The sequence below is a fragment of the Drosophila miranda genome, assembly GCF_003369915.1.
Source record: "Drosophila miranda strain MSH22 chromosome Y unlocalized genomic scaffold, D.miranda_PacBio2.1 Contig_Y1_pilon, whole genome shotgun sequence".
Taxonomy (NCBI): domain Eukaryota; kingdom Metazoa; phylum Arthropoda; class Insecta; order Diptera; family Drosophilidae; genus Drosophila; species Drosophila miranda.
The window spans coordinates 12,227,175-12,515,532 of NW_022881603.1; the positions used below are offsets into that span (position 1 = coordinate 12,227,175).

At 44.4% G+C, this 288,358-nt stretch overlaps 7 protein-coding genes and 2 pseudogenes across 9 annotated transcripts; 7 read left to right on the forward strand and 2 right to left on the reverse strand.

Moving 5' to 3' along the window:
- The first annotated feature begins 13,344 nt into the window (after positions 1-13,344).
- Positions 13,345-17,584, forward strand: LOC117191081 (annotated as a pseudogene).
- A 318-nt stretch (positions 17,585-17,902) lies between these two features.
- Positions 17,903-24,062, reverse strand: LOC108159301 (uncharacterized protein CG5098). 3 transcript variants are annotated; one of them, XM_017292471.2, is made up of 6 exons: positions 23,118-24,062; positions 22,908-23,054; positions 22,482-22,675; positions 22,022-22,416; positions 19,277-21,963; positions 17,903-19,219 (listed from the first exon to the last, which is right to left on the reverse strand). In XM_017292471.2, the coding sequence occupies exons 1-6, from the start codon at positions 23,187-23,189 to the stop codon at positions 18,692-18,694; spliced, it is 4,023 nt and encodes a 1,340-aa protein (XP_017147960.2). In that variant the 5' UTR covers positions 23,190-24,062; the 3' UTR covers positions 17,903-18,691. The 3 variants fall into 3 exon arrangements, with proteins under 3 accessions (XP_017147960.2, XP_017147961.2, XP_033251561.1); XM_017292472.2 differs by having other exon boundaries at positions 17,904-19,219; positions 22,022-22,413; positions 23,118-24,061; XM_033395670.1 differs by lacking the exon at positions 22,908-23,054 and having other exon boundaries at positions 17,904-19,219; positions 23,118-24,061.
- Positions 24,063-24,633: 571 nt separating this feature from the next.
- On the forward strand, positions 24,634-31,283 carry LOC117191273 (thymidylate kinase-like). Its single transcript, XM_033396183.1, has 3 exons — positions 24,634-24,745; positions 24,805-25,171; positions 30,969-31,283. The coding sequence occupies exons 1-3, from the start codon at positions 24,664-24,666 to the stop codon at positions 31,153-31,155; spliced, it is 636 nt and encodes a 211-aa protein (XP_033252074.1). The 5' UTR covers positions 24,634-24,663; the 3' UTR covers positions 31,156-31,283.
- Positions 31,284-38,037: 6,754 nt separating this feature from the next.
- Positions 38,038-182,276, reverse strand: LOC117191422. The gene is made up of 5 exons (XM_033396293.1): positions 182,205-182,276; positions 41,557-42,125; positions 38,612-38,861; positions 38,348-38,548; positions 38,038-38,286 (listed from the first exon to the last, which is right to left on the reverse strand). The coding sequence occupies exons 1-5, from the start codon at positions 182,220-182,222 to the stop codon at positions 38,038-38,040; spliced, it is 1,287 nt and encodes a 428-aa protein (XP_033252184.1). The 5' UTR covers positions 182,223-182,276.
- Positions 182,277-188,198: 5,922 nt separating this feature from the next.
- Positions 188,199-208,061, forward strand: LOC117192080. Its single transcript, XM_033396783.1, has 2 exons — positions 188,199-188,616; positions 207,719-208,061. Exons 1-2 carry the CDS (start codon positions 188,230-188,232, stop codon positions 208,028-208,030), a joined length of 699 nt encoding a protein of 232 aa, XP_033252674.1. The 5' UTR covers positions 188,199-188,229; the 3' UTR covers positions 208,031-208,061.
- Positions 208,062-238,656: 30,595 nt separating this feature from the next.
- Positions 238,657-239,584, forward strand: LOC117191423 (lisH domain-containing protein C1711.05-like). The gene is made up of 2 exons (XM_033396294.1): positions 238,657-239,028; positions 239,096-239,584. The coding sequence occupies exons 1-2, from the start codon at positions 238,657-238,659 to the stop codon at positions 239,582-239,584; spliced, it is 861 nt and encodes a 286-aa protein (XP_033252185.1).
- Positions 239,585-240,462: 878 nt separating this feature from the next.
- On the forward strand, positions 240,463-265,515 carry LOC117191424 (annotated as a pseudogene).
- Positions 242,192-242,850, forward strand: LOC117190748. Its single transcript, XM_033395811.1, has 2 exons — positions 242,192-242,563; positions 242,623-242,850. Exons 1-2 carry the CDS (start codon positions 242,387-242,389, stop codon positions 242,824-242,826), a joined length of 381 nt encoding a protein of 126 aa, XP_033251702.1. The 5' UTR covers positions 242,192-242,386; the 3' UTR covers positions 242,827-242,850.
- Positions 265,516-265,807: 292 nt separating the features above from the next.
- LOC117191425 lies at positions 265,808-266,569 on the forward strand. Its single transcript, XM_033396296.1, has 3 exons — positions 265,808-265,819; positions 265,988-266,101; positions 266,187-266,569. The coding sequence occupies exons 1-3, from the start codon at positions 265,808-265,810 to the stop codon at positions 266,517-266,519; spliced, it is 459 nt and encodes a 152-aa protein (XP_033252187.1). The 3' UTR covers positions 266,520-266,569.
- The last annotated feature ends 21,789 nt before the right edge of the window (positions 266,570-288,358 follow it).

Sequence of the window (288,358 nt, forward strand, 5' to 3'; positions counted from 1 at the left end):
CCGCACTCTACGTCTCGCACTCCCCTCTTAGCTTCCGCCGGCAACTGTGGATCACCTCTTAACTTAGACTCAATCTGGGGGCAGGCGGGGCCTGTCTTCCTGTTGCTATTCACTTCACTGCACTTCTTCGAACCGTACCGGGTATTACTCTCACGTTTCGGCGGGGTTTCAACGTGCGCGCGCGATCACTTCTCCACGGAAAAAGAGACCCGCTTCGTTGCCGCAGCCTCCTTTTATAGCCCCTTGACGGGCCCCGGCTCGGCGTTGGTAGTTTTCCATCGCCGTCTCCTGGTTTCCACGGCCTTCGTAACGGGGCCTGGCCGGTGGCGTGATCCCATGCCCCTATTTGGTCATGCGTCGGATCGCTGCCGGCCCGATCCCGCCGTCTCCTCTGCCTCTCGCGTTTCTCTTGCTCCGAGAGCGGGACACTTCTCCTCTCGGGGCCCTTGGCCTCTTCGCCGCATCCGGCTATCCGTGGGTATTTGGGCTGACCTTCGCCTTATCCAGCCAGCCATCAGCCTTTATCCGACCGTCCCACCGCCTTTATCCGGCTATGCTTTGGTCGAATTCGGCCTGTGGGAACCACGGTTCCTCACATGACTTAGTATCGGGTATAACTGTAGAGTTGCGGTGTCCGCAGCAACTCACAACGTTCCCCCTCGTTTACAATGCTCTTGGCACATTTTTCGATTCTTGTGTCCCGCTTTCTTGTCCGACTAGATCTGGAAAACCCCCTTGGTTTACCAAAGAGTTATCCAGTCTAAAAAACTTAAAATCAAGACTTTATAAAAAATTTCAAGAAGTGGGTTCTCCTACTTCTCACTCTCGCTATGTATTAGCTTGGTCAAACTTTTCAGTTCTTAATGCTCAATGCTATAAGAACTACCTATCTCGATGCAGGATACGTTTTTCTCAGGACCCTAAACAGTTTTACAGCTTCGTAAACAGTAAGCGTAGAACGTCCGCACACCCATCCTCGCTATCATTTTGTAATACGTCGGCAAATAATGATCAGGCAATTGCCGATCTTTTTGCCCAATTCTTCCAAACCACCTATTCTGAGGAAAGCTACTCTGGTCATCCGTACCCATACGGTTTACCGAGGTCGAACGGCATTTTCAGTCCCTTGTTAAATGAATGTTCCCTACTTCATGATCTTCGACTAGTTAAGCCGGTGTTTCACCGGGTCCAGACGGTGTTCCAGGTTGTGTACTCAGGTACTGCGCCGAGGCTCTGTGTGGACCTTTGCTTAAACTATTCACCCTGTCCATTTATTTTTCTTGCTTCCCCCCGATCTGGAAGGAATCGTTTATAATTCCTCTCCATAAAAAAGGTAGCAAGTCTGATGCAAAAAATTATAGAGGTATAGCAAAGTTATCCGCTATTCCTAAAATGTTTGAGAAGGTTTTAACTCCGCACTTGCAACATCTCTGCAAGTCACTTATATCTCCAACTCAGCATGGATTTATAAGGCGGCGATCAACCACCACGAACTTGTTAGAGTTTACCTCTTTCATTATTAAAGGCTTTCAATGTAACTTACAGACGGATGTTATTTACACCGACTTTAGTAAAGCATTCGACTCTGTAAACCATTCCCTTTTAGCGCATAAACTTGACCTTTTAGGGTTTCCGCCCAACCTCCTGAGATGGATTTCTAGCTATCTTTGTTCTAGGTCTCAAAGAGTCCTCTTCAAAAACTCCCTCTCTTTACCAGTAAAGGTTTCTTCGGGAGTACCACAAGGCAGCCATCTAGGCCCCTTACTCTTCACACTCTTTATTAATGACTTACCTGCAGTATTAACATACTCTCGAGTACTTATGTATGCGGATGATGTTAAACTCTGTGTCCAGTACAAGGACATTTCATTTCATTCTCGCTTGCAATCCGATCTCAATAACTTTCAGTCATGGTGTTGTGCAAACTTGTTACACCTTAATGCCTCGAAATGCAAAGTTATGACATTTCATCGTTCTAGCCCTTTGTTGGCTCCCTACACCCTATTTGGTGGTTCTCTTGAGAGAATTACCCTGGTGGATGATCTGGGTGTTATGTTAGACCCCAAGTTAAAGTTTTCCGAACACATTTCTACCATGGTAAATAAGGCCATGGGCGTGCTTGGGTTTATAAAGAGGTGGTCAAAGGAATTTGACGACCCCTATATAACAAAGACTCTCTATACCTCGCTTGTTCGTCCGATCTTAGAATACGGTTCCTGTGTATGGTGCCCTCAGTACAAAGTACACCAAGACCGTTTAGAATCAGTACAGAAAAACTTTTTACTCTTTGCTCTGCGGGGCCTTAACTGGGATGCGGGTGTAAGACTCCCATCTTACTCTAGTAGACTACTATTAGTTAACCTCCCATCCTTAGTTAACCGTAGAAAAATGCTTGGTGTGATATTTATGCACAACTTGATCAGGGGTGACATAGACAGCCCTGATCTGTTGAGCCGCATAAACTTCACGATTCCTATTAGACTGACTAGAAATTTTATACCGTTGTTCCTTCCACTTTGTAGATCGAATTATTCCTTGCATGAACCGTTTAGGGTCTTATGCTCGGATTATAATTCCCTCTACCATATTATATCCACCACTAATTCTCTTCCTCTTATTAAATTATTAATCCTTACACACCTTTCTATTAATTAGTAACTGTAGTGGTTTTTTGTATTTTGACTGCATGCTTAGTTTCTTAGTAAGTTTAGTACTAATTTTCCTCGAATGTTAGTCTAATAGCTATCTTTCTTGCATGTTCGCGTTTGGTTCGGCTACGCACCGCGCGTCATGCGGCAGCGCCCTTCGGTCGGTTGGGCGGGAGGAGGGCTGCGTTTTGCCTGGGATCCGCGCGTAACAGCCTTCTGCTGGTGTCACACGGGCCACTTGACGGTGCAGTAACTGCATCGCCTCTTGAAAGATGCAGACATTGCATGTCAACGTCCAAAGATAATGAAAAAAAGAGAGTCCTGTAGTATGTATGTATAACTAACTGTCTGATCTACCAACAAACGTAACGATCTTCGGCCAGAACTGTAGTATAATGCCATGGCAATAATGTTGTTTTTGGCGAGGGTATCCAAAATTTGATTATTGGATTTCATTAACCGCTTCTGTAATGTAGGCCACAACTTATTAACACTCACAAATATTCGAAAAGGGGGTTCGCACTGCTGTTCACATCCGAAATACCAGTCGAAGCTCGTAACAGACCCGCAAATTTGACATTAATCATCGAGCAAGCCAAAACTGTAAAGATTTATATGATTATAGGCATCATAAAGAAATTTATGGACCCCGCCTCAGGCCCGTCCCTGTCCTACCCAGCCCTACGCTGAAAATATTTGTTGAGATATGTGGTATAATATGCCACAACAGCGTCGCCAGAAAACCCAAACAGGCATCTTATATAAAATCTCATAAAAGTTAGTGATAAATATACGAGTATTTTCTAAATTCACAATCAAAATGCTGACGAGATCTCGCGGGAGGGCGAAGACGAAGGGTATAAACATGTAAAATACATAAACGTTTGTTAATTTGGCAAAAACGGAAAACAATTTCGCAATCCCGAATCAAAAACTGTAAACGGTTTAAATACCCAAATCAAATCCGACAGCTGGAGCTCTGACTAATCGATGACAGATACTTATGCAAAATTTTTGGGGAATTGCGGAAAACTATGATAAATGGAGGAGAATGCCGGAGGGAGTTCTCCATCGGTTCTGCATTGGGCTGGGCTGGGCTGGACTGGGTTCGGTTGGGTTGGGTGCGTCTGCAGGCTCCGTCTGCACTTTCTCCGCTGGCATTTGGCTAGTTTGTGGCAATCGTGCGATTAAAACAAAAAGGAAAACAAAAAATTCATAATAAATACATAAAATTAAATTAATGCCTCGCTTGCACACAACCTGCCCCAAGTTGCTCCAAGTTCAGCTCCCTGCCCGGTAAAATCAAAGTGTTTCAGTCCAGGCCCATTCCCATACCCATTTGCATATGCATTTCTTGCGGGATTGGATGGGAGATGGAGATGATGCGCGACCTGTGCTGCTCCGTGCCTCTGATTAATTTATGGCGCTGATAATAACCCGGCATCGGTAGTGGCAGCAGCATCGCCGTGTGATTATGAAATCTTGCTTGCCAAAATAAACCAATAATATGAGCAGCGGAGCGGACCGTAGAAAGAAATGGAATGGAATCGAATGGAGTGGAATGGGGTCCCCAAAGGGGAAACAAGACAGGCGGGAAAAGATGAGTGGAAATTAACATGTGTTTGTCAGGCGCCGGGGCCCCGGCATCTCCGAATCTGCATATACGAGTGTGTTGATGTGATGTAATGGCGTTTGATTTGAATTTTGACCATTTTTACTTTGATTTTTTCGGAATTTTCTGGCGGCTACGGAAATGGAACTCCGCCCGGTTCACAGAGCCTTACGGGTATTTTGGGCTCCGGTAATTAAGCGAATCAATGCAAGTAATTTGATTTTGGAAATGCGTGCCTCTAATCAAGCATTTACTTACATAATTTCCAACAAATTTATATAAATTGAAAGCGATATTGGGGAATTTCGGGGGGGAATTTGGAGGCAAATGAAAGTGAAACCCGGTATTTCTTCAGCTTCTTATGTTCGCGTCGCTTGATTATAACATTTCCAGGTGTGTGTTTCTTAGAGTGTGTTCATTTTGATTTATTCAAATACTTTCTGAAAACATTTTGAGTAATGTGATGTTTGACATGCATTTAGAAGCAAACGCCCATCCGTCTTCGGGCATGGCGCTGCCTATCTCTGTGGGAATTGCTGGCTAATTTGTATGTTAAGCTCAGTGTTTAAACGGGAAACAAATGATTGGACCCAACTAATGATGATTACCGCTCCACTGTTCCGTTGCGTGCTCCCGTGAATCGAACATTTATATTTGTATACGTATATTCGATTTACAAATGTGTATGTTCCCCACCTCGTAATCAAATTAAAGTCTGGGTTTGATCATCACATAACTGATGGATGGATGCCTGTGATTTGCCTCTTCCTCTGAGCTTGTGGGATAGGATTTGCATTCAATTAAAGTCGGATTAGAGGGAAATTCTATGCAGTGTCAGATGGCACTTGAGTAAGCATAAGTTTGTTCGGGATAATCCGGTTCAAGCTTCAACAGCCACAGATATTGTATAGTCGCCGAAGTATATCACGTTCTTGGGCCCTGAGTTGGTAAATTTAGTTTTAATAATAGTTTAGCCGGCACATCTTTTCTTGACAAGCACGATAAAAGACAATTAAGGCCGGAGCCAAATGATGATACGGCGACTCGATAATATATATGACAAGTGCAGGAAGTAAATCTTTGGCGCTTCCACGAACGCGGCGAGCCCGCATGGGCCGCAGGTGAAATAGCCAAATTTGAATAGATATTTATATAAAGGTACTTTTGTGGTAGATTGTATATATGTATTTATAGTGGAGCATGATGAATGGCTTCAACAATTGGATTACTTAATTTATGGAGGAAAAACACTTGAGCCAAGCGGCACATAGGAAACACTTGGGAGCGAGCCGCAGACAAATTGTTTGCTTCATTTATTATGCCAAATAACTGAAATCGAAATGAAAGAATTTGGCTAGATGATTATTTTGATTGCCTCCCCCAGCAGCGCCCGCCCCCTATTCAAGTCGGCAGGCCGTTTATCATACATTGATTCAATCAATTGCTTTTCGGCTTGCATAACGATGATTATTTTCGTAGGAGTTGTTTTGCATAAAATCGAATGGGACTGGGGATTGTGAACGTGCGTCTATAAATATGATTAGTCAAATTGATCGATGCCCAACAATGTCGAATGGCAGGCAGCCTGTGTCTGCTTCTACTTTATCTATCGATTTATTAACTTTTTATACCCGATACTCAAAATGAGTATTGGGGTATATTAGATTTGTGGTAAAAGTGGATGTGTGTAACGTCCAGAAGGAATCGTTTCCGACCCCATAAAGTATATATATTCTTGATCAGCATCAATAGCCGAGTCGATTGAGCCCTGTCTGTCTGTCCGTCTGTCCGTCCGTCCGTCTGTCCGTCTGTCCGTCTGTCCGTCCCCTTCAGCGCCTAGTGCTCAAAGACTATAAGAGCTAGAGCAACGATGTTTTGGACCCAGACTTCTGTGATATGTCACTGCTACAAAAATATTTCAAAACTTCGCCCCGCCCACTTCCGCCCCCACAAAGGACGAAAATCTGTGGCATTTTAAAGATATGAGAAAACCAAAAACGTAGAATTGTAGAGAATGACCATATCTTTAAGACTGCAGAATCTGAATAAGATCGTATTATTATTATAGCCAGCAGCAAGAAAACAATTTAATTTTTTCTCGCCCTGTCTCTCTCTAACACACACGTAGCATAGCCGGCTTTGCTTAGAGTAAAACATTAGCGCCTAGATCTCAGAGACTACAAAAGCTAGAGCAACCAAATTTGGTATCCACACTCCTAATATATCGGACCGAGACGAGTTTGTTTCAAAATTTCGCCACACCCCCTTCCGCCCCCGCAAAGGACGAAAATCTGGGGATATTCAAAAATCTCAGAGACTATTAAGGCTAGAGTAACCAAATTTGGTATCCGCACTCCTGTTAGATCTTACTATAAAACGTGTATCTTAAAATTTCGCCCCACCCTCTTCCGCCCACACAAAGGACGAAAATCTGTTGCATCCACAATATTGCACATTCGAGAAAACTAAAATCGCAGAATCATAGATAATGACCATATCTATCAGATTGCTGAATCTGGATCAGATCAGATCATTTTTATAGCCAATAGGAACAAATCAATTTGCAGTGGCTACGCAGCGCCCGACGTCACGCTCAGACTGATTTTCTGTCTCTCTCGCACGCACTCTTTGTCGTGTCGTTTAATATTAGCGGCGTCTGCCGGAGGAGAGCCATACTGACTTAGTATCGGGTATAACCGTAGAGTTGCGGTGTCCGCAGCAACTCACAACGTTCCCCCTCGTTTTTTAATATTACTTGGCAAATATCCGGGAAAAGTAGCAATGCCCTGTGCAAGGGTGTGAGCTCTGGCAAAAAAAAGGGGACATCTAACGTGGTGGTAATGATGGGTGATATGGCCAAAAGGGAAGCGTGCATAATTAAAAAGTTGTTTCTATCCCCCACACCTTTCTTTCAGTTTCTGGGTATATTTATTCCTGCAGCATGCGACAGTTATGCAATATCTTTATAGAAAGAAAGTGAGATATAAGAGCCGCCTATCCATAAAACGAGGCCCGCTGCACGTCCAACTCCTCCCGGAAGCCGTCGAGGAAAGCCTTGAAGAAGGCCGGGTAGTCGATGTTGGGTCTGTCCACGGTGTCGTCGTCGCCACCGAGGGGACTGGCCCAGGAGGGTTGGGGCAACAGCATGGCAGCGCTGAGAGCCGCCACAAGTTCAACAAGTGTCCAGGGAATCATTTTTCTGCTCGCAATCAACTGGTGATGCAATCGTTCGCGTTGCACTTTTATAGGCTGGTGGCAGTGGCACTGAAAGCCGGCCGACCCCATTCCGTTGTTACCGCAGTTGCTGGCCAGGCCCGAATCGGCTGGGCTTATAAACACGGTCGAGTCACAGCCATGGCAAATATTTGGCCAGATGTACGACACGTTTAGCGCAAAAAAAAGAATTAAAACCAAAGCGGATCAGGGGCAGATGCCACAGCGAACAATTTTTCAGCTTGTCCGTCCGCTTGTTGGATGGCGCTCAAAATCCAATTTGTAGAAGGCACAGCATCGCGTTTGATATGCGTGGATCTGCAAATCGCTGGATCCAATGATCCAAGCGCACATGACACCGCCAACGCTGCTCCATCCATCAATCATTGGGCCAAGCACCCAAGCGCTTCAAGTGCAGTTGCTTAGCAGCGCTTAATGTTAATTGATCGAGCTTTTGTTTAATTAAAATTTCATATTTGGGTCACACGATACTCAAACTCGGTCTTCGGTTCATATGCGGAAGTCCCAGACCCCTCCTACCCGTTTTATTTGCCCACTTTCTTAGCCTCGGCCAAGATTACCCAATAAATTATGGGAAAATACATATGCAAGGAATCTGGGGAGCTTTTGAACCCGATCTGCCGCATTTTTCTGCCACTTTAGCCGTGTGAAACCCGAAACCGAAACCGAACCTGACCCCAAACGAAAACGAAAGCAAATTCTTCTTCGGTAAAGTGAAAACAATCTAAAGGCCGACGGTTTGTTTTTGAAATGGATTTCTTTCAGACCTACCGAAAATCAACAGCTGTAGAAGATTCCTTTCATCCGAATTTGTGCCGGCAAAGTTTCTCGTCATAGTTTCTATGGAGTTTTCACTGTGATTTAATTCCCATTCACACACACGCCCTTAAGGAAGACAGTTGACAGTGGTCTTGGGCCTTTCTTTTGTTGTTATACCCGATACTCAAAATGAGTATTGGGGTATATTAGATTTGTGGTAAAAGTGGATGTGTGTAACGTCCAGAAGGAATCGTTTGCGACCCCATAAAGTATATATATTCTTGATCAGCATCAATAGCCGAGTCGATTGAGCCCTGTCTGTCTGTCCGTCCGTCCGTCTGTCCGTCTGTGCGTCCCCTTCAGCGCCTAGTGCTCAAAGACTATAAGAGCTAGAGCAACGATGTTTTGGATCCAGACTTCTGTGATATGTCACTGCTACAAAAATATTTCAAAACTTCGCTCCGCCCACTTCCGCCCCCACAAAGGACGAAAATCTGTGGCATTTTAAAGATATGAGAAAACCAAAAACGTAGAATTGTAGAGAATGACCATATCTTTAAGACTGCAGAATCTGAATAAGATCGTATTATTATTATAGCCAGCAGCAAGAAAACAATTTCATTTTTTCTCGCCCTGTCTCTCTCTAACACACACGTAGCATAGCCGGCTTTGCTTAGAGTAAAACATTAGCGCCTAGATCTCAGAGACTACAAAAGCTAGAGCAACCAAATTTGGTATCCACACTCCTAATATATCGGACCGAGACGAGTTTGTTTCAAAATTTCGCCACACCCCCTTCCGCCCCCGCAAAGGACGAAAATCTGGGGATATTCAAAAATCTCAGAGACTATTAAGGCTAGAGTAACCAAATTTGGTATCCGCACTCCTGTTAGATCTTACTATAAAACGTGTATCTTAAAATTTCGCCCCACCCTCTTCCGCCCACACAAAGGACGAAAATCTGTGGCATCCACAATTTCAAAGATATGAGAAAACCAAAAACGTAGATTATTATAGCCAGCATCAAGAAAACAATTTCATTTTTTCTCGCCCTTTCTCTCTCTAACACACACGTAGCATAGGCGGCTTTGCTTAGAGTAAAACATTAGCGCCTAGATCTCAGAGACTACAAAAGCTAGAGCAACCAAATTTGGTGTCCACACTCCTAATATATCGGACCGAGACGAGTTTGTTTCAAAATTTCGCCACACCCCCTTCCGCCCCCGCAAAGGACGAAAATCTGGGGATATTCAAAAATCTCAGAGACTATTAAGGCTAGAGTAACCAAATTTGGTATCCGCACTCCTGTTAGATCTTACTATAAAACGTGTATCTCAAAATTGCGCCCCACCCCCTTCCGCCCACACAAAGGACGAAAATCTGTGGCATCCACAATTTCAAAGATATGAGAAAACCAAAAACGTAGATTATTATAGCCAGCATCAAGAAAACAATTTCATTTTTTCTCGCCCTTTCTCTCTCTAACACACACGTAGCATAGGCGGCTTTGCTTAGAGTAAAACATTAGCGCCTAGATCTCAGAGACTACAAAAGCTAGAGCAACCAAATTTGGTGTCCACACTCCTAATATATCGGACCGAGACGAGTTTGTTTCAAAATTTCGCCACACCCCCTTCCGCCCCCGCAAAGTATGAAAATCTGGGGATATTCACAAATCTCAGAGACTATTAAGGCTAGAGTAACCAAATTTGGTATCCGCACTCCTGTTAGATCTTACTATAAAACGTGTATCTCAAAATTGCGCCCCACCCCCTTCCGCCCACACAAAGGACGAAAATCTGTTGCATCCACAATATTGCACATTCGAGAAAACTAAAAACGCAGAATCATAGATAATGACCATATCTATCAGATTGCTGAATCTGGATCAGATCAAATAATTTTTATAGCCAATAGGAACAAATCAATTTGCAGTGGCTACGCAGCGCCCGACGTCACGCTCAGACTGATTTTCTGTCTCTCTCGCACGCACTTTTTGTCGTGTCGTTTAATATTAGCGGCGTCTGCCGGAGGAGAGCCATACTGACTTAGTATCGGGTATAACCGTAGAGTTGCGGTGTCCGCAGCAACTAACAACGTTCCCCCTCGTTTTTCAGTATTTTTATGAACTCCAACTGTTACTGTTATGTAGGTTGGCAGCAGCATCATTATCATCATCATCATCATCATCAACATAAACTTCGGCAGCAGCAGGTTGTCACCGGTTTCCCGGTGGTACCGCAGCAACATCATACGCAATCGATCGGGTCTCTGTTGTTGTATACGTATCTTCTTCAGCGTATATTTCGGGCTATCTGGCTGGCCGTGTCTGAATGTCTGGGTCTTATGTCTGGGTCTGGGTCTTGGTCTGGCGCTGCCGCTTTTCAAACTCTTTTGCGGCCAAAATATTTCGATTAACATTGAATGTTTAGGTTCAGTTCAAGATCGCGCCTCGAACGGTTCAGTTTCACCTGGCTCCGCTCCGCTCAGTAGCCGGCTCCTTAAGCCCCAGTTCGAATAAAGGATATAATCCCAACCGACATACAGGATAATGCTTTAGCCTGACTTCAGTTCTGTGTTTTGTGAAGTTATATACTGAAAGTATTTGTGTGCGTACATCCATAGGATATTATTTAAACGAAAAGAACCCATTCGACGGTTGTGCCAAATTAAGAAAAACAAATAAAAGTTTGTCCATTTGGAATCGTTGACTCGGAAATAAATAAGGTAAAAATGTGGCTCCACGAAGAGTACCCCGAATAATCATCTAACGAACGGCGATTAATAAAATCAAATTCCCATGCTGAAAATGACAAATATCAGACACCCCCACGATCATACGAGCAGAAGATGCAGTTCGCTTAAGTGGGAGCTACTTAGAAGATATGTATTGTGTAGATCTAGTGAGCGAAAAATAAAACCTTTTATGGAGCTACTTATTTGAAGAATTGTCCGCTGAAATAATGCAAAGAAAATATGAATAATTTTGATAATTAATTAGGGGTTTTTGGGATGAGTAATGCAGGAAGTAGTCTGGGAAAGCTTAGTAAAGATTCGATGCTCATTTCAAAGTTCAAAGATGAGAATATTGAGAGCCAATAATCGAGATGGAGAGTCGTTAACAAAGTTACAGAAATGGAATAACAATACTGAAAACTAAGAGGCTTACAACTCTCGAGGTAATTCTCAATCTAACAGCCCCTCCTCTCAAGAACATTTCCCCAAAACCGTTTAAACATCTTGAGGCGCTTTGATGTAGGAATAATGATTGTAAATTTGCAAATGATATGTTTACAAAGCAAACACCAAAGCTCTCTAATCGGAATATCTAAGCGGATACAGAATGAATATCCCCAGAACGCTGGGCGCTCGTTGAAGTGGCTCACTCTCAGCTCGTGTTACGCACTCCGTTTACGTCATCTGACCATAAGTAGAACCCAGACTCAGGCCGAATTCCATAGATGCGGGCACTTCAGATGAGTGAGTGGCAGAGCAGCAGCGCTGACCAGCAGATCCTTCTACCCATCCCCATCCCAGCCATCAATTCAGCTGGATGACACTCGAGAGTCAGGGGCTTGTCGGCGCCAAATAGTCAGCGATTTGCTATAATTAAATACCCGACTAGGGGTAACCAGGTGTTCGGCCCAACAAAACGTGCTGCCAATTAGTATGCAGCAAAGGCAAAATCAGTCGGAGATCATAATAAAATATATAATGATCCACGCATTTGAATTACAGCGAAAATATGTATTCCATCTCATTGAAAATGCCTTTGATGGGTTTATCCATTCTCTTTTTTGTGGGTTTTGGGTTTTGATTTTCAATGCAAAGTCTGTTATCTGAAAGTTTCCCTCCCCACTCCGAAGTGTGGCTTCTTGAGTTATCATTTCAAATTGGTAGACAATTAAGTGCCGATTTGTTTGTCTGCTTCTGCACTATTTATGTAGCATAGCGAAATCAATCATTGAGTGTTTGGATGGATGATGGCTGGTCAAGTGTTTTGTTGCTTCCTTACACAACAATGCATGGAGATAATTAAGGGTAATATTTCAGGGTAAACACAACTGAAGAAGGTGAACTGAAGACCAAGTGTTCGTTTGGCAAGTACGTTGCCTAAGTCTTTCGTTTGAGCAGGCTTCAATTTGCGTGAACAGCAATGGTCAAAATAATAGTAGTGCCACCCACTTAATAAATACATATATACTGTTGAGCAATCCCTATTAATTCAGTTGCAATTGTATGTATCTGTATCTGTATCTGCTGTCAGCACATTTCATTGGGAAAAACCTAATGACATCAAGTGACCACAGCGGCTGTCCAACCGATGCCAAGCGTTCCGCTGCAAACCCATCGAGAATTGATTGCTCAAGTGCTTAACTGGAAGCGATTCGAATATTTTTTGGTGCTCAGATTTGATTAGCGTTTGGTAATTCGAAATTAGTCACATTCTAATGCGGCCCGAGTGTGATTAATAATGTTTGCTCATCCAGGTGATTGATGGAGCCGCTGGATTATCAGTGAAATGACCAACACTCGCACCCAAACTGACTCAAAATCGATCTCAAATGGGTATTCATAATTATCTTGAGTGGCAGAGCACTAAGATCGAAAGTGATTCGAAATCGATCATAAATATTCAAAATATTTCGAGAGGCACAACATCTAGATCGAACGGAAATCTCGGCAGCTATTTCAGGGTCAGGTCTCGCTTCCTTTTATTGTTTTATTTATCGGGCTTAACTGTCATTTGAGTCCGAATTCGAACCGCTGATGGACCCACGCAAAAGTGCCACACAAAAGTCGCTCCCCGGCTGGAAAAGGCATTTGTTTGGGTCTCGATTCGCTCGTTTTGGTTACGTGAAAGAGCGGACACGCCTCTACCTAATCCGTATGCTAATCAGTCGGCTCGTGGTGGTCGGTCACTTATGTGGCTTCATTCCCCATTGCCCCGCTCTCATTCGTATGCAAATTTGACAAACATTTTAATCAATGAGTTTGCCCCAATTCATGGTTTATAAATCAGCCTAATAAATAACGTTTAAGGTGTTGCAAGCGCCAGCTAATCCGAGCTCCACTTTCAGCATGAAGAGCTCCTGTCTGTGGATGGGGCTGCTCCTCTTGCTACTGGCCGCGTCCCAGGGCCAAGGCCAGAGCCAGCCTCACAGCAGCGGGGAGCACTTCGAGGACGCCGACAAGTCCAGCGAGTACACGGACCAGCAGTTCGATCTGCGGCACACGATACCCGGCGAGCCCGGCCTGGACTACCCCATCCTCAGTGCCCCGCCCAAGACGAGCTTCGTGTGCAAGGGCCGCCATGAAGGTGAGTGGAATCTCTAGCCCTCTCTCTACACCACCGATCTAATGGGATCCAATCTGATTCCTTCACAGGCTACTATGCTGACGTGGAGAGTCGCTGTCAGGCGTTCCGCATCTGCGCCCACACAGCGAGATCCCCCCAGGGCTTCGGCTTCCTCTGTCCCAACGGAACCCTGTTCAGCCAGAAAAACTTCGTGTGCGACTGGTACCGTAACGTGAACTGCGACGACTCGGAGCGGTACTATGACATGAATGCGGAGAATACCGTGGGAAGTACCCACGAAATGATGGAGCGCGTCCGCCACATGATGAAGTACCCCATGAAGACCATAACGAAGGCCCTGCAACAGGCCCAGACACATTCGCAGACTTCTCCCCAACAGCAGCAGCAGCAACAGCAGCAGCACCACCATCACCAGCACCAGAGCCTGAGCAAGTATCTGAGCAGCGTCAGTGGAGTACTCACCCATCCGGCGGAGGCCAAAGAACCACAAATTGCTGCAGGACGGGGTGAGGACATTAAAAGTGAGCCTCTTAATGCAGCAGGGCTAGAGACCATCTCTACCTCCGTCTCTTCTGACGATGACGGCGAGGGCATCTATGTGAACAGCCTGGGGGAGCTCTCCTCGGATCCGGGCATCCAGTTCGACCACACCAATGCCCACATCCTGGCCGAGTACCCGCGTGAGTATCACTACCAGAAGCAAAAGAACTTTGCGGAGCGGGTTAATGCGGGACTGGAGGTCTTGGCCGACACAGAGTCGACCTCGAGCGAGGGCCTTGCCCCTGACTACATGAAGCACATACGGAGCAACAAGGACGAGGCCACACAAGTGGATCTGGTCTCCAATATCAACAACCTGCTGGACGAGGTCTCCTCCGATGTATATTCCCCCGTTTCCGGCTACCAGTCAATGGCTCCGCACAAGATCAAGCAGCCCTTCAGGTTCCTCAGTCGCGGATTCGCCATACACGGATATGGCTCCAAGGGTAGCTCCTCGGCATACGTGTACAACAAACCCAAACAGACGCCGGGCACAGTGAGATTTACGGTGAGTTGCAGACGGATCATCCACTAAAATCCCGGAAACTATCTGGCAATCTGCTTCTCTATTTCTTCTATCTCTTTAATTCATATCTATCTCTTACTATCTCTCTATCTCTCTATCTCTCTCTTTCTATATATATTTCGCTACTCTATCAACTATCGCCTTCAACAATGCCTCACCCACATATGTATACCTCAAACCACACAAACCACACAAATTACACTCCAAAGCCCAATGAGATACCCACCGAAGATCTCAAATCCACTGAGCACAAGCACAAGTTTGCCAAAATCGCCAGCACCACCCCATCGACAACGGAAGAGAGTCCAGCTCTGCTGATAGCCCACACCCTGCCCACAGCGGAGGAGGCAGAAGAAGTGGAGGAAGCTGAGACCACCACATTGGCAGCAGAAACCGCTTCAAGCACTGTTGCTGTGCCACTCACCCTGCTGGAACCACCAATCCTGACTCCTGCACTCGCCATCGAATCCCTGGGCCAGGCAGCCGCCCTGACCGCCAGCCTGCCCCTCAGTGATGACCTGGTCCAGGTCGAGGAAAGTCCCGAGGCCGCCGAGAAGTCGAGCGTCCATCAGGAGGCCGCCAAGCTGCTGCTGGCTGGGGTGCAACTGACGTCCCACGACGAGGAGACACAGGTCCTCAACACAATTGAGTTGGCAGAGAGCAGCCCCTCCACAACTAGTACCTCAACCAGCACCACTCCCGTAATGATCACGTCCACGGAAACGGTCACAGAGATCAGCAGCACCCAGGAGCGGATTCGTGGCTACCGGCGCTACGCCCAGAATCGCGGTAATTCCACTTTGAGACGCGCCAACGTTCGTCCGCTGCCGGTGGTGCGCAGCACGACCAGCACAACGACACAACGAACCACCAATATGCCCACCCGCAGCTACCTGGAACGTCTGGCAGCAAGCCGCTTGCGTCTGTCCAGTTTGTCGTTGGGCACGAGGAGTACAACCAAGGCCCCGACCACCCAGGCGCCGGCCACCACAGAAGCAACCACTACCACAGATTCCTCCCTGTCCTATGTGCGGGGTGGGGCCGAGCAGGTGCCGAGCAAAAAGCTATCGGCGCGCCACATTGATCGGGAAACGAAGGTCAAGACCGGGAAGGCCAGCTGTGAGAGTGTCCACAGCAATCTGCAGAGGTTCCAAGTGCAGCGCAGGAATCGCATCGACACGCCAGCAACACGAGCCTCCAGCAGCATCAGCAGCAGCACCACCAGTACCAGCGCCACATCCACGACCAGCAGCTATCCCAGACCCACAGCAGCAGCACCGGTGAATCGCGGAAAGAATCGCTATTCGAACTTCAAGACGCAGGCTCCAGTCACGCGAACTCGGGCTCCAACCACCGCGCGAGTCTACACCACACCCGGAACCACCTCCTCTACTGCCCTGTCCACCCTGACGCAGCAAATCTCCGCCATAGCCTCGGGCTACGGTTACACCCAGGCACCACTCAACCCACCGCAAACCCAAAAACACACCCCACACGTATACGCCACACAAACAGTCAGCGACATTGCACCTCCCTCCTCTCAATCCATCACCTCGAGCCTTTCTCTCTCCTCTGGCTTCCTTTCCTTCGATAAGCTAACGCGCGCCATTGTTGACGAATCCGTCTTACAGAACTTCAAGAGTGTCCAGGCCAAGGGTCCGGCCCAGTCCCAGCAGCACCGTCCACTGACCAAGACCAGCTCTATTGGCAGCAGGAGTAGCAGCGGCAGCGGCAGAAACATCATTGGCTACAGCAAGCCACCCACAGCACCAGGTGAGGAGTCCTCAAGGTGAGGGTATGGCACGGTTTAATTGCCTCTCTTTTCCGCTCCACAGCCATATCCAGTCTCACAGTAACCCCACGCCCGTCGCAGCTGCCACAGCCTGCCTTGCCCACCCAACCCGGAATTGTGATTGTCCGCGCTGAGGGACAACGGATTGCTCCGAACTCCGCCAGCAACATCATCGCCTCCCTGACCACCCAAGCGCCACCCAAAGCCGCTCAGGGCAACTCGTACGTCTCGCTAAACGACTTCTTCAGCAGCAAGTTCGGACAGGGCAACGCAAACAGCGTTGCAGGCGCCACAACGCTGCAACAGCAGCAACAAGCACAGGTGCAGAGACAACCTGCACAGCAGCAGCATTATGGGCAACAGCAATAGCAGCAGGTGCAACAGCAGCAACATCATCATGTGCAAGTGCAACAGCAGGTACAGCGTCAGCAGCAGCCTCAGCAGCAATCAAACTACATAACGCAGCAGTACCAACAGCCCTCGCAAAACATTTACCAACCAAACATCTACCAGCAGCAGCCACATTCGTATCAGCAGCAACAGCAGCAGCATAATCCCTTCCAGCAACAGCAGCAGCAACAGTTCCACCAGCAGGCTCGTCCGTTGATACAGACTAATCAGCAGCCCTACCTGACGCCCAACATCTTCGTGCCGTACCAACAGCAACAGCAGCAGCTGCCACAGTTTCCTCCCCTGGCCCCGCCGGCACCTGTGACAGCCACTGGCTCAGTGCAGGGATCCTTCATCGGTGGACGCCATGTGGATCACCTGAATGTTCAGCTGCCTACGCTGGCCAATGGCTTGATTCCGGGACTGCAGCTTGCCCAGAAGCGCAGTGACGTGTCGGCCCATCAGCTGCAGCTGACGGACACCGGCGGCAGGCACCCAGCCAGCTCGGGATCGGGCAAGAGCAGGGAGCGGTCCTTCTATTCCGGACGCACCTCCTACCAGGTGCCCCAGAGCAGCGTGGGTCGGCTGCCCAACGACATAACGCAGCAGCTGCGCGGACGCCACCGACGCTACTGAAGGAGATTCCCCACTAGCACTACTTCATAGCATAGCTAAATTAATGAACTATTTATGCCTAAGTTAAGTTAACGATTAAATCTAGAGATCATTTGCTCAGACCCATATTCTATCCTGTACGTATATGTATGCGGCTGTATATTTTTTGCATATTTATTGAGAAATAAAAAGTAAAATCAAATATCTAGCGGTGGGAATTCGATCCAAACAGAGCAACTATTAAACTTGGAGAGAGTATCTGTTGTCGGTATACTCCCGATTTAATTAACGAGTCTGTACTGAGGTAGAAAGACGAGTAGTTTATTATATCCAAAGAAATCGAAATCAAAGTACGAAGACCCGGTAAGAGTCAACAATGCTTGTGGGCGAAAGTAGGAAGCTATGCAAGAAATAGCCTTTTGTTACTATTCTGATTCTGAATATTCGCCCCGATATATTTCGAATGATTTTGCGTTGCTTGTGAGATTAAGTTTTTATTGTTTATATGTTTAGAATTTAAAATTATCATCAATACGTACAAGGTCCTATTTATACGAATACCTTACCATTAGTATAATTATTAATATTATTTATTATTTATACTTTATACTAATATTGTTTTACAATTGTTTTCCATTTTGAAAGGGGCTTCGAATGTTCTCTCTTCTCTGTTTATACCCTACATTGCTGCAACCTCTACTCCAGTGAATGCTGTGCACATTGCACACATATGTATCAATTGGATTTTCGCATTTTCGGCGCTATCGTGATTCGTCCTGGTATATTCAGTTGGCTGTCGGATGGAGTATGGCAGGGAGTATTTGTTGATGTACATGACACTCAACTGAATCAAATTATCAATTGGCATACGTGATGCTGGTGGAGGAGCATTAAATTAATTTAAACTAAAAGGTACTAATGTAAAGGGCACAGTGCTAGGGCGCGTCTGCGCACATCGAAAGAATAATTTAAGTATGGACAACTAAGGATTTGTGAAAGGAATCTAACTAGAGCATAGAGACGCTTTGATATCTCCTGTGCTGTGCATCAAAGCCTGTAAAATGTACAGCGGATTTGTACAAAACACTTCTTACGCTATTATGAAACACCCCCGGGCCGGGAAACTTATTCACAAAGCCTAAGTATAGAGTGCGGTGGACAAGGGGCAGCGGCTTCGGGGAGAGCCAGAGAAAGAGGCTGCGCTCAACGCTTAACGCTTGGCGATCAGGAGACAGTCCCGGACGCGAACTCGTACTCAGGGAAGCGAACTGACATCAAACTTGGGTGGTGGGGCAACGGCTGGCGGAGCTGCTGCCACAGGCTCAGCTTTGAAGAATTCCGGCGGCTGTAAGTGTGTCTGTGACTCCAACTGCCCATGCATCTGGCAGAATACTTTACGTTCCTGCTCGTCCAGAGTCCAGTTGATCGAGCGCGCACAGGGCACATGGGCAGTAGCCTTGCAGCACCGCTGGAAGCAGCAGACACTGGCCCCCGTTTGGAAACAGACTGCGCACTGGTATCGCGTGCTATCCCACACAGCGGCATCCAGACCGTTTACATGGGCGCCGATCAGCTGGATGTCGTTTGTCCAGACGGCGCAGTCCTCATGCAGCCAGACCTCGTAACCGTGGTCCGATGTCTTACACATGCCGCGAAACGTCTCCACGAACCTGTTCTCAGTTGAGCAGTCGAGAGGATCCTGGGAGGACTGCGAGAGCGACTCGTTCGGATCATCCCTGTAGGCGTACATGCTGTCGTGGATCTGCTTGCGCTTCCGCTTGTGCTGAAAGAGATTGAAAATAAAAAATTCGAATGGCTAGAATAGCGCATTCCAGCTTACCATACTGATCTTCGGTGCCTGCATGATGTGTGCCAGTGTGGCAGGCACTACGGGCAGGTTACGTCGGTGCTGGACCATGTCCTCTCGTCTGCGCTTGCTGACGAAGACTCCATCGAAATCCTGGCTTCCGGGCGCCTGCAGAGCCGCCCAGTACTCTTCGCAGTCGATGGACACCAGATAGGGTCCGAAAAGGTCGCCCAGGCCCATTTTGTGCGGTCCTCGCTTGCAGAACACACAGATCCAGGTTGAGTCGGTGGTATCCGCATCGTAGCGGTTACTCAGTGTTGAGCTGTGCATTCCGCGCAGACTCTTCCTCTCGTGGGGCGCCTTCTTGGCCTTGGTCTGCTTCTCGTTGACGTCCTCGGCGCTGTGTGTGTTTTTGATGCTCACACTGCCGTCCGGCTTGATCAGTATGAAGGGCGACTTGAAGCGTAGATCAACGCCTCCTCCTCCATTCGTAGGCGCTGGAGTGCTGTCTTCGTCGGTGGTCGGCGGCTTGCGACCTCCAGCGGCCGACTTCTTTCCATTCTGCTTGGCCTTACTCTTCCCCGCTGCCCCTTTTTTGCACTTACCGCCCGCGTTCTTTTTCTTACTCGCTGTGGGCTTGGCGATCGCTGCTTTGGCGGCAGCCACCTCGTTCTGCTGGCGCACTGCCAACGCCGCTGCTGCTGCTGCCGAGGTACTGGGCTTGTCATCATCCTCGCTGTCGAGCTCTGGTTCGGCTGCTGCCCGCTTTCTGCCACGCCCCACGGCTTTCTTGGCCTTGTCTGAGGGCTCATCGATTACGAAGCGCAGCAGGGAGGCGTCCATGCCTATAGAGAGCCTTCGGGGTGGCAGCCGGCGCGAATTCGCGTCATTCGAAGGGGTTTGGATGCTAGGAGACTTGATGTCCTCGGTGCCAGTCAAAGGCGTGGATGTGGAGCGAGTTTCTGGCGTGGGGCTGTGCACAGGACTGGGAAGGGTCGACTTCTTCGCTGCCTTGGTGGCTACGGGTCGCACCTCGGGCATGGGGACTGAAAGATTTGTTGCAGTTGAAGCTGACAATGGTGTCCTCGTTCCCGCAGGCTTATCCTCATCTTTGGCGCTGTCCAGAGCCAGCTGAGCGCTCAAGTCGTGCGCTACTGCGTCTCCGGCTGGCTGGGCAGGCTTTTCCGGTGGGCCATTCTGTTCCGGCTCCTCCTCGATGCCAGCAAACATCTCCTCCAGCTTATCCTCTACCTCTCCAAACGTAGAGTGTTCAGAGTTGACCGCAGGTGGTGTTTCTTGAGCTGGAGATGCTGCTGTTCCGGCTGTTTCTGGCACTTGTGGTATGGAAGGCGCCGGTGCTGGTTGAGGGGGTGATTCTGGCTCCTTGGTGGCACCGCCGCCGCCTACTGTCTCCTCCTCTTCATCGCACTCGTGCACACTCACCGCCGGCTTAGCATCAATGTTTCCCTGCTCCACGAGAGCCGGCGAGGCGGGCGTGTCGGTAGTGGCATTGGTTTCATCGTTCTCCGGCTTCTCCGGCAGCCGGATATCGTTGCCAGTAGCATGACTACTATGGCTGCTGTGCGTGTTGCCGCTGGAGCTGCGCGAACTGCTGCTGCTGCTATTGCTTTGCGGACTCGGGGGTGGCATGGTCGGGGGAGTGTGCTTCACTGGCTTATCGGGTTCATCCTCGTGCTGTATACGCTGCTGCTCGGTCAGGTTTCTTTGGAGCAGGGCCTGCCGCTGCTTCTTCGTCTTGGGATTTTCGTCGTTGTAGAGCGTGGAGCTGTTGCTGTTCTCCGTTGGCGATGGCGAGGATCCCCGTCCGTTCTCCTGCGGCGTCTTGTCATTCTGCGACTCGAACTGCATTCCAAAGGGTTGGAAGTCGGAGCCCGCGATTTTGGGCGAATGCTTTGGACTGCAGATGTTACTGTGTATGCTGGGTGTGTTTCCTGGCTGCTGGTGCATGGTGGTGGAGCTGGCACTGGCGCCTCCTCCTCCCTCGGGCGCATTCTCATTGGGCGTAACCCGCATGAGAAGGCTGGATTTCCGCTTGCGACGTTTGCGGCTGTTACTGCTGTTGCTATTCGACTCCAGCGACTCCTCGTTGGAGGTGGTCAGGTAGGGTGATTCGGGGGCATCTGTTACTGGTGGTTTCTCCACCTCTACCGCCGGAGCGGGTGGCAACGAAGGCGTCGCATTTCGATAGGATAGATCCGTGATTACAGTCTGATTCTCCGTCTCCAGTTGCGTCTTCTGCTTGGCCATCGACTCGAGATTCGTCAGTTGCGAGCTGCGGGAATGATTTGTCGTCTGTTGGGGCGTTGATGGTGCTTGCTGCTGCTGCTGGCCTGTACTCTGTTGTTGTGCGTGGAACTGAGAGCTAACTAAATAGGGCGGTGGCGGATGTAGGGGTGAAACGGCCGAAACAGGCTGATTGCCCACATGCTGATTATGATAGTGCAAATGTTGCGGCTGGGGCTGGTCCTGCTGCATGTGTTGGTAGCCGCCTCCACCGTGGCTGCCTCCTACTCCACTATTCAGCTGGTGGTGCAGATGCAGCTGATTGTAGTCTATTGTGGGAGAGTGCATCTGGTGCGGAGGTCCGGCCAATGGCGACTGCGGAGTTGGCGGCGTTTGGGGACCATTGTATTTTGGGGTTAAGTTGTACGGAGGCTGCGGCTGCTGTTGTTGCTGATGATAGTTGCGCAAGGGTGAGGCTGTTTAGGATTAGAAAATGATTAGCTGACGTTCGAATAAAGACAAATGTGAACTCACGCTTTTTATTCGCATGCTGTTGCTGATGCTGGAGATTGTGCGGCGACAGCTTGTCCTTCTGCAAGTTCTTCAAAGATAGCACCTCCTGCTCGAAGCTGCGCTTCAGCTGCGACAGTTTAAAGTTCTCGTCGCGATTCTGCATGTATTGCGGGCTGGGGATGTTGTTGTTGCTGCCGGTATGGTTGCTGCTGCTGCCGGGTGGAAGGTTAGCCGTGGGTGGCGGCCGCGGTAACAGCGATTCACAGTCGCTGCCATTGGAGAGGACCAAGGAAGATGCTGCATTCTGGTTGCTCGACTGCAGCATGGCATGAGCCGCCGCCATGGCTGCCAGGTGGCCTTGCTGTTGTTGCAGCTGTGCGCTGGTTGGCGCTGCATTTGTCGCTAGGTTTTGGCTGCTTGAAACGGAAACATATGGAGATTAGCTCGGCTTGGGGCTATGAAGATTTTACATGGCTCTTACATCGTTGGATAGTTGGGGGCATGCATGAGCGATTGCTGCTGCTGCTGCGGCTGCTGTTGGGATTGCTGGGGCTGCTTGGCCAGCGGCTGGGCCGCGCTGCGTGCGGACTGCAAGGAGAGGTCCATGGAGTCGAATGGCAAGGTCCCAGAGTATGGCGGCGCCAGCAAGGGATTCATTTGATGATTGTGATCCAGCTGTGGAGAGTGAGAGTGTGTTAGGACATTGCTGCAAATACTATCGCGACATTTTGCAGGGACAATCACAAGATATACAGTGCAGGGTGGCAGCAGGCGACAAACACACAACAAGAAAGCAAATAATGATTACAGCAGATAAACTGCTAAAGAAGGAAACTATTCTACTGGCTAGGCGGGAGATTTGAACATGCGTCTAGTTTTCTGATTCTGCTTTCGGTTTCCTAATTACGTTTTTATGATTAGCCGACATAAAATTGTAAAGGGCATCTGGCGGTGGCGGTGGCTGGGCGGCATGCCAGGCCAGGGGCGAGCGCACCATGGGCCGTTCGTTCGACATGTGCGCCAGCTGCGGCTGCCGTGGAATGTACGATGGTATCTGGAGATTGAGATTTTTTCAGTCAGCAAGGTGCGACTTCCAGATGGCCGAATAGCTACTTACTTGCAACGGGTTCCAGGATGGGTTCTGGGCTGCCTGGCTGAGGTGGCCGTGCGGGTGGTTGTTGTTTGCCATTGCCCTATTGCTCTCTATCACCGAAGTCGTCCGTTGGGCTAACTTGTGTCGCGGGAGGGAAGACCTGAGATCATGGGCAGTACCTGTACCTATCTAGAAGTCAGTCCCAGCATTCGGGTCGGAATGTGCCTGATAGCTGATAGCTTTCGCGATGAAAGGGGGGAAGCACAGCCTTCTACATAAGCATACGGCACGGGATGTCCTGCCACATTGTGTAAGCAGCCGCCAGGCGATCCGTAGGTGTTCAACTCGAGCCAAATTAGCCGATTATATGTAGCTTGTGCAGGGCGCTGCTAATGCCCTTTTTCTTAGCCTATAAACAATTCCGCACGCACTTTTTTCACACCATCCCCCCACTGGCGAAATGTTTTCGGCGAGCGAGCGGCAGGCGCTCTCGTGGTCCTTGCGCGATAACAGGGGCACAAACAAGGCAGCCGATAAAATTATCGACAGATGACAGCGTTGTTTTGCACGCTACGCAAAAAACACGCGGTGTTTGTAACAGATGAATGTTCTCAATTGGTTTCGGCACAGAAAAGCCATTTTCCAGTTCTATGTCGTATGGGTTTGTCGGTTAGCACAATGAGTGGATGCGACGGCACAGTTAGTGGCTTTGCTGGTGATATGATATGCTGTATGAATACCTCAATTCTCAATTGCAGCGCATCGCCACTTCGTTGTGGCGGTTTGCGAATTTTTCTTGTTTTGGGTCGTGGACGGACATCCAAGACTGGCAAAATCGCATTTCCGACCGCTATTTGCTTTCAACACATTGCGGTGGCAGTACGGCGAGAGATGTGGCTTACTTTAACACAAGCCGCATTGATTTTCTTGTGTTTTACGCATATTTTCCATAAAAATTTAAATAACAAAATGTTAAGTCGTTCTAATAGTTCGTTTGATTTTGTGACCCTCTCTAGGCCACACACCTTGCAATTTTCTTAGATACCGGAAAAAATACCACAAATATAACGCGTATTTTCTATGCCCTGCAGTATGACCGTAGATGTCTTTACTTTAAAATACCAGGTGAATGCTGAAAAGAACCATTTTATACAGGGCTGCCGATTTCGCTTCTTCCCTAAAGATCTGGCCTTTTTTAATGCGAAGTGTTGGCTTGACTACGAGGTGCGGGATTTTTACTTGGTACATGAGTTAATTAAAAAACTAAATATCACTTTAATAAAAAAATTATTCCTGCCTTTGATAGCTTAAAAATATAATTTTTTCCTGTTGAAAAGTTGGCAGCACTGATTTTATCCAAAAATTTTATAACAAACAATTAAAACAGAGCTTTTAATTAATTTACATGACATGACGTGAGGTAATTTCACATTTTTCGGGATAAATTTCGCAAAACAATCGTTGCAAAATAGCTCTAAAAATTTGGCGCCAAAATACGTTCATACGACTGTGCAGCCCTGGAAAATTTCACTATTGCTTTAAAATATAGAACGATTTCACAACTAACGCAATGAGCGTCGGTAAACGTGGAGCCCTTTTCGTTTTCGAAGGCTGCGACCGCAGCGGCAAGACGACACAGAGCAGACTCCTGGGTAAGTTGTACTTTTCGCGAAAGTGGCTTCCGCTTCACACAATAACTTTTCGATTGCAGCTGAGTTTCTCAAGTCGAAGGGCATTCCAACGCTGTCCGTGAACTTTCCGGAGCGGGAATCCAGTACTGGCCAGGTGATAAACTCGTACCTGACCAACAGCAACGATCTGACCGACGAGGTGATACATTTGATGTTCTCGGCGAACCGCTGGGAGTACATGAACAAAATCCGGAAGGAGCTTTTGGCCGGCACAACGTTGATTGTGGATCGATATTCCTACTCTGTCGTGGCCTATACCGCAGCCAAGGGATTGGACTTTGACTGGTGCTATGCCCCGGAACGGGGACTCATCAAGCCCGACGCAGTTTTTTACCTGAAAACAGCTTCAGATAACCTTTTGAGTCGCGGTAAATACGGAGAAGAGCGGTAGGTTCTTATCTTATTATACCCGATACTCAAAATGAGTATTGGGGTATATTAGATTTGTGGTGAAAATGGATGTGTGAAACGTCCAGAAGGAATCGTTTCCGACCCCATAAAGTATATATATTCTTGATCAGCATCAATAGCCGAGTCGATTGAGCCCTGTCTGTCTGTCCGTCTGTCCGTCCCTATTAGCGCCTAGTGCTCAAAGACTATAAGAGCTAGAGCAACGATGTTTTGGATCCAGACTTCTGTGATATGTCACTGCTACAAAAATATTTCAAAACTTCGCCCGGCCCACTTCCGCCCCCGACAAAGGACGAAAATCTGTGGCATCCACAATTTTAAAGATACAAGAAAACCAAAGACGCAGAATCGTAAAGAATGACTATATCTTTTAGACTGCAGAATCTGAATTGGATCGTATTATTATTATAGCCAGCATTAAGAAAACAATTTCATTTTTTCTCGCCCTGTCTCTCTCTAACACACACGTAGCATAGGTGGCTTTGCTTAGAGTAAAACATTAGCGCCTAGATCTCAGAGACTATAAAAGCTAGAGCAACCAAATTTGGTATCCATACTCCTAATATATCGGACCGAGACGAGTTTGTTTCAAAATTTCGCCACACCCCCTTCCGCCCCCGCAAAGTATGAAAATCTGGGGATATTCACAAATCTCAGAGACTATTAAGGCTAGAGTAACCAAATTTGGTATCCGCACTCCTGTTAGATCTTACTATAAAACGTGTATCTCAAAATTTCGCCTTACCCCTTTCCGCCCCCACAAAGGACGAAAATCTGTTGCATCCACAATATTGCACATTCGAGAAAACTAAAAACGCAGAATCATACATAATAACCATATCTATCAGATTGCTGAATCTGGATCAGATCAGATCATTTTTATAGCCAATAGGAACAAATCAATTTGCAGTGGCTACGCAGCGCCCGACGTCACGCTCAGACTGATTTTCTGTCTCTCTCGCACGCACTCTTTGTCGTGTCGTTTAATATTAGCGGCGTCTGCCGGAGGAGAGCCATACTGACTTAGTATCGGGTATAAGCGTAGAGTTGCGGTGTCCGCAGCAACTCACAACGTTCCCCCTCGTCTTTTTTATACCCGATACTCAAAATGAGTATTGGGATATATTAGATTTGTGGTAAAAGTGGATGTGTGTAACGTCCAGAAGGAATCGTTTCCGACCCCATAAAGTATATATATTCTTGATCAGCATCAATAGCCGAGTCGATTGAGCCATGTCTGTCTGTCCGTCTGTCCGTCCGTCTGTCCGTCTGTCCGTCCCTATTAGCGCCTAGTGCTCAAAGACTATAAGAGCTAGAGCAACGATGTTTTGGATCCAGACTTCTGTGATATGTCACTGCTACAAAAATATTTCAAAACTTCGCCCCGCCCACTTCCGCCCCCACAAAGGACTAAAATCTGTGGCATCCACAATTTTAAAGATATGAGAAAACCAAAAACGTAGAATTGTAGAGAATGGCCATATCTTTAAGACTGCGGAATCTGAATTGGATCGTATTATTATTATAGCCAGCATCAAGAAAACAATTTCATTTTTTCTCGCCCTGTCTCTCTCTAACACACACGTAGCATAGGCGGCTTTGCTTAGAGTAAAACATTAGCGCCTAGATCTCAGAGACTACAAAAGCTAGAGCAACCAAATTTGGTATCCATACTCCTAATATATCGGACCGAGACGAGTTTGTTTCAAAATTCCGCCCCCGCAAAGGACGAAAATCTGGGGATATTCAAAAATCTCAGAGACTATTAAGGCTAGAGTAACCAAATTTGGTATCCGCACTCCTGTTAGATCTTACTATAAAACGTGTATCTCAAAATTTCGCCCCACCCCCTTCCGCCCTCACAAAGAACGAAAATCTGTTGCATCCACAATATTGCACATTCGAGAAAACTAAAAACGCAGAATCATAGATAATGACCATATCTATCAGATTGCTGAATCTGGATCAGATCAGATAATTTTTATAGCCAATAGGAACAAATCAATTTGCAGTGGCTACGCAGCGCCCGACGTCACGCTCAGACTGATTTTCTGTCTCTCTCGCACGCACTCTTTGTCGTGTCGTTTAATATTAGCGGCGTCTGCCGGAGGAGAGCCATACTGACTTAGTATCGGGTATAACCGTGGAGTTGCGGTGTCCGCAGCAACTCACAACGTTCCCCCTCGTTTTTAATTTACGATGAGAGCCATGCTATAAATCGTCGGAATCGATGTCCGTGGGACAGGCGACGTTAGGTGTGGAACGAAGGCATATAAAGAATTGCATATAGACCGGATTAAGGACGGTGAAGCGGCGCTGCGATTGGATTAATTGTAAGTCCGCATGCCAAGCGTAATTTTATTTCCATAATCCCCTTGATTTTGTGTGCACGGAAAGCCTCGCCAAGGATTAGCTCGCTCTGTTGTTGCTCCATTGTAGTTGTTTATTAATATTTCATTACAATTATCTGAACTAACTAAGGGACCTTCCCGTTACGGCTAAACTAAAGCGAAAATAATTTATGCGGATCCAACTTAGTTACTAATCTGCCGCCACAAATCCAGTTGGGCACACTCTGAGTGTGCTTGGCATATCCTCCATTCACTGCTCCCTGCTCCCTGCACAGGTATTGCCTCTCGCTGTGCCACTAATTCATCTCGTAGCTCTCGTAGCCCAAGTCATCGCGTCGACTACGCTGCCCGGCTTTGGGACTCCGGGCTCGCACTGTCAGCTGGCGATAGCCCACTCCTGGCCTGTAGTCAATGGTGGGGGCGATACGTCCTCGTACGCCCCCGTGCCGCTTCTGTGTCTGGTGGTAGAAGCCGATATCTCCGTAGCTGTGCTTGGGCCACATGCACTCACAGCCGGATGGCACCGTTCGAGTTTCGGATTCCCAGCAGCCGGAGGCATCGTTCAGCCGGATCAGGTGGATGGTGCGGTTGAGCTGGATGCAGGCGAAGCCTATCGCCGAGCAGATCTGCAATGGATTCGGGACATTAGGGAGCTGTTCATTTGTGTAACCTTAGATTATGACGCACCTCGCGCTTCTCTCCCCGCTCCGCGAGCAGGGCCCGCAGCAGATCGTTGCCCCTGTAGACGTAGTCATAGTTGTGAACCCGCGGCGGCTGCGGGGCGTAGTTATGGGCACAGGTGACCTCTACATACTGATTAGGGCGGTAGTCCCCGCTGTCCAGCTTGACGGTGACTCGATTGGTGGGGCACAGCGACTGATAGGTTACCTGCGGAAGAGATAGTCATGCGGATTATAGCAGCACACAGCTGGAGGGCATTATGGCGCTCACCTCGTCACTGTTAGGGCTAGGAGCCAGCAGCTGTTGAGCGGGAGGCATAACGCTGCGAACGCGACGCTTGCGCACATTCTGAATGCCGTATGGCAGCTGTTCACTCAGCTCATCCGCATCCTCGGCAGCCACGGCATAGTCTTCCTCGCCCTCAATGTCGGCATTGGCATCAGGAGCAGCATCAGAGGTAGCACCAGCAGCTGCTGCATATTCGTTATCATAAAGCTCCGGCTGACCCTCCTCTGGTTCCCTGAAATTGCATATGCATGGAAATTTTAGCTTTGGCGTCTCTTGCCCGACAGAAGCTGCCAACGCCACGGATGCCGCAGGCGGGCGGAAATGACTGCGACGGAGTGGAAAAACGACGGTTTTTAGACTGCTGTGTGGCGACTGCAACAAAAAAATAAATTCTTTTTGACGTTTGTTATTTGCATGGCGTGGGATATTCGCTATCCCTTCTCCGCCGCCGCCATCCTTCATAGTCCCTTTTGCCAGCTGGCCAACAAAAGCGCATCATTTTGCATTCAACTGCGGCAAATGCCAATGAATTTTTTTAGCTTTCTTTTTGCGCGGCTTTGTTCGGGATTGAGACCAGGGCCCTGCAGGTCCCGGAGATGGTGCTACCAATGGCGTTGTTCTGAGCACGAAGCGGCACAAAGCTCCTCCGTTACGCGGCTGTCGTTGGCTGCCAGCGGATTTCCTCTTTCGTTGTCAATGCTACTGCCTAGCCACCATGCCACCCCCTCTGACCAGCGACAGTGGCATTTTTGAAGGGCTCTTTTGAGGGAAACAACGGCTTTGATAGTTTTTTCGCAAAGTTTGCAAAAATGTTTAGAAACGAATTCTTGTTGGAATTGTTGAGGTGAGCCTGCTCTCGTTCAAATTAGTATGGGAAAAAATAAATAAATGGAATAAAGATGTTTGTGGCGCCTTTTTGAGAACGAAAAGGGAGGGAAAAAGTGGGACTTGTGGCGGAAAACCAGAAACTGCAGAACCTTGAACAGAAATCGATCTATGCAGTTTCTGGTGGGAGTTTGCAAAGGGTTCGAAAATGTTATTTTTACGGTGTGGTATGAATTAAAATGTTATTTTGAAAACGCAGACACATGAAAGGGTTTCTGCATTTTAAACCAATTAAAATACCTAAACACATATTTTTTTGATCGAAAAGGTAATCTAAATTATCTACTCATCACTTTATTTATCTGTTTACATATGTACATATATCAATCTGTTGCAGGCTTTCTTCTCTCTCTTCTCCCTTTTTAATGGACAACACTCAATATTTTTTGTAGGGTATCTTTCAATAGAGCTGGAGTGACGCTCTCTCAGCAAGGATTTTTCCAATTGTCTTCTTTCAAATTTCTTTTGAAGTTCGTTTTTTGCCTTTTTATTTGTGTGCATGCATCCGGGCGATTGCGTAATCTATGGCACAGACATTACTTGATCCGCCTAAGCCTGATCGCGCTAGTCTTAACAAAGATCACAAAAAAAAGAACAAAGCAGAGAGGAAAAGCCAAAAGATAGAGCAACGATGTTTTGGATCCAGACTTCTGTGATATGTCACTGCTACAAAAATATTTCAAAACTTCGCCCCGCCCACTTCCGCTCCACAAAGGACGAAAATCTTTGGCATCCACAATTTTAAAGATACGAGAAAACCAAAAACGCAGAATCGTAGAGAATGACCATATCTTTTAGACTGCAGAATCTGAATAAGATCGTATTATTATTATAGCCAGCAGCAAGAAAACAATTTCATTTTTTCTCGCCCTGTCTCTCTCTAACACACACGTGGCATAGCCGGCTTTGCTTAGAGTAAAACATAAGCGCCTAGATCTCAGAGACTATAAAAGCTAGAGCAACCAAATTTGGTATCCACACTCCTAATATATCGGACCGAGACGAGTTTGTTTCAAAATTTCGCCACACCCCCTTCCGCCCCCGCAAAGTATGAAAATCTGGGGATACTCACAAATCTTAGAGACTATTAAGGCTAGAGTAACCAAATTTGGTATCCGCACTCCTGTTAGATCTCACTTTAAAACGTATATCTCAAAATTTCGCCCCACCCCCTTCCGCCCTCACAAAGGACGAAAATCTGTTGCATCCACAATATTGAGGATACGAGAAATCTAAAATCATAGAATCGCAGAATCATAGATAATGATCATATCTATCAGATTGCTGAATCTGGATCAGATCAGATCATTTTTATAGCCAAAAGGAACAAATCAATTTGCACTGGCTACGCAGCCCCCGACGTCACGCTCAGACTGATTTTCTGTCTCTCTCGCACGCACTCTTTGTCGTGTCGTTCAATATTAGCGGCGTCTGCCGGAGGAGAGCCATACTGACTTAGTATCGGGTATAACTGTAGAGTTGCGGTGTCCGCTGCAACTCACAACGTTCCCCCTCGTTTTATCTTGTATGAGTTGCACTTGAATAAACCTTTTGCGATTTCATTGCAGTTATGAGAAACTAGAGTTCCAGCAAAAAGTGGCCGAGGTGTTCAATCGAATTTGCGAGCAGGAGTCCAGCTACTGGCACCAAATCGATGCCAATCAGCCCGTGGCAGAGATACACACACAGATTTCTGGAATTGCAGAGAAACTGCAGCAGCAGGTGGACGGGCAGCCGTTGAACAAGTTAGCATAGCACATTTCTCAGGGCTGTGCCCAGGACAATGCGGGGCATATTCGGATTATACCTCTTCAACGAGGGGATTTATTGTACATTGATTTATGCCTTGAAAACGGATTTGATATAAATGTAAATATCCGGAATTGCTTTTGTTCGGGCCAGCCGCTGAAGAATAACCGTAACTTTAACATTAGTATTGTATGAGCAGAGAGAGCCGCCTATGTTGTAAAACGTTGACGTTCTGCAGAGCTGCTGCGCTCTCCCGCTAAAGGGGCTCTCTGCCGCCGCCACTTCGGCAACTACTTTGATCTGCTGCCGCCACTTCGGCAATCACTTTGATCTAACGCCGTCGTCTATAGTTTAGTTCTATGCTAACCTCGCATAAGGTTTATCTGGCAATAGCAAGCAATCGGCTTCCGCTAAGCCACCAAGATTAAATACGAATTATAAAGTTTAACCCAAAATCTCTTTTCATTTTTGAAACACATAGGTGCCAAAAAAGCTTGGCATCTCAAACATTGGTGACCCCGACGTGATATAAAACCATTGCTTAATCGCGTTCCGTTAAAACACTTCTTATTTATACAATATTTTGTTGTTGGGTAGTTTAACTACCAACAAATACATTTGTATTTGTATAAAGTGCAAATTCAGTGAGAGTGCGGCTGGAATATTTATAGACAAATTCCGGTACTTTAAGCGTCGAATCTCTCATTCTCTGCGCAGCTGCAGCCGCGGTTCTTGACTTTTCGTGTCTTGCATTCTCGCTCTCGCGTCTATACATCGTCGCTTAAGCGGTATTTCATTTTCCGTTGTTGTGTCGAATTGCACAACGGTTAACATGGACAACGATCCGATTCCAGACTGAGTCTGTATAAGCGTAAAAGTCAGTCATTATATGATCGATTGCACAGGCTTGGTGAATCCTTCGCGGGGAATAAAATCGATAAGCTGACCGCCGCGGAAGTCGAGGTGCGCCTTGATATGTTGGCAGAAATTCGAGAGGAATTTAATAAGGCCCATAATGAGTTGGAGGCTCTCGATCAAAACGAGATTGGGAGTGAGCTGCGCGAAATCTTCGATACTCTTTTCATATCGTTGAAAGCTGAGTTGCTGGCTGCTGTTGAAGTAAGCCAGTCACACGCCGCTGCCCATTCTACGACTCTGCCAAGCCATTCCGGACATAGTACCATCATCATGGCTCACAAGCAGCGACTTCCTGAGCTGAAGGTGCCTAAGTTTTCTGGTGGATACGTCGAGTTCTCGGATTTTATGGCAATGTTCAAATCGGTGATTGAAGCGGATGCGGATCTCAGTGCCATCGAGAAATTCCAGCACCTTCGCTCTTGCCTCGCTGATGCGGCTTTGGATTCGGTTCGATCGTTAGAGCTCTCCAGTGCCAATTATCGTGCGGCTCTGGATATACTTAATAAACGCTTTAATAACAAAAGACTTGTTTTCCAGGCACACATCAAGAAGATTCTTGGGCTAAAAAGGGTAGACTCGCCTTCTGCTAAAAGGCTTCGGGAGTTTTCGGATGCAGTCAATTTACACATGCGAGCGTTGCAGACATTGGGAACTGCTGAGGAGATTTCAGGATTCATGGTCATCAACATGCTGTTGCAGAAGTTGGATTCGAAGACGCAAACCAAATGGGAGGATCACACATCGTCGGATGCTATACCTACCGCAGAGGAATTCTTCGAATTCTTGCAGCAACGCTGCCAGAAAATGGAGCGGTTGGAATATGCTACAGCGACACACGCTAGTAGCGATGAGGTGGGAAAAAACCATTCCTATACGCAGGTTAAGAAAACGTTTGTAGCTTCCAACTCTTCCGCCGACCCGTCTGTATGCGTCTTTTGCCACTCAGCGGGCCATGGAATATACTCGTGAAAGATATTCGGAAATCTCTCACCGTTGCTGCGCCACAAAGAAGTGAAGAAGCTTTCCCTATGCTTCAATTGCCTAAAGCCGGGGCACCGGACCCGCGCATGCAATAGTGGAAAATGTCGAGTATGCGGCGGTAGGCATCATAGTTTGTTGCACTTCGATAGTATACAGCCCACAACACAAGGCTGCCCAGGTATTACTCCTCCCGATCTGGCCGTTCAACCAGACACTCTTTCCGTTGCTCGTCTCTACCTTCGTCTACCTCTCTTGCTGCCCAAGGTCTTCACTCTGATGTCGTGCTTCTGGCTACAGCCGTCGTTCTCGTTAGGAATCGGTCTGGCGTTTTAATTCCTTGTCGTGCCATCTTAGATTCAGGATCGCAGCTGCATCTCGTCACATCCAGGTTCGCCCAGCAGCTTCAGCTTAGGAGAACTCAATCGTCTGCACTTGTGTCTGGGCTGGGCGATACCAGCGTTTCTACTGAGGGATCCACCATAAGCATTTGTATGCATTCTCGCACCTCTGCTTACACAACTACACTTACTGCTCTCATCGCCCCACGATTACCGATTCTCAACCAAGTATGACAGTAAATGTATCCGATTGGCGTATTCCATCTAACATTCAGCTCGCTGATCCTGCATTTTTTAATCCTCAACGGGTTCTCATTGGTGCGAGCGTTTTTTATGATCTCCTCTGCGTTGGGCAAATCAAACTCACCGATGGGTGGAGTGATCCACCCGGCTTGGGTGGATCGTATCTGGCGGTGGACAGAAGGTATCAAGCTCGGCGCTTTTGGCTACGCACAATTGTCCAGATTCGATAGCTGAGATGGAAGCAAGGTTGGATAAAACTCTTCGTATGTTTTGGGAAGTCGAGAATTGTGTGGAGGCTGGTTTGAATACCAAAGAAGAAGACGATTGTGAAGCACATTTCGTAAGCCACCTTTCACGGTTGCCATCCGGGGAGTATGCAGTTCGTCTGCCGCTAAATAACACTCAACACTCCTACACTCAAGGAGCGGTATTCCGCCTTTATGAGGGAGTACATTGATTTGCATCATATGCACCAAGTCAACCCTGATTCCCGTAGTCTCTGCAAATATTTCTTGCCTCATCACCGTGTCCTAAAGGAGGACAGTACGACGACAAAACTCCGTGTCGTTTTCGACGGATCCGCAGCTACATCAACTGGATATTCTCTAAATGATGTGATGATGACAGGCCCTGTTATTCAGCCTGCATTGTTTAACATATTGATTCGCTTTCGAACATATCCAGTCGCTCTCACTGGGGACATTTGTAAAATGTACCGCTGCGTACGAGTGTCTCCACCCGACAATTTGTATCAGTGCATCCTATGGCGAGATTCCATCGAGTCCGAGGTTCAAGTCTACACATTAGACACCGTCACATACGGGACGAGGGCTGTATCATTTTTAGCGGTCCGCGCAATGCACCAGCTGGCCATCGACGAGGGTGAGTCCTACCCTTTTGGCTCAGCTGCTCTGCGGCAGGAGTTTTACGTGGATGACCTTATTTCGGGCGGTAATTCGGTCGCACAGGTCATGGACAAGATGCACCAAACATCAGCTTTACTGTCCCGTGGTAATTTTAGACTTAGGAAATGGTGCTCCAGTCACCAGTAAGTACTTGAGGGAACCCCTGAAGATGACATAGAGAAGTTCCTAAAGTTTAATGATGGAAGCGACATTACCAAAACTCTCGGCTTAGCGTGAGACCCTGCTTCGGATCAGCTGCTTTTTGCCTTGTCCGCACTGGACACAAACTCAAAGCCATCAAAGCGGTCGGTTTTATCTACGATTGCGCGGTTCTACGACCCTCTTGGATTGATAAATCCAGTCATTGTCAGGTGCAAAATCTTCCTTCAGCAGCTTTGGAGAGAAAATTTGGATTGGGATGAAAGCCTACCCTCAGCGTTGCATTCAACTTGGATGGACTTGAGAAATAGTTTGGCAAGCATTTCTCGGATCTCATTTCCTCGCTTGGTTCTTCGTTCTAGTGTGGCTACAGAAGTTCACGGATTCTGTGATGCAAGCTTAGAAGCGTGTATGTCGTATTCAGGGAAGCCCAGTCTTTGAGCCACGTTTTGTGCTCAAAGTCGCGAGTGGCGCCGCTAAAGACTATATCGATTCCTAAGCTGGAATTAAGTGGATCCCATTTGCTTGCGAAAATCATGCAGAATGTAAAGGACATGGAAATCTTTACAGGTCGGTTCTATTGCTGGTCGGATTCGTCAACAGCATTATCTTGGATTAGGGACGAGCCAGCTAAATTTCAAGTTTTCGTGGCAAATCGAGTGGCATCAATTCAGGAGTTGACGGCAGCCATGGAATGGCGCTATGTTCCCACATCGTTAAATCCTGCTGATATTCTCTCGAGAGGCTCGCTTCCCAACCATCTTATCCAGTCAGAGCTATGGTTTCACGGCCCATCCTTTTTGCTAGGCTCCAAGGATAAGTGGCCTGTATCTCCATCTAACAACATAGCAACTTTGGAGCTTCGCAAGAGAGGATTGCTAATCACGTCTCCACATGCCGATCTCACGTCCGGATGCAAATTTGCGAATTCATTCTTTCGCATGCAGCGCACATTCGCCTACATGCATAAATTTATACATCGTCTTAGGCATCCAGGACTCACCGTTTCTGATATTCGGCAAGGAACGCATCTTCTAATTCGACACATTCAGCTGGCAAATTTGTGGATGGACATAAAGGAGATTCGGCGCAATGGTCAAGTCATAAAATCCAGTTCTATTAGTTCGCTCAACCCGTTCATCTATCATTCCGGACTACTTAGAGTTGGAGGTCGTCTTGGCAACTCATCGCTAGGATTTGACGCTCAGCACCCGCTCATTCTGCCAAAGGGACATTTCATTACCTTTGCGCTGATAAGATATTATCATGAAAGAAACCTCCATGCTGGACCTCGCGCCTTGCTATCCAAAATTCGGCTGGAGGTGTTAAGGCAGTGTCAAGGGTCGTCAGCAGATGTCTGATATGCTTCAGGACTAGGCCGCGCATGGTCGAACACATCATGGGAGACCTACCTAAGGAACGTTTGGAAGGATCTCGAGCTTTTGAAGTCACTGGAGTAGATTACTGTGGACCTTTTTTCTACCGATCAGAAATCCGCACGAGGCCTCCGATCAAGTGCTACATTAGCGTATTCATCTGTTTCACTTCTAAGGCTATACACATGGAGCTCGTAAAGGATTTGACCACCGCATCGTTTCAAGGCGCACTAAAGCGTTTTACTTCCACTCGAGGAAGGCCAAGTCAAATTTCGTCGGACAATGCGACAAACTTCGTTGGGGCCAAGAACGAGCTTCTGGAGCTAAAGAAGCTTTGTCTGAGCGAACCGCATATGAAGGAGGTCCACGAATCCTGCTTGGCTGACTCGATCGACTGGCGTTTCATCCCACCTCGCTCTCCGCATTTTGGCGGGTTGTGGGAAGCGGCCGTGAAGACCGCAAAATATCACCTGTACCGCTCAGTTGGACCATCTGTGCTTAGCTTCGACGAGCTGCGCACTCTGATCTGTCAGATCACTGCAATTGTTAACTCTCGCCCTTTGCTCTCGCTTTCAGAAAATCCTGATGATTTAGACGTTTTGACTCCTGCTCATCTGCTTTTAGGCGGCCCCCATGAGCAAATCCTCGAGCCTGACCTAACGAAGCTGAACTACAATCGTCTGGATGGCTGGCAGCGGGTCACCCAACTACAGCAAATATTTTGGAGCCGTTGGCGCGAAGAGTATCTCACTCTTTTGCAAGAGCGCGCGAAGTGGCGTACCCCCGCGCAAAACATTTGCAAGATCGACCTCGTTCTGGTGAAGGACGAAAATCTTCCTCCAATGCGTTGGCCACTGGCTAGAGTGGTCGATGTCGTTATGGGCAAGGACGGAGTGTGTCGCGTCGCTGACCTGAAGACATCCTCAGGAAACATCAGGAGGGCCGTCACTCGGCTATGTTTGCTGCCCCTTAAGGAATCTGTTGAGAGACTAGCTCCCAACGGGGGGAGTATGTTCGGGCCAGCCGCTGAAGAATAACCGTAACTTTAACATTAGTATTGTATGAGCAGAGAGAGCCGCCTATGTTGTAAAACGTTGACGTTCTGCAGAGCTGCTGCGCTCTCCCGCTAAAGGGGCTCTCTGCCGCCGCCACTACGGCAACTACTTTGATCTGCTGCCGCCACTTCGGCAATCACTTTGATCTAACGCCGTCGTCTATAGTTTAGTTCTATGCTAACCCCTCTGCGCATTGGTTGCATATCGATCTCGCATAAGGTTTATCTGGCAATAGCAGGCAATCGGCTACCGCTAAGCCACCAAGATTAAATACGAATTATAAAGTTTAACCCGAAATCTCTTTTCATTTTTGAAACACATAGGTGCCAAAAAAGCTTGGCATCTCAAACAGCTTTGTTTGTCGGCGCTTAATTTTTAATTTACGATGAGAGCCATGCTATAAATCGTCGGAATCGATGGCCGTGAGACAGGCGACGTTAGGTGTGGAACGAAGGCATATAAAGAATTGCATATAGACCGGATTAAGGACGGTGAAGCGGCGCTGCGATTGGATTAATTGTAAGTCCGCATGCCAAGCGTAATTTTATTTCCATAATCCCCTTGATTTTGTGTGCACGGAAAGCCTCGCCAAGGATTAGCTCGCTCTGTTGTTGCTCCATTGTAGTTGTTTATTAATATTTCATTACAATTATCTGAACTAACTAAGGGACCTTCCCGTTACGGCTAAACTAAAGCGAAAATAATTTATGCGGATCCAACTTAGTTACTAATCTGCCGCCACAAATCCAGTTGGGCACACTCTGAGTGTGCTTGGCATATCCTCCATTCACTGCTCCCTGCTCCCTGCACAGGTATTGCCTCTCGCTGTGCCACTAATTCATCTCGTAGCTCTCGTAGCCCAAGTCATCGCGTCGACTACGCTGCCCGGCTTTGGGACTCCGGGCTCGCACTGTCAGCTGGCGATAGCCCACTCCTGGCCTGTAGTCAATGGTGGGGCGATACGTCCTCGTACGCCCCCGTGCCGCTTCTGTGTCTGGTGGTAGAAGCCGATATCTCCGTAGCTGTGCTTGGGCCACATGCACTCACAGCCGGATGGCACCGTTCGAGTTTCGGATTCCCAGCAGCCGGAGGCATCGTTCAGCCGAATCAGGTGGATGGTGCGGTTGAGCTGGATGCAGGCGAAGCCTATCGCCGAGCAGATCTGCAATGGATTCGGGACATTAGGGAGCTGTTCATTTGTGTAACCTTAGATTATGACCCACCTCGCGCTTCTCTCCCCGCTCCGCGAGCAGGGCCCGCAGCAGATCGTTGCCCCTGTAGACGTAGTCATAGCTGTGAACCCGCGGCGGCTGCGGGGCGTAGTTATGGGCACAGGTGACCTCTACATAATGATTAGGGCGGTAGTCCCCGCTGTCCAACTTGACGGTGACTCGATTGGTGGGGCACAGCGACTGATAGGTTACCTGCGGAAGAGATAGTCATGCGGATTATAGCAGCACACAGCTGGAGGGCATTATGGCGCTCACCTCGTCACTGTTAGGGCTAGGAGCCAGCAGCTGTTGAGCGGGAGGCATAACGCTGCGAACGCGACGCTTGCGCACATTCTGAATGCCGTATGGCAGCTGTTCACTCAGCTCATCCGCATCCTCGGCAGCCACGGCATAGTCTTCCTCGCCCTCAATGTCGGCATTGGCATCAGGAGCAGCATCAGAGGTAGCACCAGCAGCTGCTGCATATTCGTTATCATAAAGCTCCGGCTGACCCTCCTCTGGTTCCCTGAAATTGCATATGCATGGAAATTTTAGCTTTGGCAATGAATTAACGCCGCTCGCGTCTCTTTCCCGACAGAAGCTGCCAACGCCACGGATGCCGCAGGCGGGCGGAAATGACTGCGACGGAGTGGAAAAACGACGGTTTTTAGACTGCTGTGTGGCGACTGCAACAAAAAAACGAGGGGGAACGTTGTGAGTTGCTGCGGACACCGCAACTCTACGCTTATACCCGATACTAAGTCAGTATGGCTCTCCTCCGGCAGACGCCGCTAATATTAAACGACACGACAAAGAGTGCGTGCGAGAGAGACAGAAAATCAGTCTGAGCGTGACGTCGGGCGCTGCGTAGCCACTGCAAATTGATTTGTTCCTATTGGCTATAAAAATGATCTGATCTGATCCAGATTAAGCAATCTGATAGATATGGTCATTATCTATGATTCTGCGTTTTTAGTTTTCTCGAATGTGCAATATTGTGGATGCAACAGATTTTCGTTCTTTGTGGGGGCGGAAGGGGGTGGGGCGAAATTTTGAGATACACGTTTTATAGTAAGATCTAACAGGAGTGCGGATACCAAATTTGGTTACTCTAGCCTTAATAGTCTCTGAGATTTTTGAATATCCCCAGATTTTCGTCCTTTGCGGGGGCGGAATTTTGAAACAAACTCGTCTCGGTCCGATATATTAGGAGTATGGATACCAAATTTGGTTGCTCTAGCTTTTGTAGTCTCTGAGATCTAGGCGCTAATGCTTTACTCTAAGCAAAGCCGCCTATGCTACGTGTGTGTTAGAGAGAGACAGGGCGAGAAAAAATGAAATTGTTTTCTTGATGCTGGCTATAATAATAATACGATCCAATTCAGATTCCGCAGTCTTAAAGATATGGCCATTCTCTACAATTCTACGTTTTTGGTTTTCTCATATCTTTAAAATTGTGGATGCCACAGATTTTAGTCCTTTGTGGGGGCGGAAGTGGGCGGGGCGAAGTTTTGAAATATTTTTGTAGCGACATATCACAGAAGTCTGGATCCAAAACATCGTTGCTCTAGCTCTTATAGTCTTTGAGCTCTAGGCGCTGAAGGGGACGGACAGACGGACAGACGGACGGACGGACAGACGGACAGACAGACAGGGCTCAATCGACTCGGCTATTGATGCTGATCAAGAATATATATACTTTATGGGGTCGGAAACGATTCCTTCTGGACGTTACACACATCCACTTTTACCACAAATCTAATATACCCCAATACTCATTTTGAGTATCGGGTATAATAAATTCTTTTTGACGTTTGTTATTTGCATGGCGTGGGATATTCGCTATCCCTTCTCCGCCGCCGCCATCCTTCATAGTCCCTTTTGCCAGCTGACCAACATTTTGCATTCAACTGCGGCAAATGCCAATAAATTTTTTAGCTTTCTTACCAATGGCGTTGTTCTGAGCACGAAGCGGCACAAAGCTCCTCCGTTACGCGGCTGTCGTTGGCTGCCAGCGGATTTCCTCTTTCGTTGTCAATGCTACTGCCTAGCCACCATGCCACCCCCTCTGACCAGCGACAGTGGCATTTTTGAAGGGCTCTTTTGAGGGAAACAACGGCTTTGATAGTTTTTTCGCAAAGTTTGCAAAAATGTTTAGAAACGAATTCTTGTTGGAATTGTTGAGGTGAGCCTGCTCTCGTTCAAATTAGTATGGGAAAAAATAAATAAATGGAATAAAGATGTTTGTGGCGCCTCTTTGAGAACGAAAAGGGAGGGAAAAAGTGGGACTTGTGGCGGAAAACCAGAATCTGCAGAACCTTGAACAGAAATCGATCTATGCAGTTTCTGGTGGGAGTTTGCAAAGGGTTCGAAAATGTTATTTTTACGGTGTGGTATGAATTAAAATGTTATTTTGAAAACGCAGACACATGAAAAGGTTTCTGCATTTTAAACCAATTAAAATACCTAAACACATATTTTTTTGATCGAAAAGGTAATCTAAATTATCTACTCATCACTTTATTTATCTGCTTACATATGTACATATATCAATCTGTTGCAGGCTTTCTTCTTTCTCTTCTCCCTTTTTAATGGACAACACTCAATATTTTTTTTAGGGTATCTTTCAATAGAGCTGGAGTGACGCTTTATCTATCTCTCAGCAAGGATTTTTCCAATTGTCTTCTTTCAAATTTCTTTTGAAGTTCGTTTTTTGCCTTTTTATTTGTGTGCATGCATCCGGGCGATTGCGTAATCTATGGCACAGACATTACTTGATCCGCCTAAGCCTGATCGCGCTAAAAGCCAAAAGGAGGGAGAGAAAGCTGAAAAGCAACGAATCAGCTTAAGCGCTTACGTCATGCATAACGGCATTGCATTGCCATTTAGCAGGAACAGATACAGATTTGTCAATGCGTCATTCATCTCCAATGATATTCGGTGACACTGCAGTAACATGCAAATGTACATATGTATGTACGTACATATATACATATGTGCACATACACAGTGTTCCATTCCATTCCATCTCACTCACTCACACACACACACTGACCATTCCACTCATTCCATACTCACTTTGCCTCTCTCATACACGGATAATACAAATTGACTATACCCGACACACCCATCCCGACTATCCCACATCCATTCATTCGCATAGATTGGCAGCACTCATGCTAATTCTCGTTTGCGATTTCTGTGCTTCCACTGGCTCTTACCTTCGACTGATGCGACTCCGGCGCTCCAGCAACAATTCCCGTTGTTGCGGCTGGCTGTTGCTGTCAGCATTGTTTTCACTGCTGCTGCTGCTGCTGTTGTCGTTGTCTTTGTCGTTGTCCTGGTCCGGGCTGTTGTGGTGCTGCCAGTCGGACAATTGCAGACGGAAGTCATTGCCAGCATTCACTGGATCATCATCAAACTCACGCCGTAGTTGTTGCCGTTGCTGCGGCTGGCTTCGACTGAAGTCGTATATGCTGTAAATGGGATTTCCGTAGAGCTTCTGTTGCTGTAGGAGCCCCTGGTGCTGCTGCCATTTGGCCACTGCTTTGTTGTAGTTATAGTTGTCATTGTTCAGCTCGTTGTCGTTGCTATCCGCAATGCCACCAACGTCGCCAAACGCGTAGTTGTAGTTGTTGTTATTACTGCTATATCTATTGTTTTCGAGCGCGACTGCAGCTTCTAATGCGTCCCCGTCCGTGGCATCCACCTCCTCACAGGCCAATGCAAGCGTACGCCTGGAAGACCCGCTGCCAAAGCAGCGCACAGCCAGCATGGCGGCCAGGAGCAGCTGTAAGTGTGGAAGCAAAAAACAAAAGAGATAAGAGTGATACAAGTGATACGAGAGAGGGAAATTGAAAAACAAATGGAAATGTTAAAGAAATTCTTGGCTCAGCCAATAAACTGAAAAGTGTCAACAGTTGCGTCCGGTGGGGACGGATTCATTTTCCATTCATTTGAATGGAATCGAATAGGGCTTATGCAACAATAGCAGAGATTAATACTTGAATTGTGCGGATAAGTGTTTCTACGAATGGGATTTATTATTATTACGTATGTAAGTATTTCTGGAAATTTTTCAATTATAAGTGCAATAAGTAAAAAGCATTTCGTAATTGTGAGGGGGTTACGTAACAGCCCGTGCTAATCGATCCGCTGATACTCCAACATTTTATGCTCTATTTACTCAACGAACAGACCTCTCCCGCTTATCAAATGTTTAGCTCAGTGTGGCCGACCAAAATCGACCACTAATACAATTAAGAACTCTGCAGGATTTTGATTTGGCTGCGTGCCGAAACTTAAACAGCCGCCGAGCCACTGAGTAAACGGAAAAGCTCCCGAGTCTCCGGGCTGACGAGAAAATTTAATTCCCTTCTGGACGTTGACAATCAATGCGAATTGAGAGTAATTTCAAAACCAAAACCGAACCCAAACAAGCTGAAAAGTTTTTGAGTGGGGACCCAGATCTGTCCTCCTTCTATACTTTCTTTGATTTCTTCTGCCTTTATGGGAGAAGGTGAAAGTTTTGGGCAAGACTTTAGACATGTCTGTGTCTGTGGGTGCTGTTGTGGATGAGGATGGGCGATGGCTTTGATTATCTGTGGCCTAGTCTGGGCGAAAGAGTGCCCCAAGCCAAATAGTTAGAGTTCGCCGTGCGACCTTTAGCGATAATATCCAGAAGGATAACGTCCAGAAGGAATCGTTTCCGACCCCATAAAGTATATATATTCTTGATCAGCATCAATAGCCGAGTCGATTGAGCCATGTCTGTCTGTCCGTCCGTCTGTCCGTCTGTCCGTCCGTCCGTCTGTCCGTCTGTCCGTCCCCTTCAGCGCCTAGTGCTCAAAGACTATAAGAGCTAGAGCAACGATGTTTTGGATCCAGACTTCTGTGATATGTCACTGCTACAAAAATATTTCAAAACTTCGCCCCGCCCACTTCCGCCCCCGCAAAAAACGAAAATCTGTGGCATCCACATTTTTAAAGATATGATAAAACCAAAAACGCAGAATCGTAGAGGACGACTATATGTTCTATATTGTAAAATCTCAACCAGATCGTATAACTATTATAGCCAGAATCAAGAAAACAATTTCATTCTTTCTCGCTCTGTCTCTCTCTAACACACAGGTTTCATGGTCTGTTTTGCCAATTGCAAAATATGAGTTCAAGGATCTCAGAACCTATAAGAACCATAGCAACCAAATTTGGTATCCACACTCCTGTGATATCGGACCTTGACCGTTTCGTGTCCAAATTTCGCTACACCCCCTTCCGCCCCCGCAAAGGACGAAAATCTGGGGCATCCACAAATCTCAGAGACTATTAAGGCTAGAGTAACCAAATTTGCTATCCGCACTTCTGTTAGATCTCACTATAAAACGTATATCTCAGAATTTCGCCCCACCCCCTTCCGCCCCCACAAAGAACGAAAATCTGTTGCATCCACAATATTGCACATTCGAAAAAACTAAAAACGCAGAATCATAGATAACAACCATATCTATCAGATTGCTGAATCTGGATCAGATCAGATCATTTTTATAGCCAAAAGGAACAAATCAATTTGCAGTGGCTACGCAGCTCCCGACGTCACGATCATACTGATTTTCTGTCTCTCTCGCACGCACTCTTTGTCGTGTCGTTTAATATTAGCGGCGTCTGCCGGAGGAGAGCCATACTGACTAAGTATCGGGTATAAATGTAGAGTTGCGGTCTCCGCAGCAACTCACAGCGTTCCCCCTCGTTACTCACTAAATGTATGCTTATATGGCTATACATATACATAGTATGTATCTGGGATGTATGCAAGTGTTGTTGCCGCTTTGGATTTATAAGATTTCTTTTATGCTCCCCTACGCTCCAGAACCGACCTCGACCCGACCCGATCCGACCCGACCCGGCCTACCGCAAAACTTCTTTCATTTGGGCCGCCCCCTCTATGAGTCTCTCCCCTCCATCATCCTGGCTCTGTCGCCAAGTTTCTGTTTCGGGAAAAGCCAAGTTAGTTTGTCAAACTATTTGTAGGAATTCACAATTTGTGTTGATGAAGTTTCAGCCAAGTTTCTGGGCCGGGCTTACCGAGGCGACCGCGTGATATGCGTGAACTGTGTGAACAAGTGTTTATGGAATTGAATTATTTTCTTTCTTTTTTGTGGCTTGGTTTTTCCGTCTTTCCTGGTCTGTAGGCCGGTAGGCGGTGTGTTATCTGTTTTGGGGCTTACAGGAGGATTTGTCTTAGTCGGGGCGGCCTACTCTGTGATTTAAAGTTGCCGTCAATAAGCTGCTTTCCCGGGGTCAAGCTAAGGCTAAGAGAAAAGTAAATTTCTTTCGGTGTCAGCTTAAGGCTTGATGGAGGCGGCTCGCCCACTAAATACATAATAGCTATTTATAGTAAAATGTCAGCTAAAAGAATTTTCGGTTTGTTTTCTAATGAAATTTTGAATCGTTTTTGCAGATACGCTTATCTGGAACGATACAAACTGACTATGGAAGTACTCCCTTGGATTTTCCTTAAAGCGGCTCTGCCTTTCACTTAATGTTCTCTTTATATAGACCTAGCAGGGATTCTCCTTTAATGGGTATCTGCTTTCTCATTTCAGATATTTACAATATCAGGAGTCCATCCCTTAACATGGAAGTTTGCCTTTGAAGTACATACATATGTAGGTATTGTAACGAACCGCTCTTTTCCCGTCTGATGGGCTGGCTCAGCGGTCGGTAGGCTCGCTGCAACAATATTTGTATGTTGCCCCGACGACAAGTAAGAAGGCACGGGTTGGGTCTTGTACTGGTATGCTAATATGCTTTATTGGTATCTTAAGTCTTACGCTATTCCGACTCCGGTGCTGGTTCTCCTCTGTGGTTCGATGAGCGTGTCGCTCCCTGGCCCCCCCATGGCGTCGCCGAGCGTGGCACCGCCGGCTCTACTGACTGGGGCTAGCGATTCTTGGCACGTGGCCCAAATCCGCCTCTCAGTCAGGCGCCCGACGCGTTCGCTCTCACTCGACTCACTTGGCTTTTCGGCACGAGGGTGCCTCACTCCTGGTGGGATGCGCGTCAAGCGTGGCACCGTTGGTTCAAGGGATTGGGGTCTTTGGCTCTTGGCTGCACGCTCGAGTCCGCCTCTCAATCCTCACACAACGCGTTCGCTTTCTAACGTTCTTTTCCCTTCGCTTGGTTTCACTCTTGTGGCTCACTATTCACTTCACTCTTGCTAGCTCCGTTTGCTGACTGTCCCCGTTCCTGGTCGCGGCCCTTCTCTTATAGGCTCGCTTCTGCGTCGGCGCCGCCGATGCCGCCTGGCGCTAACGGCACTTTCCGCCATGCGGTGCCCGTATTTTTCCATCGGCGTTCCTTCATTCCCTTGTCGCTTTCCAACGGGACCTGGCTGGTGGCGTGATCTCATGACCATATTTGGTCATGCGCTGGGCCACTGCCGGCCCGATCCCGTCATCCCGCTGCTCTCTCTCCAGGGGTCCTCCCCTCTCATCTTGGGTCCCCGGGAGAGCTCTCCTCGGGAATTCGCCGCCTCCGGATATCCCCGTTAGCGCTTAACCCTTTACTGCCCCCTACGTGTGGGAATACCTTTCCTCACACTTCCCCCTTTCTTTTATTGGCCGAAAACCCCGGTTTTCCGCGTCCCAGGTTTGGGATGCTTCAAAAACCACGCGCGACCGGCGCGCGCGTGCTTTGTTCTCGCCCCGGGTGCCCCCTGGCGACCTCTTTCGGCCACACGCCTTGCGGTGTTGCCGTATCTCTCCGATAAGCGCGATCGATTCGATTCCCCCTTATCGATAGTTCGCATAGGAGCTTCTTTTGTCCCGCCCGATATAGGGTACGGTCGCTATTTTGACCTACTCGATATGACTCAGCGTTGCCCTTACGCTCCACTCGATAAAGCATAGGGTCGTTTTTGTGATCTACTCTATATGTCGCAGCGTGCGTATTCTACTTCCGGATCGCGAATTCCTTAATCGACTGGAAACGTACTATTTTCTCGCGATGCCGGGTGTTTTCTTTGTTTATCTTGTGCGCGTCTGGTTTTCCCTACTACCCTTCGCTGGCGCGCATGCCTTCCGCCGGCCCTCTGGATGCTTCGGGTAAGTTTTCCTTCCGCTTTGACGCCTTCCGCCGCCTTCATTCAAGCTTCACCGATCCCCCGCTGTTCCTCTGCTGCAAGGTAAGACCATGTTTTTTTGTTTTTTTTTAAAACACCACTTTTTTTTTGGTTGTTTTTTCTTTTACTTGTTCTTGTTTTCAGTTACCTTTATTTTCCCATTCTTCTTCTCTACACTTCTTTTCTCCTCAATACCTAGCCCGGAATACCTCCTGCCGATCGGTGGACACCAATAGCCGGTACCGGATGCCACCGTCGTTGACCAGACGCTTCACCCTCCTTGCGGTTGGCTTTATCCGCGCGAGAGAGCGCGTGACGACGGCCGGCCACTCGTCGCGTTTGACGGACCGCCACCGTGAGTTGTCCGCCGACCTCGTCTGGGGCCACGATGCCTGGCGCTGGAGCTCGGGCCGGCGCGCCTCCGCCCGCTCCCCTGGGCACGACGCCTGTCGGCCCAGCTTCGGACGCTCGCCCTGGCCGGGTTCCGGCCATCGCCAAGGACCTCTCTCCCATGGCTCCGGTGAGTGTTGTTCCGCGGCCTCGTCCTTCTTCGCTTCCGCCGTTGCTCTCGCGCCGTCATCCGCTTCGCCGTCGGTCGCCACCTCGACTTCGGGTGCCGCCGCTGGGCCCTCCGCCGTCAGTGATGTTGGCGTGTTCGTCGTACCCTCCGTCTCGACCTCTGCCGTCCCCCCGGGCGCCTCCTCGGGCACCTCTTCGGCTGTGGGTGCCACCGCTGTGCCTGTCGACTCCTGTGGCCGTGCCCGCCGCCTCGGGTCCCGCTCGTCACTGGCGCGTGGTGCCTCCTCCCACAGTCGAGCCTCCCTCGCCTCTGCCCGGGCTGCTGCCAGAGCTCTTCCTCCTCCACCTCGGCTCGTCGTAGCCTCTCCTGCCACTCCTCTTCGGGCGACTGGACTCGAGCCGCCTTCGGCGCTGGTGGGCACTCCGCCTCCTCCTCATCGCTGGAGATCACCGCCAGCCCGCCAGCCCGCCTGCCGCGCCCTCCGCCCGCGTCGCCCTTGCCTTCTCCGCTTCCGCACGCAGACGCGCCATCTCCCTTTGCTCCGCTGCGTCGATCCGGCTAATACACCGCCATTGGTGCGCGACGTCCCGTTTGTGGCGCTCCGCCTCCGCTTCTTGCGCCGCCTTTTCAGCCTCCTGCGTGGCCTTCAGCCTCTTTGCCAGCGTCAAGGCGTCCTCCCATACACGCCGTTGCCTCCGCTCCTCCGCCGCCGCGGCCAGCGCGAACCGCCGGTGCCATTCCGCGAGGCGTCGTGCCTCAGCGGCCGCGTTGTTTTCCGCGATGTCGGCCTGCGTTGACTGCGGCTCTTTGACCGCGGTTTCGGTCGGCGTTGTCTGCGGCTCTTTGACCGCGGTTTCGGTCGGCGTTGGCTGCGGCTCCTCGACCTGTGGGTCTGTCGGCCGCTGATCCCCTCGCCGCGCCGTCGACCTCCCCCTTGTGCGTGCCGACGACTCCTCTTCCTTGGCCGTACGCGTCGAACGCGTGGACGCCCGCTTCGAGGCCCGCTCACTGGGCTCCTCCTTGCGCGTCTCCGTGCGCCCCCTCCTTCCTCCCTCAGGCCGCTCCTCGCGCTTGCTGGGGTGGGGCTTCTCGCGCTTGCCGGTGCGGGGCTCTTCGTGCTTGCTGGTCCGGGGCTCCTCGCGTCTGCTGGTCCGGGGCTCCTCGCGCTTGGTGTGGGGCTCCTCGCGTCTGCTGGTCCGGGGCTCCTCGCGCTTCGCCTCGCGTGCGCGTTTTCTCCGTGGCGCCGGCTCCCAGCTCACCAATTCTAGGTCACTTTCCGCCTCGGTGTACCCCGGCGATACCACGGGGGACACCGTCGGTCCCATGGATCCCGCGGTTGACACTAGCGGTGAGGCCAATAACTGTAGCTCCGGGGACCTACTCCTACTCGCCCTTTGCTCCTCGCGCTCGACCTGGTACGCCTGCCGCCGACTTTGCGTATCACCCATAGCCTGACACCCGCGGCGAATCCATTTTCGCTGCTCCGTTATATACCTTACTAAGTGCTGCTGCATCTTACCCTTTTTTTTCCCACGTGGTCAACTTTTGAAAAGACCTGATCGTGCGCTTCTCCCCCTTTATAAGGGCTCGTGCCGGTGCTCACCGTTCCCTGTAACGGTGCCTTACATGGGCCCGTGGGACGGCTCTCTCTTGCCTTCCAGCTGGCTCTCTCGCTCGCTCCAGTTTTGAAAGTTATCCGCGCCTCTCGCCGCGTTAACCCTAGGGTGCCCCCTGGTTTTGTTAGCTTTCCTTCGGTTCCCACTTTTTCTTCCTTTTTCTCTTTTTTTTTTTTATTTGGCCCTTTCTACTTCCAGGTCTGGCGACGTATTGTTTGGCTTCGCCTTGAATCTGGTAAGCCTCCCGAGTTCTTGGGTTCCTCATCTCACCTTGCCTTTCCTCCAGCCCGTCCTTGGGGTCCCGTCCAGGGAGCGGTGCGATCTCCCAGCTCGTGATCAATAGGTCCTCCGACCTTTCGCCCGTGCTGCCAAACATCGGCCCGCCCCCCGTGGCCAGCTCCGCCCGTCTCTGGATCGGCTTAGACGCGGATGTCACCCCCGTGCAGCGCCTCGGACCCAGGGATCATCCGATTCCCCAGCCGGTAGACCGCGCACGGGCGGCATCCGCTTTTGTCCCGCCATCCCCGACGTTAGCAGCTGGCTTCGATGCCCTGGACCCGGACCCGAACTTCTGCTCATCTCGGAACCCCCTTCTCGGGTGCCCCCTCGTCCGTCGACGCACCACGCAACCCGCCCCCCCTGGGATAGTGGTAACCCGGGTATCTTCTACCTTCTTTGCCTTTGATCAGTTCCTATTGGCTGACGAGCTAATCCTCATTTTTTTTTCTTGTAGGTCCAGCTTTATTGGTCCGCCGGCCGCCGTCTGCTGCTTAGTTTTACTGAACCTTAGTTGTAAGAGTATCCTGTACGGCCTTGTCCTGCGTGGCATCAAGTTGGGCCGCCCGCTCCTCCCTTGTGCGTCGTCTACGCTTCGGCTCCAGGGCCTGTTTTAGGGGTTCCTTCCCGGGTTGTGGCTTCAGGTCCCCTATATGGGCGGTCCGCGTCCGTTTCTCGCTGCCCTTCTTTAATTTACAAATGACCGGGGACACGAAATCCATTATGGTGTAGGGCCCGTCATATTTCGGGGCCAGTTTTGCCGCAAACCCTTCGGCCGCGTTGGATAGATGGTGTTGCTTGGCCCATACCTTGTCTCCAATCGTGGGTTTCCACGCTCTCCTCCTCAGGTTATAATACCTCGCCTGGTCCTGCGCCGCTCTTTCGAGATTCCGCCTCACAAGTTGAAACACCTCTCTCAACTTGGCCGCGTTCTCGTCCGGAGTGGGCGTGCCCTGTCCTCTGCCAAGCGCTTCGTCATCGTATAGAGCCTTTGGTGGCCTCGGCTCTCTCCCTTGGACCACGAACGCCGGCGAGTACCCGGTGGATTCGAACACCCCTGAATTTACGGCCAACATTATCTCTGGCCATTTCTCATCCCAGTTCCTCTGGTTCCCTTCGGTGAACTGAGCTATCATAGTTTTCACTGTCCGGTTAGTTCGCTCCGTCGGGTTCTCCTGCGGCGTGTACGGGGCCGTGAACTGATGCCGTACACCCATCTGCTCCAAAAACCTCTTAAAAGCTCTACTGGTGAACTGGACGCCATTATCCGTGATCACCACCTTCGGCACGCCAAACCGGGACACGATGCGCTCTCGGAACGCTTTTGTTAGTGCTTCCGCAGTGGCCTTTCTCAAGGGGACCAACTCGGTCCATTTCGAGAACCGATCCACCATCACCAATAACATGGCATTCCCATGCTTTGACCTGGGCAGAGGGCCCACGAAGTCGGCACACACCGTTGCCCACGGCTCCTCTGGCACTTGTGTCAGCATTTTCCCGGCCGCCTGCAGTTGACTTGGTTTGTAGCGTATGCAGATTTCACACTTTCTCACGTATGTCCTCACATCTCGGTGCATCCCCGGCCAGTAGTATCGGGCGGCTACTCTGGCCATCGTCCTTCTGCCGCCCGCGTGCACCGCCTCCGGCGAGTCGTGATTCTCTCTTATGACTCTCTCTCTTAGATCCTTCGGGACGCATAACTTCCATGATGATATCTCCTCTTCTCCAGCTCGGTGCGGGATGTGCCGGTATATCCGGCCTGCTTCCTCGACGTAATCCGGATATTTCCTCGGTTCCGTCCTCATCCTCTCTTTGACCTTTTTAATCCATCCGCACTCTGCCTCCGGTTCGTGTCCCTTCTCTGCTTCCTCCTCGGTGGTTCTCAGGCATCGCTCCGCCAATAGCTGTCGGGACAGTGCGTCCGCCACTACGTTCAGCTGCCCTTTCCTATATGCCACTTCGAAGTCGTATTGTTGTAGCTCCAGCGCCCACCTGGCGATCCTCCCTGTTGGGCTCTCGATGCTGTTCAACCATTTCAACGCCATGTGATCTGTGACTACCTTGAAATGGTATCCCTCCAGATAGGGCTTTAGCTTTCTTATAGCCCATACGATGGGCAGACACTCCTTTTCAGTCGCCGAATAGTTCTTTTCTGCGCTATTCAGAGTCCTACTGACGTATGAGATGACCCTCTCGCCCTTCTCCGTCTCTTGCGTCAGGATCGCCCCCAGTCCGTGGTCGCTGGCGTCCGTCTGGAGCACGAATTTCTTTGAGAAATCTGGGCATGCCAACACCGGGTCTGCTGTCAGCCGACTTTTTACGTCCTCGAACGCTTGTTGCTGTTCCGTTGACCATTCCCACTTGGCCTTCTTCTTCAGCAAAGTGCTGAGGGGCTGCACCAACGTGGCGAATCCCTTTACGAAACGCCTGTACCAGGAGGCCACGCCCAAGTATTGTCGTAGCTCTTTGACACTCGCTGGCGGCTGCAACTCCTTAATGGCCGCCACTTTCTCGGGATCGGTGCAGATTCCGTCTCCCGTTACCAAATGCCCCAGGTATCGTAGCTCCTTCCTAAAAAATTGACACTTGTCCACATTTAGGCGCAAGTTTGCGTTCTTCAACCGTCGAAAAACTTCTTCGAGGTTGCGCTTGTGCTCCTCCTCGGTACGGCCGATGACAATGATGTCGTCTTGGTACGCGAACGCGTGTGGCATCATCTCGGGGCCTATCACCTGGTCCAATGCCCTCTGAAACGTAGCCGAGGCTGAGTGGAGTCCGAATGGCATCACCTTCCACTGGAACAGCCCTTTGCCGGGCACCGTGAACGCGGTGAACTTTCTACTGCCTTCCTCCAGTGGTATCTGCCAATATCCGTCCTTTAAGTCTAAGCTACTGATGAACCGTGCCTCCCTGAGCTGGTCCAAAATATAGTCTATTCTTGGCATGGGGTACGCATCCTTGATGGACTTCGCGTTTATCTGTCTGAAGTCCACGCATAATCTCCACTTTCCCGTCTTCTTTTTGACCATCACGATGGGGGAACTGTACGGGCTCTTCGATGGCTCAATACACCCTCTTTCCAGCAGTTCGTCAACCTGTTGGTTGATTTCGGCTTGCATCTTGGGATTTTTGGGATAGTAACGCTGTTTGACCGGCTGGGCATCACTCATAGTGATCGGGTGTGTAGCTATGTTCGACACTCCCTTCAGTTCTCGGAACTCTTCCAACTCCTTTGCCAGGAAGTTTTCAACCGATCCCTCCTCCACTCGCGTTCCGTCGGATGCGGGCTCGACAGACCCTCCCGTGTTCGCTACCACCGCCACTGACAACTTCTCCTCCAACCGCCCCTGGCGGTGGCCTCTCGCAGGGATCACAATCCTGTGTCCCGCACAGGTCACCTCTGCTCCGACCGCGGCGAGGAAATCCCATCCCAGGACCAGCTCATCTATTACTCCGGGCAACACGAGAAGCGGGATTGTAACGATCTTGTCCCCGAAGGCCAGCTCCACCTCGATCTGGGAATTGATTTCCCGGCTGCGTCCGGCAGCCAGCCGCACCAGCTTCCTCGTCTCTTTCTGTCGCCTCTCTTCCCGCAGTCTACTCGCCGCCTCGCAGCTGATAAAACTGCTTGTCGCCCCGGTATCGACCGTTGCTTTCCAGTTGCTGCGATCCTCACCACCGCCGACAGCTGGACATCCTCCTCCGTGAGTTCTCCTATGAGCTTTGGGGGGCTTCGTCTTACGACCCTGGCACGGCCCTCCGCGGCTTGGGTCGCGGGGCGTTTCCCGCTTTCTGGCAGCACTGCCATGTCGGGGCTCCTACCTTGCCGCACCAGCAGAATGTTATAGGTCGGCCATTGCATGCTTGTGCCCAATGGCGGTCACTTCCGCATCGTCGACACGCCTGGGCTGGGTTTTTCACGGAACCAGCCTCTATGTTCGTGTTAGCTTGGTCGTCCCGCCGCGTTGGGACCGGCCTTTTTTCCCTTGTCGAATCAGAACTGGCTGTCGTTTCGCCCTGGCAGCGGCGACATATCTCCGTTACTGCCGGACGAGCGAACGGATTGTTTGCTTTTGCCTTACTCGCCGGACACTCCCGTTGGAACTCCAGCCGGTCCCTCTCCAGAGCCTCAAATTCGTTGGCCAGCGTCATCATGTGATCCAGGTCTCTGCACCTATGTGGCCGGATGAACAACCTTTAGATCGGGCATGCTGTTGTCTCTAATGAGCTCCAACTGCTCTTCGGGCGTGCATTTTAGTGGCCGCATGAGGGTCTGCATCTCCACCATGTAGTCCTTGAATGGCTCTCCCCATCTTTGCTTCCTCAACCTCACCTCCTGGAGTAATTTTCCAAAATACCACATTTAGGCGCAAGTTTGCGTTCTTCAACCGTCGAAAAACTTCTTCGAGGTTGCGCTTGTGCTCCTCCTCGGTACGGCCGATGACAATGATGTCGTCTTGGTACGCGAACGCGTGTGGCATCATCTCGGGGCCTATCACCTGGTCCAATGCCCTCTGAAACGTAGCCGAGGCTGAGTGGAGTCCGAATGGCATCACCTTCCACTGGAACAGCCCTTTGCCGGGCACCGTGAACGCGGTGAACTTTCTACTGCCTTCCTCCAGTGGTATCTGCCAATATCCGTCCTTTAAGTCTAAGCTACTGATGAACCGTGCCTCCCTGAGCTGGTCCAAAATATAGTCTATTCTATAGGACTTCGCGTTTATCTGTCTGAAGTCCACGCATAATCTCCACTTTCCCGTCTTCTTTTTGACCATCACGATGGGTGAACTGTACGGGCTCTTCGATGGCTCAATACACCCTCTTTCCAGCAGTTCGTCAACCTGTTGGTTGATTTCGGCTTGCATCTTGGGATTTTTGGGATAGTAACGCTGTTTGACCGGCTGGGCATCACTCATAGTGATCGTGTGTGTAGCTATGTTCGACACTCCCTTCAGTTCTCGGAACTCTTCCAACTCCTTTGCCAGGAAGTTTTCAACCGATCCCTCCTCCACTCGCGTTCCGTCGGATGCGGGCTCGACAGACCCTCCCGTGTTCGCTACCACCGCCACTGACAACTTCTCCTCCAACCGCCCCTGGCGGTGGCCTCTCGCAGGGATCACAATCCTGTGTCCCGCACAGGTCACCTCTGCTCCGACCGCGGCGAGGAAATCCCATCCCAGGACCAGCTCATCTATTACTCCGGGCAACACGAGAAGCGGGATTGTAACGATCTTGTCCCCGAAGGCCAGCTCCACCTCGATCTGGGAATTGATTTCCCGGCTGCGTCCGTCAGCCAGCCGCACCAGCTTCCTCGTCTCTTTCTGTCGCCTCTCTTCCCGCAGTCTACTCATACTTCCGGCAGGAAGTATGCTTGGAAGCTACGCGCAAATGCGTCCCATGTCTGCCACTGCCTGTTGTTGGCTACAAACCACATGAGCGCCCGACCCTTTAGCAGCTCAGGCATGGCTCACGGAATTAAATTCAACTCCAACCCGTACATGTCGGCTGACCACTCGATCTGTTCCAGGAACTCGAGTGGTTTCGCCGTTCCGTCGAACCGAAACGACCACTCCCTGACCTGATTGGCGACGTGGGCAAAACTCGAACTGGGCGGTCTCGTGGTTTGTTCATCGAGTCCCCGTCGACGATCCTCCCCTGCTCTCCCTTCTTCCAATCCCTGTGGGTTTCTCGCGCTCCCTTGCTCCGTCCGTGCTGGCCTGGTTGGCCTCTCCCCACTCTCTGCTCGCGGTCGGCTAGGCGACCGGCTTTTCACCGGGACCGCCAGGCTCGCGATGAGCTCCTCTTGGGTCTCAGGCGGCCGTCTCCACAGCGTTACTTGCTCCGCACTCGCCGGCAGCGTCAGGCGCTCGTATCCGTCCCAAATCCGCCTCTCAGTCAGGCGCCTGACGCGTTCGCTCTCACTCGACTCACTTGGCTTTTCGGCCCGAGGGTGCCTCACTCCTTGTGGGATGCGCGTCAAGCGTGGCACCGTTGGTTCAAGGGATTGGGGTCTTTGGCTCTTGGCTGCACGCTCGAGTCCGCCTCTCAATCCTCACACAACGCGTTCGCTTTCTAACGTTCTTTTCCCTTCGCTTGGTCTCACTCTTGTGGCGCACTATTCACTTCACTCTTGCTAGCTCCGTTTGCTGACTGTCCCCGTTCCTGGTCGCGGCCCTCCTCTTATAGGATCGCTTCTGCGTCGGCGCCGCCGATGCCGCCTGGCGCTAACGGCACTTTCCGCCATGCGGTGCCCGTATTTTTCCATCGTCGTTCCTTCATTCCCTTGTCGCTTTCCAACGGGACCTGGCTGGTGGCGTGATCTCATGACCATATTTGGTCATGCGCTGGGCCACTGCCGGCCCGATCCCGTCATCCCGCTGCTCTCTCTCCAGGGGTCCTCCCCTCTCATCTTGGGTCCCCGGGAGAGCACTCCTCGGGAATTCGCCGCCTCCGGATATCCCCGGATAATGGCCGTTAGCGCTTAGCCCTATACTGCCCCCTACGTGTGGGAATACCTTTCCTCACAGTATTTGGAAATCGCTTCGAATATATTGACCATCATGGATACTTCCTTAACAGGCCTTAATTCATCACAATCTTAAAAAAATGATTTCCAGTATCGCCGTTTCTGTCTTTCAAAACTTTTGCCTGAATTTTTCGTTCAGGTCATTCTTCTTTTCGGTCTATCATTGGTCATTTATGTATATATTTTTCCTAAACTTAAAAATACAGCGGAAACTATAACAAAAGTGGGGCAATTGAAAATTTAATTTCATAATTTATGGAGCAATATTTGCCAATAGTTTGCACTCTTTCGGGTTTATGCATGCAAATCATTGTTAATCCCGATACTCAAAATGACTATAGGGGTATATTAGGTTTGTGGTGAAAGTGGATGTGTGTAACGTCCAGAAGAAAGCGTTTCCGACCCCGTTTCCGAGACTAAGAGAGACTTAGAGCTAGAGCAACGACATTTTGTATCCAGACTTCTGTGATATGTCACTGTTACAAGTATATTTCAAAAACTTCGTCCCGCCCACTTCCGCTCCCTACAAAGGGCGAAAATCCTCGGCATCCACAATTTCAAAGATACGAGAAAACAAAAAATGTAGAACCGTAGAGAATGAATATATTTTGTAGACTGCAGAATCTAAGCCAGATCGTATTATTATTATAGCCAGAATGATGAAAACAATTAAATTCTTTTTCGCTCTGTCTTTCTCTAACACACACGTTTCATGGTCGGCTTTGCCTATTGCAAAAAGTGAGCGCCTAGATCTCAGAGACTATAAGACCTAGAGCAACCAAATTTGGTATCCACACTCCTGTGATATCGAACCTGCACAAGTGTATATCAAAAATTCGCTCAATGTGGCCATACTGACTATGTATCGGGTATAAATGTAGAGTTGCGGTCGCAGCAGCAACTCACAACGTTCCCCCTCGTTTTTCGTTTATATTTAATAGCTCTTTTTTGAGTGGGATTTTGGTTCATCCTCTGCACTAACCCCTGCGTAACCCCTATGTTGCCATTTAATCAAAAAGCAGACCTCGTTCGGCGTTCGACTGGGCAGCTGTCGAGAGTACATGTGCACAGACATGTCGCACCCCTTATATGACTGGCATACTTACCTGGGTCACCTCACCCCTGCATCTGCTCACCTTTCTATCCCTCCATACCTCCCTCCATTTAGTTGCGCCTGCCATGTGGGATGCTACGTTCAAACTCCGGCAACCACCAGATTGGCAGTTCTGCGGACTGTTAATCCCATCTCTAAAACAGGCGAGTCATCTCCTCATAGCTCTTCCTTGCCACAAAAAAGCTCCCGATTAAAGTCGCCCCAGTCCCTGTAAGCGCAACTAAATGGAGGGAGGTATGGAGGGATAGAAAGGTGAGCAGATGCAGGGGTGAGGTGACCCAGGTAAGTATGCCCTCAGTATTTTAGCAGAGACTTTGATCCTTTGGATGTTGCTTTGGGGCTGCTGCTACTGCTCCTATCACACACAGTGGCAACCAAAAGGAGCTTTAATGTGGCAATTAGTGGCTGACTTTAGCCACTGCCTTATTTGCTGCCTCGTTTTTGTGGCCCAGTGGTTGCTTGGGAAGTGCATTACGTGATCCCACGCCTCTGGCTATTTGAATCCTATCCATCAACGGCATCTCAATGGACTCAAACAATTGCCTTAAGCTTAAGACCGACGCTCCATGCAGCTCATTCAAATGAAATGCCAATCGGCTATATTTGCTCGAATACTACTCGTATTTGTAAATGGTTTATTCGGTTGCAGCGCAGTTTGTCTGCCTTTGTCTGCCCGGGGCTCTAGAAGTGAATTTTGGGCTAAAATGTGAAAATTAAACTGAGTCAGCGCCCAAATAAACCCCGGCAGATACTCAACACCATGAAAGTATCGTGCAAGCGATATTTCATCAGGATCTAATAGATATTTTTCTACTGCAGATTTATTCATGCCGGAGTAACAGACATACCATTGAATGTCTACGCATTTTTCCCAAAATTATGCTTTTGAGTTCATATTATTTTCATTCATCCTCGTTTGATTCCGCATTCCGCAATTTGCAAGTACAATGAAAGTATAACTGCGCAACCAACCCACATGTATTTTTGTGAAGGAAAAAATACTTTCTGTACTCTATTATTGTTCACTTTTCAGTGTTCTTTCTTTGGCCCATCATTGCGTAATTTTGTTTCCCGTTCAGTATTCTTTAATTGGCTCTTCCTTAGGTTATCTAGCAGATTTTAAATCAGATGCCATGAATCTTCCATAAGTCTATTAATTGCATAAGTGCGCTTCCAATTCCAAGCCCTTAATTAAAACGTAACTTGCTCCGAAGCATCGAATATTAGCGTCAGAGTTGGAAGTGGCTTTCCGGAATTCCTGTATGTTTGGTGGTCTGCTTTTGTTTCCATATTGATTGATGCAGTACCTAAAGGAATAGGCCGTGGGCGAGGGTGGTTGTGCTGGTGTATGTGCATGTGAGGCATGTGCAACATGTGCAACAATGCAATCAATGCACAGCTGTACATTTAAATGTGGCCCCCAAGCATGTGTTTTGTGGCAGCGTGAGAAATGTCAGCTGCTTTATTGTGTCATCTATCGTGTAGCGCCCTCCAGAACTGAGGAGCAGATCGGGAGCAGGAGCATATTGAAATTGTTGCCATAGCGTGCGTCGTAGTCCCTGCCATCGATGACGGGGTTAAAGCCTGAAAAGGCCCTCCAACCCTCGACGGCTCCGAGGCCAGAGCTGGCGCTGAGGCCAACGAAAAAAAAGTAATAAACGCCAAGCAAAATATTTGTCAAATCAATTTGGCTCACACCCTATGAGTGGGTGCTGAGAGCGGCGAAAATATGCAAAGAGTTTGTCAGCTCCACATCTCCACAGGCACACGCCCACCCACCCACATACGCAAACACACAAGCATCATACACACATAGTTACAGAACTTTTGTGTTGAGTGAAAGTCGATGGAAAGTTTCGTCCCTGAGAGATAAATGACACTCGAAGCTGTTATTTCTCTTTCGCGCAGGGTACGCTCGGCTGGTGGCCTCTTCCAGGAGGTTTTTTTGTAGTTGATTATTTCCTAAATTTGTATTAATTAATTAATGTTGATATTTATTTCTTCCTGAAACTACATTGTGCTCGTAGCAAATCGAATTTTCCTAATGTAAAGTACTTTCAACTTTTTATATACAAGTTAAGCTTTGGCGTTCATTTCATTTGAAAGGGTATTTCAGCTCCCGCATATTTCATATTCTTTATTTTTCTTTTGTTGTACTATTGTTGTTTATATTTTATTTCATTTTATTTTATTCCTTTCTTATTTGCAATTTTGCCCTTTGCGCCAGCAACTGCCTAACGGGAATATAACATGACAGCGACCCAAGTCTCTCTGTCTGTCTGCATGGCATTCTCACGTGTGTGGGTGTGTAAAAAATTATTGAAGACACTGTTGATAGAGGGAAACATGGGCATTCCCGCATTTCGTCTGATTCGGTTGCTGCTGCTGCTGTTTCCAGTGTGTGGCACATGCTTTGATTGAAGTACGCCGCGCGAGCACCATTGGGGGAGCACGAGTACGAGTATCTCCACTTATTTATTACATTCAAGGCGCTGTCTGTCGCTTGGGAGACGGCGCCACTAGCTAGAATCAGGACAGGCGACTCCCAAGGGCCCAGGATGTCGGCCTCCAAAAGGGCTGCAAATTAAAGTTGACCAACTGTCAGAGGCCACCAGGTTCAAGTGGCAACCCCGCCGCCGCACATCTTCCTTGGCGTAAATTCGCATTAAAATATGTCAAGACGACAAAAGCCTTCGCCTATTCTGGGTGGGATTTTCATAATTTCCTCAGCAATACAATAGAGACTTGATAGCCCGTGATTGCTTTTCATCTGGTCTTATCCCTAATCCCTTGATTCGTTGTCATCGTCTCCGGACAAATTGATGCTTTGACATTGTTCGAGCAAAAGTTTAATCTCTATCATCGATGGAGTTAAGTCGCTTTGAAATATTCTCGAGTTTATAAATATTCGCAGCTGGCTCCCATCGAATCTTTTTTGGTATTGCTTTGGAACTTCTGGGACTTGGGCTTCAATTTATCACCCCAAGTGAGTATAGTGTCTATATCTATGTCTTTGTTCTGGTCATGCATCGTTGGGAAGCAAAACAGATTGCAAGGAAAGAACACAAGGCAGACAAACAATTTCAATCAGCAGAAGACTAACTTCCTGGACTTTGCTGCTGCTGCAGATGACCCAAAGAAAATCAGGAAAATTATAGTTTTCCAGTTGTCATTACTGCTCCGAACTTCATGAGAATTTTAATGTCAGGCCTCCCACCGAAGTTTGTCCGTAATAAATGTCATGTGAGGACCATTTCCTCTGACAGAAGTCCTCTGGTCGGGCCTACTTAATGATGTCCTAGTCTTGAAACCGCAATTGCAATTGCCATTCTATGTATACTTGTGCAGTTATTCCAAGAAACTTTGCAACCAAGTGTTGTGCCATCTGTGATTGTGGCACAAGTTTGCTCATATGCGAGAGTAGTATCTATATCTGTGTACATATATTGTGTTTGGTTGCAGCTATGCCGCAAGCTCGGAATGCATTCCAAATATATCTTTTCTTTGGTCAAGCATCAAGTTGGGAATGCATGCCAAATAAATCCTGAGAATGCCTTTGCTTTCCTCTTTACTTTGTGCAGAGGAGAGTCGTTTGAAATTATGCCTGTGACATGCACAGAGGAAAACTCGTACTTCGGACCATCTTCCTGTAAACAAATTCTGGAAATTGAACTAGTTTTGGGTGGAAGGTTTCCCTGCTATCGTTCAAGTCCACATTCCAGAACGGATGTTCCACACTCCATGTGGAGATATCGAAGGATATTAGTGGGTTCCACCTGTTTGTAGGATTATTTAATAATCCATAAAACCATTCCTGCCATTGGTAACCGCTATCACTTTTGAAGAGGAAACAGCATCATCTCCTCAAGAGAAGAGAAGAGAACAGAGGACATTTGACGAGCTCGCAACCAACTGCGATTCTTATCACAGGCCTGACCTTTCTCTTTCAGATATTTGCTTTAGATTGAGTGAGGAAAACGATTTTATCAGTGTTTGTATGTATCTCAATCGAATAATATTACGTACGGAGTAGATAAACTTGAGCTCTACTCAAGTTTTTGGCTAGGGACTTGTGGATTTTATTTTATTTACTTTTCTGCCCCAAATCAGAAGATACAATAAGTGCTGGGAGAGGGAACGGGTTCGGGTCCGCCAAAAATTGCGTTATTCAAGATGAGCAAGATTGTCAGTTAAGTAGCTTAGTAGTATATTGTGCTTAGGGATGTTTAGATGTGTGCATGCTCGGATACAGATACGAGTAGGGGGAAACAGATGCAAAGTCGCAAAGATGGAAAGATACTTGTACAGCGCTGCGGATAAAGGACAGAGGTAGGTAAGCCAGCCATTCGAGTGGCAATTTGTGCGTGCAGCGAACCGAAAGCAAAGCCACTCGAGTCGACTCGAGCCACTGGGCCATATGTGTAGCCACAGCCAAAACTATGAATGGAGCTGCTGAATGTAGAGCCATCCAAGAGGTTTATTATACTGTCATCTCTCTTGCGAATCTAAATCGGCTGACATGCTTCTCTGTTATTCCTCCTGTTCCAAGGTTATCCCGGGCGCAGCAGCTCAATAAAATAATCATGAGCTTGCGTTGGCCGGAAACAAATGTGCATTTAACATTCATGTTGGCCCCATCCCATCCACAATGAAGGAGCCAAAAATCACATGCAATCCCAGCAAGGACTTAATCCTTGTCCAGCACAATCTTTTCGCCTCCCTTCCCGCCTCTTTGGCCCACTCACAGAGTTATGTAAAACCAACCAACGAAAACTGATGCCGGATGCCGGGCAATGGCGAATGGGGCGAATGGCGGATGGTGAGTGGCGGATGGCCGACGGTGTAGTGGCCAGTGAAGCAAACTCAGATTAAATTCCCTAATAATTTCCCAGATATAAAGCAGATTCAAATCACGCGCCAACTTGATTAGTTCGAACACCAAGGCTTTAAAAACAGCTACTTCGAATATGGAGCTTTAATTGCTCGAATGTTCTTTTTCGTCTCTCGAGACCGAATTCCATGGAAGGGTCCCGTTAAAGCTCGTCTATGCCGCTTAAGCCGCCAGCGACGGTGAACACGCGGATCAATTCCATTTTTCTCCCAAAACACTTCGGTTGTGCCTGTGCCAATAGTGCCAAACTCTAGTGGAAGTTCACGCGTCCCTGTATTACATAATACATACCAAATTACATAACTGCAAGTCGGCGGAGAATCGACTAAAAAGCAAGATCAAGCTATATTGTGCGGTGAAAGTGCAAAGTGCTACGTAGAGAAAAAGAAGGTGATTATAGAGGAAAGCAGGTTTGGTACATTCACTGAACTCCGAATCTATTACAGAATCTCTTGGTCACTGGAGGTCTGCCGTGCTTTGGCGCTCTCACGCCTAACCCCCCCACGCAACATCCAGTGTCTTATTTTTGGCCGCTTCGAATTACCAGCGTTTCCGTTGTACGGACGATCTGTATCGACTTTTGAATGCCCTCTAAGCGTATCTTGCGAGATGCAACTCAACATCCTTGATGCGGAATCGACAACGCCTAGGAATTAAAGTGGAAATTTATGTCAGCTAAAATTGTGCAGAAGATGTGAATACAAGATCAGGAATCGGAATCTAGGGTGACCTGTGTCGTGGACAACATGTGATCATCGATTCGTGAGTACGAACATACCCGCGAAATGGCAGGGTATAGCAGCGGTGCAGCATAATGAAAGGGAGAGCGTGATAGCTCACACGCCAAGAGCGAGCTTTCGTTCGAAGAGAATTCGGACATATGCGTGCGTATGCACACACATATAAACGTGCATTAATTTGATCATCGACATTCTCTTTACTTTGTCTTGTTCTTTTCTTTTGCTTGCATTGTTGTGTTTGCACTTCAATAAAATTTGACTTTAAATGTAAAATCATATAAACATATACAGTTATATTAAGGAATATCTTTCCTATAGAATTAATTTCTTTATCATATGTCTTAAGTCCTTTCCTAATCAACTCAATGTTAAGCCTTGATTCACTCTGGCAATGTCGGCCAAAATTCTTTACTATTTTTATATAATTAATATTGTTCCACAGCTACCGAAGCAGTTCATTGGGCCCAACGAGCTCGTCAAGGAAAGTGTTTGAATTTGGTAATGATCATTAATTTCGTATTGAATGGAAATGTTGACCTTCGTGAGTAAAAAGGCTCAGTTTTGCTATGAAGTGTATTTTATATTCTTAAGTTAATGAACCTTTTGTTATATATGAATCGTTTGAATCTTGATTAATAGAACTATTTTGAATTAACATGAATTTGGAATAAATAACAACCATTCTGTCTAAGTACATTATGCCAATGATGCATCGAGTGTAATAATGCAGCGGTAGTTACGTTAGGGGCCATGCCAACATCGTTTCACGCATTGCCGAAGGTAGGGAGGGTATAGAGGAACTAGTGATCTCCTACACCTAGGATCACTAAATTAAATACGCGACTACCGGATTCCTTCTTGCCATCTATGCCGACCGGGGATTGATTACATTTGGTTTTTTTGGTTTTGATCAAAGTAGATTCTGTGTCAGTGCACTTAAATTTTTATAATATGGCGAGAACAAGGAAGTTTAGGGATAGGAAAGACCCCTACCCCATCCGGCGAGCTGAGCCCAGAGCGCAGTATAGTGCACTAACCCCGATTCCCTTTCCTGCTGAGGCTGCATTGCCAACAAGATTTAACCAGCCCGTAGCCGTAACATTATAAAATGGCGCCCAACTTGGGGCCGAAGACGAAACGACGTGTTATAATCGGAAAAGTGTAGAAAAGATACGATCATTTCCAGATGAGGATAATTCCGAACGGTTGGAGTAACCTTCGTGCTTCACGGTTAAGCTCTGTTAATACATCCATTAGCCTGTTAATTAGAAAATTCGGTATATCGTGTAGACGTGTAGTCAGCTTTTGGAATGGAGATTTCAATTCGACTGAGTAGGGATTGGTCTACCAAGAAATGACGGCGTGAACTGTATAGATGTCTGAAGAAAATATTTTAGTAGAATAAAGATGTTAGTGCCGTGTATCTGAGCTGTGGAATTTGCGATTGCAATTCAGGATTTTGTATTGATCGACCCAACCAGACGCACGACCACTTTCAACTTTATAGGAACATGACTTGTTCGGTACTTGGAATGGCGGGTCTTAGAGAAACTTTGAGTTCCCGACGAGTATCAGACATAGTCTAATAGGAACCTTTAATATCCATTTAATCAAATAATCATAGAGGCAGAAGAGAGGAGTTACACATCGATGTAGAATTCGCATTTGTGGAAAAGACAGAAAATATTTTGCTGATTGAAAAAAAAAATTAAGAGGAAATATGGCCAGTAAAGATAATAGCTTTGAAACTGCATTAAATCAGCATGGCTATTGTCGCATTTGCCACGATAAACTTGAGAAAGATCAATTGTTTGCCACGACACCGTGTCAACATCAATTTCACCATTCCTGTTTGACCGATTGGCTTAAGAGTTCACCGAGTTGTCCAACCTGTCGCGGACTATGCACTACAGAATTGTTAGTTCGGGGAAATGTTGATTCGAACACCTTGAGGAGCCTGAACCAATAATATCAGCGATCATGCGTAATAAGATGTCCTGCTGGAATTGTGATAAGATAGGGCATAGATGGGATGATTGTGTGGAACCTAGAAAAATATTTTGTTACGGGTGTGGAACCAAGAATGTTTACAAGCCACGTTGCTCTAAGTGCCATCCTTCGGAAAACCGGCTGCGGGATGTGTCAACGAACCCCCTGTAGGCACATCCGTACCAAAACATAGCGAAAGCATCAGTCAGACTATAGATGAGGGTGTAGCTAAAACCGCTATGGACTCAGGATTTTTATCGGATAAACGACCAACTAGATATTTACCCTTACATGTAAGACTGTCAAATTACAAGAAAGCTAGAAATATGATATTTGGCAATCTTTGTACCATATCAACTACGACAAAATCTAAAAGATCTACCCTTCGATTACGCAAATTTTGGAAAACAGTTGTTAGCACTCGACAATGCTTAATTGCTTCCATATTCAGAACGGGAGATAACCGTCTGTACACACCCATCACGATTGAAGACAAGGCTTAGTTGCGTTGGCAACAATGCCGCCCGTGCTCTCCTTAACCATCCGAAATCACGTAAGTGTTCGGGAAGGGTTAAAACAGCCAGCGGAACCAAATGCTCGGTTGAGGGCATTTTCACAGCGACTATTACATATCGTAGTCTCACGGAAAGTATAGATTTTTTCATCATACCAAACTTAACCCAAGAGGTTTACTTAGGAATTGACTTTTTTAGGAAATTTAAACTTGCTGATCGACTCATGAGCGAAAGTGTCTCTGAGTTAGATATAGGTCCCACGGAGGATGAGGAAAGCTCACCCAAGTTACACAAACTTTCTAGTAAAGAGCAGGAGAGACTGCAAGGTGTCGTCGAAATTTTTCCTTCGTACGAACGAGACGGATTGGGCAGAACCAGCATTATTTCGCACTCGATCGACGTAGGTGATGCTAAGGCGATTAATCAAAGACACTGGCCAATCTCCCCTGCGCGCGAAAAACTTATGGTTGCTGAGGTAGATAACATGTTAGCTCTCGATATCATAGAACCTTCTTGCAGTCCTTGGAGTAGTAATTGTGTTCTTGTTCAAAAAGGGGATAAGGTTCGGTTGTGTTTAGACTCTCGCGAGATCAATAAATACACGAGGAAGGATGCTTACTCCTTACCACATATTGACGGGATCTTAAGCCGCTTACCTCCAGCGCGGTATATAACTTGTCTTGATATGAAACATGCTTTCTGGCAAATACCATTGGACGAGCCATCACGACCGTATACTGCGTTTACCGTTCCGAATCGTCCACTGTACCAATATAAGGTCATGCCATTTGGTCTGACAAATGCACCTCAGACCTTATGCCGCTTAATGGACCATGTCATACCCCCACATTTACGGAATCGAGTTTTTGTATATCTCGATGACTTGCTTGTTCTATCGGATGACTTTGATTCGCACTTGATTCTTTTGCAAGAAATAGCACTATGCTTAAGAAAAGCGAATATCACTATCAACGTTCGAAAATCTAAGTTCTGCATGAGAGAGATTAAATATCTCGGTTTCATAATTTCGGATGGTCAGATCAAGACTGATTCATTTAAGATTCAGGCAATCAACGACTTCCCAATTCCAACAACGGTAAAGCAGTTACGACGGTTTCTCGGTTTATCCGGATGGTATCGACGTTTCGTCGAGAATTATGCCTCCGTGAGCTATCCATTCACCGATATGCTTAAGAAACAGAATACTTCCTTAATATGGAATGAAACCGCAACCAATGCTTTTGAAGAATTGAAACGAAGATTAACATCAGCTCCAATCCTCATCTTATTGTGTGATGCTAGTTCTTTTGGTCTCGGGTGCGTCCTAGCTCAAGAGAATGAAGAAGGCTTCGAAATGCCAATTGGATACATGTCGGTTAAGTTATCCAAAGCTCAACGGAATTATTCCGTTACAGAACTAGAATGTCTAGCAGTTATTAAGGGAATTAAGAAATTTCGAGCTTACATAGAAGGCCAGGAATTCTTAGTAATAACCGACCATGCAGCATTGCAGTGGTTGATGCGACAAAAGGTTTTGTCTGGAAGGCTCGCGCGATGGGCTATACAGTTACAGGGTTTTGATTTTCGCATTGAACCGGAAGGGTTCACAAAATGTTATTGCTGACACTCTGTCAAGGCAAAATGAATCGTTTATAGATCTAGGGCCGATCATCGATTTAGAGTCCGAGCATTTCACTTCGTTGGAATATCTTGATTTAATTGAACGCATTCAGCAGAACCAAGAGAAACTTCCAGATTTAAAAATAACAGATGGCTATGTATACAAACGCACCGAAGCTTCAATTGGAGATTCTGAATCTGACCACCAGTCGTGGAAATTATGGGTACCCTCTGGCCTAGTCAGTAGTGTTATCAAACAAGCCCATGATTCTCCTAGCGCATCACATGGCGGGACGGGTAAAACCGTTGAGATACTGAAGAGATACCTGTTCTGGCCCAAGATGTTGGTTCAAATCCGAGAGTATGTGAATAATTGTGTCATTTGTAAACAGACCAAAAGTCCCAATTACGACCACCATTGGGAAAGCCAATGCAATCAGAGAGACCGTTTCAACGACTCTACATGGATTTGTTAGGTCCATACCCTCGTTCAAAGGCAGGGAATATCGGATTATTAATAATCATTGTACAAAATTCCATTTCCTCTGTCCATTGAAACGATTCACTTCCGGAAAGATTTGCGAGTACTTAGAAAATTCCATTTTCTTTACGTTTGGAGTGCCGGAATCCATCTTAACGGACAATGGTTCTCAATTTCGATCAGGATTCTTTGAGGCTTTTCTAACTCGATTTTCAATTAAACATATTTGTACCGCTTTTTATTCGCCTCAAGCGAATGCAAGCGAGCGCTTAAACCGATCGGTTTTGGCGGCGATCCGTGCGTACGTGGGGAAAGATCACACTACCTGGGATCAACGACTGAATGAGATTAACGGTGCTATTCGATCCAGTCTACATACAACCACCGGATATTCTCCTTACTTCCTTACGTTTGGGCAAAACATGATTTTGAATGGCAAGGATTACGAATTGCTCAGGAAACTTAACTTGCTATCAGATGATTCTAGAGTTAATTACCCCGATGCTCTGCAGTTGGCAAGGTATGCAGCAAAGGTCAACAATGCAAATGCTCATGCAACCAACGCGAGGGTATACAATTTGAGGAGTAGAAACATACAATTCAACGTCGGAGATCAGGTTTACGTTCGCAATTTCTCCCAAAGCACCGCGTCTAAACAATTCAGCCATAAATTAGCGCAGGTGTTTGTGACAGCAACAGTAACGAAAAAGCTAAGTCCTGTTTATTACGAATTATCGAACGAGAAAGGAAAGAAAATGGGAGTATACCACGTAAAGGATATTCAAACCCGCTAATTCACTGTCCTTCTTTTCTTTTCGATTACGATCCCTGTCGATCACTCCGGGACATAATCTGGTGGTGGAGAGTGTAGTGGCCAGTGAAGCAAACTCAGATTAAATTCCCTAATAATTTCCCAGATATAAAGCAGATTCAAATCACGCGCCAACTTGATTAGTTCGAACACCAAGGCTTTAAAAACAGCTACTTCGAATATGGAGCTTTAATTGCTCGAATGTTCTTTTTCGTCTCTCGAGACCGAATTCCATGGAAGGGTCCCGTTAAAGCTCGTCTATGCCGCTTAAGCCGACAGCGACGGTGAACACGCGGATCAATTCCATTTTTCTCCCAAAACACTTCGGTTGTGCCTGTGCCAATAGTGCCAAACTCTAGTGGAAGTTCACGTGTCCCTGTATTACATAATACATACCAAATTAAATAACTGCAAGTCGGCGGAGAATCGACTAAAAAGCAAGATCAAGCTATATTGTGTGGTGAAAGTGCAAAGTGCTACGTAGAGAAAAAGAAGGTGATTATAGAGGAAAGCAGGTTTGGTACATTCACTGAACTCCGAATCTATTACAGAATCTCTTGGTCACTGGAGGTCTGCCGTGCTTTGGCGCTCTCACGCCTAACCCCCCCACGCAACATCCAGTGTCTTATTTTTGGCCGCTTCGAATTACCAGCGTTTCCGTTGTACGGACGATCTGTATCGACTTTTGAATGCCCTCTAAGCGTATCTTGCGAGATGCAACTCAACATCCTTGATGCGGAATCGACAACGCCTAGGAATTAAAGTGGAAATTTATGTCAGCTAAAATTGTGCAGAAGATGTGAATACAAGATCAGGAATCGGAATCTAGGGTGACCTGTGTCGTGGACAACATGTGATCATCGATTCGTGAGTACGAACATACCCGCGAAATGGCAGGGTATAGCAGCGGTGCAGCATAATGAAAGGGAGAGCGTTATAGCTCACACGCCAAGAGCGAGCTTTCGTTCGAAGAGAATTCGGACATATGCGTGCGTATGCACACACATATAAACGTGCATTAATTTGATCATCGACATTCTCTTTGCTTTGTCTTGTTCTTTTCTTTTGCTTGCATTGTTGTGTTTGCACTTCAATTAAATTTGACTTTAAATGTAAAATCATATAAACATATACAGTTATATTAAGGAATATCTTTCCTATAGAATTAATTTCTTTATCATATGTCTTAAGTCCTTTCCTAATCAACTCAATGTTAAGCCTTGATTCACTCTGGCATTGTCGGCCAAAATTCTTTACTATTTTTATATAATTAATGTTGTTCCACAGCTACCGAAGCAGTTCATTGGGCCCAACGAGCTCGTCAAGGAAAGTGTTTGAATTTGGTAATGATCATTAATTTCGTATTGAATGGAAATGTTGACCTTCGTGAGTAAAAAGGCTCAGTTTTGCTATGAAGTGTATTTTATATTCTTAAGTTAATGAACCTTTTGTTATATATGAATCGTTTGAATCTTGATTAATAGAACTATTTTGAATTAGCATGAATTTGGAATAAATAACAACCATTCTGTCTAAGTACATAATGCCAATGATGCATCGAGTGTAATAATGCAGCGGTAGTTACGTTAGGGGCCATGCCAACATCGTTCCACGCATTGCCGAAGGTAGGGAGGGTATAGAGGAACTAGTGATCTCCTACACCTAGGATCACTAAATTAAATACGCGACTACCGGATTCCTTCTTGCCATCTATGCCGACCGGGGATTGATTACATTTGTTTTTTTTGGTTTTGATCAAAGTAGATTCTGTGTCAGTGCACTTAAATTTTTATAATATGGCGAGAACAAGGAAGTTTAGGGATAGGAAAGACCCCGACCCCATCCGGCGAGCTGAGCCCAGAGCGCAGTATAGTGCACTAACCCCGATTCCCTTTCCTGCTGAGGCTGCATTGCCAACAAGATTTAACCAGCCCGTAGCCGTAACATTATAAAATGGCGCCCAACGTGGGGCCGAAGACGAAACGACGTGTTATAATCGGAAAAGTGTAGAAAAGATACGATTATTTCCAGATGAGGATAATTCCGAACGGTTTGAGTAACCTTCGTGCTTCACGGTTAAGCTCTGTTAATACATCCATTAGCCTGTTAATTAGAAAATTCGGTATATCGTGTAGACGTGTAGTCAGCTTTTGGAATGGAGATTTCAATTCGACTGAGTAGGGATTGGTCTACCAAGAAATGACGGCGTGAACTGTATAGATGTCTGAAGAAAATATTTTAGTAGAATAAAGATGTTAGTGCCGTGTATCTGAGCTGTGGAATTTGCGATTGCAATTCAGGATTTTGTATTGATCGACCCAACCAGACGCACGACCACTTTCAACTTTATAGGAACATGACTTGTTCGGTACTTGGAATGGCGGGTCTTAGAGAAACTTTGAGTTACCGACGAGTATCAGACATAGGCTAATAGGAACCTTTAATATCCATTTAATTCAATAATCATAGAGGCAGAAGAGAGGTGTTACACATCGATGTAGAATTCGCATTTGTGGAAAAAACAGAAAATATTTTGCTGATTGAAAAAAAAAATTAAGAGGAAATATGGCCAGTATAGATAATAGCTTTGAAACTGCATTAAATCAGCATGGCTATTGTCGCATTTGCCACGATAAACTTGAGAAAGATCAATTGTTTGCCACGACACCGTGTCAACATCAATTTCACCATTCCTGTTTGACCGATTGGCTTAAGAGTTCACCGAGTTGTCCAACCTGTCGCGGACTATGCACTACAGAATTGTTAGTTCGGGGAAATGTTGATTTGGCGACGGAATTAAATAACGCGGACCTTGCAGAGGTAGGAGATTCGGAACCGGATTTGGAACCTAGAAGAATATTTTGTTACGGGTGTGGAACCAAGAATGTTTACAAGCCACGTTGCTCTAAGTGCCATCCTTCGGAAAACCTGCTGCGGGATGTGTCAACGAACCCCCTGTAGGCACATCCGTACCAAAACATAGCGAAAGCATCAGTCAGACTATAGATGAGGGTGTAGCTAAAACCGCTATGGACTCAGGATTTTTATCGGATAAACGACCAACTAGATATTTACCCTTACATGTAAGACTGTCAAATTACAAGAAAGCTAGAAATATGATATTTGGCGATCTTTGTACCATATCAACTACGACAAAATCTAAAAGATCTACCCTTCGATTACGCAAATTTTGGAAAACAGTTGTTAGCACTCGACAATGGTTAATTGCTTCCATATTCAGTACGGGAGATAACCGTCTGTACACACCCATCACGATTGAAGACAAGGTTTACAACGCCTTGTTAGATTCTGGAGCGTCGGTTAGTTGCGTTGGCAACAATGCCGCCCGTGCTCTCCTTAACCATCCGAAATCACGTAAGTGTTCGGGAAGGGTTAAAACAGCCAGCGGAACCAAATGCTCGGTTGAGGGCATTTTCACAGCGACTATTACATATCGTAGTCTCACGGAAAGTATAGATTTTTTCATCATACCAAACTTAACCCAAGAGGTTTACTTAGGAATTGACTTTTTTAGGAAATTTAAACTTGCTGATCGACTCATGAGCGAAAGTGTCTCTGAGTTAGATATAGGTCCCACGGAGGATGAGGAAAGCTCACCCAAGTTACACAAACTTTCTAGTAAAGAGCAGGAGAGACTGCAAGGTGTCGTCGAAATTTTTCATTCGTACGAACGAGACGGATTGGGCAGAACCAGCATTATTTCGCACTCGATCGACGTAGGTGATGCTAAGGCGATTAAACAAAGACACTGGCCAATCTCCCCTGCGCGCGAAAAACTTATGGTTGCTGAGGTAGATAACATGTTAGCTCTCGATATCATAGAACCTTCTTGCAGTCCTTGGAGTAGTAATTGTGTTCTTGTTCAAAAAGGTGATAAGGTTCGGTTGTGTTTAGACTCTCGCGAGATCAATAAATACACGAGGAAGGATGCTTACCCCTTACCACATGTTGACGGGATCTTAAGCCGCTTACCTCCAGCGCGGTACATAACTGGTCTTGATATGAAACATGCTTTCTGGCAAATACCATTGGACGAGCCATCACGACCGTATACTGCGTTTACCGTTCCGAATCGTCCACTGTACCAATATAAGGTCATGACATTTGGTCTGACAAATGCACCTCAGACCTTATGCCGCTTAATGGACCATGTCATACCCCCACATTTACGGAATCGAGTTTTTGTATATCTCGATGACTTGCTTGTTCTATCGGATGACTTTGATTCGCACTTGATTCTTTTGCAAGAAATAGCACTATGCTTAAGAAAAGCGAATATCACTATCAACGTTCGAAAATCTAAGTTCTGCATGAGAGAGATTAAATATCTCGGTTTCATAATTTCGGATGGTCAGATCAAGACTGATTCATTTAAGATTCAGGCAATCAACGACTTCCCAATTCCAACAACGGTAAAGCAGTTACGACGGTTTCTCGGTTTATCCGGATGGTATCGACGTTTCGTCGAGAATTATGCCTCCGTGAGCTATCCATTGACCGAGATGCTTAAGAAACAGAATACTTCCTTAATATGGAATGAAACCGCAAACAATGCTTTTGAAGAATTGAAACGAAGATTAACATCAGCTCCAATCCTCAGAACTCCTGATTTTTCTAAGAAATTCATCTTATTGTGTGATGCTAGTTCTTTTGGTCTCGGGTGCGTCCTAGCTCAAGAGAATGAAGAAGGCTTCGAAATGCCAATTGGATACATGTCGGTTAAGTTATCCAAAGCTCAACGGAATTATTCCGTTACAGAACTAGAATGTCTAGCAGTTATTAAGGGAATTAAGAAATTTCGAGCTTACATAGAAGGCCAGGAATTCTTAGTAATAACCGACCATGCAGCATTGCAGTGGTTGATGCGACAAAAGGATTTGTCTGGAAGGCTCGCGCGATGGGCTATACAGTTACAGGGTTTTGATTTTCGCATTGAACACCGGAAGGGTTCACAAAATGTTATTGCTGACACTCTGTCAAGGCAAAATGAATCGTCAGTAGATGAGTTTATAGATCTAGGGCCGATCATCGATTTAGAGTCCGAGCATTTCACTTCGTTGGAATATCTTGATTTAATTGAACGCATTCAGCAGAACCAAGAGAAACTTCCAGATTTAAAAATAACAGATGGCTATGTATACAAACGCACCGAAGCTTCGATTGGAGATTCTGAATCTGACCACCAGTCGTGGAAATTATGGGTACCCTCTGGCCTAGTCAGTAGTGTTATCAAACAAGCCCATGATTCTCCTAGCGCATCACATGGCGGGACGGGTAAAACCGTTGAAAAACTTAAGAGATACCTTTTCTGGCCCAAGATGTTGGTTCAAATCCGAGAGTATGTGAATTGAATCGTGGATCATTGTACAAAATTCCATTTCCTCTGTCCATTGAAACGATTCACTTCCGGAAAGATTTGCGAGTACTTAGAAAATTCCATTTTCTTTACGTTTGGAGTGCCGGAATCCATCTTAACGGACAATGGTTCTCAATTTCGATCAGGATTCTTTGAGGCTTTTCTAACTCGATTTTCAATTAAACATATTTGTACCGCTTTTTATTCGCCTCAAGCGAATGCAAGCGAGCGCTTAAACCGATCGGTTTTGGCGGCGATCCGTGCGTACGTGGGGAAAGATCACACTACCTGGGATCAACGACTGAATGAGATTAACGGTGCTATTCGATCCAGTCTACATACAACCACCGGATATTCTCCTTACTTCCTTACGTTTGGGCAAAACATGATTTTGAATGGCAAGGATTACGAATTGCTCAGGAAACTTAACTTGCTATCAGATGATTCTAGAGTTAATTACCCCGATGCTCTGCAGTTGGCAAGGTATGCAGCAAAGGTCAACAATGCAAAGGCTCATGCAACCAACGCGAGGGTATACAATTTGAGGAGTAGAAACATACAATTCAACGTCGGAGATCAGGTTTACGTTCGCAATTTCTCCCAAAGCAACGCGTCTAAACAATTCAGCCATAAATTAGCGCAGGTGTTTGTGACAGCAACAGTAACGAAAAAGCTAAGTCCTGTTTATTACGAATTATCGAACGAGAAAGGAAAGAAAATGGGAGTATACCACGTAAAGGATATTCAAACCCGCTAATTCACTGTCCTTCTTTTCTTTTCGATTACGATCCCTGTCGATCACTCCGGGACATAATCTGGTGGTGGAGAGTGTAGTGGCCAGTGAAGCAAACTCAGATTAAATTCCCTAATAATTTCCCAGATATAAAGCAGATTCAAATCACGCGCCAACTTGATTAGTTCGAACACCAAGGCTTTAAAAACAGCTACTTCGAATATGGAGCTTTAATTGCTCGAATGTTCTTTTTCGTCTCTCGAGACCGAATTCCATGAAAGGGTCCCGTTAAAGCTCGTCTATGCCGCTTAAGCCGACAGCGACGGTGAACACGCGGATCAATTCCATTTTTCTCCCAAAACACTTCGGTTGTGCCTGTGCCAATAGTGCCAAACTCTAGTGGAAGTTCACGTGTCCCTGTATTACATAATACATACCAAATTAAATAACTGCAAGTCGGCGGAGAATCGACTAAAAAGCAAGATCAAGCTATATTGTGTGGTGAAAGTGCAAAGTGCTACGTAGAGAAAAAGAAGGTGATTATAGAGGAAAGCAGGTTTGGTACATTCACTGAACTCCGAATCTATTACAGAATCTCTTGGTCACTGGAGGTCTGCCGTGCTTTGGCGCTCTCACGCCTAACCCCCCACGCAACATCCAGTGTCTTATTTTTGGCCGCTTCGAATTACCAGCGTTTCCGTTGTACGGACGATCTGTATCGACTTTTGAATGCCCTCTAAGTGTATCTTGCGAGATGCAACTCAACATCCTTGATGCGGAATCGACAACGCCTAGGAATTAAAGTGGAAATTTATGTCAGCTAAAATTGTGCAAAAGATGTGAATACAAGATCAGGAATCGGAATCTAGGGTGACCTGTGTCGTGGACAACATGTGATCATCGATTCGTGAGTACGAACATACCCGCGAAATGGCAGGGTATAGCAGCGGTGCAGCATAATGAAAGGGAGAGCGTTATAGCTCACACGCCAAGAGCGAGCTTTCGTTCGAAGAGAATTCGGACATATGCGTGCGTATGCACACACATATAAACGTGCATTAATTTGATCATCGACATTCTCTTTGCTTTGTCTTGTTCTTTTCTTTTGCTTGCATTGTTGTGTTTGCACTTCAATTAAATTTGACTTTAAATGTAAAATCATATAAACATATACAGTTATATTAAGGAATATCTTTCCTATAGAATTAATTTCTTTATCATATGTCTTAAGTCCTTTCCTAATCAACTCAATGTTAAGCCTTGATTCACTCTGGCATTGTCGGCCAAAATTCTTTACTATTTTTATATAATTAATGTTGTTCCACAGCTACCGAAGCAGTTCATTGGGCCCAACGAGCTCGTCAAGGAAAGTGTTTGAATTTGGTAATGATCATTAATTTCGTATTGAATGGAAATGTTGACCTTCGTGAGTAAAAAGGCTCAGTTTTGCTATGAAGTGTATTTTATATTCTTAAGTTAATGAACCTTTTGTTATATATGAATCGTTTGAATCTTGATTAATAGAACTATTTTGAATTAGCATGAATTTGGAATAAATAATAATAATAACATAATGCCAATGATGCATCGAGTGTAATAATGCAGCGGTAGTTACGTTAGGGGCCATGCCAACATCGTTCCACGCATTGCCGAAGGTAGGGAGGGTATAGAGGAACTAGTGATCTCCTACACCTAGGATCACTAAATTAAATACGCGACTACCGGATTCCTTCTTGCCATCTATGCCGACCGGGGATTGATTACATTTGTTTTTTTTGGTTTTGATCAAAGTAGATTCTGTGTCAGTGCACTTAAATTTTTATAATATGGCGAGAACAAGGAAGTTTAGGGATAGGAAAGACCCCGACCCCATCCGGCGAGCTGAGCCCAGAGCGCAGTATAGTGCACTAACACCGATTCCCTTTCCTGCTGAGGCTGCATTGCCAACAAGATTTAACCAGCCCGTAGCCGTAACATTATAAAATGGCGCCCAACGTGGGGCCGAAGACGAAACGACGTGTTATAATCGGAAAAGTGTAGAAAAGATACGATTATTTCCAGATGAGGATAATTCCGAACGGTTTGAGTAACCTTCGTGCTTCACGGTTAAGCTCTGTTAATACATCCATTAGCCTGTTAATTAGAAAATTCGGTATATCGTGTAGACGTGTAGTCAGCTTTTGGAATGGAGATTTCAATTCGACTGAGTAGGGATTGGTCTACCAAGAAATGACGGCGTGAACTGTATAGATGTCTGAAGAAAATATTTTAGTAGAATAAAGATGTTAGTGCCGTGTATCTGAGCTGTGGAATTTGCGATTGCAATTCAGGATTTTGTATTGATCGACCCAACCAGACGCACGACCACTTTCAACTTTATAGGAACATGACTTGTTCGGTACTTGGAATGGCGGGGCTTAGAGAAACTTTGAGGTCCCGACGAGTATCAGACATAGTCTAATAGGAACCTTTAATATCCATTTAATCAAATAATCATAGAGGCAGAAGAGAGGAGTTACACATCGATGTAGAATTCGCATTTGTGGAAAAGACAGAAAATATTTTGCTGATTGAAAAAAAAAATTAAGAGGAAATATGGCCAGTAAAGATAATAGCTTTGAAACTGCATTAAATCAGCATGGCTATTGTCGCATTTGCCACGATAAACACGATAAACGAAAGATCAATTGTTTGCCACGACACCGTGTCAACATCAATTTCACCATTCCTGTTTGACCGATTGGCTTAAGAGTTCACCGAGTTGTCCAACCTGTCGCGGACTATGCACTACAGAATTGTTAGTTCGGGGAAATGTTGATTTGGCGACGGAATTAAATAACGCGGACCTTGCAGAGGTAGGAGATTCGGAACCGGATTTGGAACCTAGAAGAATATTTTGTTACGGGTGTGGAACCAAGAATGTTTACAAGCCACGTTGCTCTAAGTGCCATCCTTCGGAAAACCGGCTGCGGGATGTGTCAACGAACCCCCTGTAGGCACATCAGTACCAAAACATAGCGAAAGCATCAGTCAGACTATAGATGAGGGTGTAGCTAAAACCGCTATGGACTCAGGATTTTTATCGGATAAACGACCAACTAGATATTTACCCTTACATGTAAGACTGTCAAATTACAAGAAAGCTAGAAATATGATATTTGGCGATCTTTGTACCATATCAACTACGACAAAAACTAAAAGATCTACCCTTCGATTACGCAAATTTTGGAAAACAGTTGTTAGCACTCGACAATGGTTAATTGCTTCCATATTCAGTACGGGAGATAACCGTCTGTACACACCCATCACGATTGAAGACAAGGTTTACAACGCCTTGTTAGATTCTGGAGCGTCGGTTAGTTGCGTTGGCAACAATGCCGCCCGTGCTCTCCTTAACCATCCGAAATCACGTAAGTGTTCGGGAAGGGTTAAAACAGCCAGCGGAACCAAATGCTCGGTTGAGGGCATTTTCACAGCGACTATTACATATCGTAGTCTCACGGAAAGTATAGATTTTTTCATCATACCAAACTTAACCCAAGAGGTTTACTTAGGAATTGACTTTTTTAGGAAATTTAAACTTGCTGATCGACTCATGAGCGAAAGTGTCTCTGAGTTAGATATAGGTCCCACGGAGGATGAGGAAAGCTCACCCAAGTTACACAAACTTTCTAGTAAAGAGCAGGAGAGACTGCAAGGTGTCGTCGAAATTTTTCATTCGTACGAACGAGACGGATTGGGCAGAACCAGCATTATTTCGCACTCGATCGACGTAGGTGATGCTAAGGCGATTAAACAAAGACACTGGCCAATCTCCCCTGCGCGCGAAAAACTTATGGTTGCTGAGGTAGATAACATGTTAGCTCTCGATATCATAGAACCTTCTTGCAGTCCTTGGAGTAGTAATTGTGTTCTTGTTCAAAAAGGTGATAAGGTTCGGTTGTGTTTAGACTCTCGCGAGATCAATAAATACACGAGGAAGGATGCTTACCCCTTACCACATGTTGACGGGATCTTAAGCCGCTTACCTCCAGCGCGGTACATAACTGGTCTTGATATGAAACATGCTTTCTGGCAAATACCATTGGACGAGCCATCACGACCGTATACTGCGTTTACCGTTCCGAATCGTCCACTGTACCAATATAAGGTCATGCCATTTGGTCTGACAAATGCACCTCAGACCTTATGCCGCTTAATGGACCATGTCATACCCCCACATTTACGGAATCGAGTTTTTGTATATCTCGATGACTTGCTTGTTCTATCGGATGACTTTGATTCGCACTTGATTCTTTTGCAAGAAATAGCACTATGCTTAAGAAAAGCGAATATCACTATCAACGTTCGAAAATCTAAGTTCTGCATGAGAGAGATTAAATATCTCGGTTTCATAATTTCGGATGGTCAGATCAAGACTGATTCATTTAAGATTCAGGCAATCAACGACTTCCCAATTCCAACAACGGTAAAGCAGTTACGACGGTTTCTCGGTTTATCCGGATGGTATCGACGTTTCGTCGAGAATTATGCCTCCGTGAGCTATCCATTGACCGAGATGCTTAAGAAACAGAATACTTCCTTAATATGGAATGAAACCGCAAACAATGCTTTTGAAGAATTGAAACGAAGATTAACATCAGCTCCAATCCTCAGAACTCCTGATTTTTCTAAGAAATTCATCTTATTGTGTGATGCTAGTTCTTTTGGTCTCGGGTGCGTCCTAGCTCAAGAGAATGAAGAAGGCTTCGAAATGCCAATTGGATACATGTCGGTTAAGTTATCCAAAGCTCAACGGAATTATTCCGTTACAGAACTAGAATGTCTAGCAGTTATTAAGGGAATTAAGAAATTTCGAGCTTACATAGAAGGCCAGGAATTCTTAGTAATAACCGACCATGCAGCATTGCAGTGGTTGATGCGACAAAAGGATTTGTCTGGAAGGCTCGCGCGATGGGCTATACAGTTACAGGGTTTTGATTTTCGCATTGAACACCGGAAGGGTTCACAAAATGTTATTGCTGACACTCTGTCAAGGCAAAATGAATCGTCAGTAGATGAGTTTATAGATCTAGGGCCGATCATCGATTTAGAGTCCGAGCATTTCACTTCGTTGGAATATCTTGATTTAATTGAACGCATTCAGCAGAACCAAGAGAAACTTCCAGATTTAAAAATAACAGATGGCTATGTATACAAACGCACCGAAGCTTCGATTGGAGATTCTGAATCTGACCACCAGTCGTGGAAATTATGGGTACCCTCTGGCCTAGTCAGTAGTGTTATCAAACAAGCCCATGATTCTCCTAGCGCATCACATGGCGGGACGGGTAAAACCGTTGAAAAACTTAAGAGATACCTTTTCTGGCCCAAGATGTTGGTTCAAATCCGAGAGTATGTGAATTGAATCGTGGATCATTGTACAAAATTCCATTTCCTCTGTCCATTGAAACGATTCACTTCCGGAAAGATTTGCGAGTACTTAGAAAATTCCATTTTCTTTACGTTTGGAGTGCCGGAATCCATCTTAACGGACAATGGTTCTCAATTTCGATCAGGATTCTTTGAGGCTTTTCTAACTCGATTTTCAATTAAACATATTTGTACCGCTTTTTATTCGCCTCAAGCGAATGCAAGCGAGCGCTTAAACCGATCGGTTTTGGCGGCGATCCGTGCGTACGTGGGATCTACCTGGGATCAACGACTGAATGAGATTAACGGTGCTATTCGATCCAGTCTACATACAACCACCGGATATTCTCCTTACTTCCTTACGTTTGGGCAAAACATGATTTTGAATGGCAAGGATTACGAATTGCTCAGGAAACTTAACTTGCTATCAGATGATTCTAGAGTTAATTACCCCGATGCTCTGCAGTTGGCAAGGTATGCAGCAAAGGTCAACAATGCAATGGCTCATGCAACCAACGCGAGGGTATACAATTTGAGGAGTAGAAACATACAATTCAACGTCGGAGATCAGGTTTACGTTCGCAATTTCTCCCAAAGCAACGCGTCTAAACAATTCAGCCATAAATTAGCGCAGGTGTTTGTGACAGCAACAGTAACGAAAAAGCTAAGTCCTGTTTATTACGAATTATCGAACGAGAAAGGAAAGAAAATGGGAGTATACCACGTAAAGGATATTCAAACCCGCTAATTCACTGTCCTTCTTTTCTTTTCGATTACGATCCCTGTCGATCACTCCGGGACATAATCTGGTGGTGGAGAGTGTAGTGGCCAGTGAAGCAAACTCAGATTAAATTCCCTAATAATTTCCCAGATATAAAGCAGATTCAAATCACGCGCCAACTTGATTAGTTCGAACACCAAGGCTTTAAAAACAGCTACTTCGAATATGGAGCTTTAATTGCTCGAATGTTCTTTTTCGTCTCTCGAGACCGAATTCCATGGAAGGGTCCCGTTAAAGCTCGTCTATGCCGCTTAAGCCGACAGCGACGGTGAACACGCGGATCAATTCCATTTTTCTCCCAAAACACTTCGGTTGTGCCTGTGCCAATAGTGCCAAACTCTAGTGGAAGTTCACGTGTCCCTGTATTACATAATACATACCAAATTAAATAACTGCAAGTCGGCGGAGAATCGACTAAAAAGCAAGATCAAGCTATATTGTGTGGTGAAAGTGCAAAGTGCTACGTAGAGAAAAAGAAGGTGATTATAGAGGAAAGCAGGTTTGGTACATTCACTGAACTCCGAATCTATTACAGAATCTCTTGGTCACTGGAGGTCTGCCGTGCTTTGGCGCTCTCACACCTAACCCCCCCACGCAACATCCAGTGTCTTATTTTTGGCCGCTTCGAATTACCAGCGTTTCCGTTGTATGGACGATCTGTATCGACTTTTGAATGCCCTCTAAGCGTATCTTGCGAGATGCAACTCAACATCCTTGATGCGGAATCGACAACGCCTAGGAATTAAAGTGGAAATTTATGTCAGCTAAAATTGTGCAGAAGATGTGAATACAAGATCAGGAATCGGAATCTAGGGTGACCTGTGTCGTGGACAACATGTGATCATCGATTCGTGAGTACGAACATACCCGCGAAATGGCAGGGTATAGCAGCGGTGCAGCATAATGAAAGGGAGAGCGTTATAGCTCACACGCCAAGAGCGAGCTTTCGTTCGAAGAGAATTCGGACATATGCGTGCGTATGCACACACATATAAACGTGCATTAATTTGATCATCGACATTCTCTTTGCTTTGTCTTGTTCTTTTCTTTTGCTTGCATTGTTGTGTTTGCACTTCAATTAAATTTGACTTTAAATGTAAAATCATATAAACATATACAGTTATATTAAGGAATATCTTTCCTATAGAATTAATTTCTTTATCATATGTCTTAAGTCCTTTCCTAATCAACTCAATGTTAAGCCTTGATTCACTCTGGCAATGTCGGCCAAAATTCTTTACTATTTTTAAATAATTAATATTGTTCCACAGCTACCGAAGCAGTTCATTGGGCCCAACGAGCTCGTCAAGGAAAGTGTTTGAATTTGGTAATGATCATTAATTTCGTATTGAATGGAAATGTTGACCTTCGTGAGTAAAAAGGCTCAGTTTTGCTATGAAGTGTATTTTATATTCTTAAGTTAATGAACCTTTTGTTATATATGAATCGTTTGAATCTTGATTAATAGAACTATTTTGAATTAGCATGAATTTGGAATAAATAACAACCATTCTGTCTAAGTACATAATGCCAATGATGCATCGAGTGTAATAATGCAGCGGTAGTTACGTTAGGGGCCATGCCAACATCGTTCCACGCATTGCCGAAGGTAGGGAGGGTATAGAGGAACTAGTGATCTCCTACACCTAGGATCACTAAATTAAATACGCGACTACCGGATTCCTTCTTGCCATCTATGCCGACCGGGGATTGATTACATTTGTTTTTTTTGGTTTTGATCAAAGTAGATTCTGTGTCAGTGCACTTAAATTTTTATAATATGGCGAGAACAAGGAAGTTTAGGGATAGGAAAGACCCCGACCCCATCCGGCGAGCTGAGCCCAGAGCGCAGTATAGTGCACTAACCCCGATTCCCTTTCCTGCTGAGGCTGCATTGCCAACAAGATTTAACCAGCCCGTAGCCGTAACATTATAAAATGGCGCCCAACGTGGGGCCGAAGACGAAACGACGTGTTATAATCGGAAAAGTGTAGAAAAGATACGATTATTTCCAGATGAGGATAATTCCGAACGGTTTGAGTAACCTTCGTGCTTCACGGTTAAGCTCTGTTAATACATCCATTAGTCAGCTTTTGGAATGGAGATTTCAATTCGACTGAGTAGGGATTGGTCTACCAAGAAATGACGGCGTGAACTGTATAGATGTCTGAAGAAAATATTTTAGTAGAATAAAGATGTTAGTGCCGTGTATCTGAGCTGTGGAATTTGCGATTGCAATTCAGGATTTTGTATTGATCGACCCAACCAGACGCACGACCACTTTCAACTTTATAGGAACATGACTTGTTCGGTACTTGGAATGGCGGGTCTTAGAGAAACTTTGAGTTCCCGACGAGTATCAGACATAGTCTAATAGGAACCTTTAATATCCATTTAATTCAATAATCATAGAGGCAGAAGAGAGGTGTTACACATCGCATTTGTGGAAAAGACAGAAAATATTTTGCTGATTGAAAAAAAAAATTAAGAGCTTTGAAACTGCATTAAATCAGCATGGCTATTGTCGCATTTGCCACCCTAAACTTGAGAAAGATTAATTGTTTGCCACGAAACCGTGTCAACATCAATTTCACCATTCCTGTTTGACCGATTGGCTTAAGAGTTCACCGAGTTGTCCAACCTGTCGCGGACTATGCACTACAGAAATGTTAGTTCGGGGAAATGTTGATTTGGCGACGGAATTAAATAACGCGGACCTTGCAGAGGTAGGAGATTCGAACACCTTGAGGAGCCTGAACCAATAAAATCAGCGATCATGCGTAATAAGATGTCCTGCTGGAATTGTGATAAGATAGGGCATAGATGGGATGATTGTGTGGAACCTAGAAGAATATTTTGTTACGGGTGTGGAACCAAGAATGTTTACAAGCCACGTTGCTCTAAGTGCCATCCTTCGGAAAACCGGCTGCGGGATGTGTCAACGAACCCCCTGTAGGCACATCCGTACCAAAACATAGCGAAAGCATCAGTCAGACTATAGATGAGGGTGTAGCTAAAACCGCTATGGACTCAGGATTTTTATCGGATAAACGACCAACTAGATATTTACCCTTACATGTAAGACTGTCAAATTACAAGAAAGCTAGAAATATGATATTTGGCGATCTTTGTACCATATCAACTACGACAAAATCTAAAAGATCTACCCTTCGATTACGCAAATTTTGGAAAACAGTTGTTAGCACTCGACAATGGTTAATTGCTTCCATATTCAGTACGGGAGATAACCGTCTGTACACACCCATCACGATTGAAGACAAGGTTTACAACGCCTTGTTAGATTCTGGAGCGTCGGTTAGTTGCGTTGGCAACAATGCCGCCCGTGCTCTCCTTAACCATCCGAAACCACGTAAGTGTTCGGGAAGGGTTAAAACAGCCAGCGGAACCAAATGCTCGGTTGAGGGCATTTTCACAGCGACTATTACATATCGTAGTCTCACGGAAAGTATAGATTATTTCATCATACCAAACTTAACCCAAGAGGTTTACTTAGAAATTGACTTTTTTAGGAAATTTAAACTTGCTGATCGACTCATGAGCGAAAGTGTCTCTGAGTTAGATATAGGTCCCACGGAGGATGAGGAAAGCTCACCCAAGTTACACAAACTTTCTAGTAAAGAGCAGGAGAGACTGCAAGGTGTCGTCGAAATTTTTCCTTCGTACGAACGAGACGGATTGGGCAGAACCAGCATTATTTCGCACTCGATCGACGTAGGTGATGCTAAGGCGATTAAACAAAGACACTGGCCAATCTCCCCTGCGCGCGAAAAACTTATGGTTGCTGAGGTAGATAACATGTTAGCTCTCGATATCATAGAACCTTCTTGCAGTCCTTGGAGTAGTAATTGTGTTCTTGTTCAAAAAGGTGATAAGGTTCGGTTGTGTTTAGACTCTCGCGAGATCAATAAATACACGAGGAAGGATGCTTACCCCTTACCACATGTTGACGGGATCTTAAGCCGCTTACCTCCAGCGCGGTACATAACTGGTCTTGATATGAAACATGCTTTCTGGCAAATACCATTGGACGAGCCATCACGACCGTATACTGCGTTTACCGTTCCGAATCGTCCACTGTACCAATATAAGGTCATGCCATTTGGTCTGACAAATGCACCTCAGACCTTATGCCGCTTAATGGACCATGTCATACCCCCACATTTACGGAATCGAGTTTTTGTATATCTCGATGACTTGCTTGTTCTATCGGATGACTTTGATTCGCACTTGATTCTTTTGCAAGAAATAGCACTATGCTTAAGAAAAGCGAATATCACTATCAACGTTCGAAAATCTAAGTTCTGCATGAGAGAGATTAAATATCTCGGTTTCATAATTTCGGATGGTCAGATCAAGACTGATTCATTTAAGATTCAGGCAATCAACGACTTCCCAATTCCAACAACGGTAAAGCAGTTACGACGGTTTCTCGGTTTATCCGGATGGTATCGACGTTTCGTCGAGAATTATGCCTCCGTGAGCTATCCATTGACCGAGATGCTTAAGAAACAGAATACTTCCTTAATATGGAATGAAACCGCAAACAATGCTTTTGAAGAATTGAAACGAAGATTAACATCAGCTCCAATCCTCAGAACTCCTGATTTTTCTAAGAAATTCATCTTATTGTGTGATGCTAGTTCTTTTGGTCTCGGGTGCGTCCTAGCTCAAGAGAATGAAGAAGGCTTCGAAATGCCAATTGGATACATGTCGGTTAAGTTATCCAAAGCTCAACGGAATTATTCCGTTACAGAACTAGAATGTCTAGCAGTTATTAAGGGAATTAAGAAATTTCGAGCTTACATAGAAGGCCAGGAATTCTTAGTAATAACCGACCATGCAGCATTGCAGTGGTTGATGCGACAAAAGGATTTGTCTGGAAGGCTCGCGCGATGGGCTATACAGTTACAGGGTTTTGATTTTCGCATTGAACACCGGAAGGGTTCACAAAATGTTATTGCTGACACTCTGTCAAGGCAAAATGAATCGTCAGTAGATGAGTTTATAGATCTAGGGCCGATCATCGATTTAGAGTCCGAGCATTTCACTTCGTTGGAATGTCTTGATTTAATTGAACGCATTCAGCAGAACCAAGAGAAATTTCCAGATTTAAAAATAACAGATGGCTATGTATACAAACGCACCGAAGCTTCGATTGGAGATTCTGAATCTGACCACCAGTCGTGGAAATTATGGGTACCCTCTGGCCTAGTCAGTAGTGTTATCAAACAAGCCCATGATTCTCCTAGCGCATCACATGGCGGGACGGGTAAAACCGTTGAAAAACTTAAGAGATACCTGTTCTGGCCCAAGATGTTGGTTCAAATCCGAGAGTATGTGAATTGAATCGTGGATCATTGTACAAAATTCCATTTCCTCTGTCCATTGAAACGATTCACTTCCGGAAAGATTTGCGAGTACTTAGAAAATTCCATTTTCTTTACGTTTGGAGTGCCGGAATCCATCTTAACAGACAATGGTTCTCAATTTCGATCAGGATTCTTTGAGGCTTTTCTAACTCGATTTTCAATTAAACAAATTTGTACCGCTTTTTATTCGCCTCAAGCGAATGCAAGCGAGCGCTTAAACCGATCGGTTTTGGCGGCGATGCGTGCGTACGTGGGGAAAGATCACACTACCTGGGATCAACGACTGAATGAGATTAACGGTGCTATTCGATCCAGTCTACATACAACCACCGGATATTCTCCTTACTTCCTTACGTTTGGGCAAAACATGATTTTGAATGGCAAGGATTACGAATTGCTCAGGAAACTTAACTTGCTATCAGATGATTCTAGAGTTAATTACCCCGATGCTCTGCAGTTGGCAAGGTATGCAGCAAAGGTCAACAATGCAAAGGCTCATGCAACCAACGCGAGGGTATACAATTTGAGGAGTAGAAACATACAATTCAACGTCGGAGATCAGGTTTACGTTCGCAATTTCTCCCAAAGCAACGCGTCTAAACAATTCAGCCATAAATTAGCGCAGGTGTTTGTGACAGCAACAGTAACGAAAAAGCTAAGTCCTGTTTATTACGAATTATCGAACGAGAAAGGAAAGAAAATGGGAGTATACCACGTAAAGGATATTCAAACCCGCTAATTCACTGTCCTTCTTTTCTTTTCGATTACGATCCCTGTCGATCACTCCGGGACATAATCTGGTGGTGGAGAGTGTAGTGGCCAGTGAAGCAAACTCAGATTAAATTCCCTAATAATTTCCCAGATATAAAGCAGATTCAAATCACGCGCCAACTTGATTAGTTCGAACACCAAGGCTTTAAAAACAGCTACTTCGAATATGGAGCTTTAATTGCTCGAATGTTCTTTTTCGTCTCTCGAGACCGAATTCCATGAAAGGGTCCCGTTAAAGCTCGTCTATGCCGCTTAAGCCGACAGCGACGGTGAACACGCGGATCAATTCCATTTTTCTCCCAAAACACTTCGGTTGTGCCTGTGCCAATAGTGCCAAACTCTAGTGGAAGTTCACGTGTCCCTGTATTACATAATACATACCAAATTAAATAACTGCAAGTCGGCGGAGAATCGACTAAAAAGCAAGATCAAGCTATATTGTGTGGTGAAAGTGCAAAGTGCTACGTAGAGAAAAAGAAGGTGATTATAGAGGAAAGCAGGTTTGGTACATTCACTGAACTCCGAATCTATTACAGAATCTCTTGGTCACTGGAGGTCTGCCGTGCTTTGGCGCTCTCACGCCTAACCCCCCCACGCAACATCCAGTGTCTTATTTTTGGCCGCTTCGAATTACCAGCGTTTCCGTTGTACGGACGATCTGTATCGACTTTTGAATGCCCTCTAAGCGTATCTTGCGAGATGCAACTCAACATCCTTGATGCGGAATCGACAACGCCTAGGAATTAAAGTGGAAATTTATGTCAGCTAAAATTGTGCAGAAGATGTGAATACAAGATCAGGAATCGGAATGTAGGGTGACCTGTGTCGTGGACAACATGTGATCATCGATTCGTGAGTACGAACATACCCGCGAAATGGCAGGGTATAGCAGCGGTGCAGCATAATGAAAGGGAGAGCGTGATAGCTCACACGCCAAGAGCGAGCTTTCGTTCGAAGAGAATTCGGACATATGCGTGCGTATGCACACACATATAAACGTGCATTAATTTGATCATCGACATTCTCTTTGCTTTGTCTTGTTCTTTTCTTTTGCTTGCATTGTTGTGTTTGCACTTCAATTAAATTTGACTTTAAATGTAAAATCATATGAACATATACAGTTATATTAAGGAATATCTTTCCTATAGAATTAATTTCTTTATCATATGTCTTAAGTCCTTTCCTAATCAACTCAATGTTAAGCCTTGATTCACTCTGGCAATGTCGGCCAAAATTCTTTACTATTTTTATATAATTAATATTGTTCCACAGCTACCGAAGCAGTTCATTGGGCCCAACGAGCTCGTCAAGGAAAGTGTTTGAATTTGGTAATGATCATTAATTTCGTATTGAATGGAAATGTTGACCTTCGTGAGTAAAAAGGCTCAGTTTTGCTATGAAGTGTATTTTATATTCTTAAGTTAATGAACCTTTTGTTATATATGAATCGTTTGAATCTTGATTAATAGAACTATTTTGAATTAGCATGAATTTGGAATAAATAACAACCATTCTGTCTAAGTACATAATGCCAATGATGCATCGAGTGTAATAATGCAGCGGTAGTTACGTTAGGGGCCATGCCAACATCGTTCCACGCATTGCCGAAGGTAGGGAGGGTATAGAGGAACTAGTGATCTCCTACACCTAGGATCACTAAATTAAATACGCGACTACCGGATTCCTTCTTGCCATCTATGCCGACCGGGGATTGATTACATTTGTTTTTTTTGGTTTTGATCAAAGTAGATTCTGTGTCAGTGCACTTAAATTTTTATAATATGGCGAGAACAAGGAAGTTTAGGGATAGGAAAGACCCCGACCCCATCCGGCGAGCTGAGCCCAGAGCGCAGTATAGTGCACTAACCCCGATTCCCTTTCCTGCTGAGGCTGCATTGCCAACAAGATTTAACTAGCCCGTAGCCGTAACATTATAAAATGGCGCCCAACGTGGGGCCGAAGACGAAACGACGTGTTATAATCGGAAAAGTGTAGAAAAGATACGATTATTTCCAGATGAGGATAATTCCGAACGGTTTGAGTAACCTTCGTGCTTCACGGTTAAGCTCTGTTAATACATCCATTAGCCTGTTAATTAGAAAATTCGGTATATCGTGTAGACGTGTAGTCAGCTTTTGGAATGGAGATTTCAATTCGACTGAGTAGGGATTGGTCTACCAAGAAATGACGGCGTGAACTGTATAGATGTCTGAAGAAAATATTTTAGTAGAATAAAGATGTTAGTGCCGTGTATCTGAGCTGTGGAATTTGCGATTGCAATTCAGGATTTTGTATTGATCGACCCAACCAGACGCACGACCACTTTCAACTTTATAGGAACATGACTTGTTCGGTACTTGGAATGGCGGGTCTTAGAGAAACTTTGAGCTCCCGACGAGTATCAGACATAGTCTAATAGGAACCTTTAATATCCATTTAATTCAATAATCATAGAGGCAGAAGAGAGGAGTTACACATCGATGTAGAATTCGCATTTGTGGAAAAGACAGAAAATATTTTGCTGATTGAAAAAAAAAATTAAGAGGAAATATGGCAGTATAGATAATAGCTTTGAAACTGCATTAAATCAGCATGGCTATTGTCGCATTTGCCACGATAAACTTGAGAAAGATCAATTGTTTGCCACGACACCGTGTCAACATCAATTTCACCATTCCTGTTTGACCGATTGGCTTAAGAGTTCACCGAGTTGTCCAACCTGTCGCGGACTATGCACTACAGAATTGTTAGTTCGGGGAAATGTTGATTTGGCGACGGAATTAAATAACGCGGACCTTGCAGAGGTAGGAGATTCGAACACCTTGAGGAGCCTGAACCAATAAATCAGCGATCATGCGTAATAAGATGTCCTGCTGGAATTGTGATAAGATAGGGCATAGATGGGATGATTGTGTGGAACCTAGAAGAATATTTTGTTACGGGTGTGGAACCAAGAATGTTTACAAGCCACGTTGCTCTAAGTGCCATCCTTCGGAAAACCGGCTGCGGGATGTGTCAACGAACCCCCTGTAGGCACATCCGTACCAAAACATAGCGAAAGCATCAGTCAGACTATAGATGAGGGTGTAGCTAAAACCGCTATGGACTCAGGATTTTTATCGGATAAACGACCAACTAGATATTTACCCTTACATGTAAGACTGTCAAATTACAAGAAAGCTAGAAATATGATATTTGGCGATCTTTGTACCATATCAACTACGACAAAATCTAAAAGATCTACCCTTCGATTACGCAAATTTTGGAAAACAGTTGTTAGCACTCGACAATGGTTAATTGCTTCCATATTCAGTACGGGAGATAACCGTCTGTACACACCCATCACGATTGAAGACAAGGTTTACAACGCCTTGTTAGATTCTGGAGCGTCGGTTAGTTGCGTTGGCAACAATGCCGCCCGTGCTCTCCTTAACCATCCGAAATCACGTAAGTGTTCGGGAAGGGTTAAAACAGCCAGCGGAACCAAATGCTCGGTTGAGGGCATTTTCACAGCGACTATTACATATCGTAGTCTCACGGAAAGTATAGATTTTTTCATCATACCAAACTTAACCCAAGAGGTTTACTTAGAAATTGACTTTTTTAGGAAATTTAAACTTGCTGATCGACTCATGAGCGAAAGTGTCTCTGAGTTAGATATAGGTCCCACGGAGGATGAGGAAAGCTCACCCAAGTTACACAAACTTTCTAGTAAAGAGCAGGAGAGACTGCAAGGTGTCGTCGAAATTTTTCCTTCGTACGAACGAGACGGATTGGGCAGAACCAGCATTATTTCGCACTCGATCGACGTAGGTGATGCTAAGGCGATTAAACAAAGACACTGGCCAATCTCCCCTGCGCGCGAAAAACTTATGGTTGCTGAGGTAGATAACATGTTAGCTCTCGATATCATAGAACCTTCTTGCAGTCCTTGGAGTAGTAATTGTGTTCTTGTTCAAAAAGGTGATAAGGTTCGGTTGTGTTTAGACTCTCGCGAGATCAATAAATACACGAGGAAGGATGCTTACCCCTTACCACATGTTGACGGGATCTTAAGCCGCTTACCTCCAGCGCGGTACATAACTGGTCTTGATATGAAACATGCTTTCTGGCAAATACCATTGGACGAGCCATCACGACCGTATACTGCGTTTACCGTTCCGAATCGTCCACTGTACCAATATAAGGTCATGCCATTTGGTCTGACAAATGCACCTCAGACCTTATGCCGCTTAATGGACCATGTCATACCCCCACATTTACGGAATCGAGTTTTTGTATATCTCGATGACTTGCTTGTTCTATCGGATGACTTTGATTCGCACTTGATTCTTTTGCAAGAAATAGCACTATGCTTAAGAAAAGCGAATATCACTATCAACGTTCGAAAATCTAAGTTCTGCATGAGAGAGATTAAATATCTCGGTTTCATAATTTCGGATGGTCAGATCAAGACTGATTCATTTAAGATTCAGGCAATCAACGACTTCCCAATTCCAACAACGGTAAAGCAGTTACGACGGTTTCTCGGTTTATCCGGATGGTATCGACGTTTCGTCGAGAATTATGCCTCCGTGAGCTATCCATTGACCGAGATGCTTAAGAAACAGAATACTTCCTTAATATGGAATGAAACCGCAAACAATGCTTTTGAAGAATTGAAACGAAGATTAACATCAGCTCCAATCCTCAGAACTCCTGATTTTTCTAAGAAATTCATCTTATTGTGTGATGCTAGTTCTTTTGGTCTCGGGTGCGTCCTAGCTCAAGAGAATGAAGAAGGCTTCGAAATGCCAATTGGATACATGTCGGTTAAGTTATCCAAAGCTCAACGGAATTATTCCGTTACAGAACTAGAATGTCTAGCAGTTATTAAGGGAATTAAGAAATTTCGAGCTTACATAGAAGGCCAGGAATTCTTAGTAATAACCGACCATGCAGCATTGCAGTGGTTGATGCGACAAAAGGATTTGTCTGGAAGGCTCGCGCGATGGGCTATACAGTTACAGGGTTTTGATTTTCGCATTGAACACCGGAAGGGTTCACAAAATGTTATTGCTGACACTCTGTCAAGGCAAAATGAATCGTCAGTAGATGAGTTTATAGATCTAGGGCCGATCATCGATTTAGAGTCCGAGCATTTCACTTCGTTGGAATGTCTTGATTTAATTGAACGCATTCAGCAGAACCAAGAGAAACTTCCAGATTTAAAAATAACAGATGGCTATGTATACAAACGCACCGAAGCTTCGATTGGAGATTCTGAATCTGACCACCAGTCGTGGAAATTATGGGTACCCTCTGGCCTAGTCAGTAGTGTTATCAAACAAGCCCATGATTCTCCTAGCGCATCACATGGCGGGACGGGTAAAACCGTTGAAAAACTTAAGAGATACCTGTTCTGGCCCAAGATGTTGGTTCAAATCCGAGAGTATGTGAATTGAATCGTGGATCATTGTACAAAATTCCATTTCCTCTGTCCATTGAAACGATTCACTTCCGGAAAGATTTGCGAGTACTTAGAAAATTCCATTTTCTTTACGTTTGGAGTGCCGGAATCCATCTTAACGGACAATGGTTCTCAATTTCGATCAGGATTCTTTGAGGCTTTTCTAACTCGATTTTCAATTAAACAAATTTGTACCGCTTTTTATTCGCCTCAAGCGAATGCAAGCGAGCGCTTAAACCGATCGGTTTTGGCGGCGATGCGTGCGTACGTGGGGAAAGATCACACTACCTGGGATCAACGACTGAATGAGATTAACGGTGCTATTCGATCCAGTCTACATACAACCACCGGATATTCTCCTTACTTCCTTACGTTTGGGCAAAACATGATTTTGAATGGCAAGGATTACGAATTGCTCAGGAAACTTAACTTGCTATCAGATGATTCTAGAGTTAATTACCCCGATGCTCTGCAGTTGGCAAGGTATGCAGCAAAGGTCAACAATGCAAAGGCTCATGCAACCAACGCGAGGGTATACAATTTGAGGAGTAGAAACATACAATTCAACGTCGGAGATCAGGTTTACGTTCGCAATTTCTCCCAAAGCAACGCGTCTAAACAATTCAGCCATAAATTAGCGCAGGTGTTTGTGACAGCAACAGTAACGAAAAAGCTAAGTCCTGTTTATTACGAATTATCGAACGAGAAAGGAAAGAAAATGGGAGTATACCACGTAAAGGATATTCAAACCCGCTAATTCACTGTCCTTCTTTTCTTTTCGATTACGATCCCTGTCGATCACTCCGGGACATAATCTGGTGGTGGAGAGTGTAGTGGCCAGTGAAGCAAACTCAGATTAAATTCCCTAATAATTTCCCAGATATAAAGCAGATTCAAATCACGCGCCAACTTGATTAGTTCGAACACCAAGGCTTTAAAAACAGCTACTTCGAATATGGAGCTTTAATTGCTCGAATGTTCTTTTTCGTCTCTCGAGACCGAATTCCATGGAAGGGTCCCGTTAAAGCTCGTCTATGCCGCTTAAGCCGACAGCGACGGTGAACACGCGGATCAATTCCATTTTTCTCCCAAAACACTTCGGTTGTGCCTGTGCCAATAGTGCCAAACTCTAGTGGAAGTTCACGTGTCCCTGTATTACATAATACATACCAAATTAAATAACTGCAAGTCGGCGGAGAATCGACTAAAAAGCAAGATCAAGCTATATTGTGTGGTGAAAGTGCAAAGTGCTACGTAGAGAAAAAGAAGGTGATTATAGAGGAAAGCAGGTTTGGTACATTCACTGAACTCCGAATCTATTACAGAATCTCTTGGTCACTGGAGGTCTGCCGTGCTTTGGCGCTCTCACGCCTAACCCCCCCACGCAACATCCAGTGTCTTATTTTTGGCCGCTTCGAATTACCAGCGTTTCCGTTGTACGGACGATCTGTATCGACTTTTGAATGCCCTCTAAGCGTATCTTGCGAGATGCAACTCAACATCCTTGATGCGGAATCGACAACGCCTAGGAATTAAAGTGGAAATTTATGTCAGCTAAAATTGTGCAGAAGATGTGAATACAAGATCAGGAATCGGAATGTAGGGTGACCTGTGTCGTGGACAACATGTGATCATCGATTCGTGAGTACGAACATACCCGCGAAATGGCAGGGTATAGCAGCGGTGCAGCATAATGAAAGGGAGAGCGTGATAGCTCACACGCCAAGAGCGAGCTTTCGTTCGAAGAGAATTCGGACATATGCGTGCGTATGCACACACATATAAACGTGCATTAATTTGATCATCGACATTCTCTTTGCTTTGTCTTGTTCTTTTCTTTTGCTTGCATTGTTGTGTTTGCACTTCAATTAAATTTGACTTTAAATGTAAAATCATATGAACATATACAGTTATATTAAGGAATATCTTTCCTATAGAATTAATTTCTTTATCATATGTCTTAAGTCCTTTCCTAATCAACTCAATGTTAAGCCTTGATTCACTCTGGCAATGTCGGCCAAAATTCTTTACTATTTTTATATAATTAATATTGTTCCACAGCTACCGAAGCAGTTCATTGGGCCCAACGAGCTCGTCAAGGAAAGTGTTTGAATTTGGTAATGATCATTAATTTCGTATTGAATGGAAATGTTGACCTTCGTGAGTAAAAAGGCTCAGTTTTGCTATGAAGTGTATTTTATATTCTTAAGTTAATGAACCTTTTGTTATATATGAATCGTTTGAATCTTGATTAATAGAACTATTTTGAATTAGCATGAATTTGGAATAAATAACAACCATTCTGTCTAAGTACATAATGCCAATGATGCATCGAGTGTAATAATGCAGCGGTAGTTACGTTAGGGGCCATGCCAACATCGTTCCACGCATTGCCGAAGGTAGGGAGGGTATAGAGGAACTAGTGATCTCCTACACCTAGGATCACTAAATTAAATACGCGACTACCGGATTCCTTCTTGCCATCTATGCCGACCGGGGATTGATTACATTTGTTTTTTTTTGGTTTTGATCAAAGTAGATTCTGTGTCAGTGCACTTAAATTTTTATAATATGGCGAGAACAAGGAAGTTTAGGGATAGGAAAGACCCCGACCCCATCCGGCGAGCTGAGCCCAGAGCGCAGTATAGTGCACTAACCCCGATTCCCTTTCCTGCTGAGGCTGCATTGCCAACAAGATTTAACTAGCCCGTAGCCGTAACATTATAAAATGGCGCCCAACGTGGGGCCGAAGACGAAACGACGTGTTATAATCGGAAAAGTGTAGAAAAGATACGATTATTTCCAGATGAGGATAATTCCGAACGGTTTGAGTAACCTTCGTGCTTCACGGTTAAGCTCTGTTAATACATCCATTAGCCTGTTAATTAGAAAATTCGGTATATCGTGTAGACGTGTAGTCAGCTTTTGGAATGGAGATTTCAATTCGACTGAGTAGGGATTGGTCTACCAAGAAATGACGGCGTGAACTGTATAGATGTCTGAAGAAAATATTTTAGTAGAATAAAGATGTTAGTGCCGTGTATCTGAGCTGTGGAATTTGCGATTGCAATTCAGGATTTTGTATTGATCGACCCAACCAGACGCACGACCACTTTCAACTTTATAGGAACATGACTTGTTCGGTACTTGGAATGGCGGGTCTTAGAGAAACTTTGAGCTCCCGACGAGTATCAGACATAGTCTAATAGGAACCTTTAATATCCATTTAATTCAATAATCATAGAGGCAGAAGAGAGGAGTTACACATCGATGTAGAATTCGCATTTGTGGAAAAGACAGAAAATATTTTGCTGATTGAAAAAAAAAATTAAGAGGAAATATGGCCAGTATAGATAATAGCTTTGAAACTGCATTAAATCAGCATGGCTATTGTCGCATTTGCCACGATAAACTTGAGAAAGATCAATTGTTTGCCACGACACCGTGTCAACATCAATTTCACCATTCCTGTTTGACCGATTGGCTTAAGAGTTCACCGAGTTGTCCAACCTGTCGCGGACTATGCACTACAGAATTGTTAGTTCGGGGAAATGTTGATTTGGCGACGGAATTAAATAACGCGGACCTTGCAGAGGTAGGAGATTCGAACACCTTGAGGAGCCTGAACCAATAATATCAGCGATCATGCGTAATAAGATGTCCTGCTGGAATTGTGATAAGATAGGGCATAGATGGGATGATTGTGTGGAACCTAGAAGCATATTTTGTTACGGGTGTGGAACCAAGAATGTTTACAAGCCACGTTGCTCTAAGTGCCATCCTTCGGAAAACCGGCTGCGGGATGTGTCAACGAACCCCCTGTAGGCACATCCGTACCAAAACATAGCGAAAGCATCAGTCAGACTATAGATGAGGGTGTAGCTAAAACCGCTATGGACTCAGGATTTTTATCGGATAAACGACCAACTAGATATTTACCCTTACATGTAAGACTGTCAAATTACAAGAAAGCTAGAAATATGATATTTGGCGATCTTTGTACCATATCAACTACGACAAAATCTAAAAGATCTACCCTTCGATTACGCAAATTTTGGAAAACAGTTGTTAGCACTCGACAATGGTTAATTGCTTCCATATTCAGTACGGGAGATAACCGTCTGTACACACCCATCACGATTGAAGACAAGGTTTACAACGCCTTGTTAGATTCTGGAGCGTCGGTTAGTTGCGTTGGCAACAATGCCGCCCGTGCTTTCCTTAACCATCCGAAATCACGTAAGTGTTCGGGAAGGGTTAAAACAGCCAGCGGAACCAAATGCTCGGTTGAGGGCATTTTCACAGCGACTATTACATATCGTAGTCTCACGGAAAGTATAGATTTTTTCATCATACCAAACTTAACCCAAGAGGTTTACTTAGGAATTGACTTTTTTAGGAAATTTAAACTTGCTGATCGACTCATGAGCGAAAGTGTCTCTGAGTTAGATATAGGTCCCACGGAGGATGAGGAAAGCTCACCCAAGTTACACAAACTTTCTAGTAAAGAGCAGGAGAGACTGCAAGGTGTCGTCGAAATTTTTCCTTCGTACGAACGAGACGGATTGGGCAGAACCAGCATTATTTCGCACTCGATCGACGTAGGTGATGCTAAGGCGATTAAACAAAGACACTGGCCAATCTCCCCTGCGCGCGAAAAACTTATGGTTGCTGAGGTAGATAACATGTTAGCTCTCGATATCATAGAACCTTCTTGCAGTCCTTGGAGTAGTAATTGTGTTCTTGTTCAAAAAGGTGATAAGGTTCGGTTGTGTTTAGACTCTCGCGAGATCAATAAATACACGAGGAAGGATGCTTACCCCTTACCACATGTTGAAGGGATTTTAAGCCGCTTACCTCCAGCGCGGTACATAACTGGTCTTGATATGAAACATGCTTTCTGGCAAATACCATTGGACGAGCCATCACGACCGTATACTGCGTTTACCGTTCCGAATCGTCCACTGTACCAATATAAGGTCATGCCATTTGGTCTGACAAATGCACCTCAGACCTTATGCCGCTTAATGGACCATGTCATACCCCCACATTTACGGAATCGAGTTTTTGTATATCTCGATGACTTGCTTGTTCTATCGGATGACTTTGATTCGCACTTGATTCTTTTGCAAGAAATAGCACTATGCTTAAGAAAAGCGAATATCACTATCAACGTTCGAAAATCTAAGTTCTGCATGAGAGAGATTAAATATCTCGGTTTCATAATTTCGGATGGTCAGATCAAGACTGATTCATTTAAGATTCAGGCAATCAACGACTTCCCAATTCCAACAACGGTAAAGCAGTTACGACGGTTTCTCGGTTTATCCGGATGGTATCGACGTTTCGTCGAGAATTATGCCTCCGTGAGCTATCCATTGACCGAGATGCTTAAGAAACAGAATACTTCCTTAATATGGAATGAAACCGCAAACAATGCTTTTGAAGAATTGAAACGAAGATTAACATCAGCTCCAATCCTCAGAACTCCTGATTTTTCTAAGAAATTCATCTTATTGTGTGATGCTAGTTCTTTTGGTCTCGGGTGCGTCCTAGCTCAAGAGAATGAAGAAGGCTTCGAAATGCCAATTGGATACATGTCGGTTAAGTTATCCAAAGCTCAACGGAATTATTCCGTTACAGAACTAGAATGTCTAGCAGTTATTAAGGGAATTAAGAAATTTCGAGCTTACATAGAAGGCCAGGAATTCTTAGTAATAACCGACCATGCAGCATTGCAGTGGTTGATGCGACAAAAGGATTTGTCTGGAAGGCTCGCGCGATGGGCTATACAGTTACAGGGTTTTGATTTTCGCATTGAACACCGGAAGGGTTCACAAAATGTTATTGCTGACACTCTGTCAAGGCAAAATGAATCGTCAGTAGATGAGTTTATAGATCTAGGGCCGATCATCGATTTAGAGTCCGAGCATTTCACTTCGTTGGAATGTCTTGATTTAATTGAACGCATTCAGCAGAACAAGAGAAACTTCCAGATTTAAAAATAACAGATGGCTATGTATACAAACGCACCGAAGCTTCGATTGGAGATTCTGAATCTGACCACCAGTCGTGGAAATTATGGGTACCCTCTGGCCTAGTCAGTAGTGTTATCAAACAAGCCCATGATTCTCCTAGCGCATCACATGGCGGGACGGGTAAAACCGTTGAAAAACTTAAGAGATACCTGTTCTGGCCCAAGATGTTGGTTCAAATCCGAGAGTATGTGAATTGAATCGTGGATCATTGTACAAAATTCCATTTCCTCTGTCCATTGAAACGATTCACTTCCGGAAAGATTTGCGAGTACTTAGAAAATTCCATTTTCTTTACGTTTGGAGTGCCGGAATCCATCTTAACGGACAATGGTTCTCAATTTCGATCAGGATTCTTTGAGGCTTTTCTAACTCGATTTTCAATTAAACAAATTTGTACCGCTTTTTATTCGCCTCAAGCGAATGCAAGCGAGCGCTTAAACCGATCGGTTTTGGCGGCGATGCGTGCGTACGTGGGGAAAGATCACACTACCTGGGATCAACGACTGAATGAGATTAACGGTGCTATTCGATCCAGTCTACATACAACCACCGGATATTCTCCTTACTTCCTTACGTTTGGGCAAAACATGATTTTGAATGGCAAGGATTACGAATTGCTCAGGAAACTTAACTTGCTATCAGATGATTCTAGAGTTAATTACCCCGATGCTCTGCAGTTGGCAAGGTATGCAGCAAAGGTCAACAATGCAAAGGCTCATGCAACCAACGCGAGGGTATACAATTTGAGGAGTAGAAACATACAATTCAACGTCGGAGATCAGGTTTACGTTCGCAATTTCTCCCAAAGCAACGCGTCTAAACAATTCAGCCATAAATTAGCGCAGGTGTTTGTGACAGCAACAGTAACGAAAAAGCTAAGTCCTGTTTATTACGAATTATCGAACGAGAAAGGAAAGAAAATGGGAGTATACCACGTAAAGGATATTCAAACCCGCTAATTCACTGTCCTTCTTTTCTTTTCGATTACGATCCCTGTCGATCACTCCGGGACATAATCTGGTGGTGGAGAGTGTAGTGGCCAGTGAAGCAAACTCAGATTAAATTCCCTAATAATTTCCCAGATATAAAGCAGATTCAAATCACGCGCCAACTTGATTAGTTCGAACACCAAGGCTTTAAAAACAGCTACTTCGAATATGGAGCTTTAATTGCTCGAATGTTCTTTTTCGTCTCTCGAGACCGAATTCCATGGAAGGGTCCCGTTAAAGCTCGTCTATGCCGCTTAAGCCGACAGCGACGGTGAACACGCGGATCAATTCCATTTTTCTCCCAAAACACTTCGGTTGTGCCTGTGCCAATAGTGCCAAACTCTAGTGGAAGTTCACGTGTCCCTGTATTACATAATACATACCAAATTAAATAACTGCAAGTCGGCGGAGAATCGACTAAAAAGCAAGATCAAGCTATATTGTGTGGTGAAAGTGCAAAGTGCTACGTAGAGAAAAAGAAGGTGATTATAGAGGAAAGCAGGTTTGGTACATTCACTGAACTCCGAATCTATTACAGAATCTCTTGGTCACTGGAGGTCTGCCGTGCTTTGGCGCTCTCACGCCTAACCCCCCCACGCAACATCCAGTGTCTTATTTTTGGCCGCTTCGAATTACCAGCGTTTCCGTTGTACGGACGATCTGTATCGACTTTTGAATGCCCTCTAAGCGTATCTTGCGAGATGCAACTCAACATCCTTGATGCGGAATCGACAACGCCTAGGAATTAAAGTGGAAATTTATGTCAGCTAAAATTGTGCAGAAGATGTGAATACAAGATCAGGAATCGGAATCTAGGGTGACCTGTGTCGTGGACAACATGTGATCATCGATTCGTGAGTACGAACATACCCGCGAAATGGCAGGGTATAGCAGCGGTGCAGCATAATGAAAGGGAGAGCGTGATAGCTCACACGCCAAGAGCGAGCTTTCGTTCGAAGAGAATTCGGACATATGCGTGCGTATGCACACACATATAAACGTGCATTAATTTGATCATCGACATTCTCTTTGCTTTGTCTTGTTCTTTTCTTTTGCTTGCATTGTTGTGTTTGCACTTCAATTAAATTTGACTTTAAATGTAAAATCATATAAACATATACAGTTATATTAAGGAATATCTTTCCTATAGAATTAATTTCTTTATCATATGTCTTAAGTCCTTTCCTAATCAACTCAATGTTAAGCCTTGATTCACTCTGGCAATGTCGGCCAAAATTCTTTACTATTTTTATATAATTAATATTGTTCCACAGCTACCGAAGCAGTTCATTGGGCCCAACGAGCTCGTCAAGGAAAGTGTTTGAATTTGGTAATGATCATTAATTTCGTATTGAATGGAAATGTTGACCTTCGTGAGTAAAAAGGCTCAGTTTTGCTATGAAGTGTATTTTATATTCTTAAGTTAATGAACCTTTTGTTATATATGAATCGTTTGAATCTTGATTAATAGAACTATTTTGAATTAGCATGAATTTGGAATAAATAACAACCATTCTGTCTAAGTACATAATGCCAATGATGCATCGAGTGTAATAATGCAGCGGTAGTTACGTTAGGGGCCATGCCAACATCGTTCCACGCATTGCCGAAGGTAGGGAGGGTATAGAGGAACTAGTGATCTCCTACACCTAGGATCACTAAATTAAATACGCGACTACCGGATTCCTTCTTGCCATCTATGCCGACCGGGGATTGATTACATTTGTTTTTTTTGGTTTTGATCAAAGTAGATTCTGTGTCAGTGCACTTAAATTTTTATAATATGGCGAGAACAAGGAAGTTTAGGGATAGGAAAGACCCCGACCCCATCCGGCGAGCTGAGCCCAGAGCGCAGTATAGTGCACTAACCCCGATTCCCTTTCCTGCTGAGGCTGCATTGCCAACAAGATTTAACTAGCCCGTAGCCGTAACATTATAAAATGGCGCCCAACGTGGGGCCGAAGACGAAACGACGTGTTATAATCGGAAAAGTGTAGAAAAGATACGATTATTTCCAGATGAGGATAATTCCGAACGGTTTGAGTAACCTTCGTGCTTCACGGTTAAGCTCTGTTAATACATCCATTAGCCTGTTAATTAGAAAATTCGGTATATCGTGTAGACGTGTAGTCAGCTTTTGGAATGGAGATTTCAATTCGACTGAGTAGGGATTGGTCTACCAAGAAATGACGGCGTGAACTGTATAGATGTCTGAAGAAAATATTTTAGTAGAATAAAGATGTTAGTGCCGTGTATCTGAGCTGTGGAATTTGCGATTGCAATTCAGGATTTTGTATTGATCGACCCAACCAGACGCACGACCACTTTCAACTTTATAGGAACATGACTTGTTCGGTACTTGGAATGGCGGGTCTTAGAGAAACTTTGAGTTCCCGACGAGTATCAGACATAGTCTAATAGGAACCTTTAATATCCATTTAATTCAATAATCATAGAGGCAGAAGAGAGGAGTTACACATCGATGTAGAATTCGCATTTGTGGAAAAGACAAAATATTTTGCTGATTGAAAAAAAAAAATTAAGAGGAAATATGGCCAGTATAGATAATAGCTTTGAAACTGCATTAAATCAGCATGGCTATTGTCGCATTTGCCACGATAAACTTGAGAAAGATCAATTGTTTGCCACGACACCGTGTCAACATCAATTTCACCATTCCTGTTTGACCGATTGGCTTAAGAGTTCACCGAGTTGTCCAACCTGTCGCGGACTATGCACTACAGAATTGTTAGTTCGGGGAAATGTTGATTTGGCGACGGAATTAAATAACGCGGACCTTGCAGAGGTAGGAGATTCGAACACCTTGAGGAGCCTGAACCAATAATATCAGCGATCATGCGTAATAAGATGTCCTGCTGGAATTGTGATAAGATAGGGCATAGATGGGATGATTGTGTGGAACCTAGAAAAATATTTTGTTACGGGTGTGGAACCAAGAATGTTTACAAGCCACGTTGCTCTAAGTGCCATCCTTCGGAAAACCGGCTGCGGGATGTGTCAACGAACCCCCTGTAGGCACATCCGTACCAAAACATAGCGAAAGCATCAGTCAGACTATAGATGAGGGTGTAGCTAAAACCGCTATGGACTCAGGATTTTTATCGGATAAACGACCAACTAGATATTTACCCTTACATGTAAGACTGTCAAATTACAAGAAAGCTAGAAATATGATATTTGGCGATCTTTGTACCATATCAACTACGACAAAATCTAAAAGATCTACCCTTCGATTACGCAAATTTTGGAAAACAGTTGTTAGCACTCGACAATGGTTAATTGCTTCCATATTCAGTACGGGAGATAACCGTCTGTACACACCCATCACGATTGAAGACAAGGTTTACAACGCCTTGTTAGATTCTGGAGCGTCGGTTAGTTGCGTTGGCAACAATGCCGCCCGTGCTCTCCTTAACCATCCGAAATCACTTTGGTGTTCGGGAAGGGTTAAAACAGCCAGCGGAACCAAATGCTCGGTTGAGGGCATTTTCACAGCGACTATTACATATCGTAGTCTCACGGAAAGTATAGATTTTTTCATCATACCAAACTTAACCCAAGAGGTTTACTTAGGAATTGACTTTTTTAGGAAATTTAAACTTGCTGATCGACTCATGAGCGAAAGTGTCTCTGAGTTAGATATAGGTCCCACGGAGGATGAGGAAAGCTCACCCAAGTTACACAAACTTTCTAGTAAAGAGCAGGAGAGACTGCAATGTGTCGTCGAAATTTTTCCTTCGTACGAACGAGACGGATTGGGCAGAACCAGCATTATTTCGCACTCGATCGACGTAGGTGATGCTAAGGCGATTAAACAAAGACACTGGCCAATCTCCCCTGCGCGCGAAAACTTATGGTTGCTGAGGTAGATAACATGTTAGCTCTCGATATCATAGAACCTTCTTGCAGTCCTTGGAGTAGTAATTGTGTTCTTGTTCAAAAAGGTGATAAGGTTCGGTTGTGTTTAGACTCTCGCGAGATCAATAAATACACGAGGAAGGATGCTTACCCCTTACCACATATTGACGGGATCTTAAGCCGCTTACCTCCAGCGCGGTATATAACTTGTCTTGATATGAAACATGCTTTCTGGCAAATACCATTGGACGAGCCATCACGACCGTATACTGCGTTTACCGTTCCGAATCGTCCACTGTACCAATATAAGGTCATGCCATTTGGTCTGACAAATGCACCTCAGACCTTATGCCGCTTAATGGACCATGTCATACCCCCACATTTACGGAATCGAGTTTTTGTATATCTCGATGACTTGCTTGTTCTATCGGATGACTTTGATTCGCACTTGATTCTTTTGCAAGAAATAGCACTATGCTTAAGAAAAGCGAATATCACTATCAACGTTCGAAAATCTAAGTTCTGCATGAGAGAGATTAAATATCTCGGTTTCATAATTTCGGATGGTCAGATCAAGACTGATTCATTTAAGATTCAGGCAATCAACGACTTCCCAATTCCAACAACGGTAAAGCAGTTACGACGGTTTCTCGGCTTATCCGGATGGTATCGACGTTTCGTCGAGAATTATGCCTCCGTGAGCTATCCATTCACCGATATGCTTAAGAAACAGAATACTTCCTTAATATGGAATGAAACCGCAACCAATGCTTTTGAAGAATTGAAACGAAGATTAACATCAGCTCCAATCCTCATCTTATTGTGTGATGCTAGTTCTTTTGGTCTCGGGTGCGGCCTTGGTCAAGAGAATGAAGAAGGCTTCGAAATGCCAATTGGATACATGTCGGTTAAGTTATCCAAAGCTCAACGGAATTATTCCGTTATAGAACTAGAATATCTAGCAGTTATTAGGGGATTAAGAAATTTCGAGCTTACATAGAAGGCCAGGAATTCTTAGTAATAACCGACCATGCAGCATTGCAGTGGTTGATGCAACAAAAGGATTTGTCTGGAAGGCTCGCGCGATGGGCTATACAGTTACAGGGTTTTGATTTTCGCATTGAACACCGGAAGGGTTCACAAAATGTTATTGCTGACACTCTGTCAAGGCAAAATGAATCGTCAGTAGATGAGTTTATAGATCTAGGGCCGATCATCGATTTAGAGTCCGAGCATTTCACTTCGTTGGAATATCTTGATTTAATTGAACGCATTCAGCAGAACCAAGAGAAACTTCCAGATTTAAAAATAACAGATGGCTATGTATACAAACGCACCGAAGCTTCGATTGGAGATTCTGAATCTGACCACCAGTCGTGGAAATTATGGGTACCCTCTGGCCTAGTCAGTAGTGTTATCAAACAAGCCCATGATTCTCCTAGCGCATCACATGGCGGGACGGGTAAAACCGTTGAAAAACTTAAGAGATACCTGTTCTGGCCCAAGATGTTGGTTCAAATCCGAGAGTATGTGAATTGAATCGTGGATCATTGTACAAAATTCCATTTCCTCTGTCCATTGAAACGATTCACTTCCGGAAAGATTTGCGAGTACTTAGAAAATTCCATTTTCTTTACGTTTGGAGTGCCGGAATCCATCTTAACGGACAATGGTTCTCAATTTCGATCAGGATTCTTTGAGGCTTTTCTAACTCGATTTTCAATTAAACATATTTGTACCGCTTTTTATTCGCCTCAAGCGAATGCAAGCGAGCGCTTAAACCGATCGGTTTTGGCGGCGATGCGTGCGTACGTGGGGAAAGATCACACTACCTGGGATCAACGACTGAATGAGATTAACGGTGCTATTCGATCCAGTCTACATACAACCACCGGATATTCTCCTTACTTCCTTACGTTTGGGCAAAACATGATTTTGAATGGCAAGGATTACGAATTGCTCAGGAAACTTAACTTGCTATCAGATGATTCTAGAGTTAATTACCCCGATGCTCTGCAGCTGGCAAGGTATGCAGCAAAGGACAACAATGCAAAGGCTCATGCAACCAACGCGAGGGCTTACAATTTGAGGAGTAGAAACATACAATTCAACGTCGGAGATCAGGTTTACGTTCGCAATTTCTCCCAAAGCAACGCGTCTAAACAATTCAGCCATAAATTAGCGCAGGTGTTTGTGACAGCAACAGTAACGAAAAAGCTAAGTCCTGTTTATTACGAATTATCGAACGAGAAAGGAAAGAAAATGGGAGTATACCACGTAAAGGATATTCAAACCCGCTAATTCACTGTCCTTCTTTTCTTTTCGATTACGATCCCTGTCGATCACTCCGGGACATAATCTGGTGGTGGAGAGTGTAGTGGCCAGTGAAGCAAACTCAGATTAAATTCCCTAATAATTTCCCAGATATAAAGCAGATTCAAATCACGCGCCAACTTGATTAGTTCCAACACCAAGGCTTTAAAAACAGCTACTTCGAATATGGAGCTTTAATTGCTCGAATGTTCTTTTTCGTCTCTCGAGACCGAATTCCATGGAAGGGTCCCGTTAAAGCTCGTCTATGCCGCTTAAGCCGACAGCGACGGTGAACACGCGGATCAATTCCATTTTTCTCCCAAAACACTTCGGTTGTGCCTGTGCCAATAGTGCCAAACTCTAATGGAAGTTCACGTGTCCCTGTATTACATAATACATACCAAATTACATAACTGCAAGTCGGCGGAGAATCGACTAAAAAGCAAGATCAAGCTATATTGTGTGGTGAAAGTGCAAAGTGCTACGTAGAGAAAAAGAAGGTGATTATAGAGGAAAGCAGGTTTGGTACATTCACTGAACTCCGAATCTATTACAGAATCTCTTGGTCACTGGAGGTCTGCCGTGCTTTGGCGCTCTCACTCCTAACCCCCCCACGCAACATCCAGTGTCTTATTTTTGGCCGCTTCGAATTACCAGCGTTTCCGTTGTACGGACGATCTGTATCGACTTTTGAATGCCCTCTAAGCGTATCTTGCGAGATGCAACTCAACATCCTTGATGCGGAATTGACAACGCCTAGGAATTAAAGTGGAAATTTATGTCAGCTAAAATTGTGCAGAAGATGTGAATACAAGATCAGGAATCGGAATGTAGGATGACCTGTGTCGTGGACAACATGTGATCATCGATTCGTGAGTACGAACATACCCGCGAAATGGCAGGGTATAGCAGCGGTGCAGCATAATGAAAGGGAGAGCGTTATAGCTCACACGCCAAGAGCGAGCTTTCGTTCGAAGAGAATTCGGACATATGCGTGCGTATGCACACACATATAAACGTGCATTAATTTGATCATCGACATTCTCTTTGGTTTGTCTTGTTCTTTTCTTTTGCTTGCATTGTTGTGTTTGCACTTCAATTAAATTTGACTTTAAATGTAAAATCATATAAACATATACAGTTATATTAAGGAATATCTTTCCTATAGAATTAATTTCTTTATCATATGTCTTAAGTCCTTTCCTAATCAACTCAATGTTAAGCCTTGATTCACTCTGGCATTGTCGGCCAAAATTCTTTACTATTTTTATATAATTAATATTGTTCCACAGCTACCGAAGCAGTTCATTGGGCCCAACGAGCTCGTCAAGGAAAGTGTTTGAATTTGGTAATGATCATTAACTTCGTATTGAATGGAAATGTTGACCTTCGTGAGTAAAAAGGCTCAGTTTTGCTATGAAGTGTATTTTATATTCTTAAGTTAATGAACCTTTTGTTATATATGAATCGTTTGAATCTTGATTAATATAACTATTTTGAATTAGCATGAATTTGGAATAAATAACAACCATTATGTCTAAGTACATAATGCCAATGATGCATCGAGTGTAATAATGCAGCGGTAGTTACGTTAGGGGCCATGCCAACATCGTTCCACGCATTGCCGAAGGTAGGGAGGGTATAGAGGAACTAGTGATCTCCTACACCTAGGATCACTAAATTAAATACGCGACTACCGGATTCCTTCTTGCCATCTATGCCGACCGGGGATTGATTACATTTGTTTTTTTTGGTTTTGATCAAAGTAGATTCTGTGTCAGTGCACTTAAATTTTTATAATATGGCGAGAACAAGGAAGTTTAGGGATAGGAAAGACCCCGACCCCATCCGGCGAGCTGAGCCCAAAGCGCAGTATAGTGCACTAACCCCGATTCCCTTTCCTGCTGAGGCTGCATTGCCAACAAGATTTAACCAGCCCGTAGCCGTAACATTATAAAATGGCGCCCAACGTGGGGCCGAAGACGAAACGACGTGTTATAATCGGAAAAGTGTAGAAAAGATACGATTATTTCCAGATGAGGATAATTCCGAACGGTTTGAGTAACCTTCGTGCTTCACGGTTAAGCTCTGTTAATACATCCATTAGCCTGTTAATTAGAAAATTCGGTATATCGTGTAGACGTGTAGTCAGCTTTTGGAATGGAGATTTCAATTCGACTGAGTAGGGATTGGTCTACCAAGAAATGACGGCGTGAACTGTATAGATGTCTGAAGAAAATATTTTAGTAGAATAAAGATGTTAGTGCCGTGTATCTGAGCTGTGGAATTTGCGATTGCAATTCAGGATTTTGTATTGATCGACCCAACCAGACGCACGACCACTTTCAACTTTATAGGAACATGACTTGTTCGGTACTTGGAATGGCGGGTCTTAGAGAAACTTTGAGCTCCCGACGAGTATCAGACATAGTCTAATAGGAACCTTTAATATCCATTTAATTCAATAATCATAGAGGCAGAAGAGAGGAGTTACACATCGATGTAGAATTCGCATTTGTGGAAAAGACAGAAAATATTTTGCTGATTGAAAAAAAAAATTAAGAGGAAATATGGCCAGTAAAGATAATAGCTTTGAAACTGCATTAAATCAGCATGGCTATTGTCGCATTTGCCACGATAAACTTGAGAAAGATCAATTGTTTGCCACGACACCGTGTCAACATCAATTTCACCATTCCTGTTTGACCGATTGGCTTAAGAGTTCACCGAGTTGTCCAACCTGTCGCGGACTATGCACTACAGAATTGTTAGTTCGGGGAAATGTTGATTTGGCGACGGAATTAAATAACGCGGACCTTGCAGAGGTAGGAGATTCGAACACCTTGAGGAGCCTGAACCAATAATATCAGCGATCATGCGTAATAAGATGTCCTGCTGGAATTGTGATAAGATAGGGCATAGATGGGATGATTGTGTGGAACCTAGAAGCATATTTTGTTACGGGTGTGGAACCAAGAATGTTTACAAGCCACGTTGCTCTAAGTGCCATCCTTCGGAAAACCGGCTGCGGGATGTGTCAACGAACCCCCTGTAGGCACATCCGTACCAAAACATAGCGAAAGCATCAGTCAGACTATAGATGAGGGTGTAGCTAAAACCGCTATGGACTCAGGATTTTTATCGGATAAACGACCAACTAGATATTTACCCTTACATGTAAGACTGTCAAATTACAAGAAAGCTAGAAATATGATATTTGGCGATCTTTGTACCATATCAACTACGACAAAATCTAAAAGATCTACCCTTCGATTACGCAAATTTTGGAAAACAGTTGTTAGCACTCGACAATGGTTAATTGCTTCCATATTCAGTACGGGAGATAACCGTCTGTACACACCCATCACGATTGAAGACAAGGTTTACAACGCCTTGTTAGATTCTGGAGCGTCGGTTAGTTGCGTTGGCAACAATGCCGCCCGTGCTTTCCTTAACCATCCGAAATCACGTAAGTGTTCGGGAAGGGTTAAAACAGCCAGCGGAACCAAATGCTCGGTTGAGGGCATTTTCACAGCGACTATTACATATCGTAGTCTCACGGAAAGTATAGATTTTTTCATCATACCAAACTTAACCCAAGAGGTTTACTTAGGAATTGACTTTTTTAGGAAATTTAAACTTGCTGATCGACTCATGAGCGAAAGTGTCTCTGAGTTAGATATAGGTCCCACGGAGGATGAGGAAAGCTCACCCAAGTTACACAAACTTTCTAGTAAAGAGCAGGAGAGACTGCAATGTGTCGTCGAAATTTTTCCTTCGTACGAACGAGACGGATTGGGCAGAACCAGCATTATTTCGCACTCGATCGACGTAGGTGATGCTAAGGCGATTAAACAAAGACACTGGCCAATCTCCCCTGCGCGCGAAAACTTATGGTTGCTGAGGTAGATAACATGTTAGCTCTCGATATCATAGAACCTTCTTGCAGTCCTTGGAGTAGTAATTGTGTTCTTGTTCAAAAAGGGATAAGGTTCGGTTGTGTTTAGACTCTCGCGAGATCAATAAATACACGAGGAAGGATGCTTACCCCTTACCACATATTGACGGGATCTTAAGCCGCTTACCTCCAGCGCGGTATATAACTTGTCTTGATATGAAACATGCTTTCTGGCAAATACCATTGGACGAGCCATCACGACCGTATACTGCGTTTACCGTTCCGAATCGTCCACTGTACCAATATAAGGTCATGCCATTTGGTCTGACAAATGCACCTCGACCTTATGCCGCTTAATGGACCATGTCATACCCCCACATTTACGGAATCGAGTTTTTGTATATCTCGATGACTTGCTTGTTCTATCGGATGACTTTGATTCGCACTTGATTCTTTTGCAAGAAATAGCACTATGCTTAAGAAAAGCGAATATCACTATCAACGTTCGAAAATCTAAGTTCTGCATGAGAGAGATTAAATATCTCGGTTTCATAATTTCGGATGGTCAGATCAAGACTGATTCATTTAAGATTCAGGCAATCAACGACTTCCCAATTCCAACAACGGTAAAGCAGTTACGACGGTTTCTCGGTTTATCCGGATGGTATCGACGTTTCGTCGAGAATTATGCCTCCGTGAGCTATCCATTGACCGAGATGCTTAAGAAACAGAATACTTCCTTAATATGGAATGAAACCGCAAACAATGCTTTTGAAGAATTGAAACGAAGATTAACATCAGCTCCAATCCTCAGAACTCCTGATTTTTCTAAGAAATTCATCTTATTGTGTGATGCTAGTTCTTTTGGTCTCGGGTGCGTCCTAGCTCAAGAGAATGAAGAAGGCTTCGAAATGCCAATTGGATACATGTCGGTTAAGTTATCCAAAGCTCAACGGAATTATTCCGTTACAGAACTAGAATGTCTAGCAGTTATTAAGGGAATTAAGAAATTTCGAGCTTACATAGAAGGCCAGGAATTCTTAGTAATAACCGACCATGCAGCATTGCAGTGGTTGATGCGACAAAAGGATTTGTCTGGAAGGCTCGCGCGATGGGCTATACAGTTACAGGGTTTTGATTTTCGCATTGAACACCGGAAGGGTTCACAAAATGTTATTGCTGACACTCTGTCAAGGCAAAATGAATCGTCAGTAGATGAGTTTATAGATCTAGGGCCGATCATCGATTTAGAGTCCGAGCATTTCACTTCGTTGGAATATCTTGATTTAATTGAACGCATTCAGCAGAACCAAGAGAAACTTCCAGATTTAAAAATAACAGATGGCTATGTATACAAACGCACCGAAGCTTCGATTGGAGATTCTGAATCTGACCACCAGTCGTGGAAATTATGGGTACCCTCTGGCCTAGTCAGTAGTGTTATCAAACAAGCCCATGATTCTCCTAGCGCATCACATGGCGGGACGGGTAAAACCGTTGAAAAACTTAAGAGATACCTGTTCTGGCCCAAGATGTTGGTTCAAATCCGAGAGTATGTGAATAATTGTGTCATTTGTAAACAGACCAAAAGTCCCAATTACGACCACCATTGGGAAAGCCAATGCAATCAGAGACCGTTTCAACGACTCTACATGGATCTGTTAGGTCCATACCCTCGTTCAAAGGCAGGGAATATCGGATTATTAATAATCGTGGATCATTGTACAAAATTCCATTTCCTCTGTCCATTGAAACGATTCACTTCCGGAAAGATTTGCGAGTACTTAGAAAATTCCATTTTCTTTACGTTTGGAGTGCCGGAATCCATCTTAACGGACAATGGTTCTCAATTTCGATCAGGATTCTTTGAGGCTTTTCTAACTCGATTTTCAATTAAACATATTTGTACCGCTTTTTATTCGCCTCAAGCGAATGCAAGCGAGCGCTTAAACCGATCGGTTTTGGCGGCGATCCGTGCGTACGTGGGGAAAGATCACACTACCTGGGATCAACGACTGAATGAGATTAACGGTGCTATTCGATCCAGTCTACATACAACCACCGGATATTCTCCTTACTTCCTTACGTTTGGGCAAAACATGATTTTGAATGGCAAGGATTACGAATTGCTCAGGAAACTTAACTTGCTATCAGATGATTCTAGAGTTAATTACCCCGATGCTCTGCAGTTGGCAAGGTATGCAGCAAAGGTCAACAATGCAAAGGCTCATGCAACCAACGCGAGGGTATACAATTTGAGGAGTAGAAACATACAATTCAACGTCGGAGATCAGGTTTACGTTCGCAATTTCTCCCAAGGCAACGCGTCTAAACAATTCAGCCATAAATTAGCGCAGGTGTTTGTGACAGCAACAGTAACGAAAAAGCTAAGTCCTGTTTATTACGAATTATCGAACGAGAAAGGAAAGAAAATGGGAGTATACCACGTAAAGGATATTCAAACCCGCTAATTCAGTGTCCTTCTTTTCTTTTCGATTACGATCCCTGTCGATCACTCCGGGACATAATCTGGTGGTGGAGAGTGTAGTGGCCAGTGAAGCAAACTCAGATTAAATTCCCTAATAATTTCCCAGATATAAAGCAGATTCAAATCACGCGCCAACTTGATTAGTTCGAACACCAAGGCTTTAAAAACAGCTACTTCGAATATGGAGCTTTAATTGCTGGAATGTTCTTTTTCGTCTCTCGAGACCGAATTCCATGGAAGGGTCCCGTTAAAGCTCGTCTATGCCGCTTAAGCCGACAGCGACGGTGAACACGCGGATCAATTCCATTTTTCTCCCAAAACACTTCGGTTGTGCCTGTGCCAATAGTGCCAAACTCTAGTGGAAGTTCACGTGTCCCTGTATTACATAATACATACCAAAATACATAACTGCAAGTCGGCGGAGAATCGACTAAAAAGCAAGATCAAGCTATATTGTGTGGTGAAAGTGCAAAGTGCTACGTAGAGAAAAAGAAGGTGATTATAGAGGAAAGCAGGTTTGGTACATTCACTGAACTCCGAATCTATTACAGAATCTCTTGGTCACTGGAGGTCTGCCGTGCTTTGGCGCTCTCACGCCTAACCCCCCCACGCAACCTCCAGTGTCTTATTTTTGGCCGCTTCGAATTACCAGCGTTTCCGTTGTACGGACGATCTGTATCGACTTTTGAATGCCCTCTAAGCGTATCTTGCGAGATGCAACTCAACATCCTTGATGCGGAATCGACAACGCCTAGGAATTAAAGTGGAAATTTATGTCAGCTAAAATTGTGCAGAAGATGTGAATACAAGATCAGGAATCGGAATCTAGGGTGACCTGTGTCGTGGACAACATGTGATCATCGATTCGCGGGCACATACCCGCGAAATGGCAGGGTATAGCAGCGGTGCAGCATAATGAAAGGGAGAGCGTGATAGCTCACACGCCAAGAGCGAGCTTTCGTTCGAAGAGAATTCGGACATATGCGTGCGTATGCACACACATATAAACGTGCATTAATTTGATCATCGACATTCTCTTTGCTTTGTCTTGTTCTTTTCTTTTGCTTGCATTGTTGTGTTTGCACTTAAATTAAATTTGACTTTAAATGTAAAATCATATAAACATATACAGTTATATTAAGGAATATCTTTCCTATAGAATTAATTTCTTTATCATATGTCTTAAGTCCTTTCCTAATCAACTCAATGTTAAGCCTTGATTCACTCTGGCAATGTCGGCCAAAATTCTTTACTATTTTTAAATAATTAATATTGTTCCACAGCTACCGAAGCAGTTCATTGGGCCCAACGAGCTCGTCAAGGAAAGTGTTTGAATTTGGTAATGATCATTAATTTCGTATTGAATGGAAATGTTGACCTTCGTGAGTAAAAAGGCTCAGTTTTGCTATGAAGTGTATTTTATATTCTTAAGTTAATGAACCTTTTGTTATATATGAATCGTTTGAATCTTGATTAATAGAACTATTTTGAATTAGCATGAATTTGGAATAAATAACAACCATTCTGTCTAAGTACATAATGCCAATGATGCATCGAGTGTAATAATGCAGCGGTAGTTACGTTAGGGGCCATGCCAACATCGTTCCACGCATTGCCGAAGGTAGGGAGGGTATAGAGGAACTAGTGATCTCCTACACCTAGGATCACTAAATTAAATACGCGACTACCGGATTCCTTCTTGCCATCTATGCCGACCGGGGATTGATTACATTTGTTTTTTTTGGTTTTGATCAAAGTAGATTCTGTGTCAGTGCACTTAAATTTTTATAATATGGCGAGAACAAGGAAGTTTAGGGATAGGAAAGACCCCGACCCCATCCGGCGAGCTGAGCCCAGAGCGCAGTATAGTGCACTAACCCCGATTCCCTTTCCTGCTGAGGCTGCATTGCCAACAAGATTTAACTAGCCCGTAGCCGTAACATTATAAAATGGCGCCCAACGTGGGGCCGAAGACGAAACGACGTGTTATAATCGGAAAAGTGTAGAAAAGATACGATTATTTCCAGATGAGGATAATTCCGAACGGTTTGAGTAACCTTCGTGCTTCACGGTTAAGCTCTGTTAATACATCCATTAGCCTGTTAATTAGAAAATTCGGTATATCGTGTAGACGTGTAGTCAGCTTTTGGAATGGAGATTTCAATTCGACTGAGTAGGGATTGGTCTACCAAGAAATGACGGCGTGAACTGTATAGATGTCTGAAGAAAATATTTTAGTAGAATAAAGATGTTAGTGCCGTGTATCTGAGCTGTGGAATTTGCGATTGCAATTCAGGATTTTGTATTGATCGACCCAACCAGACGCACGACCACTTTCAACTTTATAGGAACATGACTTGTTCGGTACTTGGAATGGCGGGTCTTAGAGAAACTTTGAGCTCCCGACGAGTATCAGACATAGTCTAATAGGAACCTTTAATATCCATTTAATTCAATAATCATAGAGGCAGAAGAGAGGAGTTACACATCGATGTAGAATTCGCATTTGTGGAAAAGACAGAAAATATTTTGCTGATTGAAAAAAAAAATTAAGAGGAAATATGGCCAGTAAAGATAATAGCTTTGAAACTGCATTAAATCAGCATGGCTATTGTCGCATTTGCCACGATAAACTTGAGAAAGATCAATTGTTTGCCACGACACCGTGTCAACATCAATTTCACCATTCCTGTTTGACCGATTGGCTTAAGAGTTCACCGAGTTGTCCAACCTGTCGCGGACTATGCACTACAGAATTGTTAGTTCGGGGAAATGTTGATTTGGCGACGGAATTAAATAACGCGGACCTTGCAGAGGTAGGAGATTCGAACACCTTGAGGAGCCTGAACCAATAATATCAGCGATCATGCGTAATAAGATGTCCTGCTGGAATTGTGATAAGATAGGGCATAGATGGGATGATTGTGTGGAACCTAGAAGCATATTTTGTTACGGGTGTGGAACCAAGAATGTTTACAAGCCACGTTGCTCTAAGTGCCATCCTTCGGAAAACCGGCTGCGGGATGTGTCAACGAACCCCCTGTAGGCACATCCGAACCAAAACATAGCGAAAGCATCAGTCAGACTATAGATGAGGGTGTAGCTAAAACCGCTATGGACTCAGGATTTTTATCGGATAAACGACCAACTAGATATTTACCCTTACATGTAAGACTGTCAAATTACAAGAAAGCTAGAAATATGATATTTGGCGATCTTTGTACCATATCAACTACGACAAAATCTAAAAGATCTACCCTTCGATTACGCAAATTTTGGAAAACAGTTGTTAGCACTCGACAATGGTTAATTGCTTCCATATTCAGTACGGGAGATAACCGTCTGTACACACCCATCACGATTGAAGACAAGGTTTACAACGCCTTGTTAGATTCTGGAGCGTCGGTTAGTTGCGTTGGCAACAATGCCGCCCGTGCTTTCCTTAACCATCCGAAATCACGTAAGTGTTCGGGAAGGGTTAAAACAGCCAGCGGAACCAAATGCTCGGTTGAGGGCATTTTCACAGCGACTATTACATATCGTAGTCTCACGGAAAGTATAGATTTTTTCATCATACCAAACTTAACCCAAGAGGTTTACTTAGGAATTGACTTTTTTAGGAAATTTAAACTTGCTGATCGACTCATGAGCGAAAGTGTCTCTGAGTTAGATATAGGTCCCACGGAGGATGAGGAAAGCTCACCCAAGTTACACAAACTTTCTAGTAAAGAGCAGGAGAGACTGCAATGTGTCGTCGAAATTTTTCCTTCGTACGAACGAGACGGATTGGGCAGAACCAGCATTATTTCGCACTCGATCGACGTAGGTGATGCTAAGGCGATTAAACAAAGACACTGGCCAATCTCCCCTGCGCGCGAAAACTTATGGTTGCTGAGGTAGATAACATGTTAGCTCTCGATATCATAGAACCTTCTTGCAGTCCTTGGAGTAGTAATTGTGTTCTTGTTCAAAAAGGGGATAAGGTTCGGTTGTGTTTAGACTCTCGCGAGATCAATAAATACACGAGGAAGGATGCTTACCCCTTACCACATATTGACGGGATCTTAAGCCGCTTACCTCCAGCGCGGTATATAACTTGTCTTGATATGAAACATGCTTTCTGGCAAATACCATTGGACGAGCCATCACGACCGTATACTGCGTTTACCGTTCCGAATCGTCCACTGTACCAATATAAGGTCATGCCATTTGGTCTGACAAATGCACCTCGACCTTATGCCGCTTAATGGACCATGTCATACCCCCACATTTACGGAATCGAGTTTTTGTATATCTCGATGACTTGCTTGTTCTATCGGATGACTTTGATTCGCACTTGATTCTTTTGCAAGAAATAGCACTATGCTTAAGAAAAGCGAATATCACTATCAACGTTCGAAAATCTAAGTTCTGCATGAGAGAGATTAAATATCTCGGTTTCATAATTTCGGATGGTCAGATCAAGACTGATTCATTTAAGATTCAGGCAATCAACGACTTCCCAATTCCAACAACGGTAAAGCAGTTACGACGGTTTCTCGGTTTATCCGGATGGTATCGACGTTTCGTCGAGAATTATGCCTCCGTGAGCTATCCATTGACCGAGATGCTTAAGAAACAGAATACTTCCTTAATATGGAATGAAACCGCAAACAATGCTTTTGAAGAATTGAAACGAAGATTAACATCAGCTCCAATCCTCAGAACTCCTGATTTTTCTAAGAAATTCATCTTATTGTGTGATGCTAGTTCTTTTGGTCTCGGGTGCGTCCTAGCTCAAGAGAATGAAGAAGGCTTCGAAATGCCAATTGGATACATGTCGGTTAAGTTATCCAAAGCTCAACGGAATTATTCCGTTACAGAACTAGAATGTCTAGCAGTTATTAAGGGAATTAAGAAATTTCGAGCTTACATAGAAGGCCAGGAATTCTTAGTAATAACCGACCATGCAGCATTGCAGTGGTTGATGCGACAAAAGGATTTGTCTGGAAGGCTCGCGCGATGGGCTATACAGTTACAGGGTTTTGATTTTCGCATTGAACACCGGAAGGGTTCACAAAATGTTATTGCTGACACTCTGTCAAGGCAAAATGAATCGTGAGTAGATGAGTTTATAGATCTAGGGCCGATCATCGATTTAGAGTCCGAGCATTTCACTTCGTTGGAATATCTTGATTTAATTGAACGCATTCAGCAGAACCAAGAGAAACTTCCAGATTTAAAAATAACAGATGGCTATGTATACAAACGCACCGAAGCTTCGATTGGAGATTCTGAATCTGACCACCAGTCGTGGAAATTATGGGTACCCTCTGGCCTAGTCAGTAGTGTTATCAAACAAGCCCATGATTCTCCTAGCGCATCACATGGCGGGACGGGTAAAACCGTTGAAAAACTTAAGAGATACCTGTTCTGGCCCAAGATGTTGGTTCAAATCCGAGAGTATGTGAATAATTGTGTCATTTGTAAACAGACCAAAAGTCCCAATTACGACCACCATTGGGAAAGCCAATGCAATCAGAGACCGTTTCAACGACTCTACATGGATCTGTTAGGTCCATACCCTCGTTCAAAGGCAGGGAATATCGGATTATTAATAATCGTGGATCATTGTACAAAATTCCATTTCCTCTGTCCATTGAAACGATTCACTTCCGGAAAGATTTGCGAGTACTTAGAAAATTCCATTTTCTTTACGTTTGGAGTGCCGGAATCCATCTTAACGGACAATGGTTCTCAATTTCGATCAGGATTCTTTGAGGCTTTTCTAACTCGATTTTCAATTAAACATATTTGTACCGCTTTTTATTCGCCTCAAGCGAATGCAAGCGAGCGCTTAAACCGATCGGTTTTGGCGGCGATCCGTGCGTACGTGGGGAAAGATCACACTACCTGGGATCAACGACTGAATGAGATTAACGGTGCTATTCGATCCAGTCTACATACAACCACCGGATATTCTCCTTACTTCCTTACGTTTGGGCAAAACATGATTTTGAATGGCAAGGATTACGAATTGCTCAGGAAACTTAACTTGCTATCAGATGATTCTAGAGTTAATTACCCCGATGCTCTGCAGTTGGCAAGGTATGCAGCAAAGGTCAACAATGCAAAGGCTCATGCAACCAACGCGAGGGTATACAATTTGAGGAGTAGAAACATACAATTCAACGTCGGAGATCAGGTTTACGTTCGCAATTTCTCCCAAGGCAACGCGTCTAAACAATTCAGCCATAAATTAGCGCAGGTGTTTGTGACAGCAACAGTAACGAAAAAGCTAAGTCCTGTTTATTACGAATTATCGAACGAGAAAGGAAAGAAAATGGGAGTATACCACGTAAAGGATATTCAAACCCGCTAATTCAGTGTCCTTCTTTTCTTTTCGATTACGATCCCTGTCGATCACTCCGGGACATAATCTGGTGGTGGAGAGTGTAGTGGCCAGTGAAGCAAACTCAGATTAAATTCCCTAATAATTTCCCAGATATAAAGCAGATTCAAATCACGCGCCAACTTGATTAGTTCGAACACCAAGGCTTTAAAAACAGCTACTTCGAATATGGAGCTTTAATTGCTGGAATGTTCTTTTTCGTCTCTCGAGACCGAATTCCATGGAAGGGTCCCGTTAAAGCTCGTCTATGCCGCTTAAGCCGACAGCGACGGTGAACACGCGGATCAATTCCATTTTTCTCCCAAAACACTTCGGTTGTGCCTGTGCCAATAGTGCCAAACTCTAGTGGAAGTTCACGTGTCCCTGTATTACATAATACATACCAAAATACATAACTGCAAGTCGGCGGAGAATCGACTAAAAAGCAAGATCAAGCTATATTGTGTGGTGAAAGTGCAAAGTGCTACGTAGAGAAAAAGAAGGTGATTATAGAGGAAAGCAGGTTTGGTACATTCACTGAACTCCGAATCTATTACAGAATCTCTTGGTCACTGGAGGTCTGCCGTGCTTTGGCGCTCTCACGCCTAACCCCCCCACGCAACCTCCAGTGTCTTATTTTTGGCCGCTTCGAATTACCAGCGTTTCCGTTGTACGGACGATCTGTATCGACTTTTGAATGCCCTCTAAGCGTATCTTGCGAGATGCAACTCAACATCCTTGATGCGGAATCGACAACGCCTAGGAATTAAAGTGGAAATTTATGTCAGCTAAAATTGTGCAGAAGATGTGAATACAAGATCAGGAATCGGAATCTAGGGTGACCTGTGTCGTGGACAACATGTGATCATCGATTCGTGAGTACGAACATACCCGCGAAATGGCAGGGTATAGCAGCGGTGCAGCATAATGAAAGGGAGAGCGTGATAGCTCACACGCCAAGAGCGAGCTTTCGTTCGAAGAGAATTCGGACATATGCGTGCGTATGCACACACATATAAACGTGCATTAATTTGATCATCGACATTCTCTTTGCTTTGTCTTGTTCTTTTCTTTTGCTTGCATTGTTGTGTTTGCACTTAAATTAAATTTGACTTTAAATGTAAAATCATATAAACATATACAGTTATATTAAGGAATATCTTTCCTATAGAATTAATTTCTTTATCATATGTCTTAAGTCCTTTCCTAATCAACTCAATGTTAATCCTTGATTCACTCTGGCAATGTCGGCCAAAATTCTTTACTATTTTTATATAATTAATATTGTTCCACAGCTACCGAAGCAGTTCATTGGGCCCAACGAGCTCGTCAAGGAAAGTGTTTGAATTTGGTAATGATCATTAATTTCGTATTGAATGGAAATGTTGACCTTCGTGAGTAAAAAGGCTCAGTTTTTCTATGAAGTGTATTTTATATTCTTAAGTTAATGAACCTTTTGTTATATATGAATCGTTTGAATCTTGATTAATAGAACTATTTTGAATTAGCATGAATTTGGAATAAATAACAACCATTCTGTCTAAGTACATAATGCCAATGATGCATCGAGTGTAATAATGCAGCGGTAGTTACGTTAGGGGCCATGCCAACATCGTTCCACGCATTGCCGAAGGTAGGGAGGGTATAGAGGAACTAGTGATCTCCTACACCTAGGATCACTAAATTAAATACGCGACTACCGGATTCCTTCTTGCCATCTATGCCGACCGGGGATTGATTACATTTGTTTTTTTTGGTTTTGATCAAAGTAGATTCTGTGTCAGTGCACTTAAATTTTTATAATATGGCGAGAACAAGGAAGTTTAGGGATAGGAAAGACCCCGACCCCATCCGGCGAGCTGAGCCCAGAGCGCAGTATAGTGCACTAACCCCGATTCCCTTTCCTGCTGAGGCTGCATTGCCAACAAGATTTAACCAGCCCGTAGCCGTAACATTATAACGGGGAGCGACAACTGCCACAGATTCCAAGTAATTCGTAATGCATAAATAAACGCAATGAAAGAGGACATTAAGGAGAGATGTTCAAGCCGCATCGTTTCCCTTTCGATCTGGCAACAGCTGCAGCAAGAATTCTTTAAGAGGCTGCTACTATAAAGAACGCACAGAAACGATACTATACTGATTCTACTCTGTAGTCGCGTGTTCCAGCTGTCAGTGCTCCTCCCGTCGAGACATTTAAATTAAGTTCGTGATTTGGCAACATTTATTTTGATTTACACACATTTGCGTACATGAAAGTGTACAAAATCTAGTTTTAGCCAAAAGGGAAAGCACCAAAAACAACAACCGGCGGCACGGACATACAATTATTTGCCTTGTCATGGCTGAAAAATTAATTTCCATTTTTGAATGGCGCCGAGTTGAAATGCTGACACCGCGTTGATTGCATCCACAACAGCAAACCATCCCACGAGCATTGCGCATACGCAGAGGTGGTTGTAAAAATCGGATACTCTGTGGTATATCCACATTAGCTCTAATGCTATGAGGAAACATAACCTAAGGGGTAACCACCACGGCATTTTGACACTTAGAAAATCCATGAATAAAGTAAAAGCAAACCCTCTGCCGCATTAACAGTTTTAATAACTCATATGGAGATACACTTTCGTTGTTCAAAGGTTTCTAAAAAGCTTTACGTTTCATTCAAAATATGAAATTAATTGAGCGACAGATAGAGTACTCTACCCAGCTCCCATTCGCAATGTTATCCATATTGGCTTTTTGTCATACAAACCTTTTATGTTCTGATACCAAACACATACGCACAGAAACGGGAAAGGAAGAGTCGGAAATAACTGAGGCCTGGGCTGGGCTTCAAACACGTTTTACGTTCCGCTTGTCCGTAAAGATAATCCGTACACCGGATTACACCGGTCAAGTGGCGGTAAATAAAAACTGTGTTTTTGGCGATGGCATAAAAGTTTATATTGCACATTCCAGCGCATGCAGGGACATTTATGCAGAAATGCCCTGTACATGACTGTACATGCGAGTATATATATTTTTCAATATAAATTTATTCTCTTTCACTCGCTGGCTCTTTCCCATCTCAAATTTGGTTATCACTGAAACGTGTGTCCCCCTTTGGCTCTCTCCGTAGTGTTGACACTAGCCGACAAATATTTTATTGCTTCCCGTTCCCTTTGCCGGGGCAGCGAGAGTCGCATTAAAAACAAATCAAAGACAAAACACATAAATACATTTACGAGTTGAAAGCTATCGTTCCGTTGAGAGTTGCTTTGAAAATGAAAAATTTTTCCCATTTTCTTATATCTTTGCTCAAGTACTTTTGTACTTCAATATGAGGCAACAATTGAAGAGAAGGGTCCCGCGTGACTGGTAACAACTGTCGTTCAACTTCACATTCTGCTATTGACGGCTGATCGATGATATTTTATGTATGTATGTTATATTTTTTTTTATTAATATTAGTAGAATCTATTGGCATAAAAGAAGTTAAATTGTTCAATAGAAAATGTTGTACACCGATTCAACCGAATCATTCGCGTTGTTTACCAACTTCTATTGGCATATTTGATTGTGATCAAAAAGAATAATTTAAAATTAACGACAGAATAATTACAATTTGAGGTCGCTTTCATTAGGCAGCCACATTTACCACACAATTGTTTGATATTCACATTTGCTTAGTAGAATGTTTAAACGAATCAAATACAAATTAGAGCAAATGTATGATAATTAAACCCTGAACATTTCCGTAACAAATTGAATTTTGTAACCATGGAAATAAACCATCACCAATACCGTTGGGCAAGCGAACAAGAGGACCGCGAACATAAATTTCGGTTTGCCCGATTGGTTATTGGGAGAAATTCAATCATCATAAACTGGGCAGATATAAATCGTATCGTATTGGCCCCGTGTTTCATTATTTTTAATCAACTGATGTTCAATAATTAGCAATCCCCCGCTCTATGCCCGTGAATATGTTTTTGCAGTCAAATAAAATAAATAAAAGCATGATTGATGTCCGCTAATTAACTTGAATATTATTGTATCTGTGATTGTTGGGTTTTTCTCTTGATGGCGTACCTGTGCACGTACTGTACACGAAATGGGAATCGGTAATGCTTGTTAAGTTCGAATAATCAGCGCCGGTCTCTTTATTATTATCTGCATATAAATTGAGAGTTGAAGCCTTCATCAGCCTTCTAACGTCTGGCTTGGGCGAAAATACGAAACAGGGTTTCTTTAATCTTTAAGCCACAAGTGTAATTAGTCACAATTTCAGGCCTAAATCTTGCGGCGTTGTCTAGTCCTGGTTTCGGGGGGTTTTCCTTGTGCTGTGAAACGCATTTTTGGAACATTCCCGGTGTGGAGATAATGTTTTTTATCCCCAATCGGCCGACTAATTATTTCGAATTAAATAAAACTCGGCGCAGAAATAAAATTACGATATGTTCTTTAATGCGTGACATCCAAATTGCAAGTGTGGCTTGCCTGCCCTTTACATTGCCGCTCCGATCGCTAAGCGCAGCTTCGCTCGGCCGACGTCGGTAGGCAGACGCAAAGCGGAGATAGCGAAGAGCGAGCTGGCAGAGAGCGTTTAGCAGGGCAAGCAAGCGCAGAGCTTTAACAAACAAATGAGTGACATAGACATAAGTAACAAACAAAATAAGCGGCTGAGGGCCAAGAGTTAGGTGCTATTTGGCAAGCAGCTAATCGGCTGGGTTCTGCTCCGAACATTCACCCCCCGTTGGAAGGCAAAGGCTTTCAACAGATCCATCCTGAAGGGGCAGAACCGCTATTTTTCCAACGGCCCTCTTGAAAAGGCCTTTTTGAGTGCGGATGACGGCTACTCTGATGGTTCCATCTTTTCCTGGGATGACGCTCTCAATGCGGCCAAGCGGCCACCTTAATGGTGGCAGCGTTTCCTCCTTGATCATGACGAGCGCTCCTAGCTTGATGTTTGGAGACGATGACCGCCACTTGCTCCGCTCCTGAAGAATCGAAAGATACGCCGTGCTCCATTTTCTCCAAAACGCCTGCTTCATTTGACACAGCCGCTGCCATCGACTAAGTAGGTTGACCCGGAGATGCGCCACATCTGGCTCGTCGAATGCAGCTTTCGGGGCTCCATTGAGAAAGTGGTTTGGCGTGAGCACATCTAGATCATCGGGACTTTCTGTAATTGCATAAAGCGGACGGGAATTTAACAAAGCAGAGATTTCACAAGCCAAGGTCTGAATTTCATCAAGAGTAAAAATGTAGGTCCCGACGATGCGATGAAAATGATATTTAGCTGCTTTAACAGCCGCCTCCCACAAACCCCCAAAATGAGGTGAGCGAGGGGGGATGAATTTCCAGTCGATTCCACTAGAAACGCAGAGATGTGACACAGCCGACGTATGAGGATCGCTGAGGAACATTTGCCGAAGCTCCAAAAGCTCATTTTTTGCTCCTACAAAATTTGTAGCGTTGTCTGACCAGATGATTCGAGGTTTGGGACGTAGACTTATAAAACGCCTTAATGCTGCCAGAAAGGATTCTGTAGATAGATCCCGAACGACTTCCAAATGAGTTGCTTTGGTGCTAAAGCATACGAAGACAGCGATGTAACATTTGATAGGAGGCCTGCTTCTGACTTCCGACTTGTGATAAAAGGGTCCGCAAAAATCAACGCCCGTTGTGTGGAATGCTGGATTAGTCCTTACGCGATCCGCAGGCAAGTTTCCCATGATATGTTCCCTCAGCACTGGCTTCAAACGAAAGCATCTAACACATTTGCGAATGATTCCCGCAACATATTTGCGTCCGCCAATAGGCCAGAATTTTTGCCGAAGCAGTCCGAGCAATCCTTGAGCTCCTGCGTGGAGAAACCTTTCGTGAAAGAAGATAATAATAGAGACAGTGACAGGATGTCCCTTAGGAAGCAGGATCGGGTGCTTCGCGTCGTAGTCCAATTCGGCATTTTGGAGGCGGCCTCCAACACGCAGCAATCCAAAGCTATCCAGAAATGGATTCAGTGAGGCCATCGTGCTTTTTGGGGGTAGGGCCTGTTTGCTGGCGAGGGCCCTTATCTCTTCCGAAAATTGTTGCTGCTGTATTGCCCTTATGAGCAAATGCGTACCATTTTTTATGTCGATTACGGTAAGTTGACCCTTCGACCGCGCTATGCCTTTGTCCTTGAGAATGTAGAATCGATATATGTAAGCAAAGACGCGCTGCATGGATCCGAATGAGTTTTGAAATTTGCAATCGTACGATACATCCCTTTCGTTTGAAACAACCAATGCTGCATGACGACGTTCTGGTACATCGGTCGGCAATTGCAAGCCTGCAGGCCACTCTGAGCTCTCAAGACGAAAGAATGGTGGTCCAGAGATCCAAAGGCTGCTATCCATTAGTTCAGCGGGCGTGGCTCCACGTGATATGATGTCGGCAGGATTCAACTTTGTGGGCACGTGATGCCAAGTCATTCCAGCGGTGAGCTCCTGAATCCGCTGAACTCGATTAGAAACAAATATATTAAAATTCAATGGTGATTCTCGAATCCATGCAAGGGCTATGGACGAATCCGACCAGCAATGTATTTGGCATGGAGCTGATAATCCCTTAACTATGGTGGACACTAGTTCGGCTAATACGAGGGCAGCGGACAGCTCAAGCTTGGGGATAGTCATACTTTTCAAGGGCGCGACTCTGGATTTAGAGCATAAGAGATGACTTTGCACAATGCCAAGAGCTTCCGAACGCATGTATACACAGGCGCCATATGCTGCTTGGCTCGCATCACAAAACGCGTGCATTTCTAATCTGGCTTGCTGCCGAAGCACGTAACGTGGAAACTTAAAGTTTTTAACCATCGACAACTGCGAAGTCAGCTCAATCCAAGTCGTATGTAGATCCTGGGGCAGGCTTTCGTCCCAATTCAATTTTAGGCTTTCGTTCCATAGCGACTGCATAAATATTTTAGCTTTTGTGATGATGGGAGAGATGAGCCCTAGAGGATCGTAGAACCTAGCTAGTGTAGACAGGACCGAACGCTTCGATATTGGGCCTGCAGCGGTTCCGACGTGAGCGAAGCTAAACAGAAGATTGTCCGTGGTGGGATCCCAAACTAGACCAAGCGCCTTGGTTACTTCAGTCCCATCATGAAAGGTAAGGAACTTTTCGCGATCCGCCTCCGATACGCCTTCCAAAGCAGCGGGTTCATTGGAACACCATTTACGTATGGGAAAACATCCTTTCGAAAGTAGCTCCTTTACCTGCTGACGAATTTTGATGACAGAATCAATGCTGTCCCCTCCAGATATGAGATCATCGACATAGAAATCTCTTCGAACAACATCAGCGCCAAGCGGAAAACGCAACTCTTCATCATTTGCCAATTGATGCATAGCACGAATTGCTAAGAAAGCGGCAGGTTTGGTTCCGTAAGTAACAGTCTCCAACTTGAACACCTGAATCTCCTCCTTCGGGTCATTGCGCCATAGGATGCACTGCACGTGCGTATCGGGATGGGAAACGCGTACACAGCGGTACATTTTGCAGATATCGCCACACAAGGCGACTTTAAAAAAGCGGAAACGAAGCAGAGTTATCAGAATTTTAGGTTGGATGGTGGGTCCAGCCATAAGCGCATCATTCAGTGATACTCCAGACGCTGTTTTGGCAGATCCATCGAACACTACGCGTAATTTGGTGGTTGTACTATCCTGCTTGTGGACGCAATGGTGAGGCAAGAAGTACTGCGGGAGGTCTGACTGCCGCGAAGCTGGCGACATGTGTCCTAAATCACGATACTCCTGAAGAAACTCCATATATTTTGCCTTAAGCTGTGCACTTTTTGCTAGCTTCCTCTCCAAATTGAGAAATCTACGTAGCGCCTGCTGATACGATTCTCCTAATTCCTCTAGACTGAATTTGGTTGGCAAACGCACGGAGTAAGCTCCGGACTCTAGGCGAATGCAGTTTGTGACGAAATGCTGTTCGCAATGAACATCTTCCTCCGAAATTGATGAGGGCGAATAATCTCCATCGACTTCCCAAAACCGCCTTACAATATCGCACAAATTAGTCTCGCAAGCGGAGATGACAGGGGGATCTTCAACGGCTGCTAGCGCCGCACGGGCTTTCTCAGAGTTTTTAATACTTCCTGACACTATCCAGCCAAGTTTCGTCTTCTGCAATGTTGGCAATTGGTCTGACAGTCGAATCTGTCCAACGCACATTAATTCGAAAAACAAACCAGCACCTATCAACAGATCGACACGCTGGGGCTTGGCGAAATTAGGATCAGCTAGTTTTAGGTTATTTGGCATTGGCCAATCCTTTGCGTCTAGGCCGAAGTTAGGCTGCATTCCTGTGATTGAGGCAGTGATAATTGCAGAGAGGAAACCGCGATAGCTTTCGTCTTGAGATTGCAGGACGATGTCCACAGCCTTGCTGGATGGTAGAATTGACTCTCCAATACCGGCGATTTTAACGTGAGACGGGTGAGGATCTAACTGCAGCTGATTGGCGAGTCTCGATGTTATAAAGTTAACCTGAGAAGCGGAATCTAAAATGGCACGACATGGAATAAGCGATCCAAAACGGCCCCTGACATATACGATTGCAGTAGCTAGCAGCACGTTTTGGCTAGGCAGAGATTTTTGACTCGAGGGGGAGGGCTAATATATTTGCTTGCTACTAGGGCACTTGCAGGATCATGCTGGGTCGATTCCGTGCTCGGCGACGGCAACTCAGCGTCAGCGCCCGACTGCATGTGGAGCAGTGTGTGATGCTTGGCTTGGCAATTTCTACATGCCCCTGACTTGCAGCGTTGCAATGAATGGCCTTTGTTGAGGCAGTTTAGACATAAATGGCGCTTCTTCACCTCCTTGTATCGAGAAAAAACAGGGAGATCTATAAATGCCTGGCATCGGGATATGTAGTGCTCGGAGGATTTGCAATACTTGCATGTTGAGCTATTATGATCGTTAATGGAGGTGATTAGGGTGCTAGGTTTACTTTCTCCCACCTGCTGGCTAGGAATTGTTACCATAGCCGATCCCAAATTTTCCAGCATCCGACATCTTGCTTCCAAGAATGAGGCCATGCTTGACCACCGAGGCAATCCTGACGTCGGCAAGTTCTCTTCCCATTTCTCCTTGGTCTTGTGGTCCAGTTTCGTGCCTATGATGAAGATCAGCAACCCATCGGAAATCTCCTGCGGGGTCGCCAAGGTCTGAAGTGCACGCAAGTGCGAATTGATTTTATCGCTGAGCGCGCGCAAGCCGATAGCCGAGCCCTTCTCCACCCCTTGCAGCCCGAAAATAGCCTTGACGTGTGCCTGAAAATGTAACAGTTTATTATCGAATCGCAACATTAGTAAATTCAACGCCTTGTCGTAATTCTCCTCAGAAAGTTCCAAGGAACGAATCGTATCCAGCGCAGCACCATCTAGACATCCACGAAGATATTGGAATTTTTCGATGATTGGTATACGATGGTCTTTGTGCACCATTGTCGAAAACATCGCGTGGAATTCTGGCCAATCCATGTAGCTCCCACTGAATCGCGGAAGCTGCAACTCGGGCATTCGAGAACGGCCTATACTATTATAGGCGAACAACGACGAATTCCCTCGAGAGTATGCCGAGCCGTTGAATTGGCAACATTTACCGTGCGAGCAGCCATCAACTCCCGCGACAGCCTGGACCTAACCTTGACATAAACATTCGAAAAGTCCAGCCGGGCATCATGGGCTAACTGCAGGAAATCCAGCCTTTCAAGGCTCGTTTGAGCGGCATCGAAATCCGCATTCATTCGCTCGATTTGCTCTAAGCGAGCTTGAAGTTCTGCCTCATCTAACTCGGCAAGCTCTTCCTTGGTAAGAAAGCGATCCATGGCCTTTAGTTGGCGCGCGATGGACTCGGCCTTGTGCTTGTAGAAATCTACATCACTCGGCATTGCTGCGTTCGCGCCATTGGTAGGCTCAGGTGCTGCCATGTTGAGGTTTTAAAAGAGTCACTCAGCACGACCGAAAAAGACACCCTGTATACGTATAAACGTGGGAACCGAAAGCAAAGGGATTACAGCTAATGCCTTTAGCTGTGCGGCTGTGCGAGCTGTCCGATTCCGCTTTGTACTCCGCTTGTGTGTATTAGTGAGTTCGCTGCACTGCCTACCGCACTGCACTGACCGAATTGTCGCGACAGAGAAATTAATAGCCAGCAATGCGTGTTTGTAGGTGTATGTAAGTGTGTTTTAGCACCGAATTGTGCTTAACCGCCGAAAATTTGCTAGGGCTAACGAATGTCGATCGCGAATGATTATTAATTGACACTGCAACTCAGAGATCACGTCGGGGTCACCAAATTTTATGTGGAGATAATGTTTTTTATCCCCAATCGGCCGACTAATTATTTCGAATTAAATAAAACTCGGCGCAGAAATAAAATTACGATATGTTCTTTAATGCGTGACATCCAAATTGCAAGTGTGGCTTGCCTGCCCTTTACATTGCCGCTCCGATCGCTAAGCGCAGCTTCGCTCGGCCGACGGCGGTAGGCAGACGCAAAGCGGAGATAGCGAAGAGCGAGCTGGCAGAGAGCGTTTAGCAGGGCAAGCAAGCGCAGAGCTTTAACAAACAAATGAGTGACATAGACATAAGTAACAAACAAAATAAGCGGCTGAGGGCCAAGAGTTAGGTGCTATTTGGCAAGCAGCTAATCGGCTGGGTTCTGCTCCGAACACCCGGAATGATTCGGCAAAAGTTTTTCGATTACCCTGGCCTCTAGTAAAGGGGCGTAACAAGGACAGCTATTAGTGAAGCGTTCGTTTTGCCCATTTTTATGTGAGAAGTTTTAATGATTTACGAGTTACAGTGCTGGGCAATAGTCGCGAACTTTCTGGGGGGTGGTGTGCACATTTTTGACCCTGGCAACATTGGCAATTAAATCTCATCTGGCTACACTCGCATGCTTGTCATTCCTTCGGAAACCTCTCCATTCTCCACCACCCACGGCTAAGAAGTGAATGAGCCGGATTTTGGCTGGGATTGAGGATTGAGTGTTCCATTGATTGAAATTTACGATTTGCCCTGGCGGCGGCTCAGAGTGCGAATCCGTTATGAATCGCTTTCCCAGGAACGGAAATGTTGTCATCGGCAATTCTGGGCGCCATTTTGCCTTTTGGCCACGCGGCGCGTCACTTTTATGGCAAACGGAAGTCCTTGTGGTATTTATGTGCTGTGCCGAATGCTGGGGAGGTGGGTGTCGAAGGAGGTGCCGAAGAGGTGTCCCCGCTGAGAATGGGGATCTTTCGCTTTAGACGTTATTTCATAGCTTATTAGGGCAGGCAACCCCGATGCCACCGATGAACAAAAGGCCATGTAAAAATCCAATTAAATGTGACTTCTGCTGGCCTCCCCGCCCCGAGAGAGACCTTGGCGTGATTTTGATATATGGCTTGAGCCAGAGCCAATAATCAATTGATGAAAGTTTCATTCGATCGGATGAGGCTCTAATTTATGATTCACAGAGGAAGAACGATAGAGACAGCGACAGAGACGCCGGCTCGTGTGCAATGATAATTGACTTTTCGAAATGACGGACTGTGTGGGCCAGCCCCACAATTAGTTCAACATAATGATGTATCATTACGGACAGTAATTCATCAAGCATGCCCTCTCTCCAATGCCTCGACACTGTCCGCCCCTGTGGCATAGTCCCTGCCACCGCTCTTATAAATCACAGAAAAGCCAGCCAGAGTCGGGCCAACCATACGTATGAGAAATTTGATAAATATTCAAGACAAATATGCTAACGAAACTGTTCTCAAATGCGACTGGCAAATGAAACTCCACTCCGTGCACTCAGCGAAAAAATTGTTTTAGAAGTTTTCTTTTATTTTAGAACAAATCTACAGAAAATCCATTAGTTTTTGGGCCCTACATTGTTTTTCTCGAGTGCACATTCCGTATTCCGTGGCATTTCGCCACCGTGTCTATTCCACCTAGCCAGGGAGCATTATTTAATCTCCATTCTCCTCGTTGCTTCCCCCATTTTATCTGGCCGGAGACACGCTAATAAGTCTGCAACGTGACACTTGCTGCGGTGGGTGTTTCGGGAAGAGGGGTTTCGGAGGGGTGGCACAAAGTTTTGGTCTCGGACAGCCGCAGGCTGCAAATGAAGAAGTTGACTTTATCGGGCAGCGGCATCATGAAGCAGCAGAAAAATAAATGGAAGAACAAAAAATTGTTACCGCTGCCGCGAATGTAAATAGCAAACGTGAGGGGGTTGAATGTGAAGGGAGGCTGGGGGCAGAGGACAGTGGGATCGGTGTCAGGTCGGAGCTTAAAGTGACAATAAATGCCGGCGGTTATGTATAAATTGCTAAAGTGTGCGGAAAGATTTACGGGTCCAAGAAATGGACCAAAGTGCTGCAAGAATGCTTTCCATTCTGTGCCTGCTCCTTTGCCTTTTGGCCACTACTGTCGTGGGCCGTGGCAAACAAATAAGCACAGGATAAGGACGGGGACCAGGCCAGGTGCTTTTAGTCTGATTGCCAGGACCCGGACAGAAGGCAGCCAAAGAGGCAGTCACCGCCCACTCAAAATGACAGTTTGGCCAACACTCAACAAGGCCGCTTGTCGCTTTCAAGAGGCAGAGACAACGCCATGCTGTGATATAGAAAACTCACAGAGATAGGGGGACGAGAGAGTGGGTGAGATTCCATTTCAGACCTTGGCTGAATGCTCATCAAGTGGTCAAGAATCTGTTGTGGTCGCACTCATGCAGCCTGCTGCCACTCAACCTTTTGACCTGGCCTAATGATCTGCATGGGGGTCAGTCGATTGGCTGGCAAATTGATTTCAATTAGCCTGACTTCCGCTCCCTATTGCCTTCCCCCAGTTCTTCATTCATTCTCTGCCCCCATCACCGCCATCAGAGTTATTAAAAAGTGTTGGAGGGAAAAAGTGAGTCGCGACAGACGGCGTTTTCATTTACACGTTTTCGCATAATTTGGCGATGGAGAGTCAGGGCCAAACATCATTACTCCTCCCTCCGCTTTCCCTACTTACTCTCTCTCGCTTAATGAACTGGGGGAGTGGTGTCTCCACTCCGCTTTCTGAGAGCACCCTTGAACCATTTGTCGCCATATTTATTTTAATGGTTGCTCAATTTAATCACTTCGACAGGCACCACATGCCGATGGGGTGTACTCAGGATGCAGGATGTGTGGGAGGTGGGTGGCAGAAGTGAAGAAAGCGAGTGGAAAGTGAAGAGGGTGACAAGGGGGTTCGTGCACCCAAGGATCCTTTTATTTTTGTGGTTGGAAAATGTTGCAAGCTTTCATTTTATACGACATTTAATTAAGGGAGCGAACTTTTTTTAAGTTTTAATGGAAGACGTCGAACCAAGGAAAGCACGGATAAGTATATACAAATATGTATGTACGTTAGGCGGCTCCCCAACACACATTACGCAATACTTTGGCACACTTAACGCGGCTCTTGAATACCCTTACAACAGAATGGGGCATGTGGCAGGTTTGATGAATCAACTGATTGACAACTGATTGGGGTATAGATATACATAGATATAGATAAAGATAAAACATCTAAACCTTAAAACAAATACAAACAATATACAATCGTAAAGGTTCGTATATATGTATTTCCGATTCATTTCGTGGCGCAAGAACAATTTCAATTTTTCCATGCACTTTGTTTAACAGTTTATTAAATTGACTTTCATTCTCGAATACTGAAAAATATTTTGCGGATAAATATTTAAAAATTTATTAAATCAACCCGGCAATGCATCATCTTTCTCGCCTCACGCCTCTGTCGCTCTGGATCTTCTCTCGCAGGGTAGGATGCCGGTTTGGGCCGCCTGCATTTTGTTGCTTGGCCAAGTGAAATGAGCTGCATCCGGGCTTTTCATATATAGCCGCTGCAGGCGTTGCTTTTCTTAACGCCCGAGCACTCTCCTGCCCGCACTCACATGTCCTGTCCGCCTGCCAGGCCACGGGCTACCGCTGCATCCTGTGCGATTGTGTGTCTGTGCCTGAGCCTGTGCGTGTATCTGTGCGAAAATGTGGCATGTGGCATGTGTATCTTTTTTTTTTTTTTTATTGGGAAAACAATATTAACAATAGTGGGTAGTGGGGGGGGGGGGGGGGGGGGGGGGGGGGGGGGGGGATGGGTTGTTGGAATGGGAATGTTGAGGGACTCCCGCGGGACTGCCGCTAGGCATTACTTCGCGGTGCGGAGCTTGGTGTCTTCTATGGCTCTAGTTGGTTCGGCATCGCTCCAGCCTACGCAGCTCCCTTATGACGCTTGCTGCCATATTGGCAGCCGCGTGCTACGTCTGCTCGTCGGCTACCATCCGCTCGGTGAGGGTGTCTACGCTTACTCCTAGGCTCGCCTCTCCTAGCATCTCTCGTTCCCGACGAAAGCGGGGTCAGGAAAAGAAGACGTGCTCCGCGTCTTCATCTACTCCTGGCCCGCAGTAGCTGCAGTACGGGTCATCGGCGTGCTTGAAGCGGTATAGGTATTTCTTGAAGCAGCCATGCCCTGTTAGCAGTTGTCCGAGGTAGTGGTCAATCTGGCCTCTCTTCCGCTGCATACATGGTCTCAGCTGGGGGATTAGCCGTCTCGTCCATCTTCCATTCTCGGCTTGGTCCCATCGCCGTTGCCAGCGTGCTATAGTGCACTCGCGGCGTTCGCTACTGACTGCCATGCCGCTCTGCCGCTCGTTCGCCAGGAGGTCCAGCGGGACCATGCCTGCCACCACAAGTGCGGCGTCCTCTGACACCGTCCGGAAGCAGCATGCAACCCTGAGGGCGCAGCGTCTGTATGCGCCTCTGCTGTCCCTGCTGTATGACGGCACCCTCATTGCTGGTGCCCACAAAACCGATCCATACAGGATTATGGAGGTGACAACTCCGGCGATGAGCTGTCTGCTGCGTTGTCTTGGCCCTCCAGTGTTGGCCATCATCCTACTGATGGCCGCTGTTGCTGTGGCTGCCTTCGCGCTTGCGTACTCCAGGTGCGCCTTGAATGGAAGTGGGTGGTCGAGTACTACCCCTAAATATTTTAGGGCGGGCTTGGTCCTGATGGCAGTGCTACCAACCATCACGCACGCCTGTTCGACCACCTTCCTGCTACTTATGAGCACAGCCTCCGTTTTCTTCTCCGCTAGGGACAGTCCGTTCGCTGTGAGCCATGATGTTATTTTTCCCACTGCTGCGTTGCATCTCTGCTCTGCTCCGCTGATGTGCTTTGCTACCGTCACTAGCGCGATGTCGTCCGCAAAGCCCACTAGCGTGCAGCCTTCCGGTAGTTCCAGACGCAGGATGTCGTCGTACATCGCATTCCACAGGATCGGCCCTAGGACCGAACCCTGTGGAACGCCACCGGTGATTATGTGCTGCTTCGCTCCATCCTCCGTGTCGTACAGCAATACGCGGTCCGTGAAATAACTTCGGAGCGTCCGGATGAGGTATTGGGGTGTGCCTCTCCTCGCCAGTGCATCGAGGATGCTCTTCCAGCTGGCCCAGTTGAATGCGTTCCGCACGTCTAGCGTGCACACTAGGCAGTACTCCTTCGAGCCTCCTGCCCATCGCGTTCCTGCAATGGCTTCTCTGGCCAAGCTCGTAACCATCTGGATGGCGTCGATGGTGCTCCTCTGCTTCCTGAATCCAAACTGGAAGGTGGAGAGGCCATTCCGTTGCGTCAGCTCGGCCTCAAGTCGGTTGCATACCAGCCTCTCGAAGATCGCTTAGGTCCTTGCCTGGCTTGGGTACCAGGGCAAGTCTCTGGCGTTTCCATGCTAGTGGTACGTACCGCTCCTGGATGCACTGGTTGTACATCCGTACGAATACCTCTGGGTGGGCACTGACCAAGCATTTCAGGGCCGCGTTGGGGATTCCGTCGGGTCCTGCCGCCTTGCCGTTCTTCAGTTTGGCAGTGACCTCCTGCACCTCCTTCACCGAGAAGGTGGTGGTGGCCGCCTGTGCCTGATCCTCGACGCTGTCTGCCTCCTGGAGTGGTGGTTGCCGGGGGAAGAGTGCGCAGACTATTTCCCTCAGCAGGACAGGGCACTTGGGGGTGGGTTGCCTACAGAGCTTTCCCATGACCAGCTTGTATGCCCCTCCGAAGGGTTCTGCATCTGCCGCCTCACAGAGCTGCTGGAAGCATTTGGCCTTGCTGCTTCTAATGGCGTCTCTAAGGGCTCTCCGATTTGCGTTGAATGCCGCCCCTTTGATCCCAAACTGTGGTGTACCTCTGGATCGCTGGTACGCGCGTCGCGCTGCGCAGCACTCCCTCCTTGCTTGGGCGATGTGCTCGTTCCACCATGGTACTGGGCGGTGTCTACTTCCACCTAGCTTCCTTCGCTGCATAGCTGCATCACATGCCGCTACGACGGTCCTGGAGATGGATCTCGCGCTTGTTTCGGCGTCCCCGGCGGCAGCTAGGTTCTCTGCTGCTGTTAGAAGCGCGTCTGTATCCAGCGTTGCTTCTTTGTAGCCAGTCAATTGCGCTCGTTGCCCCCTTGTTGCATTCCCGATGGCGGATGTGTCCGTCATCACAGCCAGGTGGTCGCTGTGCGTGTACGTGCTCAGGACTTTCCACTTTGCGTAGCGAGCGATCTCCGGGCTTGCGAAGGTGAGGTCTATGATAGACAGTCGGCCTGCTTTGCTGTATGTCGGGGTGCTTCCTGCGTTCAGGAGACAGACGTTCAGGCTCGCAAATTCCTCCAATAGCGCTGTCCCTCGGGGCGTGTTCCTGGCACTGCCCAGGTCGTAGCCCAGGCGTTGAAATCGCCCGCTATTATGACCCGGGATCTGTCCTTGGCGTCGTTGGCTATGTCCCTGATGACCGCCTCGTATTCGCTCTGTGTGAATCGGGGGGCTATGTAGCAGCTATATAGGTACGTGCCATTATGTTTGGCTCTCGCATAACCCACCTTAGCCGCTCTATGTGTGAGCTGGCCTGGTTGGGGGCCACAGCTCCAGATTGCCGCACCGCCGTCTGTGCTTTGGTGCCAGATCGCTTCGCTTCTTTCCTTATAGGGCTCACTGAGGAGCGCCACATCGATCTGCTGCTCCAGCACCGTTTGCGTTAGCAAGTCCTGGGCAGCTTGGCAGTGGTTGAGGTTCAGCTGAAGTAGCTTAACCATCTAGCAGCTGGGAAAAGGCTTTCTTATACTCAGGACAGCTGCGGCTGAGGACCGAGTGGGCTGTTGCGCGAGCGTCTCCGTTGTTGCCCACGCACAGTAGGCACTTTGGGAGGTTGGTGCATTTGTTTTGTACATGCCCCTCTCCGCCACACCTGAAGCAGGTATCCTTCGCCACTGTACGTTGGCTTCTGCATCTCGCTGCCGTGTGGCCGTAGGCCATACACTTGAAGCAGCGTGTTGGCGCGATCCGTCGTCGCATGCGGCACACCCCCCAGCCGATTCGCACCTTGCCAAGCTCCAGGAGCTTCTGTGCCAGGGCGGGCTGGAGGTTTAGTGTAGCCACCTGCGTGGCACCATACGCTTTCCGCATCCTCGGCTTTGTCGCTTGTGTCAAGTCCAGGTCGGTCGCTGCTGTAATTGCTTCCAATACCTCATCGCCTGTCGTGAGCTCATCTATGTCGAGCACTTCGACCGCGACTGTCTCCTGAATGGCCTTTACAGCTGCCATCTCTCCTATCGCTGCCTGTATTGCCTTCTGCAGTTCCTGTGTGGCAGGGTCAGATGGTTGTTGCATCCTGAGGAGCAGCTCGCCCGAGGCAGTCTTCCTTATGGCCTGGACCTTGCTCTTCAGGGCCTGGAGCGCTGGCGCTGCCTTCACCACCTTCAGGATGTCGGCATATGACTTTCCCTCGGTGCACTTCACCAGTACCGCGTCCGGCCGGGCTGTCGGCTTGCGCTTCGCCCGTCGCCCTCTGACCTCGTTCCACTTCTGCGCGGGGTCAGTGTTTTGCGTGCTGGTCGTCGGCTTCTTTGTCGCATCTTGCCTGTTGGCACCGTTGTTTTGCGCTGTCCGGGGCTTACGGCGTGCGCTTTCCTCCTTCATACTGGGTGTTGTCCCCTTCCTGCGAACTCCTGGCGTCGTCTGCGTCTCCTTTGTCGATGTGGTCTTCGCATGCGGTGTGTCAGTGGCATTGACATTCACCCATCGCTACCTTTCCTCTCGCTGGCGCCTTCAGCTGGGACCTTACCTCCAGTTGCAGCTCCTTCATGCGCGCCATCATCTTTTTGATGGCCATGTTAATGGACCTCTGTCCCTTCTCGTTCATCTGGTACAAGAGATCGTCCAGAACTGCGCCAATCTCATCGATGTCCTGCACGCTGGTCCTGCTTCTCTTGGGCGGCGTTTTCCTTCCGCTACTCGATGGGGTAGGGGGGTCACGCTGCCTCTTTGGGGTGTCGGCATCTCTGTTGCCGTCCTGTGACGGCCCGCTGGCAACGCCGTGTATTTTGCTCTGTTTCATGTGCAGGGCTGGGGCTGCTGGCTGCTGTGGCGGTGTTCTTGCCACTTTCGAGGCTTTTTGGAAAGCCGTTGCTTCGATGCTTGTAGTCATACTTGCTTCGCCGGCCAAGTGTGCCACCGGCGTAGCAAGGTTGGGGGAAATGCTTCTTGGGGCCTCCAGAATCCGTACCCCTTCCGCGGGATTGCTCCGCGCGGGTGGATTTCCACCTTGTGGGTTTCCACCTGGAGTAGTTATGTTTTTCGAGTATATTTCTTTCCATTTCATGCGCATTTTATACCTACTGCCAGGTTGTTTGCATTTTATACCTTCTGCCAGGTTATTTAACTGCCGATCACTGTGATACAGACGCAGACAAAGCAGCCGCCCACTGTGGGTCAGACGCTGCTTGGGTTTGGTTGGATTGTAGGCCCTTTGGGGCGTCCATCGGTGGTCAAGAAGGGAAGTGGTTTCTTTCCTTCTTTCTGGTGCGGGCCCCGTTTTGGGGTGCGCCGCCTAGACGGTGGGGGTGTCTGTTGGCCTGCTCCATGACCTTTGACCCCTATTGTTCCGTGTGTTCCGCTAGGAGTAGGGAGCCTTTGAGATTTTGGCACGGGCCTTGCCCTGCACCGTAGTGTCTGCTGGCGCCATCTGTTGGTCAGGTTGCTGCGGGCGATCGGGCTTTCGCCCTCTACCGGAGCTTCCCTGTGGTACCTTTCGGGTTTCTCCGCTGCCTAACTCTGTTAAGCAGCTGATATCTAGATCAGCTGGCATGACAAGTGCATTTGCAGGGAGAGTGGAGCCGGGAGAGCGACCCTAAGTTACAGCAATTGTAAAAAGAAAGAAGAAGGCACGGATAGTGGCAGCGCAGAGGGCACTCTCAGAGAGGAAATTTCTCACCCCTCACCCCTGGCCTTGGTCATCGTTCTGCATCAAGGGCCTCCGGAGCTCGTGGATGTGGCAACTCCTATGCTTAGGCATTCTCCTGGGTATGTACGGACTCCAGTGTTGTTGTAGTTACCCATCTGGTTTCGTTTCCCTGCAGATGTCGCAGCTATAGGCTGCCCGCCCGGGAGCACCAAGGAAACGCGTCCGCACTTGTTCACACTTCTACTGTCACTGGCATGTGTATCTGTGTCGGGTTGTGTGTTTCTGTGGGTATCCTACGCTGCGTACTTTATTCCTTTTCCTGTGCGCTAGCGCACTTCCGTTGAGCAGACACAGATACGGCCAGTGGGTAATGAGCCCAACGAATTTTGATGCATTTCCGGGGAAGCATTTCACCCATCCCAACCCCCCCGTAACTCCCACAATGTTTGCCACATTTGATGGTAGAGCGCGCCTGCGAAGAATTTATGTTCAATCTTAGAAAAATAATGATTATCTTTTATTTTATGGTTGAGCGAACGACAAAGATGAGGTCCAACGTCCTGGGGCATATGTTCTTGATCGCTTGAGCAGAAACTGGAGTCGGAACAATAACTCTCATATGTCCAGAGCTCCAACGGATAAGCAGGAGGTGAAGTAGGAGTGGACCCCCTGTTTACAAGACAATTATAGAGCGACTCAAGTGGCACTTGCTTCTGGCGCTCGCGACCATTGAGTGGAGACCATTCATTACGAGCACCCAAAACAATTTAAACATTCACTGAGACTGAGGAGGGGTCTCGTCGCAGAATTTGTGGAAGGTCCCCAGTGCACCAGGGGATGGGATAGTTGAGTGTTGTCTATGGCAGGGGGCATAGATCGATGGACCCACCGACAGCTTATGTAAGCGATAGTTAAGTAGATGCTGACGAGCTTTTTCCTTTCACACTCTGACAGCAATTATTCAAGTTGGCGTTGCCTCGTCACGATTATGAAGTGAGCACGAGGCAACGTAACAGCTACATCCTTACAATGGCCCGGCAGGAAACTGGAGCCCTCATTTTGTGGAGGAACTTTCCACGGATTACGTCACTCAAGGCGAGATGTATTCAAGCCGCACAAATACCGTTACGCGCCATCAAAAGTGCGCAGAAACCTGGGAGCTGGCTTGGTGCTGGATGTGTTGGGATGTGATGGGGTGGGAAAGGATCTTTAAAGCCCACACTCAGAGCACTCAGACTGCAGGATGGTAGGATGGTAGGGGTGCAGGAGTGTAGTGGGTAGTCGTCCAAAATTGAGAAAGAGACGAGTTTGTTTCTGGTAGAATCTACATTTAAAAGATGTCAAAATTCTTGCAAATATCTATAGAACATCACATCTATTGGGTTTTTTTTTTCCAACTGTGCACAGCGAAGTGGCCAAATGGATCCGAAGAGGCCTGATGCATAATGTCCAGCCATAAACTCCCATTAAATGTTTGCGTTGCGTCCTAACCCATCCGCCCACTGGGCATCGTTTCATTTTGTGGTGTGCTGCTGGCGGTGCTTGGCAATGCATTTGATTAAGTATACGCCCCATGGCAGCGGCAGAAAGCCGCATGTGGCATTGCATTCAAATGGGAGTGCGGAATTTTCGATTCCTATTTCGATTGCTGTGTGGGCAGAAGGGGGGCGTGGCAGGTCGGCTGGCGGAGTCAACTTTTTTTGGCCGGCCATGTTGACTTTGCTTTTATTGTTTTATTATCCACGAGTGCTGGCCACCAGACAGAGACACGGGCACCGCCGGAGGCACAGTCTCAGCCACACTTGAAGTCTGCCCCTAGCTTGGCAGCTCTTTCCCTGTCGTTGACCTTGTTGCGCAGGCCACTCCTACTGGCACCCGTATAGTCTCTCCAGGACCTCATATTTGGCCGCCTTCCCCATTCAGTTCGCTGAGTTGTCGAATACAGCGAGAGAGAGAGAGAGACAGGGACAGAGAGAGAACAACCGAAAGCTGATCCTGCTGCTGTCTGATATACGAGCTTCTGGCGGCAAATTATATTAAGTGCAGCACTTGAGGCAGTTGGCCAGGATTCTCGGTGCTGGCTTTAATTACAGTTCTGTGAAAAATCGTATTACCACGTGCGTGCTATTTTTGCGAATCACTGAATGCAAATGAGTTCATTCAGCCTGTGATGCAGTCCAATTTATTTATTTATTAACAAGCTACTTCATTATGAGGCCTCGATGCCACAAACAATTCTCCCGCTCCAACGACCACTCCATTGCGGAGTTTGGCTCTCCTCTAAGCTGGCTTTAACAAGACAATAAGCTGGCACATACACACAATAAACTGTTACAAACTTCTGGCTATGTGTTGTCTTTGTGTTTGTCCTGCGGTCTGAGACTCAACAAAAATATTTGGACACTGCAGCGTGCAACAGGAGGGGAAGCGAGACTTCAACTTCAGCCAAATACCTAAGGCAAACAATACTCGTACTCGTAAGAGAATTACTTTAATGGCTAGTCGTTGACCTGCCGCCACTCGCCTCATCCTTGTCCTTGGCCAAGGTAAGCAATTGGAAATGCTCTGCGTGCCGGCAATCCATAAGTTTTCCGGCTCTTGGCTCTTGGTAATCTGGTCACATAGCCGGGGACCCACGTCAGCCACTTCCAAATGCATGCACAGTTGACTTGTCAGCCTGTTAATTTGCTAAATAATTTTGGAATTTCTGACCAATCCGTAACGAAGGCCGTAACTCAACATGGCACGCCCCGTCCGAATCAGGGCAGAGGGGCGGTGGGGCGGTAACGGCGGGTGCCAAATGTTCGGCACGGCAATGCGTGTAAGCAAAATCCAGTTTAGCCTAATTCGGAAGGGATACATTCTGGTGGGGCCAGAAACTATTTATGATTTGTCAACACGAACGATTCCCCCAGCCACGCGTCCACACCTTCTGCCACTCACTCTCCGGACTATTTGTTGGCCGTTTTGCTGACTACTACGTGAGATTGTTCTACGTTTAAAAAAATCAAAAACAAGTTTGAACAATAATAATAGTACTGCCGCCAACATTTGAAATAGAAGATACCCCCACTTGAGGGTCTTTTGTGAGGAAAACGTGCAAACACATGATGGAAACGACAATTGTTGATGCTGATCGAGAACAAGGTACCATATATACTTTTTCGGATGCAAAGCGCTTTTTGCAACATATATGTACACTTGTGCGAATGCGATGTGCCCCAAGAGTATTCCCAGAGTAAAGGGTATGAAAAAATAAAGCAACGAATGTTCTCCACATACATGTATGCATGAGCGTAGTCCCCTGGAAACACGTTCATCAGTTAAATATAAATATTTTTAATTATATTATACCAGTAGTTGTGTAAACTGAACTACAATTTGGAAATGAGCTGATCCAGGTCAGAACACCACATCAGTGCGGCAACTAGGAGCTGCACTTGATCGCCTAGGTGGAAGCCAAAGTGCTCTGCAAAATCCGAAAATTTAAAAATTAAAGAATTTAGCTATACGATAAGCTCTATAGCCCTGAATATCTTCCCTTCAACTAAATTTCGGGTTTCGTTGTTTTTGGAATATTTTAAAGGCTCCACAACAAATGTCTTTTTAACCGTAAGTAGACTTAGCAATTATAATAACATTATAAATATACAGGTAGATATATACAATTAAGAAAATCTCGCCTCTCTTCAGACGTGTCATTCATTTTTAAAACTCTGGGAAACACGTCAAGGACATATATGTATGTACACATGATGCATATTTCTGAAATAAATGCAAGCTGTCTCTATCATGAAAATGTTTGGAATTTCATGTTATTTTGTTTCAATTTGATTTTCTTTTAGGCCAACAAATCCGAGACCTTGAGTCGAAACATACATATGTAAATGCAAAATTGACTTGAAGACTGATTCATCTCAAAATGTTTGGCATATCGAGTGGCTAGTGAACATGGCCAAAACGAACAACACAGATTACCCGTGTCAAATGTAGACCATTCATTTTCGGCTATAATGCGAAATGATTTTAATACTCGATGTTCTTGGTGTACTCGGGTGCATTGTATTTGTGGAAATGTTTGCAACAGAAAGATGGAAGCATTTTCGACCATACAATCGATACATATGAATATGAATCTCTATGAATAACTGTAGCACTCGGATTCGAAACTGAAACGAAATCGTTTTTGGCTGAATTTTCTGTAAGAAGCAAGGGGTATTTTATATTGACCAGGTCCTGGACAAACTCCTGTGGCGCCTAGTCCCCACACCGCGCAGTTAGATATAATGAAAGGCTGCACAACAGGCACGACCGAAATTACAAACAATGAAAATTCTGCTCTAATTTCTGGTCAGGCTCAGAAATGACCTGAAACGACAAACAAATTTCTGCGCAAAGGAGCAGCTTATTTAATTCTGTGTGAAAACTATGGTAGTTGCTGTACTGTAGTTTCTGTTTGTTGTTTTGGTTGCATCTGCCTATGCCTATGGGCTGGATTTTAGTTGAAAATTTTCGCACCGCACTTAAATAATGTAAATATAATTTGGCTGTTTGCCCGACTGCAATTTGGCAACATTTTATGCGCGCTCATGTTCCATTAGACAGAGCAGAGATCCTGTTTTTGTTCTGCTCCTCCGCTCGCCTGCCATCAGGTGACAGGGCCACTAATTAGAGTCAATAAAGTGGACGGAGCGAGTGCGATGTTATGCGAGTCGGTTGTGTCCCATTGTTGGCGTGCTAAATAAATCAGAAAGTAATTAAAACAACATGAAGAGTTTCAGTTTCAGTTACAGCTTCAGATCCAGTTTCTGTTTCAGTTTCAGTTCCAGCGGAAGTGGCACTTGGCCTCCTTGCAACTCCCATGCTCATGCTCATACCCTTCCCTGCCTTGAACAGCGGTGCTTCCTGCTTATTTAGCAAACGAAATGAAATAAAAACAAAAACAATCAAATTGAGAGCAACTGAGGCGAGCCGAAGCATTGAACACTCTTGCAAAGTCGCACTCAAATTAGTAATATGGAAAAGTTCAGCGTATGTTTCATAAGTGTAAATGTCTCTGTCGTCTTTGAGCAATAGATAGTCACTATGCGTATAGTCAATTACTTCCGAAGTCGTCAATATAACAAAAGTCAGTATTAGTATATTCGCATACATTTTCTGGAAAAAAAAATTTAATATTTGATGTTATCTTTATGTATAATTCTGTTTCTATTGTTGATTATAATTTTATTCGGTCGATTTTCCTTAACTACCTGCTTTTTGTATCGGGATTGAAGTTTATTTCTTTCCCCGAATTTCTTTTCATAAACTACTTCTCCTATTTTATAATCTTTTTCTCTTCTATCTTTGTTATGTAGCTTAAGCATTTTGGTCTGAGCTTCCTTAAGTAATATTGGATTATGCTTGTGTTCTATTTTGTTATACAATATGTCATATGGCATTTGATTGGTCGTTGAATGTATCGTCAGGTTATATTTCAGTGCCGCCCTTATTATTATTTCTGAATAATCTGTTAGATTTAGTTCATCCTTGATGCACCGCGCTATTTCTGTTAGTGTGGAATGTACCCTTTCTACCTGACCATTTGAGGTGCTGTGTGTTGAAGAATGACCATCTCTAGCAATGCACGCATGTATTGACAGACATATGAGTATGTAGACGTATGTATGAGTGAGAGACGTAACGAAGCGACGTTCTCTTATCTCCCTTTTTGTTCTCCCTTTCGTTCGGTCTGCGAGCAGAGCATTTATTAGTCACAAATAAACCTTACATATGAATGGTTGCGTTTTTACTTTTCGGTACAAGAACTTCCCTTGCAACGGCAGCGAAATTCTGTCCAACAGGTTATGGGCCCAGGTTCGGATTTTGTAAATTAAAAGTAAAGTGATTGTTTTAGTTACGAACTATTAACATCGGTGTGACTCAGAGACTAAACGATAATCAGCAATGAGCGGGATGTATCAAATAGACAAATTAGAGGAGGGAAATTATGACTCCTGGTGTATTCAAATGCGGTCTGTGTTGGTGCACGCTGAATTGTGGAGTGTGGCATCTGGTGACCTGCTACCAACGAACGTTCCCGAAGGTGTGAATTGGCAGGCCAAGGATGAAAAGGCGCTGGCCATGATCACATTGAGTGTGAAAACTTCACAGTTGGGATACATTAAAAATTGCAGTAAGTCGTCCGAAGCATGGAACAAATTAAAGAGTGTTCATCAACCAAGTGGACCTGTATGAAAGGTTCAACTGTACAAGAAATTGCTAAGCAAGCGCATGGACCAAAGGCAAAGCGTTTCAAGCTACATTAATGAGTTCGTGGATATTCTTGATGGCCTTGGGTCAGTAGGAATCGAGCTAAATGATGAACTGCGCTCAATTGTTTTGTTGTCAAGCCTTCCAGAACAATTCGAAAATTTCGTTGTCGCCATAGAGACGCGCGACAGTCTGCCGACTTTCGATGTTCTATGCGTAAAACTGAAGGAAGAAGGCGAACGAAAGGGAAACACAGAAGATCAAAAGGAATACGCAAAGGCATATACCGCAGTACATAAGCCGGCCGCGCACAGAGCGCTAAAGAAGAGAAACAATACAATGATATGTAAGTGTAAGAAGGAGAGCGCAAATGTGGAAAGGGCAGCAAGAGTGCAAGAGCAAGAGCAGATAATTTGAAAAAGAGTATGTGGTGTTTGGATAGTGGTGCCACAAGCCACATGTGTTGTGAGAAACAGTTATTCACAAAGTTCGAGAAACACACAGAAATGATTGGTCTGGCTGACTCCGGTTTCCTAAAAGCTGAAGGAAAAGGGGAAGTAGAGCTGAAGACAGAGATATGCACGCTGCTGTTAAAGAATGTTCTCTATGTGCCCGAAATGAATGGAAACTATTTCTCGGTGAGCAGCGCTGTACAGAATAAATGTTTCGTCACTTTTGGACAAGAATATGCACGAGTTATCCAAAATGGCGAATGCATTGTAAAGGCGAACAGAGTTGGAAACTTGTATATGTTTCGAGGAAAACAAAACAACTGTTTTGCGGCGGTTAAGGCTGATGGTGCCCTGTGGCATAAACGGTACGCCCACTTGAACATCAGTAGTATGAAAGATTTGATCAGCAAAGGAATGGTGCGCGGCATTGAAAATATGGTTTTCCCGGCGAATATGAATTGCAAAACATGTATGGTCAGCAAGATTCATGCGCAACCATTTCCTGTTGCAACCACCAGTAGAGCTCAAGATATATTGGAACTAGTTCATGCAGATGTGTGCGGGCCCTTTGGCACACAGTCGCTTGCTGGATCAAAGTATTTTCTAACCTTCATCGATGACAAATCAAGGCGTATATTTGTGTATTTCCTGCGGACAAAGGAAGTTCGTCGAGTTCAAAACCCTGGTTGAACGGCAAACGGGAAATAGTCTCAAATGTATCCGGAGCGACAATGGCGGTGAATTTGTCAACAAATCGTTTGATGAATTTCTGAAAACTAATGGGATTGAGAGGCAGCTGACGGTGGCGTACACTCCACAGCAAAACGGCGTTGCTGAGAGGGCAAACCGCACTCTGGTGGAAATGTCAAGATGGTCCAGTCAGGATTAGGCGAATCCTTGTGGGCTGAGGCAGTCAACGCAGCTGTGTATGTACGGAATCGATCACCGACCAAGGCGCTGACCAGTATGACGCCTATGGAAGCGTGGACTGGTAAGAAACCTTTTGTTGGTCATCTAAAGGTTTTTGGCTCCGTTGCAGTAGCTTTGGACAAGGGTCCAAGGAAGAGAGAACTCCAACCAAAAGGCAAAGAATATCGCATGATTGGATATTCAGTAGCGGCTAAGGGCTATCGACTGTATGACCCTGTGTCTCATCAGGTGATTGAGAGGCGAGATGTTCTCTTTTACGAGATCCAAGACGACAAGGATACAGTCACATTCGAACTTCCGAAGGCAGAAGTTAGCATGCAGTCAGGCGGCGATACTGATGACATTGACAGCAGCGGTGGAGACAGCAGCCATGGTGCAAGCGTTGACGGGGAGAATCCCAGTAGCAGCGGTACTGATGGGTACGAGAGCGCAACAGAAAAGGTTGAGTCAGATGAGCCAGCTCCTCGCGTTGGACCTGGCAGACCAAGGCTGATTCGGACCGGCAAACCTGGCCGTCCGAGAAAGGAGTACAACATTCTTGGTGCTCTGGTTGCCAGCGACGTAAAGATTCCAGTATCCTACGAGGAGGCGTTGATCAGTATTCATGCATCACATTGGTCCGAAGCGATGCAACGCGAATATGAGGCATTAATGGCAAACGAGACATGGCAGTTGGCAGACTTACCGGCAGGACAACGAGCAGTTGGATGCAAATGGGTATATAGCCTGAAACGCGACAAAGTTGGTCAAATTGAACGATTCAAGGCGCGGCTGGTGGCAAAAGGTTGCTCCCAGCAGTACGGCATAAACTATGCGGAAACATTTTCTCCAGTCTGCAGACTGGAGAGCGTGCGATTTATTCTTGCGCTAGCAGCAGAATTGAAATTATATGTCAACCAAATGGATGTATGTACTGCATACCTCAACAGTGACCTGAGCGATACGGTGTACATGAAGCAACCACAAGGGTACATTGATCGAGCTTATCCAGCGAAGGCTATGCTGCTTAAAAAGGCAATATATGGATTGAAGCAGTCAGGAAGGGAATGGAATTCGAAGCTGAATGGCGTCCTGACTAATCTGGGTTTTGTTTCCTGTGACAACGAGCCGTGCCTCTACCAGCAGAGAGGGAAAGGTAACTTATCGTTAATCTTGGTATATGTTGACGATTTACTTATAGCATGCCAGTCCAAAGAGGACATGCTCGGTGTCAAATCGGCTATTTCAAATGCGTTCGAATGTATTGACAAGGGTGTTCCAGAGCTGTTTTTAAGCATGGAGGTGCACCGTGAAGGTGAGCTTGGGCCTATCACCATAGGCCACTCGCAATACATCAAGGAACTATTGCAAGCTCACGACATGGACAAATGTAGACCAGTGGCTACTCCGTTGGATGCGGGGTTCCAGGTGGATTGTACTAATAAGCAGTGTCAAAAGGTTGATCCTGTCATGTATCAATCCATGATTGGTGAGCTGACCGGACATTTTGCATTCAGTTGCAAAGTTGGCCCAGAGGAACAAAGATCCGCACGCAGAGCATCTGGCTGGTGTGAAGCACGTTCTGAGGTACTTGGCAGCGACGATGAACTTCAAACTACACTACAAAGGGTGTCACCAGCCACTTACTGGATATGTGGATGCGGATTGGGGCGGCGATCGAACTAACCGGAAGTCGTATACGGGCTATGTTTATTTTTTGGCAGGTGGCCCAATTTCTTGGCGATCTGAGAAACAACGCAGCGTGGCACTTAGCAGCACGGAGGCAGAATACATGGCACTGTCGGCTGCGTGTAAGGAGTCCATATTCTTACATCGCTTAATCATTGAAATTGGCTGTGGAGATGAAGCTACCTCAACTACCTTATATGGCGATAATCTGAGCGCACAAGAGCTGGCTAGGAACCCAGTGCATCACTCAAGGACCAAGCATATTGATATTAGATATCACTTTGTACGACAGATTGTAGAAGAAGGTCAAGTTAAGTTAAAGTATGCTAGTACAACAGATATGATTGCAGATATCTTGACCAAGAATCTCCCTAAGAGAAAGCATGTCGAATTTACAAAATTGTTAAGTTTAAATTGAGTTAAATGGAAGCATGCACGCATTGAGGAAGGGTGTTGAAGAATGACCATCTCTAGCAATGCACGCATGTATTGACAGACATATGAGTATGTAGACGTATGTATGAGTGAGAGACGTAACGAAGCGACGTTCTCTTATCTCCCTTTTTGTTCTCCCTTTCGTTCGGTCTGCGAGCAGAGCATTTATTAGTCACAAATAAACCTTACATATGAATGGTTGCGTTTTTACTTTTCGGTACAAGAACTTCCCTTGCAACGGCAGCGAAATTCTGTCCAACACTGTGTCTGGGATCAGCATAATAAATAGTTAAGTTACTTCTTTGTATGAATGATCTAAATTGTGCTGAAGTAAAGCTTGGTTCGTTGTCAGTCATTAAAGATGTTGCTAACGGAAAGTGTTGCAAAATTTCCATTACCTTATTTTCAATGTTTAATTTACTTTGAATTTCCTTGACCACCAAGTATTTGGAATAAGAATCTATACAAGTTATGAATGTTAGGTTTTGGGCATAGTATATGTCTAAGTGTAATTGATCTCCTTCTTTTGCTGGAATGGGAGCTTCACCAATTGGAATTTTTACAGGGTGTCTGTGATATTTGTTTTTGTTACAGATCTCACAATTTTTTATATATTCTTTTAATTTTTTGTGCAGGTTTGGCCAATAATACAGCTTAGTTATTTGTTTGTAATTTTCGTCTAGTCCTCTATGGGCTCTGCAATGTGTTTCTTCTATAATTATAGCTTTATCTTCTGAATTTACTACATCTTGGAGGAACTTTCTCGTGAAGAGAAATTTATTTATGAAGTTTTCAGGAAGCCGATTTTGGATAAGGTATAAATCTTCTAAGGTGCAGTGTATTCCTGTGGTTAAGTGAGGCTGAATAAATTCTTTTAAAATGATTAGCAGATTGTCTACCGTATCAAATTCAATAATATGTCGGGTATTTTCATAAACTCTTACTAACTCATGAACTGTGAATCTCCCTTGCGCTAATAGTAGCTGCTGTTTAAATTGGTTTAGAGGCTTGCTAGTCTCTTGAATGACGTTTTTAAAACTACTCTCTGCTGAATGCTGAGTATTTATGTCTGATTCTGATTCTGTCTGGTCGACATCACTATCTGTCTTATGATTTATTTTAATCCGAGATAAAGCGTCCGCTACTACGTTAGTTGAGCCTGGCTTATAAATGATTTTTGGTGTGAAACTTTCTATGAAGTAATACCAACGTTTCATTTCAACATTTGGATTTTTTTGCGACATTGCAAAGGACAAAGGTTGGTGATCTGTATGTATTTCAATTCCACTCACTCCGTATAAATAATTTCGCAAATTTTTTAATGCCCATACAATAGCTAATAATTCCTTTTTATTAGTAGCATATAATTGCTCGGTTTTACTTAAAGTTTTAGAAATAAATGTTATGGGATTCCCATCTTGCGACAAAACTGCACCTATTGCTATGTCCGATGCATCTGTGGTTAATGTGAATTTTTTATTGTAATCTGGTTGTACTAATTCAATATGTGCTATTAAACTGTCCTTTAAATTATTAAATGCTCCCATTGCTGGTTCATCCAGCTGTATTAATGTTTTCTTGGATGCCCTTCGTGAAACTTTCCCATTTACTCCACTCAGATATTTTGTTAATGGTTTGGCAATTGTAGCATAATTTCGGACAAATTTTCTGTAATACCCTGTTAGTCCTAAGAAGCTACGTAGCTCTCTGATATTTTTAGGAATTGGATAGTTTTGTATTGTGGAGATTTTGTCTGGATCTGTTTTAATGATATTTTGGGAAACAATGTATCCCAGAAACTTGGTTTCCAATTGAAAGAATTTAGACTTTTCTAGGGAAATTTTCATGTTAGCGTTTTGCAATATCTGTATTATATGAATTAGATCTTTATAATGTTGTTCTATAGTTTTTAAAAATATTATTATATCGTCCATATAGACGTGACAAGTTTTCCCAACTTGTTCTCTAAGTATATCGTCCATTGCCCTTTGGAAAATTCTGGGAGCGTTCGTCAATCCCATAGGCATTCTTAGAAATTCATATTTGCCGTTATTTATGGAAAAAGATGTTTTTTCAATATCTGATTCCCTCATTAAAATCTGATAGAAACCTGACTCTAAATCAATGGCCGAGAAATACTTTGCCTTACCTAAATTGGCAAGGATTACTGAAGGATCTTGCATAGGGTATCTATCCGGTATGGTGTTTTCATTAAGTTTCTTAAAGTCTATTACTAATCTATGTTTAGGAGTTCCGTCCTCATTTACTCCCTTCTTTGGTACTACTATTACCGGTGAATTATATGGGCTTTTACTAGGTCTGATTATACCTTCATCTAACATTTTACTTATTTCGTTGTTAACGAAATCTTTAAGCGAATAAGCGTATGGATACTGCTTGCCATATACCGGTCTATCATGTTCAGTGTTAATCTCTCCTTTTATATACGTTCTGAACGGTAACTGTAAATTTATATTGGCATGGTCTTCTTCGATGATAGATACCATTTTCTCTCTGAGATTTTCTAAATTGTCCTCTTTGTAGGTTATAGTGTTATACAATTTAATTTTTTTCAATTCAGAATTTGCATAATTTCGGATATGTCGGATATTTCTACGACGGCGCGTTCAGGTTTTTTGCATCCCAAACTTTTAAATTGTTCATTGTCGGATAATTCAACGACGGCGTTTTCAGGATTCTTTAATCCCAAACTATTCGAACTTTTAGTGTAGGATAATTCAACGACGGCGTGCTCAGGATATTTTAATCCCAAACTGTTAAAACTTTGGATGTCGGATAATTCAACGACGGCGGGTTCAGGATATTTGAATCCCAAACTATTGACGGATAATTCTTCGTCGGCGTGCTCAGGATTTTTTGATCCCAAGCTATATAAACTTCCTTCTACCTTTACTGAATCACTTTTCATTTCTTTTTCTTCTTCAAAATATTTTTTTATTATATATTCCTTCAACGGAAGGATGGTTTTTCCTTCTATAAAGGTTAATTGGTTTAAAGAAAGGACCTCGTCATATATTAGTTTCTCCTCATTGTCTTTATAACTTAAAGTCCCCTTTCCTGTATCAATAACAGCTCCGATTTTCTTTAATAGGTTAAATCCTATTAGTAGCAGTTGTAGCAACTTTCTTATAAATTGATAATTCTTTTTTATTTTCGTAAATTCCCTTTTTTATATAACAGGAAGTTGCTCCCGTATCTATCAAAACTTTTAGTTCTCTGTTTATTTTTTATCTACTCATTTTAAGTAGGCCAGACCTACTTCGGGGGCTGATCTAAAAAATGGTCCTCCTCAATGTTATTTATCCGCATTGCTTTATTAGCCGGTTGTTCCGACATTTCGTTTGGCTTTCGTTTCTGCGCCTGATTTTCGTTAGACTGATTATTCGGTACTACGTTTGCCCTAAAATGCTGAGCTTGGTTATAATTGTTATTATTTCTCCTATAATAACCGTTAGTATTCTCCCGATAATTTCTATTATTATTATTTCCCCTGAATTGATTGCTGTTCTGTCGGTTCTTGATTTGTATCAATTCGTCTACATCCATTGGTTCTGGGGCCTGATTTTGTTGTCTATTACCCAAGAAATAGGGTTGTCCCCATGACATGTTATTCCTCTGAAGATCCCTTTTTTGGTCGAATGGTGAACTATTAGTCCTTGGTTGTCGTTGGTTGAATCTTAATGTATTGTAGTTATTATTCCCTGAATTTCTGGGGCCACTGAATTGGTAGGCAAATTGGGCCCGAATGTTATTTGACTGCAATTCCTGTACCTTTGCCAAGGCATTCGGTAAATCTGGGGGATTCAATGAAAATAGGATTTCTGCAATGCCGCCGTTTAGGCCAGTGACAAAAATGCGTAAGGCATTGTCTCTAATTTTCTTATTTGATTCTTTCGTGATTTCACTGTCCTTTCCGTGAGTCATTATTGTCTTATTAATTAACAAGGTCATTTTCTTGTTAACCTCGTTATAGAAATCTATTATTGAAAGGTTCCCTTGTCGGAGAACGCTTAACTCCTGTTCTATTATGTAAATTGGTCTCTTGTCACTGTAAACAAAGTCAAGTCGTGAAAGTATGGCATCAAAATTTAAAACTGTCCCGTGGTTGGTCAGTGCGTCATGTGCTGGTCCTGTTATTTTGTTTCTCAGAATTGTTAAGGCAATATAATATTGCTTACTTCCTTTCTTATATAACTTCACTGCAGTTTCTGCAGCTTCCCTCCATCCTACGTATTGGTTTAATCCACCATTGAAAATTGGTAGGGATTCTATTACCTTTAATGTGGTGTCATCTTTTATTGTCTCGTCTATTGTTTCTGCCTGATAATCTGATACCTGATCGGACTTAGTTTCTATTTGTTGTTTTAAATTTACAATTTGCTCCTGTACTTGTGAAATTTGAAGTGCTATCAATTGTTTGACCAGATCTGCAGTGAGATCGGTCCTTGTTTGTGAGTTAATCATTTCTAGTTTTTCAAAATCTAAAGTTAGTTGATCCACCTTAAATTTTTCTTATATGTTTGTTTTTATAATCTAATATAACCTAATTGAACTTATATATTTATTAATACAACTTTTGCTCACGAACTATCCGGTAGGGGTCGTCCTTCTTAGTTTGGCTGACAGATCTTCGAACGGGTCTTCCTTCTTGATTTGGCTGACAGGTCTTCGAACGGGTCTTCCTTTTTAAATTTCTTTGTTTAACTGGGTCTTCTGGGGGTCTTCCTTCTTTGGTTTAGCTGATAGTTTCATTTCTTTGTGTTTTGGTTTGGTTGGTTTTGTTTAAAAACTTTGGTTTTTTTTGGTTTTTTTGTATTTTTGAAAGGTCTTGATTAGCTTTTGTATTTATTTGTATTTTGTATTGTATTTGTATTTGTATTTGTATTGTATATTGTATTTATTTTTGCACACCCTAAGCTCCGGTTTGTTTCCTTTTTATCTCACTTTTTCTTATCTTATATCTCACAGTCACTCCGCGTTTTTATATCTGAAGGATTTATTCCATTAATTAATTGTCCTTCGGGTTTCGGCACGACGCAACATTTTTATTATTCGGTGCTTTTTATACAACGTCGCCCCACGTTGGGCGCCAATTAAATAACTGCGGTAGCGTATTGTGTTTTTAAAAAGTTTTTATTTTACTTCTAACTTCACTGATATAGATTTAAGTAGAGGGTCACAAAGGATTCCGGACAAAGGGTTTGCGCGATCTTAATTTTTAGCTCGACTTTGCGGTGTCGCTTCTGGATCAAGACTGACTTGAACTTTCTGATCTTTGCATCGTTGATCCTTTTCGGGAATAGTTTTTCTATAAACATTTCAATTGTTTTTGCCATCCCGAGAATTGGATTTCGTCATCCAAAGAGAGAACTGTAAAATGCCTAAAGTGCAGGATCTGCAGAAAGCCGGGAGTGAGATTGTTTATGAGAAGCCGGGTGTGGGCAAACATTGGTTTTCCATTTAGGCGAGTGTCAAAGATTGGGATTGCGGCGGGAGCCCTTGAGATTGTACATCTTAGAAATCAATTAGGCGGAGGCCCAAGATTGAAATTGTTTTCGTTTTGGAAAGCCAAAGATTGTTTACAACTCGTATAAGAGCTCAATAGAATTGGGTACGTTAACTTGCAAGCCTTTTGATTTGTGTTAAAACATTATTTATCTTTTTATTTTTCGGCGTCGGCTTGTGCTTGTGTTTGTGTTGTTGCAGTGAGTGAGTACGCATTACATTGCATTGCAGTCCGCTCTCGTCTGGTAGCTTTTGTTGTTTTATCACTCTCTCGCTATCACCTCAACTTCAATAACTGTTCTTTCTCTCTCGCTCTTTAAACTTTCTGAGCAATAGCGCTCTCTGCTTAGTAGCTCTCGCTATAACCGCTCTCCACTCTGCTCTCTTTTTTTACCAATTCCGCTTTGAGCGTTGTTTGGCACATTGGTTTGATACCAATTTGTTTTGCAAATAATAGTAAATAAATAAATAATAAAATGGAATACGCTGTGGTCTGTGCCAAAAAAAGCTGTAAGAAGCAGATCACCCACGATCAGCCGAATGTCCCCTGCTGGCTCTGCGACAGCGTAGTGCACGCAAAATGCGCTGGAGTGGCCTCGTGAGTGATGCTATAGCCAAACGTAATGGCTTGCATTACAGTTGCGAGGCATGCCGTGCGGTGGAGAAAGACATGGTGGCTTTCATGAGGCAGACGCGGAGTGGCTTTAAGGAACTGACCGTTGGTTTTAAAAACCAATACGATCGGCTCCTAGCCATGGAGGCTCAGTTTAGCGGTTTAAAACTGCTGAATGAGTCTCCGAGGCGCAAAAAGGTCACTCCGCGGCATCTGCAATTGCCAACCGTCACTCAGCCGTGCGCCGCCGCAAAACTGACTCCGACTGACTCCAAGTGTGCAGCAGTTGATCTCGTTTGCCACTCCAAGGGCAACGACAGCTGCTGGCGATGCAGATTCGGTAGCCGAATTCATCGCCTCGGAGAATGTGCAGCCAAGTACGTCTGCAGCGTCCGTGTCCGTGGTGTCCGCAAGTTCGCTAGTTGTCCCGTCTATCCCGATCCCACCAGTAAATAGACGTTCCGGACCTCCGGATATTGCCACCACAGGTACTAGGCCTGTGGTGACTAAACCACTGGTGGGAGTCCCACCAAAACGACAAGTTTTTGTTTTACGGCTGGCCCCTGAACTCACATCTAATGATGTAATTGCTTTTATTCAAAGCAAAATTAAAGCCGTGGCTTTAAAGGTGGAGAAATTTAACTTCTCTTATGCCAGGGAGATAGCCTCGTTTAAGATAAGCATCTCCCCAACTCAATTTGACACCATTTGCTCCGCCAAATTTTGGCCGGAGCATTTGGTGGTGAAGGAGTTTAAGGCTAAGAAGAAGAAAAGGCCCCCATATCCCTTCCAAATCTTTCCAGTGTGCCACCCTCAACCTCAACTTCATCTTCCTCAACTTCCCGTCTTGCTTCCACCTTTCCAAAAAACTAACTTCTCTTTTAGTAACCTATCAGAATGTAAGAGGCTTGCGTAGTAAGCTCAGCATTCTTTTCCGGGATAGTGTTGCATTTGCTTCCCACGTTATTGTGTTTACTGAAACCTGGTTAAAGCCGGACATTCTTAGTTCCGAGGTTTTGGCAGGTCGGTACACAACTTTTAGAAAGGACCGTTCGTCTCGACGTGCAGGGGGGGTTCTAATTGCAGTGGACTCTTACTTCACGTCGGAACACTTCACAGTCCAAGTTCAACAGGAACTGGAATTCCTGTGTGTAAAACTGATTCTTCCCGCTTTCGCTATATTCATTACTTGCTCGTATATCTTCGGATATTTCAATTTATGAGCAGCACTTGTCCGCTTTAACCGCTGTTTCTTCCTCGCTATCTGATGAAGATCGTATGATAGTTCTTGGTGACTTCAACTTGCCAGGAACTGTTTGGTCTTCGGTAAACGAGTCTAGTATCCTAGTGCCCATGTCACGACATGACTTTGTTGACGGCTTGCTTGACCTATCCCTGTCTCAAGTCAACCATGTGAAAAATTCCTTGGGTCGATAGCTTGATCTGTGCTTTGTATCGGATCCGACCATAGTGTTGTTAACCCGAGCCCTTCCGCTCACTATACCTGAAGACGCCTACCACCCTACTTTCGAGGTGTCGCTAGATATAGGACCAACTGTATTGGATCGGTCGAGTAGGCTGCCCGAACGTGTCCCCTGCTTTCGTAAAGCCGAGTTTGCGAAGCTTAATAACCTCATTAGGGATTGGTCCCTAATGATTGGTCCGCTTTGTACTTGTGCACTGATATCATAAAAGGCACAAACATTTTTATACCCGATACTCAAAATGAGTATTGGGGTATATTAGATTTGTGTTAAAAGTGGATGTGTGTAACGTCCAGAAGGAATCGTTTCCGACCCCATAAAGTATATATATTCTTGATCAGCATCAATAGCCGAGTCGATTGAGCCCTGTCTGTCTGTCCGTCTGTCCGTCCGTCCGTATTTCAAAACTTCGCCCCGCCCACTGTGGCATCCACATTTTTAAAGATACGATAAAACCAGAATCGTAGAGGATGACTATATGTTCTAGAGTGTAAAATCTGAACCAGATCGTATAATTATTATAGCCAGAATCAAGAAAACAATTTCATTCTTTCTCGCTCTGTCTCTCTCTAACACACAGGTTTCATGGTCGGCTTTGCCGATTGCAAAATATGAGTTCAAGGATCTCAGAACCTATAAGAGCCAGAGCAACCAAATTTGGTATCCACACTCCTGTGATATCGGACCTTGACCGTTTCGTGTCCAAATTTTGCCACACCCCCTTCCGTCCCCGCAAAGGACGAAAATCTGGGGCATCCACAAATCTCAGAGACTATTAAGGCTAGAGTAACCAAATTTGGTATCCGCACTTCTGTTAGATCTCACTATAAAACGTATATCTCAGAATTTCGCCCCACCCTTTTCGGCCCCCACAAAGGACGAAAATCTGTTGCATCCACAATATTGCACATTCGAGAAAACTAAAAACGCAGAATCATAGAATATGACCATTGTTCGTATTATTGTATGAGCAGAGAGATCCGCCTATGTTGTAAAACGTTGACGTTCTGCAGAGCTGCTGCGCTCTCCCGCTAAAGGGGCTCTCTGCCGCCGCCACTTCGGCAACTACTTTGATCTGCAGCCGCCTCTTCGGCAATCACTTTGATCTAACGCCGTCGTCTATAGTTTAGTTCTATGCTAACCCCTCTGCGCATTGGTTGCATATCGATCTCGCATAAGGTTTATCTGGCAATAGCAAGCAATCGGCTTCCGCCAAGCTACCAAGATTAAATACGAATTATAAAGTTTAACCCGAAATCTCTTTTTATTTTTGAAACACATAGGTGCCAAAAAAGCTTGGCATCTCAAACATTGGTGACCCCGACGTGATATAAAACCATTGCTTAATCGCGTTCCGCTAAAACACTTATTATTTATACAATATTTTGTTGTTGGGTAGTTTAACTACCAACAAATACATTTGGGTGCACGTTGAAAAACAGTTTAAAGTGCAAATTCAGTGAGAGTGCGGCTGGAATATTTATAGACAAATTCCGGTACTTTAAGCGTCGAATCTCTCATTCTCTGCGCAGCTGCAGCCGCGGTTCTTGACTTTTCGTGTCTTGCATTCTCGCTCTCGCGTCTATACATCGTCGCTTAAGCGGTATTTCATTTTCCGTTGTTGTGTCGAATTGCACAACGGTTAACATGGACAACGATCCAAATACAGGCGCGGGCGGAAATATTGTGGTGGCTGATTCCAGACTGAGTCTGTATAAGCGTAAAAGTCAGTCATTATATGATTGCACAGGCTTGGTGAATCCTTCGCGGGGAATAAAATCGATAAGCTGACCGCCGCGAAAGTCGAGGTGCGCCTTGATATGTTGGCAGAAATTCGAGAGGAATTTAATAAGGCCCATTATGAGTTGGAGGCTCTCGATCAAAACGAGATTGGGAGTGAGCTGCGCGAAATCTTCGATACTCTTTTCATATCGTTGAAAGCTGGGTTGCTGGCTGCTGTTGAAGTAAGCCAGTCACACGCCGCTGCCCATTCTACGACTCTGCCAAGCCATTCCGGACATAGTACCATCATCATGGCTCACAAGCAGCGACTTCCTGAGCTGAAGGTGCCTAAGTTTTCTGGTGGATACGTCGAGTTCTCGGATTTTATGGCAATGTTCAAATCGGTGATTGAAGCGGATGCGGATCTCAGTGACATCGAGAAATTCCAGCACCTTCGGTCTTGCCTCGCTGATGCGGCTTTGGATTCGGTTCGATCGTTAGAGCTCTCCAGTGCCAATTATCGTGCGGCTCTGGATATACTTAATAAACGCTTTAATAACAAAAGACTTGTTTTCCAGGCACACATCAAGAAGATTCTTGGGCTAAAAAGGGTAGACTCGCCTTCTGCTAAAAGGCTTCGGGAGTTTTCGGATGCAGTCAATTTACACATGCGAGCGTTGCAGACATTGGGAACTGCTGAGGAGATTTCAGGATTCATGGTCATCAACATGCTGTTGCAGAAGTTGGATTCGAAGACGCAAACCAAATGGGAGGAGCACACATCGTCGGATGCTATACCTACCGCAGAGGAATTCTTCGAATTCTTGCAGCAACGCTGCCAGAAAATGGAGCGGTTGGAATATGCTACAGCGACACACGCTAGTAGCGATCAGGTGGGAAAAAACCATTCCTATACGCAGGTTAAGAAAACTTAACTCTTCCGCCGACCCGTCTGTATGCGTCTTTTGCCACTCAGCGGGCAATGGAATATACTCGTGCAAGATATTCGGAAATCTCTCACCGTTGCTGCGCCACAAAGAAGTGAAGTAGCTTTCCCTATGCTTCAATTGCCTAAACCGGGGCACCGGACCCGCGCATGCAATAGTGGAAAATGTCGAGTATGCGGCGGTAGGCATCATAGTTTGTTGCACTTCGATAGTATACAGCCCACAACACAAGGCTGCCCAGGTATTACTCCTCCCGATCTGGCCGTTCAACCGGACACTCTTTCCGTTGCTCAAAATTCTGCTAGCAGCTCGTCTCTACCTTCGTCTACCTCTCTTGCTGCCCAAGGTCTTCACTCAGATGTCGTGCTTCTGGCTACAGCCGTGGTTCTCGTAAAGAATCGGTCTGGCGTTTTAATTCCTTGTCGTGCCATCTTAGATTCAGGATCGCAGCTGCATCTCGTCACATCCAGGTTCGCCCAGCAGCTTCAGCTTAGGAGCACTCAATCGTCTGCACTTGTGTCTGGGCTGGGCGATACCAGCGTTTCTACTGAGGGATCCACCATAAGCATTTGTATGCATTCTCGCACCTCTGCTTACACAACTACACTTACTGCTCTCATCGCCCCCACGATTACCGATTCTCAACCAAGTATGACAGTAAATGTATCCGATTGGCGTATTCCATCTAACATTCAGCTCGCTGTTCCTGCATTTTTCAATCATCAACGGTTTGATTTTATGATTGGTGCGAGCGTTTTTTATGATCTCCTCTGCGTAGGGCAAAGAGAGTGAGAGCGCTCTAACTGCGATTGCCCACTCGGAGAACGGCGTCGTTTCCGATCACCATGAAGAGTCTTCGTTTGCGTTTCGACGAAATCACAACGACAATTAGCAGTTGCAGCCGGCCGCGCTTAAACCCGTATTACCCATTACATTGTACTCTATACGCGATTAAGATTAAAGTTTAAGTTGATTGAAGTCCAAATGAATAAATCTCGAATTGTCTATATCGTGTAGTACATTATTAAACGCAAAGATTCCCCAGAGCATTTCTGCTCAACATTGAAATCTCGTATCGAGGATTTCACAACATTTTTGGTGGCCCATGGGGGGAACCGCGTTTAATTCGTACTATACGCATATAATTCTACCTCGTTCCGCGTTCAGTTAAATGTACAAATAAAATCATATTTTACCGGCTGCAACTGTAAACGGCAAACACAACGCAAACCAACGGTTTATCCAACAGCCGCTATCTCTCGCACGAAGCAGGGACAAAGAAGCCCAGACGATAGCTCTGCGCCTGGACAGTAGCACACAACAACAACACAAGCCGACGGTTAGACAGCAGCCTCTCTCGTGCAAAGCAGAGACCAAGAGACCAACGAGCGTTCTTTTGCTGCACATCATCTCTAGACACAAGGCCTCAACTCAACGCTCACAGTAGCACAGTTTCTGCTCTCCGCTCGGACAACACCAACAACAACGACTCGCAAGTTCTTTTAAGCTACGCTTTAAGCAAAGAGAAGCACTCCCGAGTACCAGAGTAAGTGTTTCGTTGTGGGTATTTTGTACAAGTTCAAAGAGAGTGCAACTAAGGGTGAGAAAGGTACATACACATATAACAGCAACATGTCAACAGCCGAGTCCCACGACCTCGAAGCCGATCCTCAGGTGGAGATCGACAATCTCAGTGTTATTCAGACAAATCTCATTGCGAGGGTTAATCAAACGGTGCGTAATTTCAGAAAGGATGGCGCAGATCGGAAAACAAAAGCTTATTTTCAAACGCGCTTACAAACTTTGCAACGGTTCTTAGGTGAATTTGAGCAAAATCATCAACGTTTACTAATACTTCGATGTCCAAGTACGCATAGTTATGTGTCCAGCGAAGTGGCCTTTCGCTTTGATGAAGACTATACAACGGCATTCAGCATCATATCAGAGGCCTACGAAAATGTATGTCCAAGAGCACCACCGGTACAGCAGAATCCGGAGCCAGCAAATCCATCTGTATCATCAGTGCAATTGCCCAAGCTACCTGTACCGACATTTACAGGCAAGTTTGTGGATTGGCCGGCATTTCACGATGCATTTGTTCAACTCATCCATAACAACCAGAAACTGTCCGACGTCCAAAGGTTTCATTTCCTGAAGCAAGCTCTTCCCTCGGATCGCGACGAGGATATTCAGCAGATGGCGCTTGCGGGAAATAACTATGCAACAGCTTGGAGTCTCGTCCTCAAGCGATACGACAACAAACGGCTGCAGTTTATGTACCATATGAACGGTTTGTATGACTTGCCACAGTTGACAAAGGAGCAGTCTGCTGATATAAAACATATGCTTAATGTTGCGACGGTTTGTCTCAATGCTTTCAAGAATCTAGATGTTCAGCATTGGATGGTTCATCACCTCACTTCCAGACTGCCAAGCACGACACTGCAAGCTTGGGAGCTCCATCTCGGTAGCTCTGCCGAACTTGCCACATTTTCTCAGCTACAATCATTTCTCAACGACCGTCTCGTCAGCATCGATGTGTTCGAAAATCGAGGCCACTCCACGACGCGGACACCTGTGCCGCAGCCTGTCAATCAAAGGCACCCGAAGAAGTCAGTTGGCAACGTAACATACAAGGGCAACAGTTTCCACGCCAAGACTGCGGTTGCCGAACACACTAGCTGCCCTCACTGTAGCGACATTCACAATCTTCGACATTGCCCGGACCTTTTGTCCAAGGACTGCTTTGCAAGGAAAGCCATCGTCGATCATGCAAAGGCATGCCTCAACTGTCTGAGCCGTTCCCATGCACTTTCAAAATGTACCAGTAAAAGGAACTGCACGCAGTGTGGTCAAAGACACCATACACTGCTGCACTTCCCAACTCCTGCTCAGGTGGCAACACAGCCTCACGCAGCCTCCCATAGCGCTCGTTCCGGTAACTCCTGGCAGTATACAACGAGCGACTCATCTGGCAGGGCTACACCTACGCAACTCTACGCTAGGACCCCACTTCCTACTCAGAGCACTGCACAGCCTCTCCCAGTTGTTCCCAACACTAGTTCCGGTGGTCATCCACAGTCTGCAGCGACCGACTCGTCTGTGAGAACACACTCTGCGCAACTAGTCTCCGCTACGGCAACGCATCACGGACCCAGCACTGTCCTTCTGGCCACTGCCCTGGTCACAATCCACAACCCCCACACTGGCCAATCAGCTGTGGTACGTGCGTTAGTGGATTCAGGCTCGGAAGGAACCCTCATTACAGAGCACACAGTGCAGGCTCTCAACCTCAAGCGGCATCCAATTTCGGCAGAAATTGCTGGAGTTGGGACCACCTCCAAGAACAGGTGTACCTACACTACAGAATTGGCATTAAGTTCTTGTACTTCGCAGTTTTGTACTACCATTGATACTGCGTTTATACTTAAAACGCTTACATCGCAATTACCTTCAAAATCCATCAAATTGCAGCAATGTCCTCATTTGAACGGAATAGAACTCGCCGATCCCAGGTTCTACAAATCACAACGGATTGATCTTCTGCTGGGAGCGGACGTAATCCCACAGATCCTGCTTTCAGATATCCGCAGAGGAAAGGAGAACCAACCAATTGCACAGCACACCCAGCTGGGCTGGATAGTCTTTGGTCGAGCCACTTCCACACGCTCACACGCTGTCACCATTAGATGTCACCACAACAGGCTAGAGAATCTCGTCCAGAAATTCTTCAAAATGGAGCATCTCGGTTCTGCAAAACAGCTCACACCAGAAGAGCGATGGTGCGAGGAGAATTTTAAACGAACTCACATCCGTCAACGAAACGGCAAGTATTTGGTACGGTTACCACATAAGCGTTTGTTTGACCCTTCGCAGGTGCTAGGCAAATCACGTCAAATCGCGATTAATCGATTCCAAATGCTTCAACGAAGATTCCAAAGGCAGCCGGAGCTGCAAGCCAAATATTCGGAAGTCATGAAGGAGTACTTTCGACTAGGCCAGGTGACCAAAGTAACAACCAAGGAGCAGCAGCATTGCATCATTAGCAAGGAGAATGGAATCGAGTCCACATGTTGCACCTTGCCTCATCACGCAGTATTCAAAGAGGAAAATGTCTCTACTAAGGTTAGAGTAGTATATGACGCCTCCTGTAAAACGTCAAACGGAAAATCGCTCAATGACGTCTTATGCACCGGACCAGCGCTCCAAAACGATCTAGCCGGCGTGGTCCTGAATTGGCGTTTCCATCGTTTTGTTTTTGCTGCCGACATTCAGAAGATTTATAGATGCATTGACATGAATGCAGAGGATTCGCAATATGAACGCATCTTTTGGCATGACGAACACAACCTAGTAGCTGAGTATTATCTCAACACAGTTACGTTTGGAACCGCTTCAGCTCCTTACACAGCCATTCGCGTCATACATCAACTGGCGCAGGATGAACGAGACCGATACCCACTCGCGGAAAGGGTCCTTCGACACGAAATATACGTGGACGACTTACAAAGCGGAGCTTCCACTCGCGAAGGAGCATTAGAAATTCAAAATCAATTGATCGGAGCCTTACGATCAGCAGGAATGGAGCTTCGAAAGTGGTCTGCGAATGACGCTTCTCTGCTACAAGACATACCTCCAGACCATTTATCTCATAAGACATTATTAGAGTTTGAGTACCAAGATCCCGTTTTTTTTTTTTTTTTTTTTTAATTTTATTTTATTTTATTAGAAATCAGCTTTACTTAAACTATGATCTAATATTAGTGATATTTACATTGGCTAACTACATATTATAAGAGTTTAATGATTAGGTTTATATATACATTTTAATGATGTGTTATTCAGCAAATTTTTCTATTTTTTATGTTCGATGGGTGGAGACGTTTGAGTCTGCGTGGGATTTGGGGGTGCAGTAATCCTCTAGCTGTTTCATTTGGATGGTTAATGAGCCTATCGTTGTATCGACTGCTATGATGGTTTATTTGATCTCCAATTTTTGGGATGAGGAGATCTCTTTCCAGCATTGTGGTCCGAACAAACCACGGGGCACCTGTCATCGCCCTTAGAGCCTTCGCTTGCATGACTCTGATTTTATTCAGATGCGTCTTCGCTGCACATCCCCAGACTTGAATGGCATATGTCCATATAGGGATTATAGTTGCCTTGTACAATATGACTTTATTGCGTAGGGGAAGCTTACTTTTTGAGTTCATGAGCCAGTGCACCTTTTTGAGTTTGTTTGGACATTTGATGACTGTAGCTCTGATATGCGGTCCCCAAGTTAGGCTTTTATCGAAGTGGACACCTAGGTAGCAGTGACTGCTCTTGCGCGGAATTATATTTCCGTTGAAGGTTAGGTCTGGTGGGTGCTTGCTTCTTAGAGTAAAATTTACGTTAACTGACTTTGTTTCGTTAATTGTGATGTTCCATTTTTTTGCCCATTTTTCCACGGATTCGAGGTAGATTTGAAGTTGTTCAGCAACGGCTCTGTAGCAGGTGGATGACGAAAGAATAGCAGTATCGTCAGCGTAAGTGGCGACCAGGAAGTTGCTTGGGTTGACGTGCGGTAGCGGCATGTCGCGTGTAAACAATGTGTACAGGATTGGCCCAAGGACGCTGCCTTGTGGAACTCCAGCTCTGATAATTTTTATGTCTGAAATAGCGTCCTTGATTGTGACAATAAACGTTCTTTCTCCCAAAAATGACTTTATGACTGAATACTGGGGGGCGGGTAGTAGAATCTTTAATTTATATAAGCAGTATTGCTTAGTTTCATAAGCGTTGAGGATGTGTTGAGCCACTCTGTGTACTTGTTCCGGAGTCCCGTGCTGTCTTCTGAAACCGAATTGGTGCTGTGGAATAGCTTCCTTGACGCAGCTTTCAGCCACCATTCTGCTCAAGAATATTCTTTCGAATATCTTGGAGAAAACTGGCAGTAGGCTTATTGGTCTGTATGACTCTAGGGCTGACGTTGGTTTACCTGGCTTTAGTATCATCACAATCATTGCACACTTCCATTGGGTGGGGAAGTGGCCGATGCGAAGGATGGCGTTGTAGAGTGCAACTAGAAACATAACTCCCTTGCGTGGAAGCAGTTTTGCGATGCGGGCATCTATTAAATCGTGCCCAGGAGCTTTGTTGTTCACAAGAGCTTTTATTTCCGCTTGGACTTCAGAAGGTGAAACTGGCTTGGTTGGTATCGACATCTGTAGGGGCGCTTCTAAGTACCAGGAGAGTGCTCGCGTGTGATCTTGAGGTGCTACATCGGCTGGAGTGAATCTGGTCTCTAAATTTCTAGCGAACGCTTCTGCTTTTTCCAAGTCAGACTTCACCCAGGTACCGTTGTCGTTTCTTAATGGAAAGCTGCACAGTGGCTGCCTCTTGATGCCACGGGTGAGTTTCCAGAGATTGACCTGGCTACTTTCGGTTGTATCGGCTCTTTTTAGCAATTCGTCGAAGTGTTTGCTGCTTTTCTCAGCGAGGGCCTTTTTTAAGTTTCTGCCCGCTCTGTGCATCTGAGCTTTAGTGTCTGGGTCGTGAGTTCTTATGAAAGCTTTCCTTAGTCTTCTCTTGATACGCACAAGGTTTTCGATGTGAGGGTCAGGTGATGCAGCAGGTCGGGTCGAGCGCTCCTCGGACGTGGGTGGTTCTGCGGAGAGAGCTGCTTCCTGGATGAGGCTATTAAGCGAGCGTACAGCCGCGTCAATGTTTTCTGGAGACTCGAATCTCTCGTTAAGTCGGATGTGATCTTCCAAATGGGTTTGAAAAATCTCAATGTTTGCTCGACTGTGCAGGAGCTTCTGTTTAGTGGGGTAGTTGACAGGGGATAAGTGCATTTCTATGAGAAGCGGTAGGTGATCGGAGGGAAGGTCGAAGTTCGCTTGTATGTGCAGGAATCTATGGGGAACGCCTTTGTAGATAGCGAAATCCAAGGCACTAGGCGATCTGTTGGAGTCGTACGGGTAGTGGGTTGCAGAGCCAGTGGCAAGAATGTTGGCTCCACTTGAGACTATATAGTCGTGGATTTCGCGACCTCTAGGGCAGGAGCGAGGGTTTCCCCACCATTGGTGCTTCGCATTCCAGTCCCCAGCTGCAATGTATTTTGGCCCAAAACTAGATAATAAAGAGCGGAACTGAGAACTTGTCCATAAGGTAGCAGGAGGACAGTAGATAGCCGAGATAGTTGTTTCTCCTAGAGAGGTGCTTAGCACCATGTTAGCGGCTTGAATTTGGCCATCTGTAATGGGGTTGATTGGGAAGTGCTTGAGGCTGCTGCGGATGAGGATAGCAGATCCTCCTCTGAAACTATCGGAGGGATGATTTGCAGTGTAGAGTTCGTATCCTATTAGTTTGAATGTTGTTCTGCTGCAGAAGTGCGTTTCCGAGAGAAGCATTATGTCGATTTGATTCGATGCAATGAAGTTTTTGAGTTCTAGGCTTTTGTTGGCTATGCCCGACGCATTCCAAATACCTATACGGTAAGGCATTTTGAGAGGCTAGTGGCTGAGAGAATGTTGAGGATCTGCTCTTGCATTTTCATAAGCCTGTTTTGCATTAGCATGAATTGGTCTAGCTTATCTGCAAGATCCCGTTAAAACCTTAGGCCTCTATTGGCATCCAAGACTATTTTGGGTTCAAGATAAATTTTGAAATCAGTCACGCACATACTAAACGTTCTTTACTTTCCACAGTCGCCCGACTGTACGACCCATTAGGTTTCATCACGCCCTGTGTCATGTCCGCGAAGGCGATACTCAAGGACCCATGGATGGCCCGCATCAAACGCAACGATGGCAGCCTAGCACAACTGGACTGGGATGAACCGCTGCCAACCGAACTGCTTGATAGATGGCAGGGATTCATACTTGCCATATGTCGAGCAAATTCAAGTACCACGATGGCTGCGCTTCAACATCCACGAGCTTGCGTCATTACAGCTACAAGTTTTCTGCGATGGATCATCACTGGCGTATGCAGCATGTGCATATATTCGTGCAGAGCTACCAAACCGAATGATTCAAACTCATTTGCTAGCTGCACGCAGTCGAGTCACACCCACGAAACCGATCACAATTCCACGAGTCGAACTTTCGGGTGCGCTGCTGGCAGTTAAACTGGCAAAATGGATCCGGGACCAACTTCGCACTGCAGGACCACCTATGGCAACCTTCTATTGGTCAGATGCTACTATCGTTTTGTTTTGGATAAATGGAGATCCCCACCGATGGCAAACCTTTGTGTCAAATCGCGTTGGACAGATTTTGGAGCATAGTACATCAACTCAGTGGAGACATGTACCTACTGCGGTAAACCCAGCGGATTGCGCAACTCGTGGCTTAACACCACAAGAGTTAGCAGTACATCCATTATGGTGGTCTGGACCATCATGGCTACAGCAGCCGGAAAGCCAATGGCCGGCAAACGGAGTTCCCAGTCAGGACATCGACAGGACTATAATCGAGGAGAAACCATCAGTTTTTTTCCAAAATGCTGTGCAAGTCTCGGAGGCTCCAGAAGCCTTCATCCAAAACTCGTCCTCATACGACAGGTTAATATCAGTCATGGCATATGTTCTACGGTTTATACATAACATTCAAGCCAAAGGGGAGAAACTGTCTGGACCACTGAGTGTGCAGGATCTCGTTCGCAGCATTCAACAGGAGGTCTACGCTACAGAGATATTGAGGTTGAAGGGAAACAAGGCACTATCGGGCACACACAAGCTGTGTCAATTATCCCCATTTCTAGATGACCAACAAATTCTACGAGTCAGAGGTCGACTGCGAAATGCAATGCACCTTCCGATAAGCCAGCGACAACCAATGATCATTCCCAATCATCATCATTTTACCGATCTCGTCGTGCGTAATGCCCACCGTCTCGCAATCCACGGCGGCACCGAATTAACGCTGGCCACTATTCGACACAAATTCTGGATAGTCAACGGAAAACAAACTGTCAAACGCATTCTTCGACAATGCGTCCGATGTTTTCGTCACCGACCGAAACCAGCAGCACAATTGATGGCCGATCTTCCCCTACATAGAGTCAATCCGCCAACTCGTGCATTCATCGCCACCGGAGTGGACTATACAGGCGCGTTCGAAATTCAAGCATCCAGATTCCGTGGACACACAAACTACAAGGCGTATATCGCAGTTTTCATCTGTTTGGCTACAAAGGCAATTCATCTTGAAGCGGTCACGGGCTTAACCACCGAACACTTTCTCATGGCCCTACAACGTTTCATCGCGCGTCGGGGCTACTGTCAACACATGTATAGCGACTGCGGCACGAACTTCATTGGTGCCGACCGGGCTCTTCAAACCTGGCAAATACATTTGAAACGAGAGCTACCCACAACTGTAATACCTGCTTTAGCGGCCCGAAACGTCCAATGGCATTTTAATCCACCGCATAGTCCTAATTTCGGAGGCCTTTGGGAGGCAAATGTAAAGTCTGTCAAAACACATCTCTATCGAGCCTTTTCAGGATATAAAATGACCTACGAACAACTTGCTACCGTGCTAACACAAATTGAAGCCTGTTTAAATTCCAGGCCATTATGTCCACTAAGCGCGAAGCCGGAGGACCTAGCTGTCCTCACCCCGGCACATTTTCTTATTGGAGATTCATTATTAGCACCGCCGGATGTAACGACAAGGGATGTTCCACTCACAGTCCAATTTCTGGAAGGACAGAAAATGATCCGGCAATTTTGGAAACGTTGGAGTTCGGATTGGCTATCACATCTTCAAGCCCGTCCGAAGTGGCGACATGAAACCGACAATCTACAAGTCAGCGATCTAGTAATTGTCAAGGATGACCGACTGCCACCCAACTTCACAGAGCATTCACATGTGACATCCTTTGGTTTCTAATACTGGTCCCAGTATTGGGGGCGGCATGGACGGTTTTCTAAGGGTTAAACTACAAAGAGAGTGAGAGCGCTCTAACTGCGATTGACCACTCGGAGAACGGCGTCGTTTCATGCTAGGGCGGCGTAACCTCGTTTCCGATCACCATGAAGAGTCTTCGTTTGCGTTTCGACGAAATCACAACGACAACTAGCAGTTGCAGCCGGCCGCGCTTAAACCCGTATTACCCATTACATTGTACTCTATACGCGATTAAGATTAAAGTTTAAGTCGATTGAAGTCCAAATGAATAAATCTCGAATTGTCTATATCGTGTAGTACATTATTAAACGCAAAGATTCCCCAGAGCATTTCTGCTCAACATTGAAATCTCGTATCGAGGAGTTCACAACACTGCCTCTTCTGCAGAAGACCCGGCTTGGGTGGATCGTATCTGGCGGTGGACAGAAGGTATCAAGCTCGGCGCTTTTGGCTACGCACAATTGTCCAGATTCGATAGCTGAGATGGAAGCAAGGTTGGATAAAACTCTTCGTATGTTTTGGGATGTCGAGAATTGTGTGGATGCTGGTTTGAATACCAAAGAAGAAGACGATTGTGAAGCACATTTCGTAAGCCACCTTTCACGGTTGCCATCCGGGGAGTATGCAGTTCGTCTGCCGCTAAATAACAATACTGATCGTTTAGGAGAATCTTATGCTCAGGCTTATCGACGGTTCATCAGTCTGGAGCGAAAACTGGAGCGTAATCCTACACTCAAAGAGCGGTATTCCGCCTTTATGAGGGAGTACATTGATTTGCATCATATGCACCAAGTCAACCCTGGATCAACTGGATATTCTCTAAATGATGTGATGATGACAGGCCCTGTTATTCAGCCTGCATTGTTTAACATATTGATTCGCTTTCGAACATATCCAGTCGCTCTCACTGGGGACATTTGTAAAATGTACCGCTGCGTACGAGTGTCTCCACCCGACAATTTGTATCAGTGCATCCTATGGCGAGATTCCATCGAGTCCGAGGTTCAAGTCAACACATTAGACACCGTCACATACGGGACGAGGGCTGCATCATTTTTAGCGGTCCGCGCAATGCACCAGCTGGCCATCGACGAGGGTGAGTCCTACCCTCTTGGCTCAGCTGCTCTGCGGCAGGAGTTTCACGTGGATGACCTTATTTCGGGCGGTAATTCGGTCGCACAGGTCATGGACAAGATGCACCAAACATCAGCTTTACTGTCCCGTGGTAATTTTAGACTTAGGAAATGGTGCTCCAGTCACCAGGAAGTACTTGAGGGAACGCCTGAAGATGACACAGAGAAGTTCCTAAAGTTTAATGATGGAAGCGACATTACCAAAACTCTCGGCTTAGCGTGGGACCCTGCTTCGGATCAGCTGCTTTTTGCCTTGTCCGCACTGGACACAAACTCAAAGCCATCAAAGCGGTAGGTTTTATCTACGATTGCGCGGTTCTACGACCCTCTTGGATTGATAAATCCAGTCATTGTCAGGTGCAAAATCTTCCTTCAGCAGCTTTGGAGAGAAAATTTGGATTGGGATGAAAGCCTACCCTCAGCGTTGCATTCAACTTGGATAGACTTGAGAAATAGTTTGGCAAGCATTTCTCGGATCTCATTTCCTCGCTTGGTTCTTCGTTCTAGTGTGGCTACAGAAGTTCACGGATTCTGTGATGCAAGCTTAGAAGCATATGGCGCTTGCGTGTATGTCGTGTCCAGGGAAGCCCAGTCTTTGAGCCACGTTTTGTGCCCAAAGTCGCGAGTGGCGCCGCTAAAGACTATATCGATTCCTAAGCTGGAATTAAGTGGAGCCCATTTGCTTGCGAAAATCATGCAGAATGTAAAGGACATGGGAATCTTTACAGGTCGGTTCTATTGCTGGTCGGATTCGTCAACAGCATTATCTTGGATTAGGGACGAGCCAGCTAAATTTCAAGTTTTCGTGGCAAATCGAGTGGCATCAATTCAGGAGTTGACGGCAGCCATGGAATGGCGCTATGTTCCCACATCGTTAAATCCTGCTGATATTCTCTCGAGAGGCTCGCTTCCCAACCATCTTATCCAGTCAGAGCTATGGTTTCACGGCCCATCCTTTTTGCTAGGCTCCAAGGATAAGTGGCCTGTATCTCCATCTAACAACATATCAACTTTGGAGCTTCGCAAGAAAGGATTGCTAATCACGTCTCCACATGCCGATCTCACGTCCGGATGCAAATTTGCGAATTCATTCTTTCGCATGCAGCGCACATTCGCCTACATGCATAAATTTATACATCGTCTTAGGCATCCAGGACTCACCGTTTCTGATATTCGGCAAGGAACGCATCTTCTAATTCGACACATTCAGCTGGCAAATTTGTGGATGGACATAAAGGAGATTCGGCGCAATGGTCAAGTCATGAAATCCAGTTCTATTAGTTCGCTCAACCCGTTCATCGATCATTCTGGACTACTTAGAGTTGGAGGTCGTCTTGGCAACTCATCGCTAGGATTTGACGCTCAGCACCCGCTCATTCTGCCAAAGGGACATTCCATTACCTTTGCGCTGATAAGATATTATCATGAAAGAAACCTCCATGCCGGACCTCGCGCCTTGCTATCCAAAATTCGGCTGGAATATTGGCCCATTGGAGGTGTTAAGGCAGTGTCAAGGGTCGTCAGCAGATGGGTGAGATGCTTCAGGACTAGGCCGCGCATGGTCGAACACATCATGGGAGACCTACCTAAGGAACGTTTGGAAGGATCTCGAGCTTTGAAGTCACTGGAGTAGATTACTGTGGACCTTTTTTCTACCGATCAGAAGGCCAAGTCAATTTTGGTCGGACAATGCGACAAACTTCGTTGGGGCCAAGAACGAGCTTCTGGAGCTAAAGAAGCTTTGTCTGAGCGAACCGCATATGAAGGAGGTCCGCTCAGTTGGACCATCTGTGCTTAGCTTCGACGAGCTGCGCACTCTGATCTGTCAGATCACTGCAATTGTTAACTCTCGCCCTTTGCTCTCGCTTTCAGAAAATACTGATGATTTAGACGTTTTGACTCCTGCTCATCTGCTTTTAGGCGGCCCCCATGAGCAAATCCTCGAGCCTGACCTAACGAAGCTGAACTACAATCGTCTGGATGGCTGGCAGCGGGTCACCCAATTACAGCAAATATTTTGGAGCCGTTGGCGCGAAGAGTACCTCACTCTTTTGCAAGAGCGCGCGAAGTGGCGTACCCCCGCGCAAAACATCTGCAAGAACGACCTCGTTCTGGTGAAGGACGAAAATCTTCCTCCAATGCGTTGGCCACTGGCTAGAGTGGTCGATGTCGTTTTGGGCAAGGACGGAGTGTGTCGCGTCGCTGACCTGAAGACATCCTCAGGAAACATCAGGAGGGCCGTCACTCGGCTATGTTTGCTGCCCCTTAAGGAATCTGTTGAGAGACCAGCTCCCAACGGGGGGAGTATGTTCGGGCCAGCCGCTGAAGAATAACCGTAACTTTAACATTATTATTGTATGAGCAGAGAGAGCCGCCTATGTTGTAAAACGTTGACGTTCTGCAGAGCTGCTGCGCTCTCCCGCTAAAGGGGGGGGCTAAAGTGCCGCCGCCACTTCGGCAACTACTTTGATCTGCTGCCGCCACTTCGGCAATCACTTTGATCTAACGCCGTCGTCTATAGTTTAGTTCTATGCTAACCCCTCTGCGCATTGGTTGCATTCGATCTCGCATAAGGTTTATCTGGCAATAGCAAGCAATCGGCTTCCGCCAAGCCACCAAGATTAAATACGAATTATAAAGTTTAACCCGAAATCTCTTTTTATTTTTGAAACACATAGGTGCCAAAAAAGCTTGGCATCTCAAACAACCATATCTATCAGATTGCTAAATCTGGATCAGATCAGATCATTTTTATAGGCAAAAGGAACAAATCAATTTGCACTGGCTACGCAGCCCCCGACGTCACGCTAAGACTGATTTTCTGTCTCTCTCGCACGCACTCCTTGTCGTGTCGTTTAATATTAGCGGCGTCTGCCGGAGGAGAGCCATACTGACTTAGTATCGGGTATAACTGTAGAGTTGCGGTCTCCGCAGCAACACACAACGTTCCCCCTCGTTTTTTATTGATGAAGATAAGATTCATCGAGCTTACAAATTTGAGTTAACGCAATATATAACTCTTTATTGCAAGGTATGGGTCTTAGTTCATCTTTTATTGACGTAACAAATAAATGTATATCATAACGAGACAAGTTATGAAAAACTACCGGGAAAATGGGATCGCTTAATCTAAATGTCTGTTTACACAGCTTATGAATAGGACCTACATATTGTCCTGTAAACTGATCAAAGAATTTTTCTCGATCATCATCAGAAATTTGTTTCTCGCAGGCATAGCAAACACCGCGTTCCTGGTAATCCTCATCCCAAATGTTAAACTGGTAGATTGGTTTTTTATAGGACTTCCAGTACTTCTCATAAAGTCCATCGGTTTTCATCCTAAGTGTTTGACAAAATTTTTGGATACAATCCGGTCCTGAAATAACGAAATCATAATGTTTATGAGTTTATTGCCTTTGCTGGAATGTTAAAATATGTACCTTCGTATGTCCCATCTCATTTAGATGATCATTGTATTTATGTACAATATAAAATGATGCTGCACATGCTGTATGCCTCTGTGCCATAGTAGTTGATGATTTTGATGGATCATTAAGATTTATATGGTAATTTTCCAAAACTGCTTCGATGTCAGCATAAATTACTACTGGTGGAGATAGTTTTTTAGAAAAACTTTTGAATACAGTTTTGGTATTAGGTTCAGGATACAAAGCAGCAACTTTTCCACACTCTTTAGTGTCATGTATAGTATTTGTTGTACTATAAAATTGCAAGCAGTTCTCGCAAAAATATGCAGTATTATGCGATTTACTATGTTGTGAATAGCATAATTTTCTCATGCACGTTATATATGCATAATGCATCATTTGCATATTATCACTATTAATTCCAAGCAAGTTTATGTGGTGAGTCCGAATTTTCTAAGACCTCTCTGTGGGTCCCACAACGTTTTTTCCATTCTCATCGACTTCATAAACATTGATGCTAAAATCCTCATTTGCTGATTCGAATCGCTTGATTCCTTTGCTTTTTATTGGAAACTCAATTCCGGAAAAATTTAATCTTACTCTTCATAATAAATGATGTCTTGCCGTATGTTTCCGCATCGATAGGATGATGGTATTGTTAACATATCTCGGGAAATTTTTTTTAATGCTGCTGTTTGATATATAGTTTTAAGGTGTTTTCCATAGGCTAATGATGCTAAAACACACCACTTGAAACAAAAATCATCATCATTTTTAACATTTATGAGTGCATTTCGTGACTTAATTTTTTTGGGAGCTTGGATAAACCTGTTTACAGCGATATGCTCTAGTTTTATCATGGTAAGTTCAAAATATTTAAAACACTTTATTGCCCAACCTGAATCCTTCTCCTGGAATTCACTGCTGAGAGTTATCAAATTTTCTATGGTATCATTTAGATGATCATCAATCAGCTCGTTTTCATATATTGGTTTGTATGGAGTAATGAAATGCTTCATTGTTTCTGTTAAGCTTTCATCATCAGTGTTTTTAACGTATAATCCATATACTTTTAAATTGTATTTTATGGATCTGTACTCACTCATGCAGTGACGCAATAAATTGATAATATCATTTTTGCAATCATGAAAAAACTCTTTTAAATCAATCTGTTCACTTTTATTTGAGTGAACACGATATGATTTTAAAGGAAATCGCGACTCCGTTGAAATTAAAATAACGTTTTCATTTTCCTCTAGTTGAGCTGCTCTTGCATTCTTATGTTTGTCCGACATCATATGGCGTCTTTCCCTAGACGAAGGGTAACTTTCACCGCAAATTGAACAGTCAATAATCCTTAGTTCCATCGGAGTATCCAATCGAGGTCGTTTTGAAGCACCTGACGTTGAAGGACCTTGAAGATCACTTGAATTAGATCCTTTGCTCATAAGAATCTCAAAAGCATTCCTAGGTCCCAAGCATGCTTCATAATGACTAACAAACTCTATTAAGTCGATGGGCTTAGAGCAAAGATAACACGCCACATTATTACGAGAATCAGAGCATCTCTCATAATGAGATTGAAACTCTGAAAAGTCAACGGACTTATCACACATGTTGCACTTAACTTTTGATGCCATTTTAAGTTTTATTATACCCGATACTCAAAATGAGTATTGGGGTATATTAGATTTGTGGTAAAAGTGGATGTGTGTAACGTCCAGAACGATTCGTTTCCGACCCCATAAAGTATATATATTCTTGATCAGCATCAATAGCCGAGTCGATTGAGCCATGTCTGTCTGTCCGTCTGTCCGTCCGTCCGTCTGTCCGTCCGTCCGTCTGTCCGTCCCCTTCAGCGCCTAGTGCTCAAAGACTATAAGAGCTATAGCAACGATGATTTGGACCAAGACTTCTGTGATATGTCACTGCTACAAAAAAATTTCAAAACTTTGCCCCGCCCACTTCCGCTCAAACAAAGTGCGAAAATCTGTGGCATCCACAATTTCGACGATACGAGAAAACCAAAAACGCAGAATCGTAGAAGATGACTATATCTTCTAGAGGGCAAATTCTGAACCAGATCGAATAATTATTATAGCCAGAATCAAGAAAACAATTTCATTCTTTCTCGCTCTGTCTCTCTCTAACACACAGGTTTCATGGTCGGTTTTGCCAATTGCAAAATATGAGTTCAAGGATCTCAGCACCCATAAGAGCTAGAGCAACCAAATTTGGTATCCACACTGCTGTGATATCGGACCTTGACCGTTTCGTGTCAAAATTTCGCCACACCCCCTTCCGCCCCCGCAAAGGACGAAAATCTGGGGCATCCACAAATCTCAGAGACTATTAACGCTAGAGTAACCAAATTTAGTATCCGCACTCCTGTTAGATCTCACTATAAAACGAATATCTCAAAATTTCGTCCCACCCCCTTCCGCCCACACAAAGGACGAAAATCTGTTGCATCCACAAATCTCAGAGACTATTAACGCTAGAGTAACCAAATTTAGTATCCGCACTCCTGTTAGATCTCACTATAAAACGTATATCTCAAAATTTCGTCCCACCCCCTTCCGCCCACACAAAGGACGAAAATCTGTTGCATCCACAATAATGCAGATTCGAGAAAACTAAAAACGCAAAATCATAGATAATGACCATATCTATCAGATTGCTGAATCTGGTTTAGATCAGATAATTTGTATAGCCAAAAGGAACAAATCAATTTGCAGTATCGGGTATAAATGTAGAGTTGCGGTCTCCGCAGCAACTCACAACGTTCCCCCTCGTTTTTTTTTATACCCTATACTCAAAATGAGTATTGGGGTATATTAGATTTGTGGTAAAAGTGGATGTGTGTAACGTCCAGAAGGAATCGTTTCCGACCCCATAAAGTATATCTATTCTTGATCAGCATCAATAGCCGAGTCGATTGAGCCATGTCTGTCTGTCCGTCTGTCCGTCTGTCCGTCCGTCCGTCTGTCCGTCTGTCCGTCTGTCCCCTTCAGCGCCTAGTGCTCAAAGACTTTAAGAGCTAGAGCAACGATGTTTTGGATCCAGACTTCTGTGATATGTCACTGCGACAAAAATATTTCAAAACTTCGCCCCGCCCACTTCCGCCCCCACAAAGAACGAAAATCTGTGGCATCCACAATTTTAAAGATACGAGAAAACAAAAAACGCAGAATCGTAGAAGATGACTATATCTTCTAGAGGGCAAATTCTGAACCAGATCGAATAATTATTATAGCCAGAATCAAGAAAACAATTTCATTCTTTCTCGCTCTGTCTCTCTCTAACACACAGGTTTCATGGTCGGTTTTGCCAATTGCAAAATATGAGTTCAAGGATCTCAGCACCCATAAGAGCTAGAGCAACCAAATTTGGTATCCACACTCCTGTGATATCGGACCTTGACCGTTTTGTGTCAAAATTTCGCCACACCCCCTTCCGCCCCCGCAAAGGACGAAAATCTGGGGCATCCACAAATCTCAGAGACTATTAACGCTAGAGTAACCAAATTTAGTATCCGCACTCCTGTTAGATCTCACTATAAAACGAATATCTCAAAATTTCGTCCCACCCCCTTCCGCCCACACAAAGGACGAAAATCTGTTGCATCCACAAATCTCAGAGACTATTAACGCTAGAGTAACCAAATTTAGTATCCGCACTCCTGTTAGATCTCACTATAATACGTATATCTCAAAATTTCGTCCCACCCCCTTCCGCCCACACAAAGGACGAAAATCTGTTGCATCCACAAATCTCAGAGACTATTAACGCTAGAGTAACCAAATTTAGTATCCGCACTCCTGTTAGATCTCACTATAAAACGTATATCTCAAAATTTCGTCCCACCCCCTTCCGCCCACACAAAGGACGAAAATCTGTTGCATCCACAATAATGCAGATTCGAGAAAACTAAAAACGCAAAATCATAGATAATGACCATATCTATCAGATTGCTGAATCTGGTTTAGATCAGATAATTTGTATAGCCAAAAGGAACAAATCAATTTGCAGTATCGGGTATAAATGTAGAGTTGCGGTCTCCGCAGCAACTCACAACGTTCCCCCTCGTTTTTTTTTATACCCTATACTCAAAATGAGTATTGGGGTATATTAGATTTGTGGTAAAAGTGGATGTGTGTAACGTCCAGAAGGAATCGTTTCCGACCCCATAAAGTATATCTATTCTTGATCAGCATCAATAGCCGAGTCGATTGAGCCATGTCTGTCTGTCCGTCTGTCCGTCCGTCCGTCTGTCCGTCTGTCCGTCTGTCCGTCCCTATTAGCGCCTAGTGCTCAAAGACTATAAGAGCTAGAGCAACGATGTTTTGGATCCAGACTTCTGTGATATGTCACTGCGACAAAAATATTTCAAAACTTCGCCCCGCCCACTTCCGCCCCCACAAAGAACGAAAATCTGTGGCATCCACAATTTTTAAGATACGATAAAACCAAAAACGCAGAATCGTAGAAGATGACTATATCTTCTAGAGGGCAAATTCTGAACCAGATCGAATAATTATTATAGCCAGAATCAAGAAAACAATTTCATTCTTTCTCGCTCTGTCTCTCTCTAACACACAGGTTTCATGGTCGGTTTTGCCAATTGCAAAATATGAGTTCAAGGATCTCAGCACCCATAAGAGCTAGAGCAACCAAATTTGGTATCCACACTCCTGTGATATCGGACCTTGACCGTTTTGTGTCAAAATTTCGCCACACCCCCTTCCGCCCCCGCAAAGGACGAAAATCTGGGGCATCCACAAATCTCAGAGACTATTAACGCTAGAGTAACCAAATTTAGTATCCGCACTCCTGTTAGATCTCACTATAAAACGTATATCTCAAAATTTCGTCCCACCCCCTTCCGCCCACACAAAGGACGAAAATCTGTTGCATCCACAAATCTCAGAGACTATTAACGCTAGAGTAACCAAATTTAGTATCCGCACTCCTGTTAGATCTCACTATAAAACGTATATCTCAAAATTTCGTCCCACCCCCTTCCGCCCCCACAAAGGACGAAAATCTGTTGCATCCACAATAATGCAGATTCGAGAAAACTAAAAACGCAAAATCATAGATAATGACCATATCTATCAGATTGCTGAATCTGGTTTAGATCAGATAATTTGTATAGCCAAAAGGAACAAATCAATTTGCAGTATCGGGTATAAATGTAGAGTTGCGGTCTCCGCAGCAACTCACAACGTTCCCCCTCGTTTTTTTTTATACCCTATACTCAAAATGAGTATTGGGGGATATTAGATTTGTGGTAAAAGTGGATGTGTGTAACGTCCAGAAGGAATCGTTTCCGACCCCATAAAGTATATCTATTCTTGATCAGCATCAATAGCCGAGTCGATTGAGCCATGTCTGTCTGTCCGTCTGTCCGTCCGTCCGTCTGTCCGTCTGTCCGTCTGTCCGTCCCTATTAGCGCCTAGTGCTCAAAGACTATAAGAGCTAGAGCAACGATGTTTTGGATCCAGACTTCTGTGATATGTCACTGCGACAAAAATATTTCAAAACTTCGCCCCGCCCACTTCCGCCCCCACAAAGAACGAAAATCTGTGGCATCCACAATTTTAAAGATACGAGAAAACCAAAAACGCAGAATCGTAGAGAATGCCCATATCTTTTAGACTGCAGAATGGAATAAGATCGTATTATTATTATAGCCAGCATCAAGAAAACAATTTCATTTTTTCTCGCCCTGTCTCTCTCTAACACACACGTAGCATAGCCGGCTTTGCTTAGAGTAAAACATTAGCGCCTAGATCTCAGAGACTATAAAAGCTAGAGCAACCAAATTTGGTATCCACACTCCTAATATATCGGACCGAGACGAGTTTGTTTCAAAATTTCGCCACACCCCCTTCCGCCCCCGCAAAGGATGAAAATCTGGGGATATTCACAAATCTCAGAGACTATTTACGCTAGAGAAACCAAATTTGGTATCCGCACTCCTGTTAGATCTCACTTTAAAACGTATATCTCAAAATTTCGTCCCACCCCCTTCCGCCCACACAAAGGACGAAAATCTGTTGCATCCACAATAATGCAGATTCGAGAAAACTAAAAACGCAAAATCATAGATAATGACCATATCTATCAGATTGCTGAATCTGGTTTAGATCAGATAATTTGTATAGCCAAAAGGAACAAATCAATTTGCAGTATCGGGTATAAATGTAGAGTTGCGGTCTCCACAGCAACTCACAACGTTCCCCCTCGTTTTTTTTTATACCCTATACTCAAAATGAGTATTGGGGTATATTAGATTTGTGGTAAAAGTGGATGTGTGTAACGTCCAGAAGGAATCGTTTCCGACCCCATAAAGTATATCTATTCTTGATCAGCATCAATAGCCGAGTCGATTGAGCCCTGTCTGTCTGTCCGTCTGTCCGTCCGTCCGTCCGTCCATCCGTCCGTCCGTCCGTCCGTCCGTCCGTCCCCTTCAGCGCCTAGTGCTCAAAGACTATAAGAGCTAGAGCAACGATGTTTTGGATCCAGACTTCTGTGATATGTCACTGCGACAAAAATATTTCAAAACTTCGCCCCACCCCCTTCCGCCCCCACAAAGGACGAAAATCTGTTGCATCCACAATATTGAGGATACGAGAAAACTAAAAACGCAGAATCATAGATAATGATCATATCTATCAGATTGCTGAATCTGGATCAGATCAGATCATTTTTATAGCCAAAAGGAACAAATCAATTTGCACTGGCTACGCAGACCCCGACGTCACGATCAGACTGATTTTCTGTCTCTCTCGCACGCACTCTTTGTCGTGTCGTTCAAATTAGCGGCGTCTGCCGGAGTGGCTCTCTCTCCTACTGATTTAGTATCGGGTATAACTGTAAAGTTGCGGTGTCCGCTGCAACTCACAACGTTCCCCCTCGTTTTTTTTTGTATCGAACTAACCACTTTCACTATTGAAATAGGACTAAGGGTTTCCTTTTTAAATGGTATCTTTTTAGGCCCCCCAAACACCTTCTTTATCTTTTATATCCAAAACAAACAGTACCTGCTCACAAACCTGTTTCAAACGATTCCTACTGGGTCAATCTAATAATATGAGGGAAGGGTTACAACTTCTATTCTACCTGAAATCCACTTATTCTTTTTGTGTAATGCTCACTTGGAAGAAACCTGTTTCAAACGAATCCTATGATTCTCTTGTAATAAGAGGAAGTGAAATTCAACCAATCAAAAGTAAAACAGAAAACATTTAAAATAAATAGTGGTTAAATGTGTTATATTTATTATATATGTACATATGTATATATTATTTTTAGAAAAATAAATAAAATATTCTTTTTATATAAATATGTATTCGTATTATTAAAATTTCGCCTCAGCTAATTTTACCGCAGCAATTAAGTCATCATCATCTTCGTCCCGAAGTAGTTCCTGGAGTTGAGATCTTTTATCATCATCCTGATTATCTACTAAATCCAAAATGTTGTCATCATCCGGGAAAATGTATGCTGGATTATCATTATTAGACGTTGCATTCCTTGGGTCATCGTCGTCATCATCCCATTTAATGTCACTTAACCAGGTCAAGTTGCTCTCGAGATAGGTTTGGGTCTTAATCCCAAAAATCTAGGACAGGTCTACGGAGCTCGGCTGAGAGTCCAGATTTAGGTTGATTCCGGTTGGGAATCGATAAAAATGATTTCAAGGTCATCCATCGTTGTTGAAAGATTACTAGTTTATGTACTAGCTGTTAGCTGTGTGTAGTTATTATATAGGCATTTTGCTATGGGACAGTGTTAGGTACACAAAGGAGGAATATAAATTATAGAGAAAGTAGAAAGGTTCAAGGGCATCGAAACCGTTTTTCAGGAAACACTTAAAAAATACCTCTAAACTATCACATAAGATTCATTGCAAAGGGATGACCTACCTGTTTGAGGGTTGTTTGAATCGCAACACGCGACCAATCGTAAAACGAGGGGGAACGTTGTGAGTTGCTGCGGAGACTGCATCTCTACAGTTATACCCGATACTAAGTCAGTATGGCTCTCCTCCGGCAGACGCCGCTAATATTAAACGACACGACAAGGAGTGCGTGCGAGAGAGACAGAAAATCAGTCTGAGCGTGCCGTCGGGTGCTGCGTAGCCAGTGCAAATTGATTTGTTCCTTTTGGCTATTAAAATGATCTGATCTGATCCAGATTCAGCAATCTGATAGATATGATTATTTATGATTCTGCGTTTTTAGTTTTCTCGTATCCTCAATATTGTGGATGCAACAGATTTTCGTCCTTTGTGGGGGCGGAAGGGGGTGGGGCGAAATTTTGAGATATACGTTTTAAAGTGAGATCTAACAGGAGTGCGGATACCAAATTTGGTTTCTCTAGCGTTAATAGTCTCTGAGATTTGTGAATATCCCCAGATTTTCATCCTTTGCGGGGGCGGAAGGGGGTGTGGCGAAATTTTGAAACAAACTCGTCTCGGTCCGATATATTAGGAGTGTGGATACCAAATTTGGTTGCTCTAGCTCTTATAGTCTCTGAGATCTAGGCGCTAATGTTTTACTCTAAGCAAAGCCGGCTATGCTACGTGTGTGTTAGAGAGAGACAGGGCGAGAAAAAATGAAATTGTTTTCTTGATTCTGGCTATAATAATTATACGATCTGGTTCAGATTTTGCACTCTAGAAGATATGGTTATCTTCTACGATTCTGCGTTTTTAGTTTTCTCGTATCGTCGAAATTGTGGAGGCCACAGATTTTCGCCTTTTGTGGGGGCGGAAGTGGGCGGAGCAAAGTTTTGAAATATTCTTGTAGCAGTGACGTATCACAGAAGTCTGGATCCAAAACATCGTTGCTCTCGCTCATATAGTCTTTGAGCACTAGGCGCTGAAGGGGACGGACAGACGGACGGACGGACAGACGGACAGACAGACATGGCTCAATCGACTCGGCTATTGATGCTGATCAAGAATATATATACTTTATGGGGTCGGAAACGATTCCTTTTGGACGTTACACACATCCACTTTTACCACAAATCTAATATACCCCAATACTCATTTTGAGTATCGGGTATAAAAAAACAGGTTCATTGACAGTAAGAGGGAGGAGAGAGAATATAAATGAGCGAAGGATCGATTTGAGAGGATTTTACATGGTTGAGAAACAGGATTGAGATCGAAGTTAGTTCACATTATCACCGATAGGTGGCGCCACCAAGTAGTAACGATAAGGGACAGCCATATTTTAGACTGAATTACCAAATTCGCAACATGTTGCCGCAATATGTGCTTAAGCATGTGCAGCTTGGCAACATGTTGCCATTATATTGCCTTCAACTCTTGTATTTTTTATTCGATTTTCAGCTAAATTTGTGCCTGCGCTTTTTATACCCGATACTCAAAATGAGTATTGGGGTATATTAGATTTGTGGTAAAAGTGGATGTGTGTAACGTCCAGAAGGAATCGTTTCCGACCCCATAAGGTATATATATTCTTGATCAGCATCAATAGCCGAGTCGATTGAGCCCTGTCTGTCTGTCCGTCCGTCCGTCCGTCCGTCCGTCCGTCCGTCCGTCCGTCCGTCCGTCCGTCCGTCCCCTTCAGCGCCTAGTGCTCAAAGACTATTAGATCTAGAGCAACGATGTTTTGGATCCAGATTTCTGTGATATGTCACTGCTACAAAAATATTTCAAAACTTCGCGCCGCCCACTTCCGCCCCCACAAAGGACGAAAATCTGTGGCATCCACATTTTTAAAGATACGATAAAACCAAAAACGCAGAATCGTAGAGGATGACTATATGTTCTAGAGTGTAAGATCTCAACCAGATCGTATAATTATTATAGCCAGAATCAAGAAAACAATTTCATTCTTTCTCGCTCTGTCTCTCTCTAACACACAGGTTTCATGGTCGGTTTTGTCAATTGCAAAATATGAGTTCAAGGATCTCAGAACCTATAAGAGACAGAGCAACCAAATTTGGTATTCACACTCCTGTGATATCCGACCTTGACCGTTTCCTGTCCAAATTTCGAAACACCCCCTTCCGCCCCCGCAAAGGACGAAAATCTGGGGCATCCACAAATCTCAGAGACTATTAAGGCTACAGTAACCAAATTTGGTATCCGCACTTATGTTAGATCTTACTATAAAACGTTTATCTCAGAATTTCGCCCCACCCTTTTCCGCCCCCACAAAGGACGAAACTCTGTTGCATCCACAATATTGCACATTCGAGAAAACTAAAAACGCAGAATCATAGATAATGACCATATCTATCAGATTGCTGAATCTGGATCAGATCATTTTTATAGCCAAAAGGAACAAATCAATTTGCACTGGCTACGCAGCGCCCGACGTCACGCTCAGACTGATTTTCTGTCTCTCTCGCACGCACTCCTTGTCGTGTAGTTTAATATTAGCGGCGTCTGCCGGAGGAGAGCCATACTGACTTAGTATCGGGTACTGTAGAGTACTGTAGAGTTGCGGTCTCCGCAGCAACTCACAACGTTCCCCCTCGTTCCTTTTGGGGTTTTGTTAATTTCCAATTTTGAAACCCCACCCGCTCTGCTTATGCGAGAGTGTGTATACAGCTGTGAATATGGTCAACATGTCGCTTGGCTCATGGCATTAATTCAATTGCTGTTTGCATACATACGGCCGAGCCGGAGCGAGCGGAGACGGATCTCATGTTACTTGCCTCCGCCCCGAAATGTAGGCAACACGTTGAGTCCAGACAGTACAATTATAGGGACATGGATATGGAAACTCTAGGGGGAGGTTTCTTCCACTTCACTCTTTCCAAAATGAACTAATAATCAGAAATGTCAAGAACAAAGAGAAATTCTCGTGTTTGGGGATCCACAATTCGTTGCTTGCATTCTCGTATATTATTTTTTTCAAAACTTTTATTGCTTTTCTGTGCCAAGAATTTTTCAAATATTATTCTACTCACCAAAGCCTTGGAGCACATGGACTATGCGTACTATGGCTCGTTTTAAAAAGCTTTATTTTTCGTTTCGATTGACAATATTTATTTTTGAGAATGTTTTAACTCACTAGGGACTCTCTACGGCAGGAATGAGATTCATTTGGTCTATTCCGCGGTCAAAAAAATCACTTGTACACAAAGGAGCACTTTGATGCGATCAACTGCAACGCGTCGGGATTCGAGGTTCGTTGGAGCGAATGATGCGCGAACAGGTTGAGGCTATGCCATTTATATGGAAGTGGCTACTTATATAGACGTCGCAGCGCCCGAAAGTAGGCAGCCAACTTTTTATATACAATAGCTAGGCTAGCAGCGGCTGCTGCGGTGGCTGCTGCTAGATATGCGCTAACCTGTTCTGAAACCCGTACAACATGTTGTAATTGCGACTATAATATACCCACTATTCGGGAACCATCCAATCGACCTTCTCAAAGTGAGAAGAAAAAAGTCTATAAACTTAAAATCTGCAGGAAATACAGATAAATATATGTATATCTGAGCCAAACAGTAACTGCATATCCTTGAATTTGTGTCTCCAGTTTCCAAGATCAAGATGCGGGCTATGAATGCAGTATATCGACCTTATGAGGCTCGCCCTGCATGGTGAATAAATTTGCATGTACACCAATATACCTTCGTCCTCTGCAAATGGCGTGGTATGAGAGAGCGACTGTCATTGGAGCAGAAAAGCTGGCGGGACACTGAAAGTAATTAGTCCCACAAAGTACGCTGACGGTTGCCCTTATCAACAGCCCCTGCACACAGATACATAGAGGGATATGGACTGCAGCCTTACATCATCGTCATTGGCGCTTTATAGAAAACGAAGGATTGTGGTTGGGTAGAGTATATATTCAGGGGTGGTAGGAGCTGACGGCCAGCTGGCTTATCTCTAATGTTCGCGAGAGGGAACGAGAGATGGGGGCTGGACTAACCCATACTGCAGTGGAATATCCCACTGTATTGATAACATTTGAATTTTTGGCTTGATTTATGAGCATACCATGAAACTACTCGTAGCTCCCTGGCATATCGGAACAAACAACAACCAACAGCAAACAACAGCCATAAAAAGAACAACCGTGTAGCAACTTCAACTTTGACGCAGTTGAGAGCAAATTGAATTGAATCATCTGGGCCCCATATTCATGAACGTAATTATTCCATTTACCATTCTGGGTGAATAATTTCGATCTAAGCATTGATCAGGTTTCCGTAAGAGCGTACTTTTGATGTTTGCGAATTATTATTTCACAAGGCTGAGTACCCAAACTGCTGCGGATTTTCCATGCCACAAGGAAGATAGAAGATAGCACTTCCATTGAAATGCTAAATGAAATCGGATTTTGCTCCTCATCGATTTCAGAATTTCCATGTTCCCTGCAGGCTGTGTCTTTCAGTTAGCCAAACCAAATTTATGGCCAGCTTCTTTGTTTTGCTTACATCTGAGTTTTTCGGACAGGTTTTCTGGTAGATACCCTAGTAAGGGAAATCTATTTTTGTCTGAATACTATGTATACATATGTATATTTGTAAAGGCTTGCAACCTGGTATCTGATGTGTTGTTGGTTGGTTGTGTTCGAAAGGGTAAAGAGTTGCCCCTGAATTTAACGCTTCTTGTAGGCAGCGAATTAAATTTTTCGTATTCGCTTCACATATTTGCAAAGCGTTTGCTTTCGGGTTAAGCGCTTTTATTGCATTCTTGCAGATGACAATGTGAATGGTCCATGCTGTTATCCATTTGCGATCTAATAAACTTTACATTTGTTGGTCTTTTTTTTTTCCCAGAAAAAGAATGCTGCTGGGGGCGTAGATATTGCCCAGCTCGGGCACAATTTTTCAGGACACTTGAGGCTTTCATTTTGTATGTAGTCCAAGTGGAGTCCTCGTCTGCAGCTGGCCAACTTCCGTCCATTGTTGACTTCATTTTAATGTTCTGGCTTTTTGCGGCTTTTCGACTCTGGCGCTTCACTCACTACTGGAATGCCCCCCTCTCGTCACTCTCTGTCCACTATATTTTAAAATTTCCTTTGTGTTTTAGCATCTTAAAGTTTTGCAAATAGATTTGGTGCAGTTATTTTTGGGTTCTTTTACGGTCATGTTTTGAGGTTTTTATTCATTTATTTATGCAGATTATTATGATTTATATTATAATTTATTATTATGGCCATAAAGTTTCGTTTGTTTTCCACATAATGCATAAAGCATAATGCATTAGTTGGGTTTTCTATTCGCCAAACTTTCATTAAAGCGATTAAAAAGTATTATTTTGGGCGTATGCGATGACACAGTTAATAGTTTTTAATTATTTTATCATTCGTTTTGTTGCCTGCGATGGGAAGTCCGCTAGTGCCATGAAAAAACAAAAATTCACAGAGCTTCGATGTACCCCTACTCCTGAACAAAAAAGCTTAATTAATTTACACGCTGAAGCTCGTCAGGCATTTGAATTACAGTGCATACGTATATGATACGGTCTGTTTCATAATCAGCGTGTAATCTTTATGGAGAGTGACGCACATGCCACATTCGATCAAACGCCCACAGGAATGTGGTGCACCACACACGCTCTTTTGCGGCACATACATAAATCACACAAAACTATTCCCTTTTCCGGCATTTACATGGAGTCTTATCTATGATGAGGGAGCTGCCCTCCACTGGATTGCCACTGCCACTGCCATTGCCATTGCCACCGCCCCATCGTCTGACTGATTGTCTGGCCGACTGTTGCCCTTCAATATTATGCAATATCTCGTCTTTATGGCCTGGCCACACTCCTCCATAGCCAAAGCCATCTCTATCTCTTTCGATTATTGTCACTAATATTGAGCACGCGTTTTAATTGAATTTCACGCGCTTCCCATAAAATGACAGCGTGTCCGAGTCCTGGTCCTCCCTTTATGGATGCTCTGGCTGGAGGTTTATGTATCCTACTCCTTGTAATATATATACTCGCCTCTATCTCATTTGATTTCTCTCGCTTCTTGTTATGGCCAATCGTAAATTTCTTCTCTGTTATTGCCTTGTTCATAGTTTCTAATAATATTGATAATTGGCAGTGACATCAGTGCGATCAAGTACTGCAGCATGTGGTTGTAAAAATAATCATATGTCGCAATACTGAGAATCGTTCATTAGCTTTCCGCATATACTCGTATAATGCCCTTCCCTTCCCAGTTGTTTTGTCCACTGCAGGCCGTAATTTTTTCAATTTTTAATTACCAACTGATAATTGCCAGCGACATTCTTATCAGCTCATTTGGCCGGGCTAAAGCTGGGTAGTTACCTACATACATTCATATACGTATGTATGTGGTGACGTTTAATGGTTGTTCCGGTGATAAGTTGGTGGGGAATCATGTTCGTCAGAGCGAGGTGCATGGCTGACCTGGGCAAGAGTTTCTTAGGTGATGTGTAAGTTGGTTGACGATTAAAAGAGGTACAGGTATTCTGTTTATCCTATTGTAGAAGATATCTCCGACAACGTAGACCTGCTACAGCAATCATAGCTCATCTGTAGGGTCAGGCTTCTAAACTTTTAATCTTTAATATTTGATCTAAATACATTTCAACTGCATCAAAGCTGTATACATCTGGAAGAGAACAAAATAATTCCATGTATCTTATAGAAGAAATTCCACTCTTAGAAAAATCTTTACTTCCGTTTCCTGAAAGATATAGACGATACATTTCTAAAGGAAAATAAATATGTATGTTGTATATTGTTGACATTGCTTTTTATACCCGATACTCAATATGAGTATTGGGGTATATTAGATTTGTGGTGAAAATGGATGTGTATAAGTATATATATTCTTGATCAGCATCAATAGCCGAGTCGATTGAGCCATGTCTGTCTGTCCGTCCGTCCGTCCGTCCGTCCGTCCGTCCGTCCGTCCGTCCGTCTGTCCGTCCACTTCATCGCCTAATGGTCAAAGACTATAAGAGCTAGAGCAACGATGTTTTGGATCCAGACTTCTGTGATATGTCACTGCTACAAAAATATTTCAAAACTTCGCCCCGCCCACTTCCGCCCCCACAAAGGACGAAAATCTGTGGCATCCACAATTTTAAAGATATGAGAAAACCAAAAACGCAGAATCGTAGAAAATGACCATATCCTTTAGACTGCAGAATCTGAATTGGATCGTATTATTATTATGGCCAGCATCAAGAAAACAGTTTCATTTTTTCTCGCCCTGTCTCTCTCTAACACACACGTAGCATAGGCGGCTTTGCTTAGAGTAAAACATTAGCGCCTAGATCTCAGAGACTATAAAAGCTAGAGCAACCAAATTTGGTATACGGACTCCTAATATTTCGTTCCGAGACGAGTTTGTCTCAAAATTTCGCCACACCCCCTTCCGCCCCCGCAATGGACGAAAATCTGGGGATATTCAAAAATCTCAGAGACTATTAAGGCTAGAGTAACCAAATTTGTTATCCGCACTCCTGTTAGATCTCACTATAAAACGTGTATCTCAAAATTTCGCCTTACCCCCTTCCGCCCACACAAAGGACGAAAATCTGTTGCATCCACAATATTGCAGATTCGAGAAAACTAAAAACGCAGAATCATAGATAACGACCATATCTATCTGGTTGCTGAATCTGGATCAGATCAGATCATTTTTATAACCAAAGGAAACAAATCAATTTGCAGTGGCTACGCTGCGCGTGACGTCACGCTTAGACTGATTTTCTGTCTCTCTCGCACGCACTCTTTGTCGTGTCGTTTAATATTAGCGGCGTCTGCCGGAGGAGAGTCATACTGGCTTAGTATCGGGTATAACTGTAGAGTTGCGGTGTCCGCAGCAACTCACAACGTTCCCCCTCGTTATTTGTGTGTTTATGGCACGCAATTGTTAATTGTTAGTCACTAGGCAAATGTTTTTTAGTTGGTTATCTTTGAAGAAACGCATTTGGTTGATATGGCAAAGTACGCATAAGTGGGGTCGTAAAAAAATTATAAACAATTCCCGAGGTGATTTTTCTTCGAGCTGTTGACTCACTCTCGAAGCGAGCGAGTAAGTGAGTTTCCAACTGACAGCCGGAGAGACATTGAGCAGCATTGAAAATTGTTTGCTGCTGGGCTATTTACTAAACTAGTACACTTATTTGTGAGCCATTTAGCAGCGTTACCAAAGTGGCCTGATGGCTGACAATCCATCAGCGGGAGCTGCTCCGCGCTCCGTGTAGCAGACACTACTCGACAGCTCGCTGGAGCGCGAACCTTGGGGCAGATGCAGCAGCATCAGGACGGACTCCCTACTGCTTAGTATGCAGCTCAGCCTGAAGGAGGATGAAGAGGCAGCGACATTGACAGTGACAGCGAGGCAGAACTGTAAGGTTACGTGTGCAATATTAAGCATACGCAGTGTGGTGCAAAATTCTACACCTTGGAAATTTGGGTGTAATTGAGTGATTACCTCTCGGGAAGTTGGTTCTTTGTTTGCCTTTTGTTTGGCGATAAGCTTCAAGACAGGCGCGAATCGTTATTATCTTATTTCTCGGAAGTTGGGCCTTGGAAATTAAGAATAACAGGAAATTCCGCAATTTCGTTCGGGTGGTTCACCGAACCGTGCTCCCCGGTTCTTAAAATATAATATTGTTTATAACGAAATTATTGAACCGAAAATTAATTTGAGGGATTCTTTTATGCAGAGTTTGAGATAAGAATTAGTCCCAAGGATTTACCGCAATCAATAAATATATAATTTAATTTTTAAAGTCTAAGGGAAAGCCCCTGATAGGGGTAGTCGATGACTGATAAGTCGACTTGGTCGTATTCTTTGGGTCCACAGGAACTAGTATAATGCGATTCCATTAGTGATTGTCTTTATCAGTGGCAAGATAAGGGGCCACAGAGTCCCAGTGGTCTTGTAAATTCATAGATAATTGGTGTTCCCTCATTGTTACGTGCCATAAAAGCATTGACCACAAGTCGCTTTTGACCAAGTTTCGAAGAAACACTCGAACAAATAACATGCAGCACGGACTTCTCGTCGTCATCCTGCTGGCCTGCCTGGCGGCCAGCTCTAGCTCCACTGCCACTCCAACATCCCTGATGTCCGGCCACTCCCGGATGTTGCAGCTAATGAGCTTCACTTCCGAACTGCAGAGGGATAACCCCACCCGTTCCATGGCCTGCTTTCAGTACTATAGCGAAGAGTTTGACAAACACCTCAAGCAATTCGAGTACGAGTACGGCCTGTGCAAGGAACAGGCCATCAATCAGACCGCCGACCTCTACGCAAAGTACAATCAGGTTGTCTATAGCCTGGGAAACACAACGCTCGAAGTTTGTAAGGCGCTAACGGACTGCACCTACACAGCGAACGCTCTCGAGTCCCTGAACTGCTACTCCGCTCAGGTATGCAAGTTAACGTACCCAATTCTATTGAGCTCTTATACGAGTTGTAAACAATCTTTGGCTTTCCAAAACGAAAACATTTTCAATCTTGTACCTCCGCCTAATTGATTTCTAAGATGTACAATCTCAAGGGCTACCGCCGCAATCCCAATCTTTGACACTCGCCTAAATGGAAAACCAATGTTTGCCCACACCCGGCTTCTCATAAACAATCTCACTCCCGGCTTTCTGCAGATCCTGCACTTTAGGCATTTTACAGTTCTCTCTTTGGATGACGAAATCCAATACTCGGGATGGCGAAATCAATTGAAATGTTTATAGAAAAACTATTCCCGAAAAGGATCAACGATGCAAAGATCAGAAAGTTCAAGTCAGTCTTGATCCAAAAGCGACACCGCAAAGTCCAGCTAAAAATTAAGATCGCGCAAACCCTTTGTCCGGAATCCTTTGTGACCCTCTACTTAAATCTATATCAGTGAAGTTAGAAGTAAAATAAAAACTTTTTAAAAACACAATCCGCTACCGCAGTTATTTAATTGGCGCCCAACGTGGGGCGACGTTGTATAAAAAGCACCGAATAATAAAAATGTTGCGTCGTGCCGAAACCCGAAGGACAATTAATTAATGGAATAAATCCTTCAGATATAAAAACGCGGAGTGACTGTGAGATATAAGATAAGAAAAAGTGAAATAAAAAGGAAACAAACCGGAGCTTAGGGTGTGCAAAAATAAATACAATATACAATACAAATACAAATACAATACAAAATACAAATAAATACAAAAGCTAATCAAGACCTTTCAAAAATACAAAAAATCCAAAAAAAACCAAAGTTTTTAAACAAAACCAACCAAACCAAAACACAAAGAAAGTGAAACTATCAGCTAAACCAAAGAAGGAAGACCCCCAGAAGACCCAGTTAAACAAAGAAATTTAGGAAGGAAGACCCGTTCGAAGACCTGTTAGCCAAATCAAGAAGGAAGACCCGTTCGAAGATCTGTCAGCCAAACTAAGAAGGACGACCCCTACCGGATAGTTCGTGAACAAAAGTTGTATTAATAAATATATAAGTTCAATTAGGTTATATTAGATTATAAAAACAAACATATAAGAAAAATTTAAGGTGGATCAACTAACTTTAGATTTTGAAAAACTAAAAATGATTAACTCACAAACAAGGACCGATCTCACTGCAGATCTGGTCAAACAATTGATAGCATTTCAAATTTCACAAGTACAGGAGCAAATTGTAAATTTAAAACAAATAGAAACTAAATCCGATCAGGTATCAGATTATCAGACAGAAACAATAGACGAGACAATAAAAGATGACACCACATTAAAGGTAATAGAATCCCTACCAATTTTCAATGGTGGATTAAACCAATACGTAGGATGGAGGGAAGCTGCAGAAACTGCAGTGAAGTTATATAAGAAAGGAAGTAAGCAATATTATATTGCCTTAACAATTTTGAGAAACAAAATAACAGGACCAGCACATGACGCACTGACCAACCACGGGACAGTTTTAAATTTTGATGCCATACTTTCACGAATTGGCTTTGTTTACAGTGACAAGAGACCAATTTACATAATAGAAAAGGAGTTAAGCGTCCTCCGACAAGGGAACCTTTCAATAATAGATTTCTATAACGAGGTTAACAAGAAAATGACCTTGTTAATAAATAAGACAATAATGACTCACGGAAAGGACAGTGAAATCACGAAAGAATCAAATAAGAAAATTAGAGACAATGGCTTACGCATTTTTGTCACTGGCCTAAACGGCGGCATTGCAGAAATCCTATTTTCATTGAATCCCCCAGATTTACCGAATGCCTTGGCAAAGGTACAGGAATTGCAATCAAATAACATTCGGGCCCAATTTGCCTACCAATTCAGTGGCCCCAGAAATTCAGGGAATAATAACTAGAATACATTAAGATTCAACCAACGACAACCAAGGACTAATAGTTCACCATTCGACCAAAAAAGGGATCTTCAGAGGAATAAAATGTCATGGGGACAACCCTATTTCTTGACTAATAGACAACAAAATCAGGCCCCAGAACCAATGGATGTAGACGAATTGATACAAATCAAGAACCGACAGAACAGCAATCAATTCAGGGGAAATAATAATAATAGAAATTATCGGGAGAATACTAACGGTTATTATAGGACAAATAATAACAATTATAACCAAGCTCAGCATTGTAGGGCAAACGTAGTACCGAATAATCAGTCTAACGAAAATCAGGCGCAGAAACGAAAGCCAAACCAAATGTCGGAACAACCGGCTAATAAAGCAATGCGGATAAATAACATTGAGGAGGACCATTTTTTAGATCAGCCCCGAAGTAGGTCTGCCCTACTTAAAAAGAGTAGATAAAAAAATAAACAGAGAATTAAAAGTTTTGATAGATACGGGAGCAACTTCCTGTTATATAAAAAAGGGAATTTACGAAAATAAAAAAGAATTATCAATTTATAAGAAAGTTGCTACAGTGAATGGGTTTTCAATAATTAAATATTTCCATAATATAACTATTTTCAACACAAAACAAGTGTTTTATGAAATAGATGGAATGGAGGCAGATTTACTAATAGGATTTAACCTATTAAAGAAAATCGGAGCTGTTATTGATACAGGAAAGGAGACTTTAAGTTATAAAGACAATGAGGAGAAACTAATATATGACGAGGTCCTTTCTTTAAACAAATTAACCTTTATAGAAGGAAAAACCATCCTTCCGTTGAAGGAATATATAATAAAAAAAATATTTTGAAAAAGAAAAAGAAATGAAAAGTGATTCAGTAAAGGTAGAAGGAAGTTTATATAGCTTGGGTTAAAAAAATCCTGAGCACGCCGACGAAGAATTATCCGTCAATAGTTTGGGATTCAAATATCCTGAACCCGCCGTCGTTGAATTATCCGACATCCAAAGTTTTAATAGTTTGGGATTAAAATATCCTGAGAACGCCGTCGTTGAATTATCCGACACTAAAAGTTCGAATAGTTTGGGATTAAAGAATCCTGAACACGCCGTCGTTGAATTATCCGACAATGAACAATTTAAAAGTTTGGGATGCAAAAATCCTGAACGCGCCGTCGTAGAAATATCCGACATTCAAAATTATGCAAATTCTGAATTGAAAAAAATGAAATTGTATAACACAATAACCTACAAAGAGGACAATTTAGAAAATCTCAGAGAGAAAATGGTATCTATCATCGAAGAAGACCATGCCCATATAAATTTACAGTTACCGTTCAGAACGGATATAAAAGGAGAGATTAACACTGAACATGATAGACCGGTATATGGCAAGCAGTATACATACGCTTATTCGGTTAACGATTTCGTTAATAACGAAATAAGTAAAATGTTAGATGAAGGTATAATCAGACCTAGTAAATGCCCATATAATTCACCGGTAATAGTAGTACCAAAGAAGGGAGTAAATGAGGACGGAACTCCTAAACATAGATTAGTAATAGACTTTAAGAAACTTAATGAAAACACCATACCGGATAGATACCCTATGCAAGATCCTTCAGTAATCCTTGCCAATTTAGGTAAGGCAAAGTATTTCTCGGCCATTGATTTAGAGTCAGGTTTCTATCAGATTTTAGTGAGGGAATCAGATATTGAAAAAACATCTTTTTCCATAAATAACGGCAAATATGAATTTCTAAGAATGCCTATGGGATTGACGAACGCTCCCAGAATTTTCCAAAGGGCAATGGACGATATACTTAGAGAACAAGTTGGGAAAACTTGTCACGTCTATATGGACGATATAATAATATTTTCAAAAACTATAGAACAACATTATAAAGATCTAATTCATATAATACAGATATTGCAAAACGCTAACATGAAAATTTCCCTAGAAAAGTCTAAATTCTTTCAATTGGAAACCAAGTTTCTGGGATACATTGTTTCCCAAAATATCATTAAAACAGATCCAGACAAAATCTCCACAATACAAAACTATCCAATTCCTAAAAATATCAGAGAGCTACGTAGCTTCTTAGGACTAACAGGGTATTACAGAAAATTTGTCCGAAATTATGCTACAATTGCCAAACCATTAACAAAATATCTGAGTGGAGTAAATGGGAAAGTTTCACGAAGGGCATCCAAGAAAACATTAATACAGCTGGATGAACCAGCAATGGGAGCATTTAATAATTTAAAGGACAATAATTTAAACCACAGATGCATCGGACATAGCAATAGGTGCAGTTTTGTCGCAAGATGGGAATCCCATAACATTTATTTCTAAAACTTTAAGTAAAACCGAGCAATTATATGCTACTAATAAAAAGGAATTATTAGCTATTGTATGGGCATTAAAAACTTTGCGAAATTATTTATACGGAGTGAGTGGAATTGAAATAAATACAGATCACCAACCTTTGTCCTTTGCAATGTCGCAAAAAAATCCAAATGTTGAAATGAAACGTTGGTATTACTTCATAGAAAGTTTCACACCAAAAATCATTTATAAGCCAGGCTCAACTAACGTAGTATCGGACGCTTTATCTCGGATTAAAATAAATCATATGACAGATAGTGATGTCGACCAGACAGAATCAGACTCAGACATAAATACTCAGCATTCAGCAGAGAGTAGTTTTGAAACCGTCATTCAAGAGAATAGCAAGCCTCTAAACCAATTTAAACAGCAGCTACTATTAGCGCAAGGGAGATTCACAGTTCATGAGTTAGTAAGAGTTTATGAAAATACCCGACATATTATTGAATTTGATACGGTAGACAATCTGCTAATCATTTTAAAAGAATTTATTCAGCCTCACTTAACCACAGGAATACACTGCACTTTAGAAGATTTATACCTTATCCAAAATAAGCTAAAGGAAAACTTCAAGATGTAGTAAATTCAGAAGATAAAGCTATAATTATAGAAGAAACACATTGCAGAGCCCATAGAGGACTAGACGAAAATTACAAACAAATAACTAAAAAGGATTATTGGCCAAACCTGCACAAAAAATTAAAAGAATATATAAAAAATTGTGAGATCTGTAACAAAAACAAATATCACAGACACCCTGTAAAAATTCCAATTGGGGAAGCTCCCATTCCAGCAAAAGAAGGAGATCAATTACACTTAGACATATACTATGCCCAAAACCTAACATTCATAACTTGTATAGATTCTTATTCCAAATACTTGGTGGTCAAGGAAATTCAAAGTAAATTAAACATTGAAAATAAGGTAATGGAAATTTTGCAACACTTTCCGTTAGCAACATCTTTAATGACTGACAACGAACCAAGCTTTACTTCAGCACAATTTAGATCATTCATACAAAGAAGTAACTTAACTATTTATTATGCTGATCCCATACACAGCACCTCAAATGGTCAGGTAGAAAGGGTACATTCCACACTAACAGAAATAGCGCGGTGCATCAAGTATGAACTAAATCTAACAGATTATTCAGAAATAATAATAAGGGCGGCACTGAAATATAACCTGACGATACATTCAACGACCAATCAAATGCCATATGACATATTGTATAACAAAATAGAACACAAGCATAATCCAATATTACTTAAGGAAGCTCAGACCAAAATGCTTAAGCTACATAACAAAGATAGAAGAGAAAAAGATTATAAATTAGGAGAAGTAGTTTATGAAAAGAAAATCGGGGAAAGAAAGAAACTTCAATCCCGATACAAAAAGCAGGTAGTTAAGGAAAATCGACCGAATAAAATTATAATCAACAATAGAAACAGAATTATACATAAAGATAACATCAAATATTAAATATTTTCATGACGACTTTTTGAAAATACAAAATAAAGTAAATGAATTAACTGAAAATAATAATAAACAATTTGTAATAAATTCCAAATTTTTCAAAGAAATTGAATTGCTATCAAATTCATTAAAAAATTTCACCTACAATGAAGAAACGATACTGAGAAAGCATCGTTTAAAATTAATAACTTTTGACCTACTAAATTTAGTTGATACCATAACCCTCTTAAAAGTAAACATTTTCAATACAAAAATTTTAAATAAAAACGAAATAGAGGACATTTATAAGCATGAAAAACAGCCTGTTGAACTGTCTGATCTGCTGGACATTGCAACGGTTAAAATAATTCGAAATGCTGATTTAATAATCATTTACATAAAATATCCTCAAATTAAAGATATTTGCAAGTTTTACCATGCAAGAGCCATCTCACAAAATGATGGAATGTTAGTTATAAGTGAAAAAGTTTGTGAATGTAAGGAGAAATACTATTTAATGAATAATTTTAAAAGTGAAACTTTTAACAATTACGCACAAATAAATTTAAAGAAGACCTGTTTCACCAATTTACTTAATGGCTTTAAAGCCAACTGCTCTAAAAAAAAGGGAAAAAAACAAAGAAATAGACATCATTCAGGATGGTGCCATATTAGTTTCAGGCAAAAATATCGTAGAAAATACTACTTTGTTAGGAGCTTAGGGTGTGCAAAAATAAATACAATATACAATACAAATACAAATACAAATACAATACAAAATACAAATAAATACAAAAGCTAATCAAGACAATTCAAAAATACAAAAAAACCAAAGTTTTTAAACAAAACCAACCAAACCAAAACACAAAGAAAGTGAAACTATCAGCTAAACCAAAGAAGGAAGACCCCCAGAAGACCCAGTTAAACAAAGAAATTTAAGAAGGAAGACCCGTTCGAAGACCTGTCAGCCTAATCAAGAGGGAAGACCCGTTCGAAGATCTGTCAGCCAAACTAAGAAGGACGACCCCTACAGGATAGTTCGTGAGCAAAAGTTGTATTAATAAATATATAAGTTCAATTAGGTTATATTAGATTATAAAAACAAACATATAAGAAAAATTTAAGGTGGATCAACTAACTTTAGATTTTGAAAAACTAAAAATGATTAATTCACAAACAAGGACCGATCTCACTGCAGATCTGGTCAAACAATTGATAGCATTTCAAATTTCACAAGTACAGGAGCAAATTGTAAATTTAAAACAAATAGAAACTAAATCCGATCAGGTATCAGATTATCAGGCAGAAACAATAGACGAGACAATAAAAGATGACACCACATTAAAGGTAATAGAATCCCTACCAAATTTCCATGGGGGATTAAACCAATACGTAGGATGGAGGGAAGCTGCAGAAACTGCAGTGAAGTTATATAAGAAAGGAAGTAAGCAATATTATATTGCCTTAACAATTTTGAGAAACAAAATAACAGGACCAGCACATGACGCACTGACCAACCACGCGACAGTTTTAAATTTTGATGCCATACTTTCACGACTTGACTTTGTTTACAGTGACAAGAGACCAATTTACATAATAGAACAGGAGTTAAGCGTTCTCCGACAAGGGAACCTTTCAATAATAGATTTCTATAACGAGGTTAACAAGAAAATGACCTTGTTAATAAATAAGACAATAATGACTCACGGAAAGGACAGTGAAATCACGAAAGAATCAAATAAGAAAATTAGAGACAATGGCTTACGCATTTTTGTCACTGGCCTAAACGGCGGCATTGCAGAAATCCTATTTTCATTGAATCCCCCAGATTTACCGAATGCCTTGGCAAAGGTACAGGAATTGCAATCAAATAACATTCGGGCCCAATTTGCCTACCAATTCAGTGGCCCCAGAAATTCAGGGAATAATAACTACAATACATTAAGATTCAACCAACGACAACCAAGGACTAATAGTTCACCATTCGACCAAAAAAGGGATCTTCAGAGGAATAACATGTCATGGGGACAACCCTATTTCTTGGGTAATAGACAACAAAATCAGGCCCCAGAACCAATGGATGTAGACGAATTGATACAAATCAAGAACCGACAGAACAGCAATCAATTCAGGGGAAATAATAATAATAGAAATTATCGGGAGAATACTAACGGTTATTATAGGAGAAATAATAACAATTATAACCAAGCTCAGCATTTTAGAGCAAACGTAGTACCGAATAATCAGTCTAACGAAAATCAGGCGCAGAAACGAAAGCCAAACGAAATGTCGGAACAACCGGCTAATAAAGCAATGCGGAGAAATAACATTGAGGAGGACCATTTTTTAGATCAGCCCCCGAAGTAGGTCTGCCCTACTTAAAAAGAGTAGATAAAAAAATAAACAGAGAATTAAAAGTTTTGATAGATACGGGAGCAACTTCCTGTTATATAAAAAAGGGAATTTAGGAAAATAAAAAAGAATTATCAATTTATAAGAAAGTTGCTACAGTGAATGGGTTTTCAATAATTAAATATTTCCATAATATAACTATTTTCAACACAAAACAAGTGTTTTATGAAATAGATGGAATGGAGGCAGATTTACTAATAGGATTTAACCTATTAAAGAAAATCGGAGCTGTTATTCATACAGGAAAGGGGACTTTAAGTTATAAAGACAATGAGGAGAAACTAATATATGACGAGGTCCTTTCTTTAAACAAATTAACCTTTATAGAAGGAAAAACCATCCTTCCGTTGAAGGAATATATAATAAAAAAATATTTTGAAGAAGAAAAAGAAATGAAAAGTGATTCAGTAAAGGTAGAAGGAAGTTTATATAGCTTGGGATCAAAAAATCCTGAGCACGCCGACGAAGAATTATCCGTCAATAGTTTGGGATTCAAATATCCTGAACCCGCCGTCGTTGAATTATCCGACATCCAAAGTTTTAATAGTTTGGGATTAAAATATCCTGAGAACGCCGTCGTTGAATTATCCGACATTAAAAGTTCGAATAGTTTGGGATTAAAGAATCCTGAACACGCCGTCGTTGAATTATCCGACAATGAACAATTTAAAAGTTTGGGATGCAAAAATCCCGAACGCGCCGTCGTAGAAATATCCGACATTCAAAATTATGCAAATTCTGAATTGACAAAAATGAAATTGTATAACACAATAACCTACAAAGAGGACAATTTAGAAAATCTCAGAGAGAAAATGGTATCTATCATCGAAGAAGACCATGCCAATATAAATTTACAGTTACCGTTCAGAACGGATATAAAAGGAGAGATTAACACTGAACATGATAGACCGGTATATGGCAAGCAGTATCCATACGCTTATTCGGTTAACGATTTCGTTAATAACGAAATAAGTAAAATGTTAGATGAAGGTATAATCAGACCTAGTAAAAGCCCATATAATTCACCGGTAATAGTAGTACCAAAGAAGGGAGTAAATGAGGACGGAACTCCTAAACATAGATTAGTAATAGACTTTAAGAAACTTAATGAAAACACCATACAGGATAGATACCCTATGCAAGATCCTTCAGTAATCCTTGCCAATTTAGGTAAGGCAAAGTATTTCTCGGCCATTGATTTAGAGTCAGGTTTCTATCAGATTTTAATGAGGGAATCAGATATTGAAAAAACATCTTTTTCCATAAATAACGGCAAATATGAATTTCTAAGAATGCCTATGGGATTGACGAACGCTCCCAGAATTTTCCAAAGGGCAATGGACGATATACTTAGAGAACAAGTTGGGAAAACTTGTCACGTCTATATGGACAATATAATAATATTTTCAAAAACTATAGAACACCATTATAAAGATCTAATTCATATAATACAGATATTGCAAAACGCTAACATGAAAATTTCCCTAGAAAAGTCTAAATTCTTTCAATTGGAAACCAAGTTTCTGGGATACATTGTTTCCCAAAATATCATTAAAACAGATCCAGACAAAATCTCCACAATACAAAACTATCCAATTCCTAAAAATATCAGAGAGCTACGTAGCTTCTTAGGACTAACAGGGTATTACAGAAAATTTGTCCGAAATTATGCTACAATTGCCAAACCATTAACAAAATATCTGAGTGGAGTAAATGGGAAAGTTTCACGAAGGGCATCCAAGAAAACATTAATACAGCTGGATGAACCAGCAATGGGAGCATTTAATAATTTAAAGGACAGTTTAATAGCACATATTGAATTAGTACAACCAGATTACAATAAAAAATTCACATTAACCACAGATGCATCGGACATAGCAATAGGTGCAGTTTTGTCGCAAGATGGGAATCCCATAACATTTATTTCTAAAACTTTAAGTAAAACCGAGCAATTATATGCTACTAATAAAAAGGAATTATTAGCTATTGTATGGGCATTAAAAAATTTGCGAAATTATTTACACGGAGTGAGTGGAATTGAAATACATACAGATCACCAACCTTTGTCCTTTGCAATGTCGCAAAAAAATCCAAATGTTGAAATGAAACGTTGGTATTACTTCATAGAAAGTTTCACACCAAAAATCATTTATAAGCCAGGCTCAACTAACGTAGTAGCGGACGCTTTATCTCGGATTAAAATAAATCATATGACAGATAGTGATGTCGACCAGACAGAATCAGAATCAGACATAAATACTCAGCATTCAGCAGAGAGTAGTTTTGAAAACGTCATTCAAGAGACTAGCAAGCCTCTAAGCCAATTTAAACAGCAGCTACTATTAGCGCAAGGGAGATTCACAGTTCATGAGTTAGTAAGAGTTTATGAAAATACCCGACATATTATTGAATTTGATACGGTAGACAATCTGCTAATCATTTTAAAAGAATTTATTCAGCCTCACTTAACCACAGGAATACACTGCACTTTAGAAGATTTATACCTTATCCAAAATAAGCTAAAGGAAAACTTCAAGATGTAGTAAATTCAGAAGATAAAGCTATAATTATAGAAGAAACACATTGCAGAGCCCATAGAGGACTAGACGAAAATTACAAACAAATAACTAAGCTGTATTATTGGCCAAACCTGCACAAAAAATTAAAAGAATATATAAAAAATTGTGAGATCTGTAACAAAAACAAATATCACAGACACCCTGTAAAAATTCCAATTGGGGAAGCTCCCATTCCAGCAAAAGAAGGAGATCAATTACACTTAGACATATACTATGCCCAAAACCTAACATTCATAACTTGTATAGATTCTTATTCCAAATACTTGGTGGTCAAGGAAATTCAAAGTAAATTAAACATTGAAAATAAGGTAATGGAAATTTTGCAACACTTTCCGTTAGCAACATCTTCAATGACTGACAACGAACCAAGCTTTACTTCAGCACAATTTAGATCATTCATACAAAGAAGTAACTTAACTATTTATTATGCTGATCCCAGACACAGCACCTCAAATGGACAGGTAGAAAGGGTACATTCCACACTAACAGAAATAGCGCGGTGCATCAAGGATGAACTAAATCTAACAGATTATTCAGAAATAATAATAAGGGCGGCACTGAAATATAACCTGACGATACATTCAACGACCAATCAAATGCCATATGACATATTGTATAACAAAATAGAACACAAGCATAATCCAATATTACTTAAGGAAGCTCAGACCAAAATGCTTAAGCTACATAACAAAGATAGAAGAGAAAAAGATTATAAATTAGGAGAAGTAGTTTATGAAAAGAAATTCGGGGAAAGAAATAAGCTTCAATCCCGATACAAAAAGCAGGTAGTTAAGGAAAATCGACCGAATAAAATTATAATCAACAATAGAAACAGAATTATACATAAAGATAACATCAAATATTAAATATTTTCATGACGACTTTTTGAAAATAAAAAATAAAGTAAATGAATTAACTGAAAACAATAATAAACAATTTGTAATAAATTCCAAATTTTTCAAAGAAATTGAATTGCTATCAAATTCATTAAAAAATGTCATCTACAATGAAGAAACGATACTGAGAAAGCATCGTTTAAAATTAATAACTTTTGACCTACTAAATTTAGTTGATACCATAACCCTCTTAAAAGTAAACATTTTCAATACAAAAATTTTAAATAAAAACGAAATAGAGGACATTTATAAGCATGAAAAACATCCTGTTGAACTGTCTGATCTGCTGGACATTGCAACGGTTAAAATAATTCGAAATGCTGATTTAATAATCATTTACATAAAATATCCTCAAATTAAAGATATTTGCAAGTTTTACCATGCAAGAGCCATCTCACAAAATGATGGAATGTTAGTTATAAGTGAAAAAGTTTGTGAATGTAAGGAGAAATACTATTTAATGAATAATTTTAAAAGTGAAACTTTTAACAATTACGCACAAATAAATTTAAAGAAGACCTGTTTCACCAATTTACTTAATGGCTTTAAAGCCAACTGCTCTAAAAAAAAGGGAAAAAAACAAAGAAATAGACATCATTCAGGATGGTGCCATATTAGTTTCAGGCAAAAATATCGTAGAAAATCCTACTTTGTTAGGAGCTTAGGGTGTGCAAAAATAAATACAATATACAATACAAATACAAATACAAATACAATACAAAATACAAATAAATACAAAAGCTAATCAAGACAATTCAAAAATACAAAAAAACCAAAGTTTTTAAACAAAACCAACCAAACCAAAACACAAAGAAAGTGAAACTATCAGCTAAACCAAAGAAGGAAGACCCCCAGAAGACCCAGTTAAACAAAGAAATTTAAGAAGGAAGACCCGTTCGAAGACCTGTCAGCCTAATCAAGAAGGAAGACCCGTTCGAAGATCTGTCAGCCAAACTAAGAAGGACGACCCCTACCGGATAGTTCGTGAGCAAAAGTTGTATTAATAAATATATAAGTTCAATTAGGTTATATTAGATTATAAAAACAAACATATAAGAAAAATTTAAGGTGGATCAACTAACTTTAGATTTTGAAAAACTAAAAATGATTAATTCACAAACAAGGACCGATCTCACTGCAGATCTGGTCAAACAATTGATAGCATTTCAAATTTCACAAGTACAGGAGCAAATTGTAAATTTAAAACAAATAGAAACTAAATCCGATCAGGTATCAGATTATCAGGCAGAAACAATAGACGAGACAATAAAAGATGACACCACATTAAAGGTAATAGAATCCCTACCAATTTTCAATGGTGGACTAAACCAATACGTAGGATGGAGGGAAGCTGCAGAAACTGCAGTGAAGTTATATAAGAAAGGAAGTAAGCAATATTATATTGCCTTAACAATTTTGAGAAACAAAATAACAGGACCAGCACATGACGCACTGACCAACCACGCGACAGTTTTAAATTTTGATGCCATACTTTCACGACTTGACTTTGTTTACAGTGGCAAGAGACCAATTTACATAATAGAACAGGAGTTAAGCGTTCTCCGACAAGGGAACCTTTCAATAATAGATTTCTATAACGAGGTTAACAAGAAAATGACCTTGTTAATAAATAAGACAATAATGACTCACGGAAAGGACAGTGAAATCACGAAAGAATCAAATAAGAAAATTAGAGACAATGGCTTACGCATTTTTGTCACTGGCCTAAACGGCGGCATTGCAGAAATCCTATTTTCATTGAATCCCCCAGATTTACCGAATGCCTTGGCAAAGGTACAGGAATTGCAATCAAATAACATTCGGGCCCAATTTGCCTACCAATTCAGTGGCCCCAGAAATTCAGGGAATAATAACTACAATACATTAAGATTCAACCAACGACAACCAAGGACTAATAGTTCACCATTCGACCAAAAAAGGGATCTTCAGAGGAATAACATGTCATGGGGACAACCCTATTTCTTGGGTAATAGACAACAAAATCAGGCCCCAGAACCAATGGATGTAGACGAATTGATACAAATCAAGAACCGACAGAACAGAAATCAATACAGGGGAAATAATAATAATAGAAATTATCGGGAGAATACTAACGGTTATTATAGGAGAAATAATAACAATTATAACCAAGCTCAGCATTTTAGGGCAAACGTAGTACCGAATAATCAGTCTAACGAAAATCAGGCGCAGAAACGAAAGCCAAACGAAATGTCGGAACAACCGGCTAATAAAGCAATGCGGAGAAATAACATTGAGGAGGACCATTTTTTAGATCAGCCCCCGAAGTATGTCTGCCCTACTTAAAAAGAGTAGATAAAAAAATAAACAGAGAATTAAAAGTTTTGATAGATACGGGAGCAACTTCCTGTTATATAAAAAAGGGAATTTACGAAAATAAAAAAGAATTATCAATTTATAAGAAAGTTGCTACAGTGAATGGGTTTTCAATAATTAAATATTTCCATAATATAACTATTTTCAACACAAAACAAGTGTTTTATGAAATAGATGGAATGGAGGCAGATTTACTAATAGGATTTAACCTATTAAAGAAAATCGGAGCTGTTATTGATACAGGAAAGGGGTCTTTAAGTTATAAAGACAATGAGGAGAAACTAATATATGACGAGGTCCTTTCTTTAAACAATTTAACCTTTATAGAAGGAAAAACCATCCTTCCGTTGAAGGAATATATAATAAAAAAATATTTTGAAGAAGAAAAAGAAATGAAAAGTGATTCAGTAAAGGTAGAAGGAAGTTTATATAGCTTGGGATTCAAATATCCTGAACCCGCCGTCGTTGAATTATCCGACATCCAAAGTTTTAATAGTTTGGGATTAAAATATCCTGAGAACGCCGTCGTTGAATTATCCGACACTAAAAGTTCGAATAGTTTGGGATTAAAGAATCCTGAACACGCCGTCGTTGAATTATCCGACAATGAACAATTTAAAAGTTTGGGATGCAAAAATCCTGAACGCGCCGTCGTAGAAATATCCGACATTCAAAATTATGCAAATTCTGAATTGACAAAAATGAAATTGTATAACACAATAACCTACAAAGAGGACAATTTAGAAAATCTCAGAGAGAAAATGGTATCTATCATCGAAGAAGACCATGCCAATATAAATTTACAGTTACCGTTCAGAACGGATATAAAAGGAGAGATTAACACTGAACATGATAGACCGGTATATGGCAAGCAGTATCCATACGCTTATTCGGTTAACGATTTCGTTAATAACGAAATAAGTAAAATGTTAGATGAAGGTATAATCAGACCTAGTAAAAGACCATATAATTCACCGGTAATAGTAGTACCAAAGAAGGGAGTAAATGAGGACGGAACTCCTAAACATAGATTAGTAATAGACTTTAAGAAACTTAATGAAAACACCATACCGGATAGATACCCTATGCAAGATCCTTCAGTAATCCTTGCCAATTTAGGTAAGGCAAAGTATTTCTCGGCCATTGATTTAGAGTCAGGTTTCTATCAGATTTTAATGAGGGAATCAGATATTGAAAAAACATCTTTTTCCATAAATAACGGCAAATATGAATTTCTAAGAATGCCTATGGGATTGACGACCGCTCCCAGAATTTTCCAAAGGGCAATGGCCGATATACTTAGAGAACAAGTTGGGAAAACTTGTCACGTCTATATTTACGATATAATAATATTTTCAAAAACTATAGAACAACATTATAAAGATCTAATTCATATAATACAGATATTGCAAAACGCTAACATGAAAATTTCCCTAGAAAAGTCTAAATTCTTTCAATTGGAAACCAAGTTTCTGGGATACATTGTTTCCCAAAATATCATTAAAACAGATCCAGACAAAATCTCCACAATACAAAACTATCCAATTCCTAAAAATATCAGAGAGCTACGTAGCTTCTTAGGACTAACAGGGTATTACAGAAAATTTGTCCGAAATTATGCTACAATTGCCAAACCATTAACAAAATATCTGAGTGGAGTAAATGGGAAAGTTTCACGAAGGGCATCCAAGAAAACATTAATACAGCTGGATGAACCAGCAATGGGAGCATTTAATAATTTAAAGGACAGTTTAATAGCACATATTGAATTAGTACAACCAGATTACAATAAAAAATTCACATTAACCACAGATGCATCGGACATAGCAATAGGTGCAGTTTTGTCGCAAGATGGGAATCCCATAACATTTATTTCTAAAACTTTAAGTAAAACCGAGCAATTATATGCTACTAATAAAAAGGAATTATTAGCTATTGTATGGGCATTAAAAAATTTGCGAAATTATTTATACGGAGTGAGTGGAATTGAAATACATACAGATCACCAACCTTTGTCCTTTGCAATGTCGCAAAAAAATCCAAATGTTGAAATGAAACGTTGGTATTACTTCATAGAAAGTTTCACACCAAAAATCATTTATAAGCCAGGCTCAACTAACGTAGTAGCGGACGCTTTATCTCGGATTAAAATAAATCATATGACAGATAGTGATGTCGACCAGACAGAATCAGAATCAGACATAAATACTCAGCATTCAGCAGAGAGTAGTTTTGAAAACGTCATTCAAGAGACTAGCAAGCCTCTAAGTCAATTTAAACAGCAGCTACTATTAGCGCAAGGGAGATTCACAGTTCATGAGTTAGTAAGAGTTTATGAAAATACCCGACATATTATTGAATTTGATACGGTAGACAATCTGCTAATCATTTTAAAAGAATTTATTCAGCCTCACTTAACCACAGGAATACACTGCACTTTAGAAGATTTATACCTTATCCAAAATAAGCTAAAGGAAAACTTCAAGATGTAGTAAATTCAGAAGATAAAGCTATAATTATAGAAGAAACACATTGCAGAGCCCATAGAGGACTAGACGAAAATTACAAACAAATAACTAAGCTGTATTATTGGCCAAACCTGCACAAAAAATTAAAAGAATATATAAAAAATTGTGAGATCTGTAACAAAAACAAATATCACAGACACCCTGTAAAAATTCCAATTGGGGAAGCTCCCATTCCAGCAAAAGAAGGAGATCAATTACACTTAGACATATACTATGCCCAAAACCTAACATTCATAACTTGTATAGATTCTTATTCCAAATACTTGGTGGTCAAGGAAATTCAAAGTAAATTAAACATTGAAAATAAGGTAATGGAAATTTTGCAACACTTTCCGTTAGCAACATCTTCAATGACTGACAACGAACCAAGCTTTACTTCAGCACAATTTAGATCATTCATACAAAGAAGTAACTTAACTATTTATTATGCTGATCCCAGACACAGCACCTCAAATGGTCAGGTAGAAAGGGTACATTCCACACTAACAGAAATAGCGCGGTGCATCAAGGATGAACTAAATCTAACAGATTATTCAGAAATAATAATAAGGGCGGCACTGAAATATAACCTGACGATACATTCAACGACCAATCAAATGCCATATGACATATTGTATAACAAAATAGAACACAAGCATAATCCAATATTACTTAAGGAAGCTCAGACCAAAATGCTTAAGCTACATAACAAAGATAGAAGAGAAAAAGATTATAAATTAGGAGAAGTAGTTTATGAAAAGAAATTCGGGGAAAGAAATAAACTTCAATCCCGATACAAAAAGCAGGTAGTTAAGGAAAATCGACCGAATAAAATTATAATCAACAATAGAAACAGAATTATACATAAAGATAACATCAAATATTAAATATTTTCATGACGACTTTTTGAAAATAAAAAATAAAGTAAATGAATTAACTGAAAACAATAATAAACAATTTGTAATAAATTCCAAATTTTTCAAAGAAATTGAATTGCTATCAAATTCATTAAAAAATGTCATCTACAATGAAGAAAGATACTGAGAAAGCATCGTTTAAAATTAATAACTTTTGACCTACTAAATTTAGTTGATACCATAACCCTCTTAAAAGTAAACATTTTCAATACAAAAATTTTAAATAAAAACGAAATAGAGGACATTTATAAGCATGAAAAACATCCTGTTGAACTGTCTGATCTGCTGGACATTGCAACGGTTAAAATAATTCGAAATGCTGATTTAATAATCATTTACATAAAATATCCTCAAATTAAAGATATTTGCAAGTTTTACCATGCAAGAGCCATCTCACAAAATGATGGAATGTTAGTTATAAGTGAAAAAGTTTGTGAATGTAAGGAGAAATACTATTTAATGAATAGTTTTAAAAGTGAAACTTTTAACAATTACGCACAAATAAATTTAAAGAAGACCTGTTTCACCAATTTAGTTAATGGCTTTAAAGCCAACTGCACTAAAAAAAAGGGAAAAAAACAAAGAAATAGACATCATTCAGGATGGTGCCATATTAGTTTCAGGCAAAAATATCGTAGACAATACTACTTTGTTAGGATCGTATCTCCTTATATTCAACAACACAATTGTAATAAATAACATAACCCACATAAATGATAAGGGTAAAATTCTAAGATATATATCGCATCATAGATATAGCGATTTTGAATTAGTTGATTATATACAATCGAATGATAAGCAATTTTCTTTTGATAATGTTAATATTTTAAATCCCCTTATAACATTAGGTAATACGGCCTTACCATTAACAACATTATTCTTAATCATTTTGATATTGATAATGTTATTTTACTTCGGCTATAAATTAACCAAATTTGTACTTATTAAATCAATAAGAATACCGTCAGAAGAAATAGTGGAAAGCAACATTCAAATACTGTCAGAAGAAATTAGAGCTCTATCAGAACTTCAAAATGTATCGGGACGAAACATTTAAGAATGGGGGGAGTTAACGTACCCAATTCTATTGAGCTCTTATACGAGTTGTAAACAATCTTTGGCTTTCCAAAACGAAAACAATTTCAATCTTGGGCCTCCGCCTAATTGATTTCTAAGATGTACAATCTCAAGGGCTCCCGCCGCAATCCCAATCTTTGACACTCGCCTAAATGGAAAACCAATGTTTGCCCACACCCGGCTTCTCATAAACAATCTCACTCCCGGCTTTCTGCAGATCCTGCACTTTAGGCATTTTACAGTTCTCTCTTTGGATGACAAAATCCAATACTCGGGATGGCGAAATCAATTGAAATGTTTATAGAAAAACTATTCCCGAAAGGGATCAACGATGCAAAGATCAGAAAGTTCAAGTCAGTCTTGATCCAGAAGCGACACCGCAAAGTCGAACTAAAAATTAAGATCGCGCAAACCCTTTGCCCGGAATCCTTTGTGACCCTCTACTTAAATCTATATCAGTGAAGTTAGAAGTAAAATAAAAACTTTTTAAAAACACAATCCGCTACCGCAGTTATTTAATTTGCACGCTCACTTACTCATAGTTGAGAGGCTTGAACTAATTTTAATGAATTTTCAGGGCTCCGAGAGTGTGAGGAATGCATACAATCTTTCTTCAACCGCTTCGCTGTACTCCGCCGACCTGACGCTGGACCTCCAGCTGGTGACCTTCCGGGAAGAGGGCTGCTCCAACAGCTCGTCGCGTCGCTACGAGGCTCGCCTAGATCAGTCCTACATCGATCTGCAGAACTGTTTCTCCGGTGCAAGCCCAGTGCCAGTCCCAACTACAACCACAACACCCCCTTCAACCTCGATCATATCAACGACAGAAAAGACGATGGCAGTATTGCCTCCGACAAGAATCATAGATTGGCATCGAACTTCTAAATAAACACAATAAATTCATTTGGATAAAGTCGCTTACAGAGCCACATAATGGTTTTAATTTGTGAATTTTAAGTACATGTAGAAGTATTTTCAGACTTTTAAATTTCTTATTGAACCACAGACAACCATGAAAGCTATCTTAGGACTTATCGTATTCGTTGAGTACAGGACTATTCTTATCCGCTGAATACGATAGATATCAATGGATTTGAATGGGCGCTTTATAGTTTTCATAGTCAAATATCTGGAAACAGTAGACTTGATTTATCCGTATGTGTTTCTCCGACTTTAAGTCCTTTGATCCATAATAAAGATATGGTGATCTATAATCTACAACAGATGTACTTTCAGAAAAGCTATTTTTGATGGCAGTGCTCCAAGGTATCTACTCCGAATGTGAGGACACTGCACCAAGTGAGAATCCGACTAGCAGGTGTGTTTCAGGGACGAACACAAGCAAGAAACTAAAACCTATGGCAACTTACTTAATTAACGGCCCCTGATCTAGGTGGGAAACGGAGTAGGACGCCAGCCCGATGTGATGCAAATAAAACTTTCTGCATTTGCTGTCAGTCCAAGTTTATCAAAGATCCAGAGGCAGACCGGAGGTAGATAGATAGACGCAGTGAGTGAGAGCAAAGAAAACATGCAAATAAGCTTGAAAAAACTTAACGCCCAGCAGGACAAGCAAAAATGGGAAAATAAGAAGGAAAAGCTAGCTACGAAGGTGTATTGTTCAGTCTTCGCAGTGAGTTAGGGCCAGAGCCTATTTAGGCTCTAATTCCGACATTGGCCAGTAGATGGTTTTTTTCTGACCTCATGTTAATAGGAAGCTAGGTTCGAAGGCGCGCATTCTCGGTGTGCTCGGGTCCAGCTCGTCGGATTGGTCGGGGTTCTTTCTCCCCTAGCTACACAGTTTTCCTGACACAAATCGATATAATGCGCTTCAAAAAAATTAAACAGGATCTCGACGTTAATATCAATAACCAATAAAGAAAACTCATTTCTACTCTGCGCCAATACGCATTTAGAAACCGCTTAGAATAAGGTGTAGTTCGTCTTCTGTCTGATGGAGGGAACAGCGGTGATGTATGTCCCTAGTCTTTACCCACCCAACCATGACAAACGCGTTTACATTCGGGCGTTGTCCCATTTCAAAGATTCAACATCTTCTAGTGCATTTTGAGAGAGACAAGCATAAGTACTTGACGGACGGAGACAATATTTAGTTTAGGCAGACATATTCATGATTACCAATTCATTTTATTTTTATGTTAAATGTCCCTAACCATAAGAGATTGTATTGATATTTTTTCCTAAATTACAGATATAATCCGATTCCTTACATTTACAAATAAACAAAAATATACAAACTTCCTTCTTCTTGGATCAGCAAAAAAAACTTAATTATTTGAGCATTTGAGGGGGAAATATTCTTTCAAATCAGTATATATATATCTACCTTAACAAACTTACGCCTGCATTGGGGTATAGGCATTGTGGTTTCAGCCACTAGTGGTACTCACAGTAATTGATGAAACTCATCGGTGTATCGTTGGGTCCAAGATGACTTTGACGGATTCATTTATATACGCTGTGTAATTTAGAGGTTGGTCAGTTTAAATGTATGTATATATATAAAGAGAAACACATTATCCCAAACTCATATTGCTCAGTTTTCAAAATCTTCAGTTACTTTACAAATTTACTCATTGGAGGAAGCTATTTAGTTACTACATTAATCAACACAATGATAAACGAGATATGAATATGTGGATCTAAACAGCTGGTTCTTAGAGCAGCAGCGTATAGATTTTTATGTGATAATGATAAAGGCAAACGGGAACTTGCACTTTTATTTATTTGCAATTTAACTTGAGAAACACGGGAATCAAAATAAAACAAAAATCTGCTGACAAGAGTGGTTCTGAGGCAATGTGGTTTAGGCTAGCCTAATTACTCAATCCTTTGTAAATTTTCGTAGGTTGGTGACGATTATGTCCTCCGGCTTTTTGAGATCGGCAGATTCAAACTGAAGTTCGGACATCCAGCAGTGGTGTATGGTGGTTGGTCTTTCACGAGCCGTAAATGATTTCCGATATTGAGCTAGCCCAACGTCAACGGTTCAGCCTTCACTTTGCCGCCGTGGATGTGCACTGCACTAACTCCCAAACGGTCAGCTTTGTTGTTTTAGTAGTTGATACCGTAGATTGGTTGGCCGGCTTGGCTGTATTAAGATATTCCAGTACTCCTATCCCTTTGCTTCTTTCAAGAATTTCACTTTATTTGCACTTTTCCCTCGCGTAGTTCAGCTAACGCCACTCTTCGGATTTATTAATCCAAATAAACAGTGGATGATTGGATAATAGCGAAAAATTGGAAGTTATGTAACTCCACGTGTCTTCACCATTCACTCTGCGATTGCTATCACGAAAATCTATATATACGTGTGCCGTAAGTAAAACTATGCAGGGGAATGATTTCACATGAATAGTCTATTCGCCTGTACCTATTGCATTCCTAAGCTGAGCTTTAGGCTTTAACATAACTGTGCAATCGGATGATCTTCTGGATCTCCTGCATTCCACCAATTTCTTCGAGATATGCTAGCGAGGGCGGTATGAAAAGTATCTTTCTAGAAAGTGTACCTAACTTGTTCGACCTTTTCCTTTTTCTTTTGATTTTCGAATAGTTGGACACTACAACCACAGATAATGAAACAAGACCTGCTCGAAGGTACATTATCTGAAAAAAATGCTGTTATATATTCTTCACCTGAATATTTTTGATATGGAAAACTCCAATCTTTTTCTCTGCTGGGTTCACCAACTCATAATAATAGGGGCTTCTTTTTTTGAGAACCTTTGCAGAAATGAAAACCGGAGCTAACTTCGAACTAAACTTCTTACTCGCGTTGCTCTGGGTAAAGTTACGAGCAAAAACCTCGTCACCCGTTTTAAGTTGTACGTTCCTACTCCGTAGATTATATTTCTTCGCGTTAAGCTCATGTGATTTCTTTATGTTTTTCTTAGCGTCTTGTCTTGCCAGTTGTAACAGATCGGAGTGTTCTAATCGGACGTCGTTGCTTAGCAGATCCATGTTTCGCAATAGGGTATAATCTTCTCCGTTCAGAATCATGTTCTGACCAAAAACAAGGAAATAAGGTGAATAACCAGAACTTCGATGCACCGCTGCTCTAAGTGCACCATTGATAGCGTTCAAATTAGCGTCCCAATTGAAATGGTCACTTCCAATATAAGCGCGGATGGCTGCCAGAACCGATCTGTTTAATCGTTCACTAGCATTGGCCTGAGGAGAATATATAGCCGTACACCGATGTGTAATGCCAAAACTTGTAAGAAAAGCTTCGAAAAAACTAGATTTGAACTGCGAACCATTATCCGTTGGAACAACTTCCGGCACTCCAAAGGTGTAGAGTATGGAGCTTTCCAGGTATTCACACATTTTTGGCGCCGTGAAATTCTTTAGTGGGCTAAGAAAATGGAATTTCGTGTTATGGTCTACTACTATAAACAACCCAATGTTTCCATTTTTAGTACGGGGGTACGGACCTACATTGAAAGGGGCGGTCTGATGTTAATGGTCGGCCCATCGGAGGTTTTAACATTTTGTTCGGACTCTTTGTAGATCGACAAATATGGCCTTCTGAGATGTACTCTCGAATTTGGCTTTCCATTCGGAGCCAGAAGAAATACCTTTTGAGTTTTTCTACCGTCTTAGCCATACCACAATGTGCCGAGCTTGGCGCATCATGTGCTTGTTGCAATACTTCGGGGATCATCGCGGAGGGTACCCAAAGTTTCCAGAATTCCTCGTGTCCGTCATTATCTCTATTGAACTCGGTCATTTTATAAACATATCCATCAATAACTTTTAAGTCAAGCAGTTTTGACTGATTCTCTTGTATTCGTTGAATCACTCTAAGATATTCCGGCGACTTAAAATGACTACTGGGACTACTGGCAACGAATTCTTCTATAGCAGGTTGGTTACGTCGAGACAGGGCGTCAGCAACAACGTTTTCTGACCCTCGCCTATGTGTAATAGAAAAATTGAATGATTGTAATTTCATCTACCACCTCGCTAGTCTTCCAGAAAGATCTTTCTGCTTCATCAACCATTTTAAAGACGCATGATCCGTTACTACCACAAAATCTTGACCTTCTATATATGCACGAAATTTTTTTATACCCTTGATAACGGCTAAGCATTCCAGTTCGCTAACGGTGTAGTTCCGTTGGGCTTTCGATAATTTTTCCGACATATACGCGATTGGGAGTTCCACACCCTCACGCTCTTGCGCCAGGACACAACCTATCCCGTAGATACTTGCATCACACAGTAAGATAAATTGGCTTGTGAAGTCTGGGGTAATCAAAATCGGAGCTGATGTTAAACGCGATTTTAGAAGATTGAAAGCTTTTTCGGCATCATCATTCCAAATTATAGACTTTTTGTTCTTTAACAATTCCGTCAGTGGAAAGCTTATTGTGGCATAAGTTTCGACAAATCGCCGATACCAACCAGACAATCCTAGGAACAGACGCAACTGTTTTATAGATGTAGGAACAGGGAACTCATTGACGGCCTTTATTTTCCCTGGATCAGTCAGAATTTGTCCTTCTCGAATGATGAATCCCAAATACTTTATTTCGTGCATACAAAACTTGGACTTCTCAATATTAATAGTCAGATTAGCCTTTTTTAGGCAAACCGAAATTTCCTGAAGCATGACCAAATGCGACTCATCTAAATATACAAATAAAGCAAAACGGATCGCTTTGTTCGCGAATGCCATCGAGATATTCATTACTATGAGTAACAGGCATTTTAGACATTTATTTTTAATTCACTAACACAAAAAAACTTTCTCGAAACAAATTGCTTATCCCCTAATGTCCGTCTTTCCTTAGCTCATCAATATCTCAAAATACAAGAAAACAGACAAAAACGAGGAACGTTGTGAGTTGCTACGGAGACCGCAACTCTACAGTTATACCCGATACTAAGTCAGTATGGCTCTCCTCCGGCAGACGCCGCTAATATTAAACGACACGACAAAGAGTGCGTGCGAGAGAGACAGAAAATCAGTCTGAGCGTGACGTCGGGCGCTGCGTAGCCACTGCAAATTGATTTGTTTCTGTTGGCTATACAAATAATCTGATCTGATCCAGATTCAGCAATCAGATAGATATGGTCGTTATCTATGATTTTGCGTTTTTAGTTTTCTCGAATCAGCAATATTGTGCATGCAACAGATTTTCGTCCTTTGTGGGCGGAAGGGGGTGGGGCGAAATTTTGAGAAATACGTTTTATAGTGAGATCTAACAGGAGTGCGGATACTAAATTTGGTTACTCTAGCGTTAATAGTCTTTGAGATTTGTGAATATCCCCAGATTTTCGTCCTTTGCGGGGCGGAAGGGGGTGTGGCGAAATTTTGAAACAAACTCGTCTCGGTACGATATATTTGGAGTCTGGATACCAAATTTGGTTGCTCTAGCTTTTATAGTCTCTGAGATCTAGGCGCTAATGTTTTACTCTAAGCAAAGCCGCCTATGCTACGTGTGTGTTAGAGAGAGACAGGGCGAGAAAAAATGAAATTGTTTTCTTGATGCTGGCTATAATAATAATACGATCCATTTCAGATTCTGCAGTCTAAAAGATATGGTAATTATCTACGATTCTGCGTTTTTGGTTTTCTCATATCTTTAAAATTGTGGATGCCACAGATTTTCGTCCTTTGTGGGGGCGGAAGTGGGCGGGGCGAAGTTTTGAAATATTTTTGTAGCAGTGACATATCACAGAAGTCTGGATCCAAAACATCGTTGCTCTAGCTCTTATAGACTTTGAGCACTAGGCGCTGAAGGGGACGGACAGACGGACAGACGGACGGACGAACGGACGGACAGACAGACAGGGCTCAATCGACTCGGCTATTGATGCTGATCAAGAATTTATATACTTTATTGGGTCGGAAACGATTCCTTCTGGACGTTACACACATCCACTTTTACCACAAATCTAATATACCCCAATACTCATTTTTAGTATCGGGTATAAAAACGAAAACTCTCCTCCAGCGCATTCCTCTATTTTAACTAAGTAACTTTTATTGTTATTCATCTACAACCATCTCAAATTGCTGGACAATGTCCGAAATTCTCCAGAGCATCGTAAATCCAAAACACTTTGAGATTGTTTCCTGTCAAGATTGTTTATTTTGCTCAGCATAGATCTATCAGGGTCGATCAAACCGGGATCCGAATTGCAATCGCTAAGTCCACCGATCAATTCCAGCCGAATACAAAACAACTTGTTGTGCAGCAAATGTGAAATATAGTAAATGGATGGATTTGTAGAGCTTAAATGGGACTTAAAGAAAACTTTTCGGGCCCCACGTTGGGCGCCATGTTTGTGTAGTGTTCAGTCTTCGCCAGTGAGTTAGGGCCAGAGCCTATTTAGGCTCTAATTCCGACATTGGCCAATAGATGGGTTTTTCTGACCTCATGTTAATAGGAAGCTAGGTTCGAAGGCGCGCATTCTCGCTGTGCTCGGGTCCAGCTCGTCGGATTGGTCAGGGTTCTTTCTCCCCTAGCTACACAGTTTTCCTGACACAAATCAATATAATGCGCTTCAAAAAAATTAAACAGGATCTCGACGTTAAAATCAATAACCAATAAAGAAAACTCATTTCTACTCTGCGCCGATACGCATTTAGAAACCGCTTAGAATAAGGTGTAGTTCTTCTTCTGTCTGATGGAGGGAACAGCGGTGATGTATGTCCCTAGTCTTTACCCACCCAACCATGACAAACGCGTTTACATTCGGGCGTTGTCCCATTTCAAAGATTCAACATCTTCTAGTGCATTTTGAGAGAGACAAGCATAAGTACTTGACGGACGGAGACAATATTTAGTTTAGGCAGACATATTCATGATTACCAATTCATTTTATTTTTATGTTAAATGTCCCTAACCATAAGAGATTGTATTGATATTTTTTCCTAAATTACAGATATAATCCGATTCCTTACATTTACAAATAAACAAAAATATACAAACTTCCTTCTTCTTGGATCAGCAAAAAAAACTTAATTATTTGAGCATTTGAGGGGGAAATATTCTTTCAAATCAGTATATATATATCTACCTTAACAAACTTACGCCTGCATTGGGGTATAGGCATTGTGGTTTCAGCCACTAGTGGTACTCACAGTAATTGATGAAACTCATCGGTGTATCGTTGGGCCCAAGATGACTTTGACGGATTCATTTATATACGCTGTGTAATTTAGAGGTTGGTCAGTTTAAATGTATGTATATATATAAAGAGAAACACATTATCCCAAACTCATATTGCTCAGTTTTCAAAATCTTCAGTTACTTTACAAATTTACTCATTGGAGGAAGCTATTTAGTTACTACATTAATCAACACAATGATAAACGAGATATGAATATGTGGATCTAAACAGCTGGTTCTTAGAGCAGCAGCGTATAGATTTTTATGTGATAATGATAAAGGCAAACGGGAACTTGCACTTGAAATTTAACTTGAGAAACACGGGAATCAAAATAAAACAAAAATCTGCTGACAAGAGTGGTTCTGAGGCAATGTGGTTTAGGCTAGCCTAATTACTCAATCCTTTGTAAATTTTCGTAGGTTGGTGACGATTATGTCCTCCGGCTTTTTGAGATCGGCAGATTCAAACTGAAGTTCGGACATCCAGCAGTGGTGTATGGTGGTTGGTCTTTCACGAGCCGTAAATGATTTCCGATATTGAGCTAGCCCAACGTCAACGGTTCAGCCTTCACTTTGCCGCCGTGGATGTGCACTGCACTAACTCCCAAACGGTCAGCTTTGTTGTTTTAGTAGTTGATACCGTAGATTGGTTGGCCGGCTTGGCTGTATTAAGATATTCCAGTACTCCTATCCCTTTGCTTCTTTCAAGAATTTCACTTTATTTGCACTTTTCCCTCGGGTAGTTCAGCTAACGCCACTGTTCGGATTTATTAATCTAAACAGTGGATGATTGGATAATAGCGAAAAATTGGAAGTTATGTAACTCCACGTGTCTTCACCATTCACTCTGCGATTGCTATCACGAAAATCTATATATACGTGTGCCGTAAGTGAAGCTATGCAGGGGAATGATTTCACATGAATAAAGTCTATTCGCCTGTACCTATTGCATTCCTAAGCTGAGATTTAAGCTTTAACATAACTGTGCAATCGGATGATCTTCTGGATCTCCTGCATTCCACCAATTTCTTCGAGCTATGCTAGCGAGGGCGGTATGAAAAGTATCTTTCTAGAAAGTGTACCTAACTTGTTCGAACTTTTTCCTTTTTCTTTTGATTTTCGAATAGTTTGACACTACAAAGGCGGATGGCTTAGATACCCTTGCAGATCCAGCGTTCCAATGAAAGCTATTATCTGACATAAGAGGAAGTAGTCTTCTTATTGGTTCCGACCTAGTATACGTTAAGAAGGGCCTGGTGTGGGATAAGTTTCAGCTAGAAAGCTGCAGAACCAAGCGACTAGTCTGACCACATATCGCTGAGCTTCAAAATGCTGGTCGGAAGAGTAATACTCTCTTCACAGGGTGCACAAGTGAAACCAGAAGGATAGCTTTAAGGTAATGTTGACAGTTAAGTAAACAGTTGAAGCAGGTCCCTGCGGTGCTTTTCATTCAAATTTAATTGCATTTGTTGTTGTTTCTGGTGCCGCCTGTGGCGGTGTTGTCACTGCAATTAAAACAAATTAGAAACGCTATAAACTCTCACATAATCGTAGACGGTAACGGTAACGTTTACGGAAAGGTTGCCACATGACAGGCGGAGGCAGAGATTTCTCTTTGCCAAATTCAAGCCAATAATTTGATAGGCATCCTAAAAGCAAAGCACCCCTGGCTTCCTGCATCTCTGCACCGTTGCGCTTTTCTCCATGGCAAGGGTGTGCGTGCGGTTGCACTTCGGCAACCAACTGCTCACAGAGATACACACAAAGATAAATGCCAAGACGCACGCATACAAAGAACGCAATTAAGATATGCAAATTAGAAGTCGGCGTCGTCCGCCTTGTCCTTGTGCTGCTGCTGCTGTTGTTGCTGCTGCTGCCTCCCGGTGCGATTTCCAGTGAATTTTATAATTATGCAGAGGCATGCGATGAGAACAGCTACGAGCACGTGTGGATGGCCGCATATGTATGTATCTGAGCTACTGGTGTTTTTGTTGTGAAATAATAATAAGTCAACAAGCGGCATCTTGTGATAAGTGAGTCATTGTCGGGGCGTACGTATTTTTCCCCATTTAGATGTCATTGTTGCAAGTGATCAACCGACAAGGGGCTGCGATAAGGCTCAAGGGGACATTGATTGGGGAGATTGAGTAAACACAATTACTGGTTGTAAGGAAGCGATCCTGGGCTGGGGTACATATCTCAGTCTACTCCAGGGTCGAAATTACAGTAATATTTATAATTTGCCGGGACTCCGTATTTCGGACCGACGATGGGGGACGGGGCAGCAGTCCCGCGGACGGGAGCGATCGTATCGTGGGACGTGGCAGTTGGTTCCACCGAGAGCACTCCGGTTATCGCCGAATAGCGCCTTCAGAACCCCACCGAACTCAGAATCAATACGGAGGTCTTTACTATGCGATAATACCGACAGGTGTCGCCGAGAGTACCTAGGCTACCGCCGGACAGTACTTACGGGACCCTGCCGGCCTGAGAGTTACTACGAAGCGGGAAGGGGGACTTTGCTATGCGGGAATACCGACAAGTATAGCCGAGAGTACCTAGGCTATCGCCTGACGGTACTTACGGGACTAGGTTGGCCTAAGAATTACTACGACGCGGAAGGGGGACTTGGCTATGCGGAAATACCGACAAGTATCGCCGAGAGTACCTAGGCTATCGCCGGACAGTAATTACGGGACCCTGTCGGCCTAAGAATTACTACGACGCGGAAGGGGGACTTTGCTATGCAGAAATACCGGCAAGTATCGCCGAGAGTGCCTAGGCTATCGCCGGACGGCACTAACGCGACCCTGTCGGCCTAAGAATTACTACGACGCGGAAAGGGGAACTTTGCTGTGCGGGAATACCGACAAGTATCGCCGAGAGTAGCTAGGCTATCGCCGGACGGTACTTACGGGACCCTGTCGGCCTAAGAATTACGACGACGCGGAAAGGGGAACTTTGCTATGCGGAAATTCCGACAAGTATCGCCGAGAGTACCTAGGCTATCGCCGGACGGTACTTAAGGGACCCTGTCGGCCTAAGAATTACTACGACGCGGAGAGGGGGTTTTTGCTATGCGGAAATACCGACAAGTATCGCCGAGGGTACCTAGGCTATCGCCGGACGGTACTTACGGGACCCTGCCGGCCTGAGAGTTACTACGAAGCGGGAAGGGGGACTTTGCTATGCGGGAATACCGACAAGTATAGCCGAGAGTACCTAGGCTATCGCCGGACGGTACTTATGGGACTAGGTTGGCCTAAGAATTACTACGACGCGGAAGGGGGACTTGGCTATGCGGAAATACCGACAAGTATCGCCGAGAGTACCTAGGCTATCGCCGGACGGTACTTACGGGACCCTGTCGGCCTAAGAATTACTACGACGCGGAAGGGGGACTTTGCTATGCGGAAATACCGACAAGTATCGCCGAGGGTACCTAGGCTATCGCCGGACGGTACTTACGGGACCCTGTCGGCCTAAGAATTACTTCGGGGGTCGGGGATATCGACAGGCATCGCCGAGAATGCCTAGGCAATCGCCGGATAGCACTTACGGGACACTGTCGAGCTAAGAATTACTACGAGGGTCGGGGATACCGGCAAGCATCGCCGAGAGCGCTTAGGCAATCGCCGGATAGCACTCACGGGACACTATCAGGCTAAACATTACTGCCAAAATCTTTATCATACAGGGCAGCTATCGCCGAGAGGGCTTAGGCAATCGCCGGACAGCCCCTTCGGGACCCAGGGAACTACGGGGATCAGGCGAGACACCAAGAGGCGTCACCGGGGGCGCTTAGACGATCGTCGGATAGCGGCCTCGGGACCCTGTGGGGTCACAAACTCCGGGAGGGAATCATGTGGAGGGAACGCCGACAGGTGTCACCGAGAACGCCTAGGCAATCGCCGGACAGCGGCCTCAGGATCCTGTCGGGCTACGAACTACTGGATGGAAGCACGCAGGCTCGGGCAAGAGGCGGGAGGAAGGGCAGAGAAGATGAAGCCCCGGGCCTCCAGGTTCCCTAGTGTATAGATTGTTGGTGGTCGGGCTATGTTTCTGTTATATTCGTTACATTTCACTTTATTCTCTCTTGGTTCCCTACCTATCGCACCGCTCAGCAGCCCGTATACACGTTTAGAGACTAGCTTGCCCCTGAACTCCCACGCTTGTACTCGTCGAAAGCCTCCTCTTCCCCGTGGGTGCAGCGTAGATGCGTAGATCTCCTCTCCGTAAGTGTAGTATCGATGCAGGGTCTTTTCCCCGTAAGCGCAGCGTCGATGCAGGATCTTCCCCGTGTCACTGATAGCGTTGGCGTGGATCCGGGCCGCCACGTGTTTTACTTTTTCCAAGCCACTCGAATTTTTCCGCGAACACGTCCGACTCCTTCGACTGCTCCCAATCGAATTTTTTTTCATCCACGTTTTTCTTCTCCAGCCTCAGAACTCTCCCGATCCAGCGCCAGCGTGGGCGGCCAGCGTCGTCATTCTCGCGGCGGCAGAGGGCTGGCGCCGTCGTTCGGCGTCTACGCTGCGCCGGTGACTTTTGCCTCTCCTTTTCGGTGCTGGCGCGTCGTAGGTAGGTAGGTAGAGACGGCCGCCAAGCTCGCTCGGAGCCCAGCACACTTAGGCCGGTTTCGGCCCGTTGTGATACCGCTTGGGATCATTCCCTCCCTGCAGATGAGACTTCATGTCAACAGTTGTCCCATCCAGATGCCCTTATAAAGTTGACGATCTTTCTGGGACATAGCGTGGACATCTCCGAGATGTCGTTCAGAAAGGCAGATGCAGCCTCCTTCTGCTGAGAGCTGGACAGGAACATAACAGGTGTTCCACTGTTTCCTCCTCGTCCTCGTCTCTGCAGCTGCGGCAGAAATCATTGTATGGGGCACCCAGCCTGTTTGCGTGGGTGCCTATTAGCCAGTGTCCTGTGAGGGAACGTATGACTGCGCTGCACCTTTCCCTGCCTAGTTTGCAGAGCTCTGAGGTGCGCTTCTTATCTATGGTCGGCCATTTTTGCCGAGCTGTGCAACAACGTGGCCCTATTTGCCACTTGTTGTCTATCAGTCGCGTGTACTGCTCCTTTATGATGAGCTTGCAGGTGGCCATAGGCATACAAATATCCTCCTTATCTTGGAGAAGGGGGGTTGTAGTGCCAGATCTGGCCAGCTCGTCCGCTATGCAGTTGCCCTCGATATCCCGGTGGCCCGGGACCCATATAAGGCTGATAGCAAATTGCTGAGCCATCTCGTGAAGAGATCTGCGGCACTTCGCCACAGTAGCCGAGTTCGAGGAGATCGCGTTAAGTGATCTGATCGCAGCTTGGCTGTCGCTGTAGATGTTTAGATTGGTTGCCGTGGTGGTAACCGTGTGAAGGCAGTACAGAGCCTCCCTTATTGCTGTAACTTCCGCTTGGAAGACGCTACAGTGATCCGGAAGCCTGAAAGATTGCCTTATGTTAAGTTGTTCAGAGTAGATTCCTCCTCCAACCCTGCCGTCCAGTTTTGAGCCATCCGTGAAGATGCTTATGGCCCCGTCTGGGCCGGGGAGTCCCTCGAGCCAATCGTCTCTATGAGGGATGATTATGCTGAATGGAGTCTCCGTGTGCTCCATTGGAACTTGATAGTCCGTTCTTGCTGGGACCATGTTGTTTTTATTTAGTATAGATGAGTGACCTATGTTCTGGGGTACCCATTGTTCAGAGTCCGTAAGACGTATTGCTGCCATTTCTGCCCGCTCCTTTCCTGCAAAGTCAAGGCTCTGAAGGCATAACATGGCGTTTAGCGCATCATTTGGTGTAGTTCGAAGAGCTCCACTGATGCAGAGGGCGGCTGTTCGCTGAACCTTGCCCAGCTGATTGGTGATTGTCCTTTTTGTTAGGGCAGGCCACCAGACAGTAACTCCGTAGAGTATTATAGGTCTGACTATTGCCAGATATATCCATCGGACTATGCTTGGGTTCATGCCCCACTTTAGGCCGATAGCTTTTTTGCAAGTATAGAGTGCTTCCTCACTCTATCCTTGACATTCAGGTTCCAGCTAAGCTTTTTGTCAATTACCAACCCTAAGTAACTGGCACTGTCGCTGAAGGAGAGCCTGTATCCGTTTAGTGTTGGGGGGTTGAGGGGCGGGGACCTTGTATTTTTTTGTGAATAACACGAGTTCCGTTTTCGAGGGATTTAGTCCCAATCCGCGCGATTCTGTCCATTCGGACAATCGAGCAAGCTTTGCGGTCATTAGGTCGCATAGTGTTTGGGGGTATTTCCCCGCAAAGATAATTGCAACGTCATCCGCGTATGCCACTACTTTACAGCCCCCCTCTTCCAGGTCGCATAGAATCTTATTGACTGCAATGTTCCATAGAAGAGGAGACAGAGCTCCCCCTTGCGGGGTTCCTCTGTTGACATACCTTGACTGGGTGGACGATCCCATCGATGATGTCACCGTCCTGCGTATGAGCAATTGATCAATGAGCATCACTAAGTGACGGTCCACCCCCAGGTCAGTCAGGGCTTCTGTAATGGCGCCCGGTATGACGTTGTTGAAGGCTCCCTCGATATCGAGAAAAGCTATTAGTGAGTATTCTTTGAGATGCAGGGATTTTTCTACACTCAGGCTCACTTCGTGAAGTGCCGTTTCCGTGGATTTTCCTTTCCGGTAGGCATGCTGCGCACTTGAGTACAGCTGGGGACTTATGGTAGTCCGTAATTGTAACCCGATAAGTCTCTCAAAGGTTTTGAGTAGGAAAGACGATAAACTGATTGGTCTAAATTCTTTCGGGGTTGAGTGTGAGGCTTTGCCTGCCTTAGGGATGAAAACTATCCTAGCCTTAAGCCACGCTTGCGGTATTGTACATACCGCCGGTATCTTCCTGATGATACTATGTAGCCAGTTGATGGCCGTCTCCCCGGCCTTCTGAAGTTGGGCCGGGATTACCTGGTCCGGGCCTGGCGATTTAAACGGGTTGAAGCTGTTTACTGCCCAACTTATGTTCCGTTTTGTAAGGATATGGTCCATCGATTCTACCGATCCCTCTCCTGGGAGGTGTGACGGCTCGGTGGATGTGCATCCGGGGAAATGCGTGTCGAGCAGAATGTGTAGGGACTCCTCACTAGAGTTGGTCCACGTGCCATCATTCTTTTTGAGGTAACCTACCGAGGGGGTAGTTTTTGAGAGAACTTTCCGGAGTCTTGCGGCCTCCGAAATTTCCTCGATTTCGGAGCAATATTTTTGCCAGGAGGCTCTTTTAGCCTTCCTCGTTTCCTTTTTGTATAGTGCTGGACTGGTTTTATAGTCTGCCCAGTGAGTATCCTCCTTAGTTCTTGTGGCTCTATTGAATAGAGTCCTGCAAGTTCTACCAAGGGTGTCTAGTTGCTTAGACCACCAGGGGGGTTTCTTCTTCCCCCTTGGTCTGGTAGAAGGGCATGCTGCCTTGAAGGCTTTGTTGCACGCATCCGTAAACCTGTTCACAAGACGGTTTAGGTTGTCTTCAGTGTTCGGGCAATTAGGGGCGTTAGGAGGGAGTAGCTCCTCCAGGGTTGTGTTATATTTTTCCCAGTTGGCTTTTCTGGGTGATATAGTCGGTTGGTTTGGGAATATCGAAGGATAATATCGTCTCGATATACCTGTGGTCCGAGAAGGAATGGTCTCCTAGGACTCTCCAGCTCTTGATTGTATCCAGCAGTTTGCTTGACACTAGCGTGAGGTCAATGACCTCCTGCCGATTTTTAATTATAAATGTGGGGTCGTTACCCCGATTGCATATGAATAAATTTGAGTTCAGGATGAAGCTGAACAGTGACTCACCCCTTACATTCGTGTCCGTGCTCCCCCATTGGGTGTGGTGGGCGTTGGCATCGCAACCTATAAGTAGGTCTTTGTCCGTCCTTTCGCTGTCGCTGGCTATTTTGCGAACAAGGCCGTTCGGAGGATCATCCTCCTCGTGGGCCATATAGGACGCCACCAGCCTGAGATGATTCCCTTTTAACTCTAGGCTTACCGCCGTGTTATCGCCATTGCTATAATTATGGAGCAGAAAGATATTTAGGTGCTTTCTAGCAAGTATGCAGGTACGGATTTTACCTTCATTTTGGGATACAATGATCTTGTATTCCCTCGTCCCCAATCCACAGACCTTGCCTCCTACCACCCAAGGCTCCTGGATCAGGACTACGTCGGCTCCGCTTGCGTCTAGGCGGAGTATGAGAGCAGCCGATGCTGCTTTACAGTGGTGGAGATTTATTTGAAGGATCGTTAGGACCATCTTCAAGATTCTCCACCACCGTGATGTCCACGTCCGAGTCATCTGAGACTCTCTCTCGGCACATTGACTCAAAGTCGAGCATCAGCTCTGTCTCTGAGGAGAAGCCTTCCTGGTCTGGCTCCAGCTCGTCGATCTCCGGCGCTTCGATCTCCGCAGCGACATCCTGCACGTCTGGGTTGACGACAGGAAGCGCCGCGGCCGCCGCGTCCGATTTGTACACCTTGATGGTGACCGAGCTGAAGCCGAAGTTTAGCTCTCCTTTTGCTGCGACTCTTTATTGAGAACGAGCACTGCCTGGTTAGTCGGCCCTTGTGTCGTCTCAACCTTGGCTACCTTCCAATCTGAGGTTGGTAGTCCTGGGTTGCATCTCTGCAGCATCTTGAGGATGCGTTCTGGCTCCTTAAAGGTAGCCGGCACCCAAATTCTGGCCCTCGGTCTGCTGGGCACCTCGCTCCAGTCGACTGCGACGAGTTTCGCCCCAGCATAGACCTCGCCGACCTGCGCTACCGCCGCTTTATAAAGCTTTACAGAGCGCTCGTCTTCGCAGGCAATTATCTTAACATTGCCCTGGAACCACCCCATGTCCTTGCAGACTGGCGGAGGTCCAGGGTCTTTGTCGAGGAGTTCGAAGCAGCGGTCGGCCAGTGCCGCTTCCACCCACTTCCACTGACTCCTTGGGATTCTACCCTCTGCGCTGCCTCTGTCGAGGACTCCAATTAGCGTCCTCTCCTTGGCAATCTGCGCAAAGGAGACATTTGGCAGCACTCTGGAGCGCTTTGCTACCGGTCCCGGTGTCTCCTGCGAGCGCTGTCTCTTGGCTTGGGGAGCCACCTTTTTCTGTTCCAAGGTGAACTCCGGGAGCACGGCCGAAGCCCATTCCACCTTCTTCAGCCAGTCGGCTGATGGGCTGGCTTCACTACTGGCGTGTTGCCGACGGAGTATGTGCCCTGCACTCCTCTTTTCGGCATATGTGTAGCGTCTGGCTTGGGCGCTTGTCAACGGCAAGTCAACCCCCCCCCGCTTTACCAGAAGGTCGGGCAGCCGCAATATTGCTTAGCTTTCCTTCCAAGGTGTCAGCTTCGGGAGTTACCTTGCCACCCACACCGGATTCGGGATGGGACCCCCTCGGGTTTGCACAGGCACCTTCCACCTTGCAGGTATTCCCTACTATAGAGCCGGTTGGGCCAGGCCTTTGGGCCGCTGCCTTTCCGAGCTTGAGATTGCTCCCAGTTGGCATTTGGAGAGCGCCGCACTCATTTGTTTTTTTGTTTGTTTTTTGGTTTTTGTTCTTGTTATACATCCTGTTCCCACGAGATGCAGAGAAAGGGAAAGGTCAGCCCGGGCAGAGATCCACGTTGCCCGGGTAAGGCATCATTAGAACAGGGGGCTGCCAAGTCCCTGAGCCCTCCGTTAGCGACTGGGCTAGTTTTTATACCGGGCCCCCAGCCAGGCTGACTCTCGGCACGGGTCGAGTAACACACTTAGTCCGGCCCGGTGTGAGGTGGGTGTGGGGGTTGGGATGTGGGTAGGTATTGTGTATGGATGGGAGTGTGTGAGCTACTTACAGAGGCGGCACCACAAGCGCATCGTCAGTGCTGCTACCTAGCTAACACCCGCTGGCTGTCCGGGACTACCTATTTCGGTACTCTCCCGTGAGGGATGCCCGCTTATTCGCAGCTGACCTACCGAGGTAGGCCGTTCGCTATCCGCAACCCGCGACCCGTCCGGTGGCCTAAGCTTGGCCCCCTTTGAGCTACCTCACGAGCTTATCAGACCAGATTGGCGCGTCGTTACTTCGCTTTAGTTTTCCGCGTTTCTCTTCTACCGTTGCTGCTGTGGGCTTACCGTTTCGGCGCTTCGATGCTGCGTCGACGCTGGCGGCTTATCTTTCGGTGCTTCTCGTCTTCGGCCGTCGCTGAATTGATGCTGTTGGCTACCGTTTCGGCTCTTGGTGTATTCCTCTCTCTCTCTTTGGCTTCCGCTGCGTTGTTGTTGTTGGGTTTTGTTTCTTGGTGTATTCCTTCCCGTTTCTGTGTCGGTGCCGTTGGATTTCGATTCTTGGTATATTCCTCCCCGTTGCTGTGTCGGTGCCGTTGGATTTCGATACTTGGTGTATTCCTCTCCCTCTTTGGCTGCTGCTGCGTCGTTGTCGTTGGGTTTCTGCTTTCTCGGTGTATTCCTCGCCGTTGCTGCGTCGATGCCGTTGGTTTTCGGTCCTTGGTGTATTCCCCTCTCTCTTTGGCTGCTGCTGCGTCGTTGTTGTTGGGTTTGGTTATGAAAAGCCAGTGCACTATGGTCCGAATGACCACTTTTGTTGGCCAAAACCTATTTTTTCAAAGTCAAAGCTGAAACCTGCTTTTGATCGCTCTGCATTCGAAAAAGATGGACCGTTAAAGCTGCGTACCAGAAATTTCCATAGATGGCGCCACTTCTGCAAAATCAGCTGTTCAACCCAGCTATTGTTATCGAAAAGCACGAGAAGGGAAAAAGTGCCGGATTAAGAACAATTTTAAATCTATCAAAAATTAAAAAACGCAAGGAACTGATTAAATTTTTTTGCTGAATCTTAATCAGTCGGGTTTGAATTACGTGTTTTGAGTTGTGAACTGTATCTAGTAGTTGTGATGTCTTCGTAATTGTAGGTTAAAGTGAGTCGTTCAACATGTGCCACCTTGTAATAAAAACCAATTTTTGAAAAGGTGTACAAAGTGAGTCCTACCTAGTCCCACCCTAAAACCTTTTGTGTGTCGTAGATTAATAAATTCTTTTTGAAATGTATATAGTAAGAAATGCCACTTTTCACCACAATTCTTTAAATTTGCATTAATAGATCATTACCTCAAATTCAAAAAATGCAGAGTTGTTTGCCTTGTGGCATTCAGAAAAGGGTAAAAAAAGCAAAAAGGAAATTGTGGTACTGGAATTTTTAAAATCAGCACTTAATGGTGACATATCAGAAGAAATGACCACAGCAATTGTTGAAACCAGCAAACAAAATTGTTATCGGTTGACAACAAAATGGAAAATATGCAGGTCAAATATAAAGATGTTTTAACGGAAATACGTGGATTGGCTTGATCAACAAACAAGTGTAGCCGTCCCAAAATCCTTAAAGTCAGTGGGACGCCCTGTATTGTTATATACCAAAAAAGGTCGCAGAGCACAAAGAAGGCAGAGAAAGGAAACATCAATTTATTGATTCAAGCGACAAGCATTGCCGCACGAAAGCGAGGCAAACTCGACCTCGCTTTTGTGCTCTGTATGCCCAGAGAAGGCCAAAATAGTTCGCAAGGCTGTGCAGGACCCAGTAGGAAAGCCGACCCCGATCTCCCCTGACCTGACGTTAGCCCTGCTTCTCGACAAGGATCTTAGCAAAGAGCAGTACTGTGCAATAAGGGAGCAAACAAAACGGAAAAATTGCGACATATACCCTTCATATCACAAAATTTTGGACCAGAATCAAAATGCGCACATTTATGAGACAGACTCGAACTGGGTTTCTGGATGTCCGGACTCATTTTTTGGCTCCCAACGAGAAATTTCTTGCCCTTGAATCACAGTTTCTTGGGCTCAAACTCTTGAGCGAATCGCCTAGACGGAAAATTCCGCATAATGATACCAATCTCTTTCAACCTAATCCGATTGGTACGCCTGCCTCCCACCTTCATCCATCGGAAGCATTTCCGTGTAGGCATGCCACGCCGTTGTCTGTAAATCCGCCAACGGTGGCTCCGGAGTTCTTTACACCGAGCAATGTGCTTCCTTCGAGCACCCAACTCCCCAACAGCATCAATCACATCCTTGCAGTTTCTGTGGCCGTCACTTCTGACGCGGTGAGTGCTCCTAGTGCGGGTGTGCTGGTTGCTGACGACGTCTTGCCAATTCCTGCTCCAATTCCTGCTGCAATTCCTACTCCAATTCCTGCTACAGCCATTGCTGCCAATTCCTCTGCCCTTGTACCGAGATCTCTTCTAGGAGTGGCTCCACCATCTCGATCTCGCTCGGGACTTCAACTTAAAGCAGTGGTCCCTCGGAAAGCAATATTTGTTTCTCGTCTTATTCCTGAGGCTACAACGGAGGATGTTAAACAACATCTTGCCGCTAAACTTAACACTTCGCCTGTTGATATAGTTGTGACTAAATTTACATTTAAACATAAGCGCAACATATCATCCTTTAAAATTCTTCTCCCTGATTCTTTACTATCCTGTTCTCTAGAACCGTCAATATGGCCTGAGCATACAATTGTGCATGAGTTCCTTCTCAAAGATTCGAACTCGAATCCAAGAATTACCGAACATGCTCCAAAAAACTGATGTACTATTTTTCCATGCACTATCAGAACGTTCGCAGTTTGCTGGGAAAGTTGCGTCAAATTCATACTAATAGCGCGTCCTTTGATTTCGATGCCATCGCGTTTACCGAAACCTGGCTTAACTCCTCTGTCAATGATCACGAAATTTTCATTGATAGTTACACTATTTATAGAATGGACCGCCCATCTTTTGCAGGTGGGGTTCTGATTGCAGTTAAATCTGTTTTCTCATCTGAGTTATTCCCATTCAATAACATTCATGGAATTGAATTTGTTGCAGTCAAAGTTCGTGTTGGCTCCGCATTTTTCTATTTAACCTGCTCTTACATTCCTCCCAGGTCTGATGCTGAGCTTTACTTACACCACCTTTCAGCAATTAATAATGTTGTTTCTACATTAGGGTGCAATGATCGAATTATTATCATGGGGACTTTAACCTCCCATTTCTTTCTTGGCTGCCTTGTAATGACGCTAACCTGTTGTTTCCCAATTGCCATAATGACTTTATCAATGGGCTAACGGATATTTCCCTTGTCCAAATTAATGCAGTTAAAAGCAAAACAAACTTTATTGATTTAGATCTACATCTCTCGCGTGTTGATTGGTCGTTTCTTTATTTATTACCGAACATAGATGCAACTGTTAACTCGTTTTATAGTTCTATTTACTCCGCCCTTAATACGTTTGTTCCAGATATCACTGTACCTGTATCGTCCAAGCCTCCCTGGTTCTCCAAGTATTTGTCATACTTAAAAAATAATAAATCCCGGCTCTATAAAAAGTACCAGAAGTCGGGCTCCACATTCTCCTTACCTCTATACTCCTCCGCTCGCTCTCTGTTCCTTGCCGTCAATAGTCAGTGTTATAATCATTACCTTTCACAATGTAGTAGTAACTTTCGTAGTGATCCTAAAAAATTCTATTCGTTCGTTAATTCTAAGCGCAAGTCAAACGTTTTTCCTCCGTCCCTTCATTACCAGAACAAAACAGAAGCTTCTGCTGTTGGTATTGCAAATTTATTCGCTAACTTTTTCCAAACAACGTACTCGTCTCATATTTACAACGCATCCACTCCGTATCCGTACCAGCTACCTCAAGCTAACAGCATTTTTCTGCCCTTTTTCGAGGAAAGCGTTGTTCTGGAAGGTTTGTCATCTATGGACATATCGTTTTCTGCGGGTCCAGATAAGGTACCAAGTTGCATCTTAAAACACTGTGCCCAGTCCCTTTGCAAACCCTTGACCTTTCTCTTCAACCTCTCCTTGGAACAGTCTTGTCTCCCAGTAATTTGGAATGAGTCCTACATCATTCCGCTTCACAAAAAAGGTTCAAGATCAAACATTGAAAACTATCGTGGTATCGCAAAGCTTTCCGCCATCCCGAAGCTTCTTGAGTTCCTGGTCACCCGGCAACTGCAACATCTTTGTTGCAGCTTGATATCTCCGTCGCAACACGGTTTTTTCAGACATCGTTCAACATCGACTAACCTTCTTGAGTTTTCTAACCTAATCCACCGTGGTTTTCAAATTGGTTTGCAGACGGATGTAGTTTTTACGGACTTAAGCAAGGCATTCGATTCTGTGAACCATGCTCTGCTTATTCAAAAGCTCTCTTTATTAGGGTTCCCAACGAATCTTCTAGATTGGATTTTGTCCTATCTCTCTAACCGTACTCAACGTGTTTTGTTTTCTAACGTGTTGTCAAATACTGTTAATGTTACTTCAGGTGTGCCACAGGGAAGTCATCTGGGCCCGCTTCTGTTTATTTTATTTGTGAACGACCTTCCTCAAGTTATAACATACTCTACTACACTAATGTATGCTGATGATGTCAAAATCTGTCTTTCTTACTCTGATTGGTATTTGCACACACGCCTTCAACTTGATCTAAGTGAACTACTATTGTGGTGTTCAACTAATCTTCTTTTTCTGAACCTTTCCAAATGCAAACTTATGACATTTTACCGTCGCGCTCCTCATTTTGTCTCATATGTTCTAGGAAATCATGTTCTTGAGCGAATTTCGACTTTAGTGACCCAAAAATATTTTCGAAAATCACTGGCATTGATGAACAGCTTATTAGCAAGTTAAGGATTATGTTGATATGTCTTTCATGCCAATTGCCAATAAATGTTTCAAAATTTAAACAGTTCTGCTATAAAACTGCGGAAATAATTATTGACAAATACCCTTGGTTACCAATGACTGCAACAGTTCACAAAATTCTGGTTCATTCAAGTGATATTATGGAAAGCACTGTTCTTCCTGTAGGATATTTTGGAGAGGAGGGCGCTGAATCTAGAAATAAACTGTATAAATTTGATCGGTTAAATCATGCACGGAAGTGCAGCCGAATGCATAATTTTACAGACGTGTTCCACCGAGCAATGGATACATCAGATCCTATTATTTCATCGTTAAATCTAGATAGACGTATTCAGAGACAAAACAGAATAAACCTTCCAACTGAAGTTTTGGAAATGTTATCAAGCGAAGGTAGCCCATTAGAAGACCACGGTCGGAATGAAGATGATTATGATGATAATTTTGGATTGCAATGGAGTATGGAAGTGGAAAACGAAGAGCATGAGGCTTAAAAACATGTAGGTGTGTATAATCTGGTAAACTAACTAACAGCACAGTTAGAACAAATGTAAATCTTTTATATTTCAGAGCCCCTTGACAAAAGCAACCTTTAAACAATTATTTTTTTGACTTAGATCCCAATTTTTATACCCGATACTCAAAATGAGTATTGGGGTATATTAGATTTGTGGTAAAAGTGGATGTGTGTAACGTCCAGAAGGAATCGTTTCCGACCCCATAAAGTATATATATTCTTGATCAGCATCAATAGCCGAGTCGATTGAGCCCTGTCTGTCTGTCCGTCCGTCCGTCTGTCCGTCTGTCCGTCCCCTTCAGCGCCTAGTGCTCAAAGACTATAAGAGCTAGAGCAACGATGTTTTGGATCCAGACTTCTGTGATATGTCACTGCTACAAAAATATTTCAAAACTTCGCCCCGCCCACTTCCGCCTCCACAAAGGACGAAAATCTTTGGCATCCACAATTTTAAAGATATGAGAAAACCAAAAACGTAGAGTTGTAGAGAATGACCATATCTTTAAGACTGCGGAATCTGAATTAGATCGTATTATTATTATAGCCAGCATCAAGAAAACAATTTCATTTTTTCTCGCCCTGTCTCTCTCTAACACACACGTAGCATAGGCGGCTTTGCTTAGAGTAAAACATTAGCGCCTAGATCTCAGAGACTACAAAAGCTAGAGCAACCAAATTTGGTATCCACACTCCTAATATATCGGACCGAGACGAGTTTGTTTCAAAATTTCGCCACTCCCCCTTCCGCCCCCCCAAAGGACGAAAATCGGGGGATATTCAAAAATCTCAGAGACTATTAAGGCTAGAGTAACCAAATTTGGTATCCGCACTCCTGTTAGATCTTACTATAAAACGTGTAATCCAAAATTTCGCCCTACCCCCTTCCGCCCACACAAAGGACGAAAATCTGTTGCATCCACAATATTGAACATTCAAGAAAACTAAAAATGCAGAATTATAGATGATGACCATATCTATCAGATTGCTGAATCTGGATCAGATCAGATCATTTTTATAGCCAATAGGAACAAAGCAATTTGCAGTGGCTACGCAGCGCCCGACGTCACGCTCAGACTGATTTTCTGTCTCTCTCGCACGCACTCTTTGTCGTGTCGTTTAATATTAGCGGCGTCTGCCGGAGGAGAGCCATACTGACTTAGTATCGGGTATAACCGTAGAGTTGCGGTGTCCGCAGCAACTCACAACGTTCCCCCTCGTTTTGTTTATATTTAAGTAAAAAAATTTCTTTTAGGCATCCAACGCCTCTATTTTTAATAAAGATGTTGAAAATATGCTCAAGACTTGTTTTTCACTATAACTAATAATTTAAATATGCATTATTAAAAATTTATTCGCTAACTTTTTCCAAACAACGTACTCGTCTCATATTTACAACGCATCCACTCCGTATCCGTACCAGCTACCTCAAGCTAACAGCATTTTTCTGCCCTTTTTCGAGGAAAGCGTTGTTCTGGAAGGTTTGTCATCTATGGTCATATCGTTTTCTGCGGGTCCAGATAAGGTACCAAGTTGCATCTTAAAACACTGTGCCCAGTCCCTTTGCAAACCCTTGACCTTTCTCTTCAACCTCTCCTTGGAACAGTCTTGTCTCCCAGTAATTTGGAATGAGTCCTACATCATTCCGCTTCACAAAAAAGGTTCAAGATCAAACATTGAAACCTATCGTGGTATCTCAAAGCTTTCCGCCATCCCGAAGCTTCTTGAGTTCCTGGTCACCCGGCAACTGCAACATCTTTGTTGCAGCTTGATATCTCCGTCGCAACACGGTTTTTTCAGACATCGTTCAACATCGACTAACCTTCTTGAGTTTTCTAACCTAATCCACCGTGGTTTTCAAATTGGTTTGCAGACGGATGTAGTTTTTACGGACTTCAGCAAGGCATTCGATTCTGTGAACCATGCTCTGCTTATTCAAAAGCTCTCTTTATTAGGGTTCCCAACGAATCTTCTAGATTGGATTTTGTCCTATCTCTCTAACCGTACTCAACGTGTTTTGTTTTCTAACGTGTTGTCAAATACTGTTAATGTTACTTCAGGTGTGCCACAGGGAAGTCATCTGGGCCCGCTTCTGTTTATTTTATTTGTGAACGACCTTCCTCAAGTTATAACATACTCTACTACACTAATGTATGCTGATGATGTCAAAATCTGTCTTTCTTACTCTGATTGGTATTTGCACACACGCCTTCAACTTGATCTAAGTGAACTACTATTGTGGTGTTCAACTAATCTTCTTTTTCTGAACCTTTCCAAATGCAAACTTATGACATTTTACCGTCGCGCTCCTCATTTTGTCTGATATGTTCTATGAAATCATGTTCTTGAGCGAATTTCGAGTTCAAATGACCTCGGAGTCCTTTTTGATCATAAGATGTGTTTCAACACCCATATAGCTGCAACTGTAAATAAAGCTAAGGGTGTTTTAGCGTTCATCAAGCGTTGGTCCAAGGAGTTTGACGACCCGTACGTTACGAAACAACTGTACATCTCGTTAGTACGTCCTATATTGGAGTATTGTTCTTGTGTGTGGAGCCCGCAGTATAAAGAGCAGCAGGCTGTAATTGAATCCGTGCAAAAGCAATTTTTAATTTTTCCCTTCGGAACTTTAACTGGGACTCGGGTAGAATCTTGCCACCCTACCGGTTTAGGCTAAATCTTATTGACCTGCCGTCGTTGCACCATCGCAAAATATGCAATGGCGTAATGTTCGTGCACAAGCTCCTTCTTGGGACTGTTGACTCCCAAACTCTCTTGGGTCAGATTGACTTGGCCGTTCCATCCAGACCTACCCGTACTTTTAGGCCTATCCGTCTACCCATATGTAGGTCTAATTATGCTGATCATGAACCTTTTAGGGTTTTATGCCATAACTATAGCTCCCTCTGTCAAACCCTATCCCCTGAACTGTCTCTTAAACTAATTGCATGCAATATTTATAATCATTTAAATTTAGCTAACTTTTAACTTATCTTTTTCCGCCTTTAGTAACTAAGTACCATTATTAACAGATAATTTGTTAATTTAATAAATAAATAAAAAAAAAATAAATAAAAAGAAAGACTGTCGGCCGAATAACATTTCCACATTGGAGACAAAAGCAGAGGTCCCGTTTCAAAGTCTTCTAGACCACACTGCAAGTAGAATTGTTTCATTACAAGATGAAGTTATTTTAAATGTAATGAAAGAGCAAGGCGTGAAGTTTTTGACTGCAGATTTGACTTTGAGTTATGGTTTCGATGGTAGCTCTGGACAATCAAATTACAACCAAGGTTATTCTGGAGGTGAAGCATTTGATATGGACTCCAGCATTTTAGCCACAACAGTTACACCATTAAGGCTAGTAGATTCATCCGGAAACATACTGTGGAACAACCGAACACCTCAATCTATTAGATTTTGTCGGCCCTTAAGACTAGCCTTTATGAAAGAGACCAAGGAGTGCATATTAAAAGAAAATTCAGACTTAAAAGAAGAGATAAAACACTTGCAACCCTGCAAAATGATTATGGAAGACGGAAAATTTGTTTATATAAGTTTCAATTTACAACTAACAGCAATCGATGGCAAAGTGCTTAACGCCTTGACAGGCACAAAGTCAACACACGCCTGTCCAATATGTGGTGCATTACCTTCCGATTTTATTAATAATAAAAATTTCCAATGTGAAAAGTTTTTGCCCGTTTTAAATAATTTGAAATATGGATTAAGCCCTCTACACTGCTGGATTCGCATGTTTGAATTTATTTTACACGCTGGATACAAGTGCAATATTAAAAAGTGGAAAATATGCAATCAAAATGATAAAATGGAAGTCGATGAAAGAAAAAGGCATATTCAAGACCTGTTTTGGGTACAACTTTCTCTAAAAGTTGATAGACCGAAAACTGGTGGATTTGGCAGTACAAATGATGGAAATACAGCCCGCCGTGCATTTAGTGACCCAAAAATATTTTCGAAAATCACTGGCATTGATGAACAGCTTATTAGCAAGTTAAGGATTATGTTGATATGTCTTTCATGCCAATTGCCAATAAATGTTTCAAAATTTAAACAGTTCTGCTATAAAACTGCGGAAATAATTATTGACAAATACCCTTGGTTACCAATGACTGCAACAGTTCACAAAATTCTGGTTCATTCAAGTGATATTATGGAAAGCACTGTTCTTCCTGTAGGATATTTTGGAGAGGAGGGCGCTGAATCTAGAAATAAACTGTATAAATTTGATCGGTTAAATCATGCACGGAAGTGCAGCCGAATGCATAATTTTACAGACGTGTTCCACCGAGCAATGGATACATCAGATCCTATTATTTCATCGTTAAATCTAGATAGACGTATTCAGATACAAAACAGAATAACCCTTCCAACTGAAGTTTTGGAAATGTTATCAAGCGAAGGTAGCCCATTAGAAGACCACGGTCGGAATGAAGATGATTATGATGATAATTTTGGATTGCAATGGAGTATGGAAGTGGAAAACGAAGAGCATGAGGCTTAAAAACATGTAGGTGTGTATAATCTGGTAAACTAACTAACAGCACAGTTAGAACAAATGTAAATCTTTTATATTTCAGAGCCCCTTGACAAAAGCAACCTTTAAACAATTATTTTTTTGACTTAGATCCCAATTTTTATACCCGATACTCAAAATGAGTATTGGGGTATATTAGATTTGTGGTAAAAGTGGATGTGTGTAACGTCCAGAAGGAATCGTTTCCGACCCCATAAAGTATATATATTCTTGATCAGCATCAATAGCCGAGTCGATTGAGCCCTGTCTGTCTGTCCGTCCGTCCGTCTGTCCGTCTGTCCGTCCCCTTCAGCGCCTAGTGCTCAAAGACTATAAGAGCTAGAGCAACGATGTTTTGGATCCAGACTTCTGTGATATGTCACTGCTACAAAAATATTTCAAAACTTCGCCCCGCCCACTTCCGCCTCCACAAAGGACGAAAATCTTTGGCATCCACAATTTTAAAGATATGAGAAAACCAAAAACGTAGAGTTGTAGAGAATGACCATATCTTTAAGACTGCGGAATCTGAATTAGATCGTATTATTATTATAGCCAGCATCAAGAAAACAATTTCATTTTTTCTCGCCCTGTCTCTCTCTAACACACACGTAGCATAGGCGGCTTTGCTTAGAGTAAAACATTAGCGCCTAGATCTCAGAGACTACAAAAGCTAGAGCAACCAAATTTGGTATCCACACTCCTAATATATCGGACCGAGACGAGTTTGTTTCAAAATTTCGCCACTCCCCCTTCCGCCCCCCCCAAGGACGAAAATCGGGGGATATTCAAAAATCTCAGAGACTATTAAGGCTAGAGTAACCAAATTTGGTATCCGCACTCCTGTTAGATCTTACTATAAAACGTGTAATCCAAAATTTCGCCCTACCCCCTTCCGCCCACACAAAGGACGAAAATCTGTTGCATCCACAATATTGCACATTCAAGAAAACTAAAAATGCAGAATTATAGATGATGACCATATCTATCAGATTGCTGAATCTGGATCAGATCAGATCATTTTTATAGCCAATAGGAACAAATCAATTTGCAGTGGCTACGCAGCGCCCGACGTCACGCTCAGACTGATTTTCTGTCTCTCTCGCACGCACTCTTTGTCGTGTCGTTTAATATTAGCGGCGTCTGCCGGAGGAGAGCCATACTGACTTAGTATCGGGTATAACCGTGGAGGTGCGGTGTCCACAGCAACTCACAACGTTCCCCCTCGTTTTGTTTATATTTAAGTAAAAAAATTTCTTTTAGGCATCCAACGCCTCTATTTTTAATAAAGATGTTGAAAATATGCTCAAGACTTGTTTTTCACTATAACTAATAATTTAAATATGCATTATTAAAAAAAGGGGCGGTGCCACACCCATTTTTTTTCTTAAATCCACTTCTTATTGATTATATAAATCCAATACAAAAAACTAGATTAAAAAATCTTGTTCCGTTCGGGAGTTATTAATTTTGGCCAACAAAAGTGGTCATTCGGACCATAGTGCAGTGGCGTCCGCCGTGATCGCGACTTTCCCCCCCTTTAAAGAAGATAATAAGCTACGTGGGGCTTAGAGACCCCTCGGGCCGTATAATATATACAATTAATACCATGTAGCCTTCGTGGCCTTCCACCTTCCCCCCTTAACCTAAAGCTGAAAAGTCAATGCTTAAACCTAGAAAACGAAGAAAAGTCAAAATCTTCATTCAAATAACGTTGGTCCGGGTCCCTCCAATGGGAAAATGCCGGCGAGTTGATGGGCGGAAAAATGTGGGTTGGTACATGGTGTTGGTACTTTTCAAAAAAGGGAAACTTGCTATTCCCCAATTCAATGGAAGTTAATGAAAAATTAGAGAGGAGAACTTATCAAATTTAACTCAATCTATGACAGGCTGATAACCACTAAAACTCTATTGAATATATAAGACATTTCTGTACATACTAGGGCCCTACATGAATTCAACATAATTCTTTAACCTATCTATACTATATACATATTTATGTATATATGTACATAAATACTAGAATTCAATGCTTTCGAGCGATACGAATCTTGCATTGGTTTCTGCTTTCGGCTGATCAGCTTATCTGTAAATTATTTTCAGGTGGGAAAATATATTTCTCCCACGATCTGTCTACTAGATGGAGATTAAACGGGAGCTGAGTGCCGATTGCCACTGAATACATTTCACCTTTTCGCAATCAACTGTGTTTGTTTTCTTTCCACTTTCGCAGCGTTATTATATATTATCTATGTGATTGTCGGAGAGCTTTAGAGTTTTACTCGGAATCGATATTGCGAATGGAAAATGGTCAGAGAGTCATACATACGAGGGAGAACCGAAATATTTCCAACCGGACAATGAAGACGACCTCCTACGTTAACCAAACTTTGGTATTGTGATTAGATCTTTTAATGTGCTCCGGCGAAAATTTTATCCACATCGATATTATAGTTACCGTTGATAAATCGATTAACTAATTTGATATCAGTGGTGTAAAAATGTAAAAGGTTGAGTGTCGGTCGCTGGACGCTGTCTGTGAAGACTCATTCCCCAGATGTTTTTCCAGCATTGTGGTCCGAAAAAACCTCGGGGCATCTGTCATCGCCCTTAGAGCCTTCGCTTGCATGATTCTTATTTTATAAAGATGCGTCTTCGCTGCACATCCCCAGACTTGAACGGCGTATGTCCATATAGAGATTATCATTGCCTTGTACAACAAGACTTTACTGCGTAGGGGAAGCTTCCTGCCGAGTAAAAGTAAAAGAGATAGCTATGATCACCAAGATGTCTAAAGACTACATATTCCATATTTTGAACAACGATTTGGACATGGAAAAGCTCTCGGCACGTTGGGCAACAGTTTTTTGAGATAGTCGTGGAGTAATATATACCGATTATCTGGAGAAACGAAAAACGATCACGGGAGGGTACTACGAAGAAAATGTTCAGAAATTAAGGCCTTTTTGAACAGCTCAAGTGCTGACGCACAGCTGGGAGAAGTGGAGACTTAAAAGGATACTATATTGAAAAGTAATATAATAAAATAAAATTTTAAAGCTGTTGTCAGGCCAGAAACTTTTCGGACCGCCCTCGTTCATATATGCGGCATGTGCCAGATTTTGAGCCAAACCTATTTAAATAGTAGTTCAGCTCTGTAGCTGATTTGATCATTTGGAAATTTGGGTGGAGTGCAAAAGAAATAGCCTTCCCTGAATAGCCGATTCCAGAAAGTGTTGACATTGATGAAGTGTGGAACGCAAAAGATTTCATAAAAATATCAAGAGAGCTGGTGTCAGGGGATAATGGGTGGAACGCCTAGAATTGCTTTGATTACTTAGATTTGAAGGGGTCTGAATGAGTGGCAGTTATAAAATCGATAAGACTAATAATACTGGAAGAGTCTTAGAGATAGCTGGAGTGATTGGCCAAGCCTAAGGCAATAACATAGGCAATAACACGGGTTATTAACTAAAAACAAAACGGATTGTCCAAATGAGTTTATGGTCCTCCGATATTGAGCACTTGAGTGGCGTGCCTATAAATACTGAATCGTACGAATCGATCGCTTGAAGTGAGCGAATCCCAAAAACGAAATCCGAACTACCCCGAGTAAATCAATCTACAGTAGCGAGATGTACGCCCAAGTGTGCGTACTCCTCCTGGCCGTTGGCTTCAGCCAGGCCTTTATGTCCGAGCCCGTGGTTCTACCGCAGGAGCATTTAATGCGGCTCGTGCTGCAGACGCGTGATGTCGGAACCGACGCTTCCCACGCTCTCGAGTGCCTTGCCTACTATATGGCGGAGATGAACGCGGTCGGAGAGAAATTTGATACGGAAACAAAGGAGTGCATCAGCGCGGCGCAGCTCAAGGTGGAAGCCATCAACGATGACACCCAGCCCAACCGTACCGCCATCGACAATTCCGCCGAGAGCTCTTGTCAAGCCCTCAAGGAGTGCACCTCTATTGATGTCGCCGAGAATTACTTTGCGTGCACCGCCCAAGCCGTAAGTTGAAATCGCCCCAACCCAAACAGAAGTAATCACACGCTGTGCTTTATATTCGTTTTTGCAGGGTTCCGAAAACGCCAAGTCCATGTTCACCATCTCTGCCAATTCGAACGAGCTGGTGGCCCAAATCAAGGAGACGTACCGCCAAATCCAGGTGTGGCAATACGATTGCACCAACAAGACGCAGCGCGAATATGCCGAGAACTCTTCTGCCGTCTACGAGGATATGAGCGCCTGCATGTCCGGAGCTGATATTCCAACGACGGGACCAAGCACATCCGCTTCTCCCACAGACTCAACAGAGAGTTCTACAGAGTCGTCAACAGAGAGTTCTACAGAGTCGTCAACAGAGAGTTCTACAGAGTCGTCAACAGAGAGTTCCACTGAGTCGTCAACAGAGAGTTCTACAGTTACCACTTCCACCACCGAAGGCAACAAGGAGTCGCCGCCTGAAGAGGATTTGAATCATCTGATCAGCAAGATTGAGAGCAACGGAAACAGAGACGTGAAACAGATTTTGAAGAATATTCAGAAGTGGCTCAAGCAAAACTAAGACTTTAGTTGCTTAAACATTCAATTTAACAATAAAGAAAGCATAAATGTATTTTTATCTTAACTATTTATTGAAAAAAAAAATATAAAAAACTGATTATTCTATTGTTATGTAGATGGGTGAGTTTTAGGGAGATTCCACCGGTTTTTTTAGTTTTTAAAAAGTCACGTTGATATCGTTTATACCCTTGGATTGGTGTTCAATAAAAATGAAATAATAATAGCCAGAGGCCACCTGATGAATCATTGAATAGCTATAGGTTTGGTGATAGTGATATAGAAAAGACAAGAGTATAAAAGTGTTATCTGGCAAGTCCTCGATAAAGTAGTACATTTTAGTCTTACGTTCAGCGTGACCAAAGCAATTAAAAATGGCGTAAAGATAAGAATTACACATGTCAAACACTGAAAAAATAAGTTGTAAAGCCAAGAATATATTCTGGAACGGGAGCACGGGTCGTTTATTCTAGAAGGAACAATAAAATCTATGATTATCTTAATGTTCAGATAAGATTCTAGCTAATATTATCATTATTTGAGATCGTAGGTATTAAGTTAGCCATTTCTTAGAACGGTGGTATATCCCGCAGTGCAGGAACTTTTATTAGAACACCCGTGACCATGAGACATTCGATATTTCGGAGCTGTTAAGTCAGAACAAAACTTATTAAAAACCAAATCGGAAGGAATCACGGCAACGATGTGAGGTACAAAATAATAAGTTAAGTAGCTTTTAATCAGGCCGTAATAAGACATTCGAGCGCTATTTCCTTTTGACCACAAAATCTGATAATCATGGGCTATAAAAATCAGAACCTCACCCGAGGGGCTTCCAGTAATATTCTTAGGTCCGCCATTCGCGTATACGTAAACTCCCAAGGATCACGCGCTTTTCCAGCCATGTTGGCAGCCAGCTGCAGCGCCCTGCTGCCCAAGCACCCAGCGGACCTCGCCTCCATGCTGTCCCATCAGCAGTTCGCCATGAGCCGCATGATCTCCACCTTCGACGCCCGCGCCGATGACTCCGCGCTGATCAACGACTGTTTCAACCACTACCTGAACGACCAGAGGGAGGTCATCGTTAACTACAACCAGCACTATGCATTAACACCGCCCAGACCTCCAGGGAAGCCCTGACCGCCGAGAGCGCCTCAGAGCGTCTGAGCCTCCTGGACCGCACTAACGCCATGTGCACGAGCCTTACCAATTGCGACGCCGAAGTCGATGGTTTGAAGTTCTTTGACTGCTACCGACTTGCCGTACGTATAGGTTGAAGTTTTCTTCAAAGAAATCCCATCTAATCTGACAACATTTCAGTCCTCCGACAGCTACAAGACCATGTTCACCTTGAACAGTGACTCCAACCTGGACTTTAACCGCATCAGCGCCAGTTACATCGAGACTGACCTGACCGACTGCGTGGATATCGCCCGTGTGGAATATGCCCACGACATGGACTCTTGCGATGAGCACCTCACTGTTTGCTTAGCTGGAGGAGAGGTGCCTTCCACAGAGAGTTCCACAGCATCGACCAAAGAGAGTTCTACAGAGTCGTCAACAGAGAGTTCCACTGAGTCGTCAACAGAGAGTTCCACTGAGACTTCAACAGAGACGGAAGCTCCCATCAGCACCGCTGCTCCTTCTACCCCTGCTCCTTCAACCGCTGTTCCTTCCACACCTGCTCCTTCAACCGCTGCTCCTTCCACCCCTGCTCTTTCAACCGCTGCTCCTTCAACCGCTGCTCCTTCAACCGCTGCTCCTTCCACGCCTGCTCCTTCAACCGCTGCTCCTTCCACCCCTGCTCCTTCCACCCCTGCTCCTTCAACCGCAGATCCTTCCACCCCCGCTCCTTCAACCGCAGATCCTCTTCCCACTAATGCTCCAATCACCGAAGAGTCACCGAACGCACCAGAAGAGGATATTGAGAAGGCCTTGCCGATGGCTCACAAGGGAACTTGGCGCCTCTTTAAGCGCTTCTTCTAAGAAGCTAAGGTCGTGCTCTGTTTCAACGATTCCCAATTTAATTATTGCGCCCATGAGGAAACTGAAGCCAGAAATAGGGCCTAAATAAAACAGTTGCTAAAATGTAGAATACTTTTCAGTTCTCCTCGAAATTGCTGTTGTCCGTGCCTGCACATTGGGGATACGAGTATTTTCTTACCGACGTATCTTGAGAAATTCGGTTAATCGAAGTAGATAAGGGGCAGAACTCACTCGAAGGTCTACTGGCTACCAGAACGTGTAAGAGATCGGATTAGACAGGTTTGAGCTACGGAATAACACTTGCAATCAATGAGAACGCCAGCAAAGAGATAAAGAAACACCTGAACTTGTCAAATGCTGATACTATACTCATAAATTGTGTAAGCTAGTGGTACAGTCCGACCTGGCATCGAAGAACATTTGAAACATTATTATATTCCTCGAATTTTTTAAGTAATTCTGCTTAGCAGTTGAGTACTTTTCAAGTAGTTGCGCGGGTTCCGCTTCAACAAGCCGGACTGTATATTTGTTGGGCTTCGATCGGGACAATAAAATGGATGGGGGAATTGCTAGGAACTGATCAATTAGACACTTCCCGGGCAATACAAGATACTGGATTGAGTCCGCTATCGGGGCAGCAGCACCGTCGAGGCGGCATTTGAGATCTGCGGCCAAATGAATTCAGTACGAGAACACAAGCGACTAGGCGAAACCATCTGTCGCCAAATGCGGCTGGCTCTGCTTATGCTGGGCCTATGGGCGGTGCGGACGCAGGCCCTGGGTTTTGACTGGCTGACCCCTATGCCTGACATTACCATCGATGAGTGCCTTTGATCTGTGCGAACAGACGGCCAACGAGACGAAAATTGAGCTCTGTATAGACGAGGAGGTGGAGCGACTACAAATTGAGCTGGGCGCCAGCGAAGTGTGTGGCAATCTCCACATCTGTGACACCCTGGAGAATGATCTCGATTACTTCAAGTGCATCAGCGATAATGTAAGTTGTAGGAGTCTAACTTCTTTCTCTGTCTCTAATCCACCATTTCAATGCCGCAGGGGAGTCGCAATATTGTCATTCTCTCCGAAATCACATACAATTCCACCAGTGCTGTCACGCGACTTCGGGAGGACTACGATGATGTGTATCGCACCTATCTACTCTGCACCCTGGACGCCCAGAGGAACTACATGGAAAACCTGCGTGAGGCCTACACGGAGATCAGCCAGTTCCGACTCGACGCAGGCGATTATTTGGATTAAAGAGCACAGATATGTGTGGTAGATTAACCCAAGCTTCAATGTTCTTCACTCTGCTGCAGGCATTGGTCCAGGTCTCGAAAGACCCGGTCCGTCCCCTCCGCATAGCTGTGCTCGGTGCGATTCGTGCACAGGTAGTGCTCCACATCGATGGTGCTCAACTGCTGGGTCAGGCTGAGGGCATCCTCTGAGGCGTTGTATGAAATAGTATACACAGTGGCCAACTGCTGCTTGGACTGCTTGGACAGATGGGGGTTAGATTCAGGCTATACCTTGCCGGCCAGCTACTCACCATTTTGGCAAAGCAGTTGAAGAAGTCCAAGGCGTCGGAAATATCCAAACAGTGGTCTATAAATGCACTTATGCCCATGGCAGCTTCCCGAAGTTGATTCTGCGCCGCACTGACATTCGTGTCCAGCGACTGGCGTTCACTTGTGGACTTCTCCAGGCAGCTGCTGTAGCTTTTCGACCAGGTGGTACCCTGGCTCTCCAATTGTGGCAAGTAGCGAGCGAAACATTGCTTGTGGTGGTTTCATTGGTTTCCAGATAGGAGAACAGGTTCTTCACAGTCTTGGGCTGTTCATCTACTGCCTGCAAGGAAAAATTACTTTGGTAAATTGGCTGTCCGCAAATAGAAAGGACACGAAGCATTGCTTGGTGGTGGTTTCATTGGTTTCCAGATAGAAGAACAGGTTCTTCAGAGTCGTGGGCTGTTCATCTACTGCCTGCAAGGAAAAATTACTTTGGTAAATTGGCTGTCCGCAAATAGAAAGGACACGTCTTCAGCCTACCCCCAGGCACATCGCTGGGACCAGACCCAGCACCAGCAGTATGATAATAGCCGCAGTTGTCATGTCTCTGCTAACGCTCGACTGACATTGATGCAAGGTTTGTTTATATGCTGGCTTATCGGACCTTCTGCAAATATCGATTCAGTGTCTCTAAAACTGTGGAAAATATGTAGCATACGTTTGTGCGAGAACAAGAAAGTTAATACCTTGAGTGACATGTTCTAAGATTCGTAAGCTGTTTGCAACGCACTGCAGGAGACATCTCCGGCCCCATAACATTACGGTTATTATAAATGAAAAGATAAATAAGGGACTTGCATGGACTAGATCCAAGGGAAAGTCTGAAAATGATTGAAATGCTTTTCGATTCCCAGTACACGGTTTGATTTGACTTTTGACCGTACTTGTTTTTTTTTGGGAATTCCTATAATAATTGGAGCCAACGACTTCCACTATAGATCTATTTTACAAAGCCCAAAAGCTGCCGGATTCCGTTGGACAAGTTAAAAGTGATGGACATTTTATTGTAAGCGCTCCCGCACTCCTTATCAGTCGTTAACGCTTTCTCGATTTGACCCTGACGACACATGAATGGCATCCACTCGATTGAAATGCACAAGCAAAGCAATTTGGGACTCCGGGTATTACGCATACAACTTAATGCTTCCTAATTGATGGCCGCCCAACCGCAGACTAATTGCAGAGACAGAGCAGAAAAAATTCACGAAAATTCACTAAAGTTCATCGAGGCAAACAGATCAATCATCCGCCCCCAGTCGCGGCGGTACCATCAAGTATATAAAGCTTTGGAGCTTCCTGGCTGCCACCGACAGTAAAATCAGAACCACCGAACAACATGAAGCTTCTCAGCAGTGTGCTAATCCACGCCAGCGTGCTCGTCGCCCAAGTAATTAGCCCCCCTCCATCTCCCTTCCCCATTCGATCTCGGAATTGAGGGCAGTAGAGAATTTCCAATTGATTCGCAGGCCAAGCCGGGAGCCGTGCAGACGCAACTGCAGAGCGCCCTGGACCAATACCTGGCGCACGCTCAGGACTTCGATACCACCATCACGGCCGACGTGACCACGCAGTGCTTCAGCTTGTATTTGCCGATGCTGAACGAGGTGGCTGCCACCTTCTCTAGCTCGTACAAGTCCTGCGTCAATACCGCCAGCGCAGAGGCGGCCAATCTGACCACTCAGGCCGCCAAACAGCAGACGATCTTCCAGCAGGAGGTCACCTCTCTGCAGTGCCTTCACCACCTGCGACAGCGACAACGACACGAGCACCTTCTTCACCTGCTACTCCAAAGCGGTGAGTACCGATCCCGAGGGCCAGGGCGGAACAGTGCTCTGCCTGTACTGACTCCGAACTATGCTCCGCAGGCCAAAAGCGACGTCTCCCTCATCTACGATATTGCCACCAATTCCGCCAGCTCGGCCAGCAGCCTAAGTGAGAGCATGAAGGCAATTCAGGCCACGGAATACCAGTGCACCAACACCACCGAGAGCAACTACGTCCGTGACACGGCCGCCACATACGACCTCCTCGACAGTTGTCTTAAGTTGTCCCCCCGTCTCCACTGCCGCGCCCTCCCCTTCTACCAACGGCCCCGTGGCTAGCTCGAGCGGGGCTCCTACCAGTACTGTCAGCACTCTGGCTCCAACAACGGACGCTCCGGCCAGCAGCGCCGTCCCAGTGACTACCGCTGCCCCCGGCACTTCAGGTAATGTGACCACTCCTGCTGCCGGCACCCCAGCCGCAGCATAGGTCCATCGTTCGTTCTCTTTCGTAGTGATCAGACGCGTTTTTGTTTTGCGCTCCGCATTTTTTCCTTTTGTTTTGAATAAACAGCCGGTGTTTTCCTAAATAAACCTTAATTAACTTCCTAACCAGCCAACAATCTGGAAACCTATTCTATTCCGCGAGTGCATGCCTTGATTTGTGTTAAAACATTATTTAACTTATTTTTTTTCGGCGTCGGCTTGTAGTGTTTGTGTTGTTGCAGTGAGTGAGTACGATTAAATGGCTTAAATCTTTGCTCTAAACTGTCTGCGAAGATATCAGCCTTTTGCTGACTGGAGTAGCACCAACCGCCTGCTGGATTTTTAATTGGCGATTTAGGCATGACTACTCTTTTAAATCGGCTTGTAAGCTTCCAGAGAGTATAGTTGAAAGATGCATCGGGGCCAGCTTTTTCTAAAATGTTATCAATGCTCGTCTGCTTGACTTTTGCAAACGGTTTGATAGTCTCAAGTAGATTTGATGAACTCGAGTATCACCCGTTCTCGCATACTCTCTTCTTACTCTTCTTTTCAGGCGCAGGAGTGCTACGGCACTTGGGGGAAGAGTATCTTGTCGTCGTTGGCTTGGTGAACATTGGTTTACAGGCGCAGCAGAAGATGCAGCCAATATTACGTTTCTCATAAATATCGAGATTGCTACTATCTAGTTCGGCTTGAAATACTTCAACGCAAGAGCCTCGAGGGAGAATTTGTTGCTTCATAGTTTTGATTTGAGGAGAATGATGCACTGATGCTACAATTGGCAGGTGATCCGAGGAGAGTTCATATTTAGTTTCGACTGACAGCTTGTTTTGCGCAATCCCGTTGACAATGAAAAAGTCGAGAGCAGAAGGTGTAAGGCGAGTGTTGTATGAGAAGAAAGTTGCCTCGCCAGTGGCAAGGATTTCGCATGTGCTACTGACGATGGCCTCTTGCAATCGCTTCCCTCGACAGCATGATCTGACGTTACCCCACCATGGGTGCTTTGCGTTAAAGTCACCGCCTGCGATGAATCTGTTCCCCAGGCTAAGAAAAAGTTGCTCAAAATCAGTTGTACTCCAAGGTTGGTTGGGTGGCAGGTATATTGAGGAGATCTTGATGCATCCAACATTAGTCGGCACACTCACGCTGGCAACTTGTATGTTTATCTTGGACATAGGTTCGTTCTGAGTATGGGCAATGGACGATCGTATGAACAGAGCAGAGCCACTTTTCGATGTTCCACTGGGATGATCAGCGTAATATTGATCGTATCCTGGTACGAATGCTCTCCGACCAGGGCGCATATGTGTCTCTGTTATCAACATTACATCGATTTTATTAGCATTAAGGAAAAGTCTAAGTTCTTCAATGTTCTTGACTAGCCCTCGTGCATTCCATAATCCGATTTTTAATTGAAGCTTGTTCATTTTGAAATAAGCTTCTGTACCAGGTCGCGGAAGGCTTTGTTTGCCTCCATCGTATCCTGTATTAGTTTGAACATTTGATCCATTCTACTATTAAGGTCGTTTATAGCTTTTTCTAATATTTTGAATTTGCTACTAAAATGTTGATCTTCAGCACCATAAAACAACCGGGAGCTGTCATGTAATGTGTTCACGTTAATATTTTTCTCTGCACGCGGTCTTGTTATGTCTGCATAGGAGAACCCACTCCTCACATTGGCATTTGAGATGACTTGCGATCCGACTGGGTGGTTTTTATTTTTGCTACTGGCAGGCATTCCATCTTCTGGTAGTCTGGCTGTCGGCTTAAGCTTCTTGCTGAGTTCAATTCGGACTGAACAACTTTTATAGCTAGATAGGTGATCTTCGCCGCAGTTTGCACAAATGGATTTGTTACTAAGACTTAGTTCGCACGATTTTGATCCAGTATAGTGGTCGCCAGAGCATTTTCCACAGACTGGCTTTTTAAGGCAGAAGTTTCGCGTATGTCCAAAATCTTGGCATCTAAAGCACTGCACCAATTCTTTACTGTGCTTTGCCTTAATTACTGTTACTCTGTGCCTTCCAATTTGAGTAATCTTAAGTGCCTCTGCAATATTTGGTGTTTTCTTTAGGTTCACGTAGAACATACTCTGTCTTGTTTTTAAGTTATTTATTTCATGATCATCCTCTTCATTTATTTCAATATTACGCCAGTTTGGCTTCCTGGTCGGTGAACGTGTGCTCAATTAAGTGTTTTGGTACATTTGGATGGATATCTCGAATAATCAATCTGTACGGCGTATCCTCTCTCAACTGATGGTGCCAGAATTCACAGTCTTGCTTCGTCAGCATTTCAATAACTGTTCGAAAAGCTTGGGAATTTTTTGCATATATACGCGAATCTCCAAATCTGGATGTGCGAATGACATACTCATCAGCTGGAATTACAGAATTGAGGGCGTCTTCGAGTTTGTCCATTTTATTCACTTGCGGCACGCAAATAGCTGGAGGCTTAGGCACTATGCTTGGCTGCTGCTCATTGCTAGCTTCGTTTGCTACTAGCCCATGTTGCTCTTCTTCGTCCAGTTCTATGACAGATTCAGCTTCTTCAGATAGCGCTGCATAGCGATTATTTAGAAGTGCTACTGAAGGGGTAGTAGCAGGTGTAAAATTTTGGCGGCCCTTGAATGCGTGATTTTTTGGAATAGCTGGGTGTGTATTTTTTTGAATTGTTTTTGAGACTTTATCAGCTCTTTTTTGCTTTTTACTAATAGAGACCATCGGCATCTGAAAGCTACAATCTTTTCCTTGGGATACTTTTTTGGCTAAGCTTGAAGTAGACGCCTCAGCTCTCGAGGTGCTCGGTACTGAACATATGCTGCCAGTTACGGTATTTGCCATTGAGTAATTCGCTGGACATTTCCCTGTTGAAAAAGATAGTGTGCTCGTGGTAATAGTGCTTGTAGTCGTTGCGATCAAGCTACTATTGTAGTTAGGCGTTCCAATTGCCTTATATAGGTCTTTAGACAAGCTGGCACGCAATTCTGCAGGTGCACCAGCTATTTTCCTCATCTTATCAGTCGCTGAAAGCTTATCACTAAGCTGGGAATGATCAGGTGAGTCTACGTCCATTTTTTGGCACTTCACGAAATTTGCTTGTTACAAATTTGTGATTGCCTAGCATCAAGAATTCTTGCTGCTAAGAAAAGTTGAGCTTTTGTTGCCCTTCGTTTGCGGCTGCGCGCAGGGCGAGGGCAAAAGCTTGCCCGCTGTACGACACCTTACTTCGCTTACTGTTCTTTGTTGTTCTCGTGTTACCGACACCGCTACGCAGTTTCTAAAAATAGAATCTCGTGCGAGATAAGCACACAGAATGCACTTTGCGATTATTTAGAAACTTCAATGCGCGACACGTCCGTCTTCGACGAATGTATGGAAAGAACTCCATATATTATGGTTACACTTCAAATTTCAACACTTTTGCTTAAGCATAATATTTTGTGATTACAAATCCCAGTGGAACATCGAAAAGTGGCTCTGCTCTGTTCATACGATCGTCCATTGCCCATACTCAGAACGAACCTACGTCCAGGATAAACATACAAGTTGCCAGCGTGAGTGTGCCGACTAATGTCGGATGCATCAAGATCTCCTCAATATACCTGCCACCCAACCAACCTTGGAGTACAACTGATTTTGAGCAACTTTTTCTTAGCCTGGGAAACAGATTCATCGCAAGCGGTGACTTTAACGCAAAGCACCCATGGTGGGGTAACGTCAGATCATGCTGTCGAGGGAAGCGATTGCAAGAGGCCATCGTCAGTAGCACATGCGAAATCCTTGCCACTGGCGAGGCAACTTTCTTCTCATACAACACTCGCCTTACACCTTCTGCTCTCGACTTTTTCATTGTCAACGGGATTGCGCATAACAAGCTGTCAGTCGAAATCAAATATGAACTCTCCTCGGATCACCTGCCAATTGTAGCATCAGTGCATCATTCTCCTCAAATCAAAACTATGAAGCAACAAATTCTCCCTGGAGGCTCTTGCGTTGAAGTATTTCAAGCCGAACTAGATAGTAGAATCAACCTCAACACGGAAATAAAAAGTCCCGATGATATAGAAGATGCAATCTCGATATTTATGAGAAACGTAATATTGGCTGCATCTTCTGCTGCGCCTGTAAACCAATGTTCACCAAGCCAACGACGACAAGATACTCTTCCCCCAAGTGCCGTAGCACTCCTGCGCCTGAAAAGAAGAGTAAGAAGAGAGGCCCCGATGCATCTTTCAACTATACTCTCTGGAAGCTTACAAGCCGATTTAAAAGAGTAGTCATGCCTAAATCGCCAATTAAAAATCCAGCAGGCGGTTGGTGCTACTCCAGTCAGCAAAAGGCTGATATCTTCGCAGACAGTTTAGCCAAAGATTTAAGCCATTTAATCTTACGTCTGCTGTTACACGAAGGGCCGTCGAGCTACAATTGGAAATGCCATTTCAAATGTCCTTGCCAGCAAGCCCAGTCTCATTTCAAGAGGTGGTGCAGCAAATTAAGAAGCTGAAGGCCAAAAAATCCCCTGGTGAGGACCTGCTGGACAACAGGACTTTAAAACTTCTGCCTAAAAAAGCCCTGCTATTTATAGTGCTGCTCCTCAACAGCATTCTTAGGATAGGACACTTTCCTACCTGCTGGAAGATGGCGATAATCTCCATGGTACCTAAGCCAGAAAAACAACACACAGAAGTCGATGGCTACAGACCAATTAGCCTGCTCTCAGCGCTAGGGAAGATGGCGGAAAGTATGATACTGAACCGCATCATGCAGCTTGAACCTGTAAAGAAAAAAATTCCAAAGTGGCAGTTTGGATTTAGACAAGGTCACGGCACGCCAGAACAACTTCATCGAGTGGTCAACTTCGCGCTTGATGCAATGGAGCAAAAAATGTATTCGGTAGCTGTGTTTATGGACATTCAACAAGCGTTTGACAGGGTGTGGCATGACGGCCTCCTCTTTAAGCTGAGAAACATATTGCCGCCGCAGCTATTCCAGCTGGTGAGTAGCTTTCTAATGGACAGAAGTTTTAGAGTTGTTGTAAATGGAGCAAAATCATCGAAGCGCCCAATCTGTGCAGGCGTCCCACAAGGCAGCGTTCTTGGACCAACGTTATATACCCTATATACAGCCGATATGCCTTCCTCAAGGGTAATAACTGGGTTGGACGAGGACGATGTGTTGATAGCAACCTACGCGGATGACACTGCAGTGCTGACCAGAAGTCCAAGCATAAATCTAGCTACGGAAGCTCTGCAACAATATGTGAGCAGCTTTGAGGTCTGGGCTCAGAAATGGAACATAGGCATCAACAGCAGCAAATGTGCTAATGTTACTTTTGCTACGAGAACACTTTCTTGCGGAGGCATTAATATGCTGGGCTCCACACTTACGCACAAGTGCTCGTACAAATACCTGGGTGTTGTACTCGACAGGTCACTAAATTTCAAAACCCATGGTTCGACAGTCGGTGATGGCGAAAGCGGGAAAGATGGCGTGGCTACTTGCACCAAGAAATAAGCTGTCGCTGTACAGCAAAGTCACGATATACAAGTCCATCCTCAGCCCCATATGGAAATACGCACTTCAAGTCTACGGCATCGCGGCAAAAACCAACTTAAATAAAATTAGAGTTGCTCAGTCAAAAATTCTACGACGAATATGCAATGCTCCATGGTACATACGAAACAGCGACATCGAGAGGGACCTAAAGGTTCCCAAAGTGGGCGATGTTATACAATTACATGCAGCATGGTACTTGCAACGACTTGGTGGTCACCCTAATGCGCTAGCCAGACGTCTAATTAACCCGCCAAGGAAAAGAAGACTCAAAAGGTGTCATCCACTGGATCTCCCTACTAGATCCCTCCTATAACATCTCATTAACTTTTTGTAAATATTGTAAATAATGTATGTACCTACTCCATATATGTAACATTAAGTTTATGTATGTATCTCCTGTGATCAATTGTTTTTCCCCTTAAATGTAAAACTAGATTAAGTTGCCACGAAAGGTAGCAGTAAACTTGTTTACAAAAAAATACAAATTTTCCACATGAAAAAAAAAAAAAAAAGTGAGTGAGTACGCATTACATTGCATTGCAGTCCGCTCTCTTCTGTTAGCTTTTGTTGTGTTATCACTCTCTCCCTATCACCTAAACTTAAATAACTGTTCTTTCTCTCTCGCTCTCGTAACTTTCTGTTCAGTAGCTCTCTCTCTCTCATTAGCTGCTGCTGCAACTGTTCTCCTCTCCTCCTATTAGCGTTTGTCTGGCACACTGGTTTGATAGCCATTTATTTTGAAATATTATTTGATTCTAATTTTGTTCAATTTCTTATTATTGTGATGTACCTATTTCAGGCTGAGGTAAGCTCAGTCCCGTCCAGTGTTCAATCCACAAGAAATTTGTAGGAATGTGATGCAACCTTAAGGGCGTCGTCAGGGGGCGGCCTGTCGTAGAGAGGTGGGTCGGGGCTAGAATGGGCGTCGCTCGTCGTGTATACGAAACGACTGTGTGGACTCGGGGCGGGGCGACGTCGGTGCCCCGGCTAATTGGGGTGAACTTACGCAATCGGGTGTTTTTACTTTGATAATTTGACACTTTATTGTATTTCTTAGCGGTTTCAATGAACTTATTTTTAATTGGGCGCCGATGCCTTCTGGTGAGTTCCGGGTACCGCGTCTGTACTCCGGGCCGGGTCTCTGCGTAAGTTGCTATGGTACCACGTCCGTACTCTGAGCCGGGTCTCTGCGTAAGTCGTTCTTAGGTTCTCGTCGCCGTCTTTTTATAGGCCCGTATTGCTGGGTCGGCGGGTTTGACAAATGCACTTCCGCGTCGGGGCGCACTTTGCCGTTCTTGTTGATCGTTGCAGATTTTGGCGGCGCCGACTTTCCTCCGTCGATGAACCCGGAAAACCGCACTCGGCCGATGGCCTGGCTTGGGGTGGGGGAAAGCTCGTGTAACCTGATGTCTTTGGTCATCGTTCTAGAGTCGGCGCGTGTTGATCGTTGGTTGCTTGCGGAGGGGGCGCTTGTTGTGGGGTGCGGTGCGATGCGCTCATTATAGGTCGGTGGACGGATTGTATCGAAACCTTTTAGGTTCGTTACACCCTCCCCTTTCTTCCGCGGCGAGAGTTACGAGGACTCGCGGGTCGGGCTCTTGTGGTTTCTTCTGTGGTCTGCGTTGGGGGTTTCCTCGTTCTCTTCGCTTCGTCGGCGGATTTGTGGGGCGCGCGGTCGTGAGCGTTACGTTACTTCTCTCGCTGGCGTCGGCGCTGTTCGATTAATTGGTGGTCGCGCGGTTCGCTGCGCTTGCATTCTCGGCGGTATTGTGCCATCGGCCTCGTTTTTATGCCGGTGCTGTCTTTTGGTCGGGTGCCCCAGGTTTCGCTGACTCAGTGGCGCCGTGGTTGGGGCGCCGGGTTGAGGTCTCGTTGCTTTCTTCGTGGATGTCAGCATTCTCGAGTAGGTCGGTGGGTTCTTCGGACTCGTGGTCGTGGAACTCTCTCAGGTCGTTGATATTTGCGGTTTTGTGTTTCCGGCTTTCGCGGTGTTGTAATTTGGCGATGTTTGGTGATGGAAAACTCTTGACCCGGTAGGGGCCGTCGAACTTCGGGGCTAGCTTTGCCGCAAAGCCCTCGGCGGCGTTTGAGAGGTGGTGTTGGCGTAGTAGTACCAACGATCCGACGGCGGGGCGCCATAGTCGCCGGCGGAGGTTGTAATGTCTCCCTTGTTCTTGACTGGCTCTCTTTCAGCCTCGTCGCTTTGCTGGTGGCCGTCTTTGGCGTACTCCCTGTCCCGGGCGTGACTTCGTCGTAGAGGGCGCCGGGGAGTCGGGGCTCTCTTCCTTGCAGGAGGAAGGCGGGGCTGAATCCGGTCGTCTCGGAGACGCTGGAGTTGATCGCCAATGTCATCTCGGGTAGGAGCTCGTCCCATGTATTCTGGTGGTCGTCGACGAACTGGGCGATCAACGTTTTCACAGTCCGATTGGCTCTCTCCGTCGGGTTTTTTTGGGGCAATACGGGGCTGTGTGTTGCAGCTCCACGCCTGCGCTTCGCATGAATGTTCTGAACGATCGGCTGGTGATCTGGGTTCCGTTGTCGCAGACGAATAGTTTCGGCACGCCGAAGCTGCTCAGTATTCGTTCTCTGAAGGCTCGTTCGAGGTTCGCCGTTGTCGCTTTCTTGAGGGGTACCAGTTCGACCCACTTGGAGAAAGTGTCGAAGAATACCAGTAAGATGGTGTTCCCGTGCTTGGACTGTGGTAATGGTCCGACGAAGTCGGCACACAGGGTGGCGAAGGGTTCTTCGGCTTTACGTGTGAGCATCCTGCCCACGGCCTTGCGCTGCGTGGCTTTGAACTTCTGACAGATTACGCAGCCCTGCACGTACCGTCGCACGTCTCTGTGTAGTCCTGCCCAGTAGTATCGTTGTGTTGTCCTCAGGATGGTTTTCCGGACGCCAAGGTGTCCTGCCGTTGGTTCGTCATGGCATTCGCGGAGTACTCTCGTCCGGGCGTTTTTGGGCACGCAAAGTTTCCACGGTATGCGGTCGTCGTCGTCGGCTCCGTGTCCTAGATAGCGGTATAGCTGCCCATTTTCGAACGTGTAGTCTGGGTACTTCTGGGGTTCGTCTTGGACTTGTTGGATCCTTTGTTTAAGCCAGGTGTGTCGTCTTCCTCAATGCGGGAGAGGGTCTCCACTGGTTGTTTTGACAGTGCGTCGGCGACTACGTTCTGGTTGCCGGCCCGATAGTGCACGTCGTATTGGTATTGCTGTAGTTCGAGCGCCCATCTTGCTACTCTACCGTAAGGGCTCTCGAGGGTGCCAGATGATCGGTTATGACGTCGAATCGGTAGCCTTCGAGATAGCATCGCAGTTTTCGGATCGCCCAGATGACGGCAAGGCATTCCTTGTCGGTGGCCGAGTAGTTTTCTTCTGCCTTGTTGAGGCGTCGACTGACGTATGCGATGACCCGCTCTTTCCCTTCGATCTCTTGGGTGAGGACCGCGCCTACTCCAAGGTTGCTTGCGTCCGTCTGCAGGGAAAATTTGACGTTAAAGTCAGTGCAGGCGAGTACCGGTGCGGTGGTGTGCAGTGTTTTCAGATCGTCGAAGACGTCTTGTTGTTCTTGACCCCATGTCCATGCTTTCCCTTTCTTCAGCAGCAGTGACTTTGGTTGGACTACGGTGGCAAAGTTTGGGACAAATCTGCGGTACCACCCGGCCATGCCTACGCATTGTCGTAGCTCCTTACGGTTGGTCGGCGGCCTCAGATCCTTTACGGCTGCGATTTTGTCGGGGTCCGTGTGGATACCTTCTTCGCTGATCATGTGGACCCGGTATTTTATCCTGCGTTGGAAGAAGGCGCACTTGTCCGTGTTGACCCGTAGGTTTGCCTTCCGCAGTAGTGCGAAAACTTCTTTCACGTTGTTCAGGTGTTCCTGGAAGCTTTTCCCGACGATGATGATGTCGTCGAGATATGCGAACGCGAATGGTTCCATGTCTGCGCCGATAACGGCGTCGAGGGTCCGTTGAAACGTGGCTCCCGCGGAGTGTAAACCGAAAGGCATTACTTTCCATTGGAATAATCCTCGGCCGGGTATCGTGAATGCCGTGGCTTCCCGGCTGTCGCGGGCCATTGGTATCTGCCAATACCCGTTTTTATACCCGATACTCAAAATGAGTATTGGGGTATGTTCGGAGCAGAACCCAGCCGATTAGCTGCTTGCCGAATAGCACCTAATTCTTGGCCCTCAGCCGCTTATTTTGTTTGTTACTTATGTCTATGTCACTCATTTGTTTGTTAAAGCTTTGCGCTTGCTTGCCCTGCTAAACGCTCTCTGCCAGCTCGCTCTTCGCTATCTCCGCTTTGCGTCTGCCTACCGACGTCGGCCGAGCGAAGCTGCGCTTAGCGATCGGAGCGGCAATGTAAAGGGAAGGCAAGCCACACTTGCAATTTGGATGTCACGCATTAAAGAACATATCGTAATTTTATTTCTGCGCCGAGTTTTGTTTAATTCGAAATAATTAGTCGGCCGATTGGGGATAAAAAACATTATCTCCACATAAAATTTGGTGACCCCGACGTGATCTCTGAGTTGCAGTGTCAATTAATAATCATTCGCGATCGACATTCGTTAGCCCTAGCAAATTTTCGGCGGTTAAGCACAATTCGGTGCTAAAACACACTTACATACACCTACATACACGCATTGCTGGCTATTAATTTCTCTGTCGCGACAATTCGGTCAGTGCAGTGCGGTAGGCAGTGCAGCGAACTCACTAATACACACAAGCGGAGTACAAAGCGGAATCGGACAGCTCGCACAGCCGCACAGCTAAAGGCATTAGCTGTAATCCCTTTGCTTTCGGTTCCCACGTTTATACGTATACAGGGTGTCTTTTTCGGTCGTGCTGAGTGACTCTTTTAAAACCTCAACATGGCAGCACCAGAGCCTACCAATGTCGCGAACGCAGCAATGCCGAGTGATGTAGATTTCTACAAGCACAAGGCCGAGTCCATCGCGCGCCAACTAAAGGCCATGGATCGCTTTCTTACCAAGGAAGAGCTTGCCGAGTTAGATGAGGCAGAACTTCAAGCTCGCTTAGAGCAAATCGAGCGAATGAATGCGGATTTCGATGCCGCTCAAACGAGCCTTGAAAGGCTGGATTTCCTGCAGTTAGCCCATGATGCCCGGCTGGACTTTTCGAATGTTTATGTCAAGGTTAGGTCCAGGCTGTCGCGGGAGTTGATGGCTGCTCGCACGGTAAATGTTGCCAATTCAACGGCTCGGCATACTCTCGAGGGGAATTCGTCGTTGTTCGCCTATAATAGTATAGGCCGTTCTCGAATGCCCGAGTTGCAGCTTCCGCGATTCGGGGGGAACTACATGGATTGGCCAGAATTCCACTCGATGCTCTCGACAATGGTGCACAAAGACCATCGTATACCAATCATCGAAAAATTCCAATATCTTCGTGGATGTCTAGATGGTGCTGCGCTGGATACGATTCGTTCCTTGGAACTTTCTGAGGAGAATTACGACAAGGCGTTGAATTTACTAATGTTGCGATTCGATAATAAACTGTTACATTTTCAGGCACACGTCAAGGCTATTTTCGGGCTGCAAGGGGTGGAGAAGGGCTCGGCTATCGGCTTGCGCGCGCTCAGCGACAAAATCAATTCGCACTTGCGTGCACTTCAGACCTTGGCGACCCCGCAGGAGATATCCGATGGGTTGCTGATCTTCATCATAGGCACGAAACTGGACCACAAAACAAAGGAGAAATGGGAAGAGAACTTGCCGACGTCAGGATTGCCTCGGTGGTCAAGCATGGCCTCATTTCTGGAAGCGAGATGTCGGATGCTGGAGAATTTAGGGAAAAGTCTCGAAACAAGTCCTGGTCAACAGGTGGGAGAAGACAAACCTGTCACCCTTATCACCTCCAGTAACGACCATCCTAACCCCATATGTAACCATTGCAATTCCTCCGAGCATTACATATCTAGATGTCAGGCATTCCTGAATCTCTCTGCGTTTGAACGATACAAGGAAGCAAAGAAGGGCCGCTTGTGTTTGAACTGCCTCAACAAAGGCCATGAATTGCAGAGGTGCAGGTCAGGACTTTGCAGGCATTGCCAGGCCAAACATCACACGCTACTCCACATTCCATCGGGAACTGGCGCTTCATCTTCCTCTTCACCGGCCGAGGAATCGATCCAGCAAGAGGCCGCGACTGTGCTTCTAGCAAGTGGGTGTTCCAGCCCTCCCCCCTCGATCCAGGAATCTCAGCCTAGCCAGAACGTGTTGCTACCTACTGCCCTCGTCCATGTAACAGATCGTTATGGAGCACTTATCCCATGTCGTGCCGATTGCTGCGTTCGACGATCATCCCAGCGTAGCCGCCAGCTGCTCCCAAGCAAGCATCTTCAAGAGGGCCGTTGGAAAAATAGCGGTTCTGCCCCTTCAGGATGGATCTGTTGAAAGCCTTTGCCTTCCAACGGCGGGTGAATGTTCGGAGCAGAACCCAGCCGATTAGCTGCGTGCCAAATAGCACCTAATTCTTGGCCCTCAGCCGCTTATTTTGTTTGTTACTTATGTCTATGTCACTCATTTGTTTGTTAAAGCTTTGCGCTTGCTTGCCCTGCTAAACGCTCTCTGCCAGCTCGCTCTTCGCTATCTCCGCTTTGCGTCTGCATACCGACGTCGGCCGAGCGAAGCTGCGCTTAGCGATCGGAGCGGCAATGTAAAGGGCAGGCAAGCCACACTTGCAATTTGGATGTCACGCATTAAAGAACATATCGTAATTTTATTTCTGCGCCGAGTTTTGTTTAATTCGAAATAATTACTCAGCCGATTGGGGATAAAAAACATTATCTCCACAGGGTATATTAGATTTGTGGTAAAAGTGGATGTGTGTAACGTCCAAAAGGAATCGTTTCCGACCCCATAAAATATATATATTCTTGATCAGCATCAATAGCCGAGTCGATTGAGCCATGTCTGTCTGTCCGTCTGTCCGTCTGTCCGTCCGTCCGTCTGTCCGTCGGTCCGTCTGTCCGTCCCCTTCAGCGCCTAGTGCTCAAAGACTATAAGAGCGAGAGCAACGATGTTTTGGATCCAGACTTCTGTGATATGTCACTGCTACAAAAATATTTCAAAACTTCGCCCCGCCCACTTCCGCCCCCACAAAGGGCGAAAATCTGTGGCATCTACAATTTCGACGATACGAGAAAACTAAAAACGCAGAATCGTAGAAGATGACTATATCTTCTAGAGTGCAAAGTCTGAACCAGATCGTATTATTAGTATAGCCAGCATCAAGAAAACAATTTCATTTTTTCTCGCCCTGTCTCTCTCTAACACACACGTAGCATAGGCGGCTTTGCTTAGAGTAAAACATTAGCGCCTAGATCTCAGAGACTATAAGAGCTAGAGCAACCAAATTTGGTATCCACACTCCTAATATATCGGACCGAGACGAGTTTGTTTCAAAATTTCGCCACACCCCCTTCCGCCCCCGCAAAAGATGAAAATATTCACAAATCTCAGAGCCTATTAAGGCTAGAGTAACCAAATTTGGTATCCGCACTCCTGTTAGATATCACTTTAAAACGTATATCCTAAAATTTCGCTCCACCCCCTTCCGCCCCCACAAAGAACGAAAATCTGTTGCATCCACAATATTGAGGATACGAGAAAACTAAAATAGCAGAATCATAGATAATGATCATATCTATCAGATTGCTGAATCTGGATCAGATCAGATCATTTTTATAGCCAAAAGGAACAAATCAATTTGCACTGGCTACGCAGCCCCCGACGTCACGCTCAGACTGATTTTCTGTCTCTCTCGCAAGCACTCCTTGTCGTGTCGTTTAATATTAGCGGCGTCTGCCGGAGGAGAGCCATACTGACTTAGTACCGGGTATAACCGTAGAGTTGCGGTGTCCGCAGCAACTCACAACGTTCCCCCTCGTTCAGGTCTAGGGTCGTGATGAAGTGGGCATTTTGCAGTCGCTCTAGTATGTAGTTGATCCTGGGTAGCTGGTACGCGTTCGGGATGGAACGCTCGTTTAGCTGCGTTGGGAGCCTTGGAGCTGGAGGCGTGAGGCGCCACATTGTATTGTGGTTTCAATGGCGCACAGGAAATCCATCCCTATGATGGCTTGCTCTACCATATTGGGTAGTACCAAGAGTGGCATCTGTACCTCTTGTTCGTCTAGTTTGACGCGCGCTAGCAAGATCTGAGTTATCTCGCGAGCCGAGCCGTCTGCTAGGCGTATCGGGACGCATGCGGCTCGCAGGTCGTTGTCGCGGCCGAGTTTGCGGGCGAGGTCGGCGTTGATGAAGCTTCGGGCCGCCCCGGTGTCGACCGTGGCTTCCGCGCGCCGTCCTCCGATGGTCACTCTCGCCATTATCCGGCCGTCGTGTACTTGTAGCGGGTTTCTTAGTTGGTTGTCTGAGGAAGCGTCGTGACCGGCTGTTCCCTTGTCAGCTGGGGACGCGAGTCGTTTCCCGACGGGTCCCGGCGGCAACAGCCCACGGTGCGCGTTCCGCGCCTGCCGCATTCCCAACAGAAGAGGATCGATGGGTTGATGCAGTCGCGAGAAACATGTCCAGCTTCTCCGCAGCGTCGACAGGCTGCGCGTGGGGTGGCGATGGGGGGGGTGATCATTCTATGTGCCGTTTCCTGTGCTGGAGCGCCGGCCTGGTGCGGCTTCCTTGCGGGTTCCGAGGTATTCCAGTGAGGTTTTCGGAATTGGGCCCGATTCGTCCCGCTTTCGTTTTGTTGTGCCGTTGGCCGCGTGTACTTGGGTGGTTGTCGAGGGGGGATGAGGGTCGCTGGTACGTTTCGTTCCTGGATACTCTCGAACTCTGTGGCCAACATTGTTAATTGCGCCAGACTTCTCAGTTCGTGCCTTCGCACGTACAGCTGGTACGCCGGGAGGGTGTTGTCATAGATCCGGCTAAGTTCCTTGGCTTCGTCGTACCCGGCGTGGTGCATGAGCAACCGGAGCTCGATGACGAAGTCCTTGAACGGTTCGCCCACCGCTTGTTTGCGGTCCCTGATCTGGTCTTCCAATTGCTCGAAGTACCGGGGAGGCAGGAAAAAGGCTAGGAATTCCTGGCGGAAATCAGCCCAAGAGGCGCTCTGGAGTCGGCTGGTGCGGAACCAACGGTTGGCTCGGTCGGTGAGGAGCTCTGCCATGGCTCGCGGCACGTAGTTCATGCCTACCCCGTACGAGAGAGCACGCTCTTCCAGCAGTTCGACGAACGACAGTGGGTCGTCCTGCCCGTCGAACTGGATTCCCCACTTTCGGATCCGATCCGCCATCTGTGCGGCGTGACTGTAGTAATGACCGTCTGTGGGGCCATTTCCTCCTGCTTTTGGCAAGATTCTTCTCATGGGCGAAGACCTTGGCTCCGGGGGCGGGGGCTTCGGTAGATCTTCGACGGTTATCGATGTCGGTGAGGTGCTGGCTTTGCCCTCCATGACTCCTGGAACTTGTAGGCTGAGTTTGGGGTCCGTCTTTCGCTTCTCTGTTAGTGCTGAGATGTCGGGCTGGGGCGATCTGGCGTACTGCCGCTCGAGCTCTGCCAACCCGACCCAGGCATCGTGTTCGAGGGGCCCGGCGACTAGTTGGCGAAATTTCTCCAGGACTTTAGCTCCTCTCGGCGGCATTTGTGTATCCAGCCGGTACTCACCCCTGGGTTGGCGACGAATTCTCCAGGGTAATACCCACTGGGCTGTTCCTCTGCATGAGATTCCATCGCTTCGATTGTTACTCGAGTTGGCTGTTTCGATGGGCTTGCGCTTTTCCTTCACTAGGGCACTGTGTAGAGCTTCGCGGCTGACGCTTCGAATTTCTTCTCGGGGTGACAGCACTGTTCCCGTTTCTCTGTCGCTGTGTCGCGCTTTCGTCTGCTCGTTGCGCAACTCTTGCCGTTGGTATTGTGCGAGGTCGGGGTTTTCTTTGAGTCGTTTTCTTTTGTTCTTCTCTAGTGGCCGTGGGGTTTTATTCCACAAACCCTCGCTGACGTTCCCTCAGGTCCCTGCTCGGGCGCCACTTGTGATGTACCTATTTCAGGCTGAGGTAAGCTCAGTCCCGTCCAGGGTTCAATCCACAATAAATTTGTAGGAATGTGATGGAACCTTAAGGGCGGCGTCAGGGGTCGGCCTGTCGTAGAGAGGTGGGTCGGGGCTAGAATGGGCGTCGCTCGTCGTGTATACGAAACGACTGTGTGGACTCGGGGCGGGGCGACGTCGGTGCCCCGGCTAATTGGGGTGAACTTACGCAATCGGGTGTTTTTACTTTGGTAATTTGACACTTTATTGTATTTCTTAGCGGTTTAAATGAACTTATTTTTAATTGGGCGCCGATGCCTTCTGGTGAGTTCCGGGTACCGCGTCTGTACTCCGGGCCGGGTCTCTGCGTAAGTTGCTCTGGTACCACGTCCGTACTCTGAGCCGGGTTTCTGCGTAAGTCGCTCTGGTACCACGACCGTACTCTGAGCCGGGTTTCTGCGTAAGTCTTGGTACCACGACCGTACTGTGAGCCGGATCTCTGCGTAAGTCTTGGTACCACGACCGTACTGTGAGCCGGGTCTCTGCGTAAGTCGTTCTTAGGTTCTCGTCGCCGTCTTTTTATAGGCCCGTATTGCTGGGTCGGCGGGTTTGACAAATGCACTTCCGCGTCGGGGCGCACTTTGCCGTTCTTGTTGATCGTTGCAGATTTTGGCGGCGCCGACTTTCCTCCGTCGATGAACCCGGAAAACCGCACTCGGCCGATGGCCAGGCTTGGAGTGGGGGAAAGCTCGTGTAACCTGATGTCTTTGGTCATCGTTCTAGAGTCGGCGCGTGTTGATCGTTGGTTGCTTGCGGAGGGGGCGCTGGTTGTGCGGTGCGGTGCGATGCGCTCATTATAGGTCGGTGGACGGATTGCATCGAAACCTTTTAGGTTCGTTACATTATGGAGTTTTCTGTTGTATGTGCCAAAAAATTATGCAATAAGCAGATCACCCACGATCAGCCGCAAAACGTGCTGGATTTTCTGGCCTTGTGAGTGATGCCATTTCAAAGCGTAATGGTTTGCACTACAGTTGCGAGGCATGCCGTGCGGTGGAGAAAGACATGGTGGCTTTCATGAGGCAGACGCGGAAGGGCTTTAAGAAGCTGACCGTTGGCTTTAAAAGGCAATACGATCGGCTCCGAGCCATGGAGTCTCAATTTGGCAGTCTGCAACTGTTGAATGAGTCTCCAAGGCGTAAAAAGGTCACTCCGCGGGATCTGAAAGTGCCAACCGTCACTCAGCCGTGCGCCGCCGAAAAATTGACTCCGACCACTCCAAGTGTGCAGCAGTTGATCTCGTTTGCCACTCCAAGGGCAACGACAGCTGCTGGCGATGCAGATTCGGTAGCCGAATTCATCGCCTCGGAGAATGTGCAGCCAAGTACGTCTGCAGCGTCCGTGTCCGTGGTGTCCGCAAGCTCGCTAGTTGTCCCGTCCATCCCGATCCCACCAGTAAATAGACGTTCCGGACCTCCGGATATTGCCACCACGGGTACTAGGCCTGTGGTGCCCAAACCACTGGTGGGACTCCCACCAAAACGACAAGTTTTTGTCTCACGGCTGGCCCCTGATCTCACATCTAATGATGTAATTGCTTTCATTCAAAGCAAAATAAAAGCCGTGGGTTTAAAGGTGGAGAAATTCAACTTCTCTTATGCCAGGGAGATAGCCTCGTTTAAGATAAGCATCTCCCCAACTCAATTTGACACCATTTTCTCCGCCAAATTTTGGCCGCAGCATTTGGTGGTGAAGGAGTTTAAGGCTAAGAAGAAGAATAGGCCCCCCATATCCCTTACAAATCTTTCCAGTGTGCCACCCTCAACCTCAACCTCAACTTCCTCTTCCTCAACTTCCCGTCTTGCTTCCACTTTTCCAAAAAACTAAGTTCTCTTTTAGTAACCTATCAGAATGTAAGAGGCTTGCGTAGTAAGCTCAGCATTCTTTTCCGGGATCTGTGCTTTGTATCGGATCCGACCATAGTGTTGTTAACCCGAGCCCTTCCGCTCACTATACCTGAAGACGCCTACCACCCTACTTTCGAGGTGTCGCTAGATATAGGACCAACTGTATTGGATCGGTCGAGTAGGCTACCTGAACGTGTCCGCTGCTTTCGTAAAGCCGAGTTTGCGAAGCTTAATAACCTCATTAGGGATTTTGATTGGTCCGCTTTGTACGTGTGCACTGATGTCATAAAAGGCACAAACATTTTTTACAATGCTCTTGGCACATTTTTTGATTCTTGTGTCCCGCTTTCTTGTCCGACTAGATCAGGAAAGCCCCCTTGGTTTACCAAAGAGTTATCCAGGCTAAAAAACGTAAAATCAAGACTTTATAAAAAATTTCAAGAAGTGGGTTCTCCTACTTCTCACTCTCGCTATGTAATAGCTCGGTCAAACTTTTCAGTTCTTAATGCTCAATGCTATAAGAACTACCTATCTCGATGCAGGATACGTTTTTCTCAGGACCCTAAACAGTTTTACTGCTTCGTAAACAGTAAGCGTAGAACGTTGATGGGTGTGCCATCCTCGCTATCATTTTGTAATAACTTACGTCGGCAAATAATGATCAGGCAATTGCCGATCTTTTTGCCCAATTTTTCCAAACCACCTATTCTGAGGAAAGCTACTCTGGTCATCCGTACCCATACGGTTTACCGAGGTCGAACGGCATTTTCAGTCCCTTGTTAAATGAATGTTCTTTACTTCATGATCTTCGACTAGTTAAGTCGGTGTTTCAACCGTGTCCAGACGGGGTTCCAGGTTGTGTACTCAGGTACTGCGCCAAGGCTCTGTGTGGACCTTTGCTTAAACTATTCACCCTGTCCATTGATTCTTCTTGCTTCCCCCCGATCTGGAAGGAATCGTTTATAATTCCTCCCCATAAAAAAGGTAGTAAGTCTGTTGCAAAAAATTATAGAGGTATAGCAAAGTTATCCGCTATTCCTAAAATGTTTGAGAAGGTTTTAACTCCGCACTTGCAACATCTCTGCAAGTCACTTATGTATATCTCCAACTCAGCATGGATTTATAAGGCGGCGATCAACCACCACGAACTTGTTAGAGTTTACCTCTTTCATTATTAAAGGCTTCAAGGTAACTTACAGACGGATGTTATTTACACCGACTTTAGTAAAGCATTCGACTCTGTAAAACATTCCCTTTTAGCGCATAAACTTGACCTTCTAGGGTTTCCGCCCAACCTCCTGAGATGGATTTCTAGCTATCTTTGTTCCAGGTCTCAAAGAGTCCTCTTCAAAAACTCCCTCTCTTTACCAGTAAAGGTTTGTTCGGGAGTACCACAGGGCCGCCATCTAGGCCCCTTACTCTTCACACTCTTTATTAATGACTTGCCATCAGTATTAACATACTCTCGAGTACTTATGTATGCGGATGATGTTAAACTCTGTGTCCAGTACAAGGACATTTCATTTCATTCTCGCTTGCAATCCGATCTCAATAACTTTCAGTCATGGTGTTGTGCAAACTTGTTACACCTTAATGCCTCGAAATGCAAAGTTATGACATTTCATCGTTCTAGCCCTTTGTTGGCTCCCTACACCCTATTTGGTGGTTCTCTTGAGAGAATTACCCTGGTGGATGATCTGGGTGTTATGTTAGACCCCAAGTTAAAGTTTTCCGAGCACATTTCTACCATGGTAAAAAAGGCCATGGGCGTGCTTGGGTTTATAAAGAGGTGGTCAAAGGAATTTGACGACCCCTATATAACAAAGACTCTCTATACCTCGCTTGTTCGTCCGATCTTAGAATACGGCTCCTGTGTATGGTGCCCTCAGTACAAAGTACACCAGGACCGTATAGAATCAGTACAGAAAAACTTTTTACTCTTTGCTCTGCGGGGCCTTAACTGGGATGCGGGTGTAAGACTCCCATCTTACTCTAGTAGACTACTATTAGTAAGCCTCCGAGGTCGAACGGAACGAATCCTTAGTTCACCGTAGAAAAATGCTTGGTGTGATATTTAAGCGCAACTTGATCAGGGGTGACATAGACAGCCCTGATCTGTTGAGCCGCATAAACTTCACGATTCCTATTAGACTGACTAGAAATTTTATACCGTTGTTCCTTCCACTTTGTAGATCGAATTATTCCTTGCATGAACCGTTTAGGGTCTTATGCTCGGATTATAATTCCCTCTACCATATTATATCCACCACTAATTCTCTTCCTCTTATTAAATTACTCATCCTTACACAACTTTCTAGTAATTAGTAATTGTAGTGGTATTTGTACTTTGATTGCATGCTTAGTTTCTTAGTAAGTTTAGTGCTAATTTTCCTCGAATGTTAGTCTAATAGCTATCTTTCTTGCATGTTCGCGTTCGGTTCGACTACGCACCGCGCGTCATGCGGCAGCGCCCCGCGGTCGGTTGGTCGGGAGGAGGGCTGCGTTTTGCCTGGGATCCGCGCGTAACAGCCTTCTGCTGGTTTCACACGGGCCACTTGACGGTGCAGTAACTGCATCGCCTCTTGAAAGATGCAGTCATTGCATGTCAACGTCCAAGCAAATAGGTCCAAATCTGATATCCAATAAATGAGCATTCACAAATCGCATGCGACTATCAATTCGATTCCGCCTGGGGCCACACAATTGACCTTAACCAAATAGACACAGTGTTTATACGAGTACAAGGGTAATATTTCATTCTTAAGGATATTGTATGCGACAATCATATTAATTCTCATGAATATTTAAGAATAATTACTTATGAAATACGTAAGATGTGTAGCATTGGCAGGCTCTGGACTTTCCTTGGGAGAAAGCATTCAACGAACGAAGTATTCTGAGTGAAAAGTACGCGTATCTCATAGCAAAAATACCCAAATACATGCTCACCATGAGGGCATCAGTGCGAATGAAAAAGGCACATAAATATTCAATTTGTAAGCCGACATATCGGCCACCTCCGAGCTGCCCGCACATCGGCGATACTCGTACATTCAATTATCTCTTTATGTGGCCTTTGCCGTTGCTGTAGCTGTAGCTGTTAACGCTTTAAAGTGCGCACACACACTAGATTGTAGTCAGTCGAAGTTTGTTCTCAGACCACCAACGTAGTTTCGCTCTGCCAGTTGTCGTCGTCGTGGTTGCCGTGGCCATTGCCGGGCTGTGCGTGCTGTCAGGACTGAATGTAATGAAAATTGAGTAGAACAACAGCATACATGGCTCTCTGACAGTGGGAAACTACAATACTGTAAACGTTTATCCTTTATCAGGCAGCGCCTCTCGACGTGCAGTGCAACTGTGGGGACGCAGGAACGCAGCACTCAGCCGACGGCCTTCAGACCCAGACCCAGGCCGGTCCCGGCTGCCAGACGCAAACCTCCGAGAATGGCACCCAGAGCCAGAGCCAGAGTGGCAGTGGTAATTCTAGCCAGTCCCAGACCCAGTGCACTGTCTCCGACTGCGCTCCACTCACGCCCTTTCCACCGCTGTTCACCATGAAGCCAATGGAGCCCCTCACGTGGAAGCCATTGGATTGGGGGTCACTGCAACCCATTGCGCCGCTGAATGGGCAGCAGCAGCAACAGCAGCCCGATGTAGCTTAAGCTCTTCAAATGATTGTCCGATTCAATAAAGGCAGGCGAGTTGAGTAGAAGCCCCAGCGTGTGGTCCATTGGGTGCACCTCACTGACATATCCAGTACGCTAGTTATACCCGATACTCAAAATGAGTATTGGGGTATATTAGATTTATGGTAAAAGTGGATGTGTGTAACGTCCAAAAGGAATCGTTTCCGACCCCATAAAGTATATATATTCTTGATCAGCATCAATAGCCGAGTCGACATCTTAATCACTACATTTTAATCAAGTTAAAAGTTATTTTTAAATGGAGTGCGAGCGAAATATGCAAGTGCAATGCAAACATAGCAAAGGTCCTGCCGCTGGATCTGCATATGTATCTGCATCTGCAGCACTGCATACATATTTATCATCTGATTATTTCGTGGCGCATTCGTGACCAGCTTGATTGCACTGGCGGCATTTCGCCATTCCAGTTTCAGCGGCCTCTCCACATTTATATACAGAAATATATGGTTGCTCAAGCCTTTTTATGGCCTGTGAGCTTATTATTTTTTTTAAACTGTTTTCATCAGAATTAAATTCAATGAAAAGGTAAATTTTTTTCCGAGTTTATTTAATTAATTACATACCAAGGTTGGTGATGGCGGAATTTATTTATCAGTTAAGGCTAACTAAAAGTTAAGCAAAAGATGGTAAAACGCAGCCGAGGGGAGAACTATTGCGAGTTTGATTCGAAAGCATAGTGATAGATGGAGTGGAAGATGCAAAGGATTGCAGTTTAAATGGGAAGTCCTGGGTGGGTTTCGTGGCAAAAGAAGCGAATCTTGTAAGAGCTTGTTTTGAATTAAATGATAGCTTTTCAGGGTATTGCATAATTTCATTATGACTTCTTACTTTTTACCTTTGGTTTTAATGGATGAATAATATTTGCGCGCGTGCTCTCGCTCTTACTCTCCCTTTCACCTACCTTTCGCCATTCATTTGTCTTTTTTTTGGCTTCTTTTTTTGTATTTTTAACAAATTATCTGTGGCAACAACCAGACAGAGATATCATCGCAAACACACACACACAGCTATAGGAGCTCACTGAAGCACTCGCCGACTTACCTACGATGTTATTTTGGGTGCTTTACACCTGTAAAGCCTTTGATTGATGATACGACCCATTGATAGGGGGCTCTAAACAGCCACCCGACTAGCAGCAGCACCAAAGCTCTTTCTGTCCAGCTAATTGGCGCTAAAGTAGCTGCCGTTTAAAAATATTTTAGCAAATTATGCTTGTATATTTTTTTTGGGGTTTTTTAAGAATTTGGCTAATTATGCTCTCAAAGTGAAGCCAACTGAACCATAGCCTTTCGTTCCAGGCTGGCCGGCTCCGGTATGGTATGGTCTCGTCTGAGCTAATTAGAGCAGCCAACGTTAATTGCAATTTGCAATGATTCCCCAGGGGTAGGGGTGGGCAGAGTACCAGTGGGCAACGGGAGAACAGATGTGCGGCACGTTACATAGATGTCGCATCAACTCTTATAGCTGTTGCTGTCGCCGCTGCTGGCGTTGTCACGTTTTTGGTGGCTGCTTTTCCGTATGACTCCATTGCGAGCATTGCCACAGATTTTGCACTTGCCACACGATTTGCAGTTACGTGCGAGAGGGACATTCAGACAGAGAGCGAGATGAAGATAGCTGCACTGTAACCGAATCTTGTCTGAACCGAAAATCTTCTAATTTTCTACTGCAGTGATTTCGCATGCATAGAGAGTGCATGCCTCAGCACTGGCACTTGCACGGTACGAGCACGGGCACGGCGAAGGGTCTCACTGATTTATGCGCATCAATAAGTTTCCAGAGTTGCCGATACTTATGCGAAATGTGCCGCAATGAGACGTGGACCCGCCCGGGCACGTTCGCCTGCAGTGGCAGATAGATACTCTGGCAGCGACTCCCAGCTGCTAAAATAATGATTTGAATTTCGATCTGGGGCAGGAATTCTATTTGAGGTTGACCAGCGAGGGAAAGGAAGGAATAACGCAACACAGTTCTTGGGACTAATGAGAATAACCCCACAGCCAACTTCCTCCGACCCCGTCTGCTTATCGCCTCGCTTTGGGAAGGGATGGAAAACCAAATTCCCAGCCAAATAATTCATTTTCACTGCTTTGTTTGTTGCCCACGTTTATGGCCACCGCTTATCTTAATGGGTCAAGGATTATGGCCAGCCTTGAAATGAGACAGTCCGCCAAACTTCCGTTGCCCAAATGCTCACCACGGAACCCCAACCACTGACCACCAGAATCGGCTTTACTTCTGCATTCAAACAGCGCACTGCGGGCGGTCCAAGGAGGCGCCGTGCTCCCAGCCAGAGATTAGGCGTGTTTATAAATAGATTTATGGATCGTCAGTGGGAGAACCTTTTAGCCCCCAGCCCTAAGCACAGTTCCAACCATAGCTCGATGTGGCAATAAGCACGCCATAGAGCCACTGCAACTACATGAGCGGCATTAAATAAAGACGAAACCAAGAAATCTGTATTCCGACTATGCGATACCCGGGAATTACCAAAGAAATCCTCTTTGTTTAGTAATTATTGGACTGTAAATTTTTAATATATTTATCACTATGGATGAACTGGTTCATACTCAGAGGTAGACAGGGCTAAAGCGTATAGATCCCATGCATATATGCGATCGGGAAGCCCTTCCCTCTGCCTGCTACATACATACATTGGTACACAAAGCAGATACTCCTACTGCACACTACGAGCACCGCATAACGAGTATAATTACGTTATTTTCGACTGTCGGCTGACTGGAGCCGAGCACTCAGCCTCATAGAGCCAAACATGGCAAGCTCCACTCCACTCCACACCACTCGACTCAACTTAACTCATTTGCTAAATCAAGCATGCACCACTTAAATTTTCATTAGACTGTTTTCCGTATACTCACATGCTGTGGCCTGCATTTGCAGCTCATGCTGCTGCTCCTTCTCCTAAGTCGAAACAGAACCGCAGTGTGTGCGCACTTTATCTTAATGATGTTAAAGTGAATTTAAACTTACGTCATTTTTACGTGAGCGCCAGTAATTGGCGCTGCACTTGCACATACAGTCATGATCCGCAAAAAGGTGAATGCGCTAAGTAGAAGCCAATGCAGTCTTTCATGAACTGTAAGAAACTAAACTAGAAATAGTTTGTGTTATATAAAACATCATCAAATAATAATTGTAAGGATTAGGAATATTCTATAAAAATATTGAAGTCACGCATTTCTGATAAATTTTTTCTAATAAGCTTTACTTGCATGAATTAAATACATTTTTTCAGAGTGTATGCATAGTTGCATTCCTCCGTCCAGAGCTGTGAGTCATATCTCTGATATGGTGTCATCATTCAGCGAGCGGCGGAGATTTTTGGTGAGGAGATTCCGCGGCACATGTGCTCACGTATTGGCCATAAATATTAGGGTTAAGGGCGGGCATCGCCAGCCTGGCATATTGGCAATGCCATAGCGAAATCGAACCATAAATTTAACACGTTTTAGCTTTTGCAGGCGGGCAGTGACAAAGACACCGACAGAGGGATGAGGGAGTAGACAGCCGCCGAGTGCCGTGCACACACATATATTACGCTACGTATACGCAACGGAACACACAGTGTGTATTCTAGTGAGTGCGGTCGTGTTTTTAAATCGTTCCGTATAATTCAGTGGAAAACGTCGGAAGTTAGCCTGGAAAAGAGGCAAAGAGTAGTTAGCGCGAGCCATAGTAGTGCTGCGTTACTTACCTGCGCGGAACGCAAGTCCGCAAGCAGAGAAGCGGCCACCTGGCCAATAGTACTGGCCGAAATCCCAGTGGGACGCCGTCGAGCCCTAGGCCGAAGGGGGGGGGGGAAGGAACAGCAGGTAAGTGCCTGTTTTCTTATTCTTCTTCGCTGTGATTCTTGGCGCCACTTGTTGGTTGCTGCCTTCTTTTTGTATTTGGGCAAAATTGGCCAAGCACACCGCAAGTGGTGTTGGATAACGACTGAAGAACAGCTGACTGGAGGCACGGAGCTAAGTGCTGGAAAACGACAGCGTCTGGCCAATAGAGGCCGCGGCCACAGCAACCGGAGTTGCCAGATCAACGGCCAGATCGAAGATGAGCGATCAGCGGGAACAAGCTGCGGCTTGCAGCACTCCGCTGACAAGCTCATTCGCCTGGGATGAGGAGTATCCCTTTCGCCGGAAAAATGCTCTGGCGCGATCGCCAAACCAGCCGGCGGAAGCAGTGGAGGAGCGCGCAAGTTCCTCTCCTCCTACGCTGCAGCGCCCCCAAGAGGAGCAAGCAGACCAGAAGGAGAGGGCCATGGCGCATTTGGCGAGCTTGGGCCAAAAGGCCAGAGAGTTGAGGAAGCTGATGGTGCTCCCAAAGAGGTCCATCACGAACCCAATGAGGGATCTGGTGGATGAGATCGAATATCTGCAGCGAGAGTTGGAATCGTGCTAGCAGGCGATCTCTGCGGTGCAGGCTGTAGCCAAGGTTACACAGCCGGAAGTGACGGAGAGGGCGGGAAAGAGGGCACGGCCAGAGCCCAGGAAAACCACCCACCCGTCCCCGTCCCCAAGGCCGAAGAAGCCAAAACATGGACCCAAAAAGTAAAAAAAAAACCGGGAAGAAGCCGCAGGAAGGCCAAATGAGGGACGCCGTAGCTCGCAAGGGACCGGAGGACGCCCCAAAGGATCGAGAGGCGGGGTGGGTGAAGGTCGTAGCTAGGCAAAGGCCAAAGCCAAAGCAGCAACGACCAAGACCGCCACGCAGCGATGCAATAGTCATCGCCGCCACCAGCACTGTCTCATATGCAGACATTCTAAGGAAGGTTAAGACAGAGCCAAGTCTTAAAAAGCTAGGGCAATCGGTGCAAGGGGTGCGACGCACAGCAAAAGGAGAGCTGTTTGCTGATGCTGGAAAAATCGGCGGACCCGAGAACCCACGAGATGAAGGCAGCAGTCAAGGAAGCGCTAGGAAGCACGGTTGAAGTAAGGAGTCTTACCGAAACTGTCATCTTGGAGGTAAGGGACATAGACGAAGTGTCCACCCAAGAGGAAGTCCTAGCGGAACTCAAAGCGCAGGCAGGGGTGGAAATCTGCGAGGCCGCAGCCATCTCCATCAGACCAGCCTATAGGAGCACGCAGACCCTGACTCTGAAAGTTCCACCGGCCACCGGCCCTTTGTTGGCTCCCTACACCCTATTTGGTGGTTCTCTTGAGAGAATTACCCTGGTGGATGATCTGGGTGTTATGTTAGACCCCAAGTTAAAGTTTTCCGAACACATTTCTACCAATTTCTAAGGCCATGGGCGTGCTTGGGTTTATAAAGAGGTGGTCAAAGGAATTTGACGACCCCTATATAACAAAGACTCTCTATACCTCGCTTGTTCGTCCGATCTTAGAATACGGCTCCTGTGTAAGGTGCGCTCAGTACAAAGTACACCAGGACCGTATAGAATCAGTACAGAAAAACTTTTTACTCTTTGCTCTGCGGGGCCTTAACTGGGATGCGGGTGTAAGACTCCCATCTTACTCTAGTAGACTACTATTAGTAAACCTCCCATCCTTAGTTAACCGTAGAAAAATGCTTGGTGTGATATTTATGCACAACTTGATCAGGGGTGACATAGACAGCCCTTATCTGTTGAGCCGCATAAACTTCACGATTCCTATTAGACTGACTAGAAATTTTATACCGTTGTTCCTTCCACTTTGTAGATCGAATTATTCCTTGCATGAACCGTTTAGGGTCTTATGCTCGGATTATAATTCCCTCTACCATATTATATCCACCACTAATTCTCTTCCTCTTATTAAATTATTAATCCTTACACACCTTTCTATTAATTAGTAACTGTAGTGGTATTTTTATTTTGATTGCATGCTTAGTTTCTTAGTAAGTTTAGTACTAATTTTCCTCGAATGTTAGTCTAATAGCTATCTTTTTTGCATGTTCGCGTTTGGTTCGGCTACGCACCGCGCGTCCTGCGGCAGCGCCCCTCGGTCGGTTGGGCGGGAGGAGGGCTGCGTTTTGCCTGGGATCCGCGCGTAACAGCCTTCTGCTGGTGTCACACGGGCCACTTGACGGTGCAGTAACTGCATCGCCTCTTGAAAGATGCAGTCATTGCATGTCAACGTCTAAAGAAAAAATAGCAAAGCCCCTCCTGGAGAAAGGAAGAATTCGCCTGGGGTGGGGGTATTGCAGAATACGACCCAAGTCAACTCCCAGAAGATGCTACAAGTGCATGGAGTTTGGCCACATCGCGCCTAATTGTAAGAGCAGCCAAGACTTCACGAAGTGCTGCTACAATTGCGCAGGAGCCGACCACCAGGCCAAAGATTGCAAAGTCGAACCAAGTTGCATTCTTTGCAAGCGCCACCGGGTGAAGGACCCAAAGCACCAAACGACGAGTTCGAGGTGCCCGCAGTACCAAAAGGCGATGCAGCAAATGAAGGATAGATGAAAATCATCCAACTAAACCTCAACCACTGCGAGATGGCACAGCAGCTGCTGGACCAGACTATAAGGGAGCACCGTATTGATGTAGCAGTCATAAGCGAGCAATACCGGAATCGCAACTCGGGAGAGTGGATTGCTGACTCGAGCAAGAAGGCAGCGATATGGAGCTGTGGGAGTCCCACACAGCAACTACTGCAAACATACGTCGGAGACGGATTCGCCAGAGCCCGGATAAATGGAGTGCACATATATAGCTGCTACCTGCCCCCGAGCCTCAGCCTACAGCAGGCGACGCAGGCACTGAAAAGGATTGCTGAAGATGCGCGGGAGAAACACCCTACGCTCATAGCCGGCGATTTCAACGCCTGGGCGACGGAGTGGGGATGCCCGACAACGAACCCAAGGGGACAGGCGCTCTTAGAATGCTTTGCGACGTTGGATGCCGTACTGCTGAACACAGGCACACAGCTGTAACGAGTAACGAAGAGAATCTTCGCACGATGAAGCTGGTGGTCGGCTAACTGAGAAGGAGTACGCGCTCGCTTTCACGGCTGGTCTCTGGTCGGAAATGGGGATGGGTTCTTTGGGGTAACCCTCCAGTTAGGTTGCTTCGCTCCTGCTGGTATTATTTTATTAAAATTCGCGTACTCTTTTTGGGAATGGGAGGGGGACCGACAAGGAAAGGATCGTTAGGGGTACGGAAAGTATAGTGGGGCAAAGATAGTGCAGAGAAGGAGTAGGGATCTACCACCGCGGCGGACATCTCTGTTTTGCTGGCACGGAGTCGTGCCACGCCCACCCTACCATGATCCTGAAAGAGCCAATAATAATATCAGGATCCCTGGAGTGTCCGGTATTGGTCATCCTATTTCGCTCACGAGCGGCATGGTTCCCCCCCAAATACGGTAACGTCTAGCACATATTCATCTTAACAATCATTTTATTAGAAACTATATTCAGATACCCCCATGTTACAAGAAAAAAGAAACACTAACCGAGAACTCCAAGACAAGGCTAAATGGACAAAAGGAGGAACGAAAAGCGTCACAAGAGATATAGCTATTATTACTAGGGAATATTTATATAAATAAATACGATAAGTGTAAATAGTGCATATACGATATTTTATAGTGCGATATAAACTAATGATTTTTCCTTAAATAGAAAGATAATACTATAGCGCAATATAGGTACACATGTCCCAGCACATCGGCTTCAGGGAGTAGTTGGACATACTATTCGTTTTACCAAGCGTACTGTAAAGGCAGAAGGCCAATCAGCTGTGACTACTTTAAAAGTGTGAGGTCAACGACCGACAAACAGCTCTAGCAAAAACGAGGGGGAACGTTGGGAGTTGCTGCGGACACCGCAACTCTACGGTTATACCCGATACTAAGTCAGTATGGCTCTTCTCCGGCAGACGCCGCTAATATTAAACGACACGACAGAGAGTGCGTGCGAGAGAGACAGAAAATCAGTCTGAGCGTGACGTCGGGCGCTGCGTAGCCACTGCAAATTGATTTGTTCCTATTGGCTATAAAAATGATCTGATCTGATCCAGATTCAGCAATCTGATAGATATGGTCATTATCTATGATTCTGCGTTTTTAGTTTTCTCGAATGTGCAATATTGTGGATGCAACAGATTTTCGTCCTTTGTGTGGGCGAAAGGGGGTGGGGCGAAATTAAGAGATATACGTTTTATAGTGAGATCTAACAGGAGTGCGGATACTAAATTTGGTTACTCTAGCCTTAATAGTCTCTGAGATTTTTGAGTATCCCCAGATTTTCGTCCTTTGCGGGGGCGGAAGGGGGTGTGGCGAAATTTTGAAACAAACTCGTCTCGGTCCGATATATTAGGAGTGTGGATACCAAATTTGGTTGCTCTAGCTCTTATAGTCTCTGAGATCTAGGCGCTAATGTTTTACTCTAAGCAAAGCCGCCTATGCTACGTGTGTGTTAGAGAGAGACAGGGCGAGAAAAAATGAAATTGTTTTCTTGATGCTGGCTATACTAATAATACGATCCAATTCAGATTCTGCAGTCTTAAAGATATGGTCATTCTCTACAATTCTACGTTTTTGGTTTTCTCATATCTTTAAAATTGTGGATGCCACAGATTTTCGTCCTTTGTGGGGGCGGAAGTGGGCGGGGCGAAGTTTTGAAATATTTTTGTAGCAGTGACATATCACAGAAGTCTGGATCCAAAACATCGTTGCTCTAGCTCTTATAGTCTTTGAGCACTAGGCGCTGAAGGGGACGGACAGACGGACAGACGGACGGACGGACAGACAGACAGGGCTCAATCGACTCGGCTATTGATGCTGATCAAGAATATATATACTTTATGGGGTCGGAAACGATTCCTTCTGGACGTTACACACATCCACTTTTACCACAAATCTAATATACCCCAATACTCATTTTGAGTATCGGGTATAAAAAGAACAAAGCTTTTGCCACGCTCGCGGAATTTTGGGAGGCAAAGAAATGTAGTGTTGTTGGTATATTATAAAGCTCACTCAGCTTTTGTTTGTGTTCCCGCGGCGAAAGATCTTTCGTAGCTGGGCGTGTGGCTGTGTGTGGGTGCATTAAACTTTTACCTGCAAACAAAAAACAAAATCGTACAGCGCGTGCTGCATGGCATAAGCTCGCGGATGGGATCCGGTAGAGCGGACGCTTTTAAGCTCAAACTTTTAAACTTTTATCAAATGCATTTTCAAACTATCCATGTGTTGTTGGGTTTTTTTGCTGTTTTTTTTTTTCTGGCTACAATTATCACTAAGTATATCCAACTACACAAAAACAAACAAATTAACGGACTGCGAGGTTCAAGGGAATGCGAGTCACGGTGGGATCTTACTGGCCTCAGTGGCTTTCAGTGGGCGGTGTATACCTATGTATGTGAGCACATCTCTTACAGTTTTTTTTTTATACCCGATACTCAAAATGAGTATTGGGGTATATTAGATTTGTGGTAAAAGTGGATGTGTGTAACGTCCAAAAGGAATCGTTTCCGACCCCATAAAGTATATATATTCTTGATCAGTGCTCAAAGACTATAAGAGCTAGAGCAACGATGTTTTGGATCCAGACTTCTGTGATATGTCACTGCTACAAAAATATTTCAAAACTTCGCCCCGCCCACTTCCGCCCCCACAAAGGACGAAAATCTGTGGCATTCACAATTTTAAAGATATGAGAAAACCGAAAACGTAGAATTGTAGAAAATAACCATATCTTTAAGACTGCAGAATCTGAATTGGATCGTATTATTAGTATAGCCAGCATCAAGAAAACAATTTCATTTTTTCTCGCCCTGTCTCTCTCTAACACACACGTAGCATAGGCGGCTTTGCTTAGAGTAAAACATTAGCGCCTAGATCTCAGAGACTATAAGAGCTAGAGCAACCAAATTTGGTATCCACACTCCTAATATATCGGACCGAGACGAGTTTGTTTCAAAATTTCGCCACACCCCCTTCCGCCCCCGCAAAGGACGAAAATCTGGGGATATTCAAAAATCTCAGAGACTATTAAGGCTAGAGTAACCAAATTTAGTATCCGCACTCCTGTTAGATCTTACTATAAAACGTGTATCTCAAAATTTCGCCCAACCCCCTTTCGCCCACACAAAGGACGAAAATCTGTTGCATCCACAATATTGTACATTCGAGAAAACTAAAAACGCAGAATCATAGATAATGACCATATCTATCAGATTGCTGAATCTGGATCAGATCAGATTATTTTTATAGCCAATAGGAACAAATCAATTTGCAGTGGCTACGCAGCGCCCGACGTCACGCTCAGACTGATTTTCTGTCTCTCTCGCACGCACTCTTTGTCGTGTCGTTTAATATTAGCGGCGTCTGCCGGAGGAGAGCCATACTGACTTAGTATCGTGTAAAACCGTAGCGTTGCGGTGTCCGCAGCAACTCACAACGTTCCCCCTCGTTTTTATACCCGATACTCAAAATTAGTATTGGGGTATATTAGATTTGTGGTTAAAGTGGATGTGTGTAACGTCCAGAAGGAATCGTTTCCGACCCCATAAAGTATATATATTCTTGATCAGCATCAATAGCCGAGTCGATTGAGCCATGTCTGTCTGTCCGTCTGTCCGTCCGTCCGTCTGTCCGTCTGTCCGTCCCTATCAGCGCCTAGTGCTCAAAGACTATAAGAGCTAGAGCAACGATGTTTTGGATCCAGACTTCTGTGATATGTCACTGCTACAAAAAGATTTCAAAACTTCGCCCCGCCCACTTCCGCCCCCACAAAGGACGAAAATCTGTGGCATCCACAATTTTAAAGATATGAGAAAACCAAAAACGTAGAATTGTAGAGAATGACCATATCTTTAAGACTGCGTAATCTGAATTGGATCGTATTAATATTATAGCCAGCATCAAGAAAACAATTTCATTTTTTCTCGCCCTGTCTCTCTCTAACACACACGTAGCATAGGCGGCTTTGCTTAGAGTAAAACATTAGCGCCTAGATCTCAGAGACGATAAAAGCTAGAGCAACCAAATTTGGTATCCACACTCCTAATATATCGGACCGTTTGTTTCAAAATTTCGCCACACCCCCTTCCGCCCCCGCAAAGGACGAAAATCTGGGGATATTCAAAAATCTCAGAGACTATTAAGGCTAGAGTAACCAAATTTGGTATCCGCACTTCTGTTAGATCTTACTATAAAACGTGTATCTCAAAATTTCGCCCCACCCCCTTCCGCCCACACAAAGGACGAAAATCTGTTGCATCCACAATATTGCACATTCGAGAAAACTAAAAACGCAGAATCATAGATAATGACCATATCTATCAGATCGCTGAATCTGGATCAGATCAGATCATTTGTATAGCCAATAGGAACAAATCAATTTGCAGTGGCTACGCAGCGCCCGACGTCACGCTCAGACTGATTTTCTGTCTCTCTCGCACGCACTCTTTGTCGTGTCGTTTAATATTAGCGGCGTCTGCCGGAGGAGAGCCATACTGACTTAGTATCGGGTATAACCGTAGAGTTGCGGTGTCCGCAGCAACTCACAACGTTCCCCCTCGTTTTTATACCCGATACTCAAAATTAGTATTGGGGTATATTAGATTTGTGGTTAAAGTGGATGTGTGTAACGTCCAGAAGGAATCGTTTCCGACCCCATAAAGTATATATATTCTTGATCAGCATCAATAGCCGAGTCGATTGAGCCATGTCTGTCTGTCCGTCTGTCCGTCCGTCCGTCTGTCCGTCTGTCCGTTCCTATCAGCGCCTAGTGCTCAAAGACTATAAGAGCTAGAGCAACGATGTTTCGGATCCAGACTTCTGTGATATGTCACTGCTACAAAAATATTTCCAAACTTTGCATCGCCCACTTCCGCCCCCACAAAGGGCGAAAATCTGTGGCATCCACAAATTTAAAGATACGAGAAAACCAAAAACGCAGAATCGTAGGGAATTTTTTTTAGAATGCAGAATCTGAATTGGATCGTATTATTATAATAGCCAGCATCAAGAAAACAATTTCATTTTTTCTCGCCCTGTCTCTCTCTAACACACACGTAGCATAGGCGGCTTTGCTTAGAGTAAAACATTAGCGCCTAGATCTCAGAGACTATAAAAGCTAGAGCAACCAAATTTGGTATCCACACTCCTAATATATCGGACCGAGACGAGTTTGTTTCAAAATTTCGCCACACCCCCTTCCGCCCCCGCAAAGGATGCAAATCTGGGGGTATTCACAAATCTTAGAGACTATTAAGGCTAGAGTAACCAAATTTGGTACCTGCACCCCTGTTAGATCTTACTAAAAAACGTATATCTCAAAATTTCGCCCCACCCCCTTCCGCCCCCACAAAGGACGAAAATCTGTTGCATCCACAATATTGAGGATACGAGAAAACTAGAAACGCAGAATCATAGATAGTGACCATATCTATCAGATTGCTAAATCTGGATCAGATCAGATAAATTTTATAGCCAAGAGGAACAAATCAATTTTCAGTGGCTACGCAGCGCCCGACGTCACGCTCATACTGATTTTCTGTCTCTCTCGCACGCACTCTTTGTTGTGTCGTTTAATATTAGAGGCGTCTGCCGGAGGAGAGCCATACTGACTTAGTATCGGGTATAACTGTAGAGTTGCGGTGTCCGCAGCAACTCACAACGTTCCCCCTCGTTTTTTTTGGGTACATTCAGCCTACATAATGACACTAACGTGCACATAAGACAAACACTGGCCTCAACTGCACTTTAAATAAACGTTTGGAACAGCTAGGCCGAATCACGAGAAGAACAAGAGAGGCGATACCACTAGGGGTCGCCGGGAGGTTATGTACACACGTGGTGCACTATTTTTTCCCGCCCGGTAGGAACATTTAAGCGGCTTCGGTCCTACGCTGACTGCAAGCACCGGTTTCCGTTTCTTGGCCCGGTTTTGAACGCGAAACAGTTACGCCAATTCGCCGCACTAAGCCCGTTCAGACGGCTGTCCTCGTCTCGCGCAGCCAAAGTTCACTGCCCGCGACTTGGTGGATCAGCTGGTTCGTAGTGCGGGGGCTTAAAGCTCGGGCTGCAGCTTTTGGATACTTCCCAAACTAAGTGCCGATTCTAATGTGGAATTTGAAAATACTGATCAGGCTACTTTTTCTAACAGTTACTCCATGCACATATTAACCCGGTTGGAACTGGCACTGCGAAAATAGGGGGATGGGGTTGAGGTGCTAATTCCTTCTTTCTCCAGGTTTTTTTTTTTATACCCGATACTCAAAATGAGTATTGGGGTATATTAGATTTGTGGTAAAAGTCGATGTGTGTAACGTCCAGAAGGAATCGTTTCCGACCCCATAAAGTATATATATTCTTGATCAGCATCAATAGCCGAGTCGATTGGGCCCTGTCTGTCTGTCTGTCTGTCCGTCTGTCCGTCCGTCCGTCCGTCCGTCCGTCCGTCCGTCCGTCCCCTTCAGCGCCTAGTGCTCAAAGACTATAAGAGCTAGAGCAACGATGTTTTGGATCCAGACTTCTGTGATATGTCACTGCTACAAAAATATTTGAAAACTTCGCCCCGCCCACTTCCGCCCCCACAAAGGACAAAAATCTGTGGCATCCACATTTTTAAAGATACGATAAAACCAAAAACGCAGAATCGGTGGGGATGACCATATCTTCTACAGTGCAAAATCTGAACCAGATCGAATAATGATTATAGCCAGAATCAAGAAAACAATTTCATTCTTTCTCGCTCTGTCTCTCTCTAACACACAGGTTTCATGGTCGGTTTTGTCAATTGCAAAATATGAGTACAAGGATCTCAGAACCTATAAGAGCCATAGCAACCAAATTTGGTATCCACACTCCTGTGATATCGGACCTTGACCGTTTCGTGTCCAAATTTCGCCACACCCCCTTCCGCCCCCGCAAAGGACGAAAATCTGGGGCATCCACAAATCTCAGAGACTATTAAGGCTAGAGTAACCAAATTTGGTATCCGCACTTCTGCTAGATCTCACTATAAAACGTATATCTCAGAATTTCGCCCCACCCCCTTCCGCCCAACAAAAGACGAAAATCTGTTGCATCCACAATATTGCACATTCGAGAAAACTAAAAACGCAGAATCATAGATAATGACCATATCTATAAGATTGCTGAATCTGGATCAGATCAGATCATTTTTATAGCCAATAGGAACAAATCAATTTGCAGTGGCTACGCAGCGCCCGACGTCACGCTCAGACTGATTTTCTGTCTCTCTCGCACGCACTCTTTGTCGTGTCGTTTAATATTAGCGGCGTCTGCCGGAGGAGAGCCATACTGACTTAGTATCGGGTATAACCGTAGAGTTGCGGTGTCCGCAGCAACTCACAACGTTCCCCCTCGTTTTTTTTTTGTGTTGGGGCTGCTCACCTCCAAGCGGAAACTACAGAAAAAGTCGGAAAATCTAACTTCGAGGCTCCTAGCACTGTCGAAGGCCGGTACTCACGTTTTCGATTAGAGCCCAATCTGCTTTCTTGGGTTCTTTTTTTCCGATCGAGTGCACTTTGGTTTCACACCACGGTTATTTACGGCGGTTTAATTTTATTTATATTATTTTTATTTTTCTCACCGCGCAACTGAATGCTTGTACGGCCACGAGGAGAAAGAAAGATTTGGGCGGATCTACTGACCAACAAAAATTTTGTTCTCCGGATCTGCCTTTGCACGATCCTTCGCCATTCACCTTGAATGGTTATGGACATGGTGGGGAGATTTTTGTCCGTTTTTAAGCATATTATTAATGTCAACCCTAGGTGGCGCTAGGGAATAATTCGAAAGTCGAATTCTCCTTACTGCTCGCCCATATCTATGATTCCGAAGAAGATAGATGCTTCAGGAAAGCAAAAATATCGAATTGTAGTAGACTATAGACGTCTAAATGAAATAACAGTTAAGGACAAATTCCCAACTCCACGAATGGATGAAATCCTAGACAAACTAGGTAAATGTCAGTATTTTACGACAATCGATTTAGCAAAAGGTTTCCATAAAATACCCATGGACCCTAGCTCAATCCCCAAAACTGCGTTCTCCACTAAGCATGGACATTACGAGTTCACTCGTATGCCTTTTGGGCTAACCACTGCCCCAGCTACCTTCCAAAGATGTATGAACAATCTGCTAGAAGAGTTAATCTTCAAAGATTGCTTTGTATACTTAGATGACACCATTATATTTTCCACTTCATTGGAAGAACACTTGTTGTCACTAAGGAGAATATTTGGAAAGTTGAGAGACGCCAACTTGAAGCTACAAATGGATAAATGTGAATTCATGAAAAAGGAAAGTGAATTCCTAGGTCATGTAGTCACTACTGAAGGAATAGTACCAAATCCAGGCAAAATCTCTGCCATTGTCAAATTTCCAATACCAGAAACGACTAAACAAATAAAGTCATTCTTAGGTCTGTGCGGGTTCTACAGGAAATTCATTCCTAATTTTGCAAACATAGCAAAACCCATGACACTCAAACTAAAGAAAGGAGCTGTCATAGACCCCAAGGAAGAAAAGTACGTCGAGGCATTTGAGAGACTAAAAGTACTCATCACCTCAGACCCTATCCTTGCGTTCCCAGACTTTGACAAAATGTTCACGGTAACAACCGACGCTAGTAACATAGCATTGGGAGCGGTTTTGTCACAAGAACACAAACCGATCTGCTACGCTAGCAGAACCCTAAATGAACATGAAATAAACTATTCAGCCATCGAAAAGGAATTATTAGCGATCGTATGGGCAACCAAGTATTTCCGTTCATACCTGTTCGGTAGAACATTCGAGATACAAAGCGATCATAAACCCTTGATTTGGTTGAACAACCTCAAGGAGCCAAATATGAAATTACAAAGGTGGAAAATAAAACTGAATGAGTTTGATTTTAAAATGAAATATCTACCAGGCAAAGAAAATCATGTATCTGATGCCTTATCAAGGGTAAAGATTAATGAAAATCTCCTTGGAGAAGCTTCCAATAGCGTTGGTGCAACTGTACATAGCGCACAGGAAGACAATCTAAATCACATTGCTATCACGGAAAGACCAATTAACTATTACAATCGGCAAATTGAGCTAATAAAAGGCAATGAAGATAAGGTAGAAACAATTCGTTATTTTCACAAGCTAATCATCAAGATCACGTATAAGGAAATGACTAACACCTTAGCGAAGGATATAATAAAGGAATATCTATGCACCAAAAAGAGCGCATTATATTTCCATAACGAAATAGATTTTCCTCCATTCCAAAAATTTAGAAATTATTTAGAAATCATTAATTCTAACAATATAACCAAAGCTATTAAATCAAGCACGAAACTCCTAGATATTCAGAATTACGCTGAATGTAAAGAAACCATATTAAAGAATCATAAAGGCTTACTCCATCCAGGGATAGAGAAAACCGTCAATTGGTTTAGGGGAAAATACTATTACCCGGATTATCAAAAACTAATCCAAAACATCATAAACGAATGTCCTTCTTGTAATATTGCCAAAACAGAGAATAGAAATACGAAGTTGGCATTCGAAACTACACCGGAAATAATGAACATCAGAGAGAAATACGTCATAGATTTCTATATGGTTGGTAACCAACAGTTCCTATCATGTATTGACGTATTTTGTGTGGACGTTGACATGCAATGACTGCATCTTTCGAGAGGCGATGCAGTTACTGCACCGTCAAGTGGCCCGTGTGACACCAGCAGAAGGCTGTTACGCGCGGATCCCAGGCAAAACGCAGCCCTCCTCCCGACCAACCGACCGAGGGGCGCTGCCGCATGACGCGCGGTGCGTAGCCGAACTAAACGCGAACATGCAAAAAAGATAGCTATTAGACTAACATTCGAGGAAAATTAGTACTAAACTTACTAAGAAACTAAGCATGCAATCAAAGTACAAATACCACTGCAGTTACTAATTAATAGAAAGGTGTGTAAGGATTAATAATTTAATAAGAGGAAGAGAATTAGTGGTGGATATAATATGGTAGAGGGAATTATAATCCGAGCATAAGACCCTAAACGGTTCATGCAAGGAATAATTCGATCTACAAAGTGGAAGGATACTCGAAGTTTGCCACTCTAGTAGAAGTAAAAAGTCGTGACTGGTTAGAAGAAAAAAGAGCCATCATGAAAGTTTTTAACGTGAAGGGCAAACCAATTGAAATCAAAGCCGATAAAGATTCAGCTTTAATGTGCACAGCATTGCAAGCATGGCTGAATGCGGAAAACGTCAAAATAGAGATCACTTCCAGCAAAAATGGAATATCTGACGTAGAAAGATTTCATAAAACAGTAAATGAAAAATTAAGAATTATATCTAGCTAGGATAACCCAGAAGATAGATTCACGAAGTTTGAATTAATTCTTTATACTTATAATCATAAAACCAAACATAATACCACAAATAGGACACCAGCTGATATATTCATATATGCAGGCTCACCTGATTATGACACCCAACTAAATAAAGTGAATAAAATCACTCAATTAAATAAAAACCGCATAGAGTATGAAGTAGATACCCGCTATAAACTATCACCTCTAGTTAAGTCTAAGGTAACAAATCCTTTCAAAAGGACGCGAAATTAGACAGGTAGATGAAAAACATTATGAAGAAAAGAATAGGGGTAGGAAAATAACTCATTATAAATCAAAATTCAAGAAAAATGAGAAATCTAATAGAAGCAAATATAACAATTGCAGAGAAACCGAGGAAGTTAATGGAATCGGCGAACTTCAACACAATTAAAATCCTCATCTTCCTCATAATTACCATCGTAATGGCACAGGGCCAAAACATAGAAATAAATCCTATAAAATCCCAAAACGGATATATGATATTCAAAACTGGATCGATTAACATACCTATCAATTACGAATACCATTATCTAACTGTTAATGTATCTAAAACCGAAGAACTATACCAAAATTTATTAATGCAAGCCACTAAATTCCAGGACATAATCCAAATAAAATATCTAGTAGACAAATTGCAAAGAGAAATGAACGGGCTAAAAATAACCAAAAGAAATAAAAGAGGCCTAATCAATATAGTAGAAACAGCCTACAAATATCTCTTTGGAACACTAGATCAGGAAGATAAAGTCGATTTGGAACAAAAAATAGAAAATTTAGCCAGCCATAGCATTCAAATGAATTAACTAAATTTGGTAATAGATGCAGTTAATAGCGGAATAAACGTTGTAAACAAACTAAATGAAGAAAAAGACAGGAATCAACAAATAGAAATTTTGATATTCAATCTACAACATTTCACAGAATATATCGAAGATATAGAACTAGGTATGCAATTAACTAGGCTCGGTATATTTAATCCAAAATTATTAAAACAAGACTACCTGGAACAAATAAATTCTGAGAAAATACTAAATATAAAAACCTCCACATGGCTAAAATCCGATACCAACGAAATTCTAATAATTTCCAACATTCCCAACGACATTACAAAAGTACCAATCTATAAAATCGTTCCGTATCCAGACGAATTAAATAACATGTTAACAGATATGACATACGACAAGTACTACATAAAAAATGAAGAAGTATTTGTTAAAGAAACTAGATTGAAAACCAATGACAATTGTATAAAAGGAATTTTAATGCAAATTCCCACTAAATGTCCATATTCCAAAACTTTTCAAAACTTTCAAATAAACTTTATTGAACCCAATATACTAATCACATGGAATCTTCCAAAAACAACGCTAAACCAGAATTGTGTAAGCCAAGAAATCATAGCGGAAGGAAATACCATTATAAAAATCTACAACTGTTCAAACCAATTAAATGAATTTACAATATCAAACACAATGTTAGATTTTGCCCAGAATGTTTATGTCAACAACAACATAACTAAAATAAAACCACTGTCGTATGTCCAAACTAATGAAATAATTATGCAATACACCAAATATAGTAACCTATTACAAATAAGTCTACTAATTTCATTTGTCATAATTATATTAGTACTACTAAGTGCACTTGACACCCCGTCACTATACCGAGGGTAATCGCCTAGGGACAGGCTAATAACAAACGTTGGGGGAGTGACATATCCATAATTCCCCACATCCCATACACATTATGTTTATGTACAATTCATCCACCCCATCCACACAAGTAACAGGACCCCACTCAAGAATCAATAACTGTTTCTTCCCATACTCCAAGCTAGGGCCCCCCATAATATAAACAATGGACCACATTGTTTCATCAACATTAGAATCACGCCACTCTCGAGAAATCGATTCTTTAGAATCACGCCACTCATGAGGACCAATCAAAGCTAGACATAAAACCAAGGAGTATCACATTCCTAGCTCCGTCATGTAATGCAACACCGATCGCCAGCAGTGGATGCCTTTCATCAAAGCCGACGCATCCCCAAATATCGATCCAGGCACGTACGCCACCGACACGAAGATGCAGCCGAGGAAAGCAACGCCCGAAGCCAGAGTCGGGAGTTCCAAGAGAAGGGCTCATGGAAACTAGCCAGCAGCAGAGAGATCAGTTCCGTTTGAGACAAGCAGACGTAAAGTTAAGTCGGGGAATTCAACCAATCTTGTGACATAAAGAAATTAAGTACTAAAAATAAAATCTTTTTTAAAAACTAAATTTCGAGTTGCGGATATTTAACTATATAATATACATAAATATATAAATTGTACAAATACCATCGGGCATACTTTCAGGCGAAGAACACAAATATGCTTTCCTATCCGCCCGAAAAGCGACCACTACAAATCCCCCGGCCAAGATCACACTTTGGTGTTAATCACATCAAAGGGTGATAGACGCTTGGAGGAAAACCGTTAACCTGTATTAGGATGGTCACTGCTTTATGTCTTTAGCGTGGTATTTTCCGACTCTTCCAACTCGTAATAACTGTGACCAAGCCTACGTTTTATTCTAGCTTTTACAAAAGTAGGAGCTAGGCAGCTCCAAATATTCTGCCGACTTGAAGCAATCAGACTGCAGGTCTACCAATCCATCGCAGCTGAATGCCGATAGATCTTCGGTGTGCACCCGCGACAGAGCATCTGGGACAACATTTTGGCTACCTTTGCGGTGGAAAATTTTGAAATTGAACCCCTGCAATTTGAGAGCCCATCTTGCCAACCCAGAACTTAGGTCCGATTGTGACATTAGCCACTTCAATGATGCATGGTCGGTATGGATGGAGAACTCGTGTCCTTCCACATAAGCTCGAAACTTCTTCACACACATTATGGCTGCCAAACACTCTTTCTCCGTGACTGAATAGTTTCGCTTACACTGGTTCAGCTTGCGAGACATGAATGCGATTGGGATGTCATTACCATCGCTATCCGTTTGCATTAACACGCCGCCAACTCCGGTGTGGCTGACATCGCAATGAATGGCAAATGGAATGGTAAAGTCGGGGATATGTAGGACTGGTGCCTCGCACATTTGGTCTTTTAAACTTTCAAACGCCCTTTGCGCTTCGTTGGTCCATAAAAACAATCGACGTTGCTTTAGTGTATCTGATATTGGGGCAGCAATTCCGGCATAGTTTTTAATAAATTTATGGTACCATCCAGAGGCTCCCAAAAATCGTCGCACTTGCTTCACCGATCGAGGCACTGGAAACTCCCGAATAGCAGCAACTTTTTCGGGATCCGTTTGTATCATCCCATACCCTATCACGTGGCCCAGGTATTTCACTTCCTTCAGGCAAAATTTGCTCTTCTCTACGTTTATCGTCAGTCCAGCTTGAGACAGTCGGTCGGCCAGCGCTTTCAACACGGACATGTGCTTCTCGAAGGACTCCGAAATCACCAATAAGTCGTCGAAATAAATGAAAATCTCATTTCGCAAAGATGGTGGGATAACTTTATCCATCAGTTTGGACATGGTCTGTGGGGCATTGCATATACCAAACGGCATCACCGTGAATTGATATAGCGGCTTCCCAGGCACAGCAAAAGCCGTCTTCTCCCGAGCCCTTGGAGTAAGCGGAATCTGCCAGTAAGCATCTTTAAGATCGATGCTTGAAATTGTAGGCCGTCTAACCCGGGAATTGTAGTGACCAATATCGGTGCGTGAGTGAACTGTATAGGTATAAAAACACAAACCCGGTGATTTAATGTAACTCTTTTTTATTAGCTGCGCGTCCGTCTCTCACAATCGCCATTTACAAAGTGCACTCACTCTCTTCTCGATGTTTCTTATCCGATATCTCACTATTGGTATTTCCCACCGAGTGTATCGATGGTGCGGTAAATACCAATGCGCGCTGTATGCTATTTTAAATACTAGTTGAATGCCTCACTAATTATTACCTTGCTACAAAATGAACTGCGCTTTTGGAAGTCTACTTAAAATGCCATCAATGAGGGGCATAGGGTAAGCATTTTTGACTGTTACTCCGTTAACTTTCCGGCTATCAAGGCAAAGGCGAACCTTACCTGGATTACGCACAATTACTACAGGGGAAGACCACGGGCTATCTGATTCTTCAATCACACCAAGGCCTAACATTCGGTCCAACTCTTCGTATATACATTTTTCGACTGCAGGCGACACTGCGTAGTGACGTTGTTTTATGGGCCGAGTCTCTGAAATTTCTATGTCATGTGTAAGCCAGTTTGTCTTTCCTAATCCTTTTTCGGCAAACGAAGGGAACATCTGTACTATCGCTACTAGTTCCTTCTGCTGTAATTCCGACAAAGGTATTTGCATCGGGTTGTCAAGGTTTATAGCCGCCAAACTGTTATTATTCGCTTTGCTCATTAGGAAGAACGGCAGTAGATTAAAGCTTCTCCAAAAGTCTATTCCTAGATATAACTCCTGC

Bases quoted from the DNA above. Each gene is read 5' to 3' on its own strand.
- LOC108159301 (XM_017292471.2), bottom strand. From the start codon at position 23,189: ATGGCAAACAACAACCACCCGCACGGCCACCTCAGCCAGGCAGCCCAG. The intron at 23,055-23,117 runs GTAAGTAGCTAT...CTCAATCTCCAG, and splicing joins CATCCTGGAACCCGTTGCAA to ATACCATCGTACATTCCACG. The intron at 21,964-22,021 runs GTGAGTTCACAT...AATCCTAAACAG, and splicing joins ACAGCATGCGAATAAAAAGC to CCTCACCCTTGCGCAACTAT.
- LOC117191425 (XM_033396296.1), top strand. The intron at 266,102-266,186 runs GTAATGAAAATT...ATCCTTTATCAG, and splicing joins GCGTGCTGTCAGGACTGAAT to GCAGCGCCTCTCGACGTGCA.
- LOC117190748 (XM_033395811.1), top strand. From the start codon at position 242,387: ATGAGTGCCTTTGATCTGTGCGAACAGACGGCCAACGAGACGAAAATT. The intron at 242,564-242,622 runs GTAAGTTGTAGG...TCAATGCCGCAG, and splicing joins TCAAGTGCATCAGCGATAAT to GGGAGTCGCAATATTGTCAT.
- LOC117191273 (XM_033396183.1), top strand. From the start codon at position 24,664: ATGAGCGTCGGTAAACGTGGAGCCCTTTTCGTTTTCGAAGGCTGCGAC. The intron at 24,746-24,804 runs GTAAGTTGTACT...TTTCGATTGCAG, and splicing joins GACACAGAGCAGACTCCTGG to CTGAGTTTCTCAAGTCGAAG. The intron at 25,172-30,968 runs GTAGGTTCTTAT...ATTTCATTGCAG, and splicing joins GGTAAATACGGAGAAGAGCG to TTATGAGAAACTAGAGTTCC.
- LOC117191423 (XM_033396294.1), top strand. From the start codon at position 238,657: ATGTACGCCCAAGTGTGCGTACTCCTCCTGGCCGTTGGCTTCAGCCAG. The intron at 239,029-239,095 runs GTAAGTTGAAAT...TCGTTTTTGCAG, and splicing joins TTGCGTGCACCGCCCAAGCC to GGTTCCGAAAACGCCAAGTC.
- LOC117191422 (XM_033396293.1), bottom strand. The intron at 38,862-41,556 runs GTAAGAGCCAGT...ATGCAATTTCAG, and splicing joins CGGAGTCGCATCAGTCGAAG to GGAACCAGAGGAGGGTCAGC. The intron at 38,287-38,347 runs GTGGGTCATAAT...AATCCATTGCAG, and splicing joins AGCGGGGAGAGAAGCGCGAG to ATCTGCTCGGCGATAGGCTT.
- LOC117192080 (XM_033396783.1), top strand. From the start codon at position 188,230: ATGCAGCACGGACTTCTCGTCGTCATCCTGCTGGCCTGCCTGGCGGCC. The intron at 188,617-207,718 runs GTATGCAAGTTA...ATGAATTTTCAG, and splicing joins TGAACTGCTACTCCGCTCAG to GGCTCCGAGAGTGTGAGGAA.